The 212,889-nt window shown below is 45.5% G+C and overlaps 4 protein-coding genes across 7 annotated transcripts; 1 reads left to right on the forward strand and 3 right to left on the reverse strand.

Annotated features, from left to right (window-relative positions):
• The first annotated feature begins 3,875 nt into the window (after positions 1-3,875).
• On the forward strand, positions 3,876-64,711 carry CLSTN1 (calsyntenin 1). 4 transcript variants are annotated; one of them, XM_054009111.1, is made up of 19 exons: positions 3,876-4,231; positions 26,344-26,466; positions 35,715-35,744; positions 36,911-37,106; positions 41,116-41,324; positions 42,211-42,360; positions 42,465-42,650; positions 45,153-45,401; positions 48,841-48,962; positions 50,093-50,255; positions 52,295-52,345; positions 53,714-53,871; positions 54,862-55,010; positions 56,656-56,882; positions 57,344-57,514; positions 57,697-57,842; positions 59,532-59,667; positions 60,727-60,911; positions 62,185-64,711. In XM_054009111.1, exons 1-19 carry the CDS (start codon positions 4,141-4,143, stop codon positions 62,374-62,376), a joined length of 2,934 nt encoding a protein of 977 aa, XP_053865086.1. In that variant the 5' UTR covers positions 3,876-4,140; the 3' UTR covers positions 62,377-64,711. The 4 variants fall into 4 exon arrangements, with proteins under 4 accessions (XP_053865086.1, XP_053865088.1, XP_053865087.1 ...); XM_054009113.1 differs by lacking the exon at positions 52,295-52,345; XM_054009112.1 differs by lacking the exon at positions 35,715-35,744.
• A 145-nt stretch (positions 64,712-64,856) lies between these two features.
• On the reverse strand, positions 64,857-112,053 carry PIK3CD (phosphatidylinositol-4,5-bisphosphate 3-kinase catalytic subunit delta). The gene is made up of 23 exons (XM_054009110.1): positions 111,937-112,053; positions 97,079-97,242; positions 95,692-95,920; positions 95,012-95,241; positions 93,950-94,129; positions 92,956-93,105; positions 88,887-88,976; positions 86,392-86,613; positions 82,314-82,410; positions 81,739-81,869; positions 80,226-80,285; positions 79,752-79,919; positions 79,041-79,162; positions 78,736-78,879; positions 77,490-77,589; positions 75,430-75,608; positions 74,671-74,780; positions 73,862-73,940; positions 72,557-72,724; positions 71,555-71,678; positions 69,509-69,654; positions 68,062-68,194; positions 64,857-67,282 (listed from the first exon to the last, which is right to left on the reverse strand). The coding sequence occupies exons 2-23, from the start codon at positions 97,217-97,219 to the stop codon at positions 67,145-67,147; spliced, it is 3,141 nt and encodes a 1,046-aa protein (XP_053865085.1). The 5' UTR covers positions 97,220-97,242; positions 111,937-112,053; the 3' UTR covers positions 64,857-67,144.
• Positions 112,054-150,969: 38,916 nt separating this feature from the next.
• Positions 150,970-153,203, reverse strand: LOC128826198 (forkhead box protein L2-like). Its single transcript, XM_054009358.1, has one exon. The coding sequence runs from the start codon at positions 153,201-153,203 to the stop codon at positions 152,457-152,459; it is 747 nt and encodes a 248-aa protein (XP_053865333.1). The 3' UTR covers positions 150,970-152,456.
• Positions 153,204-159,446: 6,243 nt separating this feature from the next.
• Positions 159,447-208,914, reverse strand: TMEM201 (transmembrane protein 201). The gene is made up of 11 exons (XM_054009005.1): positions 208,706-208,914; positions 197,631-197,751; positions 195,359-195,553; positions 190,047-190,223; positions 188,835-189,226; positions 187,905-188,108; positions 175,617-175,840; positions 166,896-166,967; positions 163,842-164,132; positions 163,129-163,260; positions 159,447-162,726 (listed from the first exon to the last, which is right to left on the reverse strand). The coding sequence occupies exons 1-11, from the start codon at positions 208,816-208,818 to the stop codon at positions 162,629-162,631; spliced, it is 2,019 nt and encodes a 672-aa protein (XP_053864980.1). The 5' UTR covers positions 208,819-208,914; the 3' UTR covers positions 159,447-162,628.
• Between the last annotated feature and the right edge of the window lie 3,975 nt (positions 208,915-212,889).

Raw genomic sequence — 212,889 nt, forward strand, 5'->3', positions numbered from 1 at the left:
GCTCTCATAAAACTCTTTGAACAATGCACAATTTGGGATTTCTCCAGCTGCCGAATAGCACCCTGGAAATTCAAAGTAGCAATCTGAGTAGCAGAAGCTGTTCTCTCAGGATGGAGCCTCACAGAAAAAGATCCCGGAAGGGTTTCATTTTCCTTGAGCATCAGTTTGCATAGGAAATGATGCATCTGTAAGGAACAGTGTAAAGAAAGTGGGCCTACCCAGACATGCCCTGTGGCTGAGCCCAAGAGATGCTCAACACCCACAACTCACACTGGCGCTAAGGGAAGTTGTGGATGCTCAGCACCTCCCTGGATCAAGCGCCAGGGCTTGGGAAAATAAATGATTTTACGTACATTTTTGTAGACCGTCTATAATGCTCTCTGTCATCTTCTAATGGGACAGTCTGTTTTAATAATAATACAGTGCATATCCATAGCACCTTAAATGTGAGAATCACATATTACTTTACAAACACAAGTTTCAAATGACCTCTATAAGGAAGTATTATTATTATTATTTATTATTCATTATTACCATATTACAAATTGGTCAGCTGAGGCACAGAAAGAGTACGTGGCTTGCTTTTAACAAAAAAATCACATAGCAAATGATTGGCACTGCTAGGAATAGCACCCAAGAATTCTGTCTCGAAGCGTCTTGCTCCAAGCATTAGACTTCCCAAGCTCCTTTTAATGATGTGGGACTTTGTTTCTTCTTTCACTACTTTTCTCTGATGTGCAATGGGATACATGCTCACAAGATGTTGGCTCCATACTGAAGAAGCATTCATATTTCAACATCATAGAATATATAGCTGCCAAACTAAAATAAGCATCCTGGAGGTGGGATGGATAATTTAGGGGATTGATAATGCAAGAAAATCTTCACCTGCAGGTTCCGGTTTAAATCCAGCCCAGGATGCTAGAGAGTGAAAGTTGCCTCTGATGGCTCTTTGGTGGCCTGTATGAAAAGAGTTTGGTGGTCTTTGTCCAATTCCCAGTCATGAAGTGTCCATAAGAGTAAGACAAAACAGCACAATAATTGTCTTTTAGTAGAGTAGACCAAAGACTGACTAGTGTGGTGAATAAATTATCCTCTTGCCTCAGGAAGGCTGGATGGCCCCTACATCTGGAGTTTGCTTTGCTGGTATATTGGTGGGGCAACGTGGCAGGAGTTGTTATGGGTGCTGCCTGTTCTATAGATAAACAGAGCTGTCTGTCATGCCAGCATTAAAGTCACATGATGAGTTTAAATCTATAAAAAAATACGGAAACAAAAACCATATCAGGGATGTCAAAACAGTCTGTTTTATTTTTATTTCACTGTGGGAGTGAAATGGCTTATAGGTACAAAACAGTCATCTCTGTAATGATAAAATCAGTCTGTCTCACTTTGGCTTTTATGAAGCTCCATAAATCTGGGAAGGTAGATTTTCCTCTTTTGAAATTGGCTCTCTGATTTAATTTTTTGATCAAAGAGCAATAATAACAAAGGAAGCTGAGACAATCATCCTTCCACTGCTGAACAGGTTCTGTGCACCTGAATTATTCACATGCAAGCTTCTTCCATGTGAGGCACCTGCACGTTTTCCCAGATAGAACTAATAACCCTGTGTCCTAATAAAAAAGAATCAATGTATATAAAAATGCATCTCACTAATATGAATGTCGGCATGATTTTTGGGTACTCTAAAAACCGTATATCTACTCTATGCAGAAACGTTTATACTACTCAGTTATGGGAGAGGCATTTTGTGCCTCAGTTTCCCCATCTGTAAAATGGGGCTAATAATTCTTAAAGGGACACAGACTCAAAAATCACCTATAGACCTGATCCTACAAAGACTTATGCATTTACTTAAAGTTAAGCATACGGATAAGTCTTTGCAGCATTGTGGCCTTAGATTATTTAAAAAAAAAAAAAAAAAAACCCTCACCATATTTTTCTCTATTTTTTTTCATGCTGTGTATTTAACAGTACTTTATGCAGGTCTCTTTTACCATTTCTCTGGTAGGCTACCAGCCTACAATGTGATATTTGTGGGCAGACCTCTATGCCTATCATTGCAGCATCAGGCTCTAAGAGCTTGATCCTGCTCCCCTTGAAATTAATGGAAAAACTCCCTGATTGCAGGATCAGGGCCTCGAGTCAATTCCAGCCTTGCTGGAAATATCTTTGTAAACATTAACAGGAGAGCAGGCAAATCTCTTATAAAAATGTAAAGGAATATTTAGAAAGTCAGGCGATATTATTTAAAAGTTGATGTATCAGGAACTGGAATTTTTAAAAAGTAATTTTTTAAAAGAATGACTTGATAGTGTCCCACTATTGAGTCATGAAGTTTTAATTAGTTCATGTTTGTAAAGTAACTCCAGATCTTCAGGTAAAGTATACAAGAGCAAAATGTTATTTTTGTATTAGCAAGCTACAGAGCAATCTTGTAACACAGTTAATTTCAATGGCAGGAATGCAAATGATTCTTTGGAGAAAATCATGAAAAATTAACAACATAACCCTAGAAAGAGTACACAATAATAGAAAGAAGACAACAATCCTACATACTTTGGAGGGAAATCTAGGCTCCTGAAAATAATTGCTGCATTAGGCCAATTATACTGCAAACTGTCTCTTACGTAAATCCTACCATCTTTCCTCAGTTCTTACCCAGGAAAAATGTCCTTGATTTCAGCTAGGTTTTTGGCTGAGTAAAGACTGAAGGATTTGGTTTCTGGATGGATTTCATTGCATTGCAGTTTGTGAATTTTAATACTGTACAATACAAAAAGGACAAAGCGTTGCTAGTAATACAGTATTTTATATTCCCACTATCCACCCACTCTATGTGCACACATTAAATAATTAACAGGGCGCCACCGTTTTAACTCCTCTGCCTCTTCTTCATCCAGCGAAAAACCACGCGAGTTTGCAGCAGTGGGATATGAAGTTTAATGCGACACAAAAGGAACTGAGCATCTCTACCTTCCCTCCCGGCATCCAAGTGAGTCTGCATTGCAGTGTGAAATGCACTGCAAAGCCAACTGAATAATGCATCAGCATTTAGCTCTGTCTTCCACTCCAGCCAACACAGACCACGGGAGTATGCATTGCAATGTTATTTATTTTTATCCTGGTAGCGCCCACTATGTGGTGCTTAACACAGTGCACAATTGATTGAGCATCATCATCTACATTCTGCCCCCTGTTCAATACAAGCGATGAGAGCTTGCAATGCAATACAAAATGGATGGTGCATCAGCATCTACATCCCTCCCTCCTACCTATACAGAACAAATCATGTGAGATGGCATTGCAATGTGATGTTTAATACAATGCAAAAGGGCAGGCACATGAGCACCAGTATCCTCCCACCCCCCTTCAGTGGAAAAGGAATGGAGCCATCCCCACGCTGGAGGAGGAAGCACTGGACTCTGCAGAGGCACAACCAGCCCTGGCTATGACATGAGTCCAGAGAAGGAGAGGGCGGGGTAGTTTTGGATTCTTCCAGGTAGAGAGTGAAAACAACCTTCTCCCCACATAGATGAGATGGTTTTTCCCATCTGTCTACTGCCCCAGATGGTACTTTCCTTCCCTCAACCCCCGCCCCACATTTCCCGCAGAAATGTTATCCACCCTCATGAGGTGGTTTCTCCCCGCCATTAATACCCCCCTCAACAGGTTTGATTTCTCTCCTCCCTCTAATCCACCCCAAGAAATAAGGTGTCCCCCCCATAAATGGTTCTACCCTCTTGCCTCAGGTGAGTTCTCTCCTTTTGCACCCCTGCGAAGATTAAGTGGTTTGTTCCCCTCCTCCATAGGGATGAGGTGGTTTCTCCCATCCCTTATATCCCATCTCTCTCTCTCCCTCCCTCTGAGTTGGTTTCTCCCCCGCTCCCCCTCCCCCGCCTGGTAACCGGTGCGGGAGAGAATGAGCCTAAGCATCAGCCGCCGCCATCTTGGTCTTAGCTACCGCTGGCGGAGCGTTGGGCTCTGAGGAAGGGAGCGGAGCTTCCTCAGCGCCCCTGACCCTCCGCCGCGCGGCGCGGGACGCAGCCGGGCCCGCTGGGGGCGCCCCCTCCCCGGTCTCTTAGGGGTCATTCCCCCCCCTTCCCCCACCCACTCTGAGCGGGGAGAGAGCGAGCGATGCTGCGCCCCGGGATGCTCTGCCCGCTCCTAACCCCCGCCTGGCTCCTGACCACTGGGCTGCTTTGCGGCGGGCTCTGGGCTGCTAGAGGTGAGTGAGACCCGGGGCTGTGCTCGCGCGTGTGTAAAGGGACGGTAAACCCGCCGCACTGAACCCCTCCCTGGGAGACTGCATGGGGGGGCTGCTAACCTCTGCCCCCGTGACACCCCGCTCTGCGGGGCTTGACGCCCCCCCAATTCCCCGTGACACCCCGCCAGTCCTCTGCGGGGCTTGACGCCCCCCCCCCCAATTCCCCGTGACACCCCGCCAGTCCTCTGCGGGACTTGACGCCCCCCCCAATTCCCCGTGACACCCCGCCAGCCCTCTGCGGGGCTTGACGCCCCCCCCAATTCCCCGTGACACCCCGCCAGTCCTCTGCGGGGCTTGACGCCCCCCCCAATTCCCCGTGACACCCCGCCAGCCCTCTGCGGGGCTTGACGCCCCCCCCAATTCCCCGTGACACCCCGCCAGTCCTCTGCGGGGCTTGACGCCCCCCCCCCCAATTCCCCGTGACACCCCGCCAGTCCTCTGCGGGGCTTGACGCCCCCCCCCCCAATTTCCCGTGACACCCCGCCAGTCCTCTGCGGGGCTTGACGCCCCCCCCCCAATTCCCCGTGACACCCCGCCAGTCCTCTGCGGGGCTTGACGCCCCCCCCAATTACCCGTGACACCCCGCCAGTCCTCTGCGGGGCTTGACCGCCCAATTCCTCTCCGAGGGTGTCTCGCTCCATCCCCCGTGACACCCCATCTATCCCATCTATAAATTGAACCCTATGGCACCCTAGCTGTCCCCTCTGGGAGGCTTGACCCCCCCCGTTCCTTTTTTGGTGGGGGGTGTTTACTCCATTCACGATGACATCTCATGCATCCCATCTATAATCTCTATGGCATTTAACCCCCGGTTCCTCTCTTCGGTGGGGTCTAACCGCATTCTCCTTGTGGCACACAATTTATCGACCTATCTGTGGGGTTTGAGACCCCCGTTCCTCTCCTTGAGGGGGGATCTAACCCGGTTTCCCCATGGTAATATCCCTTTTACCCCTCTCCCGGTGGGATTTAACCCTCTCTTATTTCACATGGGAAATAATCCCTTTACTTTGAGTAAAACCTTCTCCTATGCGGGGGCTGAGTTGGGGCGGAGGCAATGTCTTTGGCTTTCTTCGTCCTTTGGGGGATGATGGGTACCGCTGGATGATGATGCCCCTATCCAGGGTGCTGGGGATGGGAGGGGGTTACTCCCTCTCCTCTATGGTGCTCGGTTAGGGGGTGCAGGAGGTAAGATGGGGAGTTACCCCCCATACAGAGTGTGGGAAACATTATCCTAATCATAGATCAAAGGGTGATGGAGGAGAGAGTTGTCCTGGTGAGGGAGACTTCCCTACAGCCCGATCAGGGGATGATCTATCGTGTGTGTTGGTGGTTGGGAGAGTTTAACCCCCCACAAACTAGGGAGGGGAATTGCCACCCGCACGTCTCTTGAATGCTGAGCCGGGCGTGATGACAGGTTGTAGTGGTAGGTTATTCCCGGTAAGGGAGACTTGCTCACCTTGGGTTAGGCTGTTCTCTTCCTTCTGAGAGGTGTAGCTTAAACTAAAGCCTGCTTGGGGCTCGGCTGCCCGGGTGTCCAGGAGTGGCTGGGGAGGCAATGGCTCTGCTAATGACTTTGTTTTAAGATGTATGTTGGTGGGAAGGAAAGGAATGCGCGAAGCATAATGGTTCTGACTCTGTTTTGGTTTGGTGGTTGCATTGATTGGAGTCTGCAGCAAGGGGTGTGTGTGTTACATAATAGTCCCCCCAAAAGATCTTGGATTTTACGTCGTGAATATTTTCTTCCTCCCCTTAAGCGTAGTTTGCTTTGAAATGAATAGAGGTTGTAACTTGTTTCAAAGAAAGGTTAAAATCGTGAAATGTGATGAGACTAACTATCCGCCCAATCCTAGACTGGCTGCATATTGTAAATACAGCCTCTCCCCTGGCTCTTGAATGGCAGTTATCTGTGTGCAGTTTTAAAACCATGACGGTATTTTGGTTACTGGAGGAGCTTTGATCGTTAACTGTGAATAGAAATGGGAAATCTAACACCTCACTGAGCCCCTCCGAGCGTAACCTTCATGATTTTATAGAGAACATTGTCTTGTTCCTAAAGCAAATACATCGTTTTATTGCATCTTTGCTATATACCCGTCTTAAATGTTAGCCTTTTGGATATTGATTGATCTTGCAAACTGAAAGCATACGCATTGCAGGTCTGCCTTTGAACAGATTTCATTAGAGTACTGTATTGCATTCTTTACTGGAATGTAAACCTATGTATTCGAAAGGCATATAAGATTCTTTAATTGATCTTATGGTGGTATTTGTGGACTTTAAATTTATAATTTTAAGTTGGAGCATCAAAAATGAGAATATTTGAAGAGAGATTAAAATGCAAAGAAGTCTTGCAAATGACTTCTTGGGATGGAAATATTTTAGTTTAATCTGTAAAAATGTTTGCTTCTATAAATTCACTGGGGTGAATTGCAATCTCTTGCTGCATTTTCTTTTCATAGCATCCACTAGTATGTAATAGCATCAAGATGTATAAGAAATTGAAAGTCTACAGGACTTTATAGATAGTGGCTATGATTAAAAGTGCACAAACTCTTGTCAGAGTACCTGAAAAGAGCAAGTTATTACTAGTCTAAAGACCAAAATGTAACAATATTTTATACATGTAATATTTATGAAATCATCTCATAATCTCATTTTAACACTGTGTATCTGCAGAACATGAATACTTGGTTACCTTGTTGAAGTAACAGTAGAAATATCAGAAGGAAGATGGAATACACTCTTACCTTTGTTCTATTTCTTTGAAAAGATGGCTGCAGAAACTTAATTTTCCACTTGCCTATTTTTATTTACTGTTGAGATTTCTGCAGAAGGCTATATATAATCTGCAGTTTCTTGTTAGAGCCCAGACTGTTCTTATTTTCCAGCTTAAAGCGGCTTTTACTGGAGTAGAATCCTGAGCTGCTAGATTCTAAAGATTAGTTCTTAACTAACTTGTTACTGTGAATTATGGGTTATGAGGCCTTGTTTGGCTTCGGTACATTCACAGTTAGAGACTGCTACACTTGGAACACTTTGTTTATCTGAAGATACAATCTATAGTAATTATTCTAGTATGGACTAAGTGTCTTTAAGTAAATTTATAGAAAAAATCATGTAACTAGTGAAAGCTAGCAAAGCTTTTCATGGTGGTGTAATTTATAACATATATAGCATTCTGTTACTATGCATAAAACTGAATAAACACATTTAAATTCTTAGATTAAAAATACTATCTCCTTATATGCTACTAATACATTAACAGTTTTAAAAACCAAACCGTGAAAATTGAATACTTGTATGTCATTCATCTTTCATAGTGAAAGCAGACTAATCAATTTAGGTTTTTTTTGTTTGTAATCAGTTTCACTTTCCAGTCCTAACACAATGCAAACACTGCATGAAAATGTCTTTGGGATGGGAAGCTGTTTCTCTTGTGGTAATTAAAAAAAATAACTAACTCCAACGTGACAAAACATGGAAACATTTTAAGTGGGTCTAGGTTTTTGTGTGTGTGCGCGCACACACAAAAAAACCTAAGTCGTTGTCTGAATTTGACCTGATTTCTTCCTAGTGTTTCTGTCCTTCAAAAAAGCAATTTTTATTACATTATTTCTTTAGTGTTTATCTTGTAATCAGTTATGTTGGAGTAAGAATGAGTATAATACCAGAGTTGTTAAACCTTTTAACATAAATTATTGGAAAAATGTAGCTGTTAGCATTGAGAAATACTCCTTAATGCTTTGGTTAAATACTTCACTCTGATAAATATAACTGAAAGGGAAATTGAATTGCAAAAGGGAAGAGTGCTTTCTTTCTGTCTTTCTTTTAAATGAGAAAGCAATACATTTAATGACTTGTTCTTCAGCAGTCATTTACTGACCAGGTAAAACATTAAGCTACCCCTGCTTCACCTCAGGCCTTAAGTCCTGTCTTTTAACTGAGTGATAAAGATCACAGAAAGGAACAGTAAAAATCAAAACAGTGTAATGCCCAGGAAATCATCACTGATTTTGAGCAATTCAAGAGGTTTCCTGTGTTCTTATGAATTTCTCAAACCTAACCACAAACAACTTTCTCACAACTACCATATGGTTTTCCAGATTGTTTATTCAAGACATTACACAGGCCAGTCTTCTTGATACAGAGTGGTATATTTGGTTCCTGTTTTCACCTCAGAAAAGGCAGAGTTTCAAATTTTCCTAAAAGATGGCTAAATCCAAAAGGACTTCCTTTTACTCTCTTTAAAAAATTAAAAAGTCCTTTATGGGTCTAAAAGAGAAAATGTGAAGGAGAAATTTATAAGTTACTGATAGAAAAACCTTTCTATTAATGCATGTATACTGTTGGGTAAGGCGTGGTATAATGGCCACCTTATAAGTTGGATGAGACAACGTTAAGTGGTTTTTCCATCCATAGTACAAATGAGATGATGTGCATCTGCAGGGATTAAAGTGGAAGAAAAATGATTCTGTTTAAACAAGTATCAGTTATTATGCCTATGTTTCCAGCATTGCACTACCTACTTTTTCTTCTCTTGTAGAAATAGAGTGCAGGTCACATGTCTTTCCCCCTCCTCCCCCCTTACAGCCAACAAAGTAATATGAGCCATAAATTACACTGATAGAAATCTCTAGTGTTGTAGAAATAACCTTTTTTTTTAGTTACCTTATAATAAATTGAATATGACCATGTAAGTTTTCATTCTGCTTTCTGAACTATCAATGAAACACTCATTGTAAATTTATTTGCCCACTGCCTATGCCTGTCCATCTATTTGGTTTTTAACTATGGCAAAATCACAGGCTACAGGCTCATTAACCTACATTTTTATTAACTTCATTTGTAATTTGTGTCAGTCTGTAGGGCTGTGCAGGAGACCCCTGAGGCCTGGTCTATACCTTAAACTTAGGATGACCTAGGTACATCACCCAGGGGTGTACAGAGAGATGTAGTTAAGCCAGCCTAACCCCCAGTGACAACAGTGTCAGGTTGATGGAAAAATTCTTCTTTTGACAGCTACCACCTATGAGGAGTGGATTTACTACAGCAATGAAAGGGGCTTGGTAAACCTTAGCAGGTGTCCATACTGTGTTGCTACAGTGGCACAGTTGTAGTGCTGTAGCTATGCCGCTGTAGTGTCTATAATGTAGACATAGGCTAAGTTTGATTTCTAGTTCAGATCCCTTACTTCTGCCTGGGAGTGAGAAACGGAAAATAATCTGATTTGGGTCTACCACATGACAATGCAGGCTGCCTTTAAGCAAAAGAGTTTATCATGTGTTTACTGAGAGTGTTATAAATTCATGGGGATGGATTTTTTTTTCCATTTTTGTTTTAGTTACGTTGGAGAAGACATCCAGGGACTGTCAGGGTTTCCTTCAGGATTGTTTAAAAAAATTTGATGTAGATGAGACACCATGAAGGATGGAAATACCTAAAATATTTTTGTGGACACACCTAAAAATATAGTTTTTCTCTTTTCTCTGGATGTATCTTTATTACTTTCACCAGTTTTTTTGGTTCTGCGTCTTGATTTTTATTTGGCATTGTCTTCTTATTTCTGGTTTCCTTCTCCCGTATGATGATGATTCCGAAATTGGACTTTGACAGTTTTGCTCTATTCCACTACCCATGGAAGTGGGGCACAGAAAATAGTGCCCCTTTGTTTTACTGTAGAGGTCCCCAAATTGGGGGTACATGCTCTAGGCGGCCGTGGCAGAATGTTTAGGGGGCACAGCTGAGGCCCAGGCCAGCCCCCATGGGTGGCAGGGAAGGAGTGCCACCCAGTTCCGCTCCTGACCCTGGCCTTGGCTCTGCTCCTGGCCCCAGCCCCAGCTGTGGGCCCAGCCTTGGCCCCTTGACCTGTGCCGAGGGGGCACGGACAGGTTAAGGGAGGGCATGAGGTAAAAAGTTTTACTGATACCTGTTGGCTCACTTAAAGGCTGCTATGACTCCTGGGGATATGTGGAAAGGATTTTTATAATATATCAATGACTCATTTTTCCTCCTGGAGTGCTCTGCAATTTGAAGGCTTTATTTCTTGTTGAGAACATGTCTGGAAGAAAGCTAACATTACTAGCCATTCAGACATCCCAAGCTTCTTGTAGCTTTGCAAGATGTCAGTTGCCGAAATAGAAGGGGTTTGAAATTTTCTTGTCTTGTGTGAAGAGATAACAACATAAACTTGTATTCACGTGTATTTTAAAAGGCATCTGTGACTTGGACTAGTCAGCCTGAGCAGTGATATATGTGCTGTGTACAATGAAGGTGAGAGTCCTCGTTAAGTCTTGCTCACAGAGCTACTTTCCTTCATCATAGGAATTCATTGCTCCCAAAATGGTTGAATCAAATATTGTGCTGCTTTGCAGCATTACAGTTTGCTGTTTTGTTGTGTGTTTAGTCTTGTTTAATTATAGCTGAGAAAATGACAAGCTGGAGTTGAAAGAATATACACAAGCTATTGTGGGAAGTTACTATATTTGCACCTTGCTAAATTGTTTAAAAAGAGTTGTATCCTCAGTCATCTGGAATGAGTTAGTCTTTCTCAAAGTAAAGAAGCCTGTTTTTAGCCTTTGTTGATGGCTAAAATATCCATAGCAGTATCTGGGTAGGTAGGGTATGCTAACCTCTGAGTAGCTTTGTTTCCTACTATGATTGCTTGCATATATGGGAACTAGGCAGTTCCCAAGTCAAAGTTTGTACTCAGGGAAGCAGTTTTCCATAACCAATAGAAAGGCTTGGCTGAATTAGATTTGTTTAAAATAATTTTGACAGATAATATTGATGTTTATTGTTAATTATTTTTTTCAACTTTTTAAATTTTCACAGTTGGAGGAAATTATGGGGCGGGGTCAAAACAATTATTTAATGACAGACATTGAGATTCAAAAACTTAAAGCTTTATAACTGCTAAAACACAAACTATCAATATCCCATGTCAAAATATGCGAAGTAAATATCCGTAAATCAAACTCTAAGTTGAAAAGAAGCATTTTTGTACTTAGCCTGCCATTTCCATCCAATAATCAAAATTATTTTTGTAGTTTGTTTTGTGTATGGTGAAATCAACATTTACCATTTAAAAAAGAAAAAAATCAAATCCTTCTAAGCCTGCCAATAGATGACAAGGTTCATACATGAAGCTCAGTAATACCAAAAAAAAAAAAAAAAAAAAAAAAAAAAATCTTACAAGGGTAGTGCTTTTGGACATGGTAATATAAATTATTTTAAATGAAAGTGAAATTATTATTCACCAATCCTGCCAAAATGTATAGTATTCATTTAGTTTGAAAAATAAAGCAATACAATAGACATTAAGCATTCTTAAATACCAAAACCAAGGAGAACATCAAAATTAAATTTCATTGACCAGTGTTTGTGTGAGTTAAATTCAGTTGGCCATATCCGAATTCAGGGCTTGAAAAATGATCAGGTACCTGCTGAATCACTTGATGATTACCTGTTCTGTTCATTCCCTCTGAAGCACTTGGCATTGGCCACTATCGGAAGACAGGATACTGGGCTAGATGGACCTTTAGTCTGACCCGTATGGCCGTTCTTCTGTTCTTACCTATTAGCAGATAGATTTAAAAGGTATTGGGGCCAACCCTCAATGCTCTTAGATTCCTAGCTTTCCAGACACACCCCACTGCTGGCAAGTGAAAAGGTGATGACTTTTTGGCGCAGGTGCTGAACATGACTTTGCTTGCTAATTTTGCACTGCTACTGTTGCTTGGTAAAGCTGTGAGCAGCTGCAGAAGTGCCTGAACAGGGTTTGGAGCTCATAAGAATCCTACTTTAGCTAGTAGTTAATGTTTAGATCAGTGGTGGGCAACCTGCGGCCCATCAGGGTAATCTGATTTCGGGCCAAGAGACATTTTGCTGATGTTGACCGTCCGCAGGCACTGCCCCCCGCAGCTCTCAATGTCTGCGGTTCTCTGTTCTGGCCAATGGGAGCTGTGGGAAGCAGCGCCTGCTGGTGAAGGGGCCACAGGGACGTGCTGGCCACCACTTCCCACAGCTCCCATTGGCCAGGAACAGAGGGTGGTGTCTGCGGATGGTCAACGTCAGCAAAATGTCTCATGGCCCGCAGTGAGATTACTCTGATGGGTTGCAGGTTGCCCACCACTGGTTTAGATGGTTTTCCTTCTATTATAAGGAATGGAAACTTTCTGCAGAATGTAAGCTTTCAGTTAAAAGAAATGGCCACCTCAGTTACTGAGAGAGCTACCCACTTTAGAGTGGATTTTTCTATTTTACTCTTTTCTAATATCTTTTGTTAAAAGGCCTCAAAATTCATCCAGTTTTTCGAAACATGAATTCATTCAAGTCTTTTAGCACCTTTGGGTCTAAAGAGTCATCGCTTCTGTTTTATAGATGGGGAAATAAAGTGAGGCTATGTGACTTGTCCATCGTCACATAGTAAATCTGTGGGAAAACTGGGAATTAGACCCTTTGAGTCAGTCCTGTGCTTTAATGACAAGCTCACTTTTTGTCTCCTAAATTATTATACACTTATTCAGTCTTCAAGTCTGTCCTCCAAGCTTGAGTAATGCAAGGCAGTGACCAGGGGATAAAGATAGAGGTCTTTGGGGGGAAAAAACCTCTATTCAGTTCAGCATGTTGTAACCAGTCTGCTAAGTAATGACAGTAGATGTGAGCACTTTATGAATAGTTGGGACCTTCCTTCCAGATGATGTCATGGTATCCTCTCGCACTAAGGATACTTCTCTGGGGCAGGGAACTTCACTTATTAGGAAGAGACAGGTTATAGTGATGGGAAATACGATTCTTAGAAATATAGATAGTTGAATTTGTGATGATTGGGAGAACCACTAAATAAAGTGTGTGCTGGGCACGAAGGTTGCAAACCTCTTGATCCATCTAGATGGACTTGTGTGCACTGCTGAGGAGGAGTTGTGGTTGTGGTACATGTAGGTACCAGTGACATAGGGAAAGATAGGACAGAGGTTGTGGAGGCCAAATTTAGGCTGCTAGGTAAGAGATTGAAGTCCAGGATCTCAATGGAAGCATTTTCTGAAGTTCTTCTAGTTCCACATTCAGGACCAGTTAGACAAGCAGAACTGCAGGGTTTCACGAATGAAATGATGGTGTTGGGAGGAGGGATTTAGTTTTATTAGGAACTGGGAAGCCTTTTGGGAAAGGAGGAGCCAGTACAGGAAGGATGGGCTCCATCTAAACCAAAATGGAACCAGATTGGTGGTATGTAAAATTAAAAAGATTGTAGAGGAGTTCTTAAACTAAGAGCTGGGAGAAAGCTGACAGGTGTGGAGGAGCACACAGTTTGGACAGTGACGTCCATTGGGGAGGATTTATTAAAGGGGCTACTTTATATCCTAGCAAAGAAGAGAGGATAGAAGTTGATAAAGTACAGGTAGGAACTGAAGAAAAACAGTCAAATGAAAGAGGCCTATTCATTACATCACGTGAAGGCAGACAGCTAAATATTGACAGATATTACAAATGCTTGTATACAAATGCTAGAAACCTAAATACTAAGATGGGTGAATTTGAGGGTCTGGTATTAAATGAGGATATTGATATAATAGGCATCACAGAAACTTGGTGGAACAATGATAATTAATGGGACATGAAAATACCAGGATGCAAAATATATACAAATCACAGAGTAGGTCATACTGGCATGGGAGTGGCACTATATGTGAAAGAAAGCATAGAATCAAATATAGTAAAAATTTTAATCAAACCCTACCATAGAATCTCTGATAGAAATTCCATGCTTGAATAATGAGTATAGCAGTAGGCATATACTACTAACCAGCTGATCAGGATGGTGATGGTGATTGTGAAATGTTCAGGAGATTGGAGAGGCTACATAAATAGAAAACCCAATTATAATGGGGGGAGTTCAGCTCTCCCCATATTGACTGGGTATATGTCATCTCAGGACAGGATAGCGAGAGAAAATTTCTAAACACCATTAATGACCGCTTGTTGGAGAAGCTAGTCTTGTAACCCACAAGGAATAAAGCAGTTCTTGATTTAATCCTAAATGGAGCGCAGCATCTAGTCGAAGAGGTGATTATAGCTGAACTGCTTGGTAATAGTGACCATAATGTAGTTAAGTATAAACATCCCTGTGGGAGTGAAGATACCAAAGAAACCCACTACAATGGTATTTAACTTAAAAAGGGGGAGCTACACAAAAATGAGGAAGCTAATTAAATGGAAGTTTAATGGACAAGTCACAAGGATGAAATGCCTGCAAGCTGTATGAAAACTGTTTAAAAACACCCTGATAGAGGCTCAAATTAAATGTACACCCCAAATAATAAACAAAACAAAACAAAAATGCCACCATGGCTAAATGGTAGAGTAAAAGAGGTGGTTAGAGACAAAAAGGCATCCTTTTAAAAATCGGAAGTCAAATGTGACAGAGGAAAATAGAAAGGAACATAAACTCTGGCAAGTAAAGTGTAAAAGAAAAACTTGGCAGGCCAAAAAAGAATATGAAGAGAAACTAGATAAGGACACAGAAAATAATAGCAAAATATTGATAAGTACATTCAGAAGCAGGAAGCCTGCCAAACAATCAGTGGTTCTACCGGAAGATCAAGATCCTAAAGAAGCACTCAAGGAAGACCAGGCCATAGCAGAGACACTAAATTAATTCTTTGCATCAGTCTTCACTGCAGAGGATGTGAGGGAGATACCTACACCACTCTTTTTAGATGACAGATCTGAGAAACTGTCCGACCGGTGTGTCAGTAGAGGAGATTTTGGAACTAATTGATAAATTCAACAATCAGAAGTCACCAAGGCCAGATAGTATTCACCCAAGAGTTCTGAAGAAACTCAAATATGAAATTGCAGAGCTACTAACTGTGGGAAGTAACCTGTCGCTTAAATCAGCCTCTGTACCAGATAACTGCCGATGTGTGTTTTTGTTCGTTTTGTTTTTTAAAGTCTGGAACTTAAGGAAGTACTTCTTCACACAATGCAGAGTCTGCCTGTGGAACTCCTTGCTAGGGGATATTGTGAAGGCCAAAAGTATAACTAGGTTAAAAAAAGAATTGGATAAGTTCATGGAGGATAGGTCCTTTGGTCTGTCCCAGCATGGCCATTCTTATATTATGTTCAGTGTTCAGTTTTCTGCACTGGCTCCTTATTGTATACTGGGTCAGATAGAAGGAATGGTCTTAATCTTCAAAACCTTTGATGGGTTGGACCCAGGTTACCTCAGACAGTGCCCTTCTACATGACTGCAAAATTATATTTTTTTCCAGAAACAATGGAACCACTTAATCCAAAATGCTTGTGAACTCTGGAGACAGAATTCTTGCTGGTTGGCTTATGGCTTTGGAACTTCCTTCTGCAGGACATAAGAATGACCACAAAGCTCACTGACATCTGGACAAAATACAAGACTTATGTTTAATTTTCCCATGGTTATGGGGGGGCGGGAGAGGAAGGAACTTCCCCTCACAATTTTACTTGAGTGCTATGGAGTCAGGAAATCTCTTTATTTATTTTTTTAAGGAGATCTGATATCACAGTGAGGTGCATGATATAAATATTTAAATGGTACAAATTGGTGAAAGTTATATTTGACTTGGCCATGAATTCATTACAGTAATTCTAAACTACATCTGTTAGAATTTAAATGAACAAAACCCAGCATAATAGAATATTTTTGATCTAATTGAAAATAAATGTTCTATAAATGTATTAAAATCAATACAATTGAATCAAACAAAATCAGGTTATTATATTAATGGAGTATCTTATTCCAGTGGACTTAATGGACAGTGTCCATGTAGGGGTCATTAACCCCCACTAAAATTTAGCTATCTCTAGGGTGGGAAGTAGCATCCATCTTGCACCAGCAATATAACATATTTTTTAAGGAATAAAAGTTGTTAATATGTTTTTAAAAGGAAGAGTACAAGTTGTATTGGACAGCATATTATTACCTAAATTGAAATTGGGTGAGAATACTACAGTTAACACTCTTGCTTTTGTGAAAAGATCTGCTATGCAGAGAGGGGGCTTAAACCCAAACCTCTGATCTTAATACCCCAATTTAAGTTCAAATGTAAGCTTTGTGGCTCTGGCCTGTTTCTGCTACTATGACATGAGCATTTCCCCACTTGTTAATCAATTATACCAGTCATTTTCCATTTCAGGACTGAAGAAAAACCATTTCACATATATCAAGAATATCACCTTTGGACTAGTAAATTCAAATTTGAGAAACTGTTTAGATGCAGGGAAAACAGGGAACTAGTTTTCCTCTTTCAAGCAGTGAACAAATAGGCAGCAGAGAGATTTCAGTTTCATAGGAAACATGCTGGGCTTAGTAAATTATACAGTTTTGTTAATTTCCATAATAGTTATTCACCTGAAGGTTATGGAGGTTTGGAAGCTATCAGTATTCACTCTTTTTAGCTCAGGCTATGGACACATTATCTCCAACTTTATATAGTCTCTAATAATAGAACTAGACCTAGTAGAGAATTGATGAAGGTATCTAGTCCCTCTCCCAGTGCAGGCTTGTTACCTACAACTTCCTTACTTTCTGCAGTTTTAATGTCTCAAGCAATTGGAATTACGTTATTCCCGTGTAAAACTGTTCCACAATCAAAGAGTAAATTCAAATCAAATTCCTCCCTGTGGGAAAGTTTCCTTAAATTTTCCTCAACTTTAGCCACAATTTTTATTTCATTACTTCATCCCATTGCTTAAAAATATCCAAGGATTGCTTTAAAAATTGTGTCTGCAGCAGCCAGACTATGTCAGGTATATGTACCTTTGGTGAGGTTATTTGTATGAAGAGTTCTATAAAGCACTTATCTCAATAATTAATAGGCATTTCATTTCCATCATTATAATCTAGTTGCAGCTTTGCAAATGACACAAAATTCAAGAGGAAGTAATACCTTAAGGAATGTCTTGTATTCAAGAATCTCGGAACTTCATAAGGACTGAAATAGGTATTGTTATACCAGATTGTGTGAGGGAGAGTAGAGACACAGAAACTGTGAACTGCAACCAAAGTTCGATAGTAAGGCTGTAGCACAACAAGGAATAGAACCCACACTTCAACCTCCAGACCATGCTTCTCTCTTTTACTCTAAAGTTTAGTGTGAATACATAGGTTCTGTAGGACTGTATCCTTTACTGATGCAAAGGGAACTGGAGTCTAATCTGGTTGACTTTCCTGTTTCCTCAGTTCTATGATCCGTGTATATTTACTACATTAAAATCCACACGAAGTCTTGCACATGAAAAGAAATTGTTTGAATGTAAAGATTATGCAGTTAATTTTCCTGGGAATATGAAAGTGGTGGTAGGCTTTAAAATTACAGCTCTCTCTCTCATTGTTTAACACTGTATCACAGCAAGCAAAACAAAAGTGTTTGATCCAAGAGGAAGGCAGTGGGCTAAAGTTGCGTGATATAATCAACAAAACTTGAATCTCTTGACCTTTAGGGCAAGAATAGTCTATTTATTCAAACCGTTGAGGAGAGTAGTGACATTTTCAGAGGAGTTCATTTACACTGACATTGGTCACCATTCTCTTGTAATGTGTTTATACTTCATGATGGATATATTTTTAAACTAAATAAAGACTCTTAAGGAAATAATTTGTCTGAATAGTTTGTCATTGTATTAGACACCTAATTGACTGAGCTTGTGAAGCTCAGTGATATTTAAATTAGGCAATAATAGTGTGTACTTTAAATAATAATTCACTGATTTATTTCTCAAAGGAGTTGTTTTGACTTCAGTCTTCCTAACCTAACTGTGAAGAATATTCCAGATGACGTGATCTTGTTTAACAGCCGCACCGCAAGCATGTCACTAAATGTTATTACACAAATTATCTGGAGGGCATGAAATGTTTTTCTTCACACCTCCTAGTCCTAGCTAGGTAGACTACATAAAGCTGCAGTATCCCTGCTGCCATATCACATTTATAGATGCCCGAGGTGGGCGAGGTAATATCTTGTATTGGACCAACTTGTGTTAGTGAGAGAAAGAAGCTTTTGAGTTTACGCAGAGCTCTTCTTTAGGTCTGGGAAACATACTCAGGGTGCCACTATTAAATACAAGGGGATCAGATTGTTTAGCATAAATAGCTAACAAACATTTCAAGGGACCATTCCCTTATGCTAAACAATCTGTTTCACCTTCTATTTAACTGTGATACCCTGAGTACGTTTCTCAGACCTGAAGAAGAGCTTTGTGTAAGCTCAAAAGCTTGTTTCTCTAACCCGGAGAAGTTGGTCCAATAAAAGACATTACTTCACCCCTTTGTCTCTCTGATAGTCTGGGACTGATATGGCCACAACTCTGCATACATCACATTTATGACAGGTTCGTTATCACTCTCAAGGAAACAAACAATGCCTGCTATATTAGGTTAATTTGCCACACAACATGTTAGAAAAGACTTGCAATAGGAAAGAACAGGGCATCCACAATGAAAAAGTAACATGTACAGACCTAATTGAACATGCATGAGCAGTTCTAAAAAAAAAAAGTCATTGGGATTAAGCTTTTTTTTGTTTGTTTTTGTTTTTTAAAGGGGTGTGTGCTAAATGCAATACTGATGTAAGTATATAACTCTTTTCTTAACCTAAACTACTATTAAAAAGTCAGGAAACCCTCAGTTGGGGTTCCCAAACCAACCTTGACACTCCCCCCTTGCACATATACATTAGGTTTTTTTTTTCCATCCTTTGGTGCTTCTGTAAGAAATAGCAGAAATTTCTGCCTATCGCTTGATCTGACAGGTCACACCCTTTATTGTAAGCTGTTGCTATTAGAGAAGCAAAATGCCTAGCATACCATACTTTCTCAAATTATCCTGCAGGACTATCTGTATCCATATGAATTGGCATTAGCAGAAACTTGGGTGTTCCATTTCTCATCGCATGAGAAACTGGACGTATTAGTCTACAGTGAGGGTATGTCTACAATACAGATGGTACAGTGGCACAGCTATGGCAGTACAGCTGTTTCACTGTAACATCATAGTGTAGATGTGTCTTACAATGACAGAAGGGGTTTTTCCATTGATGTAGCTAATCAACCTCTTCAAGAAGCAGTAGCTAACTTGACAGAAGAGTTATTCCATCAGCCTATCTCTGTCTACACTGGGGGCTTGGCTAACCTAACCATGGCACTTGGTGCGAAATTTAACTGTAGACTAGGTCTCAGTGAATTTTTTAAAACCTGTGTTCACCAAAGCAGATAGCATATCAGGCATTGATTCTCCCCCCTCTCCCCTCATTGCTTAGTGGCTATTGCCATTAGACAGATTAAGAATTTGACAGGTGCTTGGACTGACCTTGCAAAACAGAGCATGTTGCTGGCTGATGTGTGAATGTTAAAGGCTCTAACCTGACATTTAAAAATTCCTTTTATGTTACCAACATCAGGACAAAGAAGGTTGTTTAGCTACTGCTTTCTTAATTTTGTTAGTGGGAGTTTTATATTTTTTAAATTCCATCTTAATAGGTAAACATGAGTGCTATTTTAAAGCAGTGTGGATAAAAATCAATGTTTTTATTTAAAAAAAAAAAAGAACTGTATTTTTTTATTTTTGTTTACACTTTTTCTTTTTAAAAATAAGATTCCTTTTAGTAGTAAATCAACATGTTTTAATGGTTAGATCAACCAATGAGAATACACCTTTCTTTAGAAAATAACTGAAGTACAAATGGAAAATTTGATTACATGATTTTAAATCAAGGTTTTCCACTTGGTGATTTAAATCAATGCACCCTATTTTAAGGATCACTAGCAGAGTTAAAGTAAAATTCAGTCTGCAGTCATTCATGTGTCCAGGAAGATTCTCTTATTCAACTGGATTAAATGTGAGCTAGGATATAATGTTGTCACATATTCATCATGGGATTTACAGCAGATTCCAGCTGGGACTGATGAATTTAGGATGAATATTGTATTTCAGGGAAACCAATGTAACTTATCCTGTTTATGTGACAGGAGATTAACAGCAGCCCGTGCATGTTGTGAATGTCAGAGCTAAAGTGGGCTGTTTCTGTTTTATTTTGAACTGAATATTTCAAGTGGCCTTTGGAAAGAGTTTAACCTTGTTTTGTTTTTGGACAGGCTTTTGGAATCTTCTAGTTTTCTGACAAACTAAAGGAAAATCAGACTGACAAAACCATTGTTTGATATCTAACAAACTGTCATTGGACACTAGTAGTGTTCAGAGCATGTAATGCTATATAAACCAATTGTGATTTGTCAGAGTTGAAATAAGTAGCTACTTAAGCATTATATAAATACTTGATGTATAATGAAACCTATTTAGTAATATTGCACATAGGCAATGTCCAGTACTCAGAAAATGCTGGCTTAAATTTTTTTGGTAGTGCTAGAAGGGTCTGACCTACAAACTAAAGGTGTGTTAAACTTTGTTTAAAAAAAGATGTGGGAAAGGGTGCCATTATGAGACCATTCAGTAAATTACTAATTTCAGAAGTAGGTTCTGACTAAAAATCAATGTCAGGATATGGTCTAAACTTGGTACAGAGACAGAGTTATCTGCAGAAAGGAGTTGCGTGCTATCACCAAAGCAAACAATTTTTAAGAGAAGCATGTAGACTTTTGGGTTGGGGAGAAGTAGCTCTTACTATTTGGTTCATCCTCTACTGTATATGAACTCTGGAATCCTGTAACTTCAAAGCATAGGTGAAAATTTGTGCCTCTACTGTATTCTCACCTTGCCTAAAGTGTGAGATTCAGACTTGGGAACTGAACCTGGATCCCTTGTATGGCAGTCAGCCAAGATCACAATTGCAGCTAGTGTTTCTGCTAAGTAAGGATGTCTTAACATTTCAACTGAACTACTATTTTCTTTTCTAATATAAGGCAAACCATCTTATTTATTCTTCAGAATGAAAACCAATGACTATGCTAATAAGAAAACTCTTACTATAGCTAGGATTTACGTTTTTTTAAAATAAGTGAGCTTAAACATCTGGCTCAGGATATCCATTAGTCACATAATTGTTTGACTAATGTATTGAAAGCCAGGCTTGCTCTAGGGTCTGTTCTACACTTGAAAGTTTTGATGGTACAGGTATGTCAGTTGGGTGTGATGTTTGTTTTTGTAGTAGATTTGGGAGTATGATCTCTCCCCAATTCCTAACCCATCTCGGGCTCTGGGGTATGCCGCGAGTCCAAGGCTTTAAACCCTGCAGAGCTTGTAATAAACCTATGCCCATCAGTGACCCCCCCACGACTTTTGTCTAAAGTGTCTGGGGAAAGCACACCAAACGGAAAGGCGCAAAATCTGCAGGGCTTTTCAGCCAAGAACCAAAAAGGAGCATGATTTCTGACTAAAACAACTATTAATGGAATCCGCTCTCCGCCCACAGCCAGCTGCGGACCTCCAGGACCTGGCACCGGGTGCGTCCGTATGGAATGCTCCAGCATCTGTATGTGACACTGTTCCGAGGAAGGACTCTGCCACAAGAGACCCTCGGCACTGGCACTCCCCGGCACCACACCCAGGGATAGCGGCCTGGCACCACTCGATTTCCCCGATACCACACAAGAGACACAAGGCCGAAAGAGGGTGCTTGCCGGCCCCGATATCTGTGGGACCATCAGGGGATGCCCAGGCACACCCCAGAAAGGACCTAACACCAAGTCAGCACAAGTCAGTACCTTTGACTTTGGTGCCACACAGGGGACCATCAAGTCCAGCATGTAGCGACTGTTCCGCAGGGCAGTGCCAGGTGGAGGTGTTAGAGCCATCCTCCACCCCAGACACTTTTGAAGCTGCCAGAGATCTCATTGAGATGACAGCTGCACAGCCCCCGGATCTCAGGGACAAACTTCCGGTGCTGATAAGACCAGTACTGTCTAGAGGCAAGCCTGCTATGATGCAGCACTCACAGTCCCCAGCTCAGCACCATCCTGGCACTGCTCTTGATCACCTTCACTGTGGCACCATTCCCTGGCACCAAGCCCCATGAGAGCACCTTTGGCACCAGTGATGCAAAGCTTTCCCTCCCCGGCATCGAGGCCAGACCGGCACCAATCCCCGGCTCCCACAAAGGACTGGCACTGACCCAGGGTGATGTCAGAGGACCGGCATCGACTGGTGGCATCAGGCCTTCATCCTCGATTTCGGGCACTGGATACCTGCTACCGGTCCCCATCGGTGGATCCCAGGCACCGGTTGCAAGCGGAGGAAGTGGTCAAGGCCAAGGACCCCATGGTGGATATTCTCATTCCATCACGGGTAGCTCTGCCTTTGATCAAAAGAATATAAAGATGCTATGGCAGACCCCGGCCTCAATTCCACCGATCGTTGGGGGGAGGGGGGAAAGCGCAAATACTTTGTCCCTTCCAAGGGCTATGAATACTTATTCTCACACCTGCAGCCATGCTCTCTGGTCGTGTTGACAATTAGCACAGGAGAGTGTCAGGGACAGCAAGGATGAGCCCCCAAATCTAAGGAGGCAAAAACGATGGACCTATTCAGTAGAAAGGTCTATGTCACTGGGGGCCTCCAGCTGAGGATAGCTAACCAGCAAGCTATCCTCAGTAGGTATAACTTCAATTCATGGTCCTTCATGTTGAAGTTCAAAGAGCTGATCCCTGCGGACTCTATGGCTGAATTATCTGCCATCATAGAGGAAGGGAAGGGAGTAGCATGGATCTCTCTGCAGGCGCCCCCTGACTCGGCGGATTCAGCCGCCGGTACCCTCTCGTCAGGCAAAGCCATGAGGAGAACATCATGGCTTCAAGCATCCAGGCTACCCCCGGAAGTGGACCAAATCCAGCAGGACCTTCACTTTGAGGGTGCGGGGTTCTTTTTGGAGCAGACAGACTCCAAGCTGCACAGCTTGAAAGACTCCAGGGCAACCATGAAGTCATTGGGAATGCATACGCCGGCAACCCAACACAAGCACTTTAAGTCCCAACTACAACAACAACAAGGCTCATGTCCTCCTCGGCCAAGGAAGGATTTTTATAGATGAAGAGACAAGAACTGCAGGCGGAAACCTTCCAACCCCCCTTCGGGGCAAGGTCATGGCCAGTCTAAGCCTTCATCAGGCTCTAAACAGGCCTTTTGAAGATGCGCCCGAGGACAGCGCACCTGAGGACGGCTACCTGCCACGCCACCAGATCCTTACTCATGTTTTCTGAATTGTCTGTCTGAACTTCTACCATGTGAAGAACCCAGCGGTCTGATGTTATCTGGGACCAAGCATGGTAGAAGTGGGATATTCTCTCCAATTCTGCTCCTCCCCCGCCTCCCAGCCCCCTTCCCCATCCCTTTTCAGGGACACCTCTCACAAGCAACTCCTTATCCAGGAGGTGCAATCGCTCCTTGCCAGAGGGGCAGTGGAGGAGGTTCCTCAGGAGCTATGGGGCAAGGGTTCCTAATCTCCAAGGCAAAGGGGGGGGAGGGTGTCTCAGACTCATTTTAGACCTGTGAGGACTCAACCAGTTCATGGTGAAGTTGAAGTTCCGCATGGTCTTCCTGAGCACTATTCTCCCTTCCCTGGATCCAGGAGACTGGTACGCCACCCTCGACATGAAAGCGGGTGTCTGGATTAAATCCATTACATGTTGAATGCCCCTCATACTTGCAGCTTTGTGCATTCATCACACAATCCCTTGATTACTGAATTCTTGTGTTTAAGTATTTAGACTTAACCATAGTTTTGGCTATAAATACACTGCATAAATGGGCTAAGAATAAGTTTTCAGACTGTCTTAAATTGAGAGTTTTTTGCCTTAATAATTAGGAAACTGTCAGAGTTGGGATAGAATTCTGGATAGTTATGTAATGTACACTGACTTCAGTTTGCAGGGTCTAGCACTGTGAATTGAGATACTCTGTAGGCAAAAGAGACCTGAAGGATAAAAATCTAAATATTTATCAGATTTATAGGTAAGATTCCCTATTAAGTTTTAACAGGAGTTCTAAAGTCTGAACAAAAATGCCTTCCCCCTTCTCAATTGGGCTTTATTTCCTTGGTGTATGATGTAAGTTTTTCAGGCCTCCATAAGGTCCTCCAAGAAAAGCATTGTGGACAAGACCCTAGAATGTGTACTCTATAAATAAGAAGAACCAAGTCCCTGCCTCTTTATTTTTGAGCAGGCTGTGAGAAACATCTTAGGCCTTTTTCAAACATGAAAAAGCAAGAAAGGCACAAATCCATTTTCTTTCTGTACAGATTACTTTTATCTGCATTTGATATACTTACGTGCTTTAAACATGCACAAAAGAAAAGGAGTTGGTAGTACTGTTGGTGGTATGGACCTTTCATATTTGAGTGTTCTGTTTCAGCAACACAGTCCTACTTGGGGATGGAATTAAAATTCTTTAAATAAATGTATATCACTTGTTTCTGCATTATTTGTGCATATGTGGGAGTAAAGTTGAAACTCCCTTACTTTCTTTCCAAGCTGTGTATTACATTTGTTAATAGAAATAAGTTCATTAAAATAAAAAGATGGAACTCTCTTTTTATCCAGGAATGATTTGTTTGGCCAGGAATGGCTTTAAAGAGGAGAAAAGCTACCCTCCATGTCCACTGCTCTTTGAACTTAATTCTGGTAGATCAGAAACCACTATTATGGGTTACTACTATGAATGATTTCAAAATTATGCAACACTAGAGGAACTTTTTTCATAATTTAATTTGTTCATATGCAGGTATACAGAATATATAGGACACAACTATTTTCTGAGTATCTTCAATCAGTTAAGCCTAAATTTGAGGTCTGGTAAAGAAAAAGGCAGCATTTTTAGAACAGATACTTTAGATCACTAATTGCCTGTCATATGATGACAAATACAGCTAGGCCCACTTTCTCACATTATTTTGGGAAAAATCTTTTTTTTGACTAATGGGTACATTATTTGCAGGTAGTAACTTGTAATTGTTTCAGTTCATGAAATCTATCTTGGTGAATATGCTTAAATCAGACATAGGGATTACTCATAAAGTGCAGAGTTGAATGGTTCTGCCTTGCTTTTGAAGGGGGGAGGAGAGGAGAGACTTATAGGTGATTGTACATATTAGGACCTTAATGGACCACCAAAACAAACTACTTTTCAAAGCTGATAGGTAGCAATGTTTTATTTCTTTAGAGTATCTGTTCATGTAATTGTATGACTCTACTACTTACCAGTTTCCAGAAGCATTGACATATTTAGATGTACATTTGCAGTGAGAATGTTGCTCTTGAAGTTTATGTGCAAGAACCTGCAGTTTCTTACGGCTGTTGTCTTGGTAGATTTTTCTGTCTCCTTGAACAATTAATAGTAAAAAGGTGCTGTAAATACAAAGGTTAAGCATGTAATTGGATTGGTTATATGCTGAGCATTAAGTGGAGCAGTAGGAAGAGCAGTGAGGTGGTGTGGAAAATTAGCAGTCCTCTCATTTTATTCCTTAAACCTGCTTTTAAATTAACTTCTCTTAGCTTTAAATACAATACTACTTGTAATTTTTCTGTCACTTTCTTAAAAAGAGAATTTAGTACACACAAAATGTGCAAGATTGACAGGACTGTAGATAGAAGTAAAAAAAACAAAACCAAAGCACATGTTGCATTGGCAACAGTCGTCTCCATGGAGTGGCCTTGAAACATTTGAGCCCTGGCACAGGCAATTCATATTCTCTTTGTTCTGATGACTGGTTAATAATGAAAAAAATGAATTTCACTTGCCTGTCTAAAGCAGCTCTCTTCATGAGGGAGTAAACAGAACTTTGCAAAGCTGCTATAGAGAGAAATTGGTGAGCTGTTTGTACCAGGAAAGGTTCTTGCATATGTATCAGTATACAAAAAGGAAGTATTTGCAGATGAAGGTATAGACAGAAAACCTTTTTTTTTTTTTTTTTAAAGAACACTTTAGGAAAATGGAGGCATAAATGCATGTAACATTAAGAAATGAGATTTCTTTGTTTGAATAATTTGCTGATTCAAAATCTGAAAATTCAAAGTGGGAAAACATTTTCAGTATTTTATTAACTTTTAAAATAAAAATTAACTTTGTTTCCTTAATTTTTTATTGTTCTTTATAGTTAACAAGCACAAGCCATGGATTGAAACGACATATCATGGCATAGTTACAGAAAATGACAACACAGTACTCCTGGATCCCCCCTTGATAGCCCTGGATAAAGATGCACCTCTGCGGTTTGCAGGTACAGAATCTATCTTTGTTTTTCCGTTGATGTAAGTTCTTGTTTGTTGGAGATGCTGTATGTTACTCAGCATTTTTTTTTCTCTAATGAACTGCAGCTTAAGAATGCTTCCTAAGGTTTTCCATAGCAAATGTTGGTTCATGATACTGGGTTTGTGTTTAAAAGATACAGCTCTTCTAAACAAGGGGTTGTTGTATCTTGCAGACTCGAGGTTTTATGCTTACACATTTCACTTCACTTGTACCAATCTGTCTGGAGGTTCCTTGTGTAGACTCTAACGGTCTTTTAAATACTTGTGCTCCAGATAAGTGTTTGCACAATTCAGCACAGAAAACGTTCTGCGAACGTCAGTTTTCTTATCATTCTGAAAGGACCCACCATTTATCTTCATAGTCTTCTGGGCTTGTGCTGGTTCTCAATTATAGACTGAAAGGGTTTGGTGAGGAAATGATTAATTGCTACCAAGATTAATGTTGTATTCCTTTTGCGCCATTTTTGGATTGAGGTTTTCTGCAGAAATCCAAACTGATTAGGGTCAATTTATTCAGTAATCTTGAAAATGGACATCCTTTTCTATCTCTACAGTCACTAAGTCTAGTAGTTAGTGCTATCCATATGCTTCCTCTGTGTTAGCAGATGAGAAGATACCTTATTTGTCTATCCTGTTTTCTATATTAAAGTTAGTATTATAGAGTGTCTTAAGCATCTTTTTTTTTATCCCAGTAATATAGCTTGTTAGCTGAGGATCATTTAGCTTGAAGTATAATGTTAGAAATCTGATTGCCAATCAGAGTAGCCTGGGAAGAATTCCCCATTCCTCTTGGTAGGGAGACTGACTGTTCCTCTTAAGCCCTCTCAAGTGACCAGCCAAAACACCTCATGGTCCTGTATGCAGAATGCCTTAGTTTCTATATTGAAAGTGTGTGAATGGGTCATATAAATATGCATTTTGAAGATTGTTTGACCTGTTCTTGCCATAGGGCAGAAAATATGTCCAGAAAATTGAGTTTTGCATCTTGCATACTGTTCTATTTATAAACCCATGGTACGCCCACATCTTGCGTGCAGATCTGGTCGCCCCATCTCAAAAAAGATATCTTGGAATTGGAAAAGGTACAGAAAAGGGTGACAAAAATGATTAGGGGTATGGAACAGTTTCCATATGAGGAGACATTAATAAGACTCGGACTTTTCAGCTTGGAAAAGAGACAACTGGGGGTGGGGGGAATATGGTAGAGGTCTATAAAATCGTAACTGGTGTGGAGAAAGTAAATAAAGAAGTGTTGTTTACTCCTTCTCATAACACAAGAATCCGGAGTCATTCAATGAAATTAATAGGCATCAGTTTTAAAACAAACAAAAGGAAGTATTTGTTCGCATACACACAGTCATTCTGTGGAACTCTCTGCCAGAGGATGTTGTGAAGGCCAAGACTATAACAGGGTTCAAAAAAGAACTGGAGAAGTTCATAGAGGATAGGTCCATCAATGGCTATTGGCCAGGATGGGCAGGGATGCAAAACCATGCTTTGAAGTGTCCCTAGCCTCTGTTTTGCCAGAAGTTGGGAATGGGCTATGGGGGATGAATCACTTGATTGCCTGTTCTGTTTGTTCCCTCTGAAGCACCTGGCATTGGCCACTCTCAGAAGATACTAGGCTAGATGGACCTTTGGTCTGACCCAGTATGGCCGTTCTTATGTTCTTATAGTGCTTACTTCTGGGAGCTAATCATAAATGTACATCGTATCACTTTTATATCCCTTATAAATCCCATCAAGTTACTATGGCAATATGGTAGTACTTAAAGGTCCCAATAGAGATGGAGACTTATTCTAGTAGGTGCCATACAAATGCATAGAGTGACAGTCCCAGCACCAAAGAACTTGTAATATAAATAGACAAGAAAAATAAAGGGAGATATTGTTATACTCCTTTTACAGATAGGGAACTCTGAAGCTCAGAGCAAGTGATTTGTCCTAGGGTGCACAAGACATCTAGGAATTGGATCCAGATCTCCTGGTCCACAAGCAGGTGCCTCAACAGCAAGACCATCTTCTTGCTACTATGCTTCAAATGAACACTAAAGAAAGCAGTCTCTGCGCTATTGGATAAAACGTTAGCTGTTTGAAGATGGGCTGTGCTTTACTTTTCACATGGGAATAATGGCTTTCACTTTTAGCAACAATTTCTTTCTAAAGACTGTTTAAAGATACAATAGCCAACAATGGGATATAAATATCCCACAGATAGTCTCTTTGCTTGGGCTAGATATAAGAAGATTGTGTTTGAAGGACATTTGGCATTTTCAGCTCTCAGCCCGAATGAGATGTTTGTCTTCAGAAACTTTCTTGTACAAGTAAAATCTTAAAGAATCTAGAGTTCCTGTAAAATAATTGGAACTAGAAGCAATTCAACATTTTAGGCCTTATCAAGTTTAGGAATTTATTTTCTATTTGCAGCCTGGCAATAAAGACTGGAAATGATATGAAAATGAACTTACGTAATCAGCAGCCAGCTGAAATATTGACAAAAAGAAGAACAGGAGTACTTGTGGCACCTTAGAGACTAACAAATTTATTAGAGCATAAGCTTTCGTGGACTACAGCCCACTTCTTTGGATGCATATATGCATATAGCTATATGCATCCGAAGAAGTGGGCTGTAGTCCACGAAAGCTTATGCTCTAATAAATTTGTTAGTCTCTAAGGTGCCACAAGTACTCCTGTTCTTCTTTTTGCGGATACAGACTAACACGGCTGTTACTCTGAAACCTGAAATATTGAGTATTCTAATTGTGTCAAGTGTTACGGATGTACTGGTCACAACTCCCTAGCTAAGACTGCACTTAAAGCATGGATTTAACCTCTTTATGTATGAATAATAAAGCATATTCTGCCAAATATACAGCGCTTACACTTTAAGTACAGAACTAATTTTACAAGAATTTACAAGGCAATCCACAAATTTATTTTAGCTGACATTAATTTAAAACTGGGTCCTTTTGACACAGGGTGCTAAGCTTCTTAGTCTCTTTTTCTTGTCATGAATGATCTTAACAGGGTGATACTTTTAGCTATACAGAAAGTTTGAAGAGTAACTTAAATCTTACATATAGGCTATAATTTGAAGAAGTAGGCTGTAGCTGAGTTATAAATGACTATATCTAATTGTAGCTATGTAAACTACAAACCGGGTCAGGTCAACAGCTCAGGTAATTCTTAAGAGAAGCCATCGTCACCCATCTTATACAGCTAACTTACATGAAATAATTACATTGGTTGTAATAAATCCATGATAGGAAGACTAGATAACTAGGGGGAAAATGTTTTTTAAAAATCTGTTTAATCTGGGACCATAAACACTTAACATTATTATGATTTTAAAAACTTATCAGTGTCTTTACAGGACAGAGTTAAGGTTCTTTGGTGTCTTCATGTCTTTGGATTTCTTAGGTGTAACCCTAACCCTGAATTTCGTGAGTTTTGGAATGATTGGTTTAGAGAAAACAGCTGCATCCTGTAATGGTTCACACTTAAATTAATGATATTTACACTTAATCTTGAAAACTAAATTAAAATTGGAATTGGAGACTGTTCTAATTTACCAGACCCTCCAACAGCTAACTTAGAAAGATACTCATCTGTAGCAAGAACAGACCTAATAAAGTTCTAACCATCTAATTAATGATCTCCTCACTTGTGTGCATCTGTCCTTTCTACTACAAGGGAAAAGAAAACAGTGCATAGAGAGATGGCTGTCGGTAAGGATATGTAGAGCAGTTACCAGCTTGCTTCCTCCCCAGTGATTCTTAACCATGGGTATTCTTAGAATTCCATGTTATTCTACAGGTTTGCACACAGACTATTAAACAAAAATTAATCTAATAATGATATCGGAAGACAGATCTTCAGTCCTATTGATTAGGAAAAGAGGATAGGACTTTTCTTACTGTTCAGAAATATTTTAAATGCTTGCCTTAATAGTAAATTGATGCTATTCAGTAGTTTGTGAAAGCAACAGTTTAGCTGTTCTGTATCTGCTGGGAAGTAAATGTCCTGGTATAATTAAGCTTTAAGAAAATACTGGCAGGATATGTTCAAATAGCATATCAAATTTGTAAAGGGGAGGTTCAAAATTAGAGCATCATGTTACTTTACAAAACAACTCTTGTGTAGTGGTAGCAGTAAAAATATGTATGTAAATCTGCTTTACCTTAACAAGTGCCTGTGACAATTATAAGTTGACTTAATTGTAAGTTTTAAATAAACGTTAATACTGTGACTTCCAAGAAAACTAAAATTAGCAAAGTCCAAAGGGCAACAGTCTCAAATTGGCTAAGATCCTAGACTTTATATGATGTACATAAACAAAATATACAGAGGGCTTTCCTTTATGTATTCAGAGCTGGTAGACTTGTATTTAAATTCCTGATGAGAAATATATTATGAGAATTTATAAAAGTATTTGTCTAGCATTAAATAGGACAATACTCCCAATTTCCTTTTGAGGAGTGAAGATGTGGGTGTGGTGCTGAGTCAGCATAATGACCTGTTCTGGATAATACTTGGTGGTGACTTATGCATATCTTAGAACATAGAATAGTATTGTTATTGTCCAGCATCATTTATGTGGGTGTTTAAGTGAGAAGCCCTATTAGAACAGTGACACAATATTGTCACAGCAAAACAAAGAGCTTCAGATTAATTTTCTTATTCTGCTTTAAGTGGTAAAGACTTAAATTGGTTAGAAATGCCAAAATTTGTGTTGCCTAAAAGAGTTGAAGTTCTAATAAACTGCCCTCGCTCAGAGAAATTAAACCACTTCTTGAACTCTAATTTGGTTTAAAAATATTTAAACTGAGCTATTTTAACCACTCTGATCATCCTCCATGTTATCCATCCAAACCCGTCAATATGCTTTATAATGCATGGAATTGTGGGACAAGGAACAGCAGTATTTTATGATTCATTAATATTGCTTTGCTCACTTGAATTGCACTATGGATGGTTCTCTGCACTATGGCTTAACTGTGATTACACATTCAAAGAAGCTCAGGTGTTTGAAGCTAAATGTGATTATCCAGATATCTGCTTCCAAGTTAATTTGAATGATTGGACATCTGGAATATAGCATATTTAAATAAAAGCAGGGATCTGAATGTGGTCCTACCAAACTGCCTTGTCTTGCTTTCTGACTTCAAAGTAGCCCCTGTGCAAACAATCTTGCTGATACACAATAGGATATCATGGGAATGCCTGGGAGGATGACTGACAAAGTTCTGCAGTGAACCCTGTGTGAAAGCACTTCTACACTACAAATCCAGCTGTTGGAAGAGTATGGTCAAATATGACTTTTTCCTGGGAAGGCTATGGACAATTACATTTTGCGGTATAAATGAGATCAAATGATGTGTTTTAAAAATCATGCTAATGCCTTAAATTCTTAGCATACAAGCAAATTCTATCTACAATTCATTAAGGAACTATGCTTTTATGCACCGGGTCCCTCAAAACTGTTGAATTTGCAATGTTGGACTTTAAATGGGTTTAAAGTAGCACTTTGTTTGAGATGATCCACTGGTGGAATGAAGATTCTTCAGCATGATTATAATAGAGTTTTAAAAAGGTACTGTAGTTAACCACTCTTAAGCAATGTTATTTAGCTTTTCCCATATTAATAAATATAAAGAGAGTCCAAGAAATATTTTTGTGGGTGCTAGGAATCTTTGTGTTTGGAGAGTACATGCGTATGCAACTCTGAAAAATGCTCTTGTAGCGTCTCTGTTCATTCTCTTGAAAAACAAAAAACACTTCTGTTAGCCCCTTCCTGGAGATGTGTGTAACTCACATTTTCCAGTGGGTGACTGCTGTTGGTTTTTCTCCACACTGAACTGCCAGCTCTTGTTTGTTTAGGGCAGAGAACTGTGCTGACGTCCTGTCTGCAGCCTGCTAATGTGTAATGCAGCAGTCAGCTGGATAGTGGCTCTAAATAAAGGGTAGGTAGGGAAGATGAATGGCACAGTTTGTGTAAAGGGTGAGCTTCCAAATGACTGCCACACTTCAAAGTCCTAGTAACAGAATGATACATGTCTGGAATTTGTTAGAACATATTCATACTTTCCCTCTTTGGAAGAAATTTTTTTTCTCTCTTTGGAAGGTAGCTGGAATGAGATGCTGACTCCAGTATTTTAAGACGAATTTAGACATCACTCTTTATGCCCTCTAGTTCTAATATTATAAAAACTAATTTTCAGTAAAGTATTTTGCATCAAAGTGCAGCATAATACCATGAGAGCCTAAAAAAAATTACTCTCATCAGAGCGTGCTGCAACAAAACAGTAAAAAGTTCCATGATAAAGAATATCCTTAAGGAGACTGGATTATTTTATGTTTTCAGGCTACAGTAAGGTGGATACATAATCTTGTTAGTTTATATTGAACTGTATCTAAGTTTTGCTTAGCTACAGAGATGAAAATGTATCAAATGATAAAACTAATAGTCAACTTGCAAACTGATTTACATTCCCTTCTGGGTATGGCAGGGATGGAAACATGTTTCACCTCAATTCCGTAATGAGATCAGAAAGCTCTGACAAAAAGCATTGCTATATAAAGTATATATAATATATAGCATGGTGCTTGTTCTTACTGGGCTGGCTTGGTGCTTGATGCATTATGTGGAACTTAACTTTGCTGTGTCAAGATGAAGAAATTTACTAAAAAGAATTGTTTAATCATATGAAAGCTCTTGATGTACCAGGCTCCTGATTTTTGCTGCATAATCTCCGTTATTAGTTGTACTGATTTAAGGTGCATATTATCCAGGCACCAAAATATTCATCTGCACATTGTCTTGTGCATCTTGATATGTGCTCTGTAATAGTACCTTTAATTTGTTTTGGAGGGAGGAGAGGAAATATTTTGTGCTTTAGGGAATTGAAATGTTTTGTTTTTGCCTCTTATGGTAGAGACCATTTGGGAGGAAATAGCTGGTAGTATCTGACAAGCTCTGCTCAAACTTGAAGCTGCATATGGCCTGTTAACAGCATTTCTCGTAACTAACAGTTCTTTATGGGCTTCAGCTTTTTGATGCATAAGACCCTTTCTTTATAATGTCAGAGTTTTTGTACCGTAATGTTTTTTAAATGGGCTTTTTATTAAAATAAGATCTTATTACAATGAAATGGAAAAGTTAACATATTGGGTAGATTCTTGTTCTGATAAATTGAGCTGTAGTATATCTTGAACAGAGATTTTAATACCCTAGGGAGCATCTGGAGACACATGAGTATTTATTGGGAAGATTAGTTGTGCATTACTGTAGTGGAGGGATGCCAAGGAATGTAATACTTGAACTGCCTAGTGGCAGAGGTTGGCATTGGTGCTAGAGTTAGAGTTCAGTTCACCAAGAATTGAGCAGCTTTTTTTTCTTTGTTGTTGTTTTTTTTTTAAAGACAACTGTCACATTAACACACTTCAATACGTTAACCCCAACACTCATTATTGGGCTTTCTGCCATATCATGTCCCTACAGTTATGTAGTCTTCTGTAATCTTAATGCCTTGCTCAAAATGCTGGACTCCCTAGGTGGGGTGGGGTGCTCAGTATTTAAAAGCTTGCAATTGTTCTATAGTCCTTTTTCATTATTCTGTAGCGTTAGCCAGGAATTCAAGCAGCGTACAGGTTTTGTGAATAATCATTTGATTAAAAATACCTTAAAATTCAGGATTATACTTATATGCTATGTCCCTGGAATAGTTTATATGGAAGCCCTAGGAGATCATAAACGTGGTACATTAAAATAAGGAGCTGATTATAAACTCGTGGGTTTACTTTAAATGGGGTCATCAGGGATAACTTCATAAGAGGTGGTTTCTGAAATTAGCTCCTTTATAATAAGGTTCCACTATTTAAAAGTGAGGCATTCTGCAGTAATTTTTCCTTTATCCTGTAGGATATGCGTGCTTTAGTTTTGAACAAATATTTTGTCTTGTACTTACAAACATAGCATTTTGTTCTGTTTTCTGCATAGATAATTCCTTTTCAGAGCCAAAATTTGTAAGTTTTTACTAGTTGCACAATTATGTATTACTAAAATAAATGAGAATTAACACTGGTTCCACTTGACTTGCATATTAAGGGTCAACTTTGCTGTAACTGCATTTCAGATCAAAGAGAATAGTAGTCATAAAAGTGTAATGTTCAACAGTGTGTAACAAGTGTAAATTCATAGTTTAATAACACTATAATTGCTGTTTGGAGAAAGCATACTGTCAGCTGTGTCCAGTAATCATGTGTTCAGATTCAAGTAGTTAAGGAGCCAGGTGTGGCTGGACAAGAGGAGTGGAAATTATTCCTTGTTCATTAAGTCTGGAAAATATGCTTGAGGGTATGAATAAATGGGGAGAGGAGAAAAAAAAGTTGTTCACAAGTTAGTTTTTATGTTCAGTAAACTGCTTAAGTTTAACATAAATGTTAATTTTAAATCATGAATTAAAGAAATACTGTGAAGCTAAATTTGACGTTGAACTTCAAGTTTGCAAACACAAGTTATTATAGAACCTATACCAATAGAAATGTTTTCAGGACGCATAAAAATCCAGTGGCAATGAAGAAATCTTTGCTGTCTGCAACCCCATACGTTGCATCACTTTAGTATGAAAACCTGGTGGTGAAACTGATGAATGTGTGCATTGTTCAAGCTGTGAGAAATGTAAACTGTAAATAAACTTCATTAATGGTGAAATGTGAATTAGATTTACAAAAAACTTTAGAAACGTGAAGTGGGGATAATAACCTTAAGTAAAATGTTAAAAAGCCAAAAAAAATCCCTATTCAAGATGTATTCTTTAAATAGAGAGACTACTAGACACTAAGTTCAGTGAGAATTAAACTTGATGGGTACCTCTGCAAAAACCCAGAAATTCACTGAGTATCTACCTGTTTAACACATGAATATCCAGTTTTATCACCAATACCCAATAAGGGAATTTGAAACCTTTTTACAATCTGAAGGCAAGTATTAATTTAACCTGAGAATTTCACAGTGTATGATAAACTGAAGGCTGAGGTTAAATCACATTAGTGAATGAGGCTCTAGATTTGTAACAGTTAAGACCACTGGAATTTGTTCATACAATTTTGTCCAAAGCTTTTCTGTGTAATGTGTGCATCTTTGACTTTTTCCTTATTTGCTCCCTCTTCAGTCTTTCCTGTATTACTGACTTGGGTTTATCTTTTTTCCCTTTAGAGAGTTTTGAGGTGACAGTCACCAAAGAAGGTGATAAAGGGTTCTTTCTATCCCTTTTATGAATATTAACCCACTAACTTTGGTTATGAAATGGGGAATCAGCACCTAAACAGAAGATCCTGTCATGCTCTTTTACCCCCATTTTATTCTCCCAGTTTTTTTCTATTTTAAAATATATTGATAGAAATTGTTATGTAGCCAAACCCTTGGTTAGAAATATCTTTAAATCAGACATCCATTTGAACTGTTTGGGATTATATTTAGGATATATGAACACTGCAGTTAAGCTTTGGTTAAAAAATAGTACTTTCACTAATAGCTTACATTTTTGGGGCATCTTAGGTTTCTCCCATACATTTTGAGAAGTAATATAATTGCCAAAACATAGCCACAACCTGCAATACACTTTCCTCACTATATGATTAACTAGTAATCGTAGATCTGATTTATAATCCAGTTTGTAAATAGTTTTAGATATAATAAAAGTGATTTACTTTGTAGGTTTCTTTTTCAGGTCTGTTAGAAAGAAAAGTCTGACTAGAAAGAAATATCTAGTAAATCCCTCTACATGAAATAACTATCAAGATTAACATAATTGGTATATTAGTAGACAGCGTTGAAATGGATGCCTGAAAAGTTGGTATTTCTACCTTTCTCATTCAGTAGTTTATTTTGATTCCCTAATTTTAGCCAGGTACATTGCACAGGAAGACTTTGTCCATTTGATCTGTTGACAGAATTTCTGTAATTATAGTGCTGAACCTATACCTGAAGCTTCTTCACCTCTCAACTTGTAAATGTGCATTTTAACCTTCTGCTTTGGTCAAAGTAAACAAGCTGCCCAGCTATTCCCAGTAGCTTGGCATAGAAGATATTACCAGTGGCCTTGGCTGTATGCTCTCATAAGATCTACTCTTACCCTAGAGCTATCTCAAGTACTCCTGTGAAATGCCTGTCTACGTTTCTCTTTTGTATTCCTGCATGAATGGATGCAAAGTAAACAAGTTGCTTGGAAGGCAGATGTATGCTTTTTATACTAAAGTTCCCAGAACTCACCCATTTTAAAGCACAGTGCTCTTGCTTTGTCCACAGACCCTCACAAATCCCTGGCTGCAAAATACTGAGTCATTTACATTTGAAAATGCGTGGAGAGGTTTTTGACTGAAATTCTAACCTGTGCTGCTTTGAATCTCTAGGTGAGATTTGTGGATTTAAAATTCATGGGCAAAATGTCCCCTTTGATGCTGTGGTAGTGGATAAATCCACTGGTGAGGGAATAATACGCTCAAAAGAGAAACTTGATTGTGAACTGCAGAAGGACTACACATTCACCATCCAGGCCTATGATTGTGGAAAGGGACCAGATGGAACTAATGCAAAAAAATCCCACAAGTAAGTAAATCTGTGGGTGGCTGAGGGGAAGTTCAGTTTAAGTAGTCTTCTGATTGATGTGGCCTATAGTCTGTATATTTGAAATGAACGTAAATCAGGTGATTCTGAAGGCTTTAAAAATTATATTAACGCAAGTGGGTCAAAGCAAAAACGAGAACTGCTTTGAAGTTGTTACACCTAAATTCTAGGGTGTAGTGACTTTTATTGGTCCTTTGACATATTGACACCTCCGGAAGTTCCACAGGAAACTAATGTGCTAAATTAGGCAGCAGAAATACTGAGGGAAGCAGTTAAAATCCCATGAGGTCAAGGACCTCAGAAGGAAACTGAGCTGAAAGTAGTCCAAAGAAAATCTCTCCAATAGGTGTTAGTGTTGTGGAGGGGTAAAGGAACACATGTTTCTATAATTTCCAAGCAGCCTGAATAGAAAATCAAATTGCTGGTTTAAGATTCCTCTCATTCTAGATTAAAATGACAGTAACAAAGCAATCTACCCTTTATGTTGAGGGAAAGGAAATAACCACATAGTAACATCTGCTTCGAAAAACCACTCAAAAATAATACAGCACTTTGGAAGAAACATCTGTACAGCATGTGGCAGACTACCGGTAGTGCTCAGGAAAGAAGGGCATATAAACAAGATGAGGATTGGGTCAGGAGTAGGCATCATTACTTTCCTAGGGAAAGTAATCCCAGCTGGGATACAAGCATGGGAAGCCTTTTTGTACGGAAAGATGCTGTAGGAAAAGTGTATTATCAAATACTTTGTTTACCTAAATACCAATCAATACTCAAAAGGGAAAGATTACAAACCACTTCAGAGACTGGGTGGAATTCTATCCTCTGTACAGCGTGGCTTCATGTGACTCGCTCTGCACAGCAGCTGTTCACTTTGTAGTAGAACATGCAATTTCCAGCCACTTTTCCCCATTGCTCCAGGAGATGGACCAAACACAAAATGTAAATGCCAATTCCCACCAAAAGGAACATTGGCTACACACAAAAGGGAAGACAAGCAGAGTCAACAGTTTAGAGCAGGGGTCGGCAACCTTTTGGAAATGGTGTGCCGAGTCTTCATTTATTCACTCTGATGTAAGGTTTTGTGTGCCAGTAATACATTTTAACGTTTTTAGAAGGTTTCTTTCTATAAGTTTATAATATAGAACTAAACTATTGTTGCATGTAAAGTAAATAAGGTTTTTAAAATGTTTAAGAAACTTAATTTAAAATTAAATTAAAATGCAGAGCCCCCCGAACCGGTGGCCAGGACCCGGGTAGTGTGAGTGCCACTGAAAATCAGCCCGTGTGCCGCCTTTGGCACGTGTTCCATAGGTTTAGAGCCCCTGGTTTAGAGCAAGCCCAGTGCATGGGTAAGAAAGCAACAGCACTGGGATACTTGCTTCCTAGAGCATCAATTAATGACTGCTTAACCCCAAAAACCGCACTTCCACTTTGTGGGTGACTAGGCTCTTAGTCATCAGCTCTGTATTGCTCATTCTCTTCATGTTGAATTATGTTTCTCTAATACAAATTATTGAGAATGTACTATCCTGAATCTCCTTAACTGATGTGTGACAATGAAGTTAGTTTCTTCCTGCTGATGAAAATGTATCTTGCATTAAAGAAAATGTAAATGTCTAGTGGGTCTCTTTGCACTGCATTTGTTGGCCATATTGGCTAAAATAAGCCCCCTTTAAAAAACAAAAAATAAGCAAACAAAAACCAACCTCTTAGGTAAGCGTTAGAAATATTTACTTCTGGAGGAGGGATGCATTAATAAAATGTTTCCCCGTAGTATTTTTACATTCTTGACACTTGTTCCATCATTCACACTTTGCTCTTTGTTGTTTTCTTCATTGACATATTTTTCCATTCTGTATTTACACATATACTATGACAAGTGCAAGAGGAAAGGCACTGTGGTCCCAGTCTTTCTGGGATTACTTGGCTCATGATAAACTATTTTAGGTGGGTTTTCTGCTACTTTTATATTCTTTGACCTTTCACTTCCACCTCCAAAAAATGAGTTAATTGTGTTTTAGCTGACTTACACAACTTGGTGTATTCTTATTGAAACAAAACTAGTCTAATGTTCTCGATTGAGCCTTTAGTCTGAAGCCTGACTTCTAATTGTCATTGTATATTTGTTTTCCATATCAAATTGTTAATTAAAACATAAAAATTAAGTGTAGTATAAGCTTGATATCTGGTAGTGCATGATAGAAAGGGATAGTGTGTTTGAAGCACAAAATTAATAATCAGATATTAAGGTTTTATTCCCAGTTTGCCACAGATTTTAGTTTTTTTTAACCTTTCTTTGCCTTCGTTTTCCTCTGTAAAATGGCAATAACTTACTTATTGCACAAGGGTGTTGAGGACTTATTACTCCTGGGGAAATTCTGCACCACTGCGCATGTGCAGAATGTATGTCCCCCGCAGATGTCTTTGCTTCCCCGCAGAAAAATGACTTTCTGATGGGGAAGCAAAAGGAAGCCATAAGAGCGGTCATGCGACCCTCCCCAGCAGTATGTTTCAGGTGCCCAGGGCAGCTGACAGAGAGGTAGGTCACTGTGGGGAAGGGGGCAGGACTGGGAAAGACCCAGCTGGTGGCTCCTACCCTGCACCGGGCTCAACTGCTAGTCCTGGCTAGGTGGGGGAGGATGGGACTTCCTCTGCCCCTGCACGGCATCCAAGGCTGTGTCAGACCTACCCCTAGATTTCTCCCCCGGCTGTAGGAAGCTCTGCAGTCCTCCCCGTCCCCATTTCCTGCACCCATTGCTCCTCAGCTGCAGGGGGAGGGATCACTATACAGGGAGCTGCTCCCCCATCAGCTGTGCATCCAGACCCCCTCATACCCAGCCCCTCCCAATGAGCCCCACTCCCCCTGTTTCTGGGCCACCTCGACAAGCCACCCACACTCCGATCCCCAGAATACTGAGCTCCAACCAGCTGCGTCAGGATCCCCACCACACTGAGCCCCACTCCCCCAGCATTTGGACCCCATCACTGAGCCCCACCCTCACACCGACACCCCGCCTGCTGAGCCCCAACTACTTTCATGTGGACCCCCCTGCAGAGTCCAATTGCACCCAGATTGCCCCAAACAGAACCCTCTCAACCCACACCTGGATTCCCCCCCACACACTAAGCCCATCCACACTTGGATCCTGCCTTGCTGAGCCTGCCTGCCTACACCTGATGCACCTGGCACTGATGGGCGGGGCCCTGGGGTATTTCTGGGGCAGGCCCAGTCCTTGCGCTGTGTCAGGGTTGGGTTGAGCCTCACCACTGAGTCCGTGTCCCAGGGGGAAGCTGCACAGTGATCTCTCACCTCTGTGCAGCCAGTGTCCTGTGCTCCCCAATGCTATGCTAGAGCCTCCACATTTATTTGACAAATAAAATTTGCAGAATTTTGGAGAATTTTAAAATATTGTGCTCAGAGTTGTTGTTTTTTTGGTGCAGGATTTTAATTTTTTTTATGCAGAATGCCCTCAGGAGTAACTTATTTGTGTGTAAAGAAAAAAAAAAAAAAAAAAAAAATAATGGAGATATCCCATCTCCTAGAACTGGAAGGGACCTTGAAAGGTCATCAAGTCCAGCCCCCTGCCTTCACTAGCAGGACCAAGTACTGATTTTGCCCCAGATCCCCAAGTGGCCCCCTCAAGGATTGAACTCACAACCCTGGGTTTAGCAGGCCAATGCTCAAACCACTGAGCTATCCCTCCCCCCAGAAGAACTTTGAGATCCTCTGACGGAAGGTGCTATGGAAGTACAAAATATTATTTATTAATCTTCTGGGAAAGGAAAAATGTATCCTGCCTTAGTAGAGGGGTGGACTTGAGCTAATGAGTCTCTTCCACCACTGGCTACTATTCTTTTCTGAGCCTAAATTTTGGTGGGGAGCTTAATCTGTAAAATGTGGTTCTACTCCTATGTTAGTTGAATGGCAGCTCTGTAACATTCCTATTTCACCCAGTGTTAGAAGCTGACCATTCTGTTTCCTCTCCAGAGCAACAGTACATATTCAGGTGAATGATGTTAATGAGTATGCTCCAGTGTTTAAAGAGAAGTCCTACAAAGCAACAGTTATTGAGGGGAAGAGATATGACAATATCCTGAAAGTAGAAGCTGTGGATGCAGATTGTTCTCCCCAGTTCAGCCAGATATGCACCTATGAAATTGTAACTCCAGATGTTCCCTTTGCTATTGACAAAGATGGTAAGAACCAAGGAGGGGGGAGAAATTGTTCTAATTTGGTACTTTAGAATAATGTTTCAAATGTGGTCAATGTCAAAATAAAATTAGTGCTCCCCCCCCCCCGAACATCTTAGAACCCAGGGACCAAAGAGAGAGCAGTTTCTAAGGCATTTGCTGTTTTGGTCAGGAAGGACAGTCTTTTTCAAACTTCTGTAGCTTTTAAAAATATCATGTTTAATTGTGGGCTCTATTGAAGAAGCTGGTTCCAAGTTCAGATCTTACGGGATCTTAACCATGAAGTACAGAGCCTATGGTCTCCTGCTGTTTTGTCTTTTAAAAATAGCAATGTAGATATACCACGTTCTAAACCAGCTGTTAAGATGTTTTTCTTTCTATAACTGTTCTTCTGTATTTAGGATTGGTTTTAAATTTATAAAGCTTGAACAGCAAACACCACGTAAAACCTTATTTAAGACACTGAGAGAGGGCTTGAGAGGTTACACTATGGAGTGGAGGATGCTGGGGTCAATGAAAAGTACTAATTTAACTTGCTCCCTGAACTGTGTAGACCACACAAAGTTACAATCCTCGCTCCTTATCTGCAGACAGTTAAATCTTTGGTTTTATTAAAAGATTTACACTAACATAATGAGCTGTAAAAAGACAGTGCTAAGACTACATCTGCTGCTGTATTTATTTGTGTTAATCTTCTGGGTTTAATCTTAAAGAATTGGGTTTGCTGTTTAGGGTATTATACCCACATAAATTGAGGGAGGGGTTAATTAAAGCTTAATTACATATGACTATCCAAGTCTTAGCACTTGGGGGGGGGGGGAAGTATACTTAATGAAGCTGAGTCTAAAAGATGAACATATATTCACTGTTAATTGGCTCTCCCTATTGCCAGGTTATATAAAAAACACAGAAAAGTTAAACTATGGCAAGGAGCACCAATATAAGCTGACTGTGACAGCATATGACTGTGGCAAGAAAAGAGCTGCTGAGGATGTATTGGTGAAGATTAGCATTAAGCCTACATGCAAGCCTGGCTGGCAAGGTTAGTTCAATCCCCTCCTTTCACCAGCTGCTATTACTTTACTGCAGTTAAACACTGGTAAACACCAGAGATCTCTAATCTTATTTCTTTGTGTGACTATACAGGCTGGAGCAAAAGAATAGAATATGAGCCTGGGACTGGTTCTCTGGCTCTATTCCCCAATATACATTTGGAGACCTGTGATGAACCCATAACTTCAATTCAAGCAACAGTGGAACTAGAGACTAATCATATTGGGAAAGGTTGTGACAGAGATACTTACTCTGAGAAATCTCTTCACAGACTCTGTGGTAAGAATGCATTGATTGGTTTGAAATTGAGTAAAAGTCTTCCTTGGAATATAATCTTTTCACAAGTCAGAATAAGGAATATCAAACGAATGGGCACACTTAATAACATGTCAGTACAAAAGTTGCCCCAAAATCTTGTCTAGCAGACCTTATACTTGGTGAGCCTGACAATTATTTGAAAACATCAAGTTCAGTCTCATCAGAGGAAGAAGAATCATTGCGTTGTCCCCTTCCAACCTTCCTGTTCTCTTATTTTGGGCAGTAATTTCTCATTGGTGATAAATGCTCCAGAATTAAATGGCTGAGTGTGTGTGGATGGGCATCGTTATTGAAAACTGCCTATTTTTCAAGATGCAGGATGAATGTGGGTGTCTTTTCAGAGGCCATGATGAAGAGATGGATTATAAAGTGGAGAAAATGTGGCCTGGAATGAAGGACTTCATTTAAACCAGCTAAATCTATGTTTTGTTGCATAGGGGCTAGAGGACCCTTTTGCATTCACCTATGCTATGATTAGTAGGATTAAAATTCATGAGCCCCTCTGATGCAAAATGAAAGGATGGAAATTATGGGCCAGTCTGTCAGTGATGCTCAGCACCTTTAGTTCTAGTTGGAGTCACCCAAGAGCTGTGGGTGGCTCAGCACCTCTAGAAGTCTGGCCATATGCTTATAATGGCCTGTGTTGCCAAACCGTCTTTTTATTGGGTGTGAGAAGGAAATTGCACTTCTCTTCCCAAAGTGTTAACTGAGGCTATGTCTACTTTAGTTTTGTTGACAAAAGCTATGCCGCTTTAATTAAACCGCTGTTGCATGTCCGCGCTATGCTCCTTGTCGCCAGAGTGCAGCCATACTAGCAGCTCTTGCATTGACACAGAGAGCAGTGCACTGTGGGTAGCTATCCCACTGTGCAACTGGCTGCAGGGTGCTTTGGGAAGGGTTTGCAATGCCTCATGGGGCAGGTATAGCATCACATGATGCAGATTTCTCAATCCCATCTTCCATGGGCATCCAACTAGATTGCCAGCCATTTTTAAACGGAAGTGTGGGGGGAGAGTATGTGTCGGGGAGAGACAGAAACTAGCATGTGTTAGGGGAGTGTTTATATGAGAGATACTGTGTGTGTTGGGGGAGAGTGAGTGTGTCAGCATGCTGTCTCTTTAAGTTCAGACAGTGGCAATCAGTCCTGAGGCAGGGAGAGGGGGAGCTCCCCCATCCCCATTAATCACCACCTCCCTCCCCGGCTCTGCACAGCAGTTGTCCTCGCTCCCTCCCCCTTCCAGCAGCAGCCTGTCTGCAGCTGTGTTCCTGTTTCCCCCAGGGAAAGCAGGATTTTGGGTTAATGATTTGCTGTTTGCTGCCACATGCTCAGCTGTCAGAACTTCCCAGAGATTTGAAAAGGGAGGGGCGCATGCCTGTGTAGCTGTATGCAGTGCAGCGGAGTTCGAAACAGTGAGCAGAGCGGTCATGGTGGGCATTGTGGGATAGTGAGGGAGGCCAGTTATGGCGACATAATGAATGGCAGTGTCTACACCAATGCTTTGTCGCTTTAACTTTGCTGCAAAAAGCTCTATGTCCCTTGTCAAGGTGGTTTTATTTTGTAAGTAGCATTCTAGTATGTACATCTGTTTTGTGGGCAAAAGATGCCTTTTGCTGACAAAACTGTGTAGTGTAGACAAGGCTTAAACTTGTTCTCTATCCCTTATCATCTCTCCTCTTAGACTATTTTCTTTATAATGGTGTAAGATTTACATGAGCAATTCTGCTTACTCAAGGGCTGAACTTGACTCGTATGTAGGTTTTAGCTGGATACCTGTGTGCAGCGGTCTTATTATCTGCTGAAACTTTAACCAATAACATCCATATTTGTGAACTTTACTTAATACTGTGGCAGTCCTGAGCTGCTGGCACTATTAGTCAATGCCGAAGTCTGGTGTGCTTCACTATGACATCAGTTACCCTGGATTTGGAGTGCTGAGTAAACGCCCAGCTTCTTTTAGGAAGTGGATATTTTACATGATTAAACAGCAATTCCTGTGACTGATTTGGGCTCTAAAGGGAATCTCATCCAGCCCTCTTTAACCAGAAGAAGTAAAGCTCTCAAGACTGGTAGAGAGTTATAACAGGAGAAAAGTGGTGTCATCCTCATGATTCAGGAATTCAGGAAGTAAAATGCCATTAATGTGTGATATTATGACTCCTGGGGTAAACAGCAACAAGGAGGCTCTAGGTAGGCAAAGCCTAGAGAGCAAACATTGTTTGCTAAATTGGATGTCTACCAAGAGGTTAAATGGCTGGAACAAGTAATTCAGAGCTGTTAGGTCTGACAATGTTTAACTACATTGCAATTAAATTTAAAATTGCTTGGTGCATGACACTAATACAGGATCCTTACAGCTAATGCGGAAAGGTTAGCAATCAAACCAAACAAACAAAAACCAATTTGGTTTGACACCAATTCTTCGTTTCCTTCTGGGTGTTTTTAGTAATATACTTTTATTGTAGGTGTTTCCTCTGGCACAGCTGAGCTGCTTCCCCCTCCAAGTAGCACTGCTAACTGGACAGTAGGACTTCCTACCGATAATGGCCATGACAGTGACCAAGTCTTTGAATTTAATGGCACTCAAGCTGTGAAGATTCCAGATGGCATTGTCACAGTCAATCTAAAAGAGCCCTTTATGATTTCGGTGTGGATGAGGCATGGGCCTGGTACCAAGGAGAAGGAGACAATACTCTGCAATTCAGACAAGACAGGTTTGTAAATACTTCAGTTATAAACAGTCTCTCTTTGGTTTTGGTGATGTATTTATTCCAGGTCACTCGAGGCTCTGAAGCTCTCTTTTAGATTAGATTCACTTTGGAAGCAACAAGCTACACTGAAAAATTCACTTTTATTCTAGAGTAATGCCCAGGTAGGGAGTTATATTGGCATAGAACTAGAACAGTGTAATTATACAGCTATAGTTCTGCTGATCAATTTTCCTGTGTAGACAAGCCCTTAGAATATTTAGTTTCAGTTAGATAAAGGGAACTTGATATCCAGTTTCCTTTATACTGTAGAGATTTTAGCCATTGTGATATACCAATTGATCTGGCAGTATAATCTGTTTAGATTGTGTTATTTGAGAGACCCTCATTCTTGATACCTCATGATAATCATGAGGTTATATGCTGTAGATTTAGCAATATGGATCCTCACTCTTTTTTTGTTTTGTTTTTTTATAAGAGGATTGAATGTGGAATATTTGCTTCTAGGGGAAAATAGCTCTCTCCCTCTCCCTTCACCCCTTCCATGATGAAGCTGCTTTTATCCTTTGAATAGTTTCTGTGAATGCTTCAAACACCATCATTTTGAAGATGGTATTTGTGATGCGTTCTGTCACCTGACATGCTGAATTTACCTCTGAGCCCGTTTTCCTTGCCAGCTTGGGACTCCAGAACCCTGCCTTGCTGAACCAGACATGCTAGTGTGCTGCAACACAGACCCAAGTCTCGTCCATGCCCCGCAAACTGCAGACTTTAACCAAAAACTGCTCAGCAGGACACTCATCTCCAGCACCCAGGCACTCAGTTCCCAATGGGATCAAAACCCCAAATAAATTCATTTTACTCTGTATAAAGCTTATATAGGGTAAACTCATAAATTGTCTGCCCTCTATAACACTAATAGAGAGAGAGTCACAGCTACTTGCTCCCCCAGGTATTAATAATTTACTCTGGGTTTATCAATAAACAAAAGTGATTTTATTAAGTATAAAAAAGTAGGATTTAAGTGGTTCCAAGTAATAACAGACAGAACAAAGTAAGTTACCAAGCAAAATAAAACAAAACACACAAGTCTAAGCCTAATACATTAAGAAACTGATTACAGGTAAATCTCACCTTCAGAGATGTTCCAAGAGGTTTCTTTCTCAGACTAGATTCCTTCCTAGTCTGGGCCCAATCCTTTCCCCTGGTACAGTCCTTGTTAGTTTCAGCAGGCATCTTAGGTGAAAAGCAGGGGCTTTCGCATGAGTGGGACCCCCTTTGTTCTGTTCCACTCCCTTTTATATCTTTGGCACAAGGTGGGAATCTTTTGTCTCTCTGGGTTCACACCCCTCCTTCTAAATGGAAAGTACCAGGTTTAAGATGGATTCCAGTATCAGGTGACATGTTTAAATGTCCTGTGAGACCCCCTCCATTCTTCCAGGGCTGGTCCGCACATATACAGGAAGGCTTGCAGGTAAATAAACCATTTATAGCCAATTATCCTAGTCAATAGGAGCCATCAAGATTCTAAACCACCATTAATGGCCTACACTTTGCATAATTACAGTAGACGTCAGAGTTATACTTCATATTCCTAGTTTCAGATACAAGAATGATACATGCCTACAAATAAGAGGAATATACTCAGTAGGTTATAAACTTTGTAATATACCTTACAAGAGACCTTTTGCATGAAGCTTATTCCAGTTACATCATATTTACACTCCATAAACATATTTTTATAAAGCATATGGAGTGCAATGTCACTGTATTGATACAAAGGAATATCTGATAACTCTTCATAATTGCTGGCTGATAGAGTACAAGATTCTTGCCTTTGTTCGCTAGAGCAGGGGATTTGTTTAGTGATTTTTAGAAGAAGGCATTCTGCGTAACAAGCTGTCTGGTCTCTCAAAGGAAGCCAAGCCAAAAACACAAGCAAAACAAAATAGGCCCCCTATCATTAACAGAATTGAATTTGATCAAAAGAGAGAGAACTGTATCAGCAATAGGTTGAAAAATATTTCTTTGATCAGATGTAAAGTGTCTACCTAGTAGCAAATATCACTCATTGAAACTTTTGTGTGTGTGTTTGCTTGAGAGTATCAGGTAGGATCAACAAAGATCCCCCCACTCCCCTTAATTAAAAACTAAAGTTATTGGAATCCTTGAAGTAATCTGAATGGAGAAAAATGAACTTAGTTTAGAATTGTGCTCTATTTTAGCAGGGGGAGGGGGATACAGAGGTGATATGCAGCATATCTCCAAAACAGGTGGCTTTTTCTGGGCAGTTATGCCGTAGCATAATCCAGTATTGTTTGAAGTTGATAATTTCTGAAATTATGAATCCCTTCATCTTCATTTCAGCAGCACATTATACAATTTCTTTTTTAAAAAAAATAGGTCTCTTATGGGGATGATCTGTGGTGTTTAATTATATTATGTATAGAAATGTATTACATTTGTGTTGTTGGGATGGGAAACTACAAGGGTTTGGGCCTTTTCCTTTCCCTCCCTCCTTGGCTGATTTATGCATGATATGGGTAACCTGAATTAAAATTACTTCATCCTCACTGTCACTTCCTTGTTTCTCTAAACATCTTCGTCTTGTATTTAGTTTAGATTAGCAGTTCTCAAACTGTGGGTCAGGACCCCAAAGTGGGTCGCAACCCCATTTTAATGGGGTCGCTAGGGCTGGTGTTAGACTTGCTGGGGCCTGGGGCTGAAGCCAAAGTCAAAGCCGGACGGCTTCAGCGCTCAGACTTCAGCTTCAGCCATGGGCAGCAGGGTTACAGCCCCCTCCTCCTCCTCTTCTCTCCCTCCCACCCCCCGGCCGAGGGCGGTGAGGCTTGGGTTTCAGTCCCCCTTCCGGGGGTAATGTAGTAATTTTTATGTCAGAAGGTGGTCACGGTGCAATGAAGTTTTGAGAAAACCCTGGTTTAGATTAATTCTTTAGGGCATGGACCATGTGTGTTTTAATACCCTCATAAAGCATCTTACCTGCCTGTAATGCTATAGACATGCTAAATAGTATTAATTAGCAACAGAAGATTTTTCACTACCCACAATTTGAATTTTGTTCGATTTCTCCTATCTGTAGGCTTACCCCTGTGATATATTAGTCCTAGTCCTTAGTTGGGAAGGACATGTGTCTTATTAGCTATGGTGTTATCAGTATTACTGTTGGATTGTTTAGGAATGGATGACCTAAAACTGCTTCCGTGGACACTTCTTTTCCATTGAAACTATAGCATGCCTGATTTCTTTTAAATCTGTCTTGTGCTCTCATTACTTATTACTATCCTGAAGGACGGTATTAATAGCACATTTACATATCAGTCATGTAGTTTAGGGTTATGTGAATTCTTGACTATCATTTCCAGTTCTAGAGTTTGAGGGCACAGGGCAATGGGAAAGAGTAACATTAATGTAACCTTTTGTGCAGATATGAACCGGCACCACTACTCTCTTTATGTACACAATTGCCGACTTGTTTTCCTCTTCCGCCAAGATCCTTCAGAGGGAAAAACTTACAAACCTGCTGAATTCCACTGGAAATTGAACCAGGTTAGTATGAAAGGGAACTTGTTAAGAAATTTACAATTTAAGTATCCATAGGAGCCTAAAACAGCATGATAGTTTTAATAGTAAATTAAGTCTTTGTGGAAATCCAAAGGCCTCATTCCACAGTTTACTAAAATAAACTGAGCTGTGTTCTATAGTTCTAAAGTTTCAGGGCCATATTCTGCTATCCTTATTCATGTAGAGTCACATCTTGCTTCTTTAGTGTCCCTACAGAAGTCAATGGGGATTAGTTATGGAATACTGAGTTGAACTGTATGAGTAAGGGGGGTAGAAACTGGCTTTAAGTGAGTAAATTAAGTGTTTAAAAGATAGGAATCAGATTTGGTAGAACTTGTCTCCATTGAACACAATAAAAAATGAATGACCATTCTACTTGCAAGTATTCCCATGTGTTTATAGCAATTAAGTATTTGTGAGCATATGACTTTTTTTGTAGGTCAAATAATGTAATAAGATAACAGAAAAACTTTTTTTAATCCTTTTGCACACTGGAAGAAAAATTTTCCTGACACCATGTGCATTGCTGGCGTTAGATAAGCAAACTGGCTAATTGGTACAAGCAATTTGTGTAATATTGGTAGCACTCATGATCAGGAAGACTACCATTAGAGAGTTAAAAAAAAAATTATTGGACCAATAAATCTGAGCAAAATAAGTAAATTTTATGTGGCTAATAGCTCTCATATAGAGGTTCCTTTATCTGCTTCCAGCTAATGTTGGGGATCTGTTTGTTTGCTGCCAGTTATTTAAGCAGTAAGATCATCTGAATTTCTGATGCTGGAATGTAACCACCCAATTAGTAACATTCTAGCATTCTTCACATACTGGCACATGCTGCTGTGATTATAAAATGGCCTTGTGCATACTTACGGGGAGTTGGTAGCATTCCCATAATTGCAACCAGCTTCCATTATTAAAGATCTCAAATTTTGGCTTGGGAATTTTTTTTCCTGGAAATTGCCATATTTATATACTATTAGACAGAATACTTCAGCAGAACTGAATGAAAATCTTGTCAAATAGTGTTTTAATATGGCAGTGTACTAAATGTACTCCAGTGACTGCTTTGGTGGAACTCTGTTTTTAAACATTACCTGTCGTTCTCTTCCCAGGTGTGTGACAAAGAATGGCATCATTATGTCCTCAATGTTGAATTTCCAACAGTGACACTCTATGTAGATGGAATTTCATATGATCCTTTCCCAGTGACTGAGGATTACCCACTACATCCTTCCAAGATAGAAACTCAGCTGGTAGTTGGAGCATGTTGGCAAGGTAACAATTTCTCATCTCCATGAATGGTTAGTTCTCTTCAGGGCAATGGAAGATTGCTTTTTACATCTCCTACAGATATTTCCTCTGTCCCACTATCACATATATTTCTTTTTGAATGTAGTCACTTTTTCTGGAATGCCGTTGTACTCATCACCCATAGGTGGATATGAAATACCAAACTACATCTAGAAATGCCAGGCAGGGTTCCACTTAAGTGATTTCCATAATAATTATGGGAATATAGTCAGTTTTATTTTTGGTAATACTAACAAAAGTACATTTTATTCTGAAGATTACTAGGCAGAACCTTCGCTTTCTAACCTAATTTGAAACAGACTTTAGAAAAACCAAGCTCTCATTTTTGGCCATGTTTCCATATGAGGATTTAATTAAGTAACAATAATGTTTTCTCTTGAGGATTTTGCCACTTGTGGTTATAAAAAGAAGAAAATAGCAGCAGTTTTATTATATGCAAACTAAGCTTAAATTGTGATTCTCTACAGGCTGCTTAATGCTGATTCACAGCCTATAATACTGGTGACGCTTACTCATCAAAAGCTGGAGAAAATGGGGCAGGTGTCATCTGAACATGAAGCGTTGGAAGTAGATTACCAAAGGATTGCAGTGGGCTGCTCAGTTCAGTGCATTTTGCTTACTGATCAAATTACTTACAAGTTGGAAAACTGCTGATCTAGCTAGAAAATCTTGACCTAATAGAACAATACTTTTTTAGTAGAACAAATATTGGATCATAGATATTTTACTATAGGTCTGCAAGCTTACATCAAACTGTTGCATCTGCATACAGTACATAGGACATTCATAGAGCATGCAATAAGGAGAGTCTTATGGTGCCTCTCCTGTCTCTGAGATTTGAGGCCTTGGAAAGATAAAATGACAGTCCAGGGGTCAGAATATGCATTATGTATTTTGAGGGGCCCATTACCTTTTTAATACTTGCTAATTTGCAAAATTAATTAACTTGCAACCAGTCTCCCAATCATTAGTGAGGTTCCAGTTCACTTCATTTATTGCTATATAGATGGCTTTCAGATTATCCCTTTTGTTTTGCTATAGTGCAGCAGCAAGTGGAGCGGTAACCAGCTTCCAGAGAGCTGAAGTGTGCCAGGGAAACCAGAAATATGCCAGCTAAATGTTAGGAACGCCCCAAGGCTTCGATATAGGCTCTTGTATCCTAACACAAGCCCAATCATTTTTACTTGTAAATATTTATGTTCCTTTGGCCTCCACATGGAGGTTCCCTATAGTGATGTGCATTAGCACCACTATATAATCCTTTCATTCCTTCCTGCTTCCATCCTGGCCATTGCCAGTAATGGACTTGAAATGGGGATGCTAAAACTTTGGGGTTGCGGACTTGTGGGTCTGTCAGGGAATTCTATTGAAAACCTTATTTTAAGAGGATTATAACTCAGTCAAAGAAGAATTTATGCCAAGAGTGAAACTAATGCTTAAGGTCTTGACCTGAGAGCAATATTGTTTGCTTTACCAAACTTTAAATACATTGATTTATATATAAAGAAGACTTTAATACTTTTTTTCCTCCTTAAAGTCATGCTTTCTAAATCCTCTTTAACATTTTTATTCTCCCACTCTTTTTTAAAAAGCTGCCATTTCAAAAATTGGCCAATTAATATATGCAGTATTATTAATTTGGTCTGAATTATTGGTCAGTAATGGCTCCTTTTGATCTGTCCATAATACTTTTTTCCTTAGGAGATCGGTTAACATAGACTTTAATCTCCCCATCATACCTGTGAAAATGGGAATATGAAGTATTCTAGCTGCTGGGTTTGGCAGTGGTTTATATAAGAAAATCCAACTCTGTTCCAAGGCTAAAACTGATTAAATTCATACCAGTTGTGAAGAGCTGGTTGGGATATAAGCAGAATATGCTTGGTGAAAGGAGAGAGAGAGAGAGAGTGTGAGTGTGTGTGTGATAACAAAGGTTACTTACAAGTCCCTCGTTACTTGGTCCCTTCCCCATTGTCCCTATTCTTTGTCTTGCTTTTCTACAGAATATACAGGAAATGAAAATGACAATGAAACTGTGCCTGAGACATCTGCAGGTTGCTGGAGTATTTTCCGCTACTTTTTTATTTCATTTTTAAGCCAAGACATTGCTTCATCTCACATATAGCATGAAATGCAGGCATTGCGTTTTGGCCCCTGATGCCCCCCACATAATCTGCTTCCGGGCTGTTTCTTCATTGTACTATTATTTCCAATGCTTCACCTCCTGATTTTATTTTTATTGCATATAAGTGCATATCCATGTACAAACTTGAAACCATTGTGATTGCAGTGAAGTGGTGTAATATGAGCCATTAATGCAAAGTATTAGCTACACTTTTTTCATCTGGTTTTATTCAGATATCATTGCATAGATCTTATATGTAACCCAAAGGACAATGTGTCTTGATAACACCTAGAATTCCTAGTGGGTACTCACTTGATCAGTAGTCTGTAAAAATGCCAGTTGGAGCCAACAGACATAAATACCAGCTTTTCTTCCCATTTGGCTGACATTGCAATGTTTTATTTTTCTACATAGTTTCAGCGGTTCTCTGGGTTTCATGTCTTGGTTTGAGATTTAATTTACTACATATTTCTAAGAGAATACATTTAGGTACTTACTGTTCTTGTAAGGTCTGGAACTGCTTTGAATGCTGTAAAAGTACATACATGAGAAGATTTCTGATAGCTTACTTTTATCTTGGCAAACAAAAGCATAACAAGATCCAAGGGCTGGAAGCTGGAGCTAGACAGATTCAGGCTGGATGTGCGGTGCAACGTTTTTTAAATGAGGGAAACTATTGGAACCACTTACTGAGGGCTGCAGTGGATTTTTCTATCACGTAGATATCTTTCTGAAACTGCACTCTACCTCAATCAATGATGAACTTGAAATAAGAGTTACTAAGTGAAATTCTGTGCTCTGTGTCAGGCAGACTGGATCATCATAACCATCCCTTCTGGTTTAAAATGTATGCAGCACTTCAGGTTCTTGGTTTGGCATAAATTGTACTTTGTTGCACTTTCTCCTATCCTGATAGGCGTCTCCGCATTTTCTAGAGTTAATTACAAATAGGAGATATAATTTCAGCACTAGGGTTAAAGTCTCAAAGAGCTCGTTAGCTCTATCTTTGGTCTTCTTTAAGTACACCACCTCGCTGTATAGGCAAAAGTAACATTTGTGATGGAAACACTAGCCTCTGCTTCACAGTTCAGGATGGCCATACATGTCTGTTTTGAGGGCCATATGCATGATGAACTGTTTAATTCTTTCATTGTGCTTGAACATGATCACAAGTTTAACACCCGGAATGGATATAAACTAACCTGCATGTCAATACATCATGGTAAAATAAAGCACAATTGATGATAAAAAGAAAAGGTCTAAGGTCTATAAAGTTTTTTCCTCCCTCTTTATAAAGGTGGCGAACTCCACATGGCTCAGTTTTTCCGAGGCAATCTGGCTGGATTAATGATCCGGTCTGGTAAACTGGAGAACAAGAAGGTGATAGACTGCCTCTATACCTGCAAGGAAGGATTAGAGTTGCAAATTGCTGATGGCATTGGCAAAGGCATGAAGGTAAATTTGCATATGGATGAAGTGAAATGCATGTGCTGTGATTTACTAAGGGTTTGTCTATACTGGAAATGCTACAGCGGCACAGCTACAGCTCTGCAGCACCATTGCTGTAGTATAGAAGGGTTCTTCTGGTGGTGTAGTAATCCACCTCTCCCAAAGGTTTGGTCACCAAGTCAATGGAAGAATTCTTCTGTTGACCTAGCACTGTCTACACTGGGGCTTAGGTTCACTTAACAACATTGCTCTGGGCTGTGAATTTTTCATACCTCTGAGTGATGTATCTAGGTCAACCTAACTTTCTAGTGTCGATTAGCCTTAAGAAAGCAAGTACTTGACCTGGTAAAGATTTGCCAATATAGCTATATTGTAGATGCAGCTTATAAAAGCAAGAGTGTTTTTCCCCAGTATATCTTATGCCAGTTCTTCAAATGAAATACCGGCTAAAGCGTTTTTGTGCCAGTACAGCTGTCTTTCAATAGGACTGTTAGTGGTATAGAGATGCAGTTTTTAAAAAAATCACACCCCTAGTGATATTACTAAACCAGCAAAAGTTTCTAGTGTAGGCTTGGCCTTCAGTGGCCTTTGAGAATGCAAACGGATGCATAAGCGCTTTACATTTATGGAGCCTAACAAAACAGCTTAACATAATAGGTCTCATTTATGAGTAGGTATTTTATTTCAATAGCAAGGCCTGTGAGAACAAGGCTAAGTTTTCCTGACTTGTTAGCTATATCTCTTTCAGATGACTAGAGTGTCAACATTGTGCCAAATTCCTGGAATTTTTCTTGGATAATGAAATACTGTAAATGTTTGACTTAAACTGAGTTGTAAAGCCAGTGAATAATGATTCGTTCTGCTTTGAATACAAATGCTAATTATCTCCATGCTTAATAGGTTAAGCAGCGCTGAGCTTTTCGGTTTAATTATTCCAGCACATTGGTACTTGGATCTCTTTTTTCATTTTTCTTCTGCTCTTTGGAATGGTTTCAGATTAATGTGAATCCCAGCCAGTCAACGTTGTCCTTGGAAGGGGATGATATTGACAGGTTTGACAAAGCCATGCAGCACATTTCCTACCTGAATTCCCGCCAGTTCCCAACACCTGGAATCCGGAGGCTCAAAATCACCAGCAATGTCAAGTATGTCGTACTGCAGAAAAATGCATCTATACATAAGGATATTGGGGGCTTGGATAAATAAACTAAAATAAAATTCTTTAGTGCAGTGCCATTGACGTGGTCACTAATGCGGACCTTTATTTTGAAGGCTGATCATGAGCCTTGAGTACTGAGGTGAAAGGGAATCTTCCCAGTGATTTCAGTGGGCTTTGAACCAGCCCTTAGAACAGTTACCAATATCAAATTTGTTCTGTTACATAAAAATCCTGATCTGTTTCTTGGAACTGTTGATTAGATATTAGTGGGTATTGTAATATTTTGGGGGGATCTGATCCAGGGATCAGTAAATGTTGTTGTAGATGTAAAGTAAAATATTTGATGCTGATTATGGCCAACGTGTTCAAATTTAAGTGCCTACATCTGCATCTAGGCACCAGAACAAGTAGTTTGACTTTTTTTTTTTTTTTTTTTTTTTTTTTTTTAAAGAGGTGTTAGACACCTGCAATTCCTGCTTAAGTCAAATGAAGCTTCTGGAGTAGTCTTTTGGCACAGAATCTTTTTGCTGTGAACAGCAGCCTTAAGTGCCTTGAGCTATTGCATATTTGTTAGCATTGCCGTCAGAACTTCTCCAGACTGGTTTCAGATGACATTGAAGACACTGATCAGAGAGAGGTGACCAAAGTCAGGCTGGAAAATGGTAACTTTATTTAAAAAAAAAAAAGCTATTTTGGATGTATTCTGTCATTCTTCAGGACTTTCCATGGGGACAAGAATGCATAATATCTCCGAGTATGCCGGTAATCTATAGGCCCTTGATTCAGCTAGTGGCTATCTATAAGCATCTGTATGAGATGGTTTGTTAAAAGGAACTGCTATGCTGTTTGGACACTTAAACAGAGCTCTTGTCAGAGCTGGCATTGTTGCTTTACAGTAGTTCATGTGATGTTTCTCATTGGGTGTGCATTTTCCTGGCTTCCTACCCAAGTTTTGGGTTTGAACGTACTCAGTATCCCAAAATAAAACTTGGAATGCTCCAGTTTAAAAGAACTTCACAAACAAAGTTTCTCCTGGTTTTGCTTCAGAAGCATATGGAACTGTGAATTACGAACCATTATGTAGTTAGGCATCTAAATCCATCTATATTTTCATGAAACAAAAAAGCATCATTTGGCCACTTGAATGACCAGAGTTCTCTGGGCCATGTTAGTAGGCATGTGACCCATCATTTCCAGTCCTATTTATTTGAGGTCAGTTATTTCCTTCATGTCCGGTTTGATTTTATTTTTCCTAGTTGGGCAATCTTGGTTGTGATCATTGTAAGTGTGCACTGTGAGGACTTATCCAGTATTGCAGCCTTACCTATTGGCATAATCTGTGGATGTCAGTCATAGCCCAGAAAATGGGACAAAATGTTCTCCATGAGCAAAAATTCATTTTAACATTGTTCCCTTTGAGGAGGTGGTAGTGGTGGTCTATATTTCCAACACAGTTGTTGGATGAATTATAGGACCCTTGGGTCCGAGACAGAGCTTATTTATGTAGGATTTAATTAATGATTGAAATGTTCAGCGTATTTTAACTATTTAATTGCCACTGGGATGCATAACTGCCTCTCCTTTAAGCCTGTCTTGCACAGTTAAACAAACAGCCTGTGTATCTTTTGTAGGTGTTTCAATGAAGAAGCCTGCATTGCCATTCCCTTTGTGGATGGGTATATAATGGTCTTGCAGCCTGAGGAACCCAAGATCAGCTTGAGTGGCATCAATCATTTTGCCCGTTCTGCTTCAGAGTTTGAGAGTCCAGAGGGAGTTTCTCTCTTCCCTGAGCTTCGCATAATCAGCACCATCACTCGGGAGGTGGAACCAGAGGGAGATGGAGATGAGGATCCTACCGGTAACAAACTTGATTATTAACCCAGTTGTGGAATCTGTGCCCCTCCCCCAAGTTCTCTGCAGTGGGGGATGGCCCTCCCTGTGTGGATATCCCTACTGTAGCACAGAATGGAGGGGGTGGGTGTCAAATTTTTTATGATACTGTCTTTTTGATTTAGCAGGAAGAGAGTGGGTAGGCAGGGCTGGGTGAGGCAGTGGGCATGCTGTTTTTCCCCTGGGCCTGCAGAACTTCAATCAGAAGTGAGAACAGTCTTAGACGGTTTCTTCTCCAAGGGAGAGAATGCTTTTTGGGTGTGGTTTCTTAAATGGGAATTCAGTCTCACACCTAGATCATTCTTCATGGCCAAATCATTGTACGTAGTCAGAAGGGAAGAATTATAGCTGCTTACGACACATTACAGCTCCTTCCACTTTGCCTTTGGCCTGTCTGCTTATTTCTTTGGCTTCCATGTCCTCCTTCAGTCCAAGAATCTTTGGTATCGGAGGAGATCATGCACAACTTGGATACATGTGAGGTCACAGTGCTAGGAGAGGAGCTAAATCAGGAGCAGGAAAGCCTGGAGGTTGACATGACACAGTTACAGCAGAAGGGCATTGAGATGAGCAGCTCCAACCTTGGCATGATCATCACAGGTAAGGGGTTGCCACCTTTGGCCTTTTGCTGGGAAGGGTTTGAGGCAAATGAGAACAGGAACTGTGTATTTGTGTGCTTACTAAGTGAAATATTTGTTAACTGAATGAAAACTTTCTCCTTCCCCCCCCACCCCAAACAGTTTATAGTTCTGACAAGTAACTGGGTTTTTTTATCCTCCTAGGTGTTGATACTATGGCCAGCTATGAGGAGGTTTTGCACTTGATACGCTACAGAAACTGGCACACTGTCTCTCTGTTTGACCGAAAGTTCAAGTTGGTCTGTTCTGAGCTTAATGGTCGCTATGTCAGCAATGAATTTAAAGTGGAGGTATGTGAGCTAATCTCATCCCTTTGAAAGTTGTCAGAGCCTACATAGATGAAAGTTAATGCTTCAAGAAATTGATCAGTAACTGGTTTGGATCTCTGCTTTCTAAATATTATGTCATCAAAGCAGACTAGGGTGTGTTAGGCTGTTTTAATGAGTTGTCAATCCAAAAGTTGCCTTCACTGATTCCAACTCTGAGTGATGCACAGACCAGATCATATGGAGTTGGGACCTATGTGTATCCTACTATATGGAATGCAGTTAAGGGGAGTGAGTGGGGAAGAGGCTGGTTGGGGAGGTGGGACACTAGAAAATGGACTGTTGGGAACAGTGCTGCATTGACCCTAAGGAAATGGACTTGAGAAGTCTTTTTTCCAACTCTAATTACTGTGATTCTGTAAATGATTCTGTTTTTTCTTGCAATGGGGCTTACTACTGTCTTGCTTGCATGACACAGAGATTACCAGGAAGACTAATCCTGAGTGACAGGAGGAACTATTTGAAATAAAAATTATTATTGTCCTGCATATTCACACGGGAAGGAAGGGAATAATATAGCTAAAACCACACAGTATCTATAGAAGAATATGAATTAATGAGTCCTGCTGTTGATGTTAACTAACCCGCAGTGTAACTATACACCAAAATTCATCAGTAGGTCCTCTGAGTGATGATAAATCTTGATATTTGCTGCAACATGAAGTTATTGTTGCATTGAGAGCCATTGTTGCATATCTATACATCTTTCCATTGTAAACTTGAATTTCATAGGCTGATTTTTAAAAGCGCAGCTTATGTGAGGATGGTGAAGTTAAGTCTGACTTGCCACTAACCATCCCCCACTTCCTTTTCCCCATCGAGGAGCAGAAATTGCATGCGTGGCTAACATGGCTGTGCTTCCTGAGGAAATACTGTCAACTTTGATCCAGGATCTCCACACTTTAGCAAACTGGAAATGCTTCCTTGTTGTTTACTAAATTTCCCCTCTTCCTATTGTGCAGCTGGCCATGCACCACATCTCTGTCTGTCACTACTCCCCATTACAGAGGACGATACACTTAGCAGTGCATTGGTGGGGAGGAAAGGGAAGCTCACCGAAACATGAAATGTGCTAAACTTGTAGCTGAGCCTAACTTAATGAACCATCTCATCAGAACCTCTGTTAAACTTTTTGAAAAATGGTCTCTGGAGTTCCAAAGAACCTGAGTCTCTGTGTTTTGTCTGTGACCTCCTGTTTACCCATTGTTGTTAACTGAAGGTGATCCTACACAGTTGCATCAAAATAACAAAAGATGTGGATGGAAAAATGGCTTAGTTATTTCAGTAAAAGTCTGTGTGGTCACTTATTTCAGTGTGAAAGTGGCAAACATCAATTTAGCTGCAGTTGGTAACAAATTGACTTCATTCTTTTTATTCTGAAATAAGGATGTCCACATACAGACTTCCACCATGATAACCAAATCAGTTTTAGGAAACATAAGTTTGTATAGACCAGCCCTAGCATATCAGGAACTGCTGCTTGAAATGACTATTGAAATATAAAACTGGGCCCATGATAGATCAGTGGTGGCTGTTGTTTTGTTTTGAGGGGGATAGATACTGACATACAGGAACTGAATCCCATCTACTTGAACCAAGTGCATAAACAAGCTGCTTTTTTTCCCTAAATTATTTTTTCCTTTTTGTTTTCAGGTGAATGTTATCCATACAGCTAATCCAGTTGAACATGCAAATCATATAGCTATGCAACCACAGTTTGTTCATCCAGTGCATCATTCGTTTGTTGACCTCTCTGGTCACAACCTAGCTAATCCCCACCCCTTTTCAGGTAAGGACTGTCAGTCACTTAACTCCAGTTGAATTTTATTTTTTTTTTTTTTTAACTGGGGGCTCAACTAGATGGCTTCTTGCTGCAGAGGGTTGGAGTTTCTTGGGGTGCCTTTCCAGAAACAGCCAGCAAATTAAACTAGTAATCTACGCAGCTATTAACTTTAATGCTCTCTAAAATACGAAGTCCCATTCTGTTCTCCACTCGGGAGGAACAGCCTGCTAGAGATCTAGAAAATGCCAATCTAATGACAGATACAAAGTCCAGCCCTTCCTGACTTGGTAATTTTGGGATACAGAGCACTGCAGTGGGTGCTGTATAAGGACCTTGATTAAAGGGCTCTGAGGAACTGGGAATGGATTTCTCATGAACAGTATGACCTTTTATTCCGTTGAGGAAATCTCTCATTCCTCCACTATGTTTTAGCTTGGTGTGAACTATTTAATGTTCCAGTGGTGCATGTGGGAGGAAAGCAATAGGCTTTGAAGAAAGGAGTCTTCATAGTAAGTTTTTTTTTTTTTTTTTTTTTTTTTTTTTTTTTTTTTTAATTGGTGGCTGATCTTCTTTCAGATTGATGCAAATTCCTCATAGTCCTTGTTTGACTCCTTTCAGTATCTATATAAAAGCACCAGTTGAGCATAATAGGCCTGATTCTGTTCTGCCAATGCAGTTTGGTTCTAGCCCTGTAAGTACTGGTTTGCCTCTGGCTCCTGAGCAGATGCTGCCAACCCTAGTGAAACTGCATTTATTTTGTGAACATTCATTCATCAGACTAGATTGATAGCACTAAACTCTTCTCACTTCTTACCTGAGCAAGATGTGAATCCAGCCCACTGGACTGGGCCACCAATAAAGAAACTTACTAGTTTAGCAGTCTGACCAGAGGACGGAGCCAGGAACTTCTAAGTTTTTGTCCTTGCTTCCCTACTGGCTTATTCTGTGATTGTGGATAAATTTGCCTCAGTTTACTCATCTGTACTATGGGGTTAATATTCGGAAAAACCTGTAAGTATTGTGTATTAGTATGATTATTCTTAAACTCCCTCTTTCTTGTCACAGTTGTTCCAAGTACTGCTACTGTTGTCATTGTCGTGTGTGTCAGTTTCCTGGTTTTCATGATTATTCTGGGTGTGTTCCGAATCCGAGCTGCGCACCAGAGAACAATGCGTGACCAGGATACTGGAAAGGAAAATGAGATGGATTGGGATGACTCGGCCTTGACCATTACTGTGAATCCTATGGAGGTAAGGCTTGCGTCCCACGGTATGTTTACATTGCAATTGAAGGAGTGATTGTATTACTGGTGGGCATACTCGGGCTAGCTTTAAGCTAGCAAGCACATGTAGCAGTAGCAGTGTAGATGTGGTAGAACAGGCTTCAGCACAGCCTAGTAATCTGAACAAAAAGCCTGCTGGGGACATTGGTATGTAATTCTGTTGCTAGTCTGTGCTGAAGCCTGTGCCACCACGTCCACACTACCGCTGTTACCTGTGCTAGCTAGATTAAAACTAGCCTGGGTATGCCCACTAGTAATATAATCACACCTTCTCTTGCGGTGTAGACAGAACCCTTAGTCCTTTTCTACAAATACTGCTTTCCAATCTGTCAAACATGCATGGCTGTCAGAGCAGGATAGATCTGGAAAGGGGGTACTGGCACAACAAGTTTAATGAATGCCAGAGGAAAATTTTGAATCCATTCCTCAGAAAGAGAGCATAAGAATGGCCATACTGGGTCAGACCAAAGGTTCATTTAGCCCAGTATCCTGTCCTCCAACAGTGGCCAATGCCAGGTGCCCCAGAGGAAATGAACAGAGCAGGTAATCATCAAGTGATCCATCCCCAGCTTCTGGCAAACAGAGGCTAGGGACGCCATTGATAGACCTATCCTCTAGTTCTTTTTTGAACCCTGTTATAGTCTTGGCCTTCACACCATCCTCTGGCAAAGAGTTCCACAGGTTGAGCGGACGTTTCTTGTGATCTGTTGTGGGATGTGGCTTGATGGCTATAAACTGCTCAAAAAGTACCTCTGTGTTATATGCCAGGCTGTAAATAAAGGTGGAACACTGGCTCCTTCAGTATATTCCTTACAATAAACCCACACCACATCAGCTTTTTCCATTAAGTTATTCTTGCTGTCCACCTGGTTTGATGCAGTTAGTTTTTGGATCAGGATCATTTCTACTTCAGTTAACTTCTGATACTTTAATATTAAAAAAGGGGGGGCGTGGGAGGAGCAGGGACACTTTAAACCACTAATGCTGCTGCTGAGTACACACCAAAGGATCCTCTTTCAATAGTACCCTCTTTAAAGCGCTGGATGACCTTTGGGAATGTAGTTATACTAAAGAGTGACAAGACTGGCTGGTAACTTTCTGAAATCCCAGAACTACTTCAGAGCCACTTTGCTTTTGCTAATAGCCAGCTGAGAGTTGAGCATCCACAACTCCCAGTGAATGTAGTATATAAACGGATGGGAGCATGTCGGCAGCTAGAAAAATCTATTTGTGTCTGACAGACCTATGAAGACCAGCACAGCAGTGAGGAGGAGGAAGAGGAAGAAGAAAGCGAAGATGGAGAGGAAGAAGATGATATCACTAGTGCAGAGTCTGAAAGCAGTGAGGAAGAGGAAGGGGAGCAGGAAGAGGACCAACAGAATGTTAACAGACAGCAACAGCTGGAATGGGATGACTCTACACTCAGCTATTGATTCCAGCTGTTCCCTTTGTTGTTTTGTTTCTGCTCTAGAAGACTTCACTGTAATCCTCTCCATTGTTCCCAAGGATCCATGGTGTAAAAAAGTCATTTTGGCCAGTAGAGCCAACCAACACCCATCCCAATATTTGTGTTATATGGGCTAGTTCCTAATGCTGTCTCTAGAACTGTAGTTAGTACCTTTCCTCCCTCACCCATCCCTCAGTGACTGGATTTTTTACACTATGTGAGGAACCACCTTGCACTTTTTTCTTCATGTCATCTCAGCTAAGTGACTCTACAGATGTGTAGCCATTGCACGTGAGTTTCTGGACACTTTTTTTTCCTGGTGAAACAACTTTGGCTTGATTCATCTTATTCTTTCTGAATGATGCAAAGGTCACTTGTTGACAAAGGGTAAAGTTGCTTATTTCAGCTTGGTGAATTTTTTTCCCCAAACTAGTGCATGTGTAAAGTGGAAGAATGAGGTTAATATGTAGAAGATTGACTTTTTTTGAATATTTTGTAAATATATTGAATTATGTCATTTGTGGTAGTGAAAACAGGGACTGGGGTTTAAAACACGCTAAGGTAAAAATCATGAAGCATGAAATAATACAAGTCGCATAACTATTGCAGCAGGAGCACAGGCGCAGTTATCTAGTGTAGATGTATTAATAATGCAGTGTCATTGGCCGCGACTGCTGTGTTCACTCAAGCCCTGCTGTTCTTCTCTTCCCCTCCTCCCCACTTTGTTTTTATGGAGAGAACAGACAAGCTTGCAACTGTAAAGGTTTTTCAGAATTTCTGCAGAGGTTCAACTGCACTGCCTAGTAGAGTTTAAGTCTTGATCCTTCACTTATTTCAGTGTAAGGATTACTAAATTGAGAGAGAGAAACACTGCCTGGATCTAGAGCAAGTAAGTGTACTATTGATATTCTGAGTGTTCTCACCAGAGCCTCTGTTAATTGGAGTGGGGCTGGTTGTAGTCCAAGGCTGATGCGTGCTGGTCACATGGCTGGCAGGGCAAGTTGTTCAGTTGTTTGTAATAACAGTAACTGAAGCTGAAAAGCCGGAGACCTGTATACACCTGTGCCTTGGCTACCAGTCTAGAGAGGGATTTTATTTTTTGGATTGTGAACTTTTTCTAATTTAGGGCATGGGTGGGCATCATTCCTATTCAACACAGTCCTGCTTAGTCCCTGTAGCTCCTTGTACAGTAATCTAGACTGTTGGTGTATTTAAACCTTTTGTTTACACTTAGTAAATCTGTTTTCCTGCTGATGAAATTATGGCATATATTATCCAACCAGAGAACCTTGTCAATTGAGTTAAGATTATTGTTCCAAGACATAGCAGGCTGATTTTCTGATCAAAGACCTTTAACTTGGAAGTGCAAAGGACTACTTCAAGGAATGGCTGAAAGGTACGAAAAGTAAGTTATGACCCCGTGGTGGTGAGTGCTAGATTTTTCGTAAGGCAGGTCTTCTTCTCTATTTAACACTTTTGGTCCTATTCAGAGCTGTGTCTTATGCATAGCTGCTTATTCAATTTGACATTTGGAGGTGGGTTAAAAGGTAACTTGATTTACTTGCAATGTGAAATTAGAACTCCATTCACTCATTATGGTAGCAGAGTTCCAGATTTTGATATTGCATGTAATCTGTTTTAAATTGGTGTATACCACCAGTAAACAGGTTAGTGGCTCAACTTCCATACCAGTAGTGGGAAATGTTGAATAGTTTCCAGTTGTTCCTTGAGCAGGTATAAGGGGGGGGGGGGGGGTAGGGGGAGAAAGGCAGACAGCAGAGGGTGTGAACAGCTGAAGGAAAAGTAGTAGACCCAGCTATTTCTATATCTTTTCAGAACAGACCTATTCTTACCTACTACACATCTTGCCTCCCAGTGTGTGAAACAGGACCTAGGTGTGGGTTTATCTGGGGTAAAGCTTGACTCTGGAGTGCCTTTTACAATAATGGACCTGAAAGCAGGGGAGAGAACCCACACAATCTTACTGTTTTTTAATGTAAAATTTTAGATTTCTAAAATGGGGATATGGGTTTGACTACTTTTATGTGGTAACATAACTGCTAGTTTTAAGTAAACTGGGGAACTTTTAACTTATGTCTGACAGTTGTCCTGTGTTAATGTCAATGTGTAGAATTATTCTTCCATATACTGTAGCTGCTGTATTTTAGACTAAAACTGATCATGATTGAATGCTAATGCTGAAAGGCTGTAAACTTTCTGATGCGGTTTGTAGCCAGTGTGGATGTAACTTTTCAGATCTGTATATTGGTAATAAGTCAGTTTGAAAAGTCCTAAGCTACAATAAATTTCTGGTTCTGAAATCTGTTTGCTATGCTTTCTGAATGGTACAAAGTTGATGGATAGTCAGTTATCACTTGACTCATGTTTTAAATGGCTTGCCTGTAATGGCTTCATTATCCCAGTTTGACTTTAATGCCTAAAATGAGGGAATGATTTGGCCAGGACTAGTGTACAACTTAAACATTTTATTTTTAGACTTACCAAAATGCACCTAAAATCACAGATTGAAGGTAACTGAAAAAATCAAACATTATGTAAACATTCTCTTGTTGCAGAACCCTGACATGGCTTAAAAAAATAAATTCATTTTTTTCAGAGGGCACATACACAATAAGAAATCATGAATACCTCTCTAAATAAATAAATATCAAAGTAAAAGGTTATTTTATCACTTTAAAAAGGATGTAACTTGTGTCTGGGACTTATTTACAAATGGTGGTAATCTTCATTTGAAAGAGGCTGAAATTATGATGTTAGATACAATGTTTGCTTTAACTTTGGAGAGCCTGGATCTTTGCTAACCAGATATAGCCTATGATTTTGCTATACAAGATGGTAACAATTTTGTAGTTATTCCACTACTGACCTAAGGGGGGAAAAACTAAATTATTTTTATTCATTACAGATAAGGAGAATTCTGCCTAACCAGTCTACAATGGGGTCATGGCAATCAGCACTTTACTGCCTGCTTGTTGGGTGTGGGGTACACCTGTTATCTATTGCACTCTTAAAAACAAAATAGATGCAACTAATGTGCTGCTTCATCCCCTTACAAAACTAGAGCAGGGTCTGAGCTAATGTAAACAAAAATATTGTATCACAGCATAAACTGAAGGTGCAACTTTCCAGGCTCTCTCCACTACCAATCACCCTGTATATTGACAGTGAATCTTCTGCCTTTAGCATGTGAGGTGGCACCTAGGGTGGCCAGATGTCCCGATTTTTATAGTGACAGTCCCAATTTTTGGGTCTTTTTCTTATATAGGCTCCTATAACACCCTCTCCACCCCCCCCCCAACTCCCTGTCCGGTCACCCTAATGGCACCACACTTCTTCTCTCCTTTGTCAACAAGCCAGGCTACTTAACATTGACAGGCAGAAGGTGGTCTATGGTGATCCTTCAACTACTGAGTACAGGAAGTCCTCAACATTGAAACAGGACTTTAAGTAAGTTGCTGAGCAGTTAGCTCGTTTAAAGTTGTGAAATGCTCCCTTCTAACTCGTTTGGCAGCTGCCTGTTTTTTCCCGCTGCTTGCAGGAAGAGCAGCCTGTTACAGCTAGCTGGTTGGAACCAGCGTGGACCATCAGCTCCCTTAAATTCCCTGTGCAGCAGCTGTCCCTCCCCCCACTGCCATGTGCTGCTCCCAGAGACTCCTGCTTGCTGTATGGGGGAAGAAGGGCTCTAATGTTGGGGTGTCTCCCTATCTTCCATAGAGCAGGGGGGCAAACGAGGGAGGGAGCTTCTAGGCAGTAGCTGCTGTCGGCAAGCTGATTTAATTAACAAGGCAGTGTACTTAAGCCTAGGGTCAGGTACTTAAAGGAGAAATGTGCATTTTTTCTGTCTACCCTCCCTCCTTTCCTGCTGCCTTGTAGAGTGTTGTGAGAGTTAACCCTTGAGGGCTCAGTTCATTTAGCAGTAAGACATTCCTCCACCTCAACCAAGCTTCACAATCATCATCACTGTGTACCAGTATTAAATTGTTTGGTGAAAAAAATTTCCCTGGAACTTAACCCCCTCATTTACATCAATCCTTATGAGGAAATTGGATTTGCTTAAAGTTGCATTTTTCAGGACCATAACTACAATGCTAAGTGAGGAGTTCCTGTAGTTTGTTTATATATATAGAGAGAGAGCTTAGTAGCATTATCTTCTGACTGTCTCAAAACAGGTATACCATCTTGTGCTGCTTTATTAAAATACATCCCTGAAGGGGTGGGGGTAAGCTGGTGAAATCTTCAACTAGAAAAAGTATTGCCCAGCAGCACCTTCCACTTTATGTAGAGAGGGACTGAAGTTATTAGATGCACCACCATGCTATTGTCTCTCCATTGTTCACTGCTAGTGCTAATCTAGTCTGGCTTTAAAAAGTTGATATGCTACTGGCCAAATTACAGCCTCTGAGCACACCTTCACATCCCTAAAACTGAGCAGTAGGTGAGGAATGTACTGAAGTAGCACAACTGCCTCCCCTCTACCCTTAAACGATGGACTGCATCCTTAAGAACTTACATTTGCAAGCTTCACCTACCTTTCAGTGTACCCAGTAATCTTATTGCCTCATGCTGTCACCCTAGAGATTTAGAATGGGCTTATGCAGCTGTTGGTGCTGTAGACTCTTCTCAAACACTTGAGGTGCAGGTGCTGATCAGCAACATTCAGGAGTCTTTATACAACTGGCTCGTGGCCACTGCTATTACATTCTCCTAGAGCACCTGGACCACATGCAGGCTGATTACTGTCTATTATCTTTGGATACATTGTGCGCCAACCAGTTCACTTTGGTTTTCCAGCTCTCTCGCAGGGCTTCATTAAATTTTAGTCTGAAGTGCTTCAATGCCTCCTCATCTGTTTTTCCTAAAGCTAGAGAATCCTGAAAGAACAAGGCAGAAATGAGTGTGTGGCACCTCCCACTGATTGAAACAAAATGACGACTGCCTGGCCAATTGTACTGGAGCACTCTTGATAGAGAAAACAGCTACTGGTCACAAACAAACCCCACACCACCTTTGTTTTATGCAGGCTGCTCTCTCAGCAAGTAAACTACATCCTATTTTCATGCTGGAGCTGGGAAAACAATCCTTTAAACACTAGCTTACAACACAACCCCATTTCATCCAGCTCCGGAAGACCAGGTTTTTAGCACTTTAAAGGCACAGTGGGACCAGAAAGTGGGAGCTAGGAGAGTCAAACACATGCAGTGCTGTGCCTACCACACTGCAGTTCCTCAACTAAGCATACCTGGCTGCAACAGGTGGCAAGGAAAAGGAAGACAGGATGGCAGCAGGTAATATTGCCAACTCTTCAAAAAAACATGTGTCTCAACTAATTACCTCTCCATTAAAAACCAGTTGGTTGCTTTAGTTTGAACTTTTTCTAGCCCACATTGTTTGAGAATCTCATTTATTTAAAACTCGATTCGAGTCCCAGCTCCTAGAATTATTTGATTGAGAAACTCTAAATACTATGAGCAGGGAACAGCAGCATGAGGTGGAGAATCAATTAGCAGCTGGTGGTGGCTATCTGACAGCTGGCTCCTGCATGCTGGAATATCTGCTTTTAAACTGCAGCAGAGGATGCTCCTTTCAAGTTTCAACTCCCACTCCTTAACCTCTTACTTTTAGTCCTACCCTCTCCCACCTCCTGCCTCACCTTGAGATACTGAATGTCTTTAGAGCAGCTGAGTTCTGGCAGGCCAGCAGCTTTCATCAGTGCAAACAAATGCAGGAAGAGAAGACCATGGCACCTCAGGATCATGTAGGCTTTTTCACAGTAATCCCTGAATCTGGGCAGGAAGAGAAGGTAGCAAAGCGGAAGTGAGACAAGCAGCCCAACTAAAGCAAGACTACAGCCATGATGGCATGAAAACAGCACAGTGAAAGCTTCACCTCCTCTGTGTTGAAATCAAGGTGTTCCAAGAGCTAGGCAAATGTTTTTTGACTAGCCCATGCTTCCAATTGTTACTAAAAGAATATGCTTTAGCAAGAGTGGGAAAAGACTAAGGGCAGTAGCTCATTGGCCCCTGCCCCAAATCCAATCCAGACCTGAGTCTCTCTCTCTCATACAAACTGTTTGTGTTTAGTCTCTGTCCACACCCACTAGAGTGAGGCCAATTCTTATGACATGAGCACTTGATCCAAGAGCACCAGCAGAGGAAAGCCAGCTCTCTGCTGTTCCCTGTAACCAAATCTTCTAAATGCATTAGCTTAAAACCAACCACTCATACCAATGGACAATTCCCAAGGGTTTGTCAGCTCAAGCAAGAGCTAAGTGGTAGCCTGGGTCATTTTGAAATCAAGTACATTCTCCCACCCTAAATTTAAACTGATTGTGTGGCTGGAAGAGGAAGTGTTGTAGCAAAACAGATGCAAAAACCTGCAGCCATATCTCCACTGCTATGATGATCAATACCTCGCACACCACCCCTTTCAAGGTCCATGGGCCCTACACATGCCTATCGCAACATGTGGTGTACCTCATCCAGTGCACTAAATGCTCCAGCAACAATTATGTGGGTGAAACCAGACCATCACTACACTCTCAAATGAACTCACACTGAATAATGATAAAAGACAAAAACACCATGTTACCTGGGGGCAAACACTTTTCACAAAACTAGCAGGCCTCATCCTCAAAGGAAACCTGCACAACACCTTCAAAAGATGAGCCTGGGAGCTTAAATTTGCTAGAAACTAAAAAACATGGATGGAATAGACACACTGGATTTAGAGTTTAGTACAACAATTTATACCTGTCCCCACTTTCTCCCTCATGACTGTAGAAATGGTAACAGACCACTTCACACTGAATGGTCCCTTGAAACCTGTTTTAACTAGTTTTGCTAAACAATCTGATCCGCTTTGTATTTAGCTCTGACACTGAGCTCATTTTTCCAGACCTGAAGAAGAGCTCTGTGTAAGCTCAAAAGCTTGTCTCTCTCTCACCAAATAAGAGATATTACCTCACCCACCTTGTTGCACACTAACAGTTTTGGATATAGAGCATCTGCAGAAAACTATTTGCTGAAGTGATTGCTACAAACTGACACATCCACCCCAAAACATTTTGTGAAAGCCTGAGTAAGATCAGTGGCACTCACCTTTCAAACTTCTCACTGTTGTTAGTTTTCCCTTGCTGGATCACATGCACAAAGTCATAGGTTAAGATAAAAGGAACCCGTTCTCTGTTAATACCAAATTTGGTCTTGAAGTTCCCCAAGAAGTGGCCAAAATCAATATGAAACAGCTGGAATTAAGAGAGAAAAGAATTATTAGTGGGATGTGTCTGCTTTCTGCTGATTAAACTCTCTTGCACTTCTCAGTGTGAGAATGTGCTTTATATCCAAGCAAAATAAAATAAAAAAAAAACCTACTCAAAATGATCAGGCCCCTATGGCTGCCTGGCATCTGTACTCTACTCAGGATTCTATTCTAAAGCGATCAGACACAGTCTCATGGGAAACACTAGGCCACCTTTCCCATCTCAGTCCATGAATAGCAGGGGAAGTACTTACTTTATAGAACACAAGTGTTACCAGTAATGCATCCATGCATAAGTTAAGTGCTGGCTGGGTTAGGAAGGATTCTTACCCCTGCAGCACTTGATACACATGGGGGATTTTTATGTCCTTCTAAAGCCTCGGGAATAGGTCATTGCCAGAGGCAGGATAGCAAACTAGATGAGCCAGTAATTCATTCCAGAAGGGCAATTCTGATTCCTACATTATGGCTGGATATCTGATGCCCTGTTGGAGACAGCTGCAAAACTACACAGTCCGGTGAAGTGGGTTTTTTTTAGGATAGAGCTCTCTCTAGGTGAGTACAGGTTTTTCATGACCAGGTTGCAAGGCTGCTCTAAACCCTGAAATAAACAAATCAATGCTGCTGTTCAAAGGGTTCCAGCACCCTCTAGTGGCAAAAAGTAGATGGTCACAAGCCGTGCAGAATTTATACCCCTGAGCCTTGCAGATTCTTCATGTCATTTCTGTCAAGCAGAAAGAAACCCTCAGCAGCAGCTTTCTTGAGCCCCACAGATGCAGAGTGCGAAGTTAGCCCCCTTGCTGCTGCATTCACAGAGCAAAGGCATCTCTAGGTTTTTATAAGGTCGTTCATCTCAGCAATAGCTGTGCTTGTTTCCAGGACAGCACTTGTCCCACCACAGGGATCTAAAGCAGCATGAGGAAGGTGAAGCAGGGATCCAGGGGGTGCTACATGAAGAAAGTGCAGACAGAGCCACTTATTTTCCACAACTCTGAATTTCAGAGCTCAGCAGCTGACAGCTTGCTCACTAACATCAGATAGCAATTCAAACAGGACTATAGCACCTAGCAATCTACTGTGCCTCTTTCTAGTTCATCTCCATAGGTCAGTACATGTCTGTTTCCTATGGCTTTGGCTCATTTCAAACTAGACTGAACAAGAGATGGGGCTTCCACCCCTTCCCACAAGACTGTCCCCACAGTCTAACATGTAGCCTGTTGGCAAAAGGGGTTTCCCCTTCCTAGTTTTGCCTGCGGCCTCTGGAATAATGGAAGTGAAGGATACAATATAAGCTTCAAGATGAGACCTGAAACCCACTGGTCATTAAAAATCCCAGGGAAGGGAAATTTCAGCACAAATAAGTACATTCTTTGGGACCTCAGCTTTCATTAAAGGCTCTAGTCTTTGTAATAGCAAAGTAAAGTTTCAAAATGGGAAGCCAGCGTAAATGATCTCTGCCTGAGTCTGCAGACAGCCGCAAACAATAGCTGTGAAGTGTGACTTGCACCCTAGTAATTACAAAGTGGGTGTTAACACTATTCTAATAAATACTGACATTTCCACTGTCCTGAGCTATTTCACTGCTGATCAAGGCATGCAAGAAAGAAGGGCAAATATATTCTGAAGCTATATAATCGCCTGAGAGTCAAGTCTTGTTTTGGCCACACAAATGGGCAGAGCTAGTGAGAATTTTTCCATTCTCTACAATTGGGGTGGAAGGTCTGGGGCCTTTATCTGGGCCTCAGCAGCTCCCACACTATCTGGTCCGAAGATAGTGAAGAAACCAACTGGGATGTTTCTATTCCTCTCGGAGTGGCCTGCACACCCTATGGCAAAAGAGACAAACAGCAGCAATGAGATCTTCAGTACCAGCGAACGCTCCATACCTGGCCAGTTTCCCGGATCATGATGTTGTCGCTGTGCCGGTCCCCTATGCCCAGCACGTACGTTGCCACACAGTACCCAGCGCAGGAAAGAGTGAATTCCTCGATGGCTTGTTCTAGTGCTTCACTGCAGGGGACAGAAACAAAGATGAGTCTAAACCCAAACAGATGATGTACTTTGAATACAAATACTTTACCCTAGGGCTCTCGCTCTCATACCCCCTTCCCCATGTAAACCTGCTGAATCTAGTGGGATATGTACACAAACTACCAATCCTGTGTTTTCTGTGAGGTCCTTCACCGGAGACTCTTCTTGTCCCTCCTCCATCAGGGAAGAGTGGCTGGGACTCCTGCTTGGTCTTAACCAAATCAGTTGGCTTCACAGGACTGGAGGGGCTGTGGGGACTGAACAACCTCACTCATCCCTAGTGGTGGTTCCTGCCACTCTGGGACAGGCAGAGTGGATTTGGGGAGGAGGGAAGCAGTGTTACTGCCCATCACTGTAAGTGATGGGGAACTCAAGACTGCAGGGCCATCAATCTGGTCCTCTCATTTATATCCCTTAAGTAGTATCAGGATTCTACAAAACAGGGAAGATGCAGGCCCTTATCCCTTAGTGCCTCAAGAGCTTGATCCAACTGGTAATGAGCATCCATGACTCCCAATAAAGCTGTGGATGCTGAACTCAGCACCTCTCAGCCCCCCAGTCTGGGGGTGAACCTGAAAAAAGCCTCTTGTATCCCAAGGGAGTGGTGAGCTTTGTCCTGCCCTGGAACATTTCCAAGACCCAGCTGGACACATGGAATGCTTGCTGGTGTACCGGGAAAGGACATAAGCACAAGAATGAAGCTATAGCCCAGGGATACAGCATGCACTCCCCATTGTTCCTGGATGGCTTGGAAATCAGAAGGAACCGAAGAGGGGAGGGGACAATAGGGCAAAGCAACAGAATGCGTCTCCAGCTGGAAGGAAGCCTGAAGCTGCAGTGAGCACAGTCCCACCTACCCTGGGTTCTTGGATTTTAGCCAGTTCAGCAGCGCATCCTTGTTGAAAGCTGCAGTGGCTGCCATGTTGCTCTTGTTCAGCTGGATGTTGGCAATGGTGTCCGAGTGCATGACGACTTCGATCAGCCCCGTCTTGTCGCCGGTGGAGAGGCAGCCGTAAGGGGTCATCCTGCAGAGATGAGAGAAACACCTTCCATTGAGACCTTGCACAGCGTTGGCTTGGCTTTTCTTTGGGATTCCCCATCCTCCACTTTACAGAGGGGATTTGCTGGGATAAATCCAGGGTGTGTGTGTGTTTCACCTAAACTTCACACACAGCAACCAGGGACCTCTGCAAATCCCAAGGGTACTCAGCCAGTAACAAGCATCAGCGTATAAAGGTACCAAGTGCCTCGACTTCCAGTGACTCCCAAGTGAACTGAGGGCAGGTTGCACCTTGGAGGACTGGGCGCACAGAAGAAAGAGGTGCTCACCTGGAGGCCCAGGTTAAACAATAAATATTTTGCCCTGGTCTAGCACCTTTACTCTGAGGCTCTCTAAGCACGTTACAGATATCCACTAGGCCTTGTCATAACCCTCCTGGAAGGCCCGTCAGTTTCATTACACATGCCCCCCCCCCCCCCCCAAAAAAAAATTTTTTTAAAGACGGTCAAGGACAAAGGGAGGTACGGTCAAGGACAAAGAAGCAGTGTGACTTGCCCAAGGCTTCGCAGCGACTCAGTGGCAGAGCTTCGAATAAAGCCGAGGTGGCCCAACTTTCTGTGCCCTACTCTAACCACTACTCCTGCCACTGAATTTCAGGGCCGATAACTGCAGTAATGATGGAAATAGGGCCATTTCTATTATTAACAAATGGAAACTTCACTCACCATCTTCGGTGGTGATGGGACATTGAGCTAGAAGAGTTCCCTTTAGTTCTTGGGGTAAGTAGGAGGGGAGCTGGAGCTGCGGTTATTCTACCCCTCCATCCACCCTCCCTCTCATTAGCCCCATAAATAGGGCTAGCAGCTAGTTTCATATGTAAGAGCAACCCCGCTGGTTTCCTCTAAGGGCAGCTGTGACACAATCAGCCCATGTCCACTGTGATTTCAGCTGCAATATCAGATATTTAAGTTCTTTCTCCCTCACCCAATCATACCTCTGCTCTTACCTCCCCCTGAGACAACTCACTCCACACAGACTCAGGCACACAGGCTTTGTCTCTGTCTTTCCCTGGTAGGGCAATATAGGACGACTGACAGAGCGATTCAGTCCAAATGCAAACTACCACTGGCGTAGCACAAGTGACTCGGAAGTAATGACTCACCTCAGGTCCAAACCCTCCTGCTTCCACAGTACGTCCATCAGCTGGATCATCTGCAGAGTCAGCATGTCCTGACGGAGATCTGGTCAGACATTACAGATGAAGACAGAGTTCTATTTCTCCCATTTTCCCCTCCTCCTACTCAGCTTCAGCAGACGCTCTCTTGAGAGCATATGCATATGGAAGATGCATTTGCCATATTTCTCACTTTCTATAGCTGACCGCTAGGGGGCACCTGCATACAGCAGAGTTTCCCACTGTCACCGCAATTGGGCCTGGCAGTGTTAGAGCCTTCTCTTTCCCCAGAGTGGGACAGGTTTGTCTATTGCCAATGGCTCTGTTCCCATGGCTCTGTCTGGGGCATTTCAGAAAGCCGCTCTCTGAACAGAGATACAGCTGAAATCACTGAGCCTCCATGAGCCAAAATACACTATGGCAGGACCCCCTTGCTACAGCGACTCCTACTGGCAGAGGCTGGGATAGGAATACCTGAAAGCGCTTCCAGGTCCAGCGCTCCTTCCCCATTCCCAGTAGTGACTCCTGCTAAGAGAGGCTAGGGCTCCCGCGCAGCTCCAGCCTCATTCCTTATAGTGACTGGGGCTATGGAGCTGCCAGGAGGTCTGACTGACAGAGCTGTGCCTGGCGACTGTTTAGATAAGAGCCTGTTAGATCTCCATCGGAAATCCTGCTATCAAAGCCTCAGTCTCCTTACCTAATAATGATCCAAGCCCCAGCCCATTTACTGCATGTGAATGTTTTATACCCATTAATGCCCCCCTTGCAAGCAGAGGACCAGAACTCGCAGGACTTACCATCTCCATTTTTGAAAATGATGCCCACTCCCCTTCCACCTGCTTCTTCGTTATTAAACACAATCCACAACGGCTTCATCTTGGAGTCCATAAAAGTGCAGTGATCCACACTAGAGAAAAGTAAGAAACCTTTCATCAGTCAGGGTCTCTTCCAGGGGTGAAAGTAATTTACAGAACTTACCAGTACTGCCAGAGTCCTGAAGAGGCGGGGCCTCATCTGGAAGAGGCGGGGCCTCTCGAGATTTAAAGGCCCTGGGGCACTGGCTGTGGCTGGGAGCCCCAGGGCCTTTAAATCAACCGGGGGCTCCCAGCTGCAGAGGTGGCTGGGAGCCCCTGGGGCAAATTAAGGGGCCCGGGGCTCGGCCGCCGCAGAGCCCCGAGCCCTTTAAATCTCGGCCCCAGCCCGGCTGCTGAGCCGCGGACGGGATTTAAAGGGCTCTGGGCTCTCTGCAGCGGCGGGGAGCCCAGAGCCCTTTAAATCCCCGCCGCAGAAGCCGGTGCAGTCCGGCACAGCGTACTGGCTCTAGCCGGTACGCCGTACCGGACCATACCAGCTTACTTTCACCTCTGGTCTCTTCCCGCTCGGACATGGGGAGTGGAGCCTCATATGCAAAACCAGCTGCAAATGCTCCTAACAAACAAGTGACTAGCACGGGTGGGAGGGAAAGATCAGGAAAGCCAGCGATCTAGGCTCTTCCACCGAACAGTAATGCAAAAACCACATGGCAGTTAAGGGCATGGAGCACCAATCCTCCTTACCAAACTTCAGCAAGAATAACGGTGGGGTTCAGGGGGCACTGGAGATTGGAAAGTGCCTCAAGATAGGTCTCCTGCTTCATGCACACATGCATCATCTCCTTGGCTTGTGGTTTGGTGGCCTTCTGAGAGCTCACTTTAATGAAGTCATTCAAGGCTTTCATTTTATTAAGTGCTTCCCCCTGACACAGACAGAGGAAAAAGGGGAGGAGAAGAGATTTAACGTGTCTTTATCCTGCAGTATAACTGAGGGCTTCTGGTTTTGCAGAAGCACCTCTCAGGAGCTAAAGTTTATGGCGTGAGTCACCAGAGAGGTAAGTGATTTGCAATCACATCTTGGCTTTGGCCTATGACCTGGCTATCACAGTCACATGCCCACTCCTGGCACAGCTGTGTCCAACAGTCACAGATAATGCTTTGCACTTTTACAGCCCGTCAGCCAATGGCTGAAACCCAGATTTGTAAAGTACTTAAATAATCCCTACCTGGGGAAAGTGAAGCGCAGAAAGTCATGGCCCTAAATCAGACAGTGAGTCAACAGCAGAACAAAGAACCGACACAGGAGATCTGACTCAGTCCCCACTAGTGAACATTGCATTGCACTGCCCTGCTGGTCCATTCTGGACCAACCCAGCTGGAAGGACTACAGCTTCACTTCTAAACCTCGTGGATTGTGTGTGTGGTGGGGAGGGACGTGAGCAAAACTGCACATGAAGGGGAACTCTGGGTCTAACACCCCATAAAGAAAAAATTATCGTATTAGTCAGTTATACAGACTAAGTCCCTTTGGGCAGGGAGCATCCTTTTGTTCAGTGTCTCCACAGCGCCTAATACAATGGACTCCAGGCTGGGGACTTATCAGTTGGAAGTGACAGAGAAGGAGAAAGACCTGGGTGTATTTGTTGATCACAGGATGACTATAAGCCAGAGAGCCACCAGTGTGATGAGACGGCAAAAAAGGCTAATGCAGTCCTTGGACACATCAGGTAAGGTATTTCCAGTGGAGACAGAGAAGTGTTAGTACCATTATACAAGGCCCTGGTGAGACCTCATCTGGAATAGTGTGTGTAATTCCGGTCTCCCCTGTTTAAGAAAGATTCATTCAAACTGGAACCGGGTGCAGAGAAGGACTACTAGGATGATCTGAGGAACGGAAAACCAACCTTATAAGAGAAGAGAAAGAGCTTGGCTTGTTTAGCCTGACCGAACGAAGGCTGGGGGGAGATATGATTGCTCTTTATAAATATATCAGAGGGATAAATACCAAGGAGGGAGATTTGTTATTTAAGTTAAGTGCCAATGTTGGCACAAGAACAAATGGATATAAACTGGCCATCAACAAGTTTAGGCTTGAAATTAGATGAAGGTTTCTAACCATCAGAGGATGAAGTTCTGGAACAGCCTCCCAAGGGGAGCAATGGGCGGGGGGATAAAACATCTAACTAACTGCAAGACTGAGCTTGATAAGTTTATGGAGGGAATGGTATGGTGGGGCTGCCTATGATGGCATGTAGCTGATCTGCGACTGCTAGCAGCAAATATCTCCAATGGCCGGTGATGGGACATTAGATGAGGAGGGCTGTGAATTACTAGAGAAAATTGTTTCCCAGGTGTCTGGCTGGTGAGTCTTGCCCACATGCTCAGGATCTAACTAAGCACCATATTTGGGGTCGGGAAGGAATTTCCCCCAAGGTGAGATTGGCAGAGACCCTGGGGTTTTTCGCCTTCCTCTGCAGCATGGGGCACAGGTCACTTGCAGATTTAAACTAATGTAAATGGTGGATTCTCTGTAACTTGATGTCTTTAAATCATGATCTGGGACTTCAGTAACTCAGCCAGAGGTGAGGGGGCCTATGTCAAGAGCAGGTGAGGTTCTGTGGACTGCAGTGTGCAGGAGGGCAGACTAGATGATCATGATGATCCCTTCTGGCCTTAAAAGTCTATGAGTCTGTGACTAAGGCTCCAAGGCACTACAGCAATACAAATAAATCTTTGAACACTAACGGACGACATGCAGCTGTGAGCAGGGGACAGTCGGCCTCCTGCCTGAGAGCAGCCCTTACCTGCTTCATTAGAACTTTCATATGGTAGTTGCTGCCTCTGCAATAGGCCTCCAAAATCAGGCCAAACCGGAGGGCGACTGCAGGGACGTGCATCTCTGACCTATAGAAAGAGGGAGATTAAAGCTCGCCTGACTAGTGACTAGTTAGTGACTAGTTCTCTTGTTCACACCAGCACAGGACAAATATTATTAATGGCTCCATTTAGATTCCTTTTATGTAACAGAGGGAAAAAAACCCAGAGGGTTCTAAAGAAAACTTCATTGCCTGAAGCCACGAGCCTTCTTCCTGGATGACTAACTTGTTAAGCATTCCTTTCGGAGAACCACCTCAGTGTTCTGGCCTGGAGGAGCCTGCGACTGCTGATCCCGGGTACCCAGCCTGAGACATCTTAAAGGAGCCTGATTTTCAGAAAGTGCTGAGCATCTGCCTTCTGAAAAGCAGGCCCCTGTAGAGCACCCAGTGGAAGCATCCCCCAGTCACCAAATTTGGGCACACACGGAGATGTGTCTAAAGCTTCATGGAGAGCGGAGAGGGGAAAGCGTGCCCTGAAAATGCAACTCTTACATCTGGATCACCAACGTACATTACCGGTCCAAGCTAAACTGATACAAGCCAGAGTTAAACCGATAAAAGTGTGTCCACACACACGGTTTAACTAAGTCAGTGCAACATCATACCTCTTGTTAAACTAGTGCAACTTTGGGTGTGGATCAGCCCTGGTCTGTCCCAGAATGTTTAGAATCTCAGCAATCTGGAGTCTAAAAATATATCACCATCTTCCCTCTCGGATTCCAGGGTGAGTTTGCCACGCTGGCAGTTAGAAATAACAAGTAAAACGGTCAAAAGCATCTAAATTGACTTAGAAGCCTCAGTCTCCTGGGAAATCAACGTGTCTTAAGCTCCCAAGTCACTAAGGTACTTTTGAAAATTGTACTCAACATCTTTTTACTTGTCAAAGGAGTCCCATTTGATATGGAATCAGCAAGAGAAGAAACACAGAAGACCCTGGGATGCCATTTTTACAGTCACATTCAGAGTCAGAACTGCACTCCTGGAAGTCTGACAATCATAGAAATACTTCACTGAAAGTGACTGGGTAAGAATTATCAATAGCCTTTCAATACATGCATTGAACCCAGATTCTCTCTCTCTCTCATATACACACAATCCTGCGCAATCAGGATTTCAGTAAATGCTGGTTTTACTTGGTTACCCAGGCAGAGTCTGAAATAAGGTTGCTCTTTACCTGAGATGCCAAAACAGAAAGTGTCCTATTTTGCGATTGGCTAAAGCTCTGTCCAGAAGGAACTTGGTTAATTCACAGTCTAAGTAGGATTCATACTTGAGCACCTGGACGAGCTGCAGCAGATACTGGAACAATTCGTCATCTCTGGGGAAGGAAAAGGAAGATCAAAGACGACATCACCCTGGCGGCATCAATTGTACTTATGCGTACAGAAGAGGCTCAAGCATTTGCCCATAATCCTCCTCTGCCACCCTACAGCCAATCAGAAAGCAGCTCAACAGCTTCCCCCCGTGGTGTGTACTTACGTCAGCTTTTTTAATGAGTTGATAGTGAAGGAACCAACATAGCGATCAGGGAAGCTAAAATCCAGCAGCTCCAGGGCATTCAGGACAGGCAGCTCCGGCCAGGACTGGAGTAGGGAGATCATCTGCAAGGGCGAGAACGAGATGTGGAACAAGGAGTCAGAAAGGAAGAGGAGACAATGGAGGGGGCAGCATCTAAGCCATCAAGAGAGGCTGATGCAAGGAGCCAGGCCTTGAGCCTGGAACACTTTATTAACTGACAAGGTTGCATTTGTTTTGGCCTTGACAGCTGAGTATGCTCTTGGGGGGCAAGGACAGTTTTCATCTGTCTCTTGTATAGCACCCAGAGACTGCAACGCCCAGAACACAGCAGAACCTTGACTCTGTCGGAGATGGTTCAGGGGAGTTCACCACAACTGCAGTGGGGCCAATGTCTCATTGGATCCAATGGAACTGGGAGCCAGCTCCCCAAGTCCCAACCCAAAAGCCCTACAGCATATACGGCCTGCACCATAACAGAATCCACAAGCTCTGGGATCTCAGGACCTGAAGGGGCTGGGGACACCCCGATGCGCCTGTGCACAGAGCAAAGGCCGATGGAAAAGGAAAGACAAAAGCAGCCGCGCACTGTCCCCTGCTTTCCAACTGGGATCCCCAAAGTCTGTAATCTGGGCTGGCTGCTTGACCCATGGTCCTCACCCGCCCCTGCCTCACCTGGGCAACATCCTCATGTTTGTTCCACTTGGTGATGATGAGGAGCTTTGCCAAGGCCTCTGGGTACTGGTCCCGGATCTCGAACCTCATCTTCCACACCAGGTCCTTCTCATGCTCGTAGAGTTCGGTGTGGCTCCTCCGCTCCAGGATCTCCCTCAGCTGCTGCTTCTGCTCACAGGAACGTATGGGGCTCAGTCTGAATCTGAAATGGCCTGGCCGTTCGCTCTGTTCCCTGGGAGGTGCTGCAAGGCTGGGCCCCAGGGGGAGCTACTAGGGTGCACAATCCAAGTGGGGAGGGGAGCCAGGATGGACACAGCTTGTGGGGCCCCCTCTCCCAGGAAAGCCAGGCCCATGCAGAGCTGAGGGCAGCTGGGTGAGGAGGGGGCGGGTCTCCCAGGAAAGGCACCCAGGGAGTCCCATGTGTGCAGTTCCTTAGGGAGGGCCTGTCAGACCTGGATGATGCCAAACACTTACCTCCTCTGGATCCTCTGGAGTGGCACGGGTGTAGTCTCCGTTCCTCCCCAACTCCAACAGCTGCAATACAAGTACAGGCTAAGTGAAGCGTCTGCCTTCATCTTCTTCACAGCCCACATTCCCTTTATGCCCAACGGGGAGCCCGCTCTTCAGCTACTCTTCATGGGAGCCCACTGAATTCCCAAGCCCTCCAGAGCAGAACAATGCCCTGCTGACAGTTTGGCAGCAGGAGAGTCGGTAGTGATCAGCCATGCAGTTCTGCTCTCACCACCAGGGGTCACTGCACCAAGCAGGAATAAGAAGGTAGAGAAATGGGCAAGAGGGCAGCAGTCATGCAAGCCAAAGGTTCAAGTCCCTCTGGGAGAATGGCGCGCCTGTCAACGATCGCAGAGATGTGAGGCACTGTCACGCTCAGTGACGTCCAAGATAAGACAAACCATTCCCTCCAGAGCAATAACAGAGTGATGGATTCTTGGAAGTGCTCCGGCCAAGCGGATGGTTTTGTACAAGCTGCCACGGGTGGTGACACAGTCGGTTATGGACGTGTCTGCAGGGAATTATCCACCTCTTCCAGCAAGAGCAGACTTCCCGCTTCCTTTTCTGGAACGGACACAGCCTCTCCTGGAGCTGTTTCCACTCCAGATGTCTGGTCAGTGGAAATGAGCAATAGATGTAGCTTTCTCATACCACATTTTCAGTTATCAGTGAGTGCTGGCCAGCTGGGAGCACTCTTACAGCACTCATTTTCCCTTATGTCTCTCTTCCCTCCTTTCCACAAACCCCACGCCAAAACACAGGCTTTTTCAGAAACCTGTCCTTCTGTAAACACTGCAGAATTGTGGGCCCTTCACTCCTGACCTGCAACTGCCCATCTGCAATTTTACTCTCATTTGGAATCAGGCAGTTTTGCATTAACAAGCTTCCACTAGTGATCGGGAAACTCTTCCTTTTTGAGCAAAGCCACTTCAGATAATCTGAGGTCGTCAACAGAGGAAGCCCAAAGTTCTGATCCAGTTGAAACACAGGCAGAGCTCCCTTTCCACCACAGCTTGCAAAGTTCGTAAATCTGTCTGCGGACAAATGCTCATAGAATAGAGTCATAGAATATCAGGGTTGGAAGGGACCTCTAGAGGTCATCTAGTCCAATCCCTTGCTCAAAGCAGGACCAACACCAACTAAATCATCCCAGCCAGGGCTTTGTCAAGTTTGGCCTTTAAAACACCTCTAAGGAAGGAGATTCCACCACCTCCCTAGGTAACCCATTCCAGTGCTTCACCACCTCTCTACGGAGAGCAGATTTTCTGGGCCTTAGATGGGACTGATTGACTGACAGGCTGGACCCACCCCAGTGTGTGTTGCGATAAGAACAAAGCTTTCAATTAGTCCTTGGCAGCCTTTATTAACTAGCTACCTGCACCCAGCCCTTCTATGCTGCTCTATGAGACACTTTAGAACTGTGTTCTATAGGCCAGGAAGCAAGGTGACCCATCCGGAGAGATACCCTGCCCTTTACCTGCTCGAAGGATGGGTAATACACAGGATGGGGTATGCCGCTGGGGAAGCAGATGACCAGGGCTGCTGCGCTCTCTGTGTTGGGGTTGCTCTGGACTGTGCCCATGGGGTTCAACAGCTCCCCTTTCTCATCTGAAAAAGTAAAAAGATCCTCAGGCTGGATTCCCAAAGCTCAGTGAAGGGAGGTGGGAAGGCAGCATGAGACTCGGCAGCATGGCCCAGCAGACAGGGCACTGGACTCAGGAGACCTGAGTTCTAGTCTCAGTTCTGACACTGATCTGCTGTCTAGGGTAGGGCACGTCTCCTCAGTTCCCTGTGCCCTGTTTCCCCTCCCAGCCTGCTGTGTCTTGTCTCTCTAGCTTGTGAGCTCCTCTGGGCAGAGTCCGTCTCTCATGACACGTGCACCAGATGCACAGCACAATGGGCCCTAATCGGGGTGGGGCTTCTAGGTGCTACTGTAACACAGAGACTTAACAGTCATACTAGCTGGCAGAGAGAGTGTCAGTAAAATACATGAACTCTTGCCCCTCTTGTGCTCCCTCCCCACCCCGATGGAGGAGACCACAGCTGTGGTACCTGGAAATGACGACCACATGTGCAGGCAGCACTCTCCTGTTTTCAGCTGGTCCTTGTAGTCAAAGAGCATGACGTTCACCCAGGCTATTGGGCAGTCCTGCAAGGGGAACAGGGCGATTGAACCAGGTGTAGTGCCAGGAGCTAGGTGATGGGAAGAGGAGGGTGAGCAAGGGCAAAACAGGCCCACCCCAAAATGTCAAGAAATAACCCCTCCCCCCAATAGCCCTCAGAATCTCCACATCCAGCACCTGAAGCAGGTAAACGTACACCCAACAATATATAGTACCCATTGCACCCAGCCCTGGGGTGGAACCAGCAGCTTTTCAACAGCACATAGAACATTACGCTTCAGTTTAGGGCAAGAAGAGCACTTGAAACTGCAGGGGGGGATTTAAGAAGGCAGAATGTAGTTACTGGAGTTGGAATTTGGCCACACAGATGAGACTGAAATGCCTACACTTGTGGGAAGTCCCATGAAATCTTGATCACACGTGTCAAGGACTTTAGAGTAGGGGTTATCTTGCAGCACAGCTCCTCCTAGCACTACCCTGAAGCACTGGTTCAGTGCAGACTTAGAAGGGAGAGCACTACCACCACCTCTTTCTGTGGGTTTTCTCTGGAGGTCTCCCATCCAAATACTGACCATGTCCAACCCTGCATGGCTTGAGAGATCTGCCAGGATCACAGCACAAGATGGCATTAATAGACTCGCTAACAGCTTTAGAGAGAGAAGGTGGGGGAGGTAATATCTTGTACTGGAGCAACTTCTGTTGGTGAGAGACACCAGCTTTTGATCTTGCAGAGCTCAGGTCTGAGAAGAGCTCTGTGTAAGCTCGAAAGTTTGTCTCTCTCACCAGCAGAAGTTGGTCCAGTACAACATATGATCTCACCCACCTTGTCTCTCTAATATCCTGGGACCAACACGGCTACAACACTGCATTGTTAATAGCTTTGTCTTTTTCATGGTGTAGTGTAGCGACAATACTTCGTTACCTACACGCCTGGAGAACCCCTGGGTTTCCAACAAGGCCTTCCAACCCTAACTCCGTAGCGCTCTCTTACCATTACACTTAGCTACTTTGTGTATTTCTACAGCTCCCTCTAAGCCACTTTAATACAGGGACCAGTTCAGTTCAGTAAATATGGATTCAGAAACCAGGATGTGCAGATAAAGCCAGGTATATCTGATCAAGAGAGAGAGGGGGGTTGTTGTTGTTGTTTAATAAAGGGGAAGGGACGGATTGTTTATCTTTTAATATAACAATTAGCACTTTCCACCCATAGATCTCAAAGCACTTTGCAAAAGGTGGCAAAGTATAAATAACCTCATTTTACTGATAGGGGAAATCAGCACAGAGACGGTGGCAGAACCAATAATAAAACCCATCTCTCCCGACTGCCCATTAGACTACACTGCCTTCTTGAAATGCCACTGGTGAGCTGAGTTTGTTTGCACTCAATTCTTCAACAAAACAGTTTGGTCAATACGGCAGAACCAGCATTTAGCAAGACTTGTCAGAAGCCACCATGGTCTAAGAGCAAACTAACACAGAAACTGATCTCCCAAAAGGGTGGCTGGGGACAGATCTCAGATGAAATTATCAGCACAGCCAGAAAGGGAAATTTCAGTACAAATGTGCGCATACACACAAAGGGGGCATCTATCAGATTTAAAAGGAGCCATGATAAGCCCTTTACATCCTCCCACTGACACATTCTAAAGAACACACTAAGGCTTCTCTAGCAGTCCTGGCAAAGGGATTTTTAATTCATGGGAAAGGCGGGGAAGTCAGCTGTTTTCCCAGAGTAATACACATGAATCACTTCTGACTGACCTCTCACAATCTCCAAGCCCCTTTGTTGATTTAGTCAGACTCTGGGTAGCTTCAGCACGGTCACCTTTGCAACATTAGCTTCTAGTCCACAATGAGAAGCCAAACAACAGCAAAAGTCCCTATCAAAACACATGGTGGAGGCTGCCAAAGCACAAAGTGAGATACTTAGTGGATAAGGTCCAGAAAGCAATGACTCAACATCGTCTATATAAGGGCAGAAATAGCTTTGGCATGACTCAAAGAGGAAAGAGAGCAAATCAGAAAAACACTAGTCATTCGACTCATTCCTGTAAGCATGCAGGTTTGCCTCTTTTCTTGGTAGTAAGTGATTTAACCTCACCTTCCTGCTTCTGGACAGTCCAGAGAGACCACTGTGCTCCAGCTAGTTCATGCATTGCATCTCAGAACAGTTACAATGCTATTAGCAAACAAGAGGCTGACCAGGGACCGTGCTAGACAATGGGAAAGGTCATGCTACAAGGCTGGGAGTTTCAAAAGAATTTAAAGAAATTGGGCGCACTGAATTTCAGTGATGGTCTAGATATTACTTAGTCCTGCCATGACTGCAGGGGACTGGACTAGATGACTCAAGATCCCTTCCACTCCTACGATTCTATGAAATTTGGGCCCCTAACGGACTGCAGCATTTGAATGACTTGGGTTTTATTTGTACTGTGGTAGCACCCAGAGGCCTCAGTCAGGGATCGGGGCTCCACTGTGCTAGCCCATTGGTTCCCACACTTAAAAAACAGTCTCTTCTTCAAAGTGCTTCAATCTCAGGCCTCCCTGCAAATGGGACCCCTGCACCTGCACGGAGCCCTGTTAGCTCCCACAAGGAGCCCCATCAATGCCAACATGGCTCTGTGCAAGCACAGGGGTCCCATTTCCAGGGAGGGACTTGCAGGACTGGGGCATCAGGGGGAAGACTTTATAATCAAACAGCATCAACCCTCTGCTTTTCTGTCCTTTTGCGAAGGTGGCCTGATGAACCCTGCAGGCCTCCGGTTCTCAGCTTCGGGACTGTGCCTATGTTTTCATGGAGGTTGCACACTTTTGTACAGAATCAAAGCATTTGCGTGGAAACAAAAGTGTTTCTTGCCCTTTGGGGGTCATTAAGAAAACTTTCCAAAGGGAAAGAGCTGGAGGGATTAAGTTTACTGACTAGACAGTACCAGGGAATGTGCAATTCCTGGGTGCCGAGAATATGCTTTTGGATATATAATATTATGAATTTAAACGATCACATTCCTGTGCACTGGCTGTAAATGCTGCATTTGGCCTCAAATGGGACAACAGACTTTACCCTGGGTCATCTCACTTGGGGCTGAAATAGCATCATGCATCCTTGAATACAGGGGGTTGAGGATTCTGAGAGATGGGGATCACAGGAGGGTCGTTTTGGGGTGCAGGAGATGAAGGTGAGAGAACAAAAAGAGCTCGCAAAGTGAATTTGAGCAACACGGGCCTTCCCTTCTGTTGCTTGCACCAAACAGCCTCCCTGAACGTGTCCGTGCTTCCCTGCTTGTCCAGCCCATTTCAAATGTTGCCTGAAAACACATATTTTCTGCTCCCTGCTTATGCCTCTTGTTCTCTAGCTCTGCACAGGGTTTGTTCTCACTCCCCCTGGGCTGTACACTGGTTCCTTACAGAGTTTGTTCTCTTCCCCCACTCCCTTGGCGGTAAACTAGCTGTACACAGGGTTTGCACGAAAGACATTACTATAGAGAAGAACCATCACAGAATGAGGTTTAACCTCAGCTACAAATGAGGAAGCGCTGGAATGCAGAGAAAGGGAAATGAACACAAATAATTCCCTTTTCTTTGCAGTTAAATATAGAGTAAATTTTAATATTAAATATGAATTTCCTCTTCCCTCCCTCCCCCGAGCAGTTATAATGGGACAGCCCACCGTACCGGTACCCATTCCTGAACTCCCCAACCTCCTTGGAGCAGTTACAATGGGACAGCCCATCGTACCGGTACCCATTCCTGAACTCCCCAGCCTCCTTGGAGCAGTTACAATGGGACAGCCCATCGTACCGGTACCCATTCCTGAACTCCCCAGCCTCCTTGGAGCAGTTACAATGGGACAGCCCATCATGGCAGCAGCTTTTCTACTGGCTGAAGTTCCCTCTTTGAAATGCAAGAGTCCTATGTGTTTAGCTCAATGCTGCTTCCGCTGCCACACACAGCTGGTGAGACTGGCCCAGCACCCACCCCAGCCCCTCCCGGGCCTCACTTACAGCTTTCTTGGATTTTTTCTTGGTGGATCGTGCCTTCTTGGCCTTCTCGATGACAGCGTAGAGGGCGAAGCAGAGCCGCGCCATGCGGGGCAGGTCGCAGATGCTAATGTCAAAATCCAGCCTCTGTTTCCACACCGGCTCCGAACACACATTCACCTCGGCGCTCGACACCATCTTGCAGAGCATCTCATTGCCATGGTAAAGGCCTGCCTGCACCACCAACTGAGAAAGAAGAGTGCGTTGGGATCACAATGTCCTGAGCTCTTCGCTCAGGGGGTGTGGTTAGAATGGGGCCAGGATTGGGAGCCAGGACTCCTGGGTGCTATTCCCATCTCTTGCCACGGTCTCTCTGTGAGCCCTTGGTCAAGTCCCTTAACTTCTCTGTGTGTCAGCGTACTGATCTATACAGTTAATATGATCTCTTCCTACCTCACATGTGGGTTGTCCGATTTAATTAATGATTGCAACGTGCTCATTTAATCCACTAGTAAGCTTGTACTACAGGTCCCTTTCTGTGCCCGATCAACAGAGGAGATGAGTCTATCACAGGCTTGGCTACTGAGCCTGACTATTTAGCTCAAGCTGTAGGCACTCATGTCTCTCTCTCTGGAGGTCACCAGATCAATTCCCAGTGTGTTGGATAAGATGGCTGCTATCACCCTTCCTAGAAAGCACATGTTGCCCACATATATGTAATGTTTGGAACTCGGGGTGTGTCAATTCAGTGCTGGTAAAAGGCATCAGTTCAACAGCCCTGGAGAATTAAATCCTGTTAATCCCAGGACAGGTACCACATGGGCAGTGGTACAAGCTGTCCTTTGCCAGTATGCCTTACCCGGGACCCAGAGAGACTCTCCTCTATAGCGAAATTTAGGCTGATATTTTCTTAGGAGCATTGAAATTCAGTGGGAGTTGGGTGCTTAATTGCCTTAGGTTGGAATTTTCAGAAGCACCTGGGTAATTTAGAAGCACAATTCCCAGTGCAAGTCAACAGGGAATTGTGCTCCTAAATCACTTAGACACCTCTGACGAGCCCTCCCTTGAATCTCCACACTCCACTGAGTCATTGGCCTGTCTGCTGAGCCTGCCAACACGGATGCCAATTGCGGCTGTTTTTTTTTTCTGGTGTGGACATGCTGGGTAGAGTTTTCAAAAGGGCCAAGTGACTTAGGAGCATAATTCCCATTTTCAAGTGACTTCAGCGTTTAAGAGACTGCTTTTGAAAATGGGATTTAGGCCCTTATGAAAAGTGTACCCCTTGTTACAAGACATGACTGCCTTGACTGAGACCCAGGCAAGTGAGGTACTCTCTCTTATCGGAACAACTTCTGTTGGTGAGGGAGAGAAAAGCTTTTGAGCTTTGTCCTTCTGGGACTGACAAGGTTACAACTATACCGTATACAAGACTGAGACCACGTCACTCATTTCACACCAGCCCCCAAAGAGCTGCCAGCTGGGAATGACGTTGGAATTGTTTTTATACCAAAGATACAAAAATATTATAAATTAAAATCCAACAGCAGTAAAACCAATCGGTGGGAACATTTAACGAATCTTAACTGCTGAAAGGCTAGACAGGCCCAGATGAGGAAACCGGATCAAGCAACCAACAAGAAACGGACATGGGCTTATGCCAAGGGAGAAGCAAATTAATAGCACTGGGGAGGATGTGTAGAACTGGCTTGGATGCAGAACAAACCCCAAAGCACATTGGCAGTGGTTAGTTATCCCCCTTGAAATGCCTCTGCATATGAAACTATTTCTGGCATTCACAAGTCTCCATATGGCTAAATGCATCAGCCCTCACTTCTCCTCTCTCCTGCCAGGACCCTATCACAGAACAGAAAAGAGACCTCTTCCCAGCCCGTGCCATCCCTCCTGCTGCATGTTCATCCAGGCACTAGAAATCACCTCTAGTCAGGATCCCCTGCACAGTCTGGGAGACACTTTCAGCGAGGCAACATCATCTATATCGGACACATTCAGGCACCATTCTCTGCCTCCTTTCTCCTCATTTGCCAGAACTCAGGGGTCCCACTCCATTTGTTGCCTGCCCCATTCTGTTAGCAAGTCTTCTGCTTCCCAGGGCCTATTCTCTCTCCATTCCCCTATTGCTCTCCTATGCTGGGGCCACCTCCCGTTCCTCTGCCCTCACCCCCATCACACAGCCCTAGTTCTTCCTCCTTTGTTGGTCGCCAGCACTTCTGCATCTCCGTTGAGGTGAGGTCACCGCAGACGAGCAGCTAGGCTCAGTACTCAGAAACTCTTGCAGCTCAGGCTTCTAAGAATGTGCTGCTCGCTCAGCGAGCTGCTGGCTAACAAGTTCCCTTCTCCTTCCTGTTGTGAAGCTTTTTAGAGGTCGCCCTAAAGCTGAATGAAGGACGATGCAGCAAGGAGTCATGTGATCTTAGGCCTTTGATCCCTGTTGTCTTTCACACAAGCGGTAAGCAACCAGATGCAAAAAACCGAACAACCCACACCCAGCCCGCACCTACCTTCATCCTCTCATCTGCATTCACCTTACTGCCTTGCACCAGTTCAATGTAAAAAGGCTGATTAAGGGACCAGAGAGACTCGTGAGTTGGCTAGAAAGGGCAGAGAGAACAGAACTTAAGTTAGCACATGGCCCAGAATGAAGACCAACCTGCAGTCTCTGTGGCAAGGAGACAGGCTGGTGCCCCCCAGCAGCAGAGCCCCTCATCGCCACTTGCTCCCCTGGGATGTATTGTACCCACCTTAGAGATGGGGAAACTGATCCAGGACCAAATTCAGCCAGAGTAAGTGGGTGGATCTCCCACTGTAACAGTAATACCTAGCACTTCTATAGTGCTCTTCAGCAAAGGTCTTTATGGAGATGTACAGTATCCGTTTCCCCATTGGGAACTGGGGCACGAGAAGGTGAACTGACTAACCTGGCTGGTTAGAGGCTGAGCCAGAATAGAATCCAGTTCTCCTGCACCCCAGTCCAGGGCAACAGAGCAGCCAGTGGACGCTGCTCATGCCAGGGCTGAATCTGGCTCAGAGAAATTAAAGAATTAATCCAAAGCCAGAGTGACAATCAGGGTGAGAGCTGGGATCAGAATGCTGGAGTTCCTGGCTCCCTGACCTGTGCTCAGACTATTAACCCTGGAAATAGGGATGGAGAGGTGCCCCCAGGGCGGGCATAGGGAGTCACTCCCATTTTGACCTCAGGATCTCCGATAGGAAAGAGGAGGTTACTTACCTGTAACTAGAGGTTCTTTGAGATGTGGTAGCCCTATTTGTATTCCAAACATGGGCACACATGCGTGCCATACGCCTGAGTCTGCAAGGTTTTCCTAGCAATGTCCATTGACCCGCACGTGCATCCTGCATCCCCTCATGCTCTCAGCCAAGTGTATAATAGGTCGTATGGGTCAACATCTCTCCCATATCCCTCTTACCACTGAGTAGTCCAGTCTGCATCACAGCAGCTGGAGGGCGGGTATTGGAATACTGATAAGGGCCACACATCTCGAAGAACCTCCAGTTACAGGTAAGTAACCTCCTCTTCTTCAAGTGATGGTCCCTACATGGATTCCAAACACAGGTGAGTAGCGAGCAACAATCAGCATGGAGATGGGTGCAAGAACGCGAGAGGAAGTGCAGTCCACAGTACGACACGGCTTACAGCAGCCTCCGCAGCTGCCGTTTGGGCGACGGAGTAGTGGGACATGAACGTGTGGACAGAGCACCAGGTTGCTGCATGACAGATGTCTTGCCAGGAGACATCTGCTAAGCAGGCTCGTGTAGAGTGCGCTGTGACTCCATCTGTTGGATAGCGTTGTAGCATTCGTGGATGCACCCAGAGACCCATTTGGAGATTCGTTGGGAGAAGAGGGATTGGCCCTTAGATCGGTCAGCAATGGCTACAAACAGTTTCGGCGACGTGAGAGAGGCATTGGTCCTGTGGAGGTAGAATGCCAAGGCACGGCGGACGTCGAGGGAGTGCAGGACCCTGTCTGCATGGGAGGCGTGCGGTTTGGGGCAGAACACAGAGAGGTGAATGCACTGATCTAGGTGCAACTCCGACACTACTTTTGGGAGGAATTTAGAGTGTGGCCATAAGGAAAATTTATCTGTGTGGAATACGGGGATCTGCCATCATGGCTGCCTGGTCACTGACCCATCTAGCTGAGGTGACGGTGACCAAGAAAATGACCATCAAAGGGGAGGTCCTTGATTTTATTTTAGACCTCCCTCACATCAACAGCTGCTTGGAGGCCCACCTTGGTGACCAGGCATCCCTCATCCACCAGCGCCTGAAACTGCTGCTGTTGGTCTGGTGCAGTGGTTTTCAAACGTTTTGTATTGGTGACTCTCACACACAGCAAGACTGAGTGTGACACCCCCCTGTAAATTATAAATTAAAAAGGTGTGGGGAGGTCATTTAATTTAATGGAGGCTCGGAGGGGTCACAACCCCCAGTTTGAGAATCCCTGGTCTGGTGGCAGTTTGTCCCGGAACTCTGGTAGCCCCGTATAGTTATTAAAATCATATTTGACTAGCGGAGTCTGATCGTTTACTGCAGCATCGCCAGGGAATACATCTTCCTCCCCAAGGGGTCCATGCGTTTCGACGCCCAATCTGGAGGGGTGGATTTCTGTCGGTGCTGCGGGAGGATGACCTCATTAATAGATGGTCCCTGAGGTTGGAGAACGTCCAGGAGCTGGTGCTGCTGATCCTGAATCTCTTCCAGCGGTATTCCCAAGTCCTCTTCCACCAACTGGAGCAGGTCCTGATACTGCCGGTGATCATCTGGCGGAGACAGGGAAGGAGGAATGAACAAGAAGGAAGTGGCCATGGGGACCGGAGGAGCCGGCAGTACTAGTTCCATGTCCGCCTCTTCCTCTGTGTTCAATGGTGCTGGGCGGAGTGATAGGACGTTTGGAAAGGCGGCTAGTGGTGGCGGTAGGTGTTCCAGGGTGCCCCGGGCAGCCAAGACGAAGGGGCCTGTGGGTGTGGTGTGCCCCACGGGTACCAGTACCAGACCCTCGCTGCTGGATCATACGCTGGTGGATAAGGCAGTCGGGGACGCGAATCCAAGCTGCGGTGTGACATGGGGGAGAACAAAGGCTCCAGCTCCAAAAACTCCTCTGACTCCGAGGATGGTTCCAGCAGTGGGGGGACCAGTGAAATGGGCGGGCTGCAGTGTGGCACCAGCGGGGGTCATTCCAGAGCAGCAAGATCAGTTCGTCCACTGGAGCGGGAACCTCACGTGCGAGTGGGAGGAGGGGGGCGGAGAGGATCGAAGAGGGTCTGGGGAGGATAGCACCAATTCCACAATTGAGAGGAGGGGCTCTGATCAGCCGGGAGTCCTACAAGTGCCCGTGGAAATGCTCACAGAGCCAGGGAGCGTCTCCAGCTTGTCCAAATGGCACGGAGGTGGCAGCGGGAAGGGTGGTTCAAGAGCACTCTGGATGGGCGGCTATCTGTACTGCCAGACCCCATTTGCGCTGAGCTTTTCCCTCCACCTGGGGAAGCTTGGGCGTCGGTGTGGTCGTCTCTGCGCGTAACATCTCATCCAACCGGGCGCCTCTCAGGGAGGAAACGCTACATTTAGTAGCAGTCCGCTGTGGGGACCTGCTTTTGTGCCCACGAGAGTGCTTCTTGCTCGGATGGCTGGGCCTGCCCTTCCCCGGTGGTACTGCTGGATCCGGGACATGGGAAACAGTGGAAGGGGAGTGCACCGCCGGTGAAAGTCGCTGTGTGGGTGGTTCCGATGGGCCCGGATCCAAATGAGCAAACTCCCTCATTGCTTCCTCCATGGAGGAACTCACGGAGGTGGAGCTCCCAAGTTTCCCAGGTCCAGCGCAGGAAGGACTCGCAGAAGGAGCAAGGAGCCGTGACACGAGACTCACCGAGGTGATAAAGACACCGCCGGTGCTCATTGCTCATGGAGAATGAATGCGGGCAGGAGACACAGTTTTTAAACCCCAGAATGTGGGCATGGTCCCCGCGTGGGGGGAGGGACAGTCCCCAAATGGGAATGGCTAGTACTAACCAACCTACTACTAAGTCTGCAACTACTATACACAACTATAGACAAATGGAGAGAAATCACTCTCTTAGCAAAAACTAAGAGCGCAAAGGAACAGGGCCGAGGCAGGCCATGCGGCAGTAAGAGGGCACTAGAGTGGCGTCAACCCACACAACCTATTATACCCTCGGCTGCAAACACGAAGGGATGCAGGACACACATGTGGGTCAGCAGACACTGCCAGGAAAACCTTTCGGACTCAGGCACATGGTGCACACACGCACCCACGTTTGGAGGACATACAGGGACCATCATTTGAAGAAACAGAGGGTCTCTGTGCAGGTCCTTTATGTAACTGAGGGAGGCGGTTCCCCAATTACCCCCTTTTGGCCTTGTTATGACCCCTGCATTAAAGGGCCAGGGTGTCACTCTGCCTGCTGGGCAGTCACTTCCAGGTGGCACTAGCATCTCAATTTCATTGTGGAAAAGACAGAGAAGAAGCAAATGGGTGTGTCAGGCTGGTGGGAGCAGGGGGAGAAGGGTATCTGGTGTGCTCACATGGTTACCTTTTTCTTGGGGAGCGGGGGAGGCTTGGAAACCATCTTCGGGGTGTGGGCGGTGCAGTTGATCTGCTCGTCTCGCATAGCAATGATGGAGGAGCAGTGTACCATCGTCAGGTGGGGCATCAGGCCATGGTGCAGGCAGCTGCGGATGTACTGGCGGGAGGAGGGGCAGAGAGAGAACAGAGTAATCCTGGTAGAACAGACAGCCTGGAAGCCACGAGGATGTGGACAGGGTAGTGGTGGGGGTGAAGCAGGGCTGGGTCAGACAGGAGAGGAAGGGCAGCATGTGGAAGTGACCCAGCAGCCACCAAAACTAGGTTCTCCTGCCAAATCCTTTCTAAACCTACATCGTTCCTAGGAGGCGTCCCTGGTACGAAGAACCCTGAAGACTAAAGTGCAGTTCCAAGAGTGAGTGGGTCCAGGTTTCCAAGCCCATCCTCCATACATGCACCGGGCTGCCTGGTTTTATGGTACGAGGCCGGGAAGGATTCATTGCTCCAGACAGCAGAGAACCCGCCTGTGTCACAGCAGAGGAGGGGGGATGCCGTTTGGGGGGGCGGTGTTGCTTCCCAGTAGTGGGAGCCATTGTTCAACTCTGACGTTCAGCAGCTACACCCTGGCTGAGGAGAGGGGATGGAGGGAGTCACCCCTCGGAACCATAATCCCCCCCCACACACAATGGGTTTGGCTCATTAGTGCTCAATGCCAAAGGGACCCACAATCGAGTCAAACTTTCTCCACCCATAACCGAGCCCAGCCTTATGTTCTTTGTGGTGCCTGCTCATAGACTCCTCCCTAGAGGGCCGTTCATTGGGGCAGCATCCAGGTCACCGTTGTTAACTGGACAATGGACTGGGTCCCTTTAGGGCGTATTTCCAGCTCGACATAAGGAACATGGACGACAATAGCATGGAGCATCCTTTTCCTGCCTCCCAGAGAGAAAAGTGCCTGTACGCTTGGGAAAGAGCTCACCAGTAGGTGGAGGAAAGAGACTCACCTGGAACTGGTACAGGGGGTAGTTCCCGTAGAGATATTCACATTTCCCTTTCACCTGCAGAGTATAATCCTCAGGGCTCTCCACTGTCTGGTGGCGGAAGACGGTAGCTTGCTTCTTGATGGCATAGCTCATTAACATGACAGGGAATTCCTTGGGGGAGACTTGGAAGGTGAAGCTCTCCTGCAATCCCAACAAAACAGTACATACAGTCAAATACCAGCTGAGAAGGGGCTGAAATCAGCATCGGGAGTTGCAGAGAGCGAGACCCACAGCCCCAGATGCCAGAAGGGATAGCTAGATTCCCCAAAAGGACCTAGGGGTGAAGAGAAGGCTACGGAGGCAGCGTAATTATCCACATTAACAAACAGGGATGGACAGAGGTCAGAGTGGAGGGGGGCATGTCCAGTGGTGTGAGCACAGGACTGGGAGCCAGGAACTTCCTGAGTCCCATTTGAAGTTCCGCCGCCTACTCCCTCTGCAGCCTTCAGCACGTCATTTAAAACTTCCTGCCTCTACTGCCTCTGTCGGCACAAAAGGGGGACGATACCTGCTAATCGGGGGGCGGGAGAGAGTTGCCAGGATGAATGCTTGGCAAGCGCTATGTTATGGATGGTTCATTCAGATTGAGCGGGTGCCTCCTTGGAAATTTTGTTTAATGCCAGGACTGGGGTTATCCGAGGGCAGCAGGAAGGAATGAGAAGTTATCAGGTGCTCCGTGACAGAGGCAGCCTAATGCCTCAAAGCAGCATGCTGGGATCATGAGACCGCCTGACCCTTTTATTTCAAAAGAAAAGGGGATCTGTTTCAGCAGTGCAGAATTTCGAGAGAGGGTGCGGGCAAAGCTCGTTTGGGGAGGGGACCGTTTCCATCAATCAGCTGTTTGGTGGGGAGGTGGCCGGCTTACACACAGTCCTTCCAAACATCTCAATCTCAAGGAGTCAAGATCATTCCCAAACAGACGGAACCATGGCATACTCTCTCTCTGACAGCACCTGGTCCCACAGCTGGACGCAGAACTGAGCGCGCAAACCCTTTACACGTAAGAGGAAGCTCAGATTTTACCCCGCCAGACTCAAACTTGACGTTGACAAAGATGTTCTTGTTGGGGACACGAAGGGGGCCGGTCCTGGGGCCTTTGGCCAAGGGCTCCAGTTGCAAGGGAAAGTTGTACTCCATCCAGGCCATCCAACTCAGCTGCTGCCGCTTCGCCGCCTTCTCTTCACAGAACTGTCGCATTTTTGCACGGAAATCGTTCACCTCCGGGTCGCGCACCGAGTCAAACTCATGCAAACCTGAGCGGGGTGTTAAAATAAATACATAGATAAATAAAAGGAGATGATCCACATAGCAGTAGGGTCACTGGTCCTTGATAATCAGCTGCCTCTGCTGGGCGGGGAGATCGCAGCATCCCATAACGTATGGTAGAAAAAGCCAAGTCGATAGCATTAGACTATGATGGCTACACAATTACACCAGTCCCTTCTAGGGACTCTTGCTGGGACAGGCTGGGACTAGACCAGAGGAGAGATCACCCCTTGCCCTTAGTCAGTCCACAGGGACTCTTGCTAGGACTGGCATAGCTGAGAACTCTCCTAATTCAGTCAGTGCATCTGTGCTATTTCTTGCACAGCAACCCTGGCTGAGAGAGGTTGAGCCTGGCGTAACTGAGTTCCCTCTGCTGCCAGCACGCATGCCCTATCCTGATTAAAGCAGCTCCTGCTGGCACTCAGGTGGGGTCTCACCTTTCCCAATGAGCAGGCTGATCTGGGAGTTAATCAGCTTCTTGACGCGGTCACCTTCACGAGCCACCAGCCGAAGGACAGGCAGGAAGGGCTGGATGTCACAGAGGCGCCGCTGCTCATCCTCCAGCTCCTGCTGCTCGGCCGTCTGGTTGATACACGTGAAGACGTATGCTTCGGGGTCATTGAGCATGTGATACAACGGCTCATACTGTGCGTGACGCCAGACCACCTGGGACAAACCAACAGTAGGATGGAACCACCGATGTGCCGGCTGAACCATCACATCCCCTCCCGACTGCCCCACTCTCTACCCACTCCATCCCCACAATCCCCCAAGGCCATTACACACGGTCACAAACTACAGCAGGGGCAGCTATTGATTGGGATCTTGCAGGGCCTTAATGAAAGCCCCGGAGAAGAACAACAGTCATTTGTAGGACACCTGAGAAATGCCATCCCCAGGAAATTCACAACTGCACACGCCCGTGTGCGCCCATGGGGAGAGGCGCAATGCACTACAATGGGAGGCAGTGCGAACCCTTTTCGCTACATCCCCGGGTCTTGAAACATAGACGACATGAGTAGCTGTAACTATAACTGACCTAATTATTTCTCGATGACTTGTGATCGCACAGAATCAACTGCGAGAACCCAATTTTCAGCCAGACAATAACCTGGCTTCCCTTTTTTGTGCTTGCAATGAGCTGCAATAAATCTCTCTAGGTATCTACAGTATCTGAGCACCTCACAATGCTTATTCGTGGATTTTTAGCCTTGCAACACCCCTGCCCGGTAGGGAGGCATTACCCCTATTATACAGATGGGGAGCTGAGGCACAAGTCACACATCTATGACGGAGCCAGGAATTGAAGCCAGGTCTCCTGTACCCCAGTCCAGTCCAGTGCCTTCCCCACTAGACCATCCTTCCACCCCAGTGGATGCCAGTTAGACAGTTAACTAATTACCTGATTGTGACCACATAGCTGGTGACTTAACAACTAAAGCACATCTATTGTGCCCATGGTTTTCTGGCCTGAAAACTGCAGGCACAGAAAGAACTTCTAATGATCTGGCACCGTATGTCTGTCTCTTGTGCTGTGTGAGTCATCTAAGCCAGGCTGCTATTGCAATGAGAACCTTTTCCACTCTGATTTCTGCCTAGTGAATTGAAAAGGGAATTTCATTTCCTCTACTCTCCTGTTCAGCATTTTATTCCTCAAAGGAAACACCAAAAACTTTTCTTTTTAACTAAAGTTCCCCTAATCACCACGAGACGGCTTTCCCAAGCACTGAACTCGCTTAAGAAAAACGCCCGGCGCGCTTGTAAAATCGATCCCAAAGGTGACTCTTTAGCCACCGGGGTGAGGCTTGCGGTAAAGGCTGGTACCTGTTTGATGGTGCCCAAGCTGGCATTGCAGGATACAGAGAGGTTCAGGTATATGCCTGTAGGTAGCAGGAAGTCCACCTGGATGGTTTGGTTTTCCTCCTTGGACCAGAATTCAACAGGGCAATAGATGCCCGGGGGCATCCTGCTCACTTCTTAGCTACAATCTGCAACAAAGGGAGAGAAATGACAATTATTTGTATTGAGTAATTCCTAAAAGCCCCAACAAGACTAAGGCTAAGCACTGCACCGACACAGTGGGACCCGGTCTCTGCTCTGACAAGACCAGATTATTATCCCCATTTAATGGATGGGGAAACTGGGAATTCAATCCGGATCTCCAGAGTCCAAATCCAGTGCCTTAAAAAAAAAAAAAAAAGACATCCTTGTTCGGGTGCACCCACATGCTGCCCTGGTTATAGTTCAAAGCAGCTTCTACTTAGTCATTTAAGAATATGAAATACTTAGTGTTACAGCTGGGCGAAATTTTTTTAAATGAATGGTAAATATGCCAAAAAATGAATTTTTCTGGGCACCGAAACTGTTTGCAACTTGGGATCAAATTCTGTGAATAGTTTTGGTCAAAAATAAATAAATAAATAAAATAAATACAAACCCCCACAACCACCTGATTTTTTTTTTCAGAAATGTCATTTCTAGTGAACATTCTCTTTTGTCAGTCAAACTTCTTTGTTTTTGTTTTTATTTTGCATGTGTTTCAGTGAACAGACCCCAGGAGTCCCAACTCCCAGCCTGACATCTTATTCCCTGGACCTTACTGTCTCAACCTCCATTTCTATCTTCCAGAGACGAGTTCCAGGTGTACAAGGAAGAGCTGGTGCAGGTCCAGATTATAAAAAAAATTAAGATTACAAATTAATTTTGTTTTAAAAAGAATAGGGGGGAATAAATGCACAGAGTGGGATGGCCAGGATGGGGTGGGGGGAGGGAGGGCTGATTCTGGCTTTATCCCTCCTGCCTTGCAGGAATGTGTAATTTGCTCCCCACACTATGAATAGCAGGAGAGTCTGTCACCAAACACTCCAAGGACAGCAGAGGGCATTAATCATTAACCAGAAGCCACAGACTATTTCAATCCCCTCACTTTAGGGTTGCCAACCCTCTACGGTTGTCCTGGAGTCTCCCAGAATTAAAGATTAATCTTTAATTAAAGATTATGTCATGGGATGAAACCTCCAGGAATACATCCAACCAAAACTGACAACCCTACCTCACTTGGTTTCTTCTTTGGGGATATGTAATGCTGATCAGGAGAATTCATCAATTCCCACCCATTTATCCAGCAGGAAACATCCACAAGAGAACGTAGCTCGGATTAATTTACTCTGTTGATTACAGTCAGAAAAGTGTTGTTCCCATCTGCTGATCTGTGCAGTGAGTTTGGAGGTGTTGGGTACGGTTCCTGATGAGCCTACATCACATCTGGGGTGGCTCCAATTAGCCCTTTAGGATACGTCTACACAGCAGCTGGCAGCATGCTTCCCAGCACTGTTCAAGCTAACATGCTAAAAATGGCAGTATGGCCACAACAGTAAAGGCAATGGTTCAGGCTAGCTATCCAAGTACCTACCCAGAGGGTCACACGGGCTCGTACTGGCCGTCTCAGCCGAGAAACTAAGGCCTGAATGAGCCACAGGGCTGGACTCCCTTTGCGTCGGGGTGAAGCACAACGACTGTGCAGCATTAGGAAAGCTCACCCCATAGCTTCTCGCACTGTGGTTAATCAAGGCTTTGGTTTCTGTCAATCTGACCCCTTTTCCTAGCACCTAAACCCAGACTTGCTCATGCGAGGAGCAACACTATAGGGTTTCATTTATTCTTCCTCCATGAAACTTATGTTGAATATGCTGTTTACAACTCAAAATACAGGATCTGCAGCTGCCAGAAAGGGGTTGTGTTTGGGGCAGCGAGTTCTCTCCCCCTTTAATCGGAGAGGGAAAAACTGGGCTGCAGGCTGCTGAGGCCAGGCAGAATCCCCAAAGCACCTAGGGAGCTGCTTGTAAGCCAATCTTATGCATAAACATGACAAGAGAAGCCCCGAATCTTATCTGCCAGTGCCTGGGAGTGCAACACTTCCCCATCAGCAGTGAGGTAAGGATTCCCAGAAACACGAGCCATGTTTTATCTGTCCCGCTTCCTTAAAGCACATGGTGTATCACACTGGGACCGGATGCAGAGACCGCAAGCAACCCATGTGTCTTAAAGAGGGAGGGAAGGAGCAGGGTTTGTGAGTTCAAGTCAGGCACAACAACAGAAAGGATCTCGCTCTCCTATCCACTCACTACCAGTGAGAGGAGCAAATTTCCAGGACTCTCACCCGCAACCTCCACTTCTTCATTTAACCAACACGGTTCCAGTACTCTCCGGGAGGGTGGCAGCGGGCAGTGACTCCCCAGCACAGCTAAACTGTATTTTACATCCCACGTGGCATCCTGGAGGTGTGCCTCAGTGATCCAGAGAGCAGGTGTGATATACTGTACCCAGACTCCCTAGCAGCACAGCAGGGCTAACTCAGTCCTTTGTCCTCCCGAGGACCATGCAATGAGCGATGCAGGGATTCCTCAGCCCAGGCCTTGAGTAACTCTGCCTGGACTGTAACGCCACCATAGCACCCAGAGATGGTGAGTTAGGAGAAAGAATTCATGCATCACTCGTGTCCTCCCCCAGCATGCCACAGCAGGGTGATCCTCAGGCTGGGCCCTGGCTTGTGCCATGCTCACCTGTGGACACGAAGCACAACAACAGCACTTCCCTGTGGCATGCAGCTTACTCAGAGTGTAGCAGCGATACTTTGGGTCACCGCTTTGAACTACCCATTTTATATGACTCTTCACACAGGCTGCCTATAAAGCAGGGTAGGGTGGGGGTGGAGGATTGAAGTTGCTAATTTTGGCTGCCACCAGAGATCCCATCTTATGCTCCTCCTGTAACGTAAGTGGTAGGGCTCTGAGCTGGAGACCTGAAGGTTCAAGGCCTGCAAATCTTTGCAAACCACTAGGGACGGGTGTTAACTTCTTGACAGGTGCTCAGGTACTACAGTGATACAAGAACCAGAATTATGCCAGAAGGGACCCCAGCTTTAGCTGTGGTGTTCACAGTTCACTCACCCTTGAGGTTCTGGTCTCTCTCTTCCCCAAACTTTTAAATAAAAGCCCACTCCCAGGTGCTATTTTAAACGTGACCAATGTCCCTGCCTTGGTCATTCTTCCTCCCTACTTTTGCTTCTTCCCGACCCGGTAGCCACTCACCCCCTCAACCTGTATTCATTTAAAATGTTAAGGGGTTTATTTATTATTGTTGGATGACATTTGGCCGGGTTCTGAACCCCACCCTCCCAGCACCCTGAACACATTGACCATGGCAGGTCATTGCTGGATTCTTGAAAGTGACCTGCATTTCTGAGGAAGGTTTGGGCCATGAACCCATCCTCTGTGCAGCGGTGCCAGTCCCCCGGCAGTCTTTAAGACAGACAAGTTCCTACGTGACAGAGATGACAAAGCTTGGGCCTCCCAGCGGGCATGGAAGAAGAAGCATGATGCCGCCTCAGTTCCCTAACCCCTCCTAGGAGATCAGGCCCGCAAAAGACAACCCACTTCACAAGGCGATTAAGAAAAGCCCATTGCCACCACGCATTGACGGCTCCCAGAGCTTTCATCACAGTGCGCGGACCATGGGAACGGCCACACTGTGGAATAATTATATGAGAAACGTAACCCAACTGTGGGAGACTAGGTTGGTAATGAGACGCTGAGCTTTCTCCCCAGGGCTCCAGTCAACGGTTCAAAGCTAGCCCAGCAGCGACCAAGAGATGGTAACAACGAACAGTCGTTGCATAAGTTCCTTTGTAAAATGAGTGGTGTGGGCTCAGCCTAGTTCCTAGGGGACACGTCACCAAAGCTATCACTACTGGCCCTAACTGGCTCCCTTATGGCAGCCTCGTGGCCCGCTGTTCCACTTGGTAACTCCTAGGGGCCTTGTCTTCACTAAGGGGCTCTTACTTCCAGTTAGCTACCACAACATGAAATCCTAGGGAAGACAAGGCAATCATAGTTTAAAACACGAGTTGGAAATGGAGGTTAAACCTTAAGCTCCCCCATAGCCTTCATCTCACCCTGCTAACCCACATGAAAGCTGCAAACTGCCCTGCCTTCACTAGGCTTCTACCTCGTGTTAGTTACCATGAGATAAGAATGCCTCCTTCTTCTTGGTGCATTTGCACCACAAGAGCATGCCAGGGCAGGGTTGAAGTATATTGGTGAGACAACGTGGAAAATACCTGCACTGAAGGGTAGTCCCTGAACTGGTATATTGGGGTAGCATTTGCAAAACTACATTATTCGTTGCCATGCTATACACAGTGGTATGACATAAGTATGGGGCTTCAGTCATGTACTATGAGTTCAGAACATGCCCCGAGGACAGTGTCATCACATACAAAGCCCTTCTTTATGCAGTACATTACATAAAGAGACACGTAAAGTTATCCTGTCACTATTAAGCAAGCCAGCCCGTTGAAAAACAAAAAACCCATCTCCTCCTACAAAGCTTATCAACCACAGCTTCAGTCTGTTTACAATATGCAACCACTCCGGGGGTGAGGAAAAAAAAAAAAGAGAGAGAGAGAGAGATCACAAACGGCACAGCATTACACAAGCCTCCACAACGCTGCACCAGGCAGATGCGAATGCTCCGACGCCTACAAATTGACAGCAACATTGCTAATCCCACGATTGCAAAAATACCTTTCAAGTTTGTAAGAAGTGCCTGTTGCAGAGCTCACAGGTGATGCATGTAGAGTAGGGGACAGCAAGAAGTGACTTTCATGTTAGGCAGTGATGGGGGTGGGGAAGACGACCAAAGGAATTTATACCCAGACACACACACACACACCCTTCCCCCACCCCCAACTCTGATGAAAATAGACCAAAGTTCCTATTTTGGCTGCATTCTTGCAATAAGTTCTGCACAGACAGAAATCACCATGGACTCGCCCACAACGAGCTCACTGCAAGATGATGGCCTTTGTGGCTACATTTGCCCGTTAAAGTTTTAAGTTATGACCAATTAACCTGGCAAATGTATTTATTTATTTAAAGTGAATTTAAAGCTGGTGAAAGGTGCCAGAACAGCTTCCCTGGGGACTGAATTCATCTCCCTGTGGCAATGCAAGCTTCCCTTGCGTCATCCCAGCAAGTGCATCTACCCAGGACTGCATCTCGGTGCAAGAAACCCTTCAATTCTAGGCCTCTTTATTGAATCTTGCCAGCAAGGCGGGTTCTGCTACCAAGAGTACTGACACTACCAACTCATTTCACATAGGCCACTACTGAACAGCCATCAGATGGCGACTTACTGGTTGCTGTCAGCCAGGGCCATCCTTAGGATTTATGGGGCCCTACGCAGTATAATTAAACTGATGTCCCTATGCCCAATGGCAGCCCAGGCTCGCAGACCCAGGGGTGTGGGAGGGAAACGAGGCAGCAAAGAATACCGAGCCGCCCGGCCCGCCTCACAGTTCCCCGCAGACACCCCCATACTCTCTCCCTCACACAGAATGCGCAGCGCTGACGCATTCGGCTCTGTGAATACGGCCCCCGCCTAAGGAGACAGCAGCGCGCGCTGGGTGTGCGGGAGCCAACCCACTTTTACCTGCTGTCATGGGTGGTGGGTGAAGCCTCCCCAGCCCACCTGTGGCCCCACCCATACTCTACCCTGCTCTGCCCCAGGCCCCGCCCCCACTCTGCCCAGGCCCCGCCCTCTCCCCACTGTCTCCCTCCTCTCTTCCCTCCCTGATCACCCCCTTCCAGTCAAATCCCTGAACCCAAATGAAGCAAATGACATTTGGAAAAAAAAACACTCTTCTGCAATTTTTTTCTAAAGAAAATGGAGCATGTTTTCCACTGCATGCCAGAAGGTGAAGACTGGACATGCAAAAGGTACCTAATTAAAAGCACTAAATTTGGGAATAAAAAATATCAGTCACCGGTTTTCTGATATACCCTGAAATTTGTCAGAGATTTATTTGCAAAAACTTTGTAGTTAGAGCAAGTCAGCTGTCCTGCTGAGTACAACATTAAACATTATGGAATACATGATGCACCTCTTCTTTGTTTTACATTTTCTTAATCAGTATTTCTAAGCTGATTTTATATTTTAAATGTACTCTTAAGCCTTCATAAAGTAATCATTCCAGATTATTATATATTTAGCTCACTGAAACAAAGACATTATTTTAAATTAATCAGTCACAGAGGTTTAGTATATTCATAACAATGTTCATTGCTTTTAGAAAAAGGAAACTAATTTACTTTGTGTGATCTCCATAACAATAGACATGTTTATGAAATTTCACCAACTTTAAAAAATATGTTTCCAAAGATTTTAGGCATAACAAAGGATTTTATATCTTACTAAGGTACTGACTTTGCTAGAGGGTTCTCTTAAAACTAGTTCATCAAATAGTCAGAAGTAAAGAAAGGGAAACTCGTTTGTCCTGCTATCTGGCAGGAAAGGGGTGTTGTCCCTTTAAGGGCTCTCTTCAAGGATTTTTTAGAGATGTGATTTTATCTTCAGCAACACACTAATTAAATATTTTTAAACTAACATGTTCTGTGTAACTTACAGTGATGCGCAACTGTTTTTGTCAGTAAATTCAGAAACTGAGAGTATATATCTGGAGGTTGGCAAATGCCTGTTAAATGGCTCTTTAACAGTTTCAATGTTGGGCTAATCGGGCTGGCAGGCTGGAGGCTTTTTCACTTTTAAGTTACTAGATCCCCTCCACCAGACTGCAGTAGCTAGCTGTGGGAGCCTGCAGGAAGGGTCAGAACAGGGATAGGAAGAGGCAGAAGGGTGGACACTAAGACCCAGAGGTGCCCCACGCATCTGCGTATGCCTAAGGAGGGCCCTGCTGTCAGCCTTGGACAGATATAAGTCAGTGGCCTACTGCAGAAGTTGTTGCTTCACTTCCCCCTTTTGAAGCCCCTGAGGAACTCAGCCCACATCATTGTGGGAGCGTTAACACCAAAGACTTGCTCCTGGGCTACAAAGGGAACAGTAAGAACATTTATGCTCATCAAGTTTTGCTTATACCCCTATTAAGTTATTTATGAAAGCCCCAGACCCTGCGGTCCAGCTCAGCTGTGCTTAAAGCCATGTTTGTGCACTCCCAATCCCTGGGACAATCAGGAGCTTGTTTGACCCTCAACATAAATTAGAGCTGCCACAGGGCTGCTCTAACTTCTGTTACCATCCATCCTATTTTACTCCCTCTTAAGGTCTTTGGTTCCTTCTCCAGTATGGTGTGGCCAGATCTGGCCTAGAAACTAAACACACGAGATTATTTTACCAAAGTTAGTTTCTTATCCACACAGGTAAAACTCTCCACCAAGCTCTCATCATCTAACATTTTTATTACTGCAACTTCTCTCTGGCCCTGAAAAATGCTATCTTGCCCTGCTCATATCCATTCAGAATACTGCCACAAAGATCCTTTTCTTGGGCCACCACTTGGACCATATCACTCTCTTTGAATCCCTCCACTGGCTCCCCATCCTCCATTGCATCAAATATAAGCTGCTTGTCTTCCCTTTTAAGGTCCTTCACAGTCAATCCTCACCCTACCTAACATCTCTCTTTTGCTATCAAGCTGCCAGTGCTCCCCTCCAATCCACCCATGATGCCAGGCACCACTGCCCACTTGTTACATTTTCAAACAAGCACCTTTGTGGTTTCTCCCCTGCTGCCCCATATGCCTGGGAGGTGCTCTCAGTACAGACCTGCAATGCTACATAATTATCCACCTTCAAATCCTTCAACCCTCTCCTTTGCCATGATACCTACAGAAAAACATCGACAACAGCAACACTGACTGGTGGTGTGTAAAGACTATTGCCTATCATGATGATGAATACTGTCTCACTGTTCACTTATGCACCCCCATCTATCTGTATCCATCTGTTGTCTCGTCTTGTACTTCAATTGTACACTGCTTGGGGTAGGGACTTTTTGTTGTGTTCATACAATGCCCAATGGGGTGCTGGTCCATGACTAGGTACTATGGTAATACAAATTAACATTGATTTAATATTCTTATTATTAATTATTTATTAATTTACTCAAATCCTCATTTACATTTTCTACTCGATTTCAGTCTATTTGGCCTGCCATATTCTGAACCTTACTTTTACCTAAAAGAAAATCAAGGAAAGGATTTCCACATCATCTCCTGTCTGTCTAAACCAGCCTATAATTTAATACATCAATCATTTATATTCTGCTGGTTAATTCACTGCATTCCTTCGCTAATAGCATTTGTCATCCTTTTGCTGTTTATATATAATCCTATCCGCTACAATGTTTCTATAGTGCCTTTGATTTAAAGATCTAAGCACTTGACAATTAATCCCCTTTACTCACCTACTTCATAGGTTGGTTATCAAACACAAACTATTAAACTGAGGCAGAGGGGTCCAATTCAGTTTGTCCAAGATGGCAGAACAAGAACTAAACCAGGAGTCCAGACCCACCAGTACTTTGTTCTGAACACTAGACAATGTTCCCTTCCTTAATAGAAGAGCTGATGCTATCCATTGCTAGCTCGGTATCTCCTAGTGTCAAAATATCAATGAGGAACAGCAGTGTAGTGGCCATGGAATCTCAGACACCACATGAAGTGGATTTAATATTGCACTGACTGATGTCTCAGCCCTGCAGATCAAACCCTTTGCTGAAGTCAAGGGGAATTTTATCTATGCAATGACCACAAGGTCAGGCCCAAAGCATTCACTTCTTCCCTTTGGTTTAATCCTGCTTTCTCTCATGCAGGAACTCTTGTCTCCAGAGACTTTACACTGCTCACGCAAACACATACAACCATTAGAGGCTCACAGGGAAAAGTAATGGGAAGCAGAGCTCTGCTAATGTAATCTGGACTGGAGCTAACCTTGTTTGCTTATATGGCTAATGGGGAAGGGGCTGTCAGCAAGGGGAGATAGAAAATAACTCCTTATGCATAACAGGCTGCTCTACTAGGGCTTCCTGCTCCAGAATAAATAGGAAGAAGAATATCAAACTGCTCCACCCTCACTTACACTAATAGACAAGCATGGGTGAAATACCAGATCCCTGAATCTAACCACAAGCACGTGCAGGGGGGGAAGCGGAGATCAGGTACAAATCATTTAGAAAAGGAAGTCTAAAGCCAAACATCATGCACCATCCTGGAAGTGACACACAATCAATGGGTTTGAGAGAGGGGGCAGGGGGAAAAGAAGGGAGAAGTTAAAGAGAACAGCAGAAGAATAGTGAGGAAAATTATCTGTCTAGAGCAGGGGTTCTCACAGCACATTTTTTGGTGGCCTCAGAGTGCGGCCACCAAATCTTGCTGGTGGCCATTATTACAATTTTCCCTAAAATAATTAATTTAGGAAAAACAAATAAATATGCACACATACTTGTCCAAATCACTTATTTATGTAGGGTTTTTATTTGCATACTCAATAATAATCATGTACAGATTATCTCTATTCTTGTCTCTATTCTTTACTGGACTTAAACAGAATAGAAACACAAATAAGGTGTTGTGCATGTTCTTGCCCTTTTGTTGTTTTTTGCTTTTTTTAGTTGTGGTTTCGGGTTTTTTTTTTAAGACTTGCTAGCTAGTAAGTCTGCTCCTGTGAAAAGTGATATTTGAATATTTTTTAATATCACTTTTCATAGCAGCAGCCTTATTATCTAGGTCTGAGGCAGTGATGAGTGATATTTACAAACCTACACATACCACTTTCCACAGCAGACTTACTCAGCCCTGGCAAGCCGGGGGAAAAATTAAGCCCTGGAAGGGGAGGTGGAGAGGGAGACAGGGGGGCCAAGGGTGATGGGGTTGATGGGTGAGAGGCTGGGGGCGGCAGCAGGGGTTAGGGGTGATGAGCCCAGGGGCTCGGGAAATGGAGCCCGCCACTGCTCAGCCAAAACCCAGAGCCCAAAGCCCCACGACTGGAGCCCGTGGCCGGAACCTGCCACCTGCCACCCCACCACCCCAGGCCTGAAACCGGAAGCCTGAGCCCCACCACCCCCGGGAAGGTGGGGAATTCACACCAGCTGTCTGCTCCTCTGGTGCTTGTGGCTCCAAAGGGGGCAGGGCCCAACCCCTCCTTGCAGCCTAAGGGGAGGAACCGTTGCTTTACCCTCACCCCCAATCACTGCCCAGGAGGTTGTGACCGCAAGAAAAGCCCCTGGTGGCCGCATGCGGCCATGGTAGCTGCATTTGAGAAACGCTGGTCTAGAGGGACCAAAGAGCCTTGTCTGGGTAGAAAGATTTTGGGTGTCACAACCTAATAGATGCATTCATAGTGAAGCGATCGAGTTCTCAGTGTTACTTGAGGAAGCATGTCTAGGGGAAAACAGTATTGTCCAGCAGTTAAGGCAGGGGCTTGGGCAATCAGGACTCCTAGATTCTATTCCCAGCTCTGACACTGACTCCGTGTGCGACCAGGGGCAAATTATCTAACTCCTCTGCTTATCAGTTTCCCCAGAAGTTAAACAGAAATACCACAATCTACCTTACAGGGATGCTGCAAGTCTTAAATATTTGTAAAGCGCTTTGGGATCCTTTGATGAAAGGCACGACAGAAGTGGAAGGTATTATTATTCCTGCTCAACTGAGGTCAATTTGGAGTTTGGTGGAGCTGGTGATGAATTAAAGCACCTAATTAGAGAGAAGACGTTTCTGAAATAAATGTTTCAATCCCTGTATGGGTCATTGATAAAGCCAGAAACCCAATACATCTCACTGGTGGAAAAGAAAGAAGCCTCCACATATTTCTAACTATACCATGCAGGAACCAAATTCCTCTGTTTTTGGCTCCCTCCCTCCCTAAACACACACACAAGAGACGTACACATATCACAGTTTTTAAAAGACTTTCTTCCTCATACCCCATCAAACCACATAATTCAAACTCCACCGCGAAGAACACAATAGGCAGTGTCTGGTGCCATTAACAACTGGGTTTTGGCAGCACACCCCTAGTATCCAATGAGGGAAGGCTGGCTATGTTTGGCCAGCCACAAAAATAAGTGGGTGACTCCGGATAGCTGGAGACAATCTGCTGGGTGATGAATTCTAAAGCTTCAGGAACAAGGAAGGACAGGCTAATGTCTTAACAGGACAAGTGCCTTTCACCTAGTGGTGTAGAACAGGAATCTCAGTGCAGTGGGAGATTTAGGAGTGAGCCTCATTCAGCCCTCCTTGGCCAACAGGAAAGTCACTGCAAAATGGTGTTCTCTGAGGATAGAAAGGGCTGCAAAATTGGCAGGGGGAGAGGGCAACGTGAAAGGAAATTCTTAGGGCTCTGAAAGCAACAAAGCAATCCAGGTATTAGAGGAAAACATGTCCCAAGCACCAAATTACAGCTCACCAAAACAACAAGGGGAGGGATAGCTCAGTAGTTTGAGCATTGGCCTGTTAAACCCAGGGTTGTGAGTTCAATCCTTGAGGGGGCCACTTAGGGATCTGCGGTAAAATCAGTACTTGGTCCCGCTAGTGAAGGCAGGGGGCTGGACAGTTACAGAGGCAGGCATTATATACTGACACAGGGAGAGAAGGGAGTTACTTTGCAAAACAGCTTACCAGACTCTTTTAAAACTTGCTAAAAAAACAGTTTTGCCTGGAGAATAAGAGGATCTCCTGGTGGCACCAAAAATAACAAGGCTTTAGGGCATACAGCACGTATTTATATTGGATCCTCCATATGCCACAGCAACATTGGGAGTTCAGCACCTGGCAAGCTACAAAGCACTGGAACCTAATGGACAATGAGGCCTTATAATCGCACAAAGATGGAGAGATTAAATTGAGGTTTGACAATACACCTCTACTCCGATATAACGCTGTCCTCGGGAGCCAAAAAAATCGTACCGCGTTTTAGGTGAAACCGCATTATATCGAACTTGCTTTGATCTGCCGGAGTGCACAGCCCCGCCCCTGGAGCACTGCTTTACCGTGTTATATCCGAATTCGTGTTATATCGGGTCATGTTATATTGGGGTAGAGGTGTACTAAAGGAAGATCTGTAAAACAGCTGAAGTGTCATGGCAACATGTAAAGCTACAAAAGTGATTAGGAAGCGTGGAGGGACTGAGATGTGGAAAGAATAGAAGGGGTAAATACGCTAAGCAATAATTAAGGGAGGAAGCAATCTACAAATACATGAAGGATGAAAAAAACGGAAAGAAAGGGATTTAGCGTGTGAACAAAAAGCTATAACAAGGAATAATGAGGCTGAATATCAGGAAAAACTGCCTGATGCCAAGGTCACATCTATTGGCTTGTAGAATAGCCTCCCAAAGCAAGTGGTAGAAGCCCCATTGCTTGAGAAGCTAAGGTTGAAGCTAGCTGCTTATTATATGCCCAATTTTTAAACACCTCCAGTAACATTCCCAAAAAGATTCTAAACCCCCTGAAATTTCTTATGCTAAATCTCATGCCAGGATAGAATTTGGGTGGGGGGGAGTTTAGAAGAGAGTTTTATTTCCTATACTGGAAATATCCCCCCAGACTAGAAAACCAGGATTTCTTAATAGCCTAGTAACCTAAACAAATTTGGGAAAGTCAAAGAAATGGCTTACAACAGTGGAATTGCATGAGCACCTAAAGCCCTAACCAAGATTGAGGCCCTGTTATACTAGGGACTATACAAAACACATAAGAAGACACTGTCCCCTAAAAGATTGCAAACTAATTACACGGCAAGATTAAGGCTGGGTGGGTTATGTAAATCAAGTGTGTGGGGGGGGAATAATGAGGATTTTATAGCAATGGGGAATTGTCTGCATCGGTTAAGTGTTTACTTCCAGACTTCTTAATGTTTGGGATTTCTTCCGAAGCTGTGGAATTTTTGTTAAGAAGATTTCTGCTGCTAGAAACCTCTTTAATCTAACAGACAAAGTCACATCAAGATCCTATGGCTGGAAGTTGAAGCTTGACAAATTCAAACTGGAAATAAGGGCCAAATTGTTATCGAGGAGAAACCATTGGAACAACTTACCAAGCAATGTGGTGGATTCTCCATCACTTGAAGTCTTTAAATCAAGACAGGATATCTTTTTGAAAGACACTCTCTAGTCTAACCACAAGTTCTTGTGCTTCATGCATGAATTACTGAGTTAAATTCTACGGAGAGACTAGATCATTACAATGTACCCTTTCTGGATTTAAAAATCTATGAAATTTTGGGAGGGTGATGACTGGACACCATTGAAACACACTTCAGTTTTAATTTGGGAATTTAAAATTAGATTGGATAAAACATTAGTAAGTGCATAACAGGGATCAATCCTGAATGGGTGGGATTAAGGAGGGAATGGGTATGAAAGGACGTAGTGGACTTCCTCTCTAAATTGCACGAATTTATGAACAGAAAAGAGATGTAAATGGTCTAGAAGAAGGAGCAGAAAGAAGTCAGATGACATATAAGAAATGGATCCAAAAACTCAACATTGGGAAGTGAAACATGTCTGGTCCTACTAGCCCTTCCTCTTCAATGATGCCTGCCTTCCTTCCCCACCACACCTCTACAAAAATATAATCTTATCATGGTTTGCTCTCCAAAACGCTTATTATAAAAAGCATTTTTCCTTTTTTCTGTTTTGTTTCTGAAGAGTATGATAAGCAAATTGTAACGTAGGTTGTCTAGCAAATATTGTTCTTGGGTGTTAAAACAGTTTAACTTACCTAAATAGGATGTCTCTTTTAGGGGCAAATATTTCCAATTGTTTCAACAAGTATTATAGTAAAAACCACTAACCAATCATTCAATACAAACAAGACCAGTCTGAAACAACCATTGCAGTCAAAGTTGTCACACACAAAAGGACACACTGCTTCAAGCTTGTTTTGCCTCTTCCAACAAAAACATCTCACAGTCTCTTATGATGCTTTGGAAACAAACTCACCTCATTTCTTAACATCACATATTAATATCAGAAGAATGATTGAATTCATGCTACTGAGACTATAACGCACTCAAAGGAAGTAGGAGGATCTTAGTGGAGAATAGGTCATATCCTAGAAACAGAGCACTGTGTTGATATATTGGATGCAATAAATCATAATGAACATGCTGGGATATAAAAATCACACAAGGCAAAAATATTAAATGGCTACTCCTAGGAGATGGAGGGAAGCGTGTTTTAAATCAGAGTCTGACTTTAATCCCATGTCGTCTTGTTCATTTTTCGAGCGGTGGACAGCAAAGGCATCTTAACAATGAACACTTAGGAGGCTTGCATGTTCTCTAGGCAGTATTACTGACTTCTTGATGGAGTAATATCACGTAGTGGCCCAGGCAAATCTCAAGCAGCGGGAGTCTGTCCGCACACAATGAACAAGAAATATTCATTTCGGGCCAAAGAAAAAGAATCTCTGGCCTCAAGCAGCCAAAGAGCAGGAGTACACTGGTGCCCACGAGAGCTTCGCCTCAGAGGATGGGTCCAGCCCACAGGAGCGGAGGGCGGCCCAGTGCTCTGGATTATGACGAAAGGAGGAAGCAGTGAGAGTGGCGGTGGGCCCGGCGGCTTTACCCGCAAGGATGGAGAGAAGGGCCAAGCACCAGGAACACCGGCAGGGCCCACCTCCGCCCCAAGGAGCCGGGGGTGGGGAGCACAGCCCGGGGCAGGGCTGGGGTGCTGCAGAGAGGAGCCCGGGTCATTTATTGCGGCTGGCATCTGGCGGCTCGCTTCATGGGGCGCTCCCCCCTCCCGCAGGGGTCTGGCTGCGCCCCCAGGCAATAGGGGGCCCCTTTCCCCCAGGGCATGGGGGGGTCCCCCTCTCCACTGACCTGACTCGGCCGGCTCCGTGCCCATTCCTGGCCGGGCTCCTGCTCTCCCCGCCCGGCATGAACCCGGTCCCCGAGACTTCCCTCGCTCGCTCGCTCGCTCGCAGCCGGGGTAGCGGCGCGGCTGCAGCCGCCGTCCCTGCCCGGGGAGGTGGAGCGGGAGCGGGGGGCCGGGCCCCAGCGCGCGGCTCCGCCTCCTCCCAGGGAGAGGGCCGGGGAGGGAGCAGCTGCAAAGTGCCCAGCTCGCAACAAGGGCGTCAGGGGCCGTCTGCAAAGTGCCCGGCCCCAGGCGGCAAGGCCGCCCCGGCAAAGCCCCCAGCTGGCAGCTGGGGAAGGGTGGCTGGGGGCCCAGCTCCTGCAGCATGAAGTCAAGGAGCTGGGCAAACCCAATGACAGCCCTCCCCCCCGTGCCCCAGGACAGATCTGGCCCTCGAATTCCTGCAGGACCTACCACCCCGAAGAGCATCACTAGCCAGACAGACTCCGACCTGGCCACGAGTGTCCCACAGCAAAAAGAGTCCCCCAGACGCCCACAATATTGATTGCCACAGTGGCCTTGTCAAACTCGACCAGCCTAGATTTGTTACTGTGGCAGCCGCCATCGGGAGCGGGGCCCTGGCCTGCCAGGTGCCCCCTGCCAACACAGAGTGAGAATTATCATAGAATACCAGGGTTGGAAGGGACCTCAGGAGGTCATCTAGTCCCACCCCCTGCTCAAAGCTGGGCCAATCCCCAACTCAATCATCCCAGCCAGGGCTTTGTCAAGTTATCCCCTACCTTTCAGTTAGCTGGCAGCCTAGTTTAAAGTAAAATGCAACAAAGCATGGCAAACAACAGAAGGGAATTGGAAAAATTATTTTGAAAGTAAAACATTAATTTTTTCCATCATCGTCATGACGACGGAAGGAGGAGGTTTTGTACCATGTACATTTGCAAGTTTGTGCTAGAAATTGAGGGCAATGACTAGAGAGTACCTCTGAGCCTTCCAAGGCCCAAATGTGAGACACAATGTAACACAAACATCCAGAATCTCTCTCTCTCTCTCACACACACAAAATTATTCACAGAGCAAACAAGCTGATATGGGAGTCACTCCTCTACTGAAAATAGCTTTCTATAATCTCAATTACATGATTTATTTTTCCTAATGCAATTAATTTTCAAAATTAAAAGTGAGGGGACAGTAACTTTGCATGGAAAGTAGGTAACTAAAATGAGTGCCATCCATCAGAATGAGATACATTTGAGAGCTTTGTGATAGACACGTACTGTAGCTACTGTTTCATAACAGCTCCTTGCATTTAGTCAGTGCCTTCTGTTCGAGGATCTCTAAGTATAAATTGAATGAATCAAGCCTCAGCACACGCCTGGGAGGTTGTCATTATCCCCATTTTACGGATAGGGAAAATGAGGCACAAAGAGTCTATGACTTGCCTGAGTTGTCACAGAGAGTGAGTGGATCTAGGCAGAGATTTTCAAATGCACACATGGCATTTAGGCTACTAACTCTGACTGAAAATTAATGGGAGTTAGACGTCTAACTGCCATGTGTGCATTTGAAAATCTCCCGCTTTTACCAGTTCAAAATAGATGTTTGATGCATCGGGTGTTAAATAATAACTAGCCAACAAAAGAACCCAGATTTCCTGATTCCTGTTTCCTTGCTTAGCTCCCAAAAGACCTACCTCTTTCTCCTCCTCTTTATGGTTTGTTTCTATTTATGTTACAATAGTCGATATTTGGCCTTGGCTACACTCGTGGATTCACAGCGCTGCCATGGCAGCGCTGTGAAGCGCGAGTGTAGTCGCGCCGCCAGCGCTCTCTCGCAGCGCTGCAAGTATTCCACCTCTCCGAGAGGAATAGCTTGCAGTGCTGCGAGCGAGCGTGCAGCGCTGATTACACTGGCGCTTTACAGCGCTGCACTCAGGGGGGGTGTTTTTTCACACCCCTGAGCGCAGCAAGTGCAGCGCTGTGAATTGCCAGTGTAGCAAGAGAATAATTAATGGAGATATCCTATCTCCTAGAACTGGAAGGGACCTTGAAAGGTCATCAAGTCCAGCCCCCTGCCTTCACTAGTAGAACCAAGTACTGATTTTTGCCCCAGATCCCTAAGTAGCCCCCTCAAGGATTGAACTCACAACCCTGGGTTTAGCAGGCCAATGCTCAAACCACTGAGCTATCCCTCCTCCTCTCCCCTATAATAATAACATAACATAATATGCTATAAATGTTAGTGCATTATCCCACTCTCACTTATCAGCTCTTGTGATTTTACCATGAATCTCACGACATTTGATGTTTCTCTTAAAGTACCAGACTCCTGGAAGTGTGTGACTGAGCAAGAATCCCCAAAATTATTGTTTTTAAATATATAATTTTTTAACATTTGGGGTTGGCAATACCGCAATCTTAGCATAAGTACAAAATGTTACTATCGATCATAGAGTTAGATAGAACATCTTGTTTTTAATGTTGTTTCAATCCAGATATCATATTTTGTTCCGAACTTTTTAAATTCTGAGCCTCTCCGTTTTAAACCATAGGCCCTGACATGTGTTGAGATATTTTTAACAGACTGTTTACAGGAATTCTGGTTTCTGTTCTGCTTTTTTGTAACAGCCTTTCTATTCATTATTTTTGCCTATCACATGTGCAGCAGTAGATGGCAACAACATGGGCTTGTGGCAGTATATGGTAACAACAACAACAAACACACTTGTCAATGGGGCCCACATGACACTGGACAAAGAAAAGTGGGCTGTGGGAGACAGGGGAGTTGAAAGGAGAAAAAAAATAGTTACAGTCCCACACTGGTAAGAACCTAAGAACTCCAGGACGGCAAGAGAAAGGAGTGGTAAGTTTTGGTTTGCTCTATATTGCATATTACTCCAGAAGCTCAAGAGTTAAGTTCTTTTATAGAGACCAAAAGAATACTTAGGGCTTCAGAAAAAACATAGAAGACATGGTCCGTTGCCCCAGAGAATGTACAAGCTAAATTTTACAAAGATGACACAGTAAGTTAGGATAACAAATCAGTAGGAAGGGGATGTGATGTGAAAGGATCATGTTGTTACTTTGTGTATACACATGGTCTGAGCCAAGTCCATTTAGCTACTGTGTTCCTGTTTATTAGAAATTCCTGAAAACAGACAATCATACATTGTTGCAACTACTGTTCAAGCCTACACCTGTGTTTAACTGATTATTCTGGGAGACTGAGCAAGTGTGAAAGAAGCATGATAGTTTCTAAACTGGGGACAAAATTTATTTTATATACACATAGCCACAAGCGAGAACATTAAAAGCAAAACAAAAAGACCCACCTTTTTGTGAGCAACATTAAAGACCCAATTTGTTTGCCTGACTGGGTTTTATGATGGAAGAAGCTACTGGTGTGGGCCAGGAAGAAAGGATTAATTAAAGCCCCCCAACTCGTGCTGTTGTTGACCCATATTGCAAGATACTTTGCCCTGAGTCTTTCTGGTGAAAACAAGGCCCAGAGCTCAGTTCCCCCCCCCACACACACACACACAGAAAATAAAACACAGAATATGTGTAGGATCATGGGCTGCTGCTGCATGATCACCAAAGTCAAATCGAGAGTATATTTTCAAGGCAGGAGACACCTATCTTGTGACCACATGTGGGTAAGACTATATGTATTACACCCTCCTCTTTGAATTCGTTCTCCTCTTCCACCAAATCTAGTCCAAGCCTTTTGTCTTTATTTTCAAGGCCTTTCACAGCTCTGCCCCTCCAGGTTTATCCACTAGTCCCTTTTCACATTGCTCTCGACCCTTTCTGCGCCAAACAATTATGTCAGCCATAACCACCTGCTCATCTGCTTTTCCCGCAACACCCCGTATGCACAGAACATGTTCTGTTAAGGGATCCATATAGCTGCTAACTTGCCCTCTTTCAAATCCCTTCTCAAGACCAATTTCTGCTGTGAAGCCTACAAAATAAACTCATCCAATGTTTAAAGGTTAAACAGAGCAGGCAGGCAGGGGCAGCTGAAGAACGTTATTACAACCCAGCTCCAGAGACTGCTAGCAAGAGTGCTCTTAGCTGCCATGGTGGCTGGGGAGAGAAATGATATATGGGGTCCCAGGACCCAACCCCTATAGGGCTTTATAATAGAATCACATATAATTTTATTTATAACCTGTACACACAACTGCCAGTGTCAAAGCTTCAATAGCCAGGAGTTAAAAAAAAACACAAAAAAACAAACCACATTTAATTGCACCACAAAGCAAGCAGGAAGCCATAGCACTCTTTGGAGAATTGCTACTATTTTCTCCATGTGGTTAACACCATTAATCAGGCAGGCAACCACATTCTGCATCAGCTGTAATTTCCAATGGGTCTGCAAAGGTAGCTGGATCCTGCTAAGAGCTAGGTAATAAATACATCATTATTATTATTGAAGTCAAAAGAGTGGTTTTGCCACTAGATTCATAGCAGGGTCAGGGCTTGCGTAGGGTGAGCAGGAGGTCAGGCTAGATGATCACAATGATCCCTTCTGACTTTAAAGTCTAGCAGTCCATTACAATAATGCAATCAAGACGTCCACTGCCCTGTCAGCTTCAGAGCGCACCTCTCAGAATACAAACACACAGAAGATAAGGTTCTTCTTCAGAGGAGTTTACAGCCAGCCAACGGACAGTACACCAGTACTAGTAGTTTAAGATACGATGACCATTTTTCTATATTCTCTTTTCCCATCTTAAAGATGAATCTCTGCAATGGGTTCTCGTGCCACACCGCTGCCTTTTGCATCCATTCTTAATTTGGAGCAGCCCATGGTCTCTCCTGGGTCAGGAACATACACACAGAGCAGAGCCTAAGAGAGCTGCCTGAAAATCTTGGGGCTTTACTGTGTTCTTCTATACCAGATGTTAGGGGAAAGGAATAGTTAACATGTATATACTGTAGTACTTTTCTTCCTCAGACTGCCATGAACGTTCATTCTCACATTTACAGCTTCCCTATTCTCCACCTTTAAACACCTAAAATGCCACAGCAGAGCAGACCAATGAGAGCTTTACAGGAACCTTCATACATGAACTTTTTCACAGTCCCTGCAGAGAGCAGTAAGAAGGTGGAGCTAATTTAATCCCACCGCCACCTCCCAGACCAGACTATTTAATGATACGGGGGGGGAGAAACTATTAATGGGACGGAACCAGAACCCAGATCCAAACTCTCCTGAACTTTGGGGAAGTTCAGATCTGTCTCCAAAATTTTAATTTCAAGCCCATTATCATTATTATGGATATAGCATCAACAGTTTGGTAGCACATTAGTGATAGTCTCCATAACGAATCAGAGGCATCATCAGAACAAATGCTCATTGGCTGATTATACCCCAAAAGCAAGACACTTACCAACCAACTACCAAAAGCTGCTGGCTTTACAAGCTAATCTTTTCACAGGTGAGGTTGTCCACAGTCTGCACTACACCCATGTGCAAAAAATTAAAAATATACCCAACACTTTTCCTTTACAGCTCTCAAAATATTCTAAAAAGTGAGTAATCATTGTAACCTCCCCCTTCCCACCCTTTTTTTAAACAGAGGGGGAAATGAAGGCACAAAGAAGTGACTTGCCCCCAAAATCACAGAGACAGACAGCAAAAGAGTAAGAAATAGAACCATTGTCTTGAGTCCCAATCCGGTGCCCCAGCCACAGAGCTATGGTCCCTGTTTTGTTTTACAGTGGTATAAATCCCTTGTACTGGGGAGTAGTGGTGAAATTAAACAAAACCTAACCAAACCCACAAACAAACAACTCACAGGTTCAGGGAGGTGAGTAGTGAGGGTAGGTGAGTAATTAGGGTATTGAGGCAGTGATGGAATGAAATGCATAACTGGAAGTATTTAAAAGGTGTTGGCTAATGATCGCTTAAGAGAGGAGTTTGAGAGCAATGAGAAGGAAGATCAGTAGTCCTTAGGGTAATGCCAGTTGCCACCTAAGAGTGTGTGGATATGGGGAAATATTTCAAAGCTCACTGTAAAGGATACCAGGGTTATGGGAACAGAAGGAAAGAAGAAAGCTGCGCTGGGAAGCATGGAAGCTGGGTGCTAATCTGCAGTACAACGCTTCCAATTAATTGGTATTATAAAGGATTCTCTCTTTTTGCTGAAAAATCTTCATTCTAGTTAAAGCAATTGGGGGGCTGCAAGGGGGAAAGGGAGAGATTTCACGGTGGTATGTTCTCAAGGGGAAATGACCTTCTGACCTCTGCAGATGCACCCAGGAACAAAAGGTGAGTTGAGGCAGCCAATCAAAGCGCCATCAAAGAGGTGCATCTCCCACTGACTACAGTCAGGGAATGGTCAGGTGACCTGATGAATGACAGGAATAGGGACGTAAAGGTCGCAAGCACAATCGCTAGCTTCACTCAATGGCTAGTCTGCAGCTGAGAGGACCGTAAGAACTGGCATTCAGTGTTTTATTCTGGATTCCATTCTTAGCTACATTGTGCTGGTCTTCTCTGGGGTGGAAGCGGAGCTCCATCGCTGCTGTTTGCTAATAGGAAGCACATACACAGAAGCTGGTATTTAGTTCCTTCCATTCCTCTGTGTTTGCTCTTGGGTAACCTTCCCAAGAAAGAGATGTGTTGGCAGTGGTCACGATGAAAATTAAAAAAGAAATAGTTATTGCACAGACCAGACTTGGGGTCAGTTGGGTGGTCTCACTAGATTCTGTGCTAGTTTATAATTTTGTCCATGGGGAGGATGCCAGGAGCTCCAGAGAAGAATATGTATGGATGATAAGGGCTTGGTGGGTTTTTTGTTTATTCACTGGACAAACATCAACATGGAAGCAACAGAAAGGAATCTTTCCCTGAACTCTGCAGGAAGTGACTGATGGAGTATGGGAAAAACGCAACAGCAGGAGGTCAGCACAGGGTGCTGGTTGTAACAGAACCAAGTCTATATCCATTGGAGGTTATACGACACCATGCCACCAGCAAACGTACTGGGAAGGACACAGCATGAGCTTTCAATGACCTTACCTAGATGGAGTCTCATCTAAAAGGCATCCTTGAATCGAAACACATGGTGAAATAAACAGGATGTAGAAATGGCAGGAAGAAGGAAGATGAAGACAAGAAAAATGCCTTATCTGTCTCAAAGACAGAATGGCACATTTTAGTGTTTATTCCTAGGGGAAAACACTGTTCAAGTTGTGTGGCTGGATAGTGGACACTGTGTATTTAAAAAGACTATACAACTTACCCCAGCAATACTAGCAGAAGAAAAATAAGCAGCAAGAACTGACCTGAATTAGCTGGAACAAGACAGTCGAGATTCCTATCTTATTGATCACTGATGATAGCACAAGGCTTCTAAAGTTAAAAAAAAGTCTCCCAGACTTGTTTGGATTAGTAAAATGAGAAAGGAACCATCAGGCCTTGCTTGATACCTCTTTGAATGTAACTTTTGAAAGTTGGAGTAACCAGCTCAGAGTACGTGTGCCAAAATAGAATGTTAAAGGGAAAAAATAAACTGACTTCTACATTGATTTTACAGACAGTGGAGCAGCATTTCAGAGCGCAGAGTGGAATTTATTAGCCACATGTTTAACAAAAGGGGAGGAAAAGCCACTGACCCAGTTTTATAGATACATGAGGCACTAACAGCATCAGGCACAGTGTCAGTTATTCACTTCTAAAACAAGAGGCAAAACAGTTTACAAAAATAATAATAATAAAAAAAAGTTAGTTTAACCTTTTCACAGAGGGAACTGGGAGTCAGGAGCTCATGGGTTCTAATCCCAGGACTGACTCTCTGTGACCTTGGGCAAGTCTCTTTGCCTGCTCATGTCTCAGTTTCCCCATATGCAAAATAGGGATGAAACTATTTCCAAATCTCACAGGACTTTTTGTAAGTCTTCTATACAGTAGTCTGAGATCCTCAAAGGGCAGCACTGTTGAAATTAAAGCATTAGTATGTGAACACAGAAAATAATGTTAATTTCTTTATCCTTTTAAAAATTGTACCAATTTCCCTATTTCCCCCTCCTCCCCAGTATATGACAGTCAATAATGCTTTTCACACACACCCCTTTTTTATGCAGAGGATCTTCGAAGACAAGACGCAGGTACTAAACACAAGTTAACGAGCATTAACAGATGCCACAACTTTCCTTTCAGTGGTTTGCAACCCAAATTTCTTGGGAGTATTTTTGCAGAAGGTAAGTGACCCGTAAAACCACAGATTTCCATCATGAGCTGCAACAGCATGTTCAAATAAACCAAGGTATTTCTTCTTAAAATTACTGTTGGAGGATTATATAGCCCTTGTCTGAGATCAGAAGTGATGAGGCATGCGATCATCACGTACCCAAAACCCCTGTTGAGTTCAACTGTAGAGTCTTGGGTGCACAAGGAATGCTTTAGAGAAAGCTTGGCTTGTCTTTCAATATTTAAGTTGCCCTTGAACCTCCTAGCTCTGGAATTTTGAGGGGCCTTATTAGCGGTTTCCATTAAGGCCCAGATCTTGGAAGTTCCTTGTTGGAGTGGACCTTGATATGCACAGAGCCCTGTTAAGCCCATGCAAGTGCAGGTGTCTGCCTGCACAGGACAGCTTGCAGGATTGGGACTTATGGGGCCAGGAAAGGTTGCTTGCTTTGGACTGTTAATTTAAAATATATATTTAAAGTTCAAGGTGTTTTATGCTGAATTTTTTTAAGCAAAGAACCACACCCAGTATGTAACAAACCAAACCAGAAACTATGCACAGTTATGCATGAATGGACAGTTGCTAGTGACAAAGCTTACGAGAAGTTTTGAAGTTTTCCCACCACCTGAAAAACCACTTATAAGCAGCAAAGGCCATTGCATGAGTCACTGATGCCAAAGGGCTGAGGGGGAAGAGGTAGTTATGTGAAAAGACTTTTTTTTTTTTTTTTTTTTTTTTTTTAATGAAAGTGTTTTGGCAAGACAAAAATTGTTAGTTTAGCTATTAAAAGGATGAAATTTCCATTGGTGAACCAGGGGGAATTTCCACCCAAGAAATTCATGTAGAGGCACTTGTTTATACAGCAGCTGGGAAAACTGCAACTGTTGTCCCAGGGGGGCAGTGCTGGGAGGAAAGGGAACCATCTTTGGTAGCAGAAAGAGATTTTGTACTCAAACTTTGGTCCAAAAATATTTTTTTTAAGTTTTTAGTTTATTAAACATATTGTTAAAAATGACAGGTATGTTTCACAGAGGCACAGTTTAATCAGGAGTGCGAGCAAGGACTCTCAAAGATTATCACTACTTATATTTATTATTACATGTTGTTTATAATGCAGCAGTGCCCAGCAGCTTTAACCAGGTCAGAGCCCCATTGTGCTAGGCACAAACGTAGAGTGAATTATATTCCCCATCTCAAAGAGCTTTCACCTGCTCTCTTCTGACCCCTTCTGTGACTTTGGACAACTCACAAACTTGTTACCTCAGTTTTTCCTTTTGTGAAGTAGGAAGGACAATATTTAACCACCTCACTGCAGTGTTGAGAGGAACGTTGTTAATGTTTGTAAAGTGCTTTGCCCCAGTGGTGACATGATTAGTTTGGACTAGTAGAAATAAGACCCAATCGTTTTTCTTTTCTCTCCACCTCCGGTACCTCCACCGCCCTCGCCCCCCCCCCCTTTTTTTTTTTAGCCTAAAACAAAATAGTTGCTGTCTTTAGGGACAGCTTTTTTGACATCCTGATTGTAATAACAGGGACTAATTACTGTGTTACATCTGAAATAAATATTCCCCACACTGATCGGAGATTCTAAACGGTTTGTTGACTAGAACAAACCAAGAATAAAACCACAGACCTGTTTGTGTAACTGTCTCCATATGACTGCAGTAATCAACAACAAACTCAGTTGTAACTTTCTCAAGCTCTTTGAAAGAGCCTTGAAGGCTTTCTGGTTTGGGCCCATGACCCCTTGCTCAGCACCAGATTCCAGATTGGCAGCTGACAGCCTGCTGGGGTATTAGACAAGGTAACAAGGGACACCTGTCAACAAAACCAACTGCTTCTTAACATGTTCAGGGCCTGCATATATTCCTGCAGTAATTTACTATGGCAATGGGGTGGCAAGCTCAGGACATGGGACTTTTAACTGGCTTCTTCCCTTTGACCCCAAATGGCCACACACCCCAATTCCCAGGACATCTAGCCCATCCCCCACAATAATACAGAATTCTTCCCTATATTAAAAGTAGATTATGTAGTGATAATATATACTGTAGAAAATGTGTGTACGTTTCTCTCTCTCACACACACCCCAGTCTAATATGGAAACCATACAAACTAAGCCATATAGGAGATGCCTGCTTATACAAGTATTGTATCTTAAATATGTCAAAAGCCATCCCCACATATGTACCTTTACCATATCCTTTTGGACCAAGTAGAATTTTTCATATCAATAGTTTGAAAATAAGTTTTCTTCTCTTTGCAATGTTGGAATTCGGTGCTGTAAATAAAGCAAATTTCTCTTCTGAAAATAATGCATCACATCACCCTTTGCAGACTGCAATATGTACACAAACTTCACTTCTTTCTGTGTAGATAACATAACATATATGCCCCTTATCCAGGGATTTCCCTTCCAAGCCCAGTTTGCCAAGTCACCATACTCTCTCCATTCAAATCACTCCTTATGACTTGCTTCTTTCACGATGCCCACAAAAAGTGATTTAACAATTTTTAAAAATTCAAACCATCTTTCTCCTCTGAGCTTTCCCAGTGAGTCATGTTGTCTGTCTGTCTTTTAGGTCCCGAGTTAGAAAAGCACTTATGCATATGCTTAACTTTAAGCAAAGGAGGAGCCCCATTAAAGTCATTGGAACTTCATTTAAAGCATATGTTAGCTAAATCAAAGTTATCCACTCACATTGATGTAAGTGTTTCCACATGGAACAGTTGCACCCATCGCTAAATCAATTCTAGTGAATTGGTGCAAATTGTGTGTGTAGAGCGGGCCCTTAGACTATAAATTGCTTGAGGCAGGAACTATGTTCATGTTTGTCTCTTGTACAACACTGAGCACGCTGCTGGAACTTAAATAGTAAATAATAAATACATATTTTTATATTACAGCACTCATTGATAGCAATCTTATCTATCATGTTTACATACCAACTTCTGTTGTATAATCCCTATTTTCACCACATATAAGGACTGGATTTATGCACAAAGTCGCACCAACATAATTAAAAGGATTTTAATTTACTCCTTTCGTTAATTTGGTGCACATCTGTCTGTGGGTGCTCATTTCAGAATACTGCCTTAAGTAAAATCAAAACAGGACACTTTTATTCTTAAAAAAAAAAAAAGTGTCTACACATAAATTTGCAGTGACATAACAAAAGTTGTTAATTAAAACCAATTTTATTATTTGGTTCAACTTTGAGAGTAGACTGCCCCTGCTCATTCTCTAATTTGCCTAGTCATCTGAAAATATCCATGCCTGATACCAGAGCAAGTGACTGAAGTTTGAAAAAAATGCTTTCACCTAAACTTTTTTCCACTTTAAATGCAATCAATGACACAGTATAACTACCCCCCACTTGTACACCTTCACACATCCTGCTAAGCTGTCACTTGTCTGGAAAGTTGTAGTGTTCTAAGAGTTCATTTCATTCAACTGTATTTCCAGTGGATCCTCATTAGCTGATTCCTGGACAAGAATAGTACATGGCAACTCCTGTTTCTTCTATACATATGCTTTAAACAAAAATGACATTCCAAGACTAAGTGGTTAGATGATCTCTTTTACCTGGGACACCTGGAAGCTGCCTCTCCAGACCATTCCTACTGGGGGTAACTTCTGCAATGTTAGAGGTCTAAAGTTCGGTTCTGCCCAACTACCGAAAAAGCAGCAGCATCTTACAGGTACAGCGGGAAAGTGCAGGCGGGTCATGCATTAAATGCACAGCAAGTTCATAGCTGTAGACAACCTGAGCTTGCATCTCCTATTGTGTTTCCTTGGTACCTGGCAACAGGAAAAAACAACTCTCGTGCCTCTCCCACAACCCACCTCCAGCTCCGTGTTTAGAGCGGATGGTGAAATAAGTTCAATGAGCTGCAGAATTCTTTGTTGGGAGGGGCGTGGGGGGGAACGACGAAGGCGAAAAACCTTTCCTTGCGTGGTGCTGTGTGATGGGGAAGGAGGCAGTACCAGCTGTAAATGAAATACCAGAACATCCCGAGTGCATGGGGAATGATCGCTCAGGCTGGTCAGTCTAACAGTGCTGTAGACACTCAAAGCACAGGATTAGGAGAGGGGAAACCTGAATTCTAGTCTTCATTAAGCCACAGAGTTCTTGTGTGACTGAAAATCTCCCCTAAATGAGCTGTTCCAAAGGCAGAAATGGAAACTGTGGCGAGGGGCACCTAACTTCCTCAAGCGCCTTTGAAAATCCCAACCTCAACCTCTCTGTGCCTCAGTTTCCTGGTCTGTTAAAGGGGAATGTAATAATACAAAGATGCCTAACAAATGAAGCTGAAGCCCTATCAGCACAGGAGAGAAGGGGCAGCTGGCAAGGAGGTCTGTGTTAATGCTCTGTCCATGGGACCTCACCTCCTGACTGCATCTAAGCAGCTGAATGGCCTAGTGGTAAGGCTTTTGCCTACAAGGCCAGAGATACTGAGTTCAAATCGCTGCAGTGCTATACGTGGGTGATAGAAAAGTAAAAATGTGGACAGGCATGGCCTAGGAGATCAGGCCCTAGACACAGAGTCACAGGACCTTGAGTTCTATTCCTGCCTCTACCACTGACCTGCTATGTGACTCTGGACAAGTCACCCGCTTTTCTGTGCATAAGTTTATGCCTATATGGCCGTCCTGGACAGAATGCACCCAGTCTTGGCTGATCTCAGAAGCTAAGCTCTCCTGGGCCTGGCTAGCACTTGGATGGGAGATCACCTGAGAATCTCAGGTGATGTATTTTTTTCTGAGGTATAGAATCATAGAATATCAGGGTTGGAAGGGACCTCAGGAGGTCATCTAGTCCAACCCCCTGCTCAAAGCAGGACCAATCCCCAACTCAATCATCCCAGCCAGGACTTTGTCAAGCCTGACCTTAAAAACCTCTAAGGAAGGAGATTCCACCACCTCCCTAGGTACACTTGGTCCTGCCTCAGCACTGGGGGTTGCACTAGATAACTTCTCGAGAACCCTACATTTCTATGATTCTGTATCTCTGACAGCCTTCAGGGCATGCTGCAAGGGCCACTTTTTCTCTCAGCCTTGCCCCTGAGAAGCTGGGTAGCGATGGTGTGGGAATTGTGTAGAGAGGATGACTGATCTTTATCATTGTTATAGCAAAGTGTGCTGTTATGAGTCATCACTGCATAAGAACTCAGGATGAAACTCCACAGAGTCAATTACCTCCTGCATTAAATGCACCCAGACTGTTATTAAGGGGTCTGTATACTGTGATGGAGTTGGAGCGGCTCTGTAATAATTTACAAATGCTATATATTGACCAGGTTACGGGGATGTTTTCTAGACAAATATAGTGGTATAGTTTAATAGGGGGTTGTAAGGAAAAACATAGAGGAAGGAAAAAGAATGGCTCCAGACAAGACTCTTCTCTGCAAACACATGAGGGCTGTTAAGAGACAAAGCCAGGACAGGAAAAGGCCTGGGAAACAGGATGTCCAAAGGAGTACAGCAGTTTAAAAAGGAACACTCAGTGAGGAGTTGGATGGGGGAATCTGACTGACACACAGGAATCTGCTGGGATGTCTGAAGAAGCTAGGCCAGCCTCAGTTGCTACCCGGGAATTGTAAGACTTTAGGGTTTAGGAATTGTAAGGTAGATGTGTGCAGACTGGTGGTGGTTTTCAAATCTTTCTCTCTCTAATACTTTGTTCCTACTCTTAAAATAGACACTCTGAGTTTTAAGAAGGCTGTCTGATCACTGGGTACCACTGGTCGCAGACTCCCACAGGAAAAACTGCAGGTGCCTGAACTGCAGGACCTACTGGGTAAGTACGGTGGATACACAAGGTACTGTAGGAGAATTGTGGAATTCTGCCCCAGAATAGGTAAAGGCATGGGGCCTGACACCTGGTAGGGTGCATGAAAGGGGACACTGTTGCAGACAGCCCTGTAACCAGCACTCTCCTTTGCTTAAATGAGCAGTCATACCTTTTTTGAGGTTCCTTTATGTTGCAGAGCAGCCACACAAAAGGTACAATGCTTAGGCTCACCTATCCAGAGCATGTGGTCCAAGTCCAAGATGAGCTGTTTTGCACTTCCATATGCCCCAGGTGAAATACAGGGGAAGAGTCAGGAAAAGAAAACAGAAGAGAGAACCCAATACAAACAGCCTTGTCTACACAAGAAAATCAGACCAGTTTAATCAATCATTTTAGAAAGTGATTTAGTTAAATCACTGCAACCCTCCTGCCTGAGCATATGACTGGCACTAAATACTAGAGCTGGTCAGAAAAGGCTTTCATCACCCTGCCCCCCCCCACACACACACACACAGAAAATGCTGACTTTTCAATCACAAAACCAAAACCTGAAAAACTTCCGCCAACATTTTTATCAGTTTTAGCGGATTTTGGGGGGGGTTCAAAAGCGTTTGGCTGAAAACCAAAAAGCTTTTGGCTGAAAAAATTGTTTTTCTAGATTAAAACAGTTGGTTCTCAAATTTTTGGGCATTCTGATGTAAAACAAAACAAAAACCCAAAACTGTTCAGGGAAAGCAGATCCTCTCTGATAAAATTTTGTTTAATTAAAAAAAAAATTTCCAATGGGGGAAAAAGTTTTACATAAATTTGCCCCCACCCATACATCATAGTAAGTAGAGCTGAAGACACTGCAAAATTCACTTGCAGATTTTGACCCACTACAGAGTTTGGCATTTTCTGGTCTAGGGTTTTGATTTGGGCTCTATTCTAAGATACTAACAAGGAGAGAAGATCACATAAGAACCTAGACAGAATAAACTAATTGACAGACAAGCTGGGCACTGAGAGAGTCAATAAGAGAGTCAATTGTTAGCAATCAGGTCTCAGGCTCCAGGTCTTGGAAAATATTCATATATAAAGACTTAATAAGAAGGGAAAAGGGACTAGAAAAAGGAACCAACCTCATCTTTCCTGTACTAAATACCCATGCTGATGGCAGATTGATACCCACTCCCCAACATCCCACCTCAGCCCAAACATCTCCTCTGTGCTCAGACATTTGGAGCTTAAGCACCCTAGCAGCAGCAGATTTAACTCCAGAGGAGAGCTCTTTGATCTGGCTTAGATAAAGTATCATATTGGTTAGTGCCTATGGCTCACCACTGCCCTCTGCTACATGAACTATCAGGCGAGCTCACTTCTATGCCGTAAGCTGGGGTAAGCAACCTATCGCACGCATGCCAAAGGTAGCACGCGAGGTGATTTTCAGTGGCACTCACAGTGCCCAGGTCCTGACCACCGATCCAGGAGGCTCTGCATTTTAATTTAATTTTAAATGAAGCTTCTTAAACATTTTTAAAACCTTATTTACTTTACATACAACAATAGTTTAGATATATATTATAGACTTATAGAAAGAGACCTTCTAAGACGTTAAAATGTATTACTGTACTGGCACGTGAAACCTTACATCAGAGTGAATAAATGAAGACTCGGCACACCACTTCTGAAAGATTGCCGACCCCTGCCATAAGCCCCAATACTGCTCCAGGTAACGGAGCAGGACAACACCAGTTGTCAAAATTCAGTGGCACGTGGCCATAGCATGCAGTTGTGCAATGTCTAGGTCCTAGGTTATATTATAGCAGTTGAAAAAAGCAACGCGTGAGAAGTTAAACCAGCCTGAGACGCCTTAGATGTCTGCCTTCTATATGAGGCGCAACTTAAAAGGTCTCAGGGAGGCTTGTGAGTCTCTCCAGGCAGCAAACACATGACACATCACCTTGAAGGTGTCCCCAATGAGAGTGTTTCCTCTCCACTGCGCTGACCACACATCCACCCACTTACTAATCTCTCAGGGTTACTTCAGGACGCTCTGAGGAACTGAGATATTCACTGAGCTGTGTAAAGACAAGTATGCAAAAAAAACAGGCACATTAAATAACATAGCCAGCTGCTACACCTGTGATTATTATGTGGCAAAAGCAAAGAGCTTCAGAGACCCTTTGACACTAAAAATATATCCTGCCTCCTTCTCAGACTTCCCTTTTTTAAGAGAAGCACATTGCTCTCTGTGTTGTTTCCCAGACTAATTTGTCTCTCTTGATCATTCAGAAGCATCTGCTCTGGAGCCAAATGATTGTCAGCCTCTGGCATAAAACTTCATCTGATGCCATTGGGGTCTTTAGAGAGACAGCTGGGTCCTTCAGGTCCCGCAGAAGAGCTCTGTGTTGCATGAAAGCTTGTCTCTCTCACCAACAGAAGTTGGTCCAATAAAAGACATTCCCTTATCTGCCTTGTCTCTCTAATATCCTGAGACCGACATGGCTACAACAACACTGCATACAATATATGGGTCTTTAACACTCTGTCACTGTAGAATCTAGGTGCAATATCTATGTAGAGATCATTCTGTACCGATGGTCCACGCTCTCTGCATTCCTCCATGTACATTATTTATTCCTAAGGTTGCCTCTTCCTTTGAAAGGTCATCTATTATTCCCCACACTCTACTTAGAATATCAGGGTTGGAAGGGACCTCAGAAGGTCATCTAGTCCAGCCCCCTGCTCAAAGCAGGGCCAATCCCCAGACAGATTTTTGCCCCAAATCCCTATATGGCCTCCTCAAGGATTGAACTCACAACCCTAGTTTTAGCAGGCCTATGCTCAAACCACTGACCTATCCCTCCCCCCATCCCTGGATCATGGACATCCCTGGATTGTGCAGTTAAGAGCCTTGCCTAAGATCACACAAGTCGTATCTAGCAGACCATGGAACAGAGGCTACCTCTGACTCCTGGCCTTAATGCAAGACAATCCTTTCCCGGACTGCATGTAAAACATCCATAGCAATAAAGAATGCTTGAACAGGGGAGACTGGGGAAAGAAGGATAGGTGGCTCAGCAAATTGGTAATTGGTAGTGGGAACATTTACGCTGCTGGATCAAATCCAGCCCAGGTCTGGAGTGACTGAAGGGTATTGCCATCTGATGGAATTTCGGTGGCCAACCCTGTAACAAAGGAGATGGAGAAGTAGGTGCCCTATGTTCACTCTTCCCACAGCAGCAGTACCCCTCGTCTCCCACAGCTCCCCCGTTGCAGAACTGTTGCCTTCTCTCACCTCTGATTGTCCAGGCTCTCTCACCCCATTTACCAGCAGGCTCCATGCACTGGAGCATAGGAAGGATTTCCGCAGGATGGACTGGAAGCAGCACCACATGAGCTGTTGTAGAAAGCTCAGTTGCCTGGTTCCACTTGGATTGTTCAGCAAGGGAGCATCACAGCAACTCTCCCCACCCCTTCTGCTGCCCCTCCTCTGCCATCTCTGACTAACCGGAGGGAGGAGGTGGCCAGAATCTGGTATATTTGCAAACATACTACGCACAGCACCTGAAGCCCCACCCCACCCCCGTGTGCCATAGTGGGAAAATCAAGACACTTGGCAGGTGTGTTGGCAAGGGCCACATGATCCACAGAGTTCAGGGGAATTAAGCCTTCCTATCAGGTGCCCTGGCGTGTAGCAAAGCACCCACAAGCTCATGAACACTTATCATATAATCAGAGAAATGTCCAGCTGGAAGGGACCGTGAAGTCATCTGGCCAAGGAAACCTGACAGGAGTGTGTCCAAACTGTTCTTAAAAACCTCCAAGGATGGGGATTCCACAGCCTCCCTTGGAGACCTATTCCAGAGCCTAACTGCCCTGAGAGTTAGAAAGTTTTTCCTACTATCTAACCTAAATCTCCCTTGCTGCAGATTAAGTCCATTGCTTCCTGGCCTACCTTCAAATGGCCTTCTCTTGGCCCTAGCTCAATTGTGAGTGGCCTTCACTCTTGATCCTCCTCTAGGGGGGCAGCTGCTGTGGGCAATGTGCTGGAGCATGGCCCCCTGCCGGTTAAACAGAGGAAGGGGAGAACATGTGTTCTCCCACCCCACCTGCTCCCTCTGGTTCCAGCAGCCTTGCCTGCATGAGGTGAGCTGGCAATCACAGCAGCACAGTAACTACTGGACAAGTGCTCCTTTCACCACAAATCCCCCCCTCACATTGGATATGGATAGAACCGAACCTCCGTGTTGGCAGCCTCAGCAGAAAAACCTAGGACTGAATGGTCAGCGACTCTTTCCCATTGCTTTGTGGTCAGTCTTAGGGCACATGAGCAAGGCAGTGCGTGGGAAGCTTGCACTGCTGTCTCTCGTACCATAAAGAACAAGAAATAGAGGAAGAGATCAACAGAAAACACGTATCAGCAGAAGTGATTCTTAAAACACATTTTTAAGTTTTGCATGAGGAGTCAGCAGCTGTGATTGCCGTGTACAAATTCCCCAGAAGTTTCTGAGAAAGTTCATGTTACGGAGAGGCACAGGGCATTTCCTGTAGACAAGAGCTCTCAGAGAGAGAGAGAGAGAGAGAGAGTCACTGATACAGGGAACCTAGAAACAAGTAACCAAGTAAGAGCCTATCAACACTGACCAAATTATCCCCAACCACCTTCATGTGGCTGACTCTCCATGGATGGAAGAATAATCAGCAGCACGTCTCTCAGTTGCAAGTGCTCAGAAGTCACATTTTGGCTACACACCTGATTTTCCAGTCACACTACTTCCCTGCTCTGATGCTGGGATGCTCCCTTCAGTGGGCCTTCATCCATGCTGGGTCCCATCCGCAGGGCCGGATTAATGCAGGGGCTTTAGGGGCTGCAGCCCAGGGCCTCAGGCTAAGGGGGGCCTGCAAAAAGATAAATAAATCCATAATTATGTACAATTCAGTGGTCACCAACCCGTCGATCCTGGAGCCTCTGCCAGTCGATCGTGATCTCCGGGCCGCTAAGAGTCCAGCGGCGCAGCAGGTCTCAGGCAGGCTGCCTGCATGCCATGGCCCCAGAAAGCGGCCAGCTGCTGGCACGTCTCTGTGGCCCCCGGTGGGGGGAGGTGGCTCCATGTGCTGATCCCACCCCAGCACCGTCCCTGCAGCTCCCATTGGCCAGTTCCCAGCCAATGGGAGCTGCGAGGGCAGCGCTTGCGGGCAGGGAGCAAATGGAGACATGCTGTCACCCTCCCCCAGGGGCGTGCAGAGACGTACCAACACCTGGCCGCTTCCAGGAGCGGTGTAGGGCCATGGCATGCAGCAGGTCTGAGCCCAGCTGCACCACCGCCATCGGCCAGGAGCCACCTGTGGTAAGCGCCTCCCGGACAGAGCCTGCACCTTGCACCCCCTCCTGCACCCCAACCCCCTGCCCCAGGTCAGAATCTCCTCCTGCACCCAAACTCCCTCCCAGACCCCGCACTCCCTCCTGCACCCAAACTCCCTCCCAGAAAGAAACTAATACAACAGCTGTTCTAAGGTAAGAAGTGAGCTATTTTGAATTAACTTAACTATATTCTACATGTTTTACATTTACGTTCTAAATGTAACCACAGAACGGCTTTATGTTAATTAAAAGGCAAGTTTAGTATAGCGTTAATAGCCTCGATGCCATAACTGTGATCATTGGGTTTTAAATTAGGAAAAAGACTTGTACACAGGGGCCCCACAAAATCTAATAGCCCCGGGCCCACAGGAGAGTTAATCTGGCCCTGCCCGTACGTCAGTTGTTCTTCACTCCCTGCAAGGAACTGCCTGTCAGAAAGTTGAGGATTATCAATTTGGCAGCAGTTTTCTCCAACAAAGTATAGTAATAGCTTCATTGCTCTTCTGGGTTTATCACGTCTCTTTAAAATTATGAGGGTTATAGAGAAGGACCTTGGAAAGTGAGAAGGTTTGATTCTGGTGTACAGCTAGCCAGCACGGAAAGCAGACACATGGGACTCTCTGCTAAGATCGCGATAGAGCGGTAGCTAAACTCTAGACATGGGAGAACATAAAAATGGCCATACTGGCTCAGAATAATGGTCCATCTAGATGGGGGAGAGGTCTGCTGGGAACCACAAAGAGAGCCAAGTGCCAAGCAGATGAATAAAAGAGTATGGATGGACATATTGAAGATCAAAGTGCGATGGTTCCCCCCGGGGTGCCACTTTAGCCCTCTGACCCACCAGCCTGGGCTCCCTCTCACACTGTGCTGCTGTGACAAGTTGCAAAGCCCTTCAAGCTTGGACTTCCACCAGCATTCACCTGAGACACACTCAGCTACAGTCACATGCAGGCTCTCTAACCACCAGCCTCTCGGCCTAGGACCCCAGAGCAGTACCATCCTGCCCTGGTCAATTCTGGCCCGTATATGGGTTTAACACCCGGTCTGTCTCTCCCTCAATGTGACGAGGACCATGCACGCTTGTGGTAACCAAGCTGAGATTTTCCCAGACACCTTAGTCAAATGCTCACCAGTTTGGATTAAAACATAAAATAAGTTTATTAACTACAAAAGGATAGATTTTAAATGATGATAAGTGATAGCAAACAGATCAAAGCAGATTACCTAGTAAATAAACAAAACCACAAACTGAGTTGAACATACTAGATAAGATATGAATTAGCAAATTCTCATGAGTGATAAACAGGCTGGCAGATTCTTAAGGCACAGAATCTTGGCTTTGCAGCTTGGGTTTCCCAGGTTTTCATACACAGGCTAGCAATCCGTTTCAGCCTGGGACCATCACTTCCCCCTGTTCAGTCTTTGTTCCTCGGGTGTTTTCAGGTGTGTTGTTGTAGGGAGAATGAGGTCCCCCCATTATGTCATTTTCCCCCTTTTATATATTCTTCCTACTTGCTGGAAAGCTCTTTTGCCGTGACCTGGGTCAAACAGTTCCCATTGCGTAGTGCTATCTCTAAGAGATCTCTATTGTACACAGTTCCTGGGGTAATCCTTGTGGCTTGTGTGCGTTTCCTCAATAACCCATTAACATGGTTTGGCCTTTTGACTGTTGTGCCTGAAAGGCGGCTTTTGGATGTTTTCAACCTCACAACATGTTTCAGTAACACACACATAGCCACACTTCATAACTTCACATACAATCCAGTAAGATATTCATGTCTAGCAGATCAAGACTTTTAGAATGATACCTCACAAGGCATACTTTGTACAAAACATATCCTAATGACATGACAGTGGTGAATATTGGGGTGCCAGGGTGTCATTCAAAGAATCTAAAGGGGTACCAGGTAGACACTCACACCATAAGCAGTAGAGACTCCTTGTTTACATTTAGGACACAGTAGACACCCATTACTTGATCCTATTAGCTATATGTCTGTATCACAGAAGACAGTTACTTCTGCAAACATATCTGAGACCACAAATAATACAGCAGCCAGGTCAATGCTGTGCCAGTGTCCTTGGATTGAACTATCCACTGTTTTGTAATCTTATGGAAAAAGGAAATCATTAACACCCACCAGAAAGCTGCTCCTGGCATTCAGGAACCAGGAGGTACCAATATTCTGAACAAATCTCTTTGTTACCCTGGAACTCCTTCCAGTGGAACGAAGTCGCCTAGCCCCCCACATACTTAACAAGTGTTTGCATACCCTGCTCTCTCCCATCTTCACACCTGTGGTCGGAGGTCAGAAAGGGGCCAAGAAAGTGGCATTTTATTTGTAGGGGTTTGGGGGAGATAATTGTATAGAGGATACCTCCACTTCCAGGATCTGCACCTGCACAAAGTGGAATGTTAATTTTTAGTTCCCTCCTGCCTTAGGGTAAGTTAATTTAAAAAAATCATTCTATTATTTTCCCTCCTCATCTGAAGAAGAGGTTGGATCCTTCCCCATGCCTTTGATATGGGTTCTGCATCTGTTTTTATTCCCCTCTCTGCCCCTTTGCCTGCTGCAACCTTGGCTTATTATTTTACAAGGCTCAGTAATCGATGCAATCTCTCCCCTTTTCTTCCTACAGCAGCTGCTCTCAGATGACGTCCCATCCGCCACCTGCTGAGGTGAAACATTGCTAGAGCAAGCTCATTCCCTTTGTAGCTAACTTCTCCATTTACCTTTCTCTGAATCCTGATGCTGTCAGCCAAAGGGACAGCTTTTTTCAGCCAATGGGAGTCGGAGGGTGCTCAGCTACATGTAGCATCGGAGCCATAGGGTATGGCTACGCGTTGAGCTGGAGAGGTAAATCATAGCTCCAGTAGACAAACCCACGCTGGCACCCTTTGGCTGACGGCAGCTGGGCTCAGAGAAAGATAAATAGAACAGTTAAATAGAGCAGGGTTCCTTGGCTGCCAGAGTCAATGCTGTAGGAAGAAAAGGGGGAGAGACTGCATCAATCAGTGGACTTTGTAAAAATAGAGCATAGCCACTCCCAGTATGTACCTATTGTCTTGGATGGGTACGCACTTGGCGTGGCTAGCCCCTCCCGCCAGTCACGCTGACGCTATTTTTAGCGTGCTAGCTGCTCCATAGAAAGTCCTGTCCACACTGAATCCTGAACCCAGCTCGCTCCAGCCTGGACTGAACACGGATGTCTAGCTCCATTCCGCCAAAATGTCGCTTCTGAACAGTTTGCTTTTTTTTTTGGCTGTAGCCAACACATTTGCACCACTTTGTGATGGTGAACAGGATTGTCAATTCTGTAACAACCTTACTAGCCAAAGTTGGGCTAGACCCGCCTGCTGCAGGGCTTCCTGTACCTTCCGTTTGGCCACCATCAGAGCAGGATGCTGGACTAGACGGACAGTTCAGCACGATTGTAACCACATTGTGTGTGAACCTGGGCATGTTACAACTGTTCAAGGCTGCAATGGTGCAGTTTGGGACATGACAAGTCCTAGTATGGACAGTACCTTGTTGTAGGTTTGCTATGGGCACGACCTCAATCTTGCTCATAGCAGATCATTTCTTAACAGAGATGATCTTCTGGAAGCCTTCTCTCCTATTTGTGATCCCACAGACCATCTCCCCTCCTATTATGACTGAACAACATCCATGTGACAGGTTCTGAAATTGCTCACATGGAAAAGTAATACCAGGAAAGTACTTAATGGATTTTTAGCTCCTTTTAATGCTATAGAGCAGCTGCAAATGAGGAAGAGGAACCAACACCATTCAGTCTCCCACAGACTACACACAAGTGCTCCATGGACCAGAGTTTGGGACTCACTTCTCTGAACAGTTCACTCATTTTCCAGTGTTTGCACAAGTTGCTAACACTTAGGTTAGGGCAGCCTGTAGCTATACCACCTCAGGCTGTGAGCTTGGCTGGTCTCACAAGCTAAACAAGACTGGGCCTGCTTGGTATTTGGATAGGAGACCTCCCAGGAAAACTCAAGATGCTGCAGAAAACAGTGCTGGCAATCCAGGACTTAACCCAGTGCCCTAAGGATGGTGTGTGTGTGGTGGACACAGGACACTATGGTGACACTGATGGAAATGCCATTCAAGCTCTGGCCACTTGTGGTCATAGAATATCAGGGTTGGAAGGGACTTCAGGAGGTCATCTAGTCCAGGATCCCATGGGACTTTCCACAAGAGGCCAGTGCCCTGGGCAAATTCCAGATCAGCAATTGCAGTCACATCTCCTGAAATATTGTTGCATAACTTCAGAGTGGGCGGTAGAGCTTTCCCTGCCGATAGGCCTGCTCTGAGCCCTCTCCTGGGCCAGGGACACTGTGAAAGAGAGATGTACCTTGGAGCAACATGTGCCTACGTCAGCAGTCCATTCTCAGGGATTAGGTAGCCCCTTTCACATGGGCATGCCCCCACATGCAGCTGCAGGCACCTCTTGGGATGCATCAGTGAGGAATCCTAGGCCTGAAGGCAGGGGCGCAAGCCTCGGCAAGCTCAGATAGAGGTGCCTCCGTGCCCACTAATCTCCTGCCTCAAGCTGTCCTCACAGTCAATTGCAGCTTGTTGTTTCAAAGAGCAGTGGTGTGAAAAAACAGGAAGTCAGCCAGAGGAGAGAGACAGAAGAAAGATCAAGGCAACAAGCAGCAGCAGTCACAGCAGCTCCCCGCTCCTTTCTCCTCCCACCCCATTACCACAGGCCCCTCTCGGTGAGACGTGCCACACCAACTCTGACGGGAAACTGGTTACGCTGCAGTGTGGCCAGAGAGCCCCAGAGAGGGGAAATCCAGCAGCCTGAAGGGAAATGCTTCTCACAAACCTAAGTAGACTCAAGGGGTTTTTGTGTTAGAATTAAAAAGGGTGTAAAACAAACAAACAGGGCTGCGGTACAGCAAGGGCTCACGGATCCCCGGCAGTGCAGGTTATTAATACAATTCCTGGCAGACCCCAGGCCAGAAATGGCCTGAATGAGCGGCAAAAATAAAAAGAGGGAGCAGAGCCCCAGAGCTTGGCTTCTCTCACACCCCCTCATGCGAGATCTTCATGACTGCTCGGTCAGACCCAAGTGCTCTGACCATGCCTAGACCACGGTGGATGCCAGGAACTCCACCGGGGAAAGGAGGAGGGGAGTTCTGCTTGCCAGGCCAACAAGGTGTTGTCTGCCATGACTCCACCCTCTGCTGTCCTCAAATACAGGTGTCCAGTGACACCATCCTACATAGGGAAGAAATAGCAAGCGACTGTAAGGGGGGTGGGGGGGACCTGCAAAGCTGCAGCAAAGGAACCTCTACTTCTAGGAGTCTGATGGCAGCTCCCTCCCCCCGCCTTATTCCCTTTGAATCCACTTGCTTTTCCCACTTTCATTGGTAAGCGGGGTCTCTCCCGGGCTTCCTCTCTCTCCCCTTCTGTCACCAGCCTTCCCTAGGGCTGCCAGCCATTCCACTCCCACTATCACCTCCTCCCCCTAACTCCCCCCCCCCCCGCCCTGCAGCTGTTCACTGTTCCAGATGTTCTAAGCTAGATTGTCAGAAGTGACTAAGGATTTTGGGCACCCAAAATCACCCACCGCGTTCTGAAACCCTGGTCTCTGTATACTGACGATGGGACACGCTAGTTCCTGAACCCTGCATCAGATCAGTGTAGGGAATGATCAGGAAGCAGCAGTTTGTTGAATGTTTGTCTGCAGTGGATTCCCCAGTAATAAGTGCCATCCCTGGCACAGACTGTCCCCGTTCTTCTGTCCCCCTGCTCTTCCCCCTGCTGCTGTTGCTCTTCACTGTATTTACATCTGTTATTTAGTCCTTGCCACAGCTCAGCCCTCCTCCCACAGTCTAGCTGGCCATTTATGGGGTTAACGGTTGGATGAGAAACTGCCAGCTACATCCCTGTAACCCAGCCCTCTCCAAGCTAGCCACAAAGGGGCAGGATCTGTCACTCAACTAGAACTTCCAAAAGTTGCATTTGCCATAGGTCACATGGAGGACCTGAAATGCACTCCGCTAAGAGGCTGCTCTTCTCCCTTGTTAATAATGAGCACTTTCCTTTATCCCCGACGTGCTGGATGTGTAGCTTCAAATGCCTACCGAGGATCTGCAGCAAACCACAGCACCTTCTATGAAATCAAGTGGGGTAACAGCCTTTGGCTTCTTTAGCATAGCCATTTAATTACTGAGTGGCTCTCTCCTTCCTTCTCACCTAATCATGAGCACCCACCAAAGATGGAAGGCGGATCCTCTTGCTCTGTGGCCCCTCAGAATTCAGAGATCACCAGTGATTTCGGAGAGGAGGGAGAGGCCTCTATTCTGAGGAAGTCATCATTGTTCATGGCCCCTTATTGTTTCACCAGTGTACATGACACTGAGAGATTAAGGAGTGGGGAGGAGGGAACTGAACAGCTAGGGACAAAAAGTCAGTGGGGGTGGGAAAGCCAAACAATCCACTGCACAGACCAACAGCCAACATCAGCGATCCTTATTTATACAGTTGCTCAAAGGGTTGCCAACTTCTTAGCTTTATTGCCATGACCAGCTGCTTCTATTTTTACACTGTACAATTAACTGGATAAAAGTAGGAGCAATAGAAACAATATCACAAGAAGCTCAGTGATGCTGAAGGGAAACATGCTGGCCTTGTGCCTCTGGAGACCCAGACTCCAATTCTGATAAGGTTGCAGGAAGAATGCATTCGATGATCTCAGCCTAATCTTTATTGGACAACTGGGTTCATAGCATGAAGCCACCAAACAACCTAGTACAGCTCAGAACGATTGACAGTTTCTGCTCAAGATTAGGATAGTTGGCAGTGTTGCAGGTCAGGACTGAGATGCATTGGCAGAGCTGTGTGGGGCGGGGGGCATCAGTGTAGCACCTCTCTGCACTATGCCTGACGTCGGTGGAAAAGCTATTCACCCTGTTGGGTTTTGTGGGTTGCAAGTGTAGGGTTGTGCAATGCAAAAGCAGCATGCTTGTACCAGTGCAGGTGTCCCTCACAGCCACAATTTCTCAAGTATTCATTTTGCATATTACTAAACTCAGCATGGGTGACAGACATTGTCTGGTAGGAGAGGCAAAGAGACAAGGGAAGAGAGGCTACCAGAGCTGCACTGCAGGACCAGTTTGGATCCCAGATCCATATAGCCTTCATCAGATCTCATGAGTCATGCAAAATTGCATGCACATGTACCAGCATCTGCACTTTACGAGTACAAATACCTCCATGCATGCTTTTAAAAATCCTAACACCTGTATGCATAGAATTGTTGGGCTTTGCACCTGCAAAACCTTTGCCCTACTGGGTGTTGTGGGTAGAAAGTCTCTTGCACATGCAAGTGTAGAATTGTTCGGGTGCACACACAGGGGGAGTACACTACAGCTGGGGTACATATGTGAAAACACAAATGGTAACTAGGGGACAAAACTTGCCCTGAATGCAAACCTGACGCTCCTCACACAGTTTAAACTGCTGCCAGACCTGCCACCCAAATCCACACTTGTTGTTCTTGCACAGAGAGCACCCCCTAGTGTAGCTACGTGGAAAACAGCGGTTTAGGTCATCCTATTCCAATCCTTAGTGGGGGAAATACAACTAACCAGTTCTAGGTTTGTTTTTAAAAAGTCTTCATATTGCTCACACAGAGGGCTATGGCTGAGAACAGACACAGCCTGGTTTATCTGCAGGACCAACAATAATAATGACAATTGTTGTATTTTCTTAAAATGATACAGACCTGAAGAAATCAGCATTTAAACAGAAACCCACATGGACACAGACCCAGGAGGAGGAGGAGATTTACCAACAAAAGACTTCAGCTTTAACAGGAATATAAAACCCACTGAGGATGGCCCCAAATACTCCTGAACAGCTAGACCAGCTTGAGGCCAATCTCCCAGGCTTTGACAAAGCCAATATTACCACGGCAGGCATGGAGAACGACAATACTTGGCAACCCTATAAAAGACCTCTGCATAAAAGGATCTAATTGCTCACTGATGGGGCATGCCTCTTTCCTCACCACCTGGGAAGTGGGACAAACTGACTGCAGCATGAGAAACACCAGAGGAGACAGTGCAAAGTAGCTTAAAATCCAGTCCTTGGCTTTAACCTCTGCACAACGGAGTCCATAACCCCAGCGTCATGACCACTCTGCCTGAGTCACATATGCGCTGATTAGTGATACAGTGGGTGCCATTTCTGTTGGCTGGTCCACACACATATCCAAGCCCCTTAATTGAAATTAATCTAACCCAGCATAGCCTAATGGGTCACAAAGATCTTGGGACCAGGTCCTGAGACAGGGTCAGCAGCAGATGATTCTCATTTACCTGTAGCTCAGTGACAACAACAGATATTTGTTTCTGAGCTCTTCTCCCAAAGGATGAGCGGCCTCCCCCTCCTCCCAGGATTTTCAGAATAACCCTCTAGATAAGATTTGCTTACAACTGGATGTATTTATGGCCTCATTTTCAGAGGGGATGAGCAATTGTAGGTGCTTCACCCCTCTGTGACTAAAAACAATGTATTGACAAGCTATCCTAATAGCACAATACAAAGGCACCATCTAGTGGCGACAGGCGGTAAAGCACTCAGGAGCTGAAGAAGTGACAACTGGCTTAACTCTAGTGACCATTCTCTTATCGACTTGCACATGCCCATCTGCTTTTAGCATCATCCGTGGGAGTGACAAGCACATAACGAAGGAAGAATAGACCCCCATCCTCCTTCCCATGTTCCCTCAGGCTTGTTACTTCTGTGTATTTTGCACAGAGATGAAAATGAGCCTCAAGGACCAGATCTGAACTTGTCCTAAATTTGGGTGTTTTGGGTGGGGTTCATCTAGAATTTTGCACCATTATTACTGTGTCTTGATGGGTGCTGGGATGTATTCGTTCATTGTTAAGGTATTGCGAACTGGGATGTAACTCACAATTTGAAATTCAGACTCGCACTGATCAATCTGCAGTACCACCAGAATTTCCTGTCATACACTACCCCTCTCCTTGAGCCAGACTGGATTTCCATGACAAGGCCTGTCCAAAAGAACTCACACATGCCTGGTACTCAGTGTATTCACTTTGGGATTATTGAGCGGACCCTGATGTGATTCAAACCCATGAGGTTCCAGGGATTCAGGGAATTCCAGCTCAATGAAATATAGCCACAGTAAGAGGGAGAAAAGGGGGGGGGGAGAAGAGGAGTATTTGTAAGGAGATACCAGTTAGCTTTCAACCTGCAACTATCTTGCCCCGCTACCAAGTCTCTCTCTCAATATCAAGCCAAAAGCATTGCACACATGGGCAGGCGAAGGTGGTTATCAAGGCTGAGATGAAATCTCAGTTGTGTATTCAACCCAATATGCAGTTGGATGTAGGGCTGGTCAAAATTTTTCTGTTGAAACTGTTTTTGGATGGAAAATTGGGAGGGGGAATTGACTAAAGGAAATAGCCAGTGAAAAGTGTTGACTTCCTGCAAAAAAAACAAAAACAAAACAAACAAACAAAAAACAATTTTTCAATAAAAAAAAAAACTAATGCCCAAACCCCAAAATGTTTCTATTTGGATACAAGGTCGCCATGCCTTCTGGGAGCTGTAGTTCAGCTGCCTTATATGCCCATTCTCTTCAATAGACCTGTCTCCCAGCCAGATTACATCTCATCATGCACATGGCCAGAGACTCCCATGATGCACCACCTCTCCTCACCAGCCAGGGCTCCCATGCTCCAACCAGGAAGCTCACAGAAGCACTTGAACTACAACTCCCATGAGGCACTGTGTTAGCATTTTGGAATAAAAATATTTTGATTTAGGGTTTTTTTTTTCCCCGCCAAAAAAAATTAACTTTTCAGTGGAAAGACACCTCCATTTCCTGACCAGCACTACCCAGGTGTCTGATGAATAGCTAGGGAGCTTTCATGCCAGCATTAGTCTCCCCTTTTCAGGGTAACCGCTCACCTGCGGAAAGAATGTTCCCATGCCGCCTTAAAGGCCATGACCACGCCAGTGAGATGCACTTATTAAGAGTAAAAGCAATGAGCACCGTGGAGGTGGAGAAGTGGGGTCCCCCTTCTATATATTTCTCCTTGTCTTTTATCTGCCCACACCTCGAATCCAGACACGAGCACTGTATCTACCCAGCAGAGGAGACTGAAAGACCATTCCTGATATACTCAACATATATTGCCTCCCTCTGCCTCCCCCGCAAACCACACATCAGCAGATTACAACCCCCGCCACCTCACTTAACTAAAGCTTGCCTAGATCTCCCCTTGGGTGGCTAGCTTTCCACTCTAAGCCATTGGACACCCTATGGCACAACAGGTAGCGCTAGATCCTCCCCTCTGATGGGAAATCCATGTGCTCAAAGGGAAGGATGTTATGGACTGGAAGGAGAGGGAGCGCCTCATGCTGCTCTCCAGTGTCTCCCTGTGGCCAACTGTGGGAACAGCACCGATGTGTTCCAGAGTGCACTGGACCCAACTAAGGCCGGCCAGAAAAGAAGAATTCTGTTTTATAAAATATTTCAGGGTTTTGACATTTGGTTCTATTCTGATGTGGAATGAAACCAAAAACTTCCAACAAAATTTACTGGGGGGGGGGGGGGGGAGGGGGGACACCACACATAGAAAAAGAAATACACACCTGGGATGCATGTGCCTTAGCCACCAGGTTACTGGCTATTCTAGAGTGGGTTTTTCTCTCTGGTTTTGACCAGAAATCCCATTCTAGACCTGAGAAACCTTCCCAAGGAAGGGTTCATCAAGAGGGTTTAAGAGGGGTGCTCTGCTTGATTCAGAGCAGAGACCTAAATCTAGGGCTTCCAGATCCCAGGTCAGGGCCCCTCTCTCTAGTCCAATTAATATTTAATTCATAAAAAATGGAACAGTTCCACCAGGTGAGAGTTAAAGAAACAGAGAGACTCTGTAGCCCAGTGGTTAGGGCATTCATGAGGCATTCATAGACCCAGGTTGAAGTTCATCCTGTTCATCAAAACTGATAAGTTTTTGTGTGAAGTTTGGGTTTCAACAAATCAGCATTTTAAGACAAAAAAAAACATTTTGTCAAAAAGCTGCCAACAAGTTCTATGCCCAATCTTCCTCCTAGCAGGAAAGCTGCCTCCATGTTGGACTTGACAGAGCGTGTGCATTGGGAGGAGAGTAAGAGGAGATCCTGCCCTCCAAAAACGCACCCAGCAAGACCGTCTTTTGTTTTATCAGTTACTGAGACTTGAAGGATGAGCATCAGGTGTTTCCCATTGGAATGTGGGCACCTTTTCTCTAGGGCTGTTTCTAGGATAAACCCTGCAATAATAGTTAAAATGATGAGATAGTTAAGTGGAGAGGAGGAGACCAGTGCTATCTGTCAAAGTATTTCTTGGCCGGTAAGCTGATTTACCTTGGCTTTCAGAAGCTTTAAATATCCAAAACAAGACTTAGCCCCCTGTGCAGTCCCATCTCTGAAGGGGGTTTACCATATTTTGGTTCCTTCCTGCTACCTTAATTACTGGGAGATTCTCATCCTTTGCCAGTTTCATTTTACTCAGCTTTGTAATGGTTTCCCTCCAGCGAGGATCAGTATTTCACTCTTAACATCTGCTCCCTTTCATCCAATGCACAAAGACACCAAATTGAACAACAGTGAGTATAGTCCTGGGAAAGGTCCCGGAGTCATGGCCCTGATGACTGAAATCTCCTGTTTGTCCACACAGCAACTACAGTGCAGGCAGCAGCAGCCCAAGCTTCCCCTGTACTGCCTCAACCCTGAGCCAGGCTGGGTTAGAACGGATGACCTATAGTTGCCATCACCAATGATCTGATCCATTCATATATCCCTCTGCCCCCACCAGACATTTCAATGGTAGCTTTATCACGCACACCATCCCCAGGATTCTCTCTCTTCAAAGCAGCATCGCTCAGGCACAAGAAAAAAAACTGACGTTAAGACTTGACAGTCCACTCAGTTTCCCATTGCTGCGTTTTGGGATTTACTCTCCTCCTTAGTTTTGTATTTCCTAGGCTTTTTAAAGTGAACATCATATAAACAGACTTTCTGACATTTAATTAGATACAAATATTGCCATACATGTTAAACACGCTTAGTGCAGATGCATCCACTGCAATCACTAAATAAAACAAAGTTTGAAGCAGTATTCAGATATTATCTGATCACAACTTCCTTTTTACTAGACAGAGAACACTTTGCGGAGAAAAGCAATAGGGCCTGGAATGTGGTTGTTGTGAATATGATTACAGAGACAAGAGGTGCTGTTTACTTATTATACTTAAATTCAAACACCTAAATTAAAAGCTAGAACTGCTCCCCGGAAAGCATGATGAGTTGTTTTGTGTTTTTGTAATTATCCCTTTCAAAGCCAGAATTCACTATAAGGGTGAATTCCTGAAAGAATCTCTCACAGATGAGAGATTGGCAAATCTTTGAAAGGTGTCAGACACACGAAGAGAAGCGTGCCCAATCAGTAAAATCGTACATCGACAAGGGAATGAACAATAAGCCAGGGCCCAGATTTTCAAAAATGACTGATTTTGCATACCTCCCAACATTTCCAGTGGCTAAAGTGGTCCTGCCTCTAGGGCTGGAAGGGCCTGAGGTGGGGGGACTGAGTGCTGTCCCCTGGAAGTAGGAGGCCCTGGGGAATGGGTGCTGCCCGGCAGTGGGAGGCTTGTTGGGGTGGGGAAGTTGCAGAGTGACCCCGCACCCACACACACTCACCCTCTAGTGGCAGCTCCTATCCTGCAGGGCTGGCTGAGCTTGGCTTCCTGCTCCAGATATCGTGACCTGGCTCCTAGCATTGCACTAGTGTTGCTCAGGTTTGGCCTACCCCCCCCCCTCCCCCGCTTTAGCCACTTGAAACGTTGGGAGGCATGCAAAATCATACTCACAGGAGCTGCTGCTTCAACCCGAACAGAGGGTTTGGGGAGTCAAAGTGGGACAGTCCCACAAAACCAGAGCTGTTAGGAGGTCTGGTTTTGGGTGCCCAGCTTAAAACACCTTAAAAAGAGTTTGGTTTTCAGAATCAGCCTCCAATGACATGTCCCACGTCAGGCACCCAGATTCACTGGTCACTTTTGTAATCTTGGCCAGGTCTAGCTAAACATGTATACCATGCTCCTCACTGTAGTAGTGGAGCATCTCAAGCTCTAAAGTCACTCTAAATTCATCTCTGGAAGCTGAAACAAGAGATATTTAAAAATATTCATAACTACAGTATTAGGGTCAGAAAGAGCTAGTCTCTCTCTTCTTAAGTGCAGGACTGTTCCATGCTTTGTCCAGCCTAAGTGTGAGTAATTTACCGGGATTATAAGGATCTTGGGACAGGGTCTGTTGCCTTTTTCTGTGTTTGTACAGCACCTAGCACAGTGGGGCGTTTGCCCAAGACTGGAGCTCCTAGGTGCTACTGTAATACAAACAACAAAACAACAACTAGGGATGCAAATCTAACAGGTCCCTTTGAAAAGCTACTGTCTAGTTCAGGGATGGCCAACCTGAGCCTGAGAAGGAGCCAGAATTTACCAATGTACATTGCCAAAGAGCCACAGTAATACATCAGCAGTGCCCCCCCAATCAGCTCCACCCTGCCCCGCCCCCAGCGGCTCCCACCCACCAGCAGCCCCGCCAATCAGCACCTCCCTCTCCCTCCCCGCACATCCCGATCAGCTGTTTCATGGCATGCAGGAGGCTCTGGGTGGGAGTGGGCGGAGTGAGGGCATGGCAGGCTCAGGGGAGGGGATGAGAAGGGGTGGAGTGGGGGCAGGGCCTGTGGCAGAGCCAGGGGGTGAGCAGTGAGCACCCCCCCGGCATGTTGGCACCTGTAGCTACAGCCCCGGAGTCGGTGCCTAGACAAGGAGACGCATATTAACTTCTGAAGAGCCGCATGTGGCTCCGGAGCCACAGGTTGGCCACCGCTGGTCTAGTTTAACTATTGTTAGAAAATATTTCTTCGTGTCCAGTCTAAACTGTGTTTTATTTTATTCCATCCCATTATAGATTATGGTCAATTTCCCACTCTTGTCCTTTTTAACCAAGCTGTATATATTTAATTCTTATAATGCTTCCTCCACTCACTTTCTCTCTTTGTTGCTTCTCCTATTCTCCTCTTTAACTTGCCTATGACCTTGGGGTTCAAGCACAGGACTGAGACTTGGAAGACCTGGATTCTCTTCCCAGCTATACCAGGCTCCTCATGTGACCATTAGCAAGTCACATGCCATCTCCGTGGCTCAGTTTTTCCATCTGTAAAATGGAGACCTATCTCACAGTGATGCACAAGGCTTAAATTGTTAATGCTTGTGAAATGTATTGAGAGCCTTGAACAAAAACTACTACATAATGCCTGGATTGTAACGACAGTTAGGTGTTCCAAAGTTGCAAATAAAACTCCAAATAGGAGCTTAGCAACGCTGCATAGAGGAAGACTACCACCTCCGGTTTTTAATTAGATGCTTCTCTGTATATAGCTCAAGGTGGCTAAAAGGCCAGTTCTATTCATACTTTATGGGCTCATATCCAACGTGCTGGTCACAGTTACAAGTCTACTCTACAACAGAAAAGCTGGCCAATATAACTATACAGGTATAGCTATATGGCAAACTCTCCTAGCGTACATGCAGCTTCTACTGGCAAGAAAATGCTTTTCCTGGTGTAGCCTATACCAGTTCCCTGGGGGGAAATAGCTCTACCAGCAAAAGCACTTCCCCCCCCTATATAAGGGCATCCACACTAGGGATTTTGCCAATGTAGGCATGTCATTCAAATATTATCCCCTCCCCGCCCCCAGGGACACTGTTAAACTGGCCATAATTTTGAATGTAGACCTTGCCATCCACCGGGGTCTTTCAGCATTAGTTCTGACGACTCCCTTCCATTCCCCCACCCCAGCATACTTCGGCTTCTGCCTATCAGACAGCACCTCCCCTGTATGTACCATTGCAACTACTGAGATCAGCTTACGATGCTGGAGCTACGAATCCATAGATCAAAGCCTGGGGGACGGTGGCAGAGCATTCTCAGCAGGGGGCAGCAATTCTAGAGTTCACTTATTTCATTGGTAAGACAGAGTCACGTTCTGTTGGCCTTATCAAAGTCATGGAAGGCCTCTGGGTTTTTCCTTAGGAGATAATAACAAAGAGGAGGTTGGTTTCTACTGTATTTTTCTTTATTTTTCGGGGGTGGGGAGGGACAGGGAAGGGAGGAGAAGAGAGAGGGTTGGTTAATCACAAAAGCTATGTCCTCCTCCCTTTCAAATCTATGAGTTTCTGCCAAATTTTCCAGCATCTCTGAATCACCCTGTACTTCCTTCTTTGTTCCCCATGGATCTGCATCACCTTGTAGCTTGAGACCATCTGTGAATTTAATTAACATGCAATTTACTTCCATCTTCCAGATCATTTACAATCTCACATAGATGTTCGAGCATAACACAATGATGATCCCTACAGGGCTCCACAAGTCACCTCACCCCAATTAAATGCAGTGCCATCTAAAACCTCTCCATTATGCATCAAAGGTCCCTTCATCCCATTCAAATATACAAAATGTGTGGGCATGTGTTCATTCCAGCAAATTATTTTTTCTTTGCTTAGTCTCTCTCATAACAACATCTTGACACTTTGTCCCAGGTCTTGGTAACTGCGTGGTATTCAGTTGTCATCATCAATGTTACGATGCCCACGTAGCGCAATACCACAAAACCCATGAGGTTATCCACACAAAGCAGAGAAGACAGACAATGGAGCAAATATTCCAGACTTTGCTACAATCTGTAGGTCATACTATACAGTCTAATTGCCTGACTAAAGAATTTCCATCTCACTCCTAGGATTTGCCATGAGATTTCAGATATAAGGTTTATGGCCTGATTTTCAAAGTTGCAGAGCACTTGCAGTTCCCATTGACTTCATTGGGAGCTGGGTTTGTTCAGTGCCTCTAAAAACGTGGGCGCTAATCACTTGGCTTTTTCTGCCTTTAAAGCCCATGAGCGTGCTTGCCCTATATTAAATGGCCGACCTCTCCACACTGCCTGTTTTCTTAAATTAAGGGAGCTGGATAACTTTTTACACACAGAGCAATACTTGTGACTTGAGTTTACATGTTTCATGCTTTGTTTGATTCAGTCTAGGATACTCTACTGCTGAATACCAAAGGTCAAAGTATAAGCTCAATAGAGACAAACACCCTTTCAGTTCCTTAGTAATGAATCGGAGACCTATCACAACTCTAAAAAAAAGTCTGTTAGATGGTTTTCCTTATCCAACAGAAACTACCTTATGTGACTCCAGCTACAGGATGTTTGGTTTTAAATTCATGAAATGCAAAGGAAGCTGCATATATTGGGTCACTGGGCCTAGGTACAGCAATTCCTACAGTTAGGAAAATAGAGACTCTTCCCCTCTCCACCACAGGATAGAGCCAGGACCAAGAATGAAGTTAACCTGCAGCCAAGCCTAGGAAGAAGACTACATCACCATACTAATGAAAACCCGCTCTCCCCTTGTAGATAGAGAACGGTGAGTGGATGACTTACAGGACTGAAAATACAAATCAGAGTCACCTCAAAGTCACTGGCTTGAATGAAAACCCATGCAAGTAGCAACTGAAAGCTGTTACCACTTGGGTGGCTGCTCAGTACCCCGTGTTCAAGGAGTTGATGGTCTCAGTCCAGCTACCTGCAGAATTAAAACCCACAGGGAAATTGAACCATTTTTTGCAGTCTTAAGAGAGAAGCTAAGGGCAATGGCAATGCACACAAGTGGAGCAGTATGGAGACACTTGCACAGCTGATGCAGTGTTTGTTTTGTGCATGGGAGGGAGACTCTTGGTCTTCGGCACCTCTCACAAGCACGAAAATTTAAAAATTATAACATTTTAGCAACCAGAGATGAACGCCCTGTACCCTGCCCCACTTTGATGATACAGGAGGCACACTGATGGAATCTAAGGAGTCCCATCTGACCCCCTTTGGCTAGCACGTGGTAATAAAATGAGGGTGGGAAGTGAGCCAGAGAAAAAGTCAGGGGACCCTTGGGGGACACAAAAAATACTTCCTCCTGCCCCCCTCCCCCCGGGTTAGAGCATTACTATCTAATGCTTTCATGCACACCAAACATCTAACTGCTGTCAGGAATAAAGCACTTTTTCACCCTCAGCTAGTAGCCTCAGCTGAAATATCCAATTGCTAGGGGTTGGTGGTATTTGGTGGTATTTGGTGGCCTTCCAGACCAGCATGTCTGTGGTGACCCCATCAGTTTCTGCACAATTTTTGTTTAACATTAAAAAATTGTTCTCATTATTTGTATTGCAGTAGCACCTAGGAGGCCCAGTTATATACCAGGACCACACTGTGCTAGGCGCTGTACAAATACAGAACAAAGATGGTCCCTGCCCCAGAGAGTTTGCAATCTAAGACTTCCCTAATGTGGCTGCAAATAACATTTTCTGAATGTGAACTAAATATAAACTGGTGTGTTTATCTTCCTGAGTCTGCAGACAGCCCAAAACAATAGCTGTAGATGAAAGGTATGAACTTACGCCTTTCATCACACTGGTGGTGTTGGCTCTGAAGCCATGACACAATATTTTAAAAGTCACCATTTCACTATGGTTTCTTTTAGCAGAAGCATTCCTCTTCTCTGGGATTGCGTTCACATTTTGGGATTACGGGAAGAACAGAGCAGACTATTACCACTACCTTCCCCTGCCCTCCCCTCCCCCACGAATCATACCCCTGCCAACAGTTTAGAAGCTCAGACCCTGGCTGCCCATTCACACTTCTAGAAACAGGCCAAATCACTGAAAAACTAAACAAAACAATTCACCACCCTATTTAAATGGAAATCATTATTTTCAAAGTTCTTCTACCTAGTTTTGAAAGGCTAACATGCACTCTGATGGAAGCTGGACTGTTATAGATGCCAACAGCAGGAGAGCCGAATCTGTTGAGCATTGGCCTGCTAAACCCAGGGTTGCGAGTTCAATCCTTGAGGGGGCCACCTAGGGATCTGGGGCAAAAATCAGTACTCGCAGGGCCGGCTCCAGGGTTTTTGCCGCCCCAAGTGGCAAAAAAAAAAAAAAAAGCAAGCCGCGGTCGTGGTCTGCAGTGGCAATTAGGCGGGAGGTCCTTCGCTCCGAGGGGTAGTGAGGGACCATCCGCCGAATTGCCGCCGAATAGCTGGACGTGCCGCCCCTCTCCAGAGAGGCCGCTCCAAGCACCTGCTTGGCAAGCTGGTGCCTGGAGCCAGCCCTGAGTACTTGGTCCTGCTAGTGAAGGCAGGGGGCTGGACTCTATGACCTTTCGAGGTCCCTTCCAGTTCTATGAGATAGGTCTTGTACATTTCACCTGTGGCTGCCAACCAGTAACTGCAAGTCCTGCATGGGGTTTTCCCTCATTTGCAGACAGTGTGTTGCCTTTCCTTGTATCAGAATGTCTCACTATCCAACAAGTCCTGATCTCTGTAATAAAGCACAAAACCAATCAGTTGTCTCCTTTTATTATGGAGATTTTTGAAAGGTTTATTTCTCTCCCACTCATAGACACAGTCTTACATATTATGCATATTTGATATATATGCTATATAGCAGCAAATGTTAAAGAACATGAACTTCCATTAACAACTTCTTTTTGCTTGGTGATAACTTTCTAAAAAGATCTCCTCTGGGACTAGACTTTCCATCTCTGCTTCCAGTCTAGGGTTTTTGTTGAATATATTTTATAATTCATATGTATTTCATACACAGCGAGAGAATATATATAAATCTGAGGAAAGCCCATTCAAAGATTGAGATATGAGAGAGGAAAAAAACAAAATTTCCTTTTTAAGTTACACACACACACACACACACACACACACACCCCTTAACAGTGACTGTGGAAAAAAATTCCATCTTAGCAGAGGCTCCAGTAACACATTGAATTTATCTCAGGTCTCTACAGTTTATTTTACTCCTTCCGCTGCCTCTTCTGTAGTCTGTCTTTGTCTCTCATTAACTTCTAGGGGAGTCTAAAGCCTGGTCTATACTTCAAAATTGGATTGACCTACCTAAGCTGCTCAGGGCTGTGAAAAATTTTGCATCCTGAGCACCGTAGTTAGGTCGACCTAGCCCCCCGACGTGTAAATGCAGCTAGGTCAATAGAAGGATTCTTCTACCAACCTAGCTACCGCATCTCATAAAAGTGGATTAACTTCAGTGAGGGAAAAACCTCTTTTCCATGGAACTTATCAACTGTAAAATTCCAGAATTATTTCTCTGTGTAGCTTTTTTTCTGCATTTAATACCCGAAGTTCAACTATAATCAACAGGTGGTTTGTTGAACAATATATTAGGATTCACATTAAAGCAACAGTGGAAAATTACTTATTTCTCTGAAAATCTTAATACTGCAACAAATGGATATTTCTTATATACACACTTGCTTCACCAAAGGATAGTCCCATAACTAAAATCTACTAAGGTTGCTAAAATTTTGTTTGTGTTGTATTATGGAAGTTATTTTGAAGAAGAACAAGTTCAAAACTACTTTAAAGATTAAATATTAGAACTCTGGTCTAGTTTGGGTCACACATTCTTTTAAATCAAGGCGGGAGGGAAGTCAACACAATAAAAAACTAGTTTAAATAAAGCCATATGTTTTATAAAGTAACCAATATTTATTTAAACAAGTCTCAAAATGTAACACACCAGAAAATGCTGCTATGCACACTGATAGTATCTCAACCATTCGTTTCTATAACAAACCAACCTGCGATTTCGATTAGAAATACTATTTGCGTTTAGAATCTTTTTTTGGCAGGAAAAGAGCTGAAGCCACCCCTGAAATGTAAATGACAAAAGCACTGCTGCATTGCCATTATATAAACATGTTCACAATAACTATACTAACAAGGAACAGTATATAAAATGCCTTCTGACTTCACGTCAACCCAAATAGTTTATCCTTAAATATAAAAACATAAGGATCATATCTATCCCAAAAGTCTTTGGTATTTAACATCTTTAAACAAAAAATAAAAAAAAGGTATTCCTTTACATAGTGCTTAAAAAAAAAAAAAAGTTCAGTAATCAAGTTTTGAAGGACATTTGCAAAAAGTATTTTCCAGAAAGTAACTACATTTCACTTTTTAAAATGATGGCACATTACTTTCAGTTCCCAAAACAATTCTCAGACTTGACTTAAAAATGGAATGTCAGTTGATCAACTTCTTTTGCTTTCAGTTAACAGCCCAAGGTCAGGCATTTCCAGTTTCACTAGTACCACTGAATTTAACACAATAAAAGAAACAACGGTTATGCAGTGGAGAATTCACGTGTCTCATGAGCCACCGGAAAGAATGAACAAGGCAGCATACTTTAAATCACTTCAATAATCCAGAAGATTATATAGACGGGTTTTTAATTCCTAACAGATGTACCAATCAACCAACCGTTTTCAAATCTATTGTCCTTGATGCTTCTTCAATTAAAGCGGCTTTCACAAATAAACGTCTCTGAAAATGTTAACACTATTCTGACTCAAACAACACATTACACCTTCTACAATAACTATATAACTAACAGGGAACATGTCTGAAACGCGTCATTGTTTCCTTGGAACAAGAAAGTTTTGACCCCAAATTAGTTATTTCAAATACTTTGCAGACAGGGAATTTCTAAAATATTAGGGTCTAGTTTTGCAGAACAAATACTATCCTCTAGGATCCTCTGCCCGGAGAAGAATCAATTTGGAGAGTTAGAGCTGCAGGGTGAAACTCACACCTCACTGTATTCATTTGAACTTCGAAGTTTATCAATGTAAACACAAATCTTAATGGGGTACTGTCTCAGTTCCTCCCCTTTTCAAAGCAAGGGAAGTACAGGCTCTCTCCCAAAGTCCATTCCGCTGTGGCGCCTCTTTTCAAAAGCGTTGTTCCCCTTTCCACCGAATTTGCACCCCCTTCCTCCAGCGAGGCTCCCCCAAAACCTTTCAACGATTTATCTTTAGCGGCAGCGCGCATCAAACCTCGCCTGCCTGTGACACCCCTTCCGTTATTGCCTTGACAAGGGAGGGGTCCCCGTTATCAATCCAAACGCAGCCTGGGCTCCCCGCAACGCTCAGAGTAGAAGCAGGGGGAAGGGGAGACCCACTGCCCGCTCCTGTCCGACGGCCAAGGAATCACAGGTCTATGCCGGCGGGCAAGGCGCCGAAGGGTCTCTCCTGCTCCCCCCAGTAACGCATGAAGGGCAGATCCGGGGGCTGCTGGTAAGGACAGCCAGGCCCCCCCGTCGCAGGGCTCAGCTGCTGATGCGCCACCCCTCCGGGCAGCAGCAGCCGCGGGTAGGGGCCGTAGCCACTCAGGGGCACCGTGCACGGGGGGCAGCTCGGCGGGGCTTGCCCCGGGGACGCCCAGGCGCTGCCCACCAGGTAGGCGGCCGGGGGGCTCTGGTGGGGCAGGTGGTAGGGCAGCTCCTGGCAGGTGAGGCAGGCGGGGGCCGGGCCGGGCCCCCCCAGGGGGGCCCGCTGGGGTCTCTTGACCCGCCGCCGGCGCCGGTAGTTGCCCTGCTGGAACATGTCGTGGAAGGCCGGGTCCAGGGTCCAGTAGCTGCCCTTGCGCTCGGCGCCCCGCTCCCGGGGCACCTTGAGGAAGCAGGCGTTGAGGCTGAGGTTGTGGCGGATGCTGTTCTGCCAGCCCTTCTGGCCCAGCCGGTAGTAGGGGAAGCGCCCCACGATGTACCGGTAGATGCCGCTCAGCGGCAGCCGCTGCTCCGGGCTCTCCCGGATGGCCATGGCGATCAGCGCCACGTACGAGTAAGGGGGCTTCTGGGGGGCGGCGGGCTCCGGGGCAGCCTCCCCCGCGCCCTGCCCGGCTCCCACCGGCGGCTCCGGCTGGGGACCCAGCGCCCCGGACGCTGCGCCGTCCATGGCACCCGCTCTCCGCGCCCCTCGCCGGGGGCGCACGGAGCTGGAGGAGGGAACGGGGGGTCCCGGCTGCGCGGGTCGCTGCTGGGTCCCAGCCTGGGCACGCGGTGTCCTGCGCTGCCCCGCTCAGGCTCCTGTCTGCGCCCGGCTCCCTGCCTGCACTTGTGTCCTTCCCGGGGCGCCCCCCGCCTGCCAGAGCTCCTGGCGCTGGTTGAGGGTCAGGGCCAGGTCACGCCCTTGCTTTCATTACGAAAAAACCCAAATACAGCAGCAGGTCAAGAGGTTGCCGGTGGCACCTGCACCCCCCGCTCAGGGACCAGGCTGAGGGGGCGTAAGGAAAGCTAGTGTCCCCCCCACCCAACCCAAACTCACCAGCTGCAAACCCGGGCTCAGCCATCTGCCTGCAGGAGAGAGTTGTGTCAGGGCTGAAGTTTTCCTCAGCTCCAGGGAGCAAGGCCGCAGCAGGGTGGCCCCAAGGGAGCAGGGCCCTGCTCTGAGGCATCCCCTCTAGCCACAGGCCCTGAGGGAATTGAGCCCTCAGGAGGGTGAGCAAAGGCCTTGTCCACACTAGGCCCCTGAACTGTTTGTAAGGGAACTAGTTCAAGCCGCCCCCTGAGCAGGGAGGGACCACATTCAGGCTCAGCCTGTAATCACCCTAAGTCAGGGCAGCTGTAAGGCCCCAGAGGCACAATCACCAGTAGGCAGTACCTCAGCTGCCAACTGCAGAGCATTCTGGGAGATTGCACAAGCCCAGCAGTGCCCTGAGAGCAGACAGTTGTAGGGACCTATTGCCTCTAAAACAAGTGAACCAAACAGTATCTAGCTCTACCGCAGCATAGCCCCTTCCCAAGGGCACGGAGTGCCTTGAGCTCGGATAATGCTGGGGGTAGTTCAATCCTGTTCCAGGACACTAGGCTGTGCCTGGGGGATTTTGTTCTAGTACAGAAAGCTGTGGGCCCAGCCCCTAGGGTCTCACTGAAGGGGCCCGATAGTAAATTTAAAAGAATACACACAGCAGCACCTACTTGCTTCTTTCTTAGATGGGACTATAAATTCAGCCACAAAAAGAAAGTGCAGTTGCTGAGCAGTTAAAAGGGAGCTAGTTGATGGGAGAAGCCTTGAGCACAGATAACCAAGATCAAGAAGAGAGTGCAAGATGGTTTAAGGTCTACCACAGGAAAGTTTAAAATTAGTGCCAACACCCCTGCTGCTTATGAAAAGATATTAAATAATTTAAAGTAATTTAATGTGGACAGGTGAACCTCCTCCCATTGAAATCAGTGGCAAAAGTCCTAGACTTCTACCAGAGCAAACCTGTAAACAATATTTGAATGACAAAGTAGGGGTCAATGATACTCTGTGAATATAAAAGTTAGTTACTAGTAGATTTATACATCTATTAATTTAAATGCAAAAATTAAATTAGCAATTATACTGGATATGTTTTGCAGGGTGTGTGAGGTAGAGGCAAGTAAGGAAAAATGGGGAGTGATAAAAAAAAAGTAAAGTGTTTGGTAACTTTCTCAATATGCTGATAGTAAGTAATCTCTAAGGAATCAACCCATGGGTCTTGAAACCCTCCGATCTGAGTTAGGCCACAAGTCAAAGTGATTAACTAGGCTCAATCTAGCGCTCTTTATCCACCCTACAACACCCCCAGTTTAGAAACCCCAGCAGCCTCCCTTTATATCAGGGAGAGGATGAGGTCTGCTGGATGGGCCCGTAGCTGAAGGCGGCATAGTGACAGAAACTACGTTTGCTACTACAGGGCTACGGCAGCTCCTGCCCACACTATGCCGGTCTCTTATCACAGTCTGTCACATTCACAAGCTCAACAATTCACCAAACACTAAACTATAAAAGTCAATGAGAGGGATAACGTTGATCAGTGTCATTTTGTTGTATCAAAGCAGTGAAAACTTGATGCTAGTGGATCACACAAAGCTGTCATGCTATGTTTAATTGATTACTAAATCTCTCATCTTCACTTTCGGACTTAAAAATGCCCATAAAGTAATGAGGGCAGAAATAGCACAAAGATATTCAGGATGAAATATCCCCACCCCTAAATGATAGCTCTCCTTTGAAACAGTTTCTGTTGAGGCTGGTTTGTAAGCAAGTATGTATGGATTAGGGAGGTAAATCTCCTCTGCAGGAGGAATTGAGTTACATGGTCTTCAAGTACTTGCACACTGCAATGAGATTACATTACTACCACTGCTCTGAACTATAGACCCATGAAATTCCAATAATACCTGACAGGAAGAAGAAAAAAAAAATCAAATATACAGCTACAAAGAGGGGAAATAACTGGCTTGGTGGTAATACTTCTGGAAAATATCTGGAGGTTCTAGTGGATCACAAACTGAATGAGAGTCAACAACGTGATGCAGTTACGGAAAAGGCAAATATTCTGGGATGTATTAACAGGAGTGTTGGTTTTAAGACATGGGAGGTAGTTGTCCTGCTCTCCTCGGCACTGTTGAGGCCTCAGCTGGAGTACGGTGTCCAATTCTGGGCACCACACTTTAGGAAAGATGTGGACAAGTTGGAGAGAGTCCAGGAGAGCAACAAAAATGATAAAAGGTTTAGAAAACATGACCTATGAGGAACAGTTTAAAAAAAAAAAAACTCGGCATGTTTAGTCTTCAGAAACAAAGACTGAGGGAGGGACGACCTGATAACATATTTGAAGACTAAGAGCTGTTATAAAGGGGACGAGGGATCAAGTGTTCTCCTTGTCCACTGAATATAGGACAAGACATAATGGGCTTATTCTGCAGCAGGGAGATTTAGTTAGATATTAGGAAAATTTTCTAATTCAAATTCTCAATTCTGCCACTGCCTCACTGGGAAAAAGACTCTTACCCGCTCTGTATCTCCATTTCTGTATTATTACCTAACAGGGATTGTGAAGCATTTTTAGATCCTTAGACTAAAGTGATATGGAAGTATTATAGGAACAATGCTCCACATACAGGGAGGATTACTAAGGACATAAATAGGTCTTTTCTGTTTAACTTTGATTGTTCTAGGATTATTATAATTCAAAACACTGAGCCTTGAGATGAGAAGGAATTAAAACTATCCAGTAGATTCTAGCATGAAATGGAAGGGAAAAAACCATACACAATAAAGAGATCTTAACCCACTCAGATCTTTCAATATTTTAACTTCCACTACAAAATTAAAACAAGAATTAAGAGCAATGAAAACATAAGTTTAGGTGACAAGTATAAGCAAAACCCTGCCAAAGGAGAACACAAATCACAAGGCTGTTGTCAGAATTGGACCACCTTGATACTGAAGAGCTTGCACATGACTTCGGGGGGCTCAGTCTAGTGGCCCTTATGCACTCACATGACTAATCCCTACTCATGCAAAGTTGTGCCATGGAAATAAATAACACTACTTGCATGTGTCAGGATTGCAGAACCAGGATCTAAGCATCTTCACTCTCTCTCACATACACGCCTTTGCCTATGAAACACTGGAAGACATAATGGCAAATTACTATTTGTATTACAGTATTGCCCAGAGGTCGCAGCTGAGATCAGGCCAGATGGTGCCAGGTGCTCTACCTACAAATAGTACGAGTCCCTGCCTCAGAGGAGATTAAATGACAAAGGCTACCAAAAGAGGCAACTGAATGTGGCTAATTAAGAACATTAAGATAGCTATAGGAAATGGCTTTCCTTTCAGCTGGAGGGGTTCAGGCTTCCAAGCATGATCTTTCTCAATCTTCCCCATCTCTGCTCTCTCCTTGCCTTGAATCATGGGCCTCTCCTCATCTTGCCAGGCCCCATGACAAGGAGGCTCAGGACTCCCAAGTAGTAATGCAAAGATATTGGCTCAGTCCATGTTGGAGTTGTAGCGCTTCCATTCTGGGTTGTCATGATGTCCCATCCTCCACGCTATTGCTTTGAAATGGAGGTAAGGGAGGGTGCTCGTAAGCCGTGCATTTTGCATCCCACCCAGCCAGCTGAAAGTCATCCTTCCCGAGCCCCAGCCTGTCCAGGGAGCAGTGGCCTGATCTTACACACCAATGCAGCTCTGGGGTATTACCATATGGGGCTGCCACCAAGACAGGTATCACAAATAACCACATTTTTACTTACTTCCTCTAAATTAAAAATCAGGTGCCAAAGACATTTTAAAATGAATACATCTATGAAATCAAGACATTAGATAGTAGGATTATAAAGAAGTTTCCCATTACGCCAGTATTTATAACGACTATGTAGTTTGCAATAGCGTCCAAAGGCTCCCATCAATGCTGAGACCCCACTGTGCTAGGCGGTTATGTCAGGATCTATTCCCCAGTCTCATTTTTCTATGCTTAAGTTGCATTGTATTTGGCACAGGGAAACCCAACCTGCATAGTGCATCCCAGCTAGCTAGCTGGAGTGTGAGACTAGTACTGGGATCATAGGCTAGTTACTTACCACTGGGTGGCCGGACTGATAATGGAGAATAAATAGGGGACCATACACAGCTAGCAGGAACAAACTCTTGCCATTAAAAAGACATTCTGGTCCATTTCCTATGGATAGGCAGCGGGAATCCCAAACAGTAAAGGAGCATTTGAAAAATGCTTCTTTGATGGACACACATCATCAATAAGAAAGCACTGAAAGGGGAAGTGCCTAATTTTTCTAGCACACCTTATCGAACACATCTCCTGTGCTAATGAATGTAACGGATACGTTCAGCTGAGATGAGTCTAGACGATTAAAGGACTGATAATGGGGAACAGACCCTCTCTCTCTCACTACTGATGTTCTAGCAAGCTAGAAATGAAAGTTACCAGCAGCTCGGTGGCAGGTCAGTGGCTGACATAGTGCCTGTTAGTGGGTCTCAAGTTAATTTCTAATGGATACCTGTCCACATCACAAAATCCTGATTCACAGCTGACACCCTGATTGGTAGTCTCAATGGAAGAGAAAGAATTCAATGGCCAAGACGATCGAGTTTCCCACTCACCTTAAAGGCGATTCCCTCCAGGTCAGGGTTGCATCTCATTGGTGAGAAACTGCATGGGGGCAACTTGCATTGCCGTGAGTTGTCTGCTAACTCTGTGTAGCTTTGAGATCACAGATTGATTGCAAGGTACACATGCGCTCACACCCGCGGTCATCCCCTCCCCCCTACGTGTACACACACACACACACACACACACACACACACACACACAAATAAAAGACACATTTAAGTGAGATTTATAATTTCGTTTTTTTGGGTATTTTTTTCTTTTGTTTTTTAAAGAAAAATAATCCTCTTTAAACACAGAGCATGAACTAAAAACCTCCTGGGGACAGAGTTCCCCATAACTGGAGCACAATGTAACTAAACTGTACAGCATTAGAGCCCAAAACAAGCATACAGATAACATACATTTCTTTTGTAGGAGAAGGTTTAGGACTCCTCTTTATCATTCCCCACCCTCCCCAAGTACCTACTTCTACCAGCAGGTACCTCAAACCCCTCCCCACCCATCCAAGGACACAGAGGATTTGATAGTCACTTCTGGAGGCAGAGTTTGTGGAAACGGCTTCCTTGCACTGACCAAATAGGTACTTTCTGATATTCTTACAGACACCCGGGATAGAAGTTAAGACTAGGATGTTTCCAGGAAGGGTGGCTGGGAAATATAGCAGTATCCAGAGATATCCAGAGGCAGCACAGGCTCCCAGCTGCATCCCTTTAGAGACCCCCAACTAGTTCGGCAATGTTTCACAATGTTACTGTCACCAAGGAATAGGGAGTGGGATTTGGACATTCACAGGCCAAAATTTGCCACTGAGTAAGCGGACTGAACTGCAGTGAGTTCTGCCTGCTTATGTGCCAGGAATGCTTACGTTTAGGTCTGGGCTATTATAGCATATGACAACTTGTCCTTCAAACTCTCTCCATTCCCTTAACAATATACATCACACCCACCGATACAGCCACGCTCTGGAAAAGTAGAATTGGGAATCCAAGATACCCTTAATTCAGAGCGGACAGAATCATGGGAAGACTGTCCAGGGTCTTGGGACATGCATAATAAATCTGGGCAGAGAGAGGAAGGACGTGTGCATCTTTAAGGGAGGATGGGGGATGAGAGAGGGTGATCATTCAGCAGCAAGACTAAGGTTCCTTTTGGTAAGAGTTCGCTTATGCCCCACCTCTAAGTCAACCTTCACCTTATTTAAATAAAGCTCAAATCTTGTTTAATGTACAGAAAGTTTACATCCATCCCCACCCCCACCCCCACCCCTAAAAGGCTTTTACAGCAAAAACAATTAGAAAAATAAAATTCCATCCCTGAACAATATTGTACGAAGACCCATGCCACCAGCAATTCATGCACAAAGATTTTGACTGGGGAACCAGATTTTTTTTTTTTTTTTTTTGATTCCTCCAAACCAGCATTATATAGAAACAGCAGCAGCAGCAAGATGGACACAGTGTCCGGTAGCTGGATTAAGGCTGACAATATAGTGACAAACATGGGCTCAGATCTTTCAAAATGAAGAAACTCTTCAAACATTTATATACACATGTACACACACATGCACGCACACTAACAACACTGAAGGCTTTGCATCAGCAATAGCACCGCTCCCGCCTTGTTCTAGCACCAGATTGAAAGGGCTTGTGATTTTCCTCTTAAGTGATAACCTCCAAAAAGTCTTTAAACAGCTTCAGACAGGGTCACCTAAATGCTTGGCCAGGAGCCCAACCGGCAGCAGATTCAGAAATGGAATTAAGGAGTTCCTGAAACAAGAAATGTGCAAAAGGGAGAAAGGAGGGGCTGGGAGCATACAGAGCCGTGGGTGCTGGGAACAAAGAAGAAATGCTAGAAAGGGGCAAATCCAGCACTGGAGTTTGGTGGGGACAAATAAAAGCCATGTGAAGTGGGGCCGTGTGCTAGATGTGGCGGTGGGTAAATGCAGCATAGACTGGGAGGTGAGAAGTGAAACGAATTTCGTGGCATAAGCAAAGTCACAGTGCACATCTATCATAATAAGACACACAAGGCCACCGTAGTCTATGGCATGCAGTCTATGCTTAGGAGCATGTGGGCACGCCGAAAGTCAGGACAAGGGGCCATGACCAGGATACCACGTGTTGTTGCGGGTCAGGAGTGAGTTACAGTGTCACAACCGTATGAAGAAGCTTGTGGAATGCTCACCAGCGCAGGGGCACTACCAGTTTTTTGCCTGTATGAACACTAAATACAACCCAAAGAAACGTCAAAGGTACACAAATCTCATCACAGTGAGGTTGTGGACTAGCCCAACATGGGAAACCATTAATGCAAATTACAAAGAGTTACTAATCAGCATACTGCATGGCCCACTATTTCTGATGCAGTTGCTAGTCTGACTCTAGGCCATGGTGAAGGAGTTGCCGGGTAGACAGCCAGGCCAGAGCACCAAAGGAGGGTCCAGACAAAGCTGTAGTGTCAGAGATCCTGCTTCCACAATCTCTTGATAAGAGATACCCGTGGCAGTCAGTCAGTCTTCTGCATGTAACGAGAGAGAGGGCTTCGCTAATCAATAGGGGCTGGAAGAGGGTTGCTAAGATAATGCAAGAATAGGTGCCAGCGACACAGGGAGAGCAAGACTTGATTTTCCACAGCTCGAGTCACCAGCAATAAAGGCCACCCACCTGGACCAGCAGCATATTGATTAGCGTGTTAGGTTATCGCTTTGTTTGTCTAGGAGAGGGCAGGATGGCTCAATAAGTGACATGAAGGAAAAGCAGTTTCTTAAAGCACCTGATACCCACGATGAGGTGAGATTTTCAGATTAATGGGGAAGTCTCTTATTGCCAGCAGACTACCACGGTGGTTGGGTGTGGAGGAGGTGGAGGAATGCCCAAAGCAGACAGTAGCCAGGCATGCAGTGGGGAAAAAACGTGGCAAGCGCAATTCAGTAGTTCCAGAACAGAAGATGGGGAGAGGTAAGAGGATTCAAGACCAAAAGAAGAACAGGACCAGGACAACAGGAAGGTTCTGGGCGGAGTCCTATCAGAGGCCTCGTCCTTAGTGTTAGCCAGGTCTCCTTTGAGCCATGGGGTTGGGATGTAGGAATTTGGACACTCGGGCCAAAATTTTCAGACATGCTTAGTGATTTTGGGTGCCCAACTTGACACCTTAAAAAGGACCTGATTTCCAAGGATGCTAAACACTCACCCTCTGGGGAAAAAAAAATTACCTGGCTCCTTTAAGGCATCTCAAATTGTACACCCAAAAAATTGAGACTCAAAATTAGAAACTATTTTTGAAAGTCTTGGGCGACCACCATGGATTTTAAGGGACATCCTGGATGCTTAGCTGGTCTGGTGCACCTCTAGCTGAGACACACTTGTATTGCCTTCTTGGCTAAAGTGCCTTAAACAGTGAATGATACAGGCCTCTGCCAACCATGAGGACCCAGGCCTCTAGAATGGGGCATGTTATCAGACTCCTCCCTGTTGGAAGCGCTCTTCCCACAGTTTCCAAAACTGTATGTTTATGTGGTTTACCGTAAGAACAAGCTGTGCAGCTCCCGATGTCAGCAAACACACCAGCAGTCAGAAGTGCAGCCTGGAGCCCGAGGCACGATGCAAGCGCATCAGGGCACATCTTATGACAGTAGTATTGGCGCCTCCTGGCAAGGCGAAAAACATGGGTTTGCTTTTCCGATGCAGATGTGCCCAGCCCTACAGCAGCTGTACTGGTTTGAGCAATGGACATGAACTGTTACCAGGAGCCAGAATTGCAGGAAGGCAACTGGCTAGAGAGACCTCAGACAGCAGATTGGATGGATTACAACCCCCCCACACACAAACACCCCACTATGCAAGAGAATCACGGAGCAGCTTAGGTCCCCCCATGGGTTCTGGAAATCTTAAGGAGGACATAAAACCATTCATATAGAATGAACCAGGGAGAGTGAGAGGGAGGGAGAATAGGTGCCAACAAGGAAACCAGGCTGGGGAAACCATTTCAATAATCGAAGCCCAGGTCCCGCCTCTTGCCTCCAACTTATTTGTTCAAATTCTTCTTATACCATCACCACTGTCCATCTGGGGTTGGTTAATAGGTGGGAAAGATGGGATGAGACAAAGCCAACCAGGTCATTTACATCTTCTCCAGTTCATGCCACAGACCGATTCTTTAGAAAGAAGGTGCAAGGGACATTAGCTGACCTTGAGCTGGGTATTGCAAAGAGTCCCACTGGCCACCTCCAGCATCACAACAGCCCTTCGATACGTTCTGCTCAGAGGTGGCAACAGCAGCTGTCTGGTTCTGTGTCACTGCAGCCTGGCAGGCAGTGGTTGATAAGCAGCATGCACCTGTGGCACGGCCATAAGACACCAAAGCTGTGGTTGAATTGTTCTTGTGTCAGAGTCTCTTGGGAAGTAGGTGGTGCCAGAGAGAGCCGGGGCGGTGCAGGTCAGCGCAGGCTCTGGTAGAGGTAGGCTGAGGTGAAGATCGCATTGGCTGTCAGGCTCATGGCAAGGAGACCTCGGATAACGGAGTTACCAAAATGACCTTTGCAGGGGCGAGGAGGGGAGAGGGGGGGAAAAAATGCCAGAAAAAGCCGTTAAGGAACTTGATGAAACAACAAACACAGAAGTCTCGCTTCCCATGCCCAACATTTTTTATTCGGCTCAGAAGTTGGTGAACCATGTTTCCAGCCACAATCCAGGCAGGAAAGACTCTGATGCACTTCTCCATTCAATTCTTTCCCATTCCTTTCTAATCTCACCCACTGTTTCCTGACCCAGGAGAACACTGTAGTGCTAGTGTTTCTCAGGCGGTCTGGGGAATACGGAGACCCTTGTAGTGAAGGCCCAGAGGAGATCTGCTGCCTTCGCTGGTCTCTGATGATTTTTGTTTGATTATTGCCAACAGTTCGTACACACACACACACACACACAGCCTGCCACCCACCTCTCCAGCTTGCTAGGTCTTCTCCTTTGGTGGTCGTGTCCACCACACAGGTGGATGAATGTGACGAATTATCCTCTTTTTTGATGGAATTATTACTGCAAATACTCCCTCTTTCCACGACTGACCTCATATCTGTGAGAGGAGAGGAAGAGGCACCATGAGAAAAAAAAACAGATGTAATGGAAATGATAAACCTGTCACCAGAAGTGGATGGTGAAACATTGCAGAGCAATGCTGCACAAGAGGTTAGGACTGGAAGCGAAGACAAAAACCAAATCCAGGAGCTCTTTGGCATAAATCATCAGTGTGAAAAACAATCCTAGCACAACTGCAATGGCTGGATGAATTTTGGAAGTCAGAACATAATTATCCAAGCTAGAATGTGGTCAGGACAATTGGGCTAACACCCGTAATCATGTGAAAGCATCTATGATAATCCAAATAATAAAAAATAAATAATAATAATGGGATCTTAAATGACAAGTGGAGAAGATCTTGGTTTCACCTCTAATCTGAAGGACAGGGCCTTCAGCAGTACAGTGGCCCCCTAATGACACAAAGGGCCATTGGATCCAATATGGACTCTCAGCTACTCAATCATCAGCACCACTTGGGTTTTCCTTGATGGGCTCCCCTCCCTTTGCCAACTGCTTAGTTTGCAAGCTGACCGACTGTGACCGGACTGGACTCTGGGGAAGAGATCAGGAACGTACCATGCATTCCCCGCTCGTTGAGGTTCTTTTTCGGGAACGGGGTCAGCTCAGCAGCGAAGACGTTGCTGTCAGGGTGGGTGGGCTCATCCAAGCTGGTCGGCGTGTGCAGGGCATCACTCTGGGATGGAAAAAGCAGCAGCTTCTGCCCTTTCAGGTTCAGGCGTGCAGGACTGATGAGGGGCCGGCGGTAACGCAAGGAGCCTGAGCTGGAGGTGACGGACCCAGCCACCGAAGGTGCTGGAGATGGGATGGGGGATGGGGCGCAGCTTCCAGACAGCAGGGAGTAGTACTCTGAAATGGAGACGCGCCAGGGCAGAGAGAGAGGATTTAGGTTGGGAAATGTGGTAGGTGTGTTCTTCAACCAGTCTGCGAGAGGAGGGTGCGTATGTATCCCTATTCATTTCAAAAAGTCATTGCCATGCTAGGAGTGACAGGAGCACCTCCTATACCACCATTCTTTACTCTGAGTACACACATTGTAAGTTCAGGGCGGGGGGAATTCAAAAGTAATTCTCGGCAGAGCCAAAAACTTCTATCTTTGCAAAGGAACTTGGGAAAACAAGGTCATATCATTGTAGTCCTCAGTTAACTCCATTAAGGCTCTGTCTATACACAAGAGTTGCAGCAATTTAATTAAGTTGATGTATAAAATGATGTGTTAGATCTGTGCAACTTCTGTAGTTAGAAAAGGCACAAGACTTCGCTCTATTTACATGGAGATGGTTTACATTTACTGTTGCCTAACAGAACAGGTTAGAAGGTCAACTCTCCTTTCACTGAACTTTTCACCTCACGCAGCCCAGGTTCAACGCACTCAAATACCCCCATTCTTAATAGGTCCTGAAGCAGGCTGCCAGGCAGGCTTCAACCAACCAGACCCACAGCAGGGTGGGTTACTTGCTCCACTCCAGGGAACTTTCCAGGTTTACCTCCCCCATTCCCAGCTGCTTTGGAGAATACATGAAAAAACCATGTGATTCTTCCAGCGTCGTGTCTGCCCCTGCCACCAACCAGGCTAATAGGGGCAATTCAGCACAAACACTACTAGACTCTTACCCTTTCCATCCTTTAAGGTTCCCCAAGCCATAGATCAGCTACTTCTACTGCACCATCACCCCAGCATCTATCATGGAACTCAATGGAGTAGACTCAGCTGGGATTTCTGGTACTGTAACCGTGATGTCACATCATGGTTCATGCTGGTGCATCACAAGGGGGTAACTTTGGAGGGGAGGGGAGAAGAACACTTAGAACAGGGGAGAAAAGGTAAGTTTGTAATGGCCTGACAGCCCCTTTGGGTCTGGTCGCTGGGCTCATTCAGTGGAGTTTATATTTTGCATGCAGCTTATTTTTAAAGGAGTGATTCTGGCAGGTACTTTGAGATTTTGTTTGTTTGATAAGTACACCAGGAAAGTGGGGGGGGAGGCAAGGAATTAACCCAGACTGCAGCTGCGTTTTGATTGTTAAAACACGGGCAGTACAAACTGGATGCAGAGGCAAGGGATCCAGACGGGGACAGAAGTTCTGTCTGGGGTCAGAAGTGCAACAGAGAGGTCACCGGTATGATGTGGCAGCAAACAGGCACAGCAAAGGAGTTTGATAAATCAGTTCCTTGGACAGGAAAAAAAACTAAATAAAGAGGAAAAAAGAGCTGCAGATGGAACGCTTGAAATTAGTCAGAGTGATCTCAACTTTTAAATGTTTTCCAATATTTTTGCAGCTAACAAAAGAAAGTGAAGCCTGGGGATACCCACAGTAGCTTTTACCCTTTACTCTTCAGTTCTTCCTCCTCTTCCCATGCCGGACTCATCCCCAGTGGCCCTACATAACAGTCACCTCTCTCCAAAGCCAGGTAACCATAACTGCATACACTTGTTGCAGGGCTAAAGCCCTCCAGCCCACACATGCTCCCTCTTCCTGTTCTTCTCTGCCTCAAGGGTGGATGATGCTACTTCTGCGGCATTCCCCGTCCCTGTTGGCCCACGAAATGGAGAACCTGATCTCTTACATGGCAGCATGCTTTACTGCCACGGAGTGACAGCCAATTCAAGGTCCAGTGGTGCGTGTAACATCCCAAGCAAGAGCAGAAGTCTCAGACCACACCCCAGTGGGCAACCAAAACCATTGCAACTGGCCAGTCTCTGTGAAGAGGCCAAGGACTGAACGGGCCTGGAGAGTAAGTTTCCCTCTTAGCTTTGAGGTGTTGCCCACCAGATCAGGGGTGAAATACAACCTACTTGCACTGCTGCTCCCCAGGCAGCTGCCTAGAGCCTGCAGGGCTCTCTCTGGCACTAAATTTAGACTTTAAAAGGTAGGGTGTGTGTGTGGGTGTGTAATACTAGATTTTCCACCCCATTTTTTATTCCAATTGGATACCTGTTAGGAAACCATTTGCAACAAGGTTTTAAAAGGGCGATGAAGAGGACTCGTAGCTGTAGCACTGCTGATGCATCACTACACTAGCAAACCGTGGTCCTGACTTTGGTGGGTGAGGGAACGGGGAAGGACTTTAGCAGTGGAGTTGCACTGCAGAGACCTTTGGAGCTGTATGATCTGGAAAAACAATCGTGTTTGGAAGTCACTCTGACCCTCACCCACTCAACAGGCATCATGTTAATGTCATGTCATGTTAATGTCCAAATCCAAGGAAGGCTGGTCTTGTGTTTAAAGCACTGCCCTGGACACTGGAGATTTGGGTTCAGTTCTTGATTCTACTGCAGTTGCTGTAGCCCATTGGGTAAGCCACATAACCGCTCCAGACCTGATCTACAGAATGGGGAAGTAACCCTTCCTAGGTCTGTCTTGTCTACTTAATTGTAAGTTTTTCCGGGCAGGGGTTGCCTTACTGTGTGGAAGTACAGCGTGATGAGGGTCTGAGTCTCAGTTCAGGCTACCAGGAGCTACTGCAATCTTACTAACGATTACTCTGACCTTTCATTGGAAAGTTGGCAGGAGGGAAGAGATGGGGAAGAAATAGGGTTAACCTTCTACCGTATGTTTTAGCAAATCATTTCAATCCCTGGGAGCCTCGGCACTGCAAGTTCTCGCCCTTACCTGATGCAGGCGACTCCTTGGACTGAGATCCCTGGGACGCCGGGCGGCTTCCACTGAACAAGTAGCCAGAATCTAAAAAGCAAACCAAAGAAACTCAGCACAGGTGCTAAATACTGTAGCAAGCACCAAGAAAAGCACCTGTATTGTCCAGCCTCACTAACACAGGTGACAAGGGGAGGCTGTAGTAGAGGGTAAACGCACCCGCTCCAGCAGCTTCCTCCCAGGACTGTTGTGTGCTCTGCTAGAAGGGGCACTTCATAGCCCCAAGCTGTCTCACTGTGGCTAAGAGGACACAGGCCTGACGTGCACAGGGGTTTGAGCATTCAGTCATCCAGTCCACCTCTCTTTCTACAGAGCTGGCTTCCCCCCCACCGAGGGCGACCAGAGGGCACGCTGCTGAAGACAAACTCAACTAACTTACGTGGACCCAGGCGGCCGGGCGGCATTCGGGGACCCCGTGTAAGTGACAGCTGGCGCATTGCCCATGCGGAGGACCCCAAAGGAAAGCTACATGGACCAGGGCTAAGCCACTTCTAGCTCTAGTTCCATAGTCAGCATGATCCTGGCCCCATTTGTTGTTTCCTCTCGGCGCCTCCTTTCTTCCCTTCCCTTAAATCCTTGTTAAAGCCCCTCCTGACTGGTTCCCATAGCACCCCGCCCCAGGGCCGCCCAGAGGATTCAGGGGACCTGGGGCAAAATGGGGGAGCTGCGGCGCTTGTACTCACCTGGCGGCATTTCGGCGGCCCTTCAGTCGCTCTGCGTCTTCGGCAGCACTGAAGGGCCCCCCGCCGCCGAAATGCTGCCGAAGACCTGGAGCGACTGAAAGGCCCTCCACTGCTGAAGACCTGGACCGCCACCAGACCACGGCTCACGGGGCCCCTGCGGGGTCCGGGGCAAATTGCCCCACTTACTCCCCCCCGTGGGTCTGCCCCGCCCACAAGATAAGGCTCAGACCAAAAGCCCATTTAAGACCGTGATGGAGTAGGGAGTATTGACCCGGGAATGTTGTGTGGGAGTTTTACTGGTACTGTCTGCATTGGTGCTGGATGGTGGTGGGATATCAGGGTGCGACTTCTCTTGAGGGAGGATACCTGAGCACGTAACCTGAGCCCAGGAGTGGGTTGGGGCCAGATGACACCTTCTGCCCAGGAAACTGGACAAATGCGGGAGGAGGAGCCGGGGTGTGTGGCTGGGTGAGACGGCTGGAGGGGGTTTCAGTTTGGAGCTGGCTGGGGAAAGAGAGGGAGGCCCAGAACCGGGGTCTGGCCTCAGGTCCCAAGATGGACCTGACCAAAGGGTCCTGTTTTCTATAACTACAAGCTCTGTTTTGGACTGTGTTCCTGTCATCTAATAAACCTTCTGTTCTACTAGCTGGCTGAAAGTCACAGTGATTCACAGGAAGTTGGGGGTGCAGGGCCCTGTCTCCCCCACACTCCGTGACAAAGACCCTATAGAGTATCACCCCAGGGTCCTGCCCTCTGCCAAGTGAAGAGCCCTCCAGTTTCAATTCAATGTTCCCCCTTCTCACTCCCTGCCCTGCTGTGCAGTGTGGCGTTGAACAACTGTCACCTTTCCCCCTAGAAGTGGCTGCATTTCATTGACTGGCAAAACTAGGGTTAAACTATTTGGGATCAGAGAGAGAAAGAAACATACGGTATTATTACTACACCATATGTCTCAGCTTCCCAGAGAGTCTGAGCAATGGATGCATTGTGTCAGAGCGTTTCTGGTGACCAAGGCTGCTAAGTAACTATTTCTGAGTTGCATCCCCTGCCTTTTATGGTTCAGTTCTCCTGCCTGAGCTGGAAATGTTCAATGCTATAGAGGGAGCCAGCACCAACTGAGTGCCTGAGAAGTGCAAAGGCAAATCTGTGTGCTTAGAGTGCACAAGTCCTCCCTGAGGGATCCCTTCTCTGCCTAGCTGCAGGGGAACAGAGGCCGCCAGCAAACTTCAAAAAAGTTCTGGGTAGGAGGCAGGCTGAGAGTCCCACAGCAGTGAGAGAGGAGAACTTGTGCCCCCCCCCACCAGGTTCCCCAGACAGCCTCTGCAGGTGCGGCACTCAGCATGCTCCTTTGCTCTACAGCTATGGACAAATGTGTGACCCTTGGTGCTTCCCAAGAGGATCTTTATCCTTGTTTGAGTTCCTCTGTATCTTAAATGAACACGAAGCTGCTGGCCTGACGAGGAGCTGGGGAGAGGGTCTGAGAAGGCAGCAGGAAGAGGAAAAAGAAAGAAGCTGGCAAGGAGACTTGTGGCTTAACTGACACCAGAAGACGATTCCACCACTCTTTCCTGCACAGCACCATTTGCCAGTAACTTACAGGACTTTATTTTGGTGCTCATTACTTTCAGGATCCCACCTCTGCTCAAGAGATCCTTCCAGTTCTCTCTGATTGCAAAAGGACAAACCGAGCCAGGATCTTTAGGTTCTAAGCCCTGTGCTTGGAGAGTCCCCTGATTTGGCACGGACTTTTGGATCTGGACCCCCGCAGCACCTTAAATGTGTTGCTGGCTCAGTGCTATTTTAGAAAGTAGCAATACCAGCTCCCAGCAATCGCTTGCATGTGGCTCCCTCACCAGGGAGCCAAGGGGCATTAGGTTCACATTTCCTGCCATGCATTTGCTTGTCACTATTTTAAAGGATGGAAGGTAGAGAAAAGATTCCACCGTCTCCTGCACAACTGAGCACGCAACTCTCTCTCTCTAGATTCACATTCTAGTGACAGAATCACACAAATTTCCATCTGCGTCTCTGGATGTACAGTGAGGAACCTATGGTAAAGATCAGCTAAAGCAGCTAGAACCAGGAGAGCCAAGCGTTATACCCAAAACCTCAGGCCTTACATTGTCCTTTGGGACAAAGCTATTTAAATAAATATTGTTAGAGGTGCCAAATGGGTTTGGAGACTGAAAGCCCTGTTATGCGCCAAAGAGATGCAGGGCAGACAGGGCAAGCTTCCATGCACTGCTCAGCCCCTGTGCCTCAACCTGGAGCTGCAAAGCCATGCAAAAGTATGGACCACACAAGGGTGGTGGTGGTGGTGGGGTGTGTGTGTGTGGCGGAAGGAATCACAGCTGCATGGCAGATTTGCACCTGCTGTCCCCAGTTGTAAAGCACTAGGAAGAAGGATGCTGTGCCAAAAAGCCACCGTCCTGCTGAAAGATTTTGCACAACTGTTCTTTCAACTGCTCCTGATAGATCCAGGAGAGCTGCTGGTAGCATGAGCCAAACTGAACAAAAGCGGCTCGGCTGCTCTTACCACTGTGGTGTTATTCTAGAACCCATCAGTGGCTTGGCCTCTGACACTTGATAATCACTCACTGACAGGGCACGGCAGAGCTTTCCTTGGATGGAGAGTGGCGTGTCCTTGCTGGTTTCAAGAACAATTTAAGCCGAGGTTTAATGCACTGGTAAGAGAGAATCTTTCAGCAGCCTTATAAATCTTCCCTGCACTGCACAGACCCTTGTCAGAGGCCCAACCAGCCAAGCGGTACAAAGCCGGGAGACTCGGGGATTGCAGGGTTGTGGCTACGGCTGTGTTTGTGCACAATAAAACCAGACTTAAATGATGGGCCAATCCTCTGCCCCACCAGTTTGTAGTGAGAAAAACCAGCCTTACCCGCAAGCAGATGTACACCAGTGAGAAACAGGAAAATCAGGGCTAGTTTACACAGCGAGTTACCACTCAGCAAGCTGGTGCATTGCAGATTCACCCCCACCTGGCCGTGCAGTAACGGTCACGTAGACAAGCCCTCAGTCTCGGATTAGGATAAACTAACTTAGCCCTGGTCTACACTGGGAGGGGTGGGGGATGGGTGCGGCGTTGGGGGGGGGGGGGGGGGGAAATCGATCTAAGTTACGCAGCTTCATTTACGTGAATAACTAGACTAGATGCGATAAATCGATCCCCGCTGGATCGATCGCTGCCCGCTAATCCGACGGGTAGTATAGACATACCCTAAGTGACTCGGGCCCTTTTTGTTCAGTTACTTTAAGACAAAGACAGCTCTACACTTCTTTCCACAACCACGATCGTAATTAGCTCACGCCCCCCTGTCATTGGCCCAAGAACTGAACTCTTTCACTCTTAGACGATACCACAATAGGTGAAGGTTGAGCACGCTGGATGGGCAGCGTGCAGGGGAAGTTTGCATCATTGCTGCCTGGGTTGCACTTATTTTAGATGCCTTCAAGCTCCAGAGACAGCAAGTTTGTACCTTTGACTGACACTGAATTCACATTAAAAAAACCAAACAAACCAAAAAACGGCCCAGCTTTGCAGCCTGGTTCTCCCCCACATGAAAAGATTTAAACTGTAATTATTATTATTTAAACTCAACAGCTCTTTTCACCTGCCTCGGCCAAACACGTTCCTAAAAACCAACAACCCCAGAAAAAGAATGGATGTGTGAGAAGCATACATTTAAATCGAGACAGACCCGGATCTCAACACTGAAATGGAGACCACAGGCTGGGGCACTTGTTAGGGTGTTTAAAAGACCTCAGAGACACTCAGAACTACTACCAGAGCGGGTCTGGGACCGGGGTATGGAATACAAGACCCTGCTGATGGCTGTAAGTTCTCCCCAGACCCTTCTGGCTCCAGTTACAGCACACTGGTCCAGACGACAGATTTGAGCAGTGTGTTTTACGCTTCTGCTGCTAAGGAGGATGGGAATGCCCCACTCTAAGGCTCTGACTTTTATTAAGCTTCCTACCTCCCTCCCCTCACCAAAAAAATACTTCTAACGCATCGTACAACCTCCTGTGGGTGAAATATTTGCTTCCCCCCCCCACCCTCGAACAAAGGCAATTTGATCTCCCACAACAGCTGAGTTGGAACAGCGCTCCCACCAAGGGCAAGGACCCACACTACATTGATTGCCATCCATCTCCAGAAGAAAAGTCTCAATGATTGATCTTTCCCTCTCTTCACAAGTGTGGAGGGTAAACTTTTCTAAGCTGCCCTAAGAGACCCGGATGCCCCTTTATTAGGAATTGGAGACCAGAAGCTTTGAGGAGAAGATCTAGCCCATCCAGATGTCTTGAGGCAGTGCTTCTATCAGAGCACTCTGCGTTAGGGGAGAGAGAAGTTAACAAGCTGGTTACTTCTTGGTTTACCACCTTACATTTCACGGAGATCCATCCTGAGGAATTCTGAACGGATACATGAGCAGTCTAGAGTCCAGTGAGATCTTCTAAATACTTGAAGGTCTGAAAGGGCGAGCAAAACTCAGACCTGGTCTACACTAGGAAATTGGGTTGGTATAGCTACATCACTCAAGGGTGTGAAAAATCCACACCCCTAAGCAACATAGCTAAACGGACCTAACCCCCAGTGTAGACAGCAGTAGTTGGATGGGAGAATGCTCCCATTGACCTAGCTACTGCCTCTCGGGGAGGTTGATTACCTAGGCCGACGGGAGAACCCATGGGGCAGCTGGGCTGCTACAGAATTTCTCGTGTAGATGAGCCCTGAGTCGGGGAAAGCTGGAGGTTTAAAAAACCAGGAGATTGTTAAGCAAGAGTCACTTTTCAAAGACAGGCTCAATCCGACGGCGGGTAACAAGTTAACGTTGCTCTCTGCCGCTTACCTCAAACACCCTTTGGAGGGATGGTTCAATGGTCTAAGGATCAGATCTGCAACAAACACAATTCCCTGGGTCCACAGGTTCAAATCCCAGAAAGGTTGACTCTGCCATCCCGGCCTTTGCTACTGGCCTGTTACTGAGACAGACACTGACTATAAGGCAGAATCTTCTGTCCAAGGGAGGGTCCCAGCAATTGCAGAAGAGTTGGGAAGACTTTGGCCTACTAGGGCCCCATAAGACTGATGGGTGACTCCTGGTATGTTTAAATGTGTTTATTGTTTTTATGTTTTCTTCTCAGTGATGTTTTTGCTTTAGGAATAAATGTGCTTGCTTAGAACAGCAATTTATACGACTGGTAAATCACACCTGTCATCGCCCTCGGAGAGAAAACAAAGCATCCGTGCTGGCCACTAGGCAGTCTGGCTTGCTGGGGGTATTACAGTGAAAGGTAAGGGGCTGTGAAGCCTTAAAACCCCTGGTCAGAAGGTAGTGGAAACAGCGTCCCTACCCAGAGACAGGCGATGGCAGTTCTGAGTCCTGACTGGGCACTCCTGGAGTGGACCACGCAGGGAGGTATCCCTGATACTGGGATAGCCGTGCTGTGGGGCTGAGATATTCTGACCGCTGCCTTTTGTTTCAGCAGTGGGCAAAGCAAGCCCTGTGCCTGCAGCTCATGGAGAGCTTTGGGTTGAAAGGCCCTAAAGGAGACATAGTGACACTTTTGAAATACAAATCTGAGTGACTGATCCTCTCCTCACATGATTTTTGTGATTACAGATACTGAGAACTAATAACTTTCAATCTAGTCCACTGCTGGGGAATGGAACTCTCGTGCAGTCTCTATGGTTTTATAAAAACTTGATAAGTAGTCAATATAATGTAACTGAGATAGTTTTAGAGAAAATACGGTAATAAGTGAATGTAATGTAACTGGGATATGCTTCATGCAAAAGGTCTCTTGTAAGGTATCATTACAAATCTTATAATCTATTGAGTATGATCATCTGATTTGTATAAATGTACCACTCTTGTATCTAAAACTAGAAATATAAAATGTAACTCTGAGGGCCTATTGTAATTGTGTAAAGCGTGGACCATTAATGATGGTTTGGAATCTTGATGACTCCCATTGTCTGCAGATGGCTGTATTTACCTGTGAGTCTTCCTGTATATGTGTGTGCTGGCAAGTGGGTAATGAAGTCTTGCAGTGACGTGTGATCATGTCACCTGAACTGGAATCCATCTTTAACCTGGTGCTTTTCCAGTGAGGGGGGGTGGAAACCCAGAGGGACAAAGGGTTCCCGCTTTATGCAAAAGATATATAAAGGGGGGAAGAGAACAGAGAGGGAGAGAAGCCATCATGAAGAATCCCCTAGCTACCACCTGAGCTGCAACAAGAGCTGTACCAGGGGAAAGAATTGTGCCCAGGCCTGGAAGGTGTCCAGTCTGAGAAAAACTTACTGAAGCATCTCTGAGGGTGAGATTATCTGTATTCAGTTTGATTAGGCATAGATTTGCGCATTTTATTTTATTTTGCTTGGTAACTTACTTTGTTCTGTCTGTTACTACTTGGAACCACTTAAATCCTACTGTCTGTATTTAATAAAAATCACTTTTTATTTGGTAATTTACTCAGAGTATGTATTAATACCTGGGGGAGCAAACAACTGTGCATATCTCTCTATCAGTGTTATAGAGGACCAACAATTTATGAGTTTGCCTTGCATAAGCTTTATGCAGGGTAAAACGGATTTATCTGGGTTTAGACCCCATTGGGAATTGGGCATCTGAGTGCTAAAGACAAGCACACATCTGTGAGCTGTTTTCAGGTAAACTTGCAGCTTTGGGACAAGTGATTCAGACCCTGGGTCTGTGTTGCAGCAGACAGGAGTGTCTGGCTCAGCAAGGCAGGGTGCTGGAGTCCTGAGCTGGCAGGGAAAACAGGAGCAGGGGTAGTCTTGGCAGCTCCCAAGGGGGTTTCTGTGATCCAACCCGTCACACTCTCCTCACATGATTTTTGTGATTACAGATACTGAGAACTAATAACTTTCAATCTAGTCCACTGCTGGGGAATGGAACTCTCTGGAAAACACAAAGAGAACCTCTAACTAGAAACATTAAGCTGGTCAGTCAGTGGGGGCAGTGGTCTTTATTTCTGCTTCCTACCTCCATGAACTCCACCCACAGCTACTACTCTACCAAGCTAAGAGCTTCTTTGCTCTATCTAGTTTCAGAGTAGCAGCCGTGTTAGTCTGTATCCTCAAAAAGAACAGGAGTACTCTTAAATTTGTTAGTCTCTAAGGTGCCACAAGTACTCCTGTTCTTTTTGCTCTATCTAGGTGGTGATGATACCGAAGTTCGTTGTCTAGTATTAAAATCAACTGCTTGAGCAACAGCCATGGCAGAGCATTGTATGGTACTCTTCTGCACTACAGGGACTGCAACCATCCAAGGATCAATGAAAAGCATTTACACGTAACCTTTATCAATAGCTGCCACACGGGCATTAAGAATTAGCTTATGTGCACGAGCGCTAGCTTACAGGCTCTCTGTTGCCTTTGAAGAATCGGTTATACCGAACCGGCAGGCTGACCATCTTAGAAGCAAGTACTATACTATAAATGCTGTGCCTATAGAATCTACAAGATACCTAATGTAAGACCTGCAAGGAGAGAGTGTGTATGCCCAATTCGTCACTGCCCACCAGCGTGCACTTATTTATTCCGAATAACCAGCATTCATCAGCATTTGGGGGGAGGGATAGCTCAGTGGTTTGAGCACTGGCCTGCTAAACCCAGGGTTGAGAGTTCAATCCTTGAGGGGGCCACTTAGGGATCTGGGGCAAAATCAGTACTTGGTCCTGCTAGTGAAGGCAGGGGGCTGGACTCCATGACCTTTCAAGGTCCCTTCCAGTTCTAGGAGATAGGATACCTCCATCATTCAGTTTGCACTTTTACAAGCAACATCATAAGGTGCACGACAATGACCTTTAACTAGACTTACTAGTCTATTAGGCAATAGGCCAGTGACATTACAATGGGTGGGATTCCATGACCGACTCCCACTTGAGTGTGAACACAGCTATATTTTCATTTCCATCAGGTGTAGAAGTGTGGTGCGCGCCTTACCTGTCCTGGCTAGGGAAGGGATGGTGCCCAGCGAGAGGGCCCTGTTCAGACGTCCAGGGAGCGAGGAAGAGGAAGCCCTGCGTGGGGATCTGAAGAACTGCTGGTTCGTCAGCTGGAGGATGCTGGGGGGCGTTGGGATAAAAACAGACGGCGAGGCAGCGGAACAAGGGAAGCCAATCCCAGAGCCGTTGGGGAACAGAGCGACCGAATCCCCGGAAAGAAACCTGTAAATGACATGCATGACAGATATTCAGCAAGGGATAAATTCCAGCATCAACTGCTCACTGTGCTCTGACAGATGCACCAAGAGTGCAAAGCGACAAATCTCCACTCAGCAGTGCAGCTCAGTATGGGTCGGTATGCTTGGTGGGGATGCCAGCATTACGTGAATGCCTAGTCAATCTACACAGGGAACATAGCACCAAATTAATCAGGAGTTGGCATCAAGTGATGCCAATGTGAACCCCACAGACGTTCTATTCCAGCAATACTGAGAAAATCACCATGTCCACCTACCTCTAGGCAGGCTACAAACCAGTTAAAGGAGTTCACAACAAGCTAAGATGTTAGGCCTTGTTTACATGAGTCAGTTGCACCTGTTAAACTAAAGGGGCGATTTTAAACTGGTTTACTCACAACCAGTGTGGACCCTTACTTCAGTTTGAGTGGTTTATTTTGGTGTCGCTTGAATCAGTTCCTAACTGATTTAGGCTAAACTGAAGTAAGTGTCCACCGCAGGAGTTTTCACTGGTTTTAAGTCAGGGGTTCTCAAACTGGGGTCGGGACCCCTCAGGGGGTCACGAGGTTATTACATGGGGGGTTGCGAGCTGTCAACCTCCACCCCAAACCCCACTTTTCCTCCAGCATTTATAATGGTGTCAAATATATAAAATGTGTTTTTAATTTGTAAGCGAGGTCGCACTCAGAGGCTTGCTATGTGAAAGGGGTCGCCAGTACAAAAGTTTGAGAACCCCTGTTTTAAGTAAACCAGTTTAAAAATTGCATCTTCAGTTAAACAGGTGCAACTGACACACGTGGCTACGGTCTCACGCTATAGGAAAGGATCTCATGGTAAAGCAACATTGTTGCCCACTTCAGCAGTGTCCCATCACCATCAGCTCTCTCCCATGACTTCCAGCATGAATCACAGCATTCATAGGAGGTTAAATTTGAGAGCTGCCAGTTTGCTCCTCCTGTATTTCGAAGTATTGCTTTTTGCTGCAGTTAAATGCAGCAGCAATGTGACTAAGTGATTTATTTAGGCCAATGCAGAATACTCACAAGTCTAGGACTATAGGGGTTAACTCTTGCTGATGAGCAAGGGAGCTTGTATTTTTCTTGGTTCCAGGACACTGACAGGGGGTTACACATTTTTGGTGTGTCTACTGATCCATTATCACATATCTATCAATACCTAAGTTTCTCAGCGTCCGAACTGAAGATCTAAAAGAAGGTGATGTTTAGACTCCAGTGGAATAATACTCAGGGGATTCCATCAATTTACATTGAGGCCTGGGGCTCAAAGCAGTTAGTGGGCCAGATTCTCCGCTGGTGTTCATTGGTGCAACTCCACTGGTTTAATGATCAGCTAAGAATCTGACCAGATGTTGATAACTAGAATGCCTTATGACAGGGATAGGCAACCTATGGCACGGGTGCCGAAGGTGGCACGCGAGCTGATTTTCAGTGGTACTCACACTGCCCGGGTCCTGGCCACCTGGTTTCATGGGCGGCGAGTACCATAGGCAGGGGGAGGCTGTGCCTCCCCAAAACAGCCAGGTGTGGCGCTGCCCATGCTCTGCCTCCAGGCTCCCCCCTCCTGCTTCTGCTCAGTGTTGCTCGGGGGGGGGTGTGTGTGGAAGAGAAGAGAGGGGGTTCAGTTGCACGCCGCCCACCCTCCCGTCGCTCCAGGCATGGGCGAACGGAGGTGTTCGGCCACGTGCCACCCACCCTCCCGGGCTGCCCTCTTGGTGCTCTGGGGCCGGGGCCGTGCCGCCCACCCTCCCCATGCTCCGGGCGCAGAGCGTCGGGTGGTAGGGACAGGACTGGGGACTAGCCCCTCCCCAGCTGGTTCCCCGCATCACCCATGTCTGGTTCCCTGGACCATTTCAGAAAGCTTCCAACCAAGTCTCAGGAGGGGGCTAGAGGACAGTGCTCCAGGCCTAAAAACATAAGAGGAGATGTAGATTTAAAGACGTACATACCAAAAATGCCAGTGTCAGATATTGTAAAATAAAGCTCTCACAACTATATAACAGGGTTCTCTTCCATAGCTGGGACAACCATGCCACAGGGATGCGTTTTGTTTTTTTTAAATAGGGCAACACAAGACAACTTTCCCAGCATTATACCCACAGGATTACTCCATACAAATAAATATGCAGTTAGCAGAACTGCATTACAGGTCACAATTCTACCACCTACCTTTACATTGGGTTCATAGCCCTCTAATCAACCTAACCAACCATCTATCAAAAGTAACTCCCATTTCCGCCCTCTTCCATTCCTCCTGGCAATTTTGAAGCAACCATGGTCATCAGAGTCCCTGGATATGTACACCTAGCTCAGGTGATCTACAGAGCATCAGACACACAGAGTCGACTATGGAGCACACAGAGTTCTGTTCTCATGACACTACAAAAAGCGATGCTTACACAGGCTCCAATATCAAAATCATGGGGCAGGCACACGCTTAGGGCTAGTCTACACTGGCAACGCTAAAGCACTACCGCGGCAGAGCTTTAATGTGGCTTGTGTGTCCGTGGCAGAGTGCTGGGAGAGAGCTCTCCCAGCGCTCTAAAAAAAACCCCACCTCCACGAGGGGCGTAGCTCCCAGCGCTGGTGCACTGTCTACACTGCGCTCAGGGTGGGGGCGTGTGTCACACCCCTGAGCGAGAAAGTTGCAGCGCTGTAAATTGCCAGTGTAGACAAGACCCTAGTTTCTGGTGGCTTTTTTAAATTGTATTTTTGAAAGATGTCACAGGAAAACCTGCTTTATTCAAATTTTAAACAAGATAGCCCCATGTTCTGTTGCAGGATTTGTAAAACAGTTAAACTACAGGAGAGGAAAGCAAGGGGCGGTGAGAAGCAAACGGCCAATACAATGAAGAGTAATGGGAGAGACAGTGCAATGACGGGACATCAGAGCAATCTATTTGCACACTTCAGGCCCATTACTTAGAAATGTCAGAAGTCTAGGGACTCTCCGATGTTAAGGAAGTGACTTCAGAGCAAAGTGATGTAGCCCTGTAGTTACACTGACTGAGCATCAACTTGTTAGAGAAATACTTTACATTTTTGTAGTGCCTGCTTGCAGAGGACCTCAGAACGCTGAAACATCTAACTAATCTAGTCTCAACATCTCTGTGGAGGTAAAGTGTTACTCCCACTATAGATGGGAACACAGACACAGAAAAGTGAAGTAACTTGCCCAAGGTCATACAGGAAGCAGAACAGGGAGTAGTTACCAGAATTCCCCGACCCTGTGCTCGGATTTATGGTGATTTATGCTACACAGCATTTTGAAACAAATGAAGCACATGTCATTCTCTTCCATGGATAATGCGGTGATAGTGACAATACAGCAACAAGACAAATTTGTCTAGAACAAGCAGGTTAATTTTTAAAAGATCACTGCACTTTAAAGGACAGAGTCAACAGCTGAAATTTTTCTCTTTTTAAAAGCAATCTGCAAGTATGGGACAAACGCTCAATTATCCAACTAGTTTCACCTATCAGGCTAAACAAGATCTGCATCAGCCAACCTTTCAGTAACGTTCTCAGGCTGGACATGTGTTTTAATAGAGGCAAGCAGCTTATCAGTTAACCAAAATCTTCCCTCTGCTTAGATTCCAGAGGGCCTAAAACAAATGCTGTGCTTCTCAAGTCTAGCTTTACCCTTTAATGTTTGCACTCCCACTCCCCCAACCCAATGCACCCAGATCCAAGCGCCATATGTGGAGCTGAAATGGATGTACACAGCTGGACCGGGATGGAAATGAAACAAGACGATGTGTCTGTGGAAGTCGCCCATCCCAGAGAAGTATCCACCACGCACAAAGTGGCCAGAGCAGCGAACAAATAATCCAAGTCATCACACATGGTTGGTCAGGTTGCTTTCTCCTACCGCCACACCTTGCTAAGTTTTGGGGCAAAGGGTTTGATTTTGGACAGCTCCTCTCTGTGCCTGAACAGTGTGTCTAGCTCACTGGCTGTTGGAGCTTTCTCACTTGAGAATTGTGAAGATTTTAGTCATTCAGCACTTTCAGTGTCCATGACTGGGATTTAAGCGACTATTTGAGTTAGATTTCTCCCTCCTTTTCTTCCTGTAGACCATGCGGCTCTACAGCCTTACTGTGTCCTAAACCTCACCCAGGCAGAGGGTCTCCGGTCTCCCAGACAATGGAAGCAGGGAGGGAAATTATACCCCTTGTGCCATATTGAAATGGGAACTCTTACTGTCAAGAAGGACAAGAGCGGCCAGATAATCGGAGTAGAGCGCATCAGGCCCCTGGCACTGACCGACGGGAAGGAGAGTTCAGAAGGACGACTCTTGGTTTGACTAACTGTGAACAAAGTTAGGTCCTCTGGCTGTTTTAAGACAACAAGCATAGCTTAGTGGATGCAAAATCCTGCCCCTTCTACTACACCCATCGCTGTGGCTTGTCCAGTGGTAACGTCTTCCCCCCAGCTGTAGTGAGCAGTGAGTTAGGCACTGCCTAGCAGTAGAGCGCTTGCCTAAGCAGTTTATAGAGGCAGGTGGGAAGGAAGAGGAGGAATAACAGAGTCACTGTGAAGGAAGCAGCCACATCAGCCCTAAAAACACAGCAACGCAGGAGAGAGCTGTGACCTCTTCTCTGTGCCTCCCCAGGGGGTTAAGAACGGGCTCTGAACTGCGTTGCTCCATGTTGTGCATGTATAAACACTTGAGCAGCAGTGGCGAAGTGATGAAAAAAGGCTTTGGAGTCAAACGGGTGTTGGAAATAATCAGGGCCAGGAAGCCGTTTATTTTAAAACTCAGTGTCATGAACAATAATCTAGTATCTTGAGTAGTGTTTACAGTGATTCTAAAATTACTAGACAGTCAGCCACAATTCTACTGTACAGGTACTTTTAAATATCGGGTAAGTAAAACGTTGCCTGATAGGGGACAGTATGCAGGACTGGAAGAGCCGCCTCTCACCAGCAGGGGGGTGGATTTAAAGTGCACTTCAGAACTGAATACTGTCCCTTTGGAGAACATCCGCTACTACTATGAAAGCCTCAAGCGTTAAGCTGCACGTTTCACCCCAGCTGTGTGCACGCTGGATGCTGGTCACAAGCAGCTCTTACAAATTAAGCCAAACCCCTCCCCCCCCCCCTTCCCCAATTTCATAGACAGAGTCAAACAAGCTGGAGCAATGGCACCAGCTATTGTATTAATATCATTTTTTATAATAAGAGCATAAATAATTCCGCTACATGACAGCCACATATATACCTGCTGCAGCGTCTAACATGATTATTAGCATCACACAATTTCAGCTTGCTTTAAAGTAAGAAGAGCACATGTTAAAACAAAACACTGCAACAAAAAAAGGTTACATTTCCCTCCTTCCCCCATCCATCTGGCACACCCAGCTCATGCACACCACAGACTTGTACCAGGGAGGGGAAGGAAGGGTTAATAGCAAGGGAAAGCTGGGATATAAATATGCTGAAGTAAAAACCGCAAGGGGGTCAATTTACATGCAAAGCTCAAAGCAGGTTTCGGAAGGAGAGGAGCAGCAGCTGGGTGCGTTTCCCTGCTGCAAATCCTTCACACTCCCTCTTCCCCTGCCAAGGTCTGCAAAGCACCTTGGAAATATAAAGCACCATCCAAGTATCCTCTCAGACCCAGCCAGCCCCGTTGGTAGGTAACAGGACAGAAGCGCTAGCCCAGCTGAAGGCCGGGCTCTCTGTCCAAGCCAGCGAGCTCAGTCCCAACGGAGGCAAAGCCATTTAGTGTTGTAGAAGTTAGTGTATCAGTCCACTTCTAACACGGAAGCAATTGTTCCTGCTGAGAAGCAGCTGCCTCCCTCAGCCTTGGAACGGAGGCTATAGAAGGAGCAGAGTTCACAGACAGAGTTTGTCAGAGGGTGGCCAGGTTTAGACCGATGCACAAAGCCAGCCACCATTTCTCACCACCCACTATCCCGGCATGTTTGTAGCATCACGCTAATAAGGCAGAGTCCTTCCTTGCCCCAGTTTGCATCCTGCACTTGGATCTGCTGGCGTGCCACCAAAACGAGGCTGATAGAAGCATGGAGCACCTGGGCTGGGTACAGGCACATGATCACATTTGTGTGCACAGACCTAAAAGGCTTTGGGAATCTTCAGGCAACAGCCCTGCTTTGGTGGCTGATAAAACAAACCACAAGCTTCCTTGCTGACTGATCTACAGTCCAGCTGAGAAGAGACACAGCAGGAAGATTAGGGGAGCAAAGCACCTTAATTCCTGGTCTGGCCCACTGTGGTGAACAGCCCAGATGGCATTCCGACTTGGGCGTTTCAAGAATGACCCTATGAAAAGGCAGCATCGTGATTTATTTATTAGCTCTGGTGACTGCAGTTCCAAAGACAGTCAAAGCATCTGCAAGCAGTCAGGCTGCAACAAGAGATGAGAGCCTTCCACCCAGATCTAACGGCACAAAAATACCCAACCACTCACCCAGTACGACTGTACACTCTGTATGGATCACCCAGGGTATGGAAAGGGCCTACGAGCTACAGTGAGTTAGGCAAGATTGGTACAAGGAGGACAGGGCAGATTAATTTGGAGTCTTCCAGTGAGTCAGTCACTGACAGTTTGATTTCACTGCATTGTGCAATTCCATTAAAAAAAAAAAAAAAAAAAAGTTATTTCTACTGATTATTTCTAGCCACATGCAGCAGCACACACCTGCCGAGGCACCCAGAAGTGTGAAAGTAACATGACAGCGTGTTTGACGAAAGCCTCTAAGGCTAAAATAAAATTGCTTCCAGTATTTTCCAGAAGCTTGTCTTGCCTTTGAAAGTTTTGATTAGAAACCTTTTAGAGATCCCAAAAATCTGGCTAAAAGCACTCTGGGCTCTCTATCCCTTCAGCAGTACAGCTTAGCAGGTACCCAAAATACCTCTTGATACACCAAGATGTTAAATTGTCAGGGCATGTATATTTCACACTCCCCCTGCCTTGGGGTCATTAACTCCAGTTTGAGCTCATGCTTGCCAGCGAGCAGTAACCGACTATCCAGATCAAGGGATTCTGGCCATCCACAGTTTAAAGATCGATTATTGTCTCGGCTGCTTCCTGGTGTCTAACTTCCCCTGCACCCTCGCCCACCCCCACAGCAGTGTATCGGAGGAAAGAGAACGGGGCTAGAGACCAAGCACACTGGATGCAGGGTGAAATAACACGGCCAGCAAGCTGGCGTAAGTTTCTTTAGAAAAGGTGCCAGAGACCTATAGTGGCTAGAGGCAGGACACATCTAAACAGTTAGAAACAAGGGCACCGTCAAAGGGAAGGGAAGAGGGCAAGAAGCCTGCCACGTGACCGAGGTCCAAGCGAAACCTCAGCTGGAAAACCACCGCCGAACCTTTGGGTGCCAGGAAGAAAATGGGTCAAACGGTTCTCAAAGGACTGCTGCTTGAGCTGCCGTTGAGCATCTTCTTGCCAGCTGGGGAGTCAGCCAGGCTGATCCTTGGAGTGAGACCTATAAGGTCAGAACAGCCTCAGCCCCTTTCCCTGCTCCCACTGGCAGCGTGGCAGGCTCCTGGATAGAGGAGGCGCTTGAAGCAGCACCGGAGAAGACAATTCCCCTAAGGGAACAGGCACGGACGGGTGGGCAAAAGAACTTCCACCCTTCAGAGAGCTGCAAGCGGCAGTGCAATGCAGATTGCAGCAGCACTGAAGAGGCCTTTGCCCTGCCGTGGTCTGGATCAGCTGCTGTGGCTGATAGCTCAGCAATAGGTTTGATCGGCATCGCAATCCTGGGATGGGCTCAAAACAGGTAAGACTCCATCCTAGCAGGTACTTGGTGTATCATTAGCCACGGAGCTTTTCGGCTCACATGGGGTCAGTGTGAACTCCCACAAGGACTTTATTAGCTTTTGAACTGAATGCCCTGGCAAGAGCTCACAGCCCTCTTTCCTGGAACGGATCTGATGTGTTCCCTTAGCACGAGGTTCCCCACATCACAGCCTTTCCCCAGCACCCGCTTCCACCTGACTCTGCGCCAGCAGCCTTTGGACAGCTACACATCTGCCATGCACAGCGCGCCCTGTGGTTACACAGGGATGCCAGAGAGGGACAAGCAACCTAGAGCGAAGAACTGTTAATGGCTGTGCAGTCACAGCCAGCGTGATTGGTAAAACCACAAGGGGATCAGTTCCATACCCGGCACTCACTGTCCTGAGCGCAGTGCTCCGTGCAGCACTATGCCTCTTCGGAACCGGCGGAAACACACACAGGCAAATGATCTGATCCTTGACCTGCCAGCCCTCTGCAAACCCAGCGGAGGGGCCCTGGTATACTGTGGAGGATGAGAAAGAACTGGGACACTGCAAATGAGCAGGTGGGATTAGCTCTTTACCCTGCAAGCTCCAGTGCTTTCCTCACTGACCACCTTGTTCTGTACTCGTCTCAAAAGGTTCCTCCCCCTTGCCCTGTTCCCCTCTGCACACACACGTGATGGCTACCCACTATGCTGGCCTCCCCTGAGCTACAGACCTTACTGGGATAAAGGGCAGGCCATGCACAACCCCTCCTCCACCATGAACAACAGTCTCTTAATGCCAGTACCATGTGCTTGTTTGGGCACGAAGCACCCATTATTCGCTAGCCCTGGTCGAGGTGCTCAGGCGCAAATGACCCGGAAGCTGCAGACAGCTAGAGACAAGAGTGCCAGAGCAACCTCCTTTAAGTGTCTGTAGAACTGGAGACTGCCGTGGGCTGAAGAACAGAAGTCTGAGTTGAACGCAAGAAGCTTTAGAGGACAGATGAGCAGAAGTGCATTTGCAAAGCTGCGGGAGCCTTAAGGCAAAAGTGATGCCGCTCATGCAAAGAGCTCACAGACGGACACCCGGCAAGTCTACCAAAACCCGCTGGTGTCATCAGAGATCCAGACATGACCATGAGATGATAGACATGGGCAATGAAGAGGGGAGATTATTCCCTTGGCAGCTCGTTAAAGAGGAAATCTGAGAACCAGAGGGTCCTCTGGTTCAGAGAGGCCTCACAAGATGAAATGAGCAAGTTCACAAGGCTAGAAGGAACCTTTCAGCAAGGCAAGGACAGAGGCTGTGGGTCTCTAGCCAGCTAAGCCGGCAACGCAGTGGAGTGAAAACTTGGCTCTCGCACCATATAGACTTTGCTGGAGACTGAAAAACTTCCAAGCAGGGAAACAGAAAAGCAAAATACTGGACACTCAGCTCAACAGGACTTGCATTTTTATGCAGCTTAGCTGTGGACGGAGTGAACCGGAGTCAGATCTGGCTCAACTGCCAGTTAATTTATTATATGGTTTTACCCAAGACTGTTCTGATGGTCAATATAGCTATAGTTACTGATGCATTTGCAAGGATTTATTAGGCAACCAGTTGGCCTGTAAGTGACCAAGCACCGGCACTCATTGAGAATGACCACTTTGTTAGATGTCCATGTCAAAGACTAGGGACTGTACCACATTCATAAAGGACCTGTGAGCAGACATGTGGCCTGTTCCGCTTCTTAGATCAAATTCCCTCCCGCTACAATTCCATTTTGGAAGGAGAAGGAGCAAAAAGAGAAATCACCATGTCTCTGGGAATCTCTGGCTTGAGGGGGTGACACAAGAGGATGGCTGTGGGCAAGCTTCTTCACTCCTTTCTACCCCTGCTAGGAGCCCATGTGATGCCTTGCAGCATTTGCTTTTAAAAAGAAGCCCTTTAATGCAAAGGATTGTGTCCCCCATCACAACTGAAGCCCTGTATGGCAATCTCAGAGAGTGCAAGAGTCAAACCAGTAATAGAAAGCGAGGCTCTCACCCTGGCAGGTGCCCCTATAGGTCGGGGTTGAGCAAGGCTGGCAGAGCAGTGGGGAGAAGCTTGCCTTTGCAAATGCTGGGGCTACTGTGGGATAAGTAGGTCTTGATTCTTCAGAGCAGCACCTTTCACGAGCACCAGAGTTGTATGTGTGTGTGTTTGGGGGTGGGGGTGGTGGAGCAGGGGGTGTTTGTTTGAGGGCAGAGAAGGGATTTGGATAGTAAAGTTACCTGAAGAGCCCAGCAAAAATTCTCAACAAGAGAGATCTTAGGGTAAAGCTACATGGTCAGGCTCTGTGCATGGGCTTCCTGGAACAGTCGCCAGACATGGTTACAGGAGTTACTCTGACAGCCGCCCAAGTTACAGTCAACTGCTGTTTCTATAGGAAAGAGGATGGCTGTACATTCCAGCCTGCAGCCAGCTGACTTGGTTTGCTCTCGCTGGTCTGATGAAATCTCCAGTTCAGCATTACAACTCCGCTATCTTGGTGAACAGTGATTACAAGCGGAACTGCAGTGAACAGTTAGAGACATGAAAAATTGTTTTAAAAAACCTCTAGCTTTCAGATATTCCCTTCTAGTTCATTATTTCTCTCACTCCGAGTAGCACCATTGACTTCCTCGGTGGGAGACGCAGATTCTTTCTAGCAGGAGCTCCATTCTGATTGAGAGCACAACAGGGGAGTTAGCCCAGCAAACAAACACAGGGTAAAGCAGAAGACCCTTTAATCTACTGTCAGGATGGCCGCTCCCTGGGCGGTTTCATAAATAGAACGCAAAAGTAGAATCGTAGGTAATGTTGCAGTTTCCCTTTTAGAGTCCATCTTTTGCTGCAAGGCCTGTGTCCTACATAACCAAATGCAGGGGAACCCAGACCAGACCATCTAACCCGTGGTGGGTGCCCAAATTGTTCCTCCTTGAAACACTCAGCCAAGAGAAAGATCCTCCCTTCCCCAACGCCCCTCAGCAGTTGGGTCTCAAGATTTCATTGTGACCCTACTGGAAAGAATGCAGCAGATGACATTTCATGGGCTCGTTTTTTTGGCATGGTTAACCCCTCCCCACTTCCCAACTGCCACAACTCCAAAAAACCTAAGCACTTTCCTTTAGGTAACACCAGCTAATCCAGATCGGTTTTCATGAAGTCCCATCGAATTAGTAACCATCCCCCTGGATTCCACCTCTCTGGCACTTCCTCCCATCAGATGTCCTGAACTCAGATATCTTGAATACAAAAGAAGACACTGAATGGAGTAAGGCTTATGGTTATGTATGCTGGAAGACTGACTGTACCGCACAGCGCCTCCTAGTTGTGATTTGTGGCCTAGCATGTCCTCCTCCACTGCTAAGGCTACAGGAGCAGAGAACTCTTTAATGAATAAATAAAAATTGTGCTTCCATTTAGATCTTCTTACAATTCCCCCCCCCCCCCCCCCTAAAAAAAAACCCCAGAAATTTGGAGATAAAATTTTTTAAACAGCTGAAGATTTTGCACCAGTCAAAGATACCCTGAGTTAAATAATCTTTAAAAGCACCTCTGTTTTCAAGTTATTAATAGTTCCAGTAAAAAAGCACCCAAGGAGCTCTTCCTATTCAGAGTAGAAGCCAGAGCACGGCAAAAGGACATGCGGTTAGGTGAGGCTACACAATGGAGGGTGAGTGGAAGCAGGTTATTTAACAAGCGTGTCTCATCCCCCTCCCCATTAAGGATCAGCCATGCAGTGTGAGTACAGAGAGGTTAAAATGAATCCAGGAGTACATTCCCGTCAGTGTAAACTAAAAATGATCAGCACCATTAGGAGACAACGTGGCATAGCCCTTGGGAGGCTCAGGGCAGAGTATCCCTCCATGACTAGCTAGGGATGGACACGCAGTGAGCAGAGCCGGAAGGACAGAAGCAGCCAGAATCTCTTTGGCTGGAGGAGCAGAATGGGGATGAGGCTGCATTTATGGAGCAGTCTGTGAAGCAGCTGGTGGAAGATTTGGCTCTGGGGTTGGTGTTTGCACCACTGGCCGAGGTTTCAGGAGGAGGGAGAATGGAGGCGGCAGAAGCGGCTTCCTTGGCTAACGGAGGCGGCAGAAACGCTATGAGCAGCTGGCTTGGTGGGAAGCGAGAGTGGAAAAAGGAGGAAAAGTCTTCACTGCGCTTCTAGGGGAAAAAATAGAAAGAAAAAGAGGGGAAAAATAAAGAGGAGAGAGAAGCACCAGTCGCACAGAGTTCGCACAGCTTTTTTCGTCCTTCCCCCAGGGTCACTGCTCTGGCTCTGACCTTCGGGGCCGGTATCTCCGTTGGCCCGTTGACTTTCGCGTGGCCACTGCTGCGGTGAAGCCCACCAGGCAGCACAGGGATGTGGTGCCGAATTTGGCTGTGTCCAGCCAGCTGGGTGTGTCCGCCTTCAGGTACTTTTCAGCCAAGTGCAAACCCATCACCAGGAGCCACAGGACCGAGGCGAAGGCATCGATTCTCCGCAGCCTGGAATGCCAAAAAACGAGGCTGCGCGTCAGAGCAACAAGCCTACAAACCAGCCACTCAGAGCCAAGCCAGGCACGGCCCCGGAGGGAGGCGCTGAGGGGCGAAGTAAGTGGCAGCCTGGGATGAACAAACTGAAGCAGGCTACAGGCCACCTCCCAATAAGTTCTGTCATCTGCAGGGCCCCCCAACCTGCCTTGATAAGTTACTGCTCCATTCATTAGACTACAGTACAACGAAGAGATTTGTCCATCCTTGGTAATTCAGGCCATGGTTATAATGGGATTATCTAAGAATTTCCCCCCTCGCCCACAATCTAGATCTTTCAGGGGGTCCTTTGCAACCTCAATAGCATCCCAAGAATCCTCTCCCACAACCCGAGCACTGAATGGGAGACCACCACCACTCATAACATACTGAGGCCTTTTAATCCGACAGGCGGGTAGGCATCACTCTAGGCACAGAGAGGCTCACTTAGTGCCCTAGACAGAGGCAGGACTAGAACCCAGGTCTCCCAGTTCAGCTGGCTTGGGGGATGGCTTGTGAGCCCTGCAAGGGGACAAGAGGCCAGTGCTGCCAATTGCTGCATTCCCAGCCCTGTGCTGAGCCAAGGATCAAGAGGGCAGAACAAAACCAGAGCCCCCCGCTGAGAGAGTGCAGACAATCAGCCCCCCCGTCGGGATCTCAAGAAGCCCCCAGATGGACACAGAAAGCAGACAGGAGACCCACCTGATCCGTCCGGCCAGGAGCATGGCTAACAGGCAGGTGACCAGCCCGAGGACGACGACCGCAATCTGATGGTTCCTCCCGTAGGTCCAAGCGACACTCAAGTTCTTCACCGTTTGCTCTGGCAGCAGGTGGAGCAGCTCCCACCAGCCTGCAACTCCCAGGAGAGTGCGATTCTCCGAGGCCGCTGCTGGTCTCGCTCCAGTCCCATTCCTGATGGCAGTGGGGCCAGATTCCATAGGAGCAGGGGCCGTGCCTTTGAGTGAGAAGGGGTCACCTGACCCATACAAGGCCATCAGGACAAGGAACGCACAGCTGAGGAAGGTCAGGAACCGCAGAATTATCACCTGAGTCGGGGTGCTCATGGAGGAGGAGGAAGAGGAGGAGCAAAAGCTCTGCAAAGAGAAAGGAGAAATATCTCTGGTCACAAGCAAAATGAGTTGGGGGGCGGGGGAGGATCCTCAGACTGGTGCCAACTAAACATTTCTACATCATATCGACCTACTGAGCAACTTGGCCTGCCAGCCCCTGTACAGGACTGGAATAGTAAGGGGCTGCAGGTCAACAGAGATGGGTAACGGCTCTGCAGTTGGGGGGGAGCCTAGGACTGGAATAGCAGGGGATTGTAGGAGAAGGGCCCATCCCTCAAGTTACCACTCCCACCCCTTGCTCAGTCCCACATTTGCTTGCCTATATTTCACAGTTCCCATGCCACAGGGCAAGCTGGTTCTTCCCACCCCTGCTCCACCCCTCCCTCCTTCCAGTTCTCACATCATCCCAGTAAGATGAAAGCGTCGCACAGTGAGGGGTGTTGCAATCCCCCAGCCTGCACAAACCCAATGCCAAACATTAGAGACCAGCTCATCAGGGCCCAAGAGGGAGAATTATACTGAGACAGATCTGGGCAGACATCTAGGGCATCATCAGCTGGACAAACTGGCAGGGGACTGTGATCACAGAGGACTCACCGTTATTCACCCCTCTTGATTTATTTACACCTGCAACATCAAATTCGGCCCAAGACCAGAGGTTAGCCCCGTCCCCAACTTAAGCCAAATGTGATCCCATCATCCCATTCAACTCGAAAACTGAACCCATCAGAGCTACCCGAGCAGACACACTCATTTCCAGCCTCGCTCCTGGGGCTGATGCCGACGTGCCTGGTTCACTGCACTGCTCTCCTCGCCACTCACCCTGCCAGCCACGGCCACGTACCTGCATATAGGGCTTGTCGGTCTCCCGGCGTTTGAAGTGGTGGCTCAGCAGCAGTGCCCGGAGCTGCCGGTTCTGGTGCTTGATGTAATATTCCACAGCGGCCTGGCACGGGCGGCACAGCTTGTAGGTCTGCTCCAAGTGGTGCTTATATACCTCGATCTCCTCGTCATATTTACCCTTGTGAGAGAACAGGGAAGCAGATCAGAGGCACCGAACCCCAGCAGTCAACAGAGGGCACCATCGCTCTTCCACCGATGCACAGATCCCGATCTCCATGCTATTGAGCATCTGGGTACCAGCTCGGAATTCTAAGTCAGCTGGGATCAAGCCACCCAGCTAGCACATGGGAAACGCCTCTCAGGCCCACACAGCCTGGGAGAGAGAGACAGACAGTGCTGGTAGAGCAGAACCAAGCCACAGCAGGCTTTGGTGGTTTATGGGATATGGAATGCCATCAGCCATGACCTTGCTGATTTTATCAGCTAAGGCCCACACCTAGGGGGAGAGGTGTCCCAGATCTGTAAGCAGGGGCCCCCAGCTGGTACCTGCCCACAGCCATTTCCACTCAGCCGAGACAAGCCAGCCAGACAAGCTGCTTCCCCTTCTGGTCTAGGTTCAGCAGCAATCACCGGCGCAACCCCCCAGCTCAGATCAGTGCCATAAATCATCATCAATGGTTGTCAAAACAACCTGTGCGAAGGGCGCATTTATCACGGTCACTGGAGCTGAGACGTCGCTCATCATGGCAGGTCCCAGGGCTCTTTCAACACCATCTCCACTGCCAGGCCGTTCTGGGCTCCCTGCCCCAGCCGTGGCATCGGAAGGTCAGTTTCTTCCAAACTTGGCTCCTGTTTCACCAGAGGGGAGCCAGGATGGGCCAGCCCCTCCCCTGCCCACATGCTTTATTGAGTCTTGCAGGCTGGGCTCCTCTCTCAACCCTATGCTCAGCAGCAGCTCAGGTAGCGGGGCACCATGGGAGAAACCTTACCCTGCCCCAAGAACAAACAGGGGCGTCCATTCCCCTGGGCTGTCTACCAGCCCCATTCCTTTTACCCTGTGCGGCTCAGAATTCCTGCTTCACAGTTATGATGAAACACAGGTGGCCCTGAACACCGCAAGATCAGGGCCCCCAACCCCACAGCCCAAGAGCCTCAGAACCGCAGCTCCAGCACTCAGGGGGATGTTCTGCTGGCTTGGGTCTGAGCAGCCAAAGGGACAGCTCCCGAGCTTTCGACAGCACCCAGCATGGGGACCACTGCCCATAGGGCCCCAGGAGCAACAGCGCCTCGGAAAACAGAACAGACCCAGGCTGTTCTGATTGAACTCCAGCAGGAAAACATGCCCACCCCAGCCTGTCCCTTCCTCTCATCACCCCCCTGATCGGTCCCCACTCCCAGCGCAGAGCTGCAGGGAGATCTCGAGGATGGGAGGGTGCGACTTTGCATGCAAGCTGCTGAGCACTCCCTCTACTGGGAGGAAAAATCCAGGCACGAGGGTCACCTCTGTGTGCAGGTCTTTTTGGGGAGGGCTAGGGGAGGAACGGGGTCAAAGGCAAAGTGACTTGTTCCATGCCAAACAGCAAGTCAGACCAGGGTTCTCGATGGCCCTGGGATTTGTCCAGGGGAGATGGGCACCTTTGTCCCAACAGTTGCAAGACACTGGGAAAGAAGCCACAAGTTGTATAGGAGAGTCAGTTTTGGGGCTTACTACCCCTCTTACAGTGGCCCACAGCAATGGGGTGTGTGGTGAATGTGAAGGGCCGAACTGGAGATGACAATGCTATTATTACTTTGTATCCTGTTCGTACTTCACTACATTCACAAGCGAGCCACAGTCCAGGGACAGGGCAGCTCTCAGCTCCAAAAATGTTCCCAAAAGTTCTGTCTCATTAACGTCTTCAGCAAAGATGGGAAATATTCCAGATTCCTCCCCACACCTAGTTGATGGCTTTGTTCCCCAGGCACTTGAAACCCAGGTGCACCACGCGCCCTGCAGACTTCACTGCAAATGGCCAATGGCCAGGATGAGGCTGCGTGGAAGGTTTAATGCTCGTTGTTCGCACAGCCATGAGGCTGCCAACTATTGCAGTTTACTGTTCAGTCAGGTCAAGGCAGGTGTTTATTACTGTGCCAGACGCAGGCAGCTTTATCCAGGGGGTAAGGGAGGATAGGTGCATCTCCCTGGCTGTCAAAGGCCTGCTTGCTGGAGCGCTGTGCCAAGGGCTCCCTCTGCTGGCACATAGCTAGAATTACATAGGGTGACCAGATGTCCTGATTTTATAGGGACAGTCCCGATTTTTGGGGTTTTTTTTCCTCACATAGGCACCTGTTACCCCCCCACCTCCTGTCCCGATTTTTGACACTTGCTATCTGGTCAGCCTAGAATTATATAAGATGAGAGTGCTCTGCAGGCGTGGGAACCCAAGGGACGGGGCTGGAATTTGGCAGCCACCTTCGGACCCTGCCTCTCTTCTCTAAGCTGGAGAGGAACAGTGTTCTGGAAGAGAGTCATCGCACGGGCATGAACCGTGGGAGGTCTTGAGGATTTGAGCATCAGGCTAGAGGGCACAAGAGAGCTCTGCAGCTCACAATGTTACTACACTGACAAAGCTCTTGGGAGGGCCAAGTGACCAGGGATCTCTACAGAAGGCAGCACCGTCCAGAAGGGCAGCCAGGAAACCCACATTCTCTCCCTGCCTCTGCCACTAACATGCTACTCGGCCTCAGGCAAGTCACTTCACCTCTGTCTAAAAGACAGGTGAGAACAATACCTCCATGGTCTTTGTAAAGCAATTTGTAATGGCCGGATGAAAAACGCCATGGAACTGCCACGCATCATCACCATGGGCCACAACCATCTGGACTGAGATGCTTTGGGCTCCCACCAAGAGACACTCTGAGGAGCTACTCAGCTGCAGCGGGCTCATCACATTACCGCACAGCCCCTCTTTGCAGGGAAGAGACACGGCTTGCACAGGAGTAAAGGCTGAGCCAGCAGTTTATATGCTGACCCCACATGTGTAGCCAGTGTGGAACCAGCAAATTGTCAGGCAGAGGTGAATCAACCGCAGAGGAAGCGAAAACGTTTCAGGAGCAAGTGGACAGAATCAGCAGGAGACAGAGACACAAGAGAAACCCGAACACCATGAAACTGCCAGAAGGCATCCTCATTAATCACAATCCATGGGTTCAAATCTGCTCCCCGGGAGACATCCTGATTAAGCAGGCTCCAATTACATGGAATAGAGTGGATCAGAAAAAGCCTGCAGAGTAAAACTAACCCACTAGATCCTGGGGTTGCAACCCAGGGGCCCGGAACTTCTCTGCTGTAATAAGGGGGCTCATGGCATGGAACAGGATGAGGCCTACTGTCCTAAATACTTTGCAGGAACAGAGTTAAAAGAAGAAGCTGTGGGGGAGAAGCCCACACCAGAGCGGACCACCACCCCGCACTCCATTGGGTAGACAGCACTGATGCCAATCAGCAGCAGAGCTTCCTAGAGCTGCAGCCCCATTGTCCCACACAGGCACAAAGATGAACCTACTGCTCCCAGGAGAAACGTCAGCTGGACTGCATTGTTCTTTTTAACCTCAGTAGCAGGATCAGCTCAACTGAGGCCCTGTAGAAAAGGACAATGCGCTTGAGAACTACCACGGTGTTGTTCTGCCCATCACATCCCACAAATTTAAGCAGGGCGAGGCCCGGCCAGTATCTAGATGGGAAACCTCCCCAGGAAATCCAGCCTATTGGCAAGAAGTTATGTTGGCTGTTCCGTAGGTGGCGCTCTTCCCTCCGTGACTGACATGGTGCTGTTTGGCAGGTTAGCGATCCCACAACAACCCTTGGCAAAGTTAGGGGAAGGTGGCTCCAGTTTCCTGGCCATATTCTAACTCCGCTAATTCAATTCTTCCCGTTTACAATCCCCCTCGCCAATTCCAATCAGAATGGAGAGTCTTTTTCACTCCCCCTCCTGAACGGTTTGCACAATGTCGCTGTGCAGCCCTGGATGCAGCATTTCACCCTCCAGCTGAGAGGAGAATCCCTCTCCCCCCATTACCAAGCTCCTGGGGCCTGCTGTCATTTGTAAAGCCTTACACAAAAGGCTACTCGTGCAAACTATTAAAGGGAGGGAGTTCAAAGAGCTGCAGAAATCATTGAAAGGCTGGAAAGATTCACTCAAGGAAAGATTAAAAGAAGAATACAAAAACCATTTGGCTAAGTGATAGCTAAGGGTGAGGGGAGAGACATAACCAGCCCAGTAACATGTGCCGAGAAGGGAGAGGAACTGACCTAACGAATGGGGGTATAATCTAGAGGTAATGGGCTAAAATTCAGAGACTCTGGCTGAAGACTGGGGGGAAAAGAAAGAACACTCCCCCCACACACACACACACCTGTGTAAACAATTAGATCTATTAGGCCTCGGCCCATTCCATATTGGTAATTGGGTCAGCGGGGTTCTGGTCCGGGAAACGTTTAGAACCACTGTTCCAGGCTGTGGCACAGTTTCCATAGGGAAGTGATAGAAGTATCCTGGTTTGCCTCATTTCAAACCAAACAGGACAATACTCTACGAAACAAACAGGGAAACCACGCTGTATTTGCAGAGAGACCCAACAGTCTGGACTCTGAATAATAAGGGAGGTGAAGATATAAAGTGGGGCTGAGTTTAACATCGGGGAAATTCCTCCCCAAGACAGACTCCGAGGGCTGCACTACCTCAGGGACCTCTTGCTCAGAGTTCATCCAGGATTCTGCCATCAGCTCGGAGCACTCTGTTTTCTTAAGGCCCCGGACAAAAAGCTCTTTGTGTAGGTGGGACAGAATAATTCCCTGTCTGCATCATCGTGCAGTTGCCATGGCCTCCCAGATAACTGGGGCAGGCACTTCACACACAGACAGGCGGGCTGCGCTCAGAGTTAGAATGAGCAGGGGATGAGCTACCTACAGGGAAGGGAGGAGACAAGAAACAGCCCTGCTGTCTGGAAGATGCAATCCATGGAGGAATCCAGGGCAGGGACAGCAGGAGGGCAACTTGGAGGCTGCTCCAGGGGAATTGCTGAATGCCCTGCTTAAGGATCAAATTAACAGATTTGCCCTCCAGCTCCGAAGCACACATCACTCTCTGGAGACACAGGAGGGGGCTGTGTGGGCAGACAGAAAGGGTCTTGGTAGTTCAATCGTCTTACAATTACCCAGAGCTTATCCAAACGGTAGATCAGGATCAAAGGCTGTTGTTCCTCCAATGAAATAGAATGGGAACATAAGATGCCTTCATGGGTAGACCTGGGGATGTCCAAGCCAGCACCTACCTCCTCCCTGGGTGCGAAGGACGCCAGCTGCTTGATCTTCATGGTCTGGTGGTTGTTGCATTTCTTGCACAGCAAGATCTGGCTGCTCACCCACTGCTGTGGCTTGGTGGGGTCACAAAAGGTGGTGGCGCCTGACACGACGTGGTTTAGGTGCTCCATGTACTGGGCAGGAATGGGCTTGTTGTAGTCGCCGTTCTGCCAAGCACCAAAGAAAAGCATGAGCTCGCGAGTCCACCCTCTGCAGGAGTTCCACTGTCAGTGCCCTGCCCCATACGACGAGGAGGAAATAAAACAAGAGTAAGATCCATTGCTCTTCCCCCTGTTCTGTACGCCACTCCCAGCTGTTTTACAGGCCGTGCTGCAGGGATTCGTGCATGCTCCTGGGCCATGGATCGTCTAGTGTACACACCACTCAGGGGTGCAAAATCAGCACCGTACCCCACATTTCACTAACCCGCCCAGGAGCCGCAGCAGGGGACAGAAAGGCCCTATCAAAAACGTCCATAAGCAGCTAAAGGTTACCGAGTGCCCACGCCCACACAAAAATCGCTCTGCAAATGCCACTGCATATCCTGTGACAAACATATTAGCCCAGCACCTCTCAACCCTCCAGTCTACAGCAGCCCAGCATCCACCAACCCTCAGCTGGCAAATAACGAGGTTAAATCCAGAAGACGAGTCTCTCAGCTTGTCTACACTTTGTGCTGGATCGGCAGGCACTGATCAATCCAGAGGGGGTTGATTTATCGCATCTAGTATAGAAGGGATAAATCGACTGCTGAGCACTCTCCCGTCGACTCCGGTATTCCACCAGAACGAGAGGCGCAAGCGAAGTCGAAGGGAGAATGCCAGGTGTCAATTTACCGCAGTGAAGACACCGTGATAAGTAGATCTAAGTACATCGACTTCAGCTATGCTATTCGCGTAGCTGAAGTTGTGTATCTTAAATCAACCCCACACGGTAGTGTAGACAAGCCCTCCCACGGCACAGAGAACAGCATTGGGCTATAACCCAGCATGCAGATGTGCAGGCCACAGACTAACATCTGGGCAGGGTTTCTACCAAGATTTTAGGGCCAGTCAATCTATAACAAAGTGTGCACACCTCAGAAGTGGAGAGGTTTGGAAGGAGAAGAAGATGCAGCAGAGATGGCTTCTTTTGCCGTATGTTTGATGAGCTAATTGTAGGGGAATGGCTTTAAGGAAAGGGAGTATATGGAAGGGCAGGAAGGGAGTCAAAGTGCCTCAAGGTCAGACTTTAAGGAAATCCTGGCTGGGGACACAAAGCCAGGGGAAAGATGGTAGTGTGGGACTGGAGATCAGGAGACTGGGGTTCTATTCCTGGCTTTGTCAAAGCCCCAGCGTGTGACCTTGAGCAAACCCTTTGTGCCTCAGTTTCCCCACCTGAAATGTGGGCACAACGCTACCGACAGAGTGGAGGGTGGGGTTTAATCTCTCTCTGTAAAGAGAGACTCTTTGAGAGCCTTGGCTAGAAGGCCCTGCAGTTAAGGCTATGATAAGGCCATTTTCTGTTGCTTCTTACGCCGGGTATGTCTACCCAGCAGCAGGGAGGTGTAATCCCCAGTGCAGGTAGGCATATGGGCTAGCTCAGGTCGAGCGAGTGCCTAAAAACACCAGCATGGCCGCGGCAGCACAGGCAGTGGCTTGGGCTAGCCGGCCAAGTTCAATCCTACCCAACCCCCTGGGTACACACCTGAGAAGCAGTAGCCACGCTGCTAGCGCCTATGTGTCTACCAGCACTGGGGCTTATACCTCCCCGCTCCTGGGTAGACATACCCTCCTGCAAACTCTCACCATTCGGGCTGAAGTTTCCCAAGCTGGCTGCCTACCCCTGGCTGAATTTACTTATTTTTAACAAAACCGCTAGAAAGATTCAGCCCTTTCGGAGAACAAGGTTAAGGGGAAAAAAAACATCATTTTATCCATGTCAAAAAATTCCTACAGCTGTTTTATTGAGAAAAATCTAGTGCCTCGATGCTTTGGAGCAAGGGTTTGAAATTTAACGGGGTCTTCCTTTCCCTGTGCCCATGAAATTCACTCATACTTGACCAAATTATAAACTGTTGAAAAATCTCAGTTTACACATGCACAGTAGAGACTTGTTAGTGTATGGCAGCTAAATTCTCTGCAGATTTCATCTGCACTGAGCAGGCTCCGTCATAAGGGACTGAGAGGGATTTCCCTGCAATTGCTGCTCCCACAGGGCACAGCCCCTCCCAACAGCCTTCTGGCCAGGCAGCCCCTACGGTACCTCTTGGAAGCCATTGTATTGTTCACAGTAGGGACAGTCCCAGCAGTTGCGATTCCCATACGGCACCACCGTGTCCTGGTTACAGAACCAGCAGTTCACAGTCATGTGTGTGGGCTTCTTCCTGTTAGAGACAGAAACAGAAGGGTGTCAAACTGAGCTGGGCCGGCGAGCTAGAAGGAAACAGGGCAGCAGCCTATGGGAAAGTACAGCCGTTTTATTGAGAAAAATCGAGTGCCTCGATGCTTTGGAGCAAGGGAATCCCGCTCTGCTAGTTCTGCACCCCCAGAACAGCCTCTCATGTGCCATCCTCAGTGTGGCTAGCATCAACGCAACTGGAGGGTGCACGACAGTACCTGCCTCGGCTACAGTCCTGGCACACGTTCGCGTCTGTGCTCCAGTTTCCACGGGAAAGGGAAGCCTAGGTGATATTGGAAGCGGCCGTGACCATCACATTCTATCAGGTCACATGTGGGGACATCAGAAATATGAGAGACTGGCTGATAATCACTGTGTGCCCAAACTGCTCGGCACACCTTAAAGGGACACGGGTAGATCACATTTGGCCCCAAGTTCAGCTATTGTAAACGGAAGCTTTTTACACAGCACTAGGCAAACGGATGGGCAAGGAGGACTGAAGGATTAATAGGTCTTTTCTAATGTCAGAGAAGGCAATTTTTGCTCAAAAGCAAACTATTTACCAGACCTCTGTATTGACAATCCAAACCCACTACACTGGGCTAGCGCATGAGAATCAGAGAGACTAAACAGAACAAAACTGACTAGTCTACTGTCATCGTGCAAGCAGAGAGCTGCAGCAAGGAATTCATCGTCATAAACAGGGAACAGCTAATTAGACTGTCAGGCAAGGTGCTAGATTGGCAGCCCTGGAGACTAAAATCATCCACCCCACAAGACAGATCTAAAGCACTGGGCGGGGGCCTTCCCCCTCACAACGCTCCTGTGTCAACATCTCCTTTAGAGGCAAGAGGGGAGTTAATTCTCTGTGCCCTATTCAACTTGTGGTCTCCCAATAAAAATGCAGTAGTGAGATTTTTGAGATATGTATTCCTGCCCACTGGGAACTACTAGACTGTCACATAAGCCACCGATTGTCAGAGGGAAACAACTTTCAATTCCCATCTTTCTGTGCCTGGGTTTGAACCATCAACCTCAAGAGGACAGGTTCTGCAACCCCACTCCCTTGAGCCTTCCAGTCCCCCTATTTTAAAATAATCTTGATAAAATAGGAATCTCAACAAGTTTAGCCTCCTTCATGGTGCAGCCTGACTGGAGAAGACCACGACAAAGGCTTTGCTTAAAGTCTCCACGTTTGGACCGGTAGGATCTCTCGGGTAAAACTTGCTGATTTGGTCTTCAACCAGGAACCGAGCCAAGGAACAAGTTTCACTGTAGTTCAAAGAACAGAGTTAATCTGTTTGGGTTTATTAAAGCCAGCCAACCAGGTCTGGGAGCGAAGGGACAGCTGTTCAAGCCAACAGCCAATCAGTGACCGTGTACAACAGCTGTCTAGAGCGACAGGGCCAGCTGCTACCCAATCAAGAATAGCAGTCTCTAGTTATGCCACGCAACGGCAGTGTCGCCAATGGACAGCGCCTTGGGAAGAGCTCCCCATGGCGTACTGCAGTAAACACTTGTGTGACAGGTGAGTGGTTGCTACACGTTGACCCTGTGGGATAAAATAAGACTCCCAAGACAGGCGATCTGTACCCAGGAAGGCAGACGGATGGAATTCTCCTTTGACGCTTGTCCAATACGTCCACAGCAGCAGGGCACGCAAGCACATCACGGGTTTGGAACTCAGAAAAAAAAAACACAGGAGCTCCAGCTGCTATGAGAAACTTCCCGTCCTTCTGCTGTGTGGAATCTGCTCTCGGCCTCCAATCTCTGTCCTTTTCTGTATTTTATCAACAGGACTTCTGTCCTGGTGCCTGGTGGGTACTCAAATCTGCTTTGAGTTACACAGATGCCTGGCTCTGCCTATAAATATTATCTGGGTGCTTATATCTCACTCAGCACTACTGCGTCTGTGCAGCTACAGCTAGCCAAGCATGCAGGACAGGCGCTTGAATGATTAAACTCAAGAAACATTCACTGGCCATTGGGACTACAAAACAAGGTAAAGTACCTATCTGCCCTGCCCTTCTTCTGGGAGGTGGGCAAGATGGTTGGGCCAGATACTCAACTCAAAGAAAGGGGCAGGGGCTTAGTCTGCTGCTAAATGCCAATCTGACAGCCCCAGCAGGGACTGCCAATCTTCCTTCTCCCCTTTGATTGCCCACCTCAGATGGCTACTCTATAAACAAATATGGAAAGCTGCAATTAAAATAAATCAATCCAATGGCTGAGTGACAGCAACAGACTAGGGGATGGAAGATTCAGGGCAGTCAATGGACTTGCTTAAGGAAGATATTCTTGAGCCTGCCCCCAGCCCAGGTACAACAGACCCTCAGACAGAGAGTAAACCCCAACTAACCACATTTAGGGGAAGCATGTTCTGTAGCCTCCTCCGATCCTTTCGAGTGAAATCCACTGAACAAACAGGGTGACCCTGAGTGACAACAGCCTTTTTGCAGGCCTGTGGATCACTAAGTCTCAAGGAGTTGGTCGGGGTTGAAGGGAGGAGGGTGGTATACAGTGTTCTCCTACCCACCCTGTGTTTACATACCCTGCACTCACTTCAGCTCTCTTGGGCAGCAGAAATGCCATTGGAAGCAAGTAGAGGGGAAAAGGCTTCTCGCTGCTCTGCACATGCCCAACGCCACTCTCTGCAACACAACCTCATTGCAAGACACAGATGCCTTAGGGCCCCCAGGAAAAGCTGCCTTAAAGATGAGGCTGAAAATCTGCCCAAGCTCCGCTCGCAGCCACCGTCCACAGTCACTCAGCTGGCCACAAAGGCCCATTTGAACTACAGCTGTTGGTGGAACAGGAGCAGAAATGCCCATCTGCAGGCATCTTATTCACACAAGCCCTCAGGACAGAGGCAGAAGCCAACACACGCAGAGCATTGGCACTCGTTCATCAGTGGACTGTGGCCAGCTCTGCTGGGACCCACATGACAGCTCCCTTTAAGTCCTGGATTATCCAGCAGCCCTTGATGAGGGATCATACAGACAACTGCAACCTCGAAAGCCAGCACATAACATGCTTATAAACCCTCCCCATGCCCCAGTGTGGAGGTCTATGCCGAGAAATCAGAGCCGAGAAAGATTCTCTGAGGATACCAACTAGGTACAGATGGCAGGGCTGGGGGGCTTTCCTTTTCCCTGTCCCTTTTCCCACCTTCACGCCCCTTTCAGCCTCCAGTTCAGTGACTCCTGTCCATCTCCCCCCACCCCCCTTCTCCCTCAGTGCCTCCAAGACTGCTTTCCCTACTCCTGCCTAAGAGACCTGGCCAGGGATCAGTCACAGCAAGGAGGTCTCTGCTGGCCATCCTGGGCTCGTGTCAAAGGGAGCACTGCAGGCATTGTTACAGAACTAGTTCTGTTAAAGAGCTTCTATACGCTCTCTGTTGACAGGGAACTGTTCTCTCCACAATCCACAAAGGACCCTGCTGCAAGGGAAGCTATTGACTGAAGGACTTGGGCAAATCTCAGAGAACCAGTGAGAAGCAGCCACCACTACCACCAGTGATGAGATTATAAATGTCAGGATGCGAAATGCTAGCCAGACGGCAGGAGTTAAAGAGAGTGTGTTAGGGACATGAGTACACCCCCAAATGCAAGACACTCCTATTTGAGACTTGGGAGGACCATATATAAAGGGGTCAGCTTCAGCTCTTGAGTTTCTCCCACTATGCCCAACAGTGCTGCTTCTGTCTACCAGTGAAGTTCAAGGTGGCGTGGAAAATCACACTGCTGAGATAAAGGGCTGGTCTACAGTGGGGGGGAGGGGGAAATCGATCCAAGATACGCAACTTCAGCTACGCGAATAGCCTGGGGTCCACACGGCGTGGGATCGACAGCTGCGGCTCCCCTGTCGACTGCGCTACCGCCGCTCGCTCTGGTGGAGTTCCGGAGTCAACGGTGAGCGCGTTCGGGGATCGATATATCGTGTCTTAACGAGACGCGATATATCGATCCCGGATAAATCGATTGCTTCCCTCCGATACGGCGGGTAGTGAAGACATACCCAAAATGCTGCCCTACACCAGACTACCCATCCCCATAGGGGGGTCTATGGCAGGCAATAGAGTGGGTTGGGGAGGAGAAGAAAGAAAGGAGAGGGAAACAAACACATATTGAAACCAACAGTCTATTGGTTAGCAGGTGTGAATGGGCGAGTCCTGGAGATTTTGAGACAGAGAAAGATGGTCCTTTTCACTGGTGAGCTTTCTGGATCAGAGACACGGCAATGTTAACTCCAGGTGTTCCAAAAATCATGGGTACTCTTTCTCTTCTGGTTTGAGTCCGTAAGGTCACTCTGGTCACATTTTCAAGCTTTTCTTTGCGATCATGAGGGCTGGCTTTTTTAAAGATGAAAGCGGATTCTCATGTAATCACCAACTTCCAGGAACTGGAACATTAAGAAATACACCAAATTGCACATAGGCTGAGATATGTGCCTCAGGTGGCACATGATCAGGATTCATCACTAAATTTGGTCTGCTGGTTGGACCATTAGCTTCCGCAGCCCAGGCCGGGTACTGACAAGGAGTGAGACAAGAACGCCCATGCCCACCACACCAAATACCATGAAACTCGTACTAAAATTGCACAAGCTGGCTACCCTGGAGATAGTAAACAGTCATATTTGCTGCCTAAGTTATAACTAAGTGGTCTCAGCCCAGCTCCCAAGTGCACACCTCTCAAAAACACCAGCACAACTGGCACCAACTGGTTCCCTTCACGGCAATCTCAGCAGAGCAGGCAACAAGTAAGTGGGCATGAGACTTTGATCCCTAGCGGGTGGTCTCCTTACCACAACATTAAAACATTCGTGAGCAAGCTTGCCTAGGGGCTGTTGTGCTGTACCTGCTTTGTGGTTAAGATGAGGTCGTTGGTCCCCAGGGCTGAGAACGGAGCATGAATATCACACACACACACACACACACACACACACACACACACACGGTGATTTTTCATTAAGGAAAAAAAAAAAGGCATATTCTGAACTCCAGTGGAAATCCTAGAGAAGACAAGGCAGTCTGTAGTCTTCTTATGAATTAGCAGGTCCAATTAAAGACTATGAGGGAGCCTAGGGTTTACCTGGACCTGCTAACTTGTGTGAAAACTCCACACTGTCTTGTCTTCCCTAGGATTTTAGCTCATGTTGGTTAACGCTAGTTAAGAGCGAATCTTTCCCCCCGCAGCGAAGACAAGACCACACGGGGAAAATCTTCAGAGGTTAAGACCCATAGGCAAGAGAGGCCCTTCCCTCCATCGCTCCTGAGATTTATTTTATGTTGTACATATTTTAATGCTGTCATAACTATAAAGGGAAGGGTAACAGCTCTCCTGTGTACAGTACTATAAAATCCCTCCTGGCCTGAGACTCCAAAATCCTTTTACCTGTAAAGGGTTAAAAAGCTCGGGTAACCTGGCTGACACCTGACCCAAAGGACCAATAAGGGGACAAGATACTTTCAAATCTTGGGGGGTGGGGGGAGGGAGAAGGCTTTTGTTTGTGCTCTTTGTTTGGGAAGTTGTTCGCTCTTGGGACTGAGAGGGACCAGACATCAATCCAGGTTCTCCACATCTTTCTAAACAAGTCTCTCATATTTCAGACTTGTAAGTAAACAGCCAGGCAAGGCGTGTTTGTTTTTTCAACTTGTAAATGTACCTTTTACTAGAGTGTTTATCTCCGTTTGCTGTACTTTGAACCTGAGGCTAGAGGGGGGTCCTCTGAGCTCTTTAAGTTTGATTACCCTATAAAGTTATTTTCCATACTGATTTTACAGAGATGATATTTACCGTTTTTCTTTAATTAAAAGCTTTCTTTTTAAGAACCTGATTGATTTCTCCTTGTTTTAAGATCCAAGGGGTTTGGATCTTGATCCACCAGGAGTTGGTGGGAGGAAGGAGGGGAATGGTTAATTTCTCCTTGTTTTAAGATCCAAGGGGTTTGGATTTCTCCAGCTCCTCCTGCTTATTCGGGATAAGAAGCAATAATCCCCCTTGTGTGGCCCTGTAATCTGTTGCCATGGAAATGGGTTAAAAAAAATCAGAAGATCCCAACCTCATGGAGGGGACGATGGTCTGTGGTGAGAGCGTGTGGGTGGGATATTACCCATCTAGTTGCAGGGAAGGAATGAGAGATGAAAGCATGGGTATGAAGAGATTTCCCTAGGCTGGACTCCAAGGGAACTGTTTCAAGGTTCTAGAATGACACAAGGTTGGATCAAGTTTTAAAACATATTATTTAACAAATGTAGAGTGTGTGTGTGTTTTAAAAGCTTCTCTAGAGGCAGCCACACACCCCTCTGATCAGAGGGTCAATGCTACATCTTAAACCAGTGTTCTCAATCCCCCAGACTACACCGGTCTCCCTGAGTACCCCCTCCACATCAACCCCTCCCACTCCCAGCGAGAATTGAAATTGCTTGAAAAACTGTCCTTCATCAATGGAAACTTGACCAGAAACTGATGTCTACACTGCAGCTAGGAACCTGTTTCCTGCTGCAGGCAGACCAAGTGTAGACATGTGACCTGAGTGTAACCTAGGTCTGCAGACATTATAGATGCTAACTACCCCATTCATCTCACTGGGATGGGGTCACTCAGAAACCCAGGCTGCCGGGGGGGGGGGGGGGGGGGGGGGGGGGGGGGAGGAGCATTAGCAGCAGGGGTTTCAGAGTTAACAACCCATTAATTTGTATGGGACAATTCACACTTCTTCCATCTGACTTGCATCTGAAGAAGTGAGGTTCTTACTCATGAAAGCTTATGTTCCCAGTACTTCTGTTAGTCTCAAAGGTGCCACAGGACCCTCTGTTGCTTTTTACAGATTCAGACTAACACGGCTACCCCTCTGATACTTGACACTTCTTCCAGGTATTGTTCCAGGCCCCCAGCCCAGTAGAGAATTCTGCAGAGGCGCGTTGCTGCCACCCCATCATCCCTTTGCGGGGGTGCTGTTAGTAAGTATATGAGACTGGGAAGCGCTGGTGGAATAGTTTTTTTTACAGTACTTCATCCCGGCAGTGCTCAGCACAGCTATGTTACCCCCAAACAGTTATGAAGACCAATCCCTGAGAATGTTTTCAGAACATGGATAATTTCCCTGTACAGAAGAGGCTCAAAAAAAAAAGCTAAGATTCTTTGGATTCCACAAACACATTCCACCGAGCCACTTAAGCAAAGCAAAGTCATTCCACTGCCTCAAGGGGCACTTTGGCTAAATCAGCACCAAGAACAGTCATGGAAGCATGGCTTATTTCATGGAAGATAGCTGCAGGCCATCAGTTTCTTATCTAACCTTAATATCAAATGGAAACGTCAGGTCCTGTACATGGGGGAAACACTGATTGTTGTCCTATTTGTTCATTTATATAAAGCCTACGTGTTTTAGGATAAACCTGAACTATTCTGCTGTAGGTGCCTTATTTCCATTTGAAACTTCAAACTGTAAATTAATCTTACACTGGTCAAGGGGCCATCTCCTACTCCAATGAAACACTTTATGGGTGACAGGACGGCCCAAGCTTGCTCTGTTACACAAAAAGCACATCTCAAACACTGGTTTCAAGTTATGCTAGTTCCAAACTTTTCAAATTCAACTCAGCTCCCTGTGTGCAATACAAATCCTGACTCCTCCCCAGATAAATGAGGCTATAAAAAACAACGCAACGCATCAGCCTGAAAAAGGGGAAAAGATAACAAATAAAAACTTATACAAGGTTTTAAAGCTTCCTTAGGCCAGTACAACTCCATTCGATTCAGCAGGAATCGCCAAACATAACCAAAGCCTAAATAGCAGCATTAACCCCCGCTTACCTTTCTAAGTTGCTATATTGCACCACTATATGGCATGAGTGTACCATCTTGGCATGGCTTTCCCTAGTGGGATACTGTTACATTGCACTTATACACACACCCCGCCCCCTGCAAGTCAACCAAACAAAAGTCTGCAAAACAAGCAAGTATCTCTCGCCTCCCCCATTATAATGCACTGTTCATCTGCTTTAAAAAAAAATAATAATAATAATATTGGAGCCGGAAAGAAAATCTCAAAGCCTGAGGCCAAGTCTACTACAAACTTACTTCGGTATATGTAGGTCACTCAACGGGGGGTGAAAAATCCACACCCCTGAGCAACACACTGACTTAACACACCCAGTGCAGATAGTGCTATGACATGGGAGAGTTTCTCCAATTGACATAGCTACCGCCTCTCGCAGAGGTGGATTAACTATGCCAACGGGAGCTCTTCCGTCAGCATGATAGTGTCTTCACTAAGGCCAGGTCTACACTACCACTCACTTCGGTATAATTTATACTCCTGGGGGGATTCTGCACCAATGCGCAATGCAGAATTTGTGCAGAATTAATGTTCTGTGTAGAATTTTATTTTATCCCGCAGAATAGGTGCTGTAGAGCTGCTGGACCTTCCCAGTGTACATACCCCTCCAGCATGCCCCAAATACCATCTACAGCACTCCCCAACTGTACCCTCCCTTCCAACTGCCCCTACCATTATCCTCTGTTTAGGAACTTGAAATATGGCAACGCTAAGGGGTGGGGCTAAAAAATGAGAATCAACTAAGATCGGAGGGGCAGAGTTTTCCCCCCCCAAGCTGTGCCCAGCTGGCATGCGTGACACACCCAGAGTGAGGCACTCAACAAAAGCATAGGGTTTTCTTTAATTCTCTACTCATGGGGAAATCTTTTGTTGTCTGTATTGTTACAGACATACTTGCTGACAGGTAGTCAGAAATAAATCCTCAAAATAATTGAAACTGGAGTGATTATACTGTGTTATTTTGACAAATAAAACATGGAGAATGTTGAAGTATTGTGTGCCGAATTTTTTGGCACAGAATTCCACCAGGAGTAAATTACATTGCTCAGGGGTGCAAATAAGCCACCCTCTGGAGCAACATAAATTACACCCACCTAAGTACCGGTGTGGACAGTACTATGTCAGCAGGAGAGCTTCTCCAGCCGACATATTAAATCCACCTCCATGAGTGGTGGTAGCTATGGCAACAGGAGAACTCTCTCCCATCAGCATAGAGCATCTTCACCAGATGCATTGCAGCGGAGCAGCTGTATCGGTGCAGGTGCGCAGATGTAGCACGTCTAGTATAGATTAGGCCTTAAGCACTGTGCAGCTGCAGCTTTTAAGTGTAGAGCTGCCATGAGACTTGGGTAAATAATTTATTGTAATATAGTTAACAAAAAATGCCAGCCATCAAAATATCTACTGAAGGAAGGGAAGACACTTTAGATTTTATGAATGTACGTATCTCCTATAATAGCCAAGTGCTTGGTGTTCAGTTATGGAACACAAAGACAGGAAATAGCTTTGGGGATGAGAAAAAAATGTATCCGGCTAGCCCCCTACAAATAACTGCTCCCATACAGCTCAAATTTTTGCCCATTTTGGAATTTTGTTTCCTAGACAGATACTGAAATTATGGAAGAAATTAACACAGGCATAAATGCCATTGTCAGTTACACTCTTACCCATTCTACATATTTTACCCTAACACCCCAAAGTCCCAGGAGCAACTGAGGCACCATTCAGAGTAGCAGCCGTGTTAGTCTGTATCCGCAAAAAGAAGAACAGGAGTACTTGTGGCACCTTAGAGACTAACAAATTTATTCGAGCATAAGCTTTCGTGGACAACTGGGCTGTAGTCCACGAAAGCTTATGCTCTAATAAATTTGTTAGTCTCTAAGGTGCCACAAGTACTCCTGTTCTTCTTTTTGAGGCACCATTGTGCTTGGCACTGAACAATCACATAAAGACACAGTGTTTGCCACAAAGAGCTTATAACTAGACTTGACAGAATTTGTTTTTTTTTTAAATAATTTTGACAAATACCAATTTTTAAGCATTTTTTCAACTTTTATCAATTTTTACAGTTGTGGAAAATGAAGGGGGGGTCAGACACTAATTATGCAATGGCAGGAGACATAACTACTTTTGGAATTTCAAAGCTTTATAACTGTTAAAACACAAGTTGTCAACATCGTGTCAAAATATACAAAGCAAGAAGCCTTACATCAAACTAAGAAGTGATGAAGCAGCATTTTTCTTAGCAGTAAGTGCTGATAATCCAGGGAAATATTTTTTTTCCCACGGTTTACGGTGAAACTGACCTTTATAGCCATTTGCTGATAAAAAATTAACCCTTCCAAGCCGCCTTAGAACCTAAATCCCTAGGGGATCAGGCAGGGCCATGGCACCCAAACAGGACAGCTCCGACGGTTTATGGACTGCCTGCTCTAGGTCCCGCCTATTCCTCGTGAGCTTGAGCATCCATTATCCGCCCTTCCTACTCCACCCGTGCTCTGTGCCACAGCTCTCAGAGGCCGGGGTCTTTTCTTCACGGTGCCCAACCCCTCTTTTGCTGCCCGTGCTTCAGTGACAAGCTCGGGGGAGAGCTACGTCTCCTCCCTTGTTTCGCAGAGGGCTCCGGGCTTCCTACCCCTTTATTCTCTCTCCTTCAGCTAGCCCTGCTCCACCCCCCTATGGAGTCACCCACATGGCAAACACAGTCCCCTCCACGTGTCGTCCCCCGTCCTGCCCGGCTCCTACAGCCCGGTCAGCCGGCAGCGGCAATGCCCCACAGAACCCCGCGAGCACCATCCGCCGCGGCGGCAGCGCCCGGGATCCAAGTTCCCGCTTCCCCCCGCAGCCAGCGTGCGTCCCCGCGGCAGGACACCCCGTCTCCCGCGGCAGCAGCAGGACCCAGGCACCCATCGCCGCCTCCGTACAAAGGGAGCCCGCATGGGGGAAAGCGAGGAAGCAGGGAAAGCCCCGCTCCCCGGCGGAGCGCGCCTCCTCCCAGCAGCGCGTCTACGGGAGGAGCCCGTCGGCAGCGGGCCGGCTCGGTCCCGGTTCCCGCGCCCCGAGCGCATGCGGCAGAAGAAGAGGCCGCCCCTTACCTCCGCGCGATCTTGTAGAGCAGCAGCCCGGCGGCAGCGCAGACGGTCACCCCCAGCCCCCCGGCCAGGCCGGCGACCGGGCAGCCGGCCAGCAGCGCGCCGACGGCCTCCATTGCCGGCGCGGCCGGTGGAACGCTCGGGAGCGGCCCGTGGAACGCTGGCCCGCCCGCTCCGAACGCGGAGTAGCCGCGCGTAGAACGCGCCCGGCCCTCCACGCGCTCCCTCGCCAGCCAATCCTCCGCCGGTGACCTTCGCCGCCGCGCTTTGTAAGCGCCGCTGCCCGCCCCTCCACACCGCAGCGCACGCGCCGCTCCGCCAATCAGCGGCGGGCAGAGGGGGCGGGGATCTCGGAGGCTTGGCGGAGGGGAAAGCATGAAAGTGACTCATGCTTCGGAGGAGGCCCCCCGGCTCCTGCGTCTGCAGCGGCTGGCCGGGCCGGAACGCGGAGGTGGGCGTAGGAGTGGAGGATGCAGCGTGAAAGGCCAATGTCGTGCCAGGAGGGGCTGTGACTCGGGGGGGGGAGAAGGCGGCGTGTGTGTGATTCAAGCGCGCAGCGGCTGGCATGGCAGGAGGAAGAGGAGGGTGGTGGTCAGAGAGCAGCACGGATGGGGGTCATTCCACGCACAGGGAGGGTAGAGTGGGAGAGGGAGGTTGTGAAATGAAATGTTAAGATCGTGCGGAGCAAGGGAGGCGGCGAAGAACGTTGCGTTACTTACAGGGACGGCCAGCGTGACAACCCCTCTCAAAGTCAAACCAGTTTCCCTACCTGGATTGCAGATGTTAGGTGAGTGAAAGTCAGAGGATAGTGAAGAGCCAGACTGCGGCTGGCAGGGGCTAATTCTGGGCATTGCACTCAGCTTGGATTGAAGAGTGACCCTGTTTCCTTTCCTTTCGGGAAATTTTACATCTTGGGTACTAGCCTGCGGCTTATAAACAGTGGAAAGGCCCAGAGGCGCAGCCCCCTCCGGTTTTCAAACTGGCAAGATAAATCTTCAGGAAGTTTCTGGTCTTGGAGAGAAAAATGACATGAAAGCATACTAGTTTTGCTTGACAAATGCAGGTTAGTTATAGGTCTCTTCTACAGCAGCTGAGCACTGACTTTCAGAGCCAATGGCTGGAGCCAGTAATTTTATTGAAGAGTAACTGGGGCAGGGCCTCCTCGCTCCTGCCTCTCCTCAACTCCACATATACCTCAGAGACCTTTTTCCTGGTCAAACACCACGTGCAGTGTATTTACACTATTAGTTTCCACTACCTCTATACTCTATACTGTGCCAGAACTCCAACCCTCCTGAAGACCCTTCAGCTCCTGGGGCAAGGAGGGAAAAGCGCTTTCTTTCCTTCCTGTGCCTTTTGTACCATCTGCCTAATTAGCCCTTCAGTTCTCCTCAGTCCATCAGTTTGGCACAGCTCTTCTTAATGAGATCTGCTCTGGAGTAATGAATTAGAGCTGCTGTACCCAGCAGTCTGTCACACACCTCTTCCCCCCCGCCTCCCTTACCGGAGGTGCCTCCCTGTGGAGACTCTCTATCCCTCGGGTGATCATCTGGGTCACCCTTGTGGAGTCTGGTCAGTCTCCACCCACAGAAATCATACTTCAGGGGAGGAGGATACCCCCACAGCTCAGGCTTAGCCCACAAGTCTTCACACCGTGGGCACATGGGGGAAGTGCTCACAAGATTCTCTCCCTTTATCCCCCTGATCACTCAGGGCCTCAGGTTCTCCCAACTCTCAAAACTATGCCTGGGTTTTTCTCCTTAGGGCTGTGTGGCAAGCGACTTCATAGGTCCCCCAATCTCTACTAAGGAGTTTGGGATATTTCCCCCTGTACCTCCTTCCTCAATTCCTATCCCCGCAACCTCAGTTTCCCAAAGGTCTCTCCTTTCCTTCTGACTTAAGATTTATTGTCTAGAGGCTTCTATGGCTTCTCCTTCAGGCTCATTCTCTTCTCTCCCCCCTCTGGCTTCCTTTTCCCCATCCTGGGATTCCCTATACCGCCTTGTTTCCCTATTGGGAAGGGATTCCAGTCAGTGCCCAAAACAACCGGATAGGGCAGCCCGTCCACTACCTCGACCTGTTTCCAACAAAACCTCCCACGAAACTCAAAGGGCATCCAGGCCATAAGGCAGCAACTCTTATCCTCATGGACTTACTATGTTCATAGTTGCTCCTAGAACAGGGGTTCTCAAACTGGGGGGTGGGACAGCTCAGGGGGTTGTGAAGTTATTACATGGGGGGTCACAAGCTGTCAGCCTCTACCCCAAACCCTGCTTCGCCTGCAGCATTTATAATGGTGTTAAATAGATTTTAAAAAAAGTGTTTTTAATTGATAATGGGGTGTCGTATTCAGAGGCTTGCTATGTGAAAGGGGTCACTACTACAGAAGTTTGAGAACCACTGTCCTAGAATCATCCAGCGGGACTTCACCAGGTCCCTCCAGACCAGAGAGCAAGCTGAGGCTGTATCCACAAGGCCCCTCCTGAGTTTCCTCCCCACCATAACTGAAGTGTAAACAGTTTGTCCATTGCTTCTCTCTAGTTCCAGCCCAACTACAACACTCACCAAACCACAGTCCATGTACAGGCAATCCCTTTGTGTGTCCCCATCACCTATCTCTCTCTTCCCTTCCTGCTGAGTGTCTCTGGTCTGCCTCCCATGCTCCAGACCCCTATACGGTTGTCCTTCTTTCCTGGGAAAGTCCACCTCTGTGCATTCCTCAGTTAATATCACGGCGGAATCCATCAAACCTGGTAGATGCTTCCTGACCCACACTCGTATGTTCTCAGGAAGGCCCTGAAGTATCTCTTTTAGCACCAGAGCTCCCATTATTTCCCCTACAGTTTGGGTGTATGGTCTCAGCCAGCAGATGACCCAGTCTGCCTGCCTTTGGGTGAATGCCCAGGACCATAAACCCCCAGCCCACCGTGCAGATCAGAACTTTCAGTGGCACTTTTCAGTGGACAGCCCGACCTGCTCCAAGATGGCTGCCCTCACTGCCTTGTAATTCCTGGCCTGAGCCTCATTCAGAGCCATATAGGCCACTTAGGGGAACCTGGGCCCTGAGGCTGGCTCCCTATTCCAACCTGCACCCATAGCTACCCTCTCAAAAGTGCCCAGAATGCATCAGCATCATCAGCAGGGCCCATCTTACATAGGCCCTAGGCCCTGTGTCTGGTTACCATCCCCCATCATAGGACTCACCACTTTCTGTAGGAGCTGCTGCTACATGTTGGGTTGTTCTCTTATGAAATCCTGCAAGCTTTTCTGCTGTGAGGCCTGCCTCTCCATGTGATAGGATTGTTGGAAACTTTGCAGGGTCTTCTCAGTTTCTTCTTGCTGTTTTACCAGCAATTGCAGGGTCTCCTCCATCATCCAGGCCGCCAAATCTTCCTGCTGGCTAAGATCCCAGACAAGCCCCCATGTGTGTCAGGGCCCTCTCTCTCCCCTGCCTTGCTCAAGTTCACACACAATTCAGAGACCTTTTTCAGGTAAAACACCCACAGTGCAGTTTATTTACAATATTCATCTGCACCACCTCTATATCCTCCCTCCAGTCCTATGGAGCCCTCTGCTCCGAAGGCGAGCAGGGAGTAACAGTTTCTCCCATCCCACTTTCTTCCTGTGCCTTTTGTACCATCTGCCTAATGGCCTGATTAGTCTCTCAATCCTCAGTCCATTCAGTTAGGCACAGCTCCTCTTAATGAGGTCTGCTCAGGAGTCAGTGATTAGAGCAGCAATGACCAGAGTGCTGGCTCAGATATTATTTCCCAGCACCCCTCTGGCTCCCTGCTTTTGACCTTGTGACCCTGTTTCCTCATTTGTTGTCCCGCCTTTACTTGAACCCTGGATTTAGTGCTTCCTCCTCTCAGGCTGGGAGAGGGGACTTTGATACAGGCAGGCTTGTTTCCTTCCCCCTCCCCTCTCCCCAAACTCAATAGGTGCTATTGCCCAGGACTCTGTCACAGTACCTCAGCCCAGTTTACGGCTGTGAAAGGCAAGTGGCACCTGGGCTGCTGCAAGTGGGGCAGCTCTTTGGCTGAGCAAATGTTGTGCCTTTGGCTATAAAGAGGGTCAGTTCAATAGAGAGGTGCAGCCTAGGATAGACAAGAGGGGCTGCTTTTAAGAAACCGGCACTAGTTTTATGTTTTTCAACTTCTGGACACCCATATTTGGCCTAATTTTCC

Source organism: Malaclemys terrapin, chromosome 19 (assembly GCF_027887155.1).
Source record: "Malaclemys terrapin pileata isolate rMalTer1 chromosome 19, rMalTer1.hap1, whole genome shotgun sequence".
Classification (NCBI taxonomy): domain Eukaryota; kingdom Metazoa; phylum Chordata; order Testudines; family Emydidae; genus Malaclemys; species Malaclemys terrapin.

Coding starts and splice junctions, on each gene's coding strand:
- LOC128826198 (XM_054009358.1), bottom strand. CDS start 153,203: ATGGACGGCGCAGCGTCCGGGGCGCTGGGTCCCCAGCCGGAGCCGCCG.
- PIK3CD (XM_054009110.1), bottom strand. CDS start 97,219: ATGCCCCCGGGCATCTATTGCCCTGTTGAATTCTGGTCCAAGGAGGAA. Junction 81,870..82,313: donor CATGTGGTCGTCATTTCCAG/GTACCACAGCTG, acceptor TTACTTTTTCAG/ATGAGAAAGGGGAGCTGTTG. Junction 77,590..78,735: donor TTTCTGTTTTGGCATCTCAG/GTAAAGAGCAAC, acceptor CTCTTTCTATAG/GTCAGAGATGCACGTCCCTG.
- TMEM201 (XM_054009005.1), bottom strand. CDS start 208,818: ATGGAGGCCGTCGGCGCGCTGCTGGCCGGCTGCCCGGTCGCCGGCCTG. Junction 197,752..208,705: donor CTCTACAAGATCGCGCGGAG/GTAAGGGGCGGC, acceptor TGTCTCTAACAG/GAAGAAGCCCACACACATGA. Junction 190,224..195,358: donor CCTTCGCACCCAGGGAGGAG/GTAGGTGCTGGC, acceptor TTCTCTCACAAG/GGTAAATATGACGAGGAGAT.
- CLSTN1 (XM_054009111.1), top strand. CDS start 4,141: ATGCTGCGCCCCGGGATGCTCTGCCCGCTCCTAACCCCCGCCTGGCTC. Junction 52,346..53,713: donor TGTGCCTGAGACATCTGCAG/GTTGCTGGAGTA, acceptor CTCTTTATAAAG/GTGGCGAACTCCACATGGCT. Junction 56,883..57,343: donor TGGAGATGAGGATCCTACCG/GTAACAAACTTG, acceptor GTCCTCCTTCAG/TCCAAGAATCTTTGGTATCG.